This window comes from Rutilus rutilus (genome assembly GCF_951802725.1).
Source record: "Rutilus rutilus genome assembly, chromosome: 3".
NCBI lineage: Eukaryota > Metazoa > Chordata > Actinopteri > Cypriniformes > Leuciscidae > Rutilus > Rutilus rutilus.
Genome location: NC_140211.1, coordinates 18572466 through 18776857, shown reverse-complemented (window position 1 = coordinate 18776857; position 204392 = coordinate 18572466). Strand labels below are relative to the sequence as shown.

The following is a 204392-nucleotide window of genomic DNA, read 5'->3' as shown; positions in this document are numbered from 1 at the left end:
ATGAGGTCAAAGCAGTAGTCGCTGATCTTACCTCATAGCTCGCAATGAGGTATAATGAAATGTTCTGGATGACAACCATAATTTCCCCTAGAAAATTCGTTTTTTTTTTTTTTGTTTTTTTTTTTGGGTCATAATGAATTTTAAAAAGCTGAAGAGGAAGTTGGATATGGTACATTTAGTGTATTGACTTAGTACTTAAATGGTCTCTCTCTGCAATTCTATTATTTATTTAAAGGAGCCAGTTTCAAACAAACAAACAAAAATGCATTGATAAAATGGAAAATATTCTATAATAGACCCCAGACGCCAAGGCCCACCTTTCTGAGCATCTGTGCCACGCTTTGACAGAGCACGTGTCCATTTCTGTCAGGTTAATGTGGTTAATAGAGGAAGCATTTGCACAGCAATGAAAGAGTGATTGACAGCTAACACTAATGACCGCACCACACCCTGAGCAAGACTGGTCTTGCAGCAAATCGAAGGAAAGCAAGGTGGGGTGAAACAGAGGCAGAGGGAAACAAGATACTCAGGATTACTATTTCCAAAAAAGATAATGCCATCACCTGTGATTTTATGCATGCAATGTTAATTGATGTTACTACACTAGCTGAGAGCTAAATATCTTTTAGTCTCTGACAAACCGGTCAGACACATAAATCTTCCGTTATAGGCTGGATAAGATATTTGTCAAGCACCCTAGGTGAGGAGGTGGTATACGTAATGCTGATTAGATACAGATATGGGAAACAGTCTTCTCCTCAGGTGAGGTGAGATAAGAACATGGGCCGCACTTTTTCAACCTTTCCAACAGACCTGAGAAGGAAAGAAAAAAAAAAGATTGCGTAATCCAACATTATGGATTATATTAATACTTTCATTAAACTGTCAAGAAAAAAAAATCCAGACTCTTATGCTCACCAAGGCTACATGTATTTGTTTAAATTACAGTAATATTGTGAAATATTATTACAATTATTCATCTGATGGCAAAACGGAATTTCCAGCAGCCATTATTCTAGTCTTCAGTGTCACACGATACTTTAGAAATCATTCTAATATGCTTATTTTGGTGCTCACGAAACATTTAGTATTATTATCAATGTTGAAAACAGTTGTGCTGCTTATTTGTATGGAAACCGTGATATTTTTTTATATTATTAATGTCATTAATGATTAATAATATGATCCATGTCTTTACTCTCACTTTTAATCAATTCAATGCATCCTTGCTGAATTTTTTTTGATAATATGAAAAAAGGTCTGCACGGAAAGTAGAATTTACTTGATTCTTCTTTTGCAAGTTTTTGCATACAGATTTTTAAGTAAATTTCAGATATTATGGAATTAAGTAAAATCGACTTAACCGAGTTAAGTAAAATTAACAAAGAAAATAAATTTAACTTGGCCAGTTTAAATTTGAGTAATTTCTACTTTTTACTTTACAATACTCTGTTTCAAGTACATTTTACTCAAACAACATAACACTGAATTAAGCCATGATTTAAAAGTGTATGCTTTATTTCTAAGTAAATAATGAATAGATATTGTGTAGACAATCTACATAATAGAAGTAATCTGATCACAGAGATCTCAATACTTGGTACACAATAATGGTAACATTCAAATTGATCATTTTTGAGTATGAATGTATCATTTTGAGTAGAAAATGATCTCCACATATCACAAAACAGCAAGTTACTAAACCTAACAACAAAAACAAAGATAAAACAGTGTAAATACAGCTGGAAAACAGTGGAAAAAGCAACCTTATTAATTATTCATGCCCCAGTGCATGATGGGAACACCAGTATCAGAAAGTTGAGTTGGTTTTACTTAATTTTCTAACGTTGATATTTACGCTTTAATCTCTACAAGCTGACATTGAGTACTAACATAGAATTGACTTTTTTTTTTTTTCTTGCCTGAACTATATTATTCAGGTATAAATTACATGTTTTTTTCTATAGTATTTACTTTTTACTTTTTTTCAGTGTGTGATGAGCATTGACAATAGGTGTGTTTGACACAAGCTATGCTTAACCTTGCTGATCGGCAAGAATAGCCGGTTGCAGTTGGAGGTGGAGTTGAGAGCCATCAAGTCGGATACTTTCTGCTTTTTTGTAGAGTACGGGAAACACACTATCTACAGGAAAGCAAATAGAATGCTGTTGAGTTGACAGTAAATTTAAGTAGAATGTGCAGTCTTTGTAAGCAGTTAATTAACCATGAGCATGTGAGCACAACCAAAGAAAACATGCAGACTATTAAGATGCCTTTAAAGGACCTACAGAGGAGCATCACTTTTATGCTTACATATATGAAATCTCTGTATAAATAAACTCTAATATATGGTCAAAAGACAATTGTTCCCTGTTTCAAGTCTAGTTTTTTTTTTTTTTTTTTAATGCTGCAAAGATATGCAGCAATTTACAGAAACACTTTCCTCCACTGACTGACTTTGTGGCACTTCTCTATTATAATTTTTTGTTATTTGTTTTTGTGATATTTGATTTGGAGAGGCCACTACCCTACAGAGGATGTTTTATTTTGGAGGTTGGATGGATGAATGATTTGGAGATTATTTTGTATTTTTATTTGATCCTTTGCATTTAAAAAGTATTTCTAACCTCCTGTTAATATATATATATATATATATATATATATAATTTTTTTTCTTAAACATCTCACATACATTTTTAGTTCAATTTTAGTCTCAGTTTTATCCTGCTAAATGATCCTTATCCTTTTATCCTGGTAAAATAAAGGCACAAACTTTTTGTATGGGATCAGTTAAATTACTGATGATAATTAATCAAAGGTTTTCAAAATTCAATGTATGGTTATAAATAAGTTATATTTAGACTACATTAGATGTAATATTTGTTCTGATTTGTCATTGCAAAATTTCAGAAGTCATTTCAAGTGTCTGTGCATGAATACACTCTTAAAAATGCTGGGTTGTTTCAACCCAAATTTGGATCAACTACTATTTTTAACCACATGTTTGTCCATATTTGACCCAAAATTAGGTTAAAACAACCCAGTATTTTTTAGAGTGGGTGTTAAATAGAATTTGATAATTTGAGATTATATCATATAAATAATTTGCTCTTGCTTCTTTAACGGCTTTTCGTTATTTAGATAAACACTCCCATTAGATGCCTGTAGTAGCTCATCTTTCTGTCACTTGCACTCAGCCATCCTGTCTGTCCTGTACATGATTACCATTGTTCAACCACACTGTAAAAATGATTATTCAAAGTTGTAAATATAACAAAGATTATTAGAGTGAAAATAGTTTCAAAGTAAATACTACATCATTTGTTTTCACTCGTTTGAAATCTGCTTATGTCTGTTTGCTCCCTATAAATCTACAAGACAGAGTAAGACTTTTTAAAAAGTATAATTAAATGATCAGCTGAAATCACATCCACCTGGACAGGCTTCATTCGGCAACATTAAGCCAAGAAATCCAACTCGCTGTAGTCTATTAAAACATTAATTTGATTAGAATTTCATGCTGAAACTGATTTCAGACTTCTGGAGGTGGACTTAATAAAATTGCCACTGAATGCAGAACCAGTACTGCCAGTACACTTTTCTGATCTATATACTGTAGACTGTTTCTCTTTCAAAAGTGATGATGAATGAAAACTAGTAGGGTAAAGGGTACCTACCAGTGGACAAAACTGACAGCGATTATATTTTTTACCAACTCTTTGCCTCTCTCTGGTGGTACATTTATGTATCACAGTCCATCACTTCAAACCACCCATAATGGATAAATGAAAAAACCCAACTTTAAAATAAACTGTTTTATTATTATCTTTTACAACTGATTGTGTCTTTTTTAAGCCTTTCACACTAAAATAAATTCTCTATGAACAGTGAGTAATAAACACTACAAACAGGGGAAATGTTTTACTCAGCAGTCAAATGTACATTGCAACTTTAGATATGGAAAAACCGTAATCACAGCCATTTGTAAAATGTCATTCCTGAAATAAACCAACAATGAACAATAGATGTTCACATGCAAAAAAGGAAAATTAATTCACATGTGTGCAAATATGCAATGTCGATCATTCAAATTAAATGTTCATTTTACCTGTAGAGAGCTTAAAACAACTTGCATTTGATGGGTGAACACTACCATCTTGAACAAGCAAAAAAGTGCTTTGTAGGAATTTTTTTTCTCATTGTACCCAGTCCCCTTTACATCATGATGACACTCGACGGCACGGCTACATGCACTATTGCATGGCCATTGCAAGAAATACAACAGTGATTGATTTAGCCTACTAGTTTCCATGTATTAACTAAAGAAAGCCTTTATTTTGTCAAACGCCAAAACATATTGTGGGGTGTAAAGCAACATGAGCATTTCTAGGTTCTGGAAGACTTTGTGAAATAGTGTCCATATGGTGGGATTTGTATACACACAGAACAAAAAAAAAAAAAACGATTCCCTATGGGGATAATACTTTCCCTATGAGGTTCTAGTAGGGCTGCCTTTATCATATGATGACATATTATCATATGTGCGGTTTTTAAAGAATGCATTTTATGTATTTATTTATTTTGTACAATTTGGTCACTTTTACAATTCTGGAATTCATGTTTAAAAAAAACCTTGGTAGACGTTTTTTCACAGATTTGTTGTTGAATTCAAAATGGCTACATGTTTTAGTGAATATGCAGTGGGCCCCGGTTAATGGGAGTAACAAGACAATACTCTAAGACAGGATGGCAGTAAGTATACATGAAGATTTAGTACATACAGTATGTTTGTACATTTATGGTTGAATGCAAGAATACTATGGACACTACTCCCTTCTCTGAGCTAAGAAAATGGTCCAAAAATTGCCTAATTAAATTACCCACAACCATAAAAAGGAATAAAAAGGGCAAAGGAAAATATCTAGAATTATAGAAGGACCCCTCACCATATTGGCTTTTTTCTCCAATTAAGGGACCTGGAATAGATGAATGTGTGAATTTATACAGTATTCATACCTGCCTCTCCAGTAAGCGCTGATATGTTAACAATAAATGCACTTAACAACTGATCAAGGGACAGTGTTCAATTTTACAAGAACCGTCATTTTGATTAGGATACATCTGATCCCCAATCGGCTTTCCAGTGTTCTTAGTTGACTTGAGCGGTCACTGAATTTGCCTTTCGTTCGGATCTACTCAGTCTTCTTCCTGAGGGCAGGGCTGCTGTTCCAGTAGTAGAGGACCTGAGCTGTGATCACACCATTACAGCAAGAAGAGATGATGTAGGTGACAGCCATGAGGGAATCTCCTGTTTCCTGTACAGGGACATCGAACACATTAAAATGGTCACTTCTCAATGAACCCATTTCAAACAATGAGGATCATAAATAAGTTACACTATCATTCAAAAGTTTCAGGTCAGTAAAAATTTTTGCTTTGTTTTGAAAAACAGAGATACTTTCTTCAGCAACGATGAATTAAATTGACCAAAAGTGGCCGTAAAGATTTTTACATCATTAAAAAAAAACCCGATTTGAAATAAATGCTGTTCTTTTAAACTTTCTACTCAAAGAATTTTAAAAAATGTATCATGGTTTCCTTAAAAATATTAAGCAGCACAACGGGTTTCTTGAGCACCAAATCACTATATTAGATTGATTTCGTGTGGTTCATGTGACACTTAAGACTGGAGTAACGATGCTGAAAATTCAGCTTTGCCATCACAGAAATAAATTCAAAAATATTCTAAAAAAAAAAAAAAAAAAAAAAAAAAATTTTATTGAAATAATATTTCACAATATGACGGTTACTTTACTGTATTTTGATCCAGTACATTTAGTCTTGATGAGCATAAGAGACTTTTATTCGCTTAAATATGGCATGATTGCTCATTACGTTGGTTTACCTGCACTGTAGTGAATATGCGTGCTAGAGAGCCAGCAAACAGCAGAAACACTGAAATAGCTGACAGCTGCCCAGTGTGGCCATTTGTGTAGTTGGTACCAGCCTGAATTAACTGCAAGACACAGAAAATCAGATAAATACATTTCTGCTGGTTCAGCTGTTGAACGGGGTTGTTTATTTTGGCCTAGCTTACTCGTCCAAAGATGATGGCTGGCATATTAGAGGCTTGCATGGTAGTGACAACAGACATGGGGACCATGGGAGAGAGGAGCACTGCCAATAGTCCAAAGTAGACTGCCATAAACCCCAAACCTGCAAGTAATCACAGCACAATCAAAAAGTAACGATTAAAAACAGAATTTAAAACGTTAAACGATTTATTTTTATTTTTTGAAAAACATGAGGAATTGTCTCGTAACCTTTAACGGTGTTTCCTCCATAGTGCTGTATGAGGAAACCGATGGTCACAGTTTGAAACATGAGAAAAAGTGCCTCACCCCAGGAACTGTCAAAAATATTCACAGGCACATGGTTTATATCTTTGTTTCTATTAGCCAGTTTTCCACTTTTTTGTTTGACATTTATAAATGCATGGTGTGTTTGTATGGACAAATGTTTACCAAAATGGTAAATAAATATGAAATTAGACTTTAACATATTTATGAAAGAGCATCACTATTAATGTACCTGAAAGGGAAGCTGTTGGCAATACTGTAGGCCATGGTGCCTGTGATGGCAAACAGCTCTAGTAGTACAGAGTTAAAGCTCAGTCCCTCAGCACTTTTAGCACCAATCAGCTTTAGAATCTGAGGCAGCTTTACTATGAAGGAACATGCACAAATCATCAGTGTTAGAGGAAACTGTCAGTCTTGTTTTTGTATGTGTTCTAAAGATGGTGGAGATTTTCCTTACCTAATACAGAACCGAGGATGATCCCAATGCCCAGGCCTTTGCTGATTACAATCTTCAGACAATCCACTGTAGAGATTCACAAGGAAGAACTTCAATATGATTGGCATGTAAAAGTTGACCCACAATTTTAATATAAGCCCAAACAGATAACACATTTAATACTGACATTATTACGTTTTTGTGCAAATTATAAGGCAGATGACGTTTAACATATTAACATGTATGATGTCTTAATTAAAAACTAAGAACATCAAAACTAAGAGTCCTAAATTGTGACAGCATTTACCGAAGACAATAGACCCAGTAAGAAATTGACATGTGTATAGTTTACAGTAGAGAAATCCTCTTTGTCTTTGAGTCGTTGTAAGTATACCAGGAAATCATCTTTGAAATAGCTTCCATTTATCTATAAAGATGCAACTAAACTAATAAAACGTGAACCTACCGTGCAGAAGATTGAACTGTAAAAAGAACTCGTCATAACATCTTTCTGGCATTAAATAATTAACCAGAATATCTTTAAAAGGATCCATGAATGATGTTTCTGCAACTGCTTCCGATGCCGCCGCCATGATGCAAACGTCAAATGATCACGTGATGTAGTGGTCACTGTTGTACTGTACTGTAGTAACTTACTTCCTCTTTATTTATGGAAATACTTCTTGCAGCTTATGTTCCCGCGATCTTACTTGTGATTGAATAGAGAGGTCACACAAAATATCACTTCATCAAATAATTATTGCTGTTATTATTATTATTTGTGTTTATAAAATTGTATTTGTCCTTCTACCAGCAAAAGGGGGCGCGATTGTACGATAAACGCCAATATCAAAATGTCCCCCTTTCTAGTTTGTCCTTAGTGACTTTCCGTAGAAGTATTTGAAGCGATACTGAATATAACATTTCAGCTGTTGTAAACTTTTTATTTCATTGAATTATTTATCCCGATTACTCAGGCTCAAATGGACATGCCTCGCTCAATAAGAAAAAGTGAATCTGGCATCAATTCCAACATTTCAGGCCACCCGTATTGCGTCTCAGTATTGAAAGAGGGCTACTGCACAGCTGAGCCAGACGGCTCGTTTAGAGCTGACGGTACCATTTCTTTAATTACTGGACCACAAAATATTCTAGTAGACACCGGGGGTCCTTGGGACCGAGACTTTCTGGTCGAAAAACTGAAGGAGAATGGTATGACGCCAGAAAGTGTTGCTATAGTAGTCGGAACCCACGGCCACTCTGACCACGTGGGAAACTTGGGGTTGTTTCCAGACGCCAAAATAATTGTGGGATGCGACATAAGCGTGGGGGATCGATATCTACCAAACCAGCTGGCTGAGGGACAGCCATACCCTATTGATGATTTTGTAAGTTATTCATATGTCATATAGGGCCATAACTAGACTAGCAAAGAGAAGTAACTTCTAATATATAGAATTATATATAGTAGACACTAATTTGGTAATCCACTTTATCCAAAAGGTATCCATCATTCCAACACCTGGCCACATGGGCAGAGATGTCAGTGTCCTGGTAAAGGGAACATCAGAGGGTGCAGTCCTTGTCGCTGGAGACTTGTTTGAACGTTGCCACGATGAAGACTCCTGGAAGGAGCTGAGCGAGAACCCTCAGATACAAGAGACCAACCGACAGAAGGCGTTACAGATAGCGGATGTAATAATTCCTGGACATGGGCCATTATTTAGAGTGCACAAGCAATCATGACATTGATGTAATCTTGCACCTGAGGTTGAGTCATAGACAGAGCAATTATGAAACAAAGAACACATTAATTTATATCACCAATGTGGCACAATAATTTTAAAATAGCACATTGGTGTTGACTCGTACCATTCTGTACACATATTTTTCAAAAGTATTTCAAATTAGGCTACTGGCCATTCCTTTTTAGTTCAAAATTGGTATTTTCACACGCTTAACTGCATGGTGTAACCATTCATAAGTATATTAATGACATATATTACAGTGAAAATGAGTTGCGGTACTCTACTGTGGGTGTGAAATCACTTTAATCATGAATGTTAACTGTGGGGTTTTCAGTGTACTGACTGCTCAAGCCACTGACCCACTTGCTTTTGCAGTTATTTTTATTTTATTTTTGAGTCATGTGTCAAAAGATGGTTGCGGAAGATATAACTGATGACGTAGTATAGCAGTAGTAAATGAGTAGTAGTAAATGAGGTCAAGGTTTGATTGTACTTCCACAAAATATTAATTCTTTATATGCGTAATACAAAATTAAGCACTTGCTGTTGTGAATGTTTGTAATTTTAAACCGTTAAAGGGATAGTTATTGGAAAGGGAAATGGAATTTCTGTCATCATTTACTCACCCTCAAGTTGTTCCGAACCTGTATAAATTTATTTTTTCTGCTGAACACAAAGATAATATTAAAGAATGTTTGTAACAAAACAGTTGTGGGGCATTATTGACTTACATAGGTTTTTTTTTTTTTTTTTTTTTTTTCATACTATGGAAGTCAATGGTGTCCCACAACTTTTTGATTACAAACATTCTTCAAAATATCTTCTTTTGTGTTCAGCAGAACAAAGAAAAGGTTTGGGACAACTTGAGGGTGAGTAAATGATGACAGAATTTCCCTTTTTAGATGAACTATCCCTTTAAGTACAATCATAATAGGCAATTAAAAACAGCTATCAAGTAATAAAAGACTATTTACACGTTTTTATGACCTAAATGTTAATTCATTGCATCATACTGCCATTTGCTGTAACTCACCAAAATATATGTTTTATGATTTATCTGTGTCAGTGTAAATGTGAATTATAGCATTTCCATGTGTTTTTCTTCTCATACTCGTCCCAAATCCCCAAAACATTGCTCCAGAAACGAATTCCTATTCAAGCAGTGTATTAGCACATTTACTCCACTAGAGTGCAGAGAAATAATGGATTTAAATTTAAAGTGACTCCATAGGCTATTGCTGTTTTGTGCAACATCATGCTTAACATTAAGTTCAGGTAAAGTTTATTAATATCAAATGTTTCCCACAGTGGTTAACCAAAGATAGTCTCAGTCCCAGCGCACTTTTTTTTTATTGCACTGTAAGCTTGTCTTGTGGTGATGAGGTAATTGGTGGTTGTGGTGAACACACCGAGAACCAATTTGGACATCATTTAATTTCTCTAAATGGAGTATTTGTTCAACTATTTATATTTAAATGATCCCATCTTAAAAATTAGATTAGTGGTTATAATAAGTACAAAATGTTCTAATAATAGAAATGCTCACATATCTGTACCTTGATCCCTTTCTTGACGTATGCTGTCATTACATAAAATAACTGTTTATATTCCTGATTAGAGGACATGTGGGATCTGTACATAAGTGCACTGAAAGGTTCAGAGTTCAGTAAAGAGCCACAAACACACCGACCCACACCTCCAACAGCAGATAACATTCATTGATCAAATGATCCATGACAGATTCCAGGATATTACAAATGTCATATGATGCCCATTAATAGATATCATTTCGAACATTGCACGGTGCACCTCTTCACTTTATATGGATAATTGGCTAACAAAAGCATTATGTAAGAACGTCTCCTTTGTGCTAAACAGTTATCTGTCTAATAGCATCATTCAGTATGTTTCTAAGGACTGTTTTTGAAAGAGTGACATTGGCTGTTCAATACAGTCATTTTTATGGCAACTAATATATGATAAATCCGTGACATCAGTACCTGACCTGGCGTCAGATAGGCGTGTAAGTCTTGTCACATAGAGTATTTATAATCTGTCCTCTCATCAACTTAGCACTCGAGAATAAAGTCTAACACGCTTGAATTCTGTTTAATATGTGTACAGGAAAGTGTGCCAAGTTTATTGGCATCAGCCTCTATCCGCTGGCACTGCTGTCCATCATCTGCAACATTTTTCTGTTTTTCCCTGATTTTAAAACCAATTATTCAAAGGAGGAAGCAGAGGGGCTCTACCGTCTTACGGATGAGATCATATACATGGGAGGCGTTATTGGAGGAGGTATCTTGGTAAGGAAATTCTATATCTCATTGTATTGTTATCGAGTTTTCCCTTGACATTTCTGTTGGTGTTGTCTGACCAGTTTCTTGGCACTATTTAGTGCATCCATCCTGGCTTTTGGAATACATTGTAGGTTATATCTCTTCTTCAGCATACGTTTATGCTGATATGGCTACTGCTTTTCTCTTTTAGGTATTGATTCCTGCGATTCACATCCATAGCACTGGGAGGCAAGGCTGCTGTGCAAACCGATGTGGGGTGAGTTCTGCTAGGGTCACAGATTCGATTTATTTCTCTAGGACTACACTCTTGACTTTAATTGAATTAGTGCCTTAGAAGGACAGCAGGTGTGTCAGCTTTACCTAGGAATATTCATCATTTTATAGGGATAGTTCACCCAAAATTGAACATATTGTCATCATTTACTTACCCGTATGTCGCCCCAAAAACATTTTCGTCGACTCTCATTGTGTAAGGTTGAAAATAATCAAAGATATTTGAAAATGAACAAAGACATTTGCTTTTACTGTTTGCTGGTGAAACAGTACATTTTTTCCACTTAGTGAACCTTTAACTGACCTAAGTCGGTTGTGCTCTTTCTGTCAATTATAGATGTTCCTGTCCATTATCTTTGCTGCAATTGGTGTGGTTGGTGCTCTGTACAGTGGTATTGTTGCTGTGTTTGCATTGATTAATGGACCAGTTTGCTTGACTGAAGATGATCAATGGAGGAGACCATTCATGAACAGGTGTGAAATGATTGGTCCATCCCATTTTCAGAACTCAAAACATCCTCTCCAGTTTAAAAAGAACATTTATAGAAAACAATTCTAGAGCTCATAGAGAGAAAAATAGTCATGACAACTAAAATATAACTTTTTTGGGTGCAGAAATGTATAACATAATACATTTACATTTATTCGACGCTTTTATCCAAAGCGATTTACAATTGCTATATATGTCAGAGGTCGCACGCCTCTAGAGCAACTATGGGTTAAGTGTCTTGCTCAGGGACACATTGGTGTCTCACAGTGGATTCGAACCCGGGTCTCTCACACCAAAGGCATGTGTCTTATCCATTGCGCCACCGCCACCACCATGTAATAGTGTACATCAAAATAGTTTGTGGCGCTTAACTGCTTTTAAAGGGTTAGTTCACCCAAAAATGAAAATTCTGTCATTAATTACTCACCCTCATGTTGTTCCAACCCCGTAAGACCTTCGTTCAGTCATCTCCGGAACACAGATGAAGATCTTTCTGGTGAAATCTGAGAGCTATCTGTCCCTCCATTTACAGCTTCGCAACCACCACTTTAACGCTTCAAAAAAGTTCATAAAGAAATTGTAAAACTAATCCATATGAATCTAGCAGCTTATTAATTGAACATTGAATTTAGGCTTTTATTCACATAAAATGTTCAATGTTCAAATGTGAATAAAAGCCTAAATTAATTCTGTTCATTATATGAAGCAATCCAGTCTCTTCAGGAAATTTGAACTAAACCACTCAATTGAAATGAATTAGTTTTATGATTTCTTTATGAACTTTTTGAAGCGTTAATGTGGTAGTTGCATAGGCTGTCAATGGAGGGACAGAAATCTCTCAGATTTCATCAAAAATATCTTAATTTGTGTTCTGAAGATAAACTAAAGTCTTACGGGTTGACAAACCTGTCTTTTTGATGTTCTTTTTTTATTATTATTATTCATTCATTTATTTATTTATTTTACATATTTTGCAGCACTGAAAACTACTTGGGAAACTCTGAAATCTGGGACACTTGCAAAGAGCCAAACAATGTTGTGGAGTTTAACATCGGCCTGTTTACCGCCCTGCTGGTGGCTGCTTGTTTAGAGCTGCTGCTCTGTGGATTTCAGGTGCTCAACGGCCTCTTTGGCTGCATCTGTGGTACATGCAATCGCAAAGAGGTATGCACTGTATATAAAGATGGACTTGATTTCTAAAGGTCAATCAGTTATTCCTTTACTGCATTTTTTGCTGATGGTCTTGCAATAGCTAATTCATTGATTGATTTATGGTTTCAGCATGGTACCTTATAAAATGATCTGATAGTGGGTCTAAATTATGCTTTATTCCTATAGGTGCTGGCATAACTTCAAAAGTACAACAGACCGGATAACACAGGATCAAGATTTATTACCAGACACTTGTCCTCAGTACCGATCGGTGAGCATTAGCAAATGTTGAAGTGAACAGTAATTAACAAGAAAGGACCTGTAAAACTTACTCTACTGATTATTTAACATTATATCTTCTTGATTGAAACATTGTTTGCATATGTCATACTGAGAAAATGTTTGCATCAGAAAATGTATACATCATACTGTTTGCGTACTGAGAAAATGTGTCCAGAAACTCATTGATCCATCCATGTGGAAAAAATGGGTTCATTTGTTGTATAAATGTAAATAGTTAAAGTTGTAAAATATTTAGATATCTTTTAAATAATAGTTCAATGTTATGTTAAAATTAATGTATTTATATTTACATAGAAATTTTAAGGAAGGATTGGGTGGTTCTTATTAACATTTATGTCAGGCAGACCTTTTTTGACTGTGATCTTAATGTACCCATGCAGATGTTTAACACATTCTAAATAAAACTTTTAACAGGTCTTGGCTCTTTTATCGCTTGTTTCTCTTTTCTGATAATCTACGTCACCTATTATTGAGAAGTTCAATGTGGTTTTTGGATGAGAAGCGCTTTGCTATGTAGTTGTTTGATGCATAAGATAATACATTAAAAAGAAGACAGAAATGACTTACACTCACCGCAAACTCATTTCCTGAAGTTAAGGCCCTTGATGAGACTGCAACATAAGAACCGTCTTGCATCAGTACCAACTACCAACCAAAAAGAAACTCTCTTCTACATAACAAAAACGGTGAGTGTATTTACAACATCCACATAATCATTTTCCACATGTTTTCATTTTTCAAATAAGGAAATGTCTACATGGGCAGGCTTGACTTTTAATTACTTGTGTATGTAAATGAAACACTGTTTGCATATGTCATATTTTATAATAGACTGTGTCCGGAAACTTTATATATATATATATAATTAAGACATGTTAGTTTGTCTGCAAGTATTAGACTATACATTAATTTAAATACACTAAGCAAAACGGCAAATGAATTTGACAACTTTGACATTTTGTTAAGCCATCTTCTGTTCCACGGTAAAAACAAGGGATGTAGCCTATAAAGTACAAACAGCATAAAATGTACCAAAAGAGTTTTTCATTTTTATTCTTTATCTCACATAACCCTTGTACAGAATTCTGGCAAGATCTGAGATGCACATTGTACACTTTATGATATGTTCATGTCACTTGACCTTAAAAAAATATACTGGTTTCGAAATGCTTTGAGTTGGAGGAAATGTTTACTCTCTGACCCTTTTTTAAAGTTTCCTACTGATGCAAGCTGTATGCTTGCAATACTTTGAAGAACTTCTGCATGTGAATAAAAAGCGAGATCCCTTCTTGGTGCAAGTTTCTTTTGAGATTGATAAGCCTGTTATAACATTTCATTACACAACCCTTTGTTTCTCTGTCATTACAGGCAATTAAAGACTAGTCAAGGAGGTAAATCCTAAGATCAGCCATGTTAAATTATACATGTCCGAATTCAACACAAGACCAGCAGAATGTGTTTTTTGTTGCTGTGTACTACTCAGTGGTCTTCATATTTGGACTGACCCTCAACCTCACCGCGCTTGTCATTTTTTTCCGCAACTCTAAATCACGGTCGCACACCACCGTGTACATGATTCACCTAGCCTTTGCTGATATTCTCCTGGTTTGTACGCTTCCAGTGAGGATCTATTACCACGGGGGTTTGGGGGATCCGAACCAGACATTCTGTGATATTACCGGTCTCATACTGCTAAGTAACATGTATGGCAGCATCTTGCTCCTCATGTGCATTAGCTTTGACCGTTGCATAGCAGTCTGCTTCCCGTTGTCTTCTCACGTCCGTGAGGGCCGCAAGAAAGCATGGTGTGTGTGTCTGGGAATCTGGATCCTGACTACCATAACAAGCTTATCGATCTATTTCAAACATCCCAAAAGGCCTATAGAGTGCAACAGGCCTATGTGTTTTGGAAATTTTCCTAAGTATGCCACTCAAACATCTGCTCTCATTTCCACGCTAATTGTTGGGTTTGGGATCCCACTAACCGTTATGATTTTCAGCTCATGGGGGCTCCTCCGGGCTATAGGCAAAAGCACGGCTGTTCAGACCAGTGACCTAGTAGACAGTGGAAGGATTAAAAGGATGATAATAACTAACTTGGCGATCTTTCTGTTCTGTTTTCTGCCGTATCACGTTATGCTTGTGCTACTTCATCCCTATGAGGCTTCCCAGACCAGGTCAAGCTCACTGTTAACAGCTTACCAGTACAGCCTCATGACAGCTTGCCTGAATGCAGTGCTGGACCCCCTGGTGTACTACTTCACAACAGAGACGTTTCGAAGAAAAATGGATGTTGAGGCTGTTCGCAGAATATGGCAAATGAACAGTCACAGCTCGGACGGAAACAACCGTTCACGTGCCCCGCTCACAACGTAAGCACCACCTCAACTCAACTCTGAAGATAAAAAATAAAATAAAAACGTTCATGCAGGTCCCATGCTTAGTGACAGTTTACATTACCGTTCGTATCTGCTTTAAAGATGTAGATGGTGTGATAGATCACTCGCATGTGACTCAAAAAAAGAAAAGAAAAAAGGAAGCCACAAGTCTTTTCACCTTTCTGGGTGAGTTGCTGACTGCATGCACACAGTGTGTGCAAAAATGAATGCTAGACTCATCTAGACTCCTTTTAGAGGGCATTGGTTTTTTCTCACATATGCATTTATGAGAAAGTAAATGACTCGTTTAGCCATTGATGTGGAACCACTCGTTTTCTTTTCAAAAAGGACTCTCACTGGGAAGCCTTCGTAATGTGTTATGTCAAATCAAACATGATTGACAAATTAGGATATTTATTTACAGAGAACATGTTCTAAGACAGTTAGATTAGAGCATTATATCCACATTTACATATTTGTAAAGTTTCTACATTGTGTTAACGATTCATAGCCTTTTAGTTGTAAGGTACTAATGCAGCAGTGGTGTTTTTGTTGTATTTTTAAATGTTACTATTTGTAAGTAGCCTACTTGTGCATGATAATTTTGCATGTGTGTAAGTTAGACATTTTGTTACTTTTCCATAAAATAACATAATGGACATATGTGCTTAGATAATTGCTTAGAAAGTTAAATAGTTAAACCACAAAAACCCTCTTTTCTGCATGTTTCCACACCCTTCCCCCTCTCTACCACATCCATTTAACCTGGTGCACATAGCTTGTTCTGAGTATAACCACAGTTCCTTTAAGTCTTTGGTATAACGCAAATATTCTCATGTGTAAATATGTTAATAAAAGTGATTAATATTCTCTTTTTGCAGTTTTAATTATTGTTATCCATCCATGTGATTTTCTTCTAGAGATGTCAAAGAGAAAAAAACAACAACAACAACAACAACAACAACAACAACAACTTGTCATTAAAGAAGCACATTTCATTGGACAAGCAGCATTAAGCACTGGGGTGAATTCAGGGCAATAAACCTGATTTCACCCCTATAGATCGCTTATAGAGTGGATAGGTCCGATTTTCAGGGATAAAATCTTGATACCAAAATAAATAAAGATATTGGTTGTAACACTTTACAATAAGGTTCATTAGTTAACATTAGTTAACTACCATGGTTAACATGAACTAAGAATGAACAATGCTTCTTCAGCATTTGTTAATCTTAGTTAACATTAATTTCAACATTTACTAATACATTATTAAAATAAAAGGTTGTATTTGTTAACATTATTAATGCACTGTGAGCTAACATTAAAAAAGATTCATAAATACTGTGACAAATGTATTGCTCATTGTTAGTTCATGTTAGTTAATCCATTAACTAATGTTAACTAATGAACCTTATTGTAAAGTCTTACCAAAGATATTGATACAGATGCATGTAAATACCCACAACGTGTCTTAGTGCTTGACTGACTTACCCAAAAGTGGCCCATGTGAACTATACCTTACATACTTTCTGAATGCAGAAGTTCTCGAGGCCACAGACAACACGAGTATGAGGTTGCATTATCTGCTAATGCGTTCTTTTTGCTGTCTAACGTCATTGTTGTAAATTGAGCACCCCCTGGTGGTAGACTAAATAAAATAATTTAGCAACTGTTGTATAATCGAACACATTTGTCTGTCGAGTTAACTAACTTTGTATTAGTAATTGACGATTAAGGGCTCAAACAGGCCCTATTATAGGCTATTCACGATCATGTTGATTATTTTTTGTTGATTTATTGCAAGTCGATATTCTAAGTCATTTAAATCTTAATTTTCCCCAAATAGCTAGGCTATAACACGAAACCAATTATTCAAAAATGAAAACTTTACAGTAGCCTTGCTATACTTAGCCTAGGCCTATACCTGTACAGTGTTAGTAGGCTTACATGGTGCCATTTATGTTGCAAACCTCAAAATGTGGGTTGCTGTGAAAAACCCGAGGTCATGATTATAAGAAAATCCACAATACGAGTGTTTAATGGTTTCGTGAGCCATTGGAAACCAAAGTTTGAAGCTTTGAATAAACTGATTTGTCTTTAAAAATTGATGCTGAACAGCTGATTAATATTTTTTTTATGTAGGCTATATTTTAAATGTTAGGCTATTTCTATTCATTGTACTGCCTTTTTTTCCAAAAACGTCAAACAAACATTCTTAGGCTACTTATTAAATTAATGTTTAATTTTACACGTGTTGTCCAGGTTGGTGACAGCAAACTGTCAATTAATCACAACAACCAATTCTCATATTTAATCGAATCAGTCTTTCGTGGGCACTGTGTTTTTCTGGGCTCCTGAAGAGTTTAAGATGGCCATTAGGGATTTGGCACCCTGTCTATTATTCCGTTGACTGTGGGTCATTATGGCCGGACAACAGCAGAAAAAGAGATCTTGGCGTGCCTCAGTGGAGTGTGCCCGTCCCGTAGGTGAAAAGAACAATGGTGAAGGCCTGAAGGGGTAGAGGGGATGGGTCGCGCGCTGTGGAGGAAGGGGTGGGGAGCTAGGAGATAATAGTAGTTCTCCCACTGTGAAAACACTTAAAACCTAAGATTTCTTTGCTATTGTTGCTCGTTACCATCCTCCAACCTTTAGCATCCTCTGTCTTTGTTGGGGTAGCGGATACCCCATTCTTGTTTTTGTTTACATACTGAATTGCATCTAAAATTCAACAGTGAAATATATGTTTTTAAATGCATTTAATGTCCTTACCTATATGCTATATACCAGGTTACAGGACATCATTTAACAGGATAATAAACAATTGTATGCATCCACAGGTGCATCATAGGCTACTAATATCAGTTTTAATTTTAGTGTTTCATACTGTGAGAGCCACTTTCATTTTTTGTCTTCTGTTGAGTCAAATGCGTGTTCTGAAAATGAGTCACTTGTGAAATCAAACTTTTGAACTTTGTGCTTCATCTCAGTGCTTCGCACTATGCGTGGAACGTGGGATTCGTTCTATTTAATAGGCCGAACCCGAGACTGTGGGAAATTGTGCAGCAAAAAGCACCCATGTATTGTCATGGTAATTTCGGTGGGTGGAGGTTTGAGGGGGAGTGCGAGTACATGTTAAACGAGGTTAAGTGAGCTTGTTTAGTTCCTAGTTTTATCAAGCCTACGCCACCACAAACATTCCGAAATAGTCGTGGGAAAGCAAAAAAGTTTCTTGTTTTTAACTGTGCAGAATAATGACGGCCTCCAATATCGGCAATGGCCCGGAGAAGAATTTCAACGCAAAAGAAGAGCGAAAGGTATGTGACGACGCTGTCGTCATTTTGTGTTGTTTATGCAACTATGTCAAAATATGTACTCATTTGTTCATGGGGGATACAAGTAAAAAAGCGTTTAAATAACTGAACATGAAATAGGGACATATTTAGACAACCTTACAGAGCAGCTTTAAAAAGAACTATATGCACAAATCCCAGACATGCTGTTTGAGTGTCCTCTGGTCATTTTATATTGAAGGAAACATAAGATCTAAATGTCAGAAATAGCAGTAGCCTACTTACTAAATGGGCTATTTCATAAAACAATTAGATTGGTTTGCAAGTCTAAACATTGTTTAGTTAGTATCTAACTTTTAGATGTTGAGTAGTTCCTTATGAATATGTAAACCTTATACTTGAATAAGTTTTATACTTGTTTTTTTTTTTTTTTTTTTTTTTGTCATGCAGTACATCTTCTTAAAATGATTTGCTCTGATTGGCTCAAATCAGTTGATACATTTCACTGCTGTAAGAGTTTGACAGTAAAAAAAAGTATTGAATCTTAAATAACTACTGACATGACTGAGTAACTTTAGTCAAGAGTTTACAGTAGTTTATGTTAAATAATCACATTTAATGAACTCATTTGGGATGTCCAGAGAATGTTTCACACTTCAGACATGCACCTTACAGAATTGGCATGTGTATTGTGAGACTTGCATTGTCAAATTGGTAGTGAATTAATCCCTTGAGGATGTCTAATGAATATTTCATACACACTAAAACCAGCTTGTTTATAATTTTAGCTGCGGAAACCCTTGATAGAGAAAAGACGCAGAGAGAGGATAAACTCAAGCCTTGAGCAACTAAAGGGTATAATGGTGGATGCCTACAATTTGGATGTAAGTGGCCCAAATAAATATCATTAAATATAAACACTCTTTATATTTGAAATCTATTTGCACCAATATAATTCAAATCATTTTAATGCATTTATAATAAAAATTTTGTTTAAATAAATGCATTTTTTCCTTTAACTTTTCCCACAGCAATCTAAATTGGAGAAGGCTGATGTTCTTGAGATAACAGTTCAGCACATGGAGAACCTTCAAAGAGGTCACGGACCAGGTTAGGCAGACTTTCTGGGCTAAAACCATTGTAGCCTACTTTTTGCACCCTGTACATTTTAAGTTAATATTATGTCAAACATGTAAACAAACTCTACTGATCTTTAAGGGGAAATTTATGATTGTTTACATAAAAAAATTATTATATATATCATATTATTGAGGTATGCAACTATATTATTTCCCTGATTTCAATGTACATGTATTAGAATAATTGTTAACATTTAGTTTTAAAAGTATGGTAAAAGATCTATAAATAAGATCAGGTGCTTAATCTATATGTAAATCTATATGTGTACTGATGTAAATGTTTTTTGCCTTTGCACTGTGCACTTTTTTTTTGTTGGTATGCACTGAGCACTTTCGTATTTTTATTGTCTCTGAATAAAGACTTAAGACGATTATTTTTCTCAAAGGAATCTGTGTGCAGGATTTTATTATGATTACATGGGGTAAAATCACTCCCATGCTTCTATTTTGCTTTGATTTTCAGGTGGTAGTCACGGTCCAGGCACTGGGTTTGAGTCTCGACAAAGATACGGTAGCGGGTACATTCAATGCATGCATGAGGTGCACAACCTGCTCCTGAGCTGCCCTGGGATGGACAAGACTCTGGGTGCACGTCTGCTAAACCACTTGCTGAAATCTCTTCCCCATATCAGCACTGAGGCTGGTAGCACAAGTTCTGTTGGCACCCCGAGCCCTGTTCCCCTGTCCCCGACCCATTCCCCTCTAAACCTGCCTTCCTTACAGGCTCACCCTCTCCACCTGCACACCCCTCCATCCCCTCCATCTCCTTCCCCTCCCTCCAGTCCCACTCACTCGCCCAGAGTCCCACTGATTAGAGAGAGACCCAGAGAACAACCCTCTCCCCCCAGCTCTCCTTCCCCTCAGTCTCCAGCACAATCGGCCCTTCCCCCTTTCTTTCTAGGGGCCGATCCTTCCATGTGGAGGCCCTGGTGAATGAATCCAGCACAACCCCCCCCAATTTGCCCTCCTCTTGCCCTTCCTGGCCTGCCCTCTTCTACCTAATAGTTTCCATTACATTTGATCTCTTGAGAGGTTGTAGTGCTTTCCACTCAGAGGGGTGCGTCATATTGGGTTACAAAGTCCCATGGGGTTGTGTGGTATCATTTAAAGCACTGTACTGCATGCTTAGAAGCAAATTATGTTATGTGCATGCTTTTAGGGTATGATCATAAATGACACCAAAGCTGCCCTCATTGACTGTAAATACTAGTTTTGCTGCATTACTACTTATAGGCAAAGTTTAGATTACCTTACTTTGGTTTTAAATTTTTTTTAACAATGATATTTTTACTAGCTGGGTTTTAGATGTGGTGTATTTTGTACATGTAGTAAAAGGGGTTTGTTGAAATTATGCATATTTCTCTACCTTAAATGCAAAACACTGATAGTGACTCAGAAAGAGTAGAATGGACAAGATCATTTGTGAAAAATACTCCATCCTTGTATATTACAAGACGTGAGGAGTCTGACTAGTACCTCATATTGAAGCAGTTAAAACTGATTTCCTTTATGAAAAATCAGAACTGTGTATTGTTTTTGTACTCTCAAAACATTTGAAAATGATGATGATTATGATAAAGGTGATTTTAAAATAATAAAATAGACGATCAGGTCGTGTGTCTGTGTGTTTTAATTTATATATATATATATATATATATATATATAGGCTATATATTTAACACCTTGTACCTGATATCTGGCTGTTAACCCAGTGACAAACAAAAACTGTTATAATTTTTTTTTTTTTTTACTTTTACAAGTTGCATCACAGTAGAGATGTGACGGTGATAATATTGTCCCACCGGTTAATCGACTTCAGGTAATATAGGTTTCATCGAGTGTGCACTTCATTTTCACTTTTAAATTAGCGTCAATTCATCCTTCGCAGGGAGTTTGATTTACATGCGATCTGATTTGTGTCAGACAAAGCAGTCAGGAGAGTTTATTAAGGTCGGTGGATTTGAACTTGGCTTTAACTGAGGCAATCTGTCACGACACATTAAAGAACAGAACGGTAGGCCTATTTATTGTTTAATTTTCTTTGACTGACCAAATTTGAAAGTTGAGACTTTGTTTCATATTAATTTAATAGGACCTCTGTCCTGTCTGTCAGCGCGTTGTCAGTGTCCTCTATTTTTCACTGCTTTGAGAACATGGGTTGAATCCGAAATCGCCCCCTAAACCCTCATTCACTAAGTTCTATTCCCTACGTTAGTCCACTAATACTGTTCACTTGAAGGAGTGAATGAGAAGGAGTGAATGAAAACGAGTGAGCGAATTCGGACAGCCGTTGAGCGTAGGCTACATAAGCATAGGCTACACTCGTTTTATGGTTTGTTCAAGCCCGAAAGAGAACTCGATATTGCGCGCGTCTTTTCTGTGGGTCGCAATAGGCAGGACATTACAGCGCGGTCTCTTTAGTCTTGTCGCGCTTGAATGGTTTTAAAGCATTCACATTAATAAGAGCGTGATCATACAACGCTAGTCAAAACTGCGTAATTGCGTAAATATTTTTAACGCTTAAAAAAAATTTTTTGTTGTTGTTGTTGCGGTGCCGCGGTGGGCAAGTGATGAAACCGGTGTTGCGAGTCTGCGACTGAACACAGTGTAATGCTGCCTTCACGTGCTATGGAAAAGATGATATTTTCCACTTGTGAACTGGTATTTACCAGTGTGTTGTGTTCAAGTGCTTTTGTTGTCGTAATGTAGTACCCGCAAGGTCTGTGTCAGTAGAGTATCTTTTTTATCTTTACAAAAAAAAAAAAAAAAAAAAAAAACCTTAAGTGTGGTGCTTTCTGATGATTAAAACATAATTAATAATTAAAAAAAAAAAAAAACATGACATAAAATGATTCAATATGAACCAAGGAAATTGCGGCGAAGTTGAAAATTGAGTGTTAACGCATTATATTACAATCGTTAATGACACAACATTGTATAGGCTACAAAAACTATCCGCTAACAGTATTCAAGACTCTTGCGTTGCTCTCCGCCATTTTGAAAAGGTCAAAGGTTATCTCATCTCGGCAACTCGTGCATCAAAATATTCTACGAGTTGCCCAGTTGAAAATACCACATGAGGGGGTGTTCATGTGCATTTTCCATGTCGGCTTTTGGTATTTACCATAATTACCATAGCACGTGAAGGCACCATAACACCGGTAACACCGACTATCGTAGCAAGCCTACATCAGGCATTTATCTCTCTAAATGAATGTAGCCTACTCAAATTACAATATTTTGTAGGACATGCTACATCCCATTGTATTTTCACTTTATGCCAGTCAAACTTAAACAATTTGATCTACTACATCTTATATACTGTAACTTTGCTTTGCATCCAATACACTGTGTAAATATGAAAAATGAGAACACACTTTTTCGGCTAACTTCCATGGTATTTCTTTCTATGGAAGTAGCCTAAGTGACTTCGGTCAACTGTCTGGTTACCAACATTCTTCAAAAATATCTTCTTTTGTGTTCAACTGAAGAAAGAACAGAGGGTGAGTTAATAATGTACGGAACTTTCATTTTTGGGTAAGGCAAACAATTAAGGCAAACAATATTCGTCCCATAATGTGAGAAATGGTGCATTCAAACAGCCTCTAGATGTCACTATTTACTAGTCACATATGTCACACAGCCACCTCATGTTAAAATAATTACTGCCCCCTACTGGATTATCACCCATCTCCCTTGACTGTTACCTACATCTAAAGATAATCTCTATAAAACATATTTATTTCTCTATTAAACATATGAAGACTTCAGATGCAAAAGCCTCTCCGTCTAAAGTTTTTGTTTAATATTAACATTTTTATCAAGTAGGCCTACCGGCATTTCTGAGGGGGCTGAGGCTGGAATTTAGTGAGTTTGAAGTGAAAGTATTTGATGAACGTATACTATGTGCGGAGACGGAGAGAATTCACTCAACATTATCTCATTTTTGACAGAGGTGGCTTTTAGAGGCTTTTGCATCGGAGGTCTTCATATATTTAGCGTTAGTCTAGTCTTCTAATAGTATTATACTTTAAACAAAAATGTAATATGTAGGCTACCAAGCATGCGTTTTGCCACAGGTGGGGTAAAATGCCCCCACTCTGACAAAGCAATTTGCTTTATACATTTACAGCAAAATCAGAGTACAAGTAAGCTAGTTTTAGCTCAAAATAACAGTAGATAAATATGAATATTTAATAATGAACCATGCTGAAAATCAGCCTATTTGAAAAATATTAGTAGCTGATGCCTGGCTAGCTACAGTTGTGTTCAAAATTATTCAACCCCCCCAATGCTGTAAATGGTTTTAGGGAATTTAGTGTACATTTGTAATTGTATTCAGAATGAAATCCTACAAGGACTTCTTAAAGAACCATATGCAACTAAAATGACATCAATTGGTTTTGTAATACAGTAGTAAATGTTTCTTTTGTGAATTCTTCATTGACACAATTATTCAACCCCTTAAAGACTACCACTCTGAAGAACAGAGGTTCATTGAAGTGTTTTCAATCAGGTATTGAAAACACCTGTGGATGTCAGGGAGCAGCAATAAAGCCTAATAAGCACCAATTAGGCAGCTTTAAATGACTGTGATACTCAGCTCCTTCTAGACATTTACTGGTGTGGTTACAAACATGGTGAAGTCAAGAGAATGGTCCAGGAAGACAAGAGAAGAGGTGATACTCTTCACAGGAAGGGCAATGGCTATAAGAAGATTGCAAAGATGTTAAACATACCAAGAGACACCATAGGAAGCATCATTCGCAAATTCAAGGCAAAGGGCACTGTTGAAACGCTACCTGGTCGTGGCAGAAAGAAGATGCTGACTTCGACTGCTGTGCGCTACCTGAAGCGTAGAGTGGAGAAAAGTCCCTGTGTGACTGCTGAGGAACTGAGAAAAGATTTGTCAGATGTAGGTACTGAAGTTTCTGCTCAGACAATACGGCGCACCCTGCGTAATGAAGGTGTTAGGGGTAAACAGTTTAGGACCCAAGGACCAGATGTTTGAAAGAAGACCCGGAGTCAGAATTATAAAAAATTGAAGAAAAGTTTTACTGAAGATAGTTTGCAGTTTCATCAGCAGAAGTCAGCTTCAAGACTCACACAGGAGTTCGTAGGCCGCCCCCCTTACAGTTACAAAGAACACAGCAGTTATACCATTTCCAAGGTCTAAGCTACATCATTGCTTACAGGCTGAATGATTCTGATTGGCTAAGAAATTCATAAACATAGTAATTTTCTACACATATACAGATAGACAGAAGCATATCTCCATAGATTATGCCGCTGACACTCGGACCCTGAAGTTAGGCACGTCGTGACCTTCCAGGTCGCAAATTTGGGTTGCTGGGTGCCAGCATGTCTCGAACAACAACTCAGTCAATCTCCAACAATGCCAGTGGTTCCTTAACCTGTAAGCAAGAAGACTAACACACACACCCGGCACACATCTTTTCCAAGGTTGGATTTGGCCAGGCTCTAACTATAAACAGGAGTCCCGTCTCAAAACATCAAGATAACAAGTTCTTTCTCTCAGGATAGGACACTTTATCCTAAATGGAAACTATAGGCTTTAACTGACAAATGGTACCTTAAACTATAGACTTAAATGACCCCTATGTGTTTTAACATGTTGAAGACCTTTCTCAAACACAAAACAAGTCCCTATTTAATTTCTGGAAGCTGGGATAAATAGGCAAGCAATGTTACTGCATTCAAATATCAAATACTGACATTAATGAATACATGAAAAGAACATTTCAGTAATCACACTGGTAACTTCTATAACAAAGTAAAATCTTCAGAGAAGTCATTCAACTCATTTGATATAGAAGGAAAAGTATTGATTAATACCTTGATTATAATCACTCATTACATATACATTGAAGCAGCAGTGGATTCCAATCCACTCCCTTCAAAGGCCTCCATGCCAGAACTCCCAGGCTGTCCCCAAAGAATAAGAAGAGTCGACTGCAGTATGCCAAAAGTCATGTGGACAAACCACAGAAGTTTTGGGATAGTGTTCTGTGGACTGATGAAACAAAATTAGAACTGTTTGGGCCCATGGATCAACGCTATGTTTGGAGGAGGAAGAACAAGGCCTATGAAGAAAAGAACACCTTGCCTACTGTGAAGCATGGCGGGGGGTCAATCATGCTTTGGGGCTGTTTTGCTTCCGCAGGTACTGGGAAGCTTCAGCGTGTGCAAGGTACCATGAATTCTCTTCAGTACCAGGAGATATTGGATGACAATGTGATGCAGTCCGTCACAAACCTGAGGCTTGGGAGACGTTGGACCTTTCAACAGGACAATGATCCCAAGCATACCTCCAAGTCCACTAGAGCATGGTTGCAGATTAAAGGCTGGAACATTTTGAAGTGGCCATCGCAGTCACCAGACTTAAATCCAATTGAGAACCTCTGGTGGGACTTAAAGAAAGCAGTTGCAGTGCGCAAGCCTAAGAATGTGACTGAACTGGAGGCTTTTGCCCATGATGAATGGGCGAAGATACCCGTAGATCGCTGCAAGACACTTGTGTCAAGCTATGCTTCACGTTTAAAAGCTGTTATAACTGTAAAAGGATGTTGTACTAAGATTGAATGTCACTTGGGGGTTGAATAAAACTGATAATAATGTGAGCACAGAAAAGACATTTGTGGTTATTTCATTATAAATGTTATGTTATATTTGTCTGACCTACACGTGCCTCTTTGATTTAATTGTAAGCAGGATGACTGAATGATCAAAATCAATGTCAAACCGGCCAAAACAATCAATTTCAGTGGGGGTTGAATAATTTTGAACACAACTGTAGCTATAGCTGATGCTAACTTGAGGTAATTTGTCCAAAAAATTTGTATTCAACCACCTAGTTAGATTACATGTAATGTAAACAATAGATGTGATGTTTAAAACATTGTTACAGTAATTATGATAGTGAGAAGCGACTACCCCAGTTTTACCCCACAGACTACCCTTACAAAAAAGAAGTATACTTCAAGTTCATTTTATTAAGTATACTTAAGTAATGTTCAAGTATATTTTTAAGGATACTTTATGCAGTAAGTATACTAATATCAGTGTGTACTTGTAATACATTTGTAAGTGTACTATTTCAATACTGCTTGGGACTAATGCTGCGTTCCAGTCCAAAATTGTCATGCCCTTCACTCGTTAACTTCCCTCCGTCTCGTTCACTCGGATGTACGTCATTGCTTACTTTGCACGAGTGCCCACTACTGGCGGAAACTGCAATGGGCTGAATTGGAAGGTCCTAAGCCCTTGATCACTTGGAATCAGCTATGGAGTTGATTTATTTATTTATTTTTCCCTTTAAGAATTTGTTTAAAGGTCCCATTGCATGGATTATTTTATTATTTTAGAATGTTTCCTGGGGTGCCCTTATAATGTTAGTATGTTTTTTAGATCAAAAGTTGTTATAATTTAGAAATAAAAGGCATATTTCCTAGCCTGATTTTAGCCTCTGATTTGAACGCTCTGTTTGAAGGGGCGTGTCTGCTGTGAGACTTCAGTGTAAACGCCCACTGCTGTGATTGGCTGACATGCTTGCATATGAAATATTTAGCATTACATGTGGAATGACGACATAAGGGGAAGATTTCTAGATTCGCCCGTCTGAGCTTTCATTTGATCAAAAATACCCAGGGCTTGGTTTACACCCATCAAAACGTCTAGCCACTGGGGGACCATTAGAGGGGAACTCATATTAAGGTTTAAAAACCTCATAAAGTGAAATTGTCATGCAATGGGACCTTTAATGCAGCGTCCAAATGTTTATAGGTGTGTTTGGGTTGTTTAAAAAAAATATATATATATATAATTAATATATCATAGAGCTGTTTGTGGTGGTGATTAGATGAGATCTGTGGGGACGTCACAATCGTACTGCATTGTGGGACATATAGGTGCCTGAAGTGTACATATGAAGTAGACTCGCTCCCTCTGTCAAAATCGAGGGAGTGAGGGTCTGTCCACATAAACTTCCCTCATCCCCTTCACGAAGTGGAACCCACTTCAAAATGGCGGCAGGGATTCCCCTGAGGGGAAGTGCTTAGGTAAGTTCGCAAGTGCGTGTCTAAAAATGGACTGGAACGCAGCCTTTAAGTACACAACTAGGTTTCTCATTTGTAACGCATCTGTACTACAAGTGAACTTATAAGTATACTAGTAGTTTACTATTTTAATAGAAGTAGTAATTTTTTTTGTTTATTAAAGTACACACTGAAGTACTCTCAGTAAACAGTAAAAGTATACTTGTAAGTTTTCTTGAAGTGAACATTATACTTACAGTTTACTATTTATATATTATTTTTGCACTTGCAGTATACTACTATGTTCAAATGTAGATATTATTTTTTATACTTGAAAAATACCTTTAACTGTAGGCTACTTTAATTTTAAAAACATGTTATTAGCTTCATGCAACCTTTTTTTATCAACACTTGAATGTCGGTAAGTTTAAGAATAAAGAAAGGCAACATTTTAAAACAAAAAAGTTGAGAAAATCACGTTTTTGTCAAAGACTAGGCTACGCCTTGATCAGATTCAGAACTATGATCAAAACACAGATGGAGTAGATCGAGTCCAACAGCTTCACAGTCGTTTTCTCTTCATGGGTTTGACATTTCATTTGGTAACATTAAGCAATTTTGATTCACATGCTGTTTAATATTTGATGATCACGTTACTATACATTTGTGTGAGCAATCTTCTTCTCCTGTGTTTTGATCCGGAGATTCTGTAGTGTCATAGCGCCCCTACTGTATAACAGTGAAAACATGGATAGCTGGAAAATTCAGTCAATGGTGGGGAAAGAGTAAAGTAGAATTAAAGTAAATTCCTATGTGCACTACCAGTGGACTAACCTACCCAAAAATTCAGATACGCAGAATTAGAAACATATATTTGTTTTATATCAATATTTTAAATCAATATTTTCAAACAATGTAAGTTTCATAAGAAAAAGTAATAGGCTACTCGATCAAAAGAGTTAACACAACCACAAGCCAAGTACACGTTGAATACTTAATTATAGCCTACTTTTAAGTATATCTCAATCAAAAGATTGAGTACAAGTATAGGCCAAATATACTTGGACTTTTCTCTCAGTATAAGTCAAGTACACTTAAGCCAGCAGCCATATCACCCTGTAGCCCAAGACTGGTTGCCCACTGAAGCTAAGCAGGGCTGAGCCTGGTTAGTACCTGGATGGGAGACCTCCTGAGAAAACCAGGTTGCTGCTGGAAGAGGTGTTAGTGAGGCCAGCAGGAGGTGCTCACCCTGTGGTCTGTGTGGGTCCTAATGCCCCAGTATAGTGACGGGGACACTATACTACCAAAAGAGCACCGTCCTTCGGATGAGATGTTAAACCTGACTCTCTGTGGTCATTAAAAATCCCAGGATGTCCTTCGAAAAAGAGTAGGGGTGTAACCCCGGCATCCTGGCCAAATTTGCCCCTTGGCCTCTGACCATCATGGCCTCCTAATCATCCCCATATACTGATTGGCTTCATCACTGTCTCCTCTCCACCAGTAAGCTGGTGTGTGGTGGGCGTTCTGGCGCAATATGGCTGCCGTTGCATCATCCAAGTGGATGTTGCACATTGGTGGTGGTTGAGGAGATTCCCCCATCTATGTAAAGCGCTTTGAGGTCTCAGAAAAAGCGCTATATAAATGTAACAAATTATTATTATTAAGTGTAATTAAGTATATTTATGAGAAGTACATAAAGTATATTTTTGAGAAGTATAAAAAATGTACACTGAAAGTATGCTTTCTTCTTTTTAGGTGAAAAGAAGTATACTAATAGAACACTTGAATAAACTTTTTCATAAGGGAATTATTATCGCTGTGTACAAGATCAGGTTCAGTTCCATGCTTATTTTATTTACTCTATGAGCTATTCCACTCGAAAGCTTGTTGCTATATAAACTTGAACATGTTAGTTTATAAGACAGTGTGTAATATTATGTAAAAAAAAAAAAAAAGTATTTAATAAGCTACCTAAATCAAAATAGTAAACACAAGTACAAGCCAAGAATACTTAGAATACTTAATTATACTTTTAAGTATACACTCACCTAATGGATTATTAGGAACACCTGTTCAATTTCTCATTAATGCAATTATCTAATCAACCAATCACATGGCAGTTGCTTCAATGCCTTTAGGGGTGTGGTCCTGGTCAAGACAATCTCCTGAACTCCAAACTGAATGTCAGAATGGGAAAGAAAGGTGATTTAAGCAATTTTGAGCGTGGCATGGTTGTTGGTGCCAGACGGGCCAGTCTGAGTATTTCACAATCTGCTCAGTTACTGGGATTTTCGCGCACAACCATTTCTAGGGTTTACAAAGAATGGTGTGAAAAAGGAAAAACATCCAGTATGCGGCAGTCCTGTGGGCGAAAATGCCTTGTTGATGCTAGAAGTCAGAGGAGAATGGGCCGACTGATTCAAGCTGATAGAAGAGCAACTTTGACTGAAATAACCACTCGTTACAACCGAGGTATGCAGCAAAGCATTTGTGAAGCCACAACACGCACAACCTTGAGGCGGATGGGCTACAACAGCAGAAGACCCCACCGGGTACCACTCATCTCCACTACAAATAGGAAAAAGAGGCTACAATTTGCACGAGCTCACCAAAATTGGACACTGGAAAAATGTTGCCTGGTCTGATGAGTCTCGATTTCTGTTGAGACATTCAGATGGTAGAGTCAGAATTTGGCATAAACAGAATGAGAACATGGATCCATCATGCCTTGTTACCACTGTGCAGGCTGGTGGTGGTGGTGTAATGGTGTGGGGGATGTTTTCTTGGCACACTTTAGGCCCCTTAGTGCCAATTGGGCATCGTTTAAATGCCACGGCCTACCTGAGCATTGTTTCTGACCATGTCCATCCCTTTATGACCACCATGTACCCATCCTCTGATGGCTACTTCCAGCAGGATAATGCACCATGTCACAAAGCTCGAATCATTTCAAATTGGTTTCTTGAACATGACAATGAGTTCACTGTACTAAAATGGCCCCCACAGTCACCAGATCTCAACCAGTGTTGTTTTTGGCAGCCCTTTTAGTTTTAGTCTTAGTCTTGTGGACGAAAATGCTTTTTAGTTTTAGTCACATTTTAGTCACTTATAAACTTGATAGGTTTAGTCAAGTTTTAGTCGATGAAAACGCAAAAAGGTTTTAGTCAAGTTTTAGTCAATTTTAGTAAAAAAAAAAGAAAAAGAGTAGTCTTTAACAAATTAATTTAGGTTAAAAAGTATTAGAAATGGGCTTAGGTTTGACAGGTTGTAGCAAGTGTTGCAATTCATAACAATTTATTTTTTGAAAAATAACCTCTGAAATGATGACTTCTGGTGAATATAGCATATTATAATACAACTTATTAGGCCTATATATTTATAGAATAGCAAAGTAGGCCTAATCAATATACAAGACTGAACCACATGAAATATAAAGGCTATCATGATCATTTTGCCAACAATGAACCATGGATTTGTTTAGTTTATAATACGTTTTATTTTTAACTTAAACAAATACAACATTCAAAACTCACCGGCTTAGACTGCATTTGAAGAAAAATAAACACAACAGTTTTCTGTAGCCTTATGTGCGAACTTATTCAATAGAATTATTAGATTATCTCCTGATGCGTGCTGCTTAATATCACACACTCCGCCGTGACAAACAGAAAAAACGCGACGGCATATGGTACAATTTTAAAAGAATTTAACTTATTAAAAGAACTTATTTCAAAAGTTTAAAAGAAGTATACTAATAGCACACTTGAATAAACTTCTTTTTTGTAAGGGTACAGTATATCTGGACGGTTGACAGCTTACTATCAGAAGGTATAGCCTATTTGGACATGACACATGGTAATTTATATTCACCTAACACTATACCTTCACCTTATTTCATCTGGTTTACATAACAGAATGCCAGTGGCCACATTTTAAGAGTTGGCTCAATCCCTGTGGTCAGACTGAGGGGGAGAGGCAGAGAGAGGTAAAGAAAGCTTTCAAAAATGAGGCAGGGTTAAAGTTTACAGTGTGGAGTGTTGCTTGCCAAAACCTAATGGCTTGATGTATGCACGGTACCCGTCTCCTCCAAGCACTGCACATGTTGTGTCTTTATAAATCGTGAAAATGGACTACCTCGACACGTGATGATATGCACTGCTCGAATCTATAATCTATATCTAGTAAACTACTAGTTTGCAAGTATACTTGTAAGTGAACATAACATTATACTTACAGTTTACTATTTATATATTATTTTTGCACTTGCAGTATACTACTATGTTCAAATGTAGATATTATTTTTTATACTTGAAAAATACCTTTAACTGTAGGCTACTTTAATTTTAAAAACATGTTATTAGCTTCATGCGACCTTTTTTTATCAACACTTTAATGTCGGTAAGTTTCATAAAGAAAGGCAACATTTTAAAACAAAAAAGTTGAGAAAAGCACGTTTTTGTCAAAGACTAGGCTACGCCTTGATCAGATTCAGAACTATGATCAAAACACAGATGGAGTAGATCGAGTCCAACACCCCCAAAGCTTCACAGTCGTTTTCTCTTCATGGGTTCGACATTTCATTTAGTAACATTAAGCAGTTTTGATTTACATGCTGTTTAATGTTTGATGATCACGTTATTATACATTTGTGTGAGCAATCTTCTATCATTTGTTTCAGCTTCTTCTTCTCCTGTGTTTTGATCCGGAGATTCTGTAGTGTCATAGCGCCCCCTACTGTATAACAGTGAAAACATGGATAGCTGGAAAATTCAGTCAATGGTGGGGAAAAGTAGAGTAAAGTTAGAGTAAATTCCTATACACTACCAGTGGACTAGCCAACACAAAAATTAAGATACGCAGAATTAGAAACATATCTGTTCTATATCAATATTCTAATCAATATTTTCAAACAATGTAAGTTTCATAACACTGTATGAAAAAATATGTACAAAAAGTATATTAAATAGGCTACTCGATCAAAAGAGTTAACAAGCCAAGTATACTTTGAATACTTAATTATAGCCTACTTTTGAGTATATCTCAATCAAAATATTGAGTACAAGTACAGGCCAAATATACTTGGACTTTTCTCTCAGTATAAGTCAAGTACACTTAAGTGTAATTTAAAGTATATTTCTGAGAAGTATATAAAATGTAGACTGAAAGTATACTTTCTTATTTTTAGTTTAAAAGAAGTATACTAATAGAACACTTGAATAAACTTCTTTTTCGTAAGGGTAGGTTTGAAAAAAACAAATAGTCAAGGGGGCGTTTCCCCCCACTCTTCCCTAAAGTGTGATTTAAGCAGGTTTTGGATTCCAGTAGGCATTGGAGTTTGAAAGTGAACAGACAGTATTCAGGTGGCCGCATATTTAAGTGATGTTGTAGACCTAGCTGGATGTCAATCATTAATCTGATGCCGCATTAAATAGGCTATATATATATATAAAAAAACTTGGAAATTAAATAAATAGGCTAAATAATAATAATAATAAAAATCTTGAAACCATGTCATGAAAATCTGATGTAGGACTATAGGCCTACAAGAAAATAATTGACAGTAGCCTACTATCTCTCAATGCCACGTTTTACATTGCTGAAAATTAAAAAAGGATCCATATGTTCAAGACGTGAGTCACAATTACGAGAGTGGAAAACAGGCATTTTTTTCTTGTCATCGTCAATCATCACAAAATTACAATATAATTTTAGATGGGATGAGTTAGGGTTCCAGCTGTTTCTCCAAACATGCGGTTCATTAGGTCCACCAGTGTTTGGACACGTCCTTGACGGAGTGATCTGCACCCACTCTTGTTCACCATGCATCCAGGTGGCAACTGACCGTTTCAACAAGACAAAACAGGACTGGGTTGGCCAACATTTATCTTCTAACTGGGCCCTTTGTTAACAGAACAATGTTGCTAAGTTTTGCTTATAAAGACTTTCATCTTTTTGTCTTTAAGCTTGTGAGGCCAACATACTCAAAACATTGGCCGAGCATTATTCATATACAAATTACTGAAAAGACTGGGTTTCAGTGACCAGGCTCAGTCTGATTTCAGACGGGGAAAACTGTGAGCCTTGTGATCCCCAGATTCCCCTTGAGGTTCATTATTCAGTATCAGCTGGCGGAGCAAGAGCTCAGAGATGAATGGGGCTTTTGTTTGGCTTCGGATGTATGTGAGCGAAACAGATGGGGGTCGCATAGTTTGGGTGTACAGTGACACATAAAACCTTGGAGTTGTCAGTTCTTCAGTGTCATAAGCAACAGATAACACATTTATTCCACATTTATTGACTTTAAAAAGTATGGCAAAAAGAAACACTATGCATATGTAAGGCCTTTTGATACCAATTGACATGACTTTAGAATGAATTCAAAGAAAACAGAATATTTGAACGTTTAAAAAAATGATTTGTCACACAACAGGTCGATTTAAAATGAACTAGTGAGGGTAAAATGTGATTAAGCTTTATGGAGATATTGACAAGATACATACACTTCCTAACTTAACTCTCTTAACCTAAAATAATAGCTACGTAATACATGAATTTTAACTTGAAATTTTACACAAATTTATAATAGAATTTTAGGTCTTTATTATTATTTTTTTTTTTTTACGTTTAATTATAAACCTAAATTTTGGTCACATCCTTATTTATATTTAAAGGCCCACATATAGATACAGACATACACTCTTAAAATGATATTTTTGCAAGAACCATTTTTGGTTCCCCAAATAACCTTTCAGTGAACAGTTAAAAGAACCATTCTTAGTGTGAATAACATTTAAAAACAACTTTTGTGGAATGGAAAGGTTCCATGGATGTTAAAGGATCTTCAGGGAACCATGTGTCATTAAAGAACATTTATTTTCATAAGTATTGACACAGAAGATTTCATTATGGATTCAATTAATGAATAAATGATTGTTCTAACACAACTGTCACTTTTATTTCTGCAGTGTTGCAACAAAAGCACTGAAATGTATATGGTATTAAGATGTTGCAGCAGTCAGGATAAAGTTACACTCTCCCTACGGAGTGAAGAGAGCGCGCCGCGCGTGCACGCACAGAGAGCTAGACAGACGGGGATACAGTTGGATGGGGGTTGGGACAGATGGATTGTCTTAGCAGGCAGACGCGAGGAACTTCTTAAACGCGTTTAATATAGTTTGAAGGACAGTCAAATATCTCAGCGTGGTGAGCTGTTTATCAACACAAAACTTTTTTTGCATTTGGTGCCAGTTGGTGGATAACGGAAGACTCGCGTAGGCTTGATTCACAGGGAATGCTGGAGTGCCGCGCGAACTAACATTTCTCTGCTCTTGGAGTAAAGGAACAGCCACAAATTTGCACTGACGCCTCTTTGAGACACAGTTTGGGTAAGTAGACCTGATAATACAAACAAATACTAATGACAGTCTAAGGGTGCATTTCCACCTTCAGCGTCGTCCAGTTTTTTATATTAAAACATCTGAATCTGACCGCACCTATAACTTAGCCTACTGGTAATTATTTTCTGGAAACCATTTGCCCTGCGATTAAGTTTTACACTTTATTCTCTCTTCTGTATAGTCAGGCTACTTTTTAGTCACTTTTATACTTTATTTAGGCCAATTCTACTTTTGTCCTGAATACGTGTCGGGTCAACATCTAATGACATATCCACCCTAAAGCGCTTTTCCGTTGCTATAGTCATCCCGGGTAAATAAGTAGATTATTCGGCTATGGGGTCGATTAGTGAAGGTAAGCTTGTTTAGCAGCTGCTAAGTTTCTTGAAGGGTTTCTTTGGTCTCATGTGAATGGCCTGCATGTGGAACAAGGTTGGACTGTTGTCCACTCTCCAATTTTCCACACACATGCAACTTTCTGCAAAGAACCAACTGTTGTCTTGTTCTGAAGTTTCACTAAGGGATTACCTTTCTCACACACAGCGTAAAGGGATAGTGAATCCTCCAAAAGTGCTGTCATTACTCATTCACCCTCATGTTTTTCTAAACCTGACTGATTGACTTGGTTTTTGGAAGAATATCCTGGTCACCTTTTCATTATAAAAATGAATTATGACTGAAGCTGTCAAGCTCTGAAATTATAAAAACAACAACAACAAAAAACACCTTATATCATAAAAGTGACCCATGTGTCTTATGTGCGATATATAAAAATAACCGACCAAAATGAATATGATCTAGCTCTCATTGGCACATTGGGAGAAGCATGTTGAGTAATTTTGAGTTTAATCTTTTTGCTGCATTGTTGTCTGAATGGTTTGTTCCTGAATTGGACTGATCTGTGAAAAGAAGCAGCAATTAAAGACTGCTGTATCTTATGTTTTTTTTTATGTTATCTGTATTATAAAATGTATTGTTCTAGTCCAGGATTTTGGATGGAAAGAGGTGCACCAAATATTTCCCAGATGAACTGAAATGATCATTTGGATGATTATGTTTCACTGTTTTATCACTGGTTCAATATTACCTGTGTTTTGTTTCTTGAACAGAAAACATGGACGGACACTTTTTAGGAACCATCAGTTTTAATTTATGCCTTTAGGCATGCATGGTACCTCAAGTTTACAATTTCAGTACCAAGTCAGTAAGCCAGCCTGTAGAACACTTAAAAATGGGTCGCACCTCTGTTCTGATTGGATCCTAGACAGCAAGGAAAAAGTGCTATATGCAACTAACTGTATAATCATGTATAGGACAGCAAAATAAATACATGTATCAAGTTTTAAAAGGGAAGAGAAAACGCTTCACTTACCTTTTGCTGTTGACGTCAAAGGCTGTGCAGTGCATCAGTAGCCAATTTAGGTAAATGCCAACATGGTCAGGTTGCGTGACATGCCCTCATCCTCAAAAAGCCAAGAACAAAACAAAACAAAAGCTAAAATGACCCATACTAAATTAAATATGGGTTCACTTTCAGCTAGGATCAAATGTTTTGTGCAGTGAAATATTTGATGCAGAGAGAATGAAACCATTAAAGTTAAGAGGCATTTAGAAACCAAACACTCAAACTGTAAGATATCTGACCACATTAAAACAAATAATCAAAAAGTAAAAAAAATAAAATAATAATAATTATGCATTTCATTTTTGTTACATTTTGTTATGTTTGCCCAATACATATTTTCATATTGTTTGTCACTTGTAAATCTGGCTCCTTGTAAATTTTGCATTTAAAGGTTTCAACTAGAGCCATAAAGAAAGCTATTCATCACCATATAGCCTACAGTCGCCTTCATATTACCTTGCACATAATTCAAGCTACAGGCAGCTTATCATCAGATTCACTGCATTTGCAGTCTAACCTACCTTCTATCCAAACTATGCAAAGGGGAAGTGACTATGTGTGAAGTGTCAACAGTCAGAACCATGCTTGGTTTACAAATGTTCCATTCAGACAGTTGATAATCATATGTGAGATAAAGGTTCTTTATTGACATTGATTGTACCTTTAACATACATGGAATCTTTTGATTGAATAAATGGTACTTTAGAATGGAAAAGGTTCTTTAGATTATTAAAATGTTCTTTGAAAAAAAAAAACAAGTTATTTTAAGAACTGCTTGCTGAAAAGTTATTTGGGGCACCTGTGGCTTCTATGGTTCTATGGCATTGCTGTGAAACTTTTGTATCAATACTGTTCCTTGGCAACTTACTACAAGGCACTGTTCCAGCAATTAGCGTACTGTAAGCTGCTTTAGAAAAAGCTGCTAAAGCTGCTAAATGGCAACTAATTGCATTAAGTCATCCACAAATCCAATTGTGCATCCAATATTTTTACACAAAGATGTCCAGCATGTTTACATTTACTTACAACAAAATGGATTAAGAACATTAATATCGCCAATGAGGTGAAAAAACAAAAACAAAAAAACAACAACATGAGGTAAAAGAGGTAAAATCCAGGAAACCAGATGCAGGAAATTTGCCTGTTGTTAAAGGAGTAGTTCACTTTAAAGTGAAAATAAGCCCATGATTTACTCACCCTCAGGCCATGTATACACTTGGCTTGAGGGTGAGTAAATCATGGGCTTATTTTCACTTTAAAGTGAGCTACTCTAGCCTATACTCTATTACTCTATACTCTATACTCTATTAAAGTGAACGAAAATAATAAATCATTATTTTCATTTTAAAGTGAAAGGTGAAATTTACCTTAGGCAAAGAGCTGTTGTGAATCAGGTACAGGTGCTCGACTAATGAGCATTTTACTGTTACCGTTGTGGATATACAATAAAATAATGTGTAAAAAACAAAAGCACTGATGTTGTAAGTAATGTGCATGCTGAGTGTGACAAAACAGAATCCTTTCCCTCAACAAAATCCGATCACAAGCGGCCACAGGAGACAAAGAAGGTGTAAATGGCCATCTGTCTCAACTGACCACTTGTGATCAGGACCTCAAAAAATAACTTGGAGCTGCTTACTTGGATATGCTTCCAGGATTATTGAGTGATTGTTTTTGGTTCTATTTTGAGCTATTTGTCATCCTGAGAATCCCTGAAGCAGTTTTGCAGTTTTATTAGATTTCATCCGGTGAGCGGGTGTTAGTTAATTACATCTTTAGAGGACATGCCAGTGTTTTCTGTACTGCTATTCAGCATCTATTTGTTGCATTGTCCTCACTCTAGGCAACACTGAACACAGTGCAACACTGCAATCCATGATGTCCGATTCCGATTTGAATAAGTTCATCTGTATAAACTCTTTCTCTTTCTTATAAGCAACTGCAAGCTTACAGTTTGCCTTTAACAGGCAAATGGTTCATACGAAATTTTCAACAAGGACTCATTTCACTGTATGAATTTCAATAAGGTAGACGTCCGGTTTAGATTTCCTGCATCTGGTTTCCTGGATTTTACATCTTTTTCCTCTTTTTACCTCACTGGCGATATTAATGTTCTTAATCCATGAATAACCCACTTCTAGCCAATAACCTTGAATTTGGTTACATGTCGTTTTTGCCAAAATAACTTGCGAGATGTATGATATTCCATCATGTAAGCAAAGTCAACAGTGATTAAAAGGTGTTTGGTTTCATTTCTTTGTACATAATACATGTGGTTTTTAGAAAAATGACTTTGCCACCATTAAATTTTTTTTTTTATATCAGTGGTTCCCAAACTCTGGTACGTGACAGAGGGGGGACGCGAACAACATGCTGAGTAAAAAGGGAAAATGGACTTAAAATACGTGACATCCAATCAATTAGGCTACCTCATCTTTTTTGGTCAAAACTGACTGCATCCACACAAGCAGCGTGCATATGATGTAGATATGGTTGCGTGCATAGTATGCTGTATTAGCAAATCGTGCTATATTACTGCCATTCTCGACATGTAAAAGTGGGGATTTAGCACTAGCATGAAGAACAAATATAAACACAGAGAGTGCATAGAGATCAATTTAAGACAAATCTGCGATTCAAAAATAATACCCTGTGTGAGTTCTTGTTTTTAATGTTGATCATAAATTAGCCCAGGGGTTTTCAAACTGGGGGCCGCCAGGGGGGCCGCAGCAAGTTGGAAAAAAAAGCAGAAAAAAAAGTTTAAAAAATATATATATTTATATAAAATATTAAATATTTGCTAATATGAGTATTATGAAATAACATTATAATAATTTGTTGCATAGCCTTTCTGAACATTATACTTTTAATGTTAATCTTTTAGAGATTAACTGATTAATCGGCTAGTGACAAGAATTGGCCGATTTTTATGTGATTTTCAGTCTGACATATGCCGATTCAAATGCACTCGGGCGCCGCATGTATAACATCGCGCAACATCAGCATTACCCCTCATTTACACTGCACACATGTGCGGTGCATTACGTCTGCGACAAGGTTTTATTCCGTCCTCCACGCGGTGCCAACTCACACGCACACCAGGAGCATTTCAGAAGCGGAGCGACTGGATGCGCGAGACCACGTGATTTGCCTGTCCGACGTGGTTTTTCTTGATTTTGGGGTTTCTACCATACAGTCTATGGTTTCTACCAAGGATATTGGTGTGTAATACGTTTGGGAGTTTGCACAGGGTGTTTATTTTGAATTTGACAATGTTTTTTTAACTTTTATTTTGTATTTCTGGTGCGACTTGGACGCGCGTCCGTCAAAAATAGACTAGGCGCCTATATTTAGCGAAGCGGCGCGGAGAGCCGTTTCTGGGAAGCTTCTGAAACGCGCCGCGTCGCGGCCGGTGTAAACACAAGCATTGACTAGAATGGGCGCGATCAGCTCCGGTAGCCGTGTCGCAGCCGTAATGCGCTGCAGACGTGTGCGGTGTAAATGAGGGGTTACACATGCACACAGAACGCACATGTAGGAAACCTTTGTGAATTACGGCCGTTTCAGACCGCGAGCGGCGCGTGAGCAGCGCGATTTTTTTTTCGGCGTGCATGTTCAGTGAGTGTATTCACACCGCGAGCAGGAGCAGCGCGTGAGCGTCAAGCAGGAGCGTCGCATGAACAGTAGTGAAGCGGAGGGTTTCGGCGCCGAGTCTATTTTTGCTGCGCTGCTCACGCTAAATTAAAGTGAAGGCACACTTTTGATGGACAAAATAAATATGATTTCACACAAAAAGTACTACCTAAATGCACATAATTTGCATGTATAGTGTGTTTGAACAAGAACTGGAGTAGAATTTTTGTCTTAAGACAAAAATATTTATAGAAAATGTATCCATTTAAACTTGTTTTTATTAATCAGTTTGGGTAAAAGTGGTGTTTTATTATATATATATATATATATATATATATATATATATATATATATAAAATATTTGTGTGTGCTGTAAAGTGGTTAGAAAAAATGAAATCAGAATCGGCTAAAATCTGTATCGGCAAGTCAAACTCAATGAAAATCGGAATCTGCCTTGAAAATTGTAATCGGTGCATCTCTATAATCTTTCTGATATCAAACACCATCACATAATCTGATGTACACCTAGATGTTTTATTTATTTATTTCTACACGTGCCGTAGTATTGTCGATGGTTTCAATAACACATCCTGCAAAAGGGGGGCCTTGACCAGAACCTAGTGGTATTTGGGGGGCCTTGGCATGGAAAAGTTTGAGAACCCCTGTATTAGCCTATATGAGCAAGAATGCATTTTTTTCCAGAATATCCACACGATTGCAAAAGTGACATTGATTTCATATAACAGTTCAACAAACAAAAAGGTAATATTAAGTGACGTACATTTTAAACAGTATTGTCAATATTGTTTGCTCTATTTTGCAATGAAATAATAGTTCCAATGAAAGCAACAGCAGAACTGTTTCAATGACCCATTCATAAATACAGTACATAAATACACTTGCTTCGTAACTGAATGAATGACTTGAAGACTCACTCATTAAGACTTAGACTAAGCGACTAAGTGAAATTTGTTATGCCATTGTAATTGCATTCAATGTAAATGTTCTGAGCAGCATTAAACAGTGTAAATACATCAAGATGCAGCTTGTGCCAGTGGACTTTTGTTGATACTGATTTCATTTGATTGAAACGTACTCGGTTACTAACGTAACCTCTGTTCTCTCTAGAGAGGGAACGAGTATTGCGTAAGCTAGCTTACGCTGCGGGAAAGTCTCCTTTCTCGAGATACTGAAGCCAAAAATTATCCTTAATTTTTTAAATCTTGTCAACGCAGTGCGGCAGCCTGCAGACCTAGGGCAGGCGAATCGCGTGCCCATTGGCTGCTCTGCGGCAACTGCAGCAGCCTATGGCTGAGCCTTGCGCGTGACATCACGTCCAATGAGCGCGCTTGGCGCGCTTGATGCGTCACAGCCCGTCATTAGGGGTGTGGCTTAGCGTATATAGGCAAGGTACAGAGGCTGCTTCGCTGGTTTCTGTCGCATGAAGCGAAATGAGCTCGTGGCGAGAGCACGGCGGGTTACGCAATACTCGTTCCCTCTCTAGAGAGAACAGAGGTTACGTTAGTAACCGAGTACGTTCTCTTACGAGAGGTTCTCTCGTATTGCGTAAGCTAGCTTATGCTGCGGGAACACCCTTGTCAACGCCGTGCGCGCGCCCAGCATCCTGAATGAATCCCATGGGGAGCCCAGGGAACGCGAAGTGGAGCTGGGCGGCCAAGATACCACAGTACACAAGCACATAATATGGGGCAGGGAGCGGCACAGCCGGTCCAACTGACACTTTCCACATAGTGCAGCTCAACCAGTAGAGCTAAATCAGCAACATAGCCCGCGCACAGACAGTGGGCTGGCTACGCGAGACTTAGGCTGATAACACTTTGGCCTGCAAAGCGGGAACTTCCAGGTTGTAAAACCTAACAAATGTGGAAGGGGAGGCCCAGCCTGCCGCTGCACAAATGTCATGAATGGGAATCCCACTGGACCACACCCACGATGAGGCCATGCCTCTGGTGGAGTGCGCCCGAATGCCCAAAGGGCACTGCAGGTTTTTAGATGCGTAAGCAGCTGCGATAGCGTCAACTATACATCTGGATAGGGTGTGTTTCGAGGCGGCGAGACCCTTGGTGCGCCCACCAAACGAAACAAAGAGCTGCTCTGAACGCCTGAAGGCGGCGGAGCGTGAAATATAGCTTCTCAGCGCCCTGACTGGGCAGAGGAGATTACTATCTGCCTCGCAGCCAGCATTCGGCAGGGCTGAAAGGGAAATGACCTGCGCTCTGAAGGGAGTGCCCAAAATTTTGGGGACATACCCATGCCTCGGTCTGAGAATAACTTTAGAGTCATTGGGTCCGAACTCGAGGCACGCAGCGTTAGTGGATAACGCGTGAAGGTCTCCCACACGTTTTACTGAAGACAGTGCTATCAGAAAAACGGTTTTGAGCGTGAGGTATTTCATATCCACAGTTTCCAGGGGTTCAAAGGGATGTGCTTTCAGGGCGTCTAAGACCAGTGAAAAATCCCACATAGGAACCGAAGGGGGTCGCGGGGGGTTCATCCTTCTCGCTCCTCTAAGGAAGCGGATGACAAACTCGTTCCTTCCTAATGCGCGGCCCGGCTCTGAGACAGAGAGCGCTGAAATGGCCGCGACATAGACTTTGAGCGTGGAGGGGGACCTGCCCGCGTCCAGTAGCTCTTGAAGGAAGCACAATACTTGCGAGACCCCACATGTCTGTGGATCGAGCCCTCTGGCAGTGCACCATTTGTTAAACACCGACCATTTAGACGTGTAGAGCCGCCTCGTGGAGGGAGCTCTAGATTGTATGATCGTGTTCATCACCCCTTCTGGTAAATCACTATGAAGAGCACTGTGTGGCGCGCTTTCCTGGCTCTCTCGATGACCTGAGGCAGCAGAGAGACCGGGGGAGAAGCATATAGCGGGCCGCTGGGCCACGTCTGGGCCAGCGCGTCCTCGCTCTTGAAAAGAATACTGGGCAGTGTGCGTTGTCTTTTGACGCAAAGAGGTCGACTTTCGCTCTGCCAAAGCGGCGCCACAGCGACTGGACTGTTTGGAGGTGTAGAGACCACTCCCCAGGGGAACGTTGTCCCTGGACAGTCTGTCGGGGCCCTCGTTCAGATGGCCAGGCACATGCGATGCTCTCAGAGAGCGCCGAGAGTGCTGAGCCCATACGAGGAGGCGTTCCGTCAGGGCGCAGAGCTTTTTTTTTTTTTTTTTTTTTGATCTGACACCGCCCTGGTGGTTCACATAGGCCACTACTGATGTGTTGTCCGTGCGGACTAGAACATGGTGACCATGGAGGAATAGGAGGAAGTGCATGAGCGCTTTCTCGACCGCGAGCATCTCTAGACAGTTTATGTGTAGGAGATTCTCCTGGTCTGACCAGCGGCCATAGACCGGTCTGCCTTCGAAGAGCGCTCCCCAACCTAGGTTGGACGCGTCTGTTGAGACAACTTTCCGGTGTGAAATCACTCCCATAATCACTCCAGTGTGATACCATTCAGCTGCTAGCCAGGGCTGCAGGGCTGAGACACAGCCCTGAGTCACTCTGATTAGCGAGCCACCGGTCGCCCAGGCTCGATGGGATACGCGCGCTCTTAGCCAGCGTTGAAGCGGGCGCATGCGCAGTAAACCCAACTGAAGCACTGCTGCAGCTGAGGCCATATGCCCCAGGATGCGCTGAAATGCTTTCAGAGGAACCCGATTGCCTTCTTTGAAGGATGCGGCGAGGCGCCGGATGCGGCGCGCGCGCTGCTCCGACAATCTGGCCGTCATCGCCACCGAGTCCAGTTCTATTCCGAGAAAGGAAATTGACTGACGGGGCGAGAGCGAGCTCTTGGTCCAATTGACCGCTAGACCCAGACCTTCCAGATGGCTGAGAAGCGCTGTTCTGTGAGACACAAGTTCTGTCTCTGACTGCGCTATAACAAGCCAGTCGTCCAGATAGTTCAGAATTCGCATTCCCTGACTTTTCAGGGGCGCGAGAGCCGTGTCCATGCATTTCGTAAATGTACGGTGTGCTAAAGACAGGCCGAACGGCAGGACTGTGTATTGATAAGCTCGACCGTCGAAGGCGAATCTCAAGAATGGCCTGTGACGGGGGGTTATCTGGATCTGGAAATACGCGTCTTTCAGATCGAGAGAGATAAACCAGTCTCCTGGGCGGATCTGCGCAAGGATCTGTCTGGTTGTAATCATCCTGAACGGCCGTCTCATGAGGGCCGTGTTCAGATGTCTCAGATCTAAAATAGGTCTTAAAGCTCCGTCCTTCTTGGGAACGAGGAAGTAACGGCTGTAAAAGCCTGACTCGCTCAAGGAAGGATGAACCTGTTCCATGGCCCCTTTGCGCAGCAGCTTCGCTATTTCTGCTCGAAGCAGATGCGCTGCTTCTAAACCGACTTTCGTCTCCGTCTGCGCTAGAAGCGCGGGGGGCGACGAGCGAATTGAGGCGAATAGCCGTGTTTTGTAGTGTTCAACACCCATTCTGACGCGCCCTGAATAGCTTCCCATGCTTTTGCACGCATAGCTAGGGGTCGAATGGTCTCTGGGTTCAGATCGCCGCGCTGCGCGGGATGGAGAACCTGTATCAGAGAGGATGGGGCGGCGCGCAATACTGATAAACAGTATTGGCCGGCTGTACAGCGTTCAGTAGCTCGGTCCTGAAGGATGGAGCGCGTTTTGCTGTCAAACACCCCTGGCGCGAGAGCGGCGTGGGGGATATAGTGTCTGAAAGTGAGTGCGCATGCTCGTGAGCGGGCGCAGGGTTTACACTTATAACACGGCCAGTGTTTTGGAAGCTTTAGAGGGTCTGTAACCCGGGGTAACCGTATGGCAGAGCGAGCAGCGAGTAGGTGTGAGCACAGAGTTGTGGGCACATTTACTACACTTAATACTCGAGCGGCGTGTTTCCGCTTTATGAGAGCGCTCTGAGCACATTACCGTGGGAACCATGTTGTGTGAAGCAGTGAACACATGGGAGTGGGCACATTTTCTATACTTAATATCCCCTCGGCCTGAGCCGTTGCAACTCGAGCAGCGGGTAGGTGTGATCACAGAGTTGTGGGCACATTTACTACACTTAATACTCGAGCGGTGAGTGTCCGCCTATGAGAGAGCGCTCTGAGCGCGTAACCATGGGGACCGTGTTTGTGCGAAGCAGTGAGCACATGGGAGTGGGCACATTTCTACACTTATGACACCCTCGGCCGGAGCCGGAGTGTTTCGGGGCTTTAGAGGGTCTGTAACCCGAGGTAACTGAATGGCAGAGCGAGCAGCGGGTATGTGTGAGCACAGAGTTGTGGGCACATTTACTACACTTAATACTCGAGCGGCGCGTGTCCGCTTTAAGAGAGAGAGCGCTCTGAGCGCGTTACCATGGGGACCGTGTTTGTGTGAAGCAGTGAGCACATGAGAGTGGGCACATTTTCTACACTTATCTTCGGCTAGAGCTGGAATGTAGTGAGCTTTAGAGGATCTGCAACCCGGGGTAACTGAGTGGCAGAGCGAGCAACGGGTAGGTGTGAGCACAGAGTTGTGGGCACATTTCCTACACTTAGTACTCAAGCGGCGTGTGACCGCTTTAAGAGAGTGCGCTCTGTGGACGTTACCGAGGAGACCGTGTTTGTGTGTAGCAGTGAGCACGTGGGAGTGGGCACATTTTCTACACGTATAACACCATCGGTGTAATAGGAAACTGATAGAGCGAGAAGCTTTGATGGCTCATAAGTTTAGACGCTCATAAATACTCAAGCACCATCCTGCGGGATACGGGTTCGCTTTCTGTATGTGAGAAAGCTGGCCGCGAGCTCGGAGAAGCCAGCAGAAAAAAATATTTATCTGCCGCCAGAGCAGGATTCGAACACGGGACTCCCGTGTGGAAGTCCAATGCTCTGCCACTGAGCCACAGGAGCACACATAAACTTTTAGTTAGTGCGAGCATATGACCGAGCGTTGTTTCGTTTCGGCGTTTGTTTGCAGACGCGCGCGTGTAATAAAACAGGCTCGTTACTGCAGTATAGTATTTCCAGCCGCCTGAACTTGGAGGGGACTGAGAATATACGAGGACGAAAACACTCTCTCTTCCTCTTATCGCCGGTGCTCGTGACGTCCGCTCTGATGTCCCTTGAGAACGGCGCAGTTGCGCGGCTCGAACAAGGGAGAGAGAGCGGGAAGATGTCATCATGTGCTATGACATCGTATGTTTGCAGGCGTGCGTGTAATAAAACAGGCTCGTTTACTGCAATATTGATATTTCTAGTCGCCTGAGCTTAGGAGGGGACTGAGAAATGTGTGAGAAACGGAGGTGGCCGGAGAGTGACGTGCGCGACCGAGACGCGGGGTAGCTTTCTTATAACGTAAAGGAAGCCAGCCCGTGACCGTCTACTCCTGACATCCCTTGTGAGCGGCGCGTTTGCGCGGCTCGAACAGAGGGGGAGAGCGCAGGGAGGGGCGTGCGTCGTCCGGGGGGTAGCTTTCTTGTAACGTAAAGGAAGCTATAGCCCGAGACCGTCCGTTTCTGACATCCCTTGTGAGCGGCGCCGTTTGCGCGGCTTGACAGAGGGGAGAAAGCAGCTGTCTAAGAAAACAGCGCTGTCTGCTTCATCCCCTGAGGCGACGGCAGTGCGGGCGAACCGGCCGCTGCGCGTCGGGAGGTGGGGAGAAGGAAATAGCGAGGCTCGCGGGAGGGGCTCCGGCGAGCGCTCAGCTGTCATAGAAGCCCAGGCAGAGAGCGCACACCACGTGGCGGTCTCCGTCGCTGAGCGCGGCTCAGCACGAGCCACAGGATGAGCGAGGCATTTGCAACAACGCCTCGCGCTCTTTTAGATGCAAGTGTGTCGCGGCGGACACACAAAACACACAACACAGAGCAAGGAAAGGATATATATGCCGGATGGCGCAGCAGGCAGGGAAGGCTGAAGGCGGCGAGCGGCCGGCGTCCTCAGGCTGAAATCCTCGGCGTGCTGGTCGCTTGATTCGACGGCGGCTTCCTCGGAGATCAGCGATGCGAAGAGCTTCGCTGAAGAGACAGAAATCAGCGAAGCAGCCTCTGTACCTTGCCTATATACGCTAAGCCACACCCCTAATGACGGGCTGTGACGCATCAAGCGCGCCAAGCGCGCTCATTGGACGTGACGTCACGCGCAAGGCTCAGCCATAGGCTGCTGCAGTTGCCGCAGAGCAGCCAATGGGCACGCGATTCGCCTGCCCTAGGTCTGCAGGCTGCCGCACTGCGTTGACAAGATTTAAAAAATTAAGGATAATTTTTGGCTTCAGTATCTCGAGAAAGGAGACTTTCCCGCAGCGTAAGCTAGCTTACGCAATACGAGAGAACCTCTCGTAAGAGAACTATTGATTTAGTTTAATTCATTGCTTTATTTACTATATTAATAATTAAATTAATGACATTTTCAGAATTTGACAAAACATGATTTAGCCTATATTTAATTGGGTTAGAAAAACCTTGCCTTTATAAAGGTAAAAAATGCACCTAAAAATCTATTTAAATATTGTCCCTTAAAGGAAAATGTATGACTGCAGTTGGTAAATGCATGGGAACCACTGTTCTATATAATACAAATGTGTGTATGAATAAAATTCGGCCATTCTACATTCACCATGTTGTCACTGTCATGTGACTTGCATCAGTGGCCGCCTTCAATGGGTGCTTCTCAATCAGAAGGCTGCGTCCTAGTAAGGCTGCATGTCTTGGTTGCCACGTCATCAAACTCCATCAAATGTCTCAATTAAGAGGATCCTTTAAAGACTCGTTTCACGTCCTTCATGTGTTTTGAAGGATGCATCAAGAGTATCCTTCGAGTCCCCCAATCACCCACAATCCTTTGCACACATTCCAATTCACAAAAAAAAAATTATTTTGTAGTTAAAGGTATTATGTTTTCTTTTGTTTTGTTGTAAATTAATCATATATGTTAAACCATGCGTAATGTAAACCACTTGGAGACCACAGATTGTTGTCATTACCTGTGCTGCATTAATAGAAAGCCAGTTTTGCTGTAAAGTATTTTTCTAATTTTTAACGGGCCCCATCGGTTGAAATTGCATTCCGGGTTCCACATCATGCTGCGTATAATCCAATCTGCCCAGGCACATATGCATGTGCATTCCCTGCATACCCAGACGCTACGCCACTGGATGTAGATATGCACCCTTACTAAACCGTCCCATTCTAGCGTTCAATGCTGAGGAGGACTCTAGCCTACAAGCCTCCGCAGGACTAGGAAGGATACAGCCTCACTAGGAACCACCCTTCTGTTTGAGAAGCACCCTTCACAAATCTACTCCAGTGGCATCATGATAGTAACGTGCCATTGAATGCACACTTCCGAATCTCAGTGGAAGAATTGGGTAATTCGGTACTTTTCGCCTACTGTTTTATGAATACTATGAATTCAGACGTATTACTCGGCTCAAATAATGTTTTTCACATACCTACCTCCATGGAAGTAGGCATATTCACAAGTCTAGACTTGGCAAAAGGTCAGGTCTTGATGTGTTTAAAACTAGCTACTTTACATGCAAAGTTAATTTTATGCAAAATAATAGTTGATCTAACACAGGGATGGGCAATGTCGGCCCTGGATTGCTGCAGCTGTCCTGCTCCAAACCTAGTCAAACACATCTGAACAGGCTTATCAATGTCTTTACGGTTACTAAGGCTATACAGGTGATTTTTTTTTTAAAATCAGGGTTGGAGCAAAACTCTGCAGGACAGGGGCACTCCAGGACCCATGTTGCCCATCGCTGATCTAATATCTATGCAAAAAAAACCAAAAAAAAAACATTCCATGTGTGCGTCTAATGCTCTAAAAATGTAATAAAACATCGGAGAGTAGGCTACCGTATTCGTGGCTATCTTTATAACGATGGATGTGCCGTTTACTTGTGCTCCGCTTGCAGGCTTGGGAGGATTACTTTAAAAATGTAGTCCGTTACAGTTACAAATGACTTCATAAAAAAAGTATTCAGTAACGTAATCCAAGTACTATAATATGAAAGTAATGCAACTAATTACTTTTGGATTACTTCAAGGTCACGTATATAAATAAAGTCAAGCAAGAAGAAATATTATTAAAAAAAAATATTAAAAAACTTTTATTTATTAAGAATTTGGCTCAGTGTACATTACAATATTTTCAAAATATACACACAGGCCCGAATATATATTTATGTAAAGGGCTATACAGACATCTAGTGGCTAATGTATGGTATTACAGATTATTTTGTTTTATTTGTAACTAATTTTTAACTTAAAAATAAAAACACAACATTTAAAATTTTTGCACAATCTACATATTAGTTTATTTTAAAATAGGCCTACATGTTGACTAAAGCCGTGATCTTTCTTAATTTGCCTGACTGAACTTGGGGCGTTGGCAGTGGGAGTTCCCCTACGTTACCTAGACAGCGAACATCCCGTTACGTGAGAAAAGATTAAGAAAGGACATTTTGAGTACTAAAAAAGATACTCTCCTAATTTCTACAAAATAGCAGCGGAATTTCCATGAATTAAAAGCGATTTTACCCGCAGGCAGCGTCGTTTCTACTAGCAGCAGTGATTCAATCTGCGTCTGAGGAGATTGTAGACAGCTGTTATTTGCGCATTCACCAGCGCGTGGCACACGTGAGTCATTACTGGCAACAGAACCAGGCGCTTAATATAGTGTTATTATGCCAAAATACTTATTTATTTAGTTTTAAATTAAACCATTGTAATCCTGAAAGTATTCCCCCCTTTTTTTAAATGTAACTATAATCTGATTACTACGTTTTTTGACGTAACTGTAACGGATTACAGTTACTGGATTTTTGTATCCTGATTACGTAACGCCGTTACATGTATTCCGTTACTCCCCAACCCTGTCCGCTTGCAATAATGTCTGCGCTTATCGTTCCAGCAAATCTGGATTTGTGCTTGTAAGCAAAGACTAAGAGCAGGTCTGACGTCAGACCTCGACTCGCATAGCAGCAGACCGGTCCCTAAACACCGCCCACACTCTCCCAAAACACAAAGCAGTTCCTTTTCTCTGCCTTAACCTATCGAGAAACCAAAGCGAAGCGCATGCATGCACGTCAGGCAAACGGGGAATTTAACGCACTTGACGGCAATCGTGCAGGCGCTCTGTTGTCGGACCATATACGCACGGATGGAGCACTTGCATTACACAGACGTCGTCGGGCGGATTTGAAAGGCATCGGACGAGATGCACCGAGGCTATTGCCAAGCGCCGATCTATAGTGATAACGGCCGGGTTTTATTATGGCTTTCAGACGGTCAGCTCGGTAAGTGCATCAGGCTTTAGACTGTTAGGCGCGATCTGTGATTTATGACAGAGGCAGTCTGTCTTTGTTCAAACGAATTCTGCAACATCCTTTTAAACAAGACGAGGCAAGCGTATGGAAAAAGGCCAATTTTCGCATCTATTCTCTCCCGCAGCCTGTTTAATCCCCTCTACACCCGTTTTCATGCAAACATAATATAGTTTGCAATGAAGCAGTGGACAAAAGTCTGTTCTCTTTGATCTAATCCTGAGTGGCCAGTGGGAGAGAGTCTAGGATGCAGATAGCTAGATAAGGCATGGACAAGAGTTTTAAAAAGCAGCCTTTAAGCTTTTTGTATGTGTTAACTATACGTGGATTTGACCTGACAACAGATACACCTGCCTGTTTGTCTCAGTTTTTTTTCTGTCATATTGAATGACTCCTCACTTCTCTGGTATAATGTCTCTTTTGTGTTTCAAATCACGGCTTGTCCTTTCTAACCCATTCCATTCTTCGCATAGTCACGTTCTTCCCTTTTATTGTACCTTTTTTTATCATTTGATACTTTATTATTGAACATTTCACTCTCCTTCTGCGCTGCACAATATCACAGTCGAGGCTAACAGTTCTCCTCTTGGTCACAGGAGAATGCGGTGGCTGGGATGTTATCGGCTGGGGCCCATTTGGAAAGCACTCCTGGTATTTGTTGTCATCGCTTTTGCTGGGCAACTTCTGGGAGTCATCTTCAACAAGAGGTAAGAAAAATGTTCCCATTTCTATTTTCATTCCTTCTCAAATATTTCTTCTTGTTTACTGTACTCTATATACAGGATTTGCTTAAATACATAGTATTGTCATTTAACACTCAGTGTTAAGAAACAATGTTGCTTAAATGTTTCTGGATTATTTACTGCAGCAAAATAACTAAATAAAAGAATCATCTCTGACATGTTGCTAAAGGCTCTTCTGAGAAGGAAATGAATTTCCTTGTTTACCCCCCCCCCCCCCCCCCCCCGCATGACTTTTTTTTCTTCTGTTGAACATAAAAGAAGACATTTTATAAAGTCATACAGGTTCGAATGACATGAAGGTAAACAATGACAAACTTTTTATTTTTCATCAAATGCTATTTAGCCAGTCAAGAGTATTGTGTAATTATTCTTCTGTATGGAATCTTATTATGGAATTTATTCTACTAATATATAATGTGCCTTTTGGTACAAATAAGTGATTATGCATTCCACATTCTCAGAGTATCTCTCAATTCATTATTTGTGGCTAATCTATTCTCACCCGTTCTCTTTGAAGTGTTTATTATCTACTTTCTTAATCACTTTATCTCAATGATCTCTCTTGTGTAATTATCTGTAACCTGACAGGCCTTTCTGCCTTGTTTAATTTATTTTCCCCATTTCACTGTTCATCCTGTCATTTTTCTTAGCATATTGAGTAGAACGGGAGATTCATTTTCGTTCTTGTTATAATTTTTATGTCATAATTTGTTCTTTCTTTCCATTAGCTGGATGCAGCCTGAGAGGCCTCGCTCCCTCTACTCTTTTCCCTCTGACAATTCCCAAGGGGACTCTCTGGGGTCTTGTCAGCCCCACATACACATCATGTTCCTGAAGACTCACAAGACAGCAAGCAGCACCGTTCTCAATTTGCTCTATCGCTTTGGAGAGGAGCGGGGCCTTAAATTTGCCCTGCCCATGGGATACCAATTTGGCTACCCGCTGCCCTTTATCGCCCAGAGGGTGAAAGGATACAGAGGCCCTCACGTGGCAGAATTTGACATTATGGGAAATCACATGCGTTTCAACAAACCAGAGGTACAGCACATGGTAGCTGCCATTTTCTCGGACAGATCTGTTGCAAGCACACTCTGTTCATACATATTTAATCAAATTAATTAGGCGTCCAAGCAATGAAACCAATTTGATTCCTTAGTATTAATATTGTTTTTCTGGCCTAAAACTGCTTGGGCATCAAAGACCTTTCTTTCTGACACTATGTTTTCATTAATAATAAATACCACATAATCATGCAAATTATTTTGATTGACGCTAGCAGATGTCAGATACTAATTAACTAGCTAATTGCAGATTTATACTACTTTTATAGCATGTTTATTTTCTTCTAGTCCAGAATTTGGACTTTCTGATCAGGAAAAACTGTAGAAATATCCTCTTCTATAACCATTTATATTTGAGATCCTATTTGGAATGTTATTCTCTTTTTCACTTTTGTTACAGGTTGAGAAGGTCATGCCAGCTGACACCTTCTATTTCTCCATCCTTCGAGAACCTTTGGCGCTAGCTGAATCCTCCTATGCCTACTATAAAAACGTTGCCCCTGCCTTCAGGCGTGCCAAAGGACTGGGAGATTTTGCAGACAACCCCTATAAGTACTACGACCCCAGACTCCGAAACAACCACTATGCCCGCAACCTGATGTGGTTTGACTTTGGTCTGGATCATACCTCTAACTTCAGCCTAGCGCTAGTCAAGCGCGGTGTGGCAGCAGTGCGTCGGAACTTCAAGCTCATCCTTCTCTCAGAGTATTTTGACCAATCTATGGTGCTGCTGCGCCACGCTCTGTGCTGGCCACTAGATGCTGTGGTTTCTTTTAGCCTAAACGCCAGGCAGCAAGTGCCCAGTGGAAGGTCAGGATGGGTGGTCAAGGCAGCTCCAGCCCCTTTGGCTTTAACAGACAAGCAAAAATCAAAATTACGTGAGTGGAATGCGCTGGACTGGCACCTTTACCAATCTTTCAATCTCACTTTTTGGCAGGAAGTAGAGCGCTTTGGGCGTAGTCGGATGGAGACTGAGGTGGCCTTGCTTAGGACCAAAAGGCAGATTCTCACTCGCATTTGCTTACGTGACGGCGGCCGTCCCATAGAAGCCAGTCGTATCCGAGACAAGACCATCCGCCCTTTCCAGAGTGGATTAGTGAAGATCTTGGGTTATGAGTTGCAGTCGGGACTGGACAACGCCACGTGGGAAGCTTGCCTGCGCATGATCAGGCCTGAAATTCAGTACAAAGACTTGCTGGATCTTCGGCAATTCCCGCGAACCCAGCTACCCCCAGTCGCTGGAGGGCTTCCAATAAGGAGGGAGTCCTCAAAACTCAGGACTGAAGACCATGGGGGAAAGAGGTTTATGGAGAAGGACTGGGATGGGACCATTCTGTTTCGGAATCAATCATTAGATCATCAGGTTGATTCAAAAGTAAGATTTAGATAGTGAGCTAGTTGCACCTTTTTTGCCTCAAGGTCAGTAGTTCTGACCCATTTTGGCTCCACGGGCCTCTGTGCTGCACTACTAGAGGAGAAAGGGATATCCAAGACATACAACACACCACTTTTTCATCGACTCTTCCTCCTTATCTTACCCTTCTACACTCTATTTTATACAACAGTAAGTGTTGAAGTGAAGAGGTACATTGCAGTGGCTGGAGTGATATAATGGTACAAACATGCCAGATGGTGGCTAAGTGCATAAGCTCACTGTTGGTGAGTTTGATATTAAGAATAAGTGAGAATGCTGCTTCCCTGTCCATGCCGAGCCATGGAATGGTACAAAAACGCAACATAGCAGTATACATGTCATGTAAGTGGTTGCAGTATTTCAAACATACTGTTTAACCCACTCTTAAACAGATGAAGTATCTTTGGTACATAGCGTTCAAAAGTTTGGGTTAGTATGATTTTTTTTTTTAAAGAAATTAATACTTTATTCAACTGGGATGCATTAAATTGATCAGAAGTGACATTAAAGTCACTTTTCTAACTTTAGTTAGTGTGTAATGTTGCTGTTTGAGCATAAACAACATCTGCAAAGTTACGACGCTCAAAGTTCAAAGCAAAGGAAGATATTTGCTTTTAAAGAAATCGTTTTTTACGGACTACAACAAAAGGCTGGTAGGGACTTCGTGAGATTCCTCCGGGGTTAGTAACATCACTAACCCAAAATTTACATAAACCCCGCCCCCAGGAACACGCAGTCCATGTTGAGAAGAGGAAGAGTTGTTGTAGTACAGCACATTTGTGAGTCTGCTCAAGCTATCGCATCCGTCTTTTCACATGCAATATAGTACGTAACAAATGCAATAGCATGTCACTCTGTAGGCATCTTACAACAGTTCCCCCACAAGCGATTTTATAGATTATCATGACAGAATATGTTAATCAAAGACTTGAAGATAGTTAACTCCACATCCGCAACGTAAATTCATCAACTAACCATTCAGAAACGTCCTGTTGCATTCTACATCATGTCACTTCTTATTGAGTATCTCCATCATTGTCCGACTCCAGTTTAAACATAAAAGGCAGAACAGTTTCTGACATTTTAGTGCTTGTCTGCGTGAGGTAATCGGAGACGCTAACACACACAAGCTCTTGAAGCTCCGCCCTCTGTGCCGGGAGCAGCAGGTCATTTGCATTTAAAGGGACACACAACTACACGTTTTTGCTCACCTTCAAAAAGGGACAATTTTAACATGCTGTAAAAAAATATTTTGAGATAAAACTTCACATAAACACTCTGGGGGACATCAGAGACTTATTTTACATCTTGTGAAAAGGGGCATTATACCACCCCTTTAAAGCCATTTATAATGTTACAAAAGATTTCTATTTCAAGTAAATGCTGTTCCTTTTTGAACTTTGTATTCATCAAAGAATCCTGAAAATGTATCTCGTTTTCCACAAAAATATTTGATGATAATAAGCTTATTTATTGGAGCTTTCTTGAGCTCCAAATCAGCATATTAGAATAATTTCTGAAGGATCATGTGACACTGAAGACTGGAGAAATAGAAAACAGAAAATTGTAAGAATATTTTACAATATTACTGTTTTTACTGTATTTTTGATTAAATGGTGAGAATAAGAGACTTCTATAAAAAAAAAAAAATTAAAAAAAAAAAACAACCCCAAGCTTTTGAAAATGACCATCCAGTATCACTACCAAAAAAAGTAGGCTTTTGCATCCATTGAAATAGCAATTCGATAAGGGAAATGCAACAAAAATGTGGATATCCATTTGCTGTGTAAAGAAATTCCACAAAAGTGGATTCACAGTCCCTTCATTGTCTGGCACACATTAGAGTGGCTTGAATTGAATTTTATATCCATTTATATGGATATGTTTTCAACAGGAATCCTGACAGTGTTTTTTAATTGAATACATTGCAAACTTTTGTTTTATATGCCTCACATTCAGTTTTAAAATCTGGGAACTGAGAGAAGAAACAAAAGCAGGCATGCAATAGTTCGATTTTCCGTGAAACATTATAAGCTATCATGAGTCCCATGGGTCTGGGAGAACAAAATCTCCAGTTTTTAACACTGTGAAATAATTATGACCATTCATATAGGGCAAAATGGGCTGTAGATTTGTATTTATCAACCTCATTGATTGGCTAATGCACTTCCTGTAACAGTCTGTTTACCTCTTGATGTTTGCTAGAGTTTGATATTTTCTGCAGTTTTATTTTGAGGTTTTGAGTAAAAAAAAAAAAAAAAAAAGGTGAATGTTTTATTAGCATGATAAATGCTGTAATTTCTGAGGCCTGTCATAGACACTTTAATGACCAGAAAATACTCCTCCTGAAATTCCAAAACTCAATGGTTATTTTGCCTTACTATTAGTACCTTTGTGAAGCAGTGCTTTAATATCAAAGCTTGCTTGTATTTATTATGCTTTTGTATAAATTTCTCTGTGTATCTACTGCATTTATACTCTCAAACTTAAATGTTTTTTCTCTTATTGTGAGTGCTGAGAAAACATAGTGTAGAAATTTGACTGGAATGCACTGTGCAAATTGCCCCATGTATGAACAGCCAGCTTTATGCAAATCCCAATGCACAGAGCAAGACGATATCTTACATTACAAAATAATTGATTTCCTCTGTTCTAATTCAGACGTTATTGAAATGAAGAAAACACTAGGTATGCTCACTGTCATGTGCCTATTCATGTGTCATTTATTGTATAGTTAGGATTTATATGCATGGCATTATTCAACTGCATATTTGAATACCCCATTTAATACCCGCTTCCATTTTAGTTTGAATTGTACTATTGCCAGTTAATTAACTGCTTTTATTGCTGAATTTTCGGGCCCGAGTAGCTTCTGTGTTTGCAGATCACATGCAGTAGTTATTGATGGAGCTAAATTCTAAAATAATTGATGCATTAAGATGCATTAAACTTATTATATTTTACAAAAAAAGACTTGATTTGAAAGTGTTCAAGACATAATGATTCATTTTGATAATACCCCTTTCTCTTTAGAAACTTTGATGTTGGCTAATTTGATGCTTCTGCCATTAAAAAGAAAAGATGAATGCTACTGCTGTAAAACATTTGGAAGAAATTCACCCTAAATTGAATTTAAGCATTGATTTCCTGTTCAGCTTGAGATGTATAATAACTTTTACATTCATTCACCTCATTTTAATGAATACTCTGTAATGAGACTGTAATAAGTCTGGCAATATTGTGCTGTAATACCTGCGTCTCATACAAATCAGTAGGTTCTGTGTCCTCATGACTCTTTAGGTAGATTATCTGTGGTACTGCAATTTAAAGATAAACCAAAGAGGTACTGATGTTACTGTGCTTGGAATCTTGATTTGGCACACAGTTTTTCATTGCATTCATTGACTAGAAAATGAATTCAGAAGGCGTGCAAAGGGGCAAATACTGCCCACATTCTGCATCTTTGATGCAATTGACATCAACTATCATCTCATAAGGGAATAAAAAGACACGGGCAGAAAGTTAATTAAAAAGTGTGCTTTCCAAATGAGAAAAAAATGCTACACTGCTCTTACAACACAATCTATAAATCAGTATGTGTCATTCAGTTTCATTTGAGCAGGAAAAGTAAACTCATTAATGTCTGTTCTGCACTTTTGAGGCCATAATGCGATTCACATGATGTTTCTGGTTGGGTTTCTCTTTGACTGAGATTTTTCATACCTGTTTACCATATTTATTATTTTTTGTTACTTGAATAAATGGGGAAACCTCTGTAAATATTTGATTGTGATTAACCTGATTTGGGTTACTTGTATGTAGTAAAATAAAACAGCTTAAACTTTTATAACTTTTGTGATGAATTTGTTTCAGATATGTTTTCCATTTCTATTGGTGCCTTTATCATTGATCTTTGTACTGAATGAGATAAGGTCATGACACATTTTGATATACTAGATTAAACAATGGAAAAATAGTCTGGAACTGTAAGTTTGCATTTGCTTTTTCATGTTGTAGCATGTAAATAAGAACGTAATACTCTCATTTGCAACTTTATTCAGTTTTGCATTGATTCAAGTTCAATATGCAAACATTCAAATCGGTCAATTTAATATTGAAATATGCTAAAATAAAATAATATTGAAGCATTCACTGACTTCCAAAGGTAGCAAGAGGGGTGAAGAAAGGGGCTACATTGCACGACAATAAGGAGTGTTTTTTAATCAACTCTTAGGTTGAAAATTTTCTCAACGAGAACACATTTTAACTTGACCATATTTACCATGTTATTATCTTAATTAGCTCAGACAACTGCCGTGTTTGCAGTTACATTTAAATTCAGACATTAGAGACACAGCAGCTTCAAAACACTGGACTTTTCCCACATGCATTCATGGCTGAATATAAATAAATATTATTTTGTTGGAAATAATAATATAATACATTTCAATTGAATATAAGTACAAATAAAGTAACTGAATATAATATATTCGAAGAATTATCCAAAATAGCTAGACCCTTATTTACCTTCATCGACAAGCGACTATTCTCGCCTTGTTATCATCGCGCTCTACTCCATCTTAACTCGATACGCATGCCTGCCATATAGCGCACTTGAATGTATTGTACGTCAACTGGCAGACAACCGAAATGTGGAAAAATAAGATGAATGTATTTTTTCTTCAATCTGGGCAACCCTAATATGAACTGAGCTGAAAGGTAAAGCGGGTTTGTTTAATTTATTGTTTCTTGTTTGAATGGGAGTGTTATTTGTAGACTGCACAGGCTAAACGGATACCTTCGCTGTCTTGTCTGCTTGCAGTGCGCTGTGATGGTTATGGTGTTAATGATGGAATCGCAATGCGAATACTTTATGTATTTCCCGGCCGTCCCCATCTCAGACCTGTCGGACCCGGCCAAATACCGGACGCTTCCGCGTCGCAGTCACCTTTATCTGGGGGAAACTGTGCGCTTTCTCCTGGTTTTGCGCTCGAGCACTGCGGCAGCTGATGGCAGCGGCTCGGAGCATCACAGCAGCCGCTCTTGGAGGGAGCTGGCCGGCTCTCTCTGCGCCGTGGCCAGCGTTAGCCCGGGCGACAACCGACAGCGGACACAGCCTCTGTATCACGACTACCACAGCAGCGGCGACGAGTGTGTGGAGGATACTGACGATGATGATGCTGCGGAGGTGGGCTGCGCAGGTAGAGGGGGCCCGAGGTACCGGGGCTTCAGGGAATGCAAGCCGCTCCTCATTCACAACAACCCCGGCAACGGCGTGAGGGAATTCCGCAAGGCTCCTGTGCAGGTGCATAAACAAACAATGTAGTCTTTTGGATTATAGCTGTTCATTGTAGAGGTAAAGTTCACTGCTATGAATGCAAATACACTTTACTTTATCTATAATTATAACACGGAAGTGGTGATATTTCCTGTTACTGTTTTGTTTGAGAGATGTGTATGTCTTGGCTGCTGGTAAGCATGCAGAACACATTCCTAATTTATCATTGAGGGTAGTCTTATTATTACTGGAAAGAACTTCCTGTTTTAGTGCTCTGGCCAAAATGCTACCATGTGTATTCCATGCAGTATATTTCTATAACGGTCTTGACTTCAACACCTACCGGTACACTCAGTCAAATTTTGTTAAAAAATCACCATGAAATAAAAAAAATAACTATTAGAATTATTTTTTTTTTTTTATTATATATTATTGCAGAATATTCTCATCTCTAATCTTCTCTTCTCTGATGAGGCGTTTACTGTTGCGAGGGTGGAATAACCTGTCACTCACATGAGATCCACCAATAGCAAACCGCAGTGATCCAATCAATTGCTGATTGACATAATCAAGTCCCGCCCTGTGTTTTCTTGTTCGACAAGCTGTTTCACTCGGATATACTTTACAATAGGGAAGAAAAGACTATTGCAACTTCCGTTTCATGCCAACTTTAACTAAGAAAGATTTTACAGAAAAATAAATGTACTGCATTTATAATAAATATTATTAAAGGAGTAGTTCACTTTAAAATGAAAATTTGCCCATGATTTACTCACCCTCAAGCCATCCTAGGTGTACATGACTTTCTTCTTTCAGACGAATACGATCGTAGTTATATTAATAAACACCCTGACGCTTCCGAGCTTTATAATGGTGGTGAATTGCAACCATCAGATTGTAGCTCAAAAAAGTGCACCCATCCATTATAAAAAGAACTCCACACTGCTCTGAGGGGTTAATAAAGGCCTTCTGAAGCAAAGCGATAAGTTTGTGTAAGAAAAATATTCAAATTTAACACATTACAAAGTAAAATTCTAGCTTCCGGCCAAACGCAGTCTACTTGCGCAACTTGTGACATTGCTCGCATAAGTTGCGCTTTACACTTAAGTCGAATCCGTATGTTCGTTTGGCCGTAAGCTAGTTATTTTACTTTATAAAGTTTTAAATATGAATATTTTTCTTACACAAACTCATCGGTTTGCTTCAGAAGGCATTTATTAACCCCCCAGAGCCGTTTGGAGTACTTATATAAGTAGTATTAGTATAAAAACTGCTTCAGTGTGAAGTTAGTCATTAGTAAACAAACTTCACTGATTAGCTTTTCCCAGCCCCCACCCTCTCAAATATCTGTATTTCGCATACAGATGCTATTTAAAGGATAAATAACATCTGCAGATTGTAAATGATGTCTAGAGAATCAAATATGGTCATTGTAATCAAGTCATTACTTTAACATGGTTGCTGACAGTTATTTGAGTTTAGGACAAATTCTTCACACCTAATGAAAGTGTGATAGACTGTCAAGCATGTGTTGCATGCAACGCAAGTGTTTTTTTTCCATATTGAAAGCTCTTATAAGAAGCAAAGCATGGTGATTAGGCTAGTTTTCCAAACAGATTGTGCAAGTTAGGGAGGTACAGCCCACTATTGAAATGAGGGCTTAGTTCTTAGTGCTATTTGCTCTGCTTTCCTGGTAGTCGCACCCCATAGTGCAAATAATGTTATATGTACCAGTTATAGAAGTCAGACATTACAGAGTGATGATGATGCTCAAGCTTTAGCCCAATGTTGTGTGGCTAACTGGCCAATGTTAGTATCCCTGAAGCATAAGAACACATAGGCCTAGATACTCTACATGTAGAGTAAAAAGCTTAGTGTTTAACCATTTTTGTGCTTGGCCTTTTTTTCTTTCTTTTTTATGCTGCAATGTACATTCCTGGGCAAAAAAAAAAAAAAAGGCCATGTCCAAAAATGGTTAAACACTAAGCATTTAATTGTCTTAACCACAAATGATTGTTCAGGAAATTAGCAAACATTTAAGCAAATGCACTACTTAAAAGCCATTGCTGTCTTAGAAAAGCATCAAAGACAGAATGAAGTTTTTGCCAGAATGTGGAAAGTTGTGTGTGGTGGAGTGATGAATCATAATGAAACACGAGTTGCGTGGTGATGCTCCAGAGTGGTGCCTTCGAAAATATGGTGTGAAATCTAATGATAAATGCATCACTATTCACTATCAGTGAAGCATGGCGGAAAAGGTGTCATTGTGTGGGGAGCCTTAGTATCTGCTGGGTTTGGTGAGCTACTTCTCTCTGAAAAGTCATTTAATGCTTTGGAGTATAGGAGAATATTACAGAATGGCTTGCTTCCCACAAATGAAAAGTTGTTATCTAAAGAGGAATGATCAGGTGTTATTTTTTTTCCAACAAGACAATGCTCCTGCCAAAATTGAAAAGACAACCAAGAAGTGGCTTGAGAACAAGCCCATCAGGCTCATGTTTTGGCCTGGTCAAAGTCCAGATTTGAACCCTATAGTGAATATTTGGTCTCACATTAAACTCAATTGAACTAGGAGAAAATTTTCAACTGCTCATGAACTGTTTGAAGCCATTAACATGGATTAAAACAACATTTACTCTTCTTCCTGTAAAAAGCTGTCTGCAAGTTGGGAAAGGCTATTCCATGCTAACTTACTTTATCTTCACTATTTGTGCAATTCTTGTTAATTTCCTGACCAGTGATGTGTGATTAAAATTGTAAAGACCATTAAAAGACCACTAAATATTTAGCCATTTTTTGCTTGGCCCATTTTTCTTTGCCCAGGAATGTATTTTAAGAGAAAATTAACGTGTTTTTTATTTAATTTTTTTTTTTTTACCTTGGATGCATGTAAACCTTTTGTAGAGGACCTCTAAAACAACATTAGGAATCTTTAAAATGGCATAATAGGGGCGCTTTAACTCGTCCCATGTCTCATGTTTCACTTTGTTTCTCAGTCTCCTGTAGATGAGCCAGTTGTTTTAAGCGATGAGGTCATTTTCCCTTTGACTGTATCCCTGGATAAGCTCCCTGTCAACACTCTCAAAGTGAAGGTATGGCTACTGTCTTTGTTTTTATGTTTACTCTGGCATTCATGCATATGGTTATGTGTTTTGCATTTAGTATTGTGGTATAAATAGAACAGGAACTTCTATCATCACACACATTTTTGGCACACGTTGTGCTGATATGTTGTGCTGCTGACTTGTACATGTTTATGCAAAAAATTATGAAATCTAAGACCAGTGCTCACGCTATGCCACATCACATCACACGTGTTGCTGATCACACTTCTGATTATGTGTCTATGTTTGTGTGTTACCTCAATGAAGATAATTGTGACTGTGTGGAAGCAAGAAGAGGAGAAAGCTGAGATCCAAGAACATGGCTACCTCAGCATCCTCCAACAAAAGAGCCCCTGCCAAACGTTCCGCCAGGACCTAAACACCTTCAAAGCGCAGGGTGAGCTCTTGCTTCCTTCAGCACAATACTGCGTGATGTCATTATTGAATCAGGACCTCTGGGATCTGCCTTTTTCACTCATCACCTAGTTTTCTTTTTCATTTCATAAAAAAAACTTTCCTTTTCCTTTAAATCCTCGCTTATCGGGCTTATGCTACTCTGAACAATGCCTGAACTTCGTATTTTGAGCACTTCTTGCGTTGTTTTTTGCCTCTTCACGATGACTCGCTTAATTTAGTCCTAATTTGTAAGTCGCTTTGGACAAAAGCGTCTGCTAAATGACTAAATGTAAATGTAAAATGTAAATTTCTCTGTTTCTTTATCTATTATTTTGTTGTGTGCTTGTCGGTGTCATGTTTTTAGATTTGTGTTTTTCCTGCTGTGTTTTATGTATTTTAAAAGGCATTTTTCCTTTCAGAAACCTATGCTGTTTAGATTTTTTTTTTCTGGTGTTTTTAAATTGGTATAATTTTCTCTTGTTTGCTAACAGTCAGCACCACACTTAACGTCCTGCCCCCTCCCGCAGTGAAGTGTCAGCAAATGACAGTTTCAGGAAGACACTTAACTGTGCTCAAAGGTAATGTCAGCCCTATTTCTCTTTCTCACATTTTATGAGCACAAATGATACATATACACTACCATGAAAATGTTTGGATTTTGAAAGAAATTGTTTTAATTTTATTCAGCAAGGATGCATTAAGTTGCTCAAAAGTGACATTAAAGACATTTATAATGTTACACAAGCTTTCTGTTTAAAAAACAATGCTTTTCTTTTGAACTTTCTATTCATCAAAAGATTCCTGGGGAAAATGTATCACCGTTTCAACAAAAATATAAAGCAGCACAACTGTTTGCAACATTGATGATAATAAAAAAAATGTTTCTTGAGCAGCAAATCAGCATATTAGTATGAATTCTGAAGAATCATGTGACATGACTGGAGTAAGGATGCTGAAAAGTCATTTACAAGTAGAAAACATATTATACATTGTAATAATATTGCACAATATTACTGTTTTTACTGTATTTGTGATCAAATAAATAGAGCCTCGATGAGCATATATATATATATATATATATATATATATATATATATAGGCTTTATTAATTGAATATGAATTTTTTAGAACCGTGAGTGTCTGTGTGTCTTCTGAGTATGATGTAATGGGTCCTTAGTCCCTAATGTAAGGGAGTGAAGAAATATATATTCATATCTCATTATAGAATTATTCCCATATCTATTCACACAGTCTTCAAGGGAGGATGCATGGATATGTTTGTATGTTATATTTGTATGACTTTATTAGGCTGTCCTTTCTTTAAATCTGCCAACTACGGTATGTTCAAACAGTAACAGTTTCATTCAGCTGATGTTCTACATACGTTTTGTCATCACTGCTATAGTGTAAGCACATCAGTAGACATCTTTGTGCTAAAATGAAATGTGTGTGTGAGACAGTCAGTAGGCATTCTGTAGTGCTTTTGCATGCACTTTCTTCTTGATATTTGTGGTTTCCTGTCTCTTTATGGGATAGACGTCTTGGTTATGTATTTACGAACATCTGTCTGTTTCAGTGTTAAACGGGAGTTCTCAAGAGGAAGTGTGTGTGCGTGACGTCAAGATTTTTCCCAACTTCAATGCTTCCTACTTACCAGTGATGCCAGATGGCTCGGTGCTGCTGGTGGACAATGTTTGGTAAGAGAAAACATTATGTGTGACCTCACACACCTGTGAGTGTGATTCAAGTACAGTTATCAGTCTATTGATAATGTCCTCAAACATTCTGGTTATGGTTTCTTATAAAGTCTTGTTTTGATAAAGTTTAGGGTTTTGTTCTTAAGTAAACTATTCAAAGTAAGCTATCTGCTATTAATTCAACTTGAAACACATTAAAAAAAATGTGTTGTAGATAACAAGATCTGTTGGACTATATATTGACTTATCATACTTATTAAGAAATTTAAGATAAAAGTTTCACAATTAAAAATGTAACCAGTCATGAGGATGTCAACATCATATTTGCATGCTTTTTTTTAGATGTGGCGCATACTTCCTGGAATGTATTTAACCATTTATTGCCGGTATTTCTTTTATATGGTACCAAAGCCCTAAAACTAACCTCGTTTTGCTTTTTCCTCTTTAAAGAAAATTCAAATCTTGGTATAACTGTGATGGCTTACAGGGAAAATAAAGTCATGCATTTGGATTTTTGTACCATTTTTTAATAATAAATCACAGTCTCTCTGTACATTCAAGAAAAAATCATTTTTTGGATGTTTGAAAGGTTTTTGATATTTTGTTTATCTTCTTTAGTCATCAGTCAGGAGAAGTTGCCATGGCATATAATTCTTTGGATGTTTGAAAGGTTTTTGATATTATGTTTATCTTCAGTTATAAGTCAGGAGAAGTTACCATGGCATTTTTGGATGTTTGAAAGGTTTTTGATATTATGTTTATCTTCTTCAGTCATAAGTCAAGGGAAGTTGCCATGGCCTATAATTTCTTGGATGTTTGAAAGGTTTTTGATATTATGTTTACCTTCTTCAGTCATCAGTCAGGAGAAGTTGCCATGGCATCATTTTATAGAATGGACAGCGAGTCTAGCCACCTTCCCAGCATGCTCAGCGCTCTAGAGGAGCAGAACTTTCTCTTCCAGCTGCAGCTCAATAACCAGCCACAAGATGATTCAACTGAGGTATGCCATCAGTCATTATGCAGTACATTATGTGGTAAAATTTTGTTTGGTACAGGCTAAAAAAATATTCTTCTTTCTGATCATTTAAAACTTAGATTTTCTAATAAAATGTAATCTTTCTGTTTGCTGCAGGGACTGGAGGTGCCATTAGTTGCAGTCTTACAGTGGTCTACTTCTAAACTGCCCTTCACCAACTTTATCTACACTCACTATAGTCTCCCCAGCGTGAGGCTGGACCGGCCGCGCTTCATTATGACCGCCAGCTGTCCCAGTGCGGTCAAGGCCCGTGAGCATTTCCGAGTGCGATATACCCTCCTCAACAACTTGCAGGACTTTCTGGCAGTCCGACTAGTCTGGACGCCTGAAGGTGAGGACCAATATTATTTTTGTAAAACGAAAACTGAAACTATTGGTCAAAAAAATTTTTTGTAAACTGAAATAAAATAGAAATTTCAACTAAAACTAAAGTAACAACAGTTACTGAAAAACAAACTGAAATAAAATAATAATTAGCAAAAATAAAGAATCGTTTTTGTAATTAATAAGCTCTCATCCTGTACCGGACAATCAAGTTTTTCCATTCCACTGCGCTACTTCATTTTTCAATGTTTGACCATTGCGCTTGAGTCTCGCGTCTCTTGCAGCGTCTCGAGCATGATACGCCGTTCTAAAAACACTGCACTCAAGTTAAAATATGTTCAACTTTTAAAATAACTTTTTTTTCCCATTTCACTGCCCGTGTCTTTTTCCCGTTTTTTAAAGCAAAACCGCTTTCCGTGTGAACCAGCCCTAAGAAGCAGAAATGGCCAAATGCGTATTTCCATCATGCCTAGACCTTAGGCTTATGCAAATACAGCTGTACCTTAATACCAAGTAAGATAACCATCTCATGTGAAACTAAACAAAATACCACACATATTAGACAGGATACCATGTGAAACTAAACAAAAATACCACACTGAACAGAAAACGCAAAAAACTAATAGCCGAGCATGTCTAGCCCACAATAGTAAACTAATAAAGTAATAAAAGTAAACTAAATGTCTGGTCTGAATAGAACACATGAATATGAGTATATGATATTAAAATATGCAATAGACAAAAAGCATAAATGGATCAATACATGAATAATGTTTGAAAGGATTAATCATAGAAATAACCATAAAAGAATAATCATAATAATCATCATACGCATATTTTTTCCTTTTTCTTATACACCATGTTTAACAAGATTTTATTTTTAATATGTTTAATATTAATATTTTCAATCTCAAACAATTATTAATTTTTTTTTTTTATTATTAAGAGGTTTGCACAAGAGTTAACTGTAAACTGCAAACATTAAACTTTGCTGAAATTAAATGTCTTTAACTGGAAGTGTTCTGTTAACTCTGCTAAACTATAATTACTAAAACTAAAACTGAAACTAAATATATAAAAACTAAATAGAAATGTGTTCACAAAATAAAAACTAAACTAAAACTAGCAAAACCATTAATGAAACTAACTGAAATTTATAGGACATTTTAAAATGATATTAAAATGAAAACTAATTTAAAAATGCGAAACTATAATAACCTTGAGGACTGGTAAAATAGTCCCAAAAAAAGTGTCTTAAGTTTCAGAACAGAGTGGTCAGGGTTAGTATCAGATTGTTGGATGACGCACACACAGTTGCCTGCTTTGAAATACTGTATGGTAAGTATATGGATGAATATATTATATGTTTGAAGCAGTGTTTTTTAGCATTATTTGAACACTTTATTATCGTATTTGTAAATATTTTGAATTAGCTTTTAATTCGATATTTTCAGTATTTGTTTTAAGTTTTGTTATGAGGTTTTGTCAATTTTATTAGTTTTTTTAAACATTTAGAATTGGCTTTAATTTATTTTTATTTCACTTTTAATTTTAGTACTTCAACTTCTCTTATTTCAGTTAGTTGCCAAGGCAGTATTTCTAATATTAAAATCCCTTCCCCCCCATATTTATATTTTATTTCAGATTTATTTCAATTAACAAAAAATGTTTTTAATTCAAAACCGGAAACCCACCCAATCTGGCAGCACTGCACCTGAATATAGCAATAAAGTTGAGAGGGCTTTAAGAAATGAGAGATTGCCAATAAATCAAGAAGCGTTGTTTGTGAAGTTGAGAAAAAAAAGTTTTGCAACACTATCCGCTATAGGCCTGATAAAGGCAAAGTAGAGAGCAAAGGTGACCATTTCTGAATGTCATTAGCTCATAAAGGGTGTGGTTCTTTCTTGTAGATGTAGATAGCAGAGTTTGAGTCTCCAACTGTGACTATTTGTGAGTATTTGTAATGCCAGATGAGCTAATCAGTTAATACATCAGACGTACAAGCAAAAGAATCCAATCTGACAGCATTGCATAGCTCCATGTGCCTGATGCATGTGTGCTAACTTCTCGATTATGGCTGAAATGTTGTTGTTGTTTTTTACATTGCTTTTTATTGCATGTCCTTTTGGGTTTTGATCCTCTTTTTGTCTTTTCAGGTCGTGGACAGAAAGAGGATCCTGCAGTGAATGCGGTGGTGTGTCATTCTCCTCTCAGTAACCTGGGTTACTGTCGAAAAGGCAGTACCCTCTCTGTCAGCGTGGCTTTCCAGATACTCCGATCAGGCCTTTTTGAGGTAAAGAGTCATTAAGTCTGTGTTGCATGTGAGCAATTCATTGTTCTGTTTCACTTCTTTCAACAAAACCAATGATCTGAATTACTGGATGTAAACAACTCGGTGTCCGCTATTCTATCTCCTCTGTCTTTAGTTGAGTCAGCACATGAAACTGAAGCTACAGTTCACAGCATCCGTGTCCAACCCTCCCCCTGACGCCCGTCCTTTGTCCCGCAAGAACAGTCCGTCGAGTCCAGCGGTCAGAGACATTCTGGACCGACATCAGGCCAGTCTCAGTCTGGGCCGCTCACAGTCCTTTTCTCACCAGCAACCATCCAAGTTTCACCTCACAAGGTATGCACATACACATTCACACAGATGATCTTCACATATTTGACATGCTTTATGGTTCAGTCTTTCAGTGTGTCTCTCTCTCTCTCTCTCTCTCTCTCACACACGCACACACACACACGCACACATACACACACACACTATACACAAGTACACTTTAAGTGGGACTTACCTTAAGATATTCATTTCATATTATAATTTACTTAAGTCTCATTCTTTGTTTTTCTATTTTATTTTATTCTGTATGCATAAAAAGATGTTTATGTCTGTTGACAGTCTTTTTAACAGTAAGAAATAATTCATTTTAAATGTTTATTTTATATTTGATTTTACTCACATAGTGGAAGGACGAAGATGAACTGCCAAACAACGTTTTAAATACATTCCAGATAATATGTTAATAATATTTAGTTTGGTACAATAACAATATACACAACCATTTAAATGATAACATAGCACAACATAACTTTAATTTTTTTTTTTTTTTTTAAGAAATGTATACTTTTAAATTTTAAATTTAAACTTTAAATTTTTTTATTCTATTCATAAAAAAAAGATATCACAGATTCACAAAAATATAATTTTCAAAAAAACTGTTTGAAAACTGTTTTCAACATTGATAATAATAAGAAATGTTTCTTGAGCACCAAATCAACATATTAGAATGATTTTTGAAGAATCATGTGACTGAGGACTGGAGTAATGATGCTGAAAATTCATGCCATCACAGGAATAAATATATTTTTTAAACATATTAAAATAGAAAATAGTTATTTGAAACTGTCATAATATTTCATAATATTATTGTTTTGCTGTATTTGAGCAAATAAATGCAGCCTTGGTGAACATAAGACTTTTTCAAAAACTACAAAATCTTAATGAACCCAAACTTTTAAGCAGTTTTATATATCCATATATATATGGTAGGAACAAGTTGTCCTTTATCATTTCTCTATAAAGATTTTTTCCACTCTATAAACAAATTTTACTGTTCTACGGCAGCATCCTGACTGAAATGGAGCATCTTAGTTGACTGATTCAGAATTTTCTACATATTCAGGAACTCTCACATAGCATATGGCAAACTGGTCTTAAAACATCCTCTTACAACCCTCTCTTCACTCTTCTTTGTCAAATCATGATTGTCTCATTTCTGCAGCACTGATCAATGTTCATGTTTGATTGTGTCTTACAGGACAGGCAGTGTTATGGAGCGCAGGGCCATCACCCCTCCCGTGGGCTCTCCTGTTGGCCGGCCGCTGTACCTCCCTCCAGACAGGAACATTTTGTCACTTGACAAAATAGCCAAGCGTGAGTGCAAGGTGCTGGTTCTGGATTCACACACCTAAATGCACACGCACCCAGGGAGAGGAGTTACGGATATTCTCGAACTTTTGGAAAGAATAATGTGTCATGAAGTAGTGTAATTGGAAAAATGGTTTAATGTCCATTGTCTTTCAGTTTCTATTCTATAGGTATTTATTTTGTTCTTTTTACCAGCATTTATTGTTTACATGCTGTACAGTGTGATTATTTTAAATAATTTCGATGCAATTTATGTGCAGCTACTGACAATTTTGACTGAAGGAATGAAAAGAAAGCATAAACACACAGGGTTTTTATTGTTTATCCCTAGGACGTTTCACTGGAGTCAAGAAGCTCTGAAAGTAAAAAAGAGTGTATTTATGACTGTTTAAGGGAAAAATGGATGGTTATGGTTACCCAGACAGCAACATAGTGTCGCCCATATCCGGCCCACATCTGGTGCGGATGGAATCCACATGTACCAGATGTTGGCCGGATCTTGGGCCGACACTATGTTGCTGTCTGGGTAGTCATGCACAGATCAACATGAAATCTGCGCGCTCAGAAATGTCTGATTTTTGAAGAAACTGAAATTTCTCAAAGGATGTTGGTTTAATAGTTAAATAGTTTGGTAACGTTTTTGGCTACCAATTAGAGTCTATCATCCCATGAAACCCATTTTGCTCTTTAAATCCATTCTGTCGAACTTCTCTCAAAAATCAGTGCAGACAATATGAAGTCAATTTTACAATCCTATTGTAAAATCATGTAACATGCGAATGTAAGTTTTCACCCCCTTCTCTGTTTGCTACTTAGTTTTGGATAGATTTTTTTTTTAGATGTCTTTACATTTCATTTGTCAACACTGCCAGCATTTCCCAGCCCATGTTTAATTCCTCTTTGTCATTTGCATTTCACTTTGTAAAAGTGCTTTTATTGTTTTTCTTAAATATTTGAAAGATGGTTTGCAACTTTGTGCCTGTGGGCAATCAGAAAGTTTCTTTAATTTTCAGTCCTGTACACTGAAATGTTTTTTTTTTTGTTTTTTTTTGGTCTGGCCTTTATCGTACCGTGCAGTGTAACTCCATGTCGCAAATATTCCTTACTCAGTCAATAGTCATACGCACGTGTTGTTAAATTCATATTTATTTGATGTTTTCATCGAATTATTTCACTGTTGTAATGTTAACACTCCAGTTCATCAAGCTGTGTTCAACTTATAAAGGTTTGCCATGTAATTACACACAACGTTTCATTGCCCGAGAGCGGGTAAATCAAGTCGACTTCTGGTTCTTGAAGGTGGAGCTGGTGTTATTGGCTGGAGCCATTTTATTTCTGCTCCTCCTTTTATGGATTTAGAAACATTCCTACTGCAGTGTGTGCTCTCAAATATATGGTCTAATTTTTTGCTCCAGAATGATCTTATCCCTCTCCCGCTTGATATCCAGGAACAAATTCCCGGTTAGTGTCAGGGCAGATTCTGGCCATACAGTTGTATTGATTTCTATGCATTTAAGCTGAACATTTGACTTTCACAGAGAGCTTCATATCTACAACCCCTTTGGCTGTAGTGATAATCAATTATCAACTGGCGTATAGTGTCACCCCATGGAGCCATTTAATGGGGTTATGATTGATTTCTTTGCATCAATGTTTACATGTGAGGACTACTGAATCATCCTTAGGACTGAAAAAGCTTTTCTTTTGTTGTGGAATATTGCACATGGTTTAATATTGTCTCTGAATATAGGACCTTGAATGTTTAATTTTCTCATTCTGCAGAAATGTAACACACTGATCCAAAACCATATTGTGGCTGTGGATAAAAATGTTTTAATATTAACACTGTGATGTTTTATTTTATTTTATTTTCAAATTCTCATTCCATTTCACTTGTAATTTCCATATTTGCATCTTGGCCAGTTTGCTTTTTTTTTGGACTATGTATTTGTTATTATTTTATAGTGAAAACTTGTGAAGAAAGGTCACCTAGCACAATTAGACCGTTTATTGCAGAAGGAAATGTTCAGAAAACGTTTGGTATACTACTATCCAGGGCATCAATGCATCACATTTCATTTTCAACAAAGATGTAGGTTTTTTTTTTTTTTAAGCACTTTATTTACATTTTTGTAACTTATTTTATTGGGGGGAAAAGAAGGAATGTTCAAACAAGGGACCATATGCTTTGAGTTCAAAAACCTTTTTTTTTTTTACACGGAACAATTATTAATTGACGTGGCAGGGATGAGAAATGCCAACTGTAACCACTGGATTTACTCCGTCTGTATAAATATCCTGAGGTTAGAAGTTGTGCAAAAGGTATCAGAGCTGTTGAGGCAATATATGTTGAGTATTGCGCTTGTATTGTGTGTTTGGACTATTTGCATTTTTTGAATTGCAAAGACCTGCCAAGCTCTTCTGGAGGACGTTCCTTGTGGCACTCAATCATACAGATAACTAGTCGACAAAGACAATTTTTACTTTTCTGCTCTATGAACTGCTGCTTTGCGCATTTTTGTTTTTATACAGCTTTAATTACAATGCTGTTTAAAGTGTTAACAAAAGTGTTCAGAGTCATTGGAAATGTATGTTGTTGGATATTGGATTGTTGCACTTGAACAAGTTGAATAAAAGCAGTCAGGGCATAAATCGTCTTGTTAACTTCTTCAAAATAATAATAAAAAATTGCCAGGAAAGGACAGAAAATATAATTTATTTCATATCAGATGTTCACAGACATTTGAAAATGGCACTTGTTTCCCTAATCATATCACACCTCATACCTCACACCAAAAATTACAATAAAGTTTACAAATAAGTTACTGAAAGGTTGAAAAACTATTAACAGAGGTTTTACCCGTTGTTTCACATATTCCACAAAGACATTTAAAGTGAATAAATATTTAAAAGAAATCTTCACATATCAGCAAATCAGTGTCAAAAAACAGTTCAGAATGTTGTTGCCTTCAGCTCGCTGTTGTCTGCTCCCTGCTTACTATCATCCAGATTTTCATAGGGATGCGCTGTGAACAAAAACACTCATATTACAGCTCATATCATACTTCTCGTAGTTTTTAATGGTGTTTTAGAAAGACAATCAGTTATCACGTACCTGTTTTGCTCAGTTCAATTTTACTTGACTCATAAATCGCTTTCTTGCGGCTGTGTAAAAAGAGAGAAAAAAATCATACATTTATCAAAAGAAATTAAAAATCTAATTATTTTTTAAGTAAATGCTTGGCTTTCTACGTTTTTGACATCATAGCACGATCAGTGTTTTTGATAAGAGTTTATTCTTTAAATGGGCTTTACCAGCACTTCTTGTAAATGCACACAATTGCAGTGACTATGAGGATGATGCCAAGCGGCACAAGGACTCCAATCAAGATGATGGATGTTTTATCTATAAAACAGCAAGCAGGTAAAAACTCTGATTACACATCACTGGCATATATGGTTTCATTTTTAAGCATTAAAGAATACAGTATGTTCACATTCACTTACCCAGGCCTTCCTCATCCTCAGTGGGGACTTTAAAGAGCTCACAGTCTGTGCCCTCAAAACCTTCAGAGCAAGTGCAGGTGTACCCAGAACCATCTGTTTTTACCACACAGGTACCGTCGTTCTGACAGGGTGAGCTCAAACATGGACTAACTGAGAGAGATAGAGAGCAAAAGAAGTTAAAAATCAGTGCACTACTCTTCTGAAGCATCTGTGATATGATAATGAATCCACATAATATCCTATCCGATATTATTTGTAGACTAAGAAAGGTCTCAAGCTATGCATGATATATTTATCAAACATATTTCGAGCCAGAATATCCAATATTCATTGATAAAATGCTTTAAGAGTAATCAAATGCTCACTTTTATAACAGTCGCGTTTGGTCTCGTACACAGAGCAGATCTCGTTGTCCCCACAGCTCTTTGCTTGACACACAGCACCAGTTGAAGTGCACTCACAACTCTGTGAACAATCGTCTGTCACAAATGTCTCCTTGAGCTGTAGGGTTCAGAGAAGCATGATCAGCAAGTGCAATGTCTTGTTTCATTTTTCGGTACAATTCATGTTACATCATAACCTTTAACCTGTAGTATATTACGTGCATCAAAAGCCTCACCACATAGTAGCGATCTAGGTAAGTGCATCCACACTGGCTGTAAGGCACACAGTCTTGGTCGCTCAGGACAAAGCCAGAGGCGCACTGACATCCCTCCACACATGTTGTTTGCTCGCACTCCGAAGGAGCCGCAAGGTCTGCGCAGGACGCCGGGCATGGAGTCATACAGACGGAGTAGGTGCTGTTGGCCCCACATTGCAGATCTGAATGTGATCACAAACACACACAATCAGGAAATTATATGCGAAAGAGGAAACGTGGATATAGAAGTCGAATTCAGTTACAGTTTTTTACACACACTACCAAAAGTTTAGGGTCAGTAAGATTTTGCGATGTTTTTGAAAGAAGTATTGGTAACACTTTAGAATACTGTTCCTTCATTAATGAATAACTACACAGGAACAAATGAGTAACGCACTATTAACCAGAGGCGGACAGAGTACACAGCTTCATTACTTGAGTAAAAGTACAGATACCCCTTGCTAAATTTTACTCAAGTACAAGTAAAAGTACTACAGTCAGATGTCTACTTAAGTAAAAGTACTGAAGTACTTGTTTTTAAAAGTACTTGAGTATCAAGAGTACAAGAGTACATTTTCTAAATATTGCATTACTACTGCCACAGTGCTTACATTGGTAAACACAGCAAACACTTGAAGCGAAAACTATCATTAACTTGTTCAGAAAATTGAAATAGTCTGGCGAGGTGGGGCCACGGGTTTGCACATTCCCGGGATGGACCTGCTGCGTCTTCATCCATTGTTTCGTCCATGGTTTCGTCTCTTATCTAAATCTGACCATGGAGTTGACTTTGGCGGAAAGCTGAAGGTGATTGCTGATAGGCTGTCCCAATCAGTGGCGCCTGCACAATCCAATCACGTTTGAGAGGGAAACAACAAATTGAGGGTTTCCGAGATTTTTCTTTTTTCCTTTTTTTTTTGAAGTAGTAACGGGTACTCACGGTTATGGATAGAAATGTAGCGGAGTAAAGAGTACAATATTTGCCTCTCAAATGTACTTGAGTAAAGTCATGAGTACTCCCCAAAAATGATACTCGAGTAAAGTACAGATCCCTCAAAATTGTACTTAAGTAAATGTACTCTGTTACTGTCCGGCTCTGCTATTAACATGCTAGTAAGTAAGCAATAGCGCTCAGTTGAATGTGGTAGTTCATTATTAGCTAATCAGTAACTACTATTTTTTTCATACTTACCAGAGAACTACTATATACAGGTTTATAATTAACATGAATAATGCATAATATAAAATAAAAGGTAACAGTAACCCACTAGTTATGAATCAAGTGTTACTACATCCTTCTAAAGGAACTACTTAGGATCAGTATTCTAAAGTGAAAAACATGATAACTACCTAATATTGACTGAAGTCACTGTAAGCTTTTGAGATTTTTGTACGATTTTGAATAGTAATTCCTTCCGATGGATTTGGTAACACTTTAGTCATTACTTGTGTGTTCCCATGATCTTCACTTTAGAATACTGATCCAAATTATTAGTAGTTCCTTTAGAAAGATGTAGTTACCATTACCTTATATTATACATTATGCATTATTAATATTAATTACGAACCTGTATAAAGTAGTTCTTAGTAGTCTTCAGTGAGGTATGAAAAATAGTAGTTAATGATTAATAGTGAACAACCACATTCGACTGAGCGCTATTACTTACTAATTCGTTAATCAGAGTTTCTTGTTAGTTAATAGTAGTTACTAGAATGCTAATAGTGCGTTACTCATTTGTTCCTGTGTAGTTACACCAGGTTTTATTATCAATGTGGAAAACAGTTGTGCTGCTTAATATTTTCGTGGGAAAAAAATCTTACTGATTCTAAACTTTTTGGAAAGGTAGTGTGTGCTACAGGCTGGGAAAAAGTCTGCATTTATTTATTTTTTTGTCATACCACACTTCAGCTCCTGTCTCCATGGCTTTATTTGGACACCCTGATCTTGGCAAGCCCGAGCGTAGACGGCATAATTTTCACAGCGCAGTACTTCACTGCCCGGCTCAGCACACAGGTCAAACACACAATCCCTGCAATGCACACACACACACGATCATGAAGTGAATCCGTACCAACACCCATAAATCAACAGTTTATCTCAGTCAAACACAATGCACATAACACATGCTCTCATTCAGAGTTAGTGCAATACACACCCACTACACATTATGTTATTCTCTAACTCACACAGTACTTGCTGTCCCTAGAGTGTACACACCCTCACACACAAACAAATGCACACATTACTCACTCCTGGAACACGTCTGGTTCGACCACAGCATTGCAGGCAGCGAAAGGACCATCAGGGTCACTGAGAGCCCCACACTGTTTATTCCCGCTCAGCTCAGTCAGCTGATCCTTTGTGCAGCCCGCCGTCTCAAACCCTGAATCTAGATCTTCCTCCACTTCACGCCTAATCGTAAAGAAGACAGGATTTTTAGGAGTAGGATAAATTCAGATGATTCATTTCAGGTTATTTTATATGGTTAGGGTGAACTCCAAGAGAATTTTTATCCCAGATGATTTATAATGCATAGCATAACAGGTAAACTGATTCTCCCGTACTTGTGCAGGTGCACCATCTTCGGTAGGGGTGTGATACGAAGACTCGCCCCATCTTTGTCAGTTACTCTCCAGCTGTCTCCAAACTCATTGAGGTTGCGCGTAATTGTGCCGTCTGGTTTTGTGTACTCGTTACTGGTGCGTCCATCATAATTACCACACAGACCGAGCACACGAGATCTGTATACACTAGGAAGACTCACCACTTTAGGGGAGAGGAAGAGAAAGAGAAAGAAAGAGTGTTTGTGATTATATACTTCAAAAAATAAGCAAGCTAGGCATTACACAAAATGCTTTTCTAATATTCGTTTTAAGTTTGAGATTTGGTCTTGTACCTCCTTGGGAACTGCCATCAAAGCGCACAGAAAGGCCAAAGTCAGTTGTGAGCATAACAAAGCGAGACTTGGTTTTAATGTTAACTCCCTTTACAGGACTGTACGGTAGACCAACTTTCTCGCCATTGACCTGATGGAGGAAAACAATGCAGAAGACTTCTATGATGTGGCATTTTACTATATAGTGTAATCCACGTATGAAGTAGCAGTGGTTTGAAAGTCTGTTAGATACAGCTATTAGGACTGACTACATGTCCCATGATTCTCTCACCAGCACTTTCTTCTTCTGTTGCATGCGAACACTAATGCCGTACACGTCCACATAGACCTCGTGCAGAAGGGACACCCGACTGATTCCTCCCTGCCTTTGGTTTTTGCCGCGGACAGTGAAAGGGGTGAGGGAGCTTGGCAGATCGTTTCCTTTGGTTAATACATACGTATACGCTCCCTGGTAGTGGTGATTGTAATTGTCAAAGGTTCGATAGTGAGGGTCCCCAGCAATACTGCAGTCATCGAATTCTGCGAAAAGTAAAAGAAGTTTGAGTTAGTTCATCCCTGAGGTGGACATTAAGACTAATCTGGAAACTGCTTAGAGGGTCTAAGATATGCATTTCTTTAGATGCCCACCAGGCCCACATTTTTCCCCTCATTCTTAGTGTTTCGCATTGTAAAACTCACTCTCAGGTTTGCAGTAACGGTCTCCATTGCTGTCAAGATCACAGATTGAGTTCTCATTGCATTCAAAGGATGTGCAGGACAGCAGTCCTCCAAGGGTGCAGCTGCACCTCTGTTCGCAGTGGTCAGTTACCCACGAATCTCCCACCTGAAATGTATACCAGACATTACTATTATGTGACACATAAAATAAAAGCACAGCCATCTTTACAGCACCTTTTTCTAATATATTCTTTAAGCACATTATATGTCTTTGCACATTATACATTTACATAGAAAATGATATCAATCGTGAGATGAAGAATAGAAGAGTTTTGAAGAATAGAATAGAAAAGGATAGATTTGAAGAATAGATGTCTTCAATATATATACACACTACCATTCAAAGGTTTGGGGTCGGTAAGATTTTTAACGTTAGAAAAAGTCTCACTTAAGCTGTATTTATTTGAACAATAAATAAATAAATAAATAACAGTAAGTGTAATTTATTCATGTGATGCAAAGCTGACATGATCCTTCAGAAATTAGGAAACATTTATTTTATTATCAATGTTGAAAGCAGTTGTGCTGCTTATTTTTTGTGGAAATAATTAAGATAATTGTCTTCAGGATTTTTTGAAGAATGGAAAGTTAAAAATAATTTGTAACAAATTTTTTTTAAAACTGAATTTCTGATCAAATGAATGTGCAATTGCTGAATAAAAGTATACATTTTCTTTCTTTCTTTCAAAAAAAAGAAGATCAGACCAACAACTTTTGAACAATAGTGTAGTATCTCAATATTTCAGTCAACCATCATGGCATTCTAGTATTAAAGTGATAGTTCAGCCAAAAATGAACATTTTGTCATCACTTACCCTATTCCAAACCTATATAAGTTTCTTTCTTCTGTTGAACACAAAAGAAAATATTTTAAAGAATGTTAGTTTGATAATCAAAGAGTAGACGGTAGCCATTGACTTCCATAGTAGGAAAAAAAATACAACGGAAGTCAATGGCTGCCGTAAACTGTCTGGTTACCAACATTCTTTAAAATGTCTTCTTTTGTGTTCAACAGAAGAAAGAAACCCATACAGGTTTGGAACAACATGAGGGTGAGAAAATGATGACAAAATGTTCATTTTTGGGTGAACTCTGATGTTTTTTTGTTTTGTTTTTTAGCCCTAAAGTTTACTCACCTCATGATACTCTCCATTGCTGTCAACACATCCACAGCTTGAGAGGGGAACACACTTGCCATCACTTAACACGAAGCCTGCATTGCACTGGCAGCCTTCAACACAGCTATTGGGTGGTAATGGGCAGAATATGGGGAAGAGGTCGGCACAAGTAGGAGGACATGGTGCAGTGCAGTCAGAATAGTGACTGTTTGGTGGACATGGGAGAGCTGGAAATAAAAACACAAAAAAGGAAAGAGGTATGATGCATTGAACCTAAATTACAATGATTCTCTGACATATTTAGAGACCATTTCTCCCAGCTGTCACCCAGCTCAGCATAACATTCTCAGCACATCTCTTCGCCTTTTCTTCCCTCTTTCTCTTTCACTTACGGCAGAATGTGCTATTCCTCCAGCTGATCTTGATTCCAGCGCTATAACAGGCCTGGGCGTAAGCCTCAATGTTATCGCACAGAGTCGACTGCATGCCATCATATTCGCACATGTCATAGACACAGTTCCCCAGAAAGGCTTCTGGAGGAATGAGAGAGTGACAGGGCTTGAAGAGATCAGACAGGATCGAAGCTGCGCATTGTGCCTGGAAGATTTCTTCCTCATTCTCGTCACAGTTGGGTTTGTCTTCAGGTCTTGGATCAGGTTTGCAGCTGCGGATGGAGGAACAAGGAACGGATGAATACAACAGAAGAATGAAAAAAGTGGAACTCTATTAATTTTTCACCATGATGCCTCAAATTCATATGCATCATAAGTGCATTTGTAATGCTGCTATCTATCTAGGTTTGTTTATTTCTGAATTATGGAGAGGTGCTTGGAGGCACCAAATAATCTAACACTCACCCAGGATCACTGTCTCCCTCTGCTTTCCAGCTGTTACCAAGATCAATGGCATTTTTGGCTGGTTTGCCATCAGGCATCAAGTTATCGTCAGATGAATCGCCGTTGTAGTTGCCGCACATTCCACACACCTATAATAGAAATGTTGAAGGACAGAAAAAGTGTGTTTTGCTTCCTGTGGGAAATCTTTAATGCAGTTCAGATATTCGGACAAAAAGGGAACCGTCTGGTTTATTAATCAAATATCAGTATCAAAAGAATATATTTAGTACAAAAACAAAGTAGAGTGATGTTCTAGTTTTGTTTTTGTGTAGTTTCATACCTTGTTGAAATAGTCTCCAGGCACTGTGATCTCAATATGGTGCACTCCATCAAACTTCACAATCAGGCCAAAGTCAGTGTCTAGTATGGTGTTTACTCCACTGCTAAACACCCGTGCCTTGGCTGCAGTGATGTCGTAGGGGGTCTTTATCCTGCGTTCATTCAGCTAGTCGGAGGAGAAAACAAATGTGAGTACAGGGCAGAGATTTAGCACAATAAGATCACTGAATACATATGGTTTAGAATCGTATCTATTACATTATGCAATATTTCACTGTCTAATCAGAAGACATGCAAATGCAACATAGTTAAAACCACTACTCCATCTCTTCCTCTTTCCTCCTCGGACTCTCACCAGTACTCTTCCGTTCTTGCTGATGGTGATGTTGGCAGTGGGCAGGTAGACGGTCACGGAGCGAACATAAGAAGCTTCTGGCTGGCCGCGTTCTTCGTTCTTGGCCACAATGGTGAAGGGTGTCACCATAGAGATGTCGCATATTGCCACCAGCGTGTAAGTGCAGGTACCCATGAAGGTGTGCATGATCCCGTCAAATGTGTAGTAGTGAGGATCACCAGCAATGTGGCAAATGCCCACTCCTGCAAAGAAGGCCAGTTAGTAGTCAGTCTGACAGATAGAGAGATGTATGGATGGATGGATAGATGGATGGATGGATTAACATTTGTTTTTGGTAGAGTATGTACCTGTATTCACACAGCCCAGCTGACCCTCATTGACTTTACATTCCTGAGCGGGACCGCACTGCCATGCCTCGCATGTCACGTTATTGAAAGGTGAACAAACACAGCGCTCTGTGCAGTCATCTTTTGTGAACCAGCTGTCTCCAACCTGAAAAACAAATTGAAATGAATTAATCATTTGATTGCACAAAGGAAACTAGAAACAAAAATGAACTGAATTAAACTATACAGTTTTATTGAAACTGTTTAATATCTTTTTTTTGTGATGAAATTGTTTAAAACTTGAAAACAGAAGTAAAAGTTTCATTCAATCTTCTAAAGAACCACTCACAGGCCTGTAGTTGTTGTCTTTGTCAGTGCAACCACACTCCTTGAAGGGCACACACTTGTCTCCACTGAGGACAAATCCAGGGTCACACACACATCCCTCAACACAGGGCTCAGTACAAGTGCCTTCAGATCCAGGGTCCTGACAACTGGCTGGACACGCTGAACCACAAGGCTCATAGTGACTACCAACCTGACATTTAATAGCTGCAAGAAATGGAAATAGAGGAGTGGTGTTCAATAAACAGATGAGAACAATGAGAACAAAGGAATGAAGATAGTGGGAATAGGATAGACGAGAAACTGGAGACAATGGCCGGAGAAGGAGGGACAAAAGTACAACCGTTTTAACTCAGCCACTTTAGCAACAAAAGAGAGAAACAGCACCTATTGAAGGCTCTCTAATTGAAGGGTGCACACTACAAAGTCTTAAAAAGGATACAGTTAATAGCAGGTTTTAAAGGACGCTTTACAGAATGCCTGTAGGGCTCAAACACTTACGGCAGAAGGTGTTATTTCTCCAGTTAATTGGCACCCCAGCTTGAGCGCACAGGTCAGCATAGCTTTGAACAGCTTGGCACAGTGCCACTGCGGCGCCACCGGTGCCACACTGATCAAACACACAGTTCTCAAAGTAAGGCTCGGGAGGCACCACTGCATGACATGGCTTGAAGATTCCTGGGAAAATAATGATGAATAGCCTTTAATGGTGCACAAAACAGGTGTCAGAAGAACGGCCCTATAAAACTGAGAAAATCAATGAAATGAACAGATGTGCTGGAATAGAAGCATAAATTTGCACACTTTAGTCTTGACATTCAGGTCATTAGCAGTGTTATTCATTTTAGTATCATTCAGATATTATTATAGTTTTTTATTTGTATATAATTTAAATTTTAGTTAAAGTTTTAGTAATTTTGTTGTATGTTTTGTATGGTTTAAAAAAAAATGTCTATAGATTTTTTTTTTTTTTTGAAGTTTTAGATTTAGTTATTTTAGTACATGAAGTTAAACTAAATGAAGATGAGAAATGTTGCCTTGGCAATCAGCTGAAATAAAAAAGTCAATTTTTTAAAATGTTTTATGAATTTGATCAGGGACCTCATCATCAAAGTGTTTTAAAATGTATGTTTGAGTGTATGTGTGTCCCACCATTTGGATCGGTGATCATGCCACAGCTAGTGGGTTTCGTAGCTTCACTCTGGATCTTGTCATCACATTCAATGTCTCCTCCGTCATGAGTACAACTATACGAGATACGAAAGGCATGAATGATTAAAGCTTCAATGATAAAAAGAGCATATTTATTTAACAAAAATTAACAAAACCTTACTGGTGCAGTGCACAGTCAAATATGCTTTTAACTTACTCGGGTCTGTCATCAGGCACCTGCCAGCTCTCTCCAAGCTCATTGGTGTTGTCTGCTGGCTTTCCATCTGGCTTGATGTTGTCATCATCAGGATTATCATTATAGTTTCCTGTAATATATTATCATTATTTAAATGAATCATATAAGACTATTAATATTTGATTAGTAGCAACTCTTGAGTCTTCATTATAATCATCAATAAAGTGAGATAATTGAATTTGCAGTCTTTACCACAGAGTCCACATAACAGTCCGCTGTAGGAAGAAGGCAGGGTGACATCTGCATGATGATTTCCATCAAAACGGACACGCAATCCAAAGTCTGTCTCAAGCACCACAAATTTGCCACTTAGGAAGATCTTGATACCGTTTGGAAGTGTAACAGGCACAGTGACCTGAACTCCATTCACCTGCAGGATGTATGAATAAGGTAAGCTTACGAATGCACCACAGTTCTGATCTTCTCTAATCTGTTATTTAGCTCTCACAAATCTCAGAAATGTCCCTTACCTGAACTTTGCGACCCTTGCCCAAAATGACCTTTGTGTCATGGACATTGATGATAACAGATCTTACATAAGACACTTTCTTATTATTGTCTCTGTGCTCATTCTGTGTGTCCACAGAAAAGTATGGCAAGCCGGAGGTCTCATTACAGGGCTTAGTGAGAGTGTAGGAGCAGGCACCCATGAAGTGATGTACTTTATCATCAAAGGAGTTATAATGAGGGTCACCAGAAACAGAGCAAATGCCTGTACCTAAAAGAGAAAAAAAAAATTCCATGTTTCAACAGGTTTGTGTAGAACTGCATGCGTGTATGTGATAAGATGTGTAAACAAATTTACCAGTGCACATGCTAAGTGTAAACCAGTATATATTTGTTACCAAGTGGTTTGCAGACATAGTCTCCATCTTGAAGTTGGCAACTCTCAGTAGGAAGACAGCTGGTGTTGTAACACTGAATAGTTCCTCCACCCTCACATGTACACTTCTGCGTACAGCTCTCCAGATACCAGCTCTCATTCACCTAGACATGGCCACATTGAGAGGAATGAGTTAAAACATGAACCAAATTTTTATTTTTATTTTTTTACCTGAAAATAAATCTTCACTAAGTTTTAAGCAATCCTATAGATTATGATTTATCCCAGTGACTCGATTAATTTGATCAGTTCACCAAAAAGGTTAATTTAGCCCAATGATTTGTTCAGTGACTGTGTGACGCCAGAAGGCGTCTCTAACTGGCTGCGTCCGAAAGCTTAGGCAACTTAGGCAAATTGCCCTATCAGGCAATAGGTGTGTTCGACTTGAAGAGGCGCTGCACAGACCGATCGGTGCATGACATCAAAGTACCGCGAGAGCGATCAGAGAGCAGACGGCTCTGTATGCTTTTGAATCGAATTTGATACAACAACCGGCCTTCAGGGCATCACTACAATTCGAATGAAGCACCTAATGACTTTGCGGCATGTGATACGCTCATTGGATTAAAATGTGTCTTGCACAGCAGAGGCTTGTGTTCTGTTGTTGAATTATTTACTCAACCTATTTGTTAAAACATCCAGTAGACCGAATATTTGGTTATCCTTTATTATAATTTGTCTGATATAACCATCCATTTTAAGTCTATCTATTTTTAATTTGATATTTTTTTCTAGTTAATTCCAATAAACTATCTGAAAGTGACAAACACAACAACAACAGCATAAATAAAACAGAAAACAGTAAAACAATCTCCATTAAAGTATTGATTTGCATAATTTATTCACGTCGCGGTGCATGGCTGGGAACTCACGTACCGTGTTAATCACAGCATTGTTTCAAATGTGCTCACATTGGACAGACATACAGAAGGTTAGTCATGAAAAATGTGACTTTTTGAGTTGGTGCTCTTGCTGTTTAGTGTTTAAAGCATTTTTAATGACAGACACAATGTGTTTGTCACGTTTTCTGAAGAATAATATGACAAACTTAGCAATTAATATGCAAACTAAAGTTTCTACGAATATCTGCTCTTCAAGAGGTCTGAATATTTATTTATTCTATAACAGAGAAATAGACGTCATGGATGATTCGAGAACATGGGACATTTTTAGACTTTTAAAATAAATTGTCTTGGTTGCAATGGTTTTGTGGATGTTTTGATCAAAATTTTGAATATTATTTTCATAATCTCGACCATGGCCCCAGAAGCCCACGGGTCGGCCCTGGTTTTAAACTCACTGGGTGGTAGGAGCCTGAGGGGTCCACACAGCCACAGTCTTTAACAGGAACACATTTGTTGCCACTGAGGATGAAGCCAGGGTCGCACTCACAGCCCTCTACACACTTCTCACTGCAGCCCGGTGGTCCATTGATACCCAGACATGTCTCCGGACAGGAGCTCACACATATGGAGTAATGGCTGTTTGGAGGACATACCAGAGCTGTAGAAAAATGAGGAAAACATCATTAACTGATGGTGAAAATAAGGTTAAAGTGCAGATGCAATGTGGAGTATGTAGTTTCTCAGTCCCATGTCCTCTTCCCCATGTGACAGCATTCCTGTCTCTACCACTCTGGCCTTTAAAGGCATAAAGGCTTCATAAATAATAAAAACAATCAGGCAAAAGTTAACGTAAGTGTTCAACTCTAGCTGCCCTATTTCAACCTCTTGAACTGCATTTACTTCAATAATTTATTTTGTCCATTAGAGAGAGCTGAAAGCTGACTTCACTGGGAATATGAAATGTTATTCTTGCACGGATGCAAGTTGGCAAATTTTGCTGAAAATTCAACACTTAATGCAATATGAGACATGTGAGTATGACTCACGACAGAAGCCTGGCTCCCTCCACTGATGGACAGGTGCACCTGCACTCAGGCAAGCATCAGTGTAAGCTTGAAGCTGGTCACAAAGGACCTGCTGCAGCCCTTGATAACGGCACATATCAAACACACAGCTCTGGAAGAACGGCAACGGGTCCACCACGTTTATACAGTCCCTGTGAGGAGAAAATGTGAGAGAAAGTGTACAGTGTTTAAGCACTAAAGGTTTTTCAAACATTGCTTATTAGCAGTTTTTGGAAATTTCATAGTTCGGTAAGTCCTAACCTAAAAGGTCCATTTGTGTCAGTTATTCTCCCACAGTTCTCTGGGTTTGACACCACACCCTCCAGCACAGGATCACAGGGTGGTTGAGGTCCAGGGTCAGGCTTGCACCTGAAAACACATCATCATTGAACAAATGAAGTCAACCTAATCCTCAAAACACTGTGCTGCATGTGCAGTTGTTAAAATGCAGAACAGAAAGAGGTACTGACGTTGCATCCTCGTCCTCATCAGTTTGCCAGCTGTCACCAAACTGATGTGAGCTGTCAGATTGGGAGCCATCTGGCTTAGTGAAGTCATTATTAGGGTTTCCATCGTAGTCTCCACACAGGCCACACATCTGGTCATAGTAGGAACTGATGAGTAAGAGAAGAACAAAGAGAGAGGTATTAATTTTAAGATGTTCATTTCCCCAGAGATGGTTTTTGATTTTTTTTCTTTTGTGGGATTTACTCAAAACCTATAACCCTTAAAGGGTTAGTTCACCCAAAAATGTCATTAATTTCTCACCCTCATGTCGTTCCAAACTCGTAAGACTTTCGTTCATCTTCGAAACACAAATGAAGATCTTTTAATGAAATCTGAGAGCTTTCTGTCCCTCCATTGTCAGTCTACGCAACTTTAAACCCCCAGAAAGATAGTAAAGACATCATTAGAGTAATCCATGTGACTCCAGAGGTTTAGCCTCAATTTTATGAGTGCTTTGTTTGAGCAAAAAACTACAATTTACCATTTTATTTACAAAATATGAATCTCCAGCCTGTGTTCACGAGAGCACCATGACACATGCGTGTTGACACGAGAGCGGACGTTGTTACATGAACGTGCGTTAGACATTCATATTTCGAATATTTTGAAGTGGTAAATTATGTTTTTTGGTGCAAAGAAAGTGCACCAGGTTAATCCACTGGAGTCATATGGATTACTTTACTACCTTTCTGGGATTTGAAGGCGGTAATTGTGTAGGCTGTCAATAGAGGGACAGAAAGCTCTCAGATTTCATTAAAAAGATCTTTATTTGTGTTCTGAAGATGAACAAAAGTGTTATGGGTTTGGAACGACATGAGGGTGAGAAATTAATGAATTTTAATTTTGGGGTTAACTAATCCTTCAAGAATCATGGTGGATCTTAGTGTTTCCTGACAAATACTTCAGGTCAGAGTTATGTACTGTGTATATATTTCAATGAGGCTGTTTTCAGAGTTTTAGTACCTGGGAACAGAGATCTTGGCGTAATGGTTGCCGTCCCACTTCACCTCCAGGCCGAACGAAGTTGTGAGGATTACATATTGGCCAGCAAGAGACAGAGAAATGAGCGGAGATGGCGAGTGGGGGAGGGACACCCTGAGTCCATTTACCTGGATGTGTGAAAAAGAGATAAACAATAGAGATGGATTGAAGACTAATGTTATCTTTGACTAGAAGAAATGTGATTATGAACAGATTAGGAACAACTGAAAGAAAATATTTTGGATGTGAGGAGTGTCTCAAAACTATTGTCTTTATTTACTTAATGTCACAATCTAAGAGAGACTAAAACATATTTTAGCTGTCTCAATTCTTCATCTCAAGATTACAGAATGACTTCAGTGGTGGTTTAATGATGGCAGCTGCTGTGGATACTGACCAGAGTTCTCCTGTTTTTCATCATTGTCACAGTGACACCATCAACAGTCACGTACAGTTTCCTCAGGTAAGAAAGACCAGAAATTCCTCTCTCTTCATTCTTACCCTCTATGGAGAACCAGGGGCCTGCAGACCCAGGAGAGAGGAAAGTAAAGTTATTTTAAATTCTTATTTAAACTTCATTTTTAAGTTCATTTTGGGAACATTTAATGTACATTGAATCAATATTAAGAATGGCAGGATTTTTTGTTTCTCCATAACACTTACTGTTGACCAAAGCATTCTAATGTCACTGCTGATTGTGGATGGATTTAACATGGTTTTGGCCATTGCTTACCAGTGTTGTTTTTACAGGTGCGGGCCAGAGTGTAGGTGCAAGTGCCCATGAAGCTGTAGTATTTGCCATCAAAGGTGTTATAATGAGGGTCACCAGAGATAATACAGTCTTGAGATCCTGGGGGATTGTGAAAAGATTAAGTATTTTTAAATACATCAACCATCTTTTAAGTGCTAAAGTTTGTGTAAAGTGCAATAGTATATTGTCGGATATACTTTTCGTATGTAATGAAAAGTTTGTGATGTTATAATCTGTTTGCATGCAATACAACATCCTACTACCATGGTATGCTATTATATAAAGTAAGTTCACACGCATAGTCAAGCTAGAGTCTCCATTTCTCTAGCGAAATATACATGATACAATGTGTAATCAAATATTAAGAAGGATTAATTACAAACAGCATCTGTCTTTCAGAGTTAATGCAAGCTAAGACCAGTTGTTGTCTTATTAATGCATATACATGCTGGACAAAGCCGAACTAGTATCTAAATTTGTTAGCTCAACATTGCAAAACTGGACTAGTATGATTTTAAGCACACATAAAAAAAATACAATTATTGCTTTAGCCTGACTGAAATTTGATGGATGGATGAAAAGTGAATGGAAATGCACTTACTGAGTTTACCTAAATATGGGACTCACCTTCTGGGTAACACCCAATTACACCATCCTGTACTCCACACTGTTCCATTGGTGGACAGTCAGCAGCACTACAGGAAACGGACGGGGGGTTACACTTACACAGTTGCTCACAGTCCTTGGTGTAGAACTCTTCACCTGGCTAAATCCATGCAGAGAAGAAATATGTTAGTTTGATGAAAAATACTACTTGATTGACTATAACAAACCATCACTGTCCTAAATGATTCCACATACAGTTTCCTCACCTGATAATAATGTCCATTATGACTGCAGCCACATGTGTCTTCTTTCACGCACTGGCCAGCACTGAGGATGTATCCAGGGTCACAAACACATCCTTCAGAACAAGGCCCAGTGCACTGATTTGGTGGAATTGGGTTACAGGAAGGTTGGCAAATTGGGGCGCATGACTCAAAATGACTGTTGGGTGGGCATTTCAGAGCTGGAGAGGAAGAATGTGTATTAGTGCTAGTCATAAACTTCACTCTATCTGAAAGTGTGAGAAATAGTACAAGCCATTGATGTCAGCAGTTTTTGTTAGAGTTTGTGGTTGAGGAATATGTATTTTTCAGACATACGACAGAAGGTGCTGTTTCTCCAGGGTCCAATTGTGACGCCACGGTCCTGACATTCGTTGACGTACGACTCTATTGCTTCACACAATGCAGAATGAGCTCCATCCAGCTCACACACATCAAACAAACAGTCTTGGAAGAAACCCTATAAACACAGGGTTAAGATCTGTAAGTATCTTTTATATGATTACAATTACACACTAAAGCATTTCAAATAATCTGACTTGACTCACATTTGGGTTGACTTTTGGATGGCAAGCAGCAAATGGGCCATTGGCGTCCAATATGAGACCACAGTAAGCCGGCCCTTCATACAACTCCTGCTCAGCATCTGTGCATCCTGGGGTCGGGTCGACCTCTGGCTTGTTACACCTGAAAGGCAGAATCAAAGTTAAGTCATCTATGATATGAATTAATAGATAACATACTGTAGATGAGTCTTTTAGAACTAACAGTGTGTGCATTGCATATTAACTTACTCAGGGTCTGTGTTCCAGCTGTGGCCAAAGTCATTGGGGTTTTGGACCAGTTCACCAGTCGGGGTCTGGAAGTCATCCTTAGGGTCTCCGTTGTAGTCCCCACACAGTCCACAAAGTTTGTCCTCATAGCTGTAAAATGATCACAAGCATGTAGAAACATTTAAAAAAGTGGATCAAGTTGTAATAATTATTTTTAAAAAACTTTTAGAAGAACCATACTCACTCCTTGATAACTTTAATGTCCATAAAGTGGTTTCCATCGTAACGTACAGTTACTCCAAAGTTCAAGACCACTGTGTAGTGCTTGCCAGACATAAAAATGTCAACACCACTGACAGGACTCAGAGGAATGTTCACGTTGGTACCATTGACCTGAGAAAAGTCAGAAAACAAAACTGTCCATTTGAATGTGGCTCTAAATAAGATGTCAACAGTATATGTACATTAGCAGTAATATTGAAATTAATATTCTTTTCTCTGACCTGCACAGTTCCTCCTTTCAGAATGGACACTATCACTCCCAGCGCATGGACATGAACTGCTTTTACATAGCTGATATAAAGATTGTTGTAGCGATTCTCATTGTCTGTGTATACAGCAAAGTGAGGCACATCTGTGCTGTTACAAGGTTCAGACATCAGGTAAGAACAGTTTCCCATGAAGTCGTAGCGCTGCTTATCAAAGGTGGTGTAATGGGGATCGCCAGAAGCAATACAGGTGGAAGTTCCTGTGAGTGAAAATATGTTGATGTCAAAAATATAAATTCAAAAATTCAAAAAAAATAGTTCAAGGGAATATTGTTGTTGTTGTTTTGTACATTACCTTTAAGGTAGCAGCCATGCACTCCACCAACCTCCCGACATTCTTCTGTCACAGGGTCACAGGTGTTGTCCACACAGTCGAAAGTGTAGTTGCCAGCACAGCGACACAACTTGGAACAGCCATTTCCAAAAATGATCTCACCAGGCTGAGTGTAAAAACAGAACAAGTTTAGAGCAAAGGCTTAGGTCCCATAAATGGATAAAAATGCAGCCTCACATCAACGACAATTCTTGTACCTCAAAGTAATTGTTTTCTTCATCCAGGCACCCACACTGCTCAATAGGAACACAGCGCCGGCCACGGAAAACAAATCCTGGTTTACAGAAGCAGCCGCTGATGCAAGAACCAGAGCAGTTGGTGGAGGGTTCTGCGCAGGTAGGAATACAGGCAGGGCCGCAATCAATGTATTCAGAGTCTGGAGGGCAGCTCACTGTTGGAACACATGAAGAGTTGTTTAGCTACACAAATCTTGTCATTTTTTCGTAGAGTAGGAGCAGGTACTCATGAAGTGATCTATTTTATTATCAGAGGAGGCAATGGGGGTCAATAGAGACAAAACAAATTGTTATATCTAAAGAGAAAGATAAAAATTAAATCTGTGATCTGTCAGGAGTCTTAATTGGTTTGTGTATAACTGCATGTGTGTATATTCACGATGTGTTAATATGTGTAAATTAATGTACCCGTACATGTGCTCAAAACATTATGTATAAACCAGTACTATAATTGTTACCACTTGGTTTGCAGACATAGTCTCCATCTTCAAGTTGGCAACTCTCATTAGGAAGACAGCTGGTGTCATAACACTGAATAGTTCCTCCACCCTCACATGTACACTTCTGCTTACAGCCCTCCAGAGACCAGCTCTCATTCACCTAAACATGGCCACATTGAGAGGAATGTCTGTCATTTTTGCAGTGGTTTCATGAATGTTGAAATCAAAGTTTTGGGTCTTATTTTCATAATCTCGTCCATGGCCCCAGAAGCCCACGGGTCGGCCCTGGTTTTAAACTCACTGGGTGGTAGGAGCCTGAGGGGTCCACACAGCCACAGTCTTTAACAGGAACACATTTGTCGTCACTGAGGATGAAGCCAGGGTCGCACTCACAGCCCTCTACACACTTCTCACTGCAGCCCGGTGGTCCATTGATACCCAGACATGTCTCCGGACAGGAGCTCACACATATGGAGTAATGGCTGTTTGGAGGACATACCAGAGCTGTAGAAAAAAGGGGTAAAGCATCAGTAAATTACTGTAAAATTAAGGCTGAAGTGAGGATGCAATGTAGAGTATTTCCCAGTCTCATGTCCTTTTCCATCAGTGACGGCATTCCTGTCATAGAAGTCTAATAAATAATAAAAGAAACCGACTAAAGCTAACATAAGAAATCGACTCTAGCTGTCTTTTTCCAACCTCCTGAACTCCATTTCAATAATTAATATTGTGCATTACAGAAAGCTTAAAGCAGGTTTGTCACTGGGAATGTGAAATGTTATTCTTGCATGGATGCAAGTTGCCAAATTGTACTTGTTCAGTATTAAAACGTTATACACTGTGCGATATGATACAACCTATAAGAGAGCATGACTCACGGCAGAAGTCTGGCTCCCTCCACTGATGGACAGGTGCACCTGCACTCAGGCAAGCATCAGTGTAAGCTTGAAGCTGGTCACAAAGGACCTGCTGCAGCCCTTGATAACGGCACATATCAAACACACAGCTCTGGAAGAAAGGCAACGGGTCCACCACATTTATACAGTCCCTGTGAGGAGCAAATGTAAGAGAAAGTGTACATTTGTTAATCACTAAAAAATATTTTAACTTTGTTTATTAGCAGTATTTGGAAATTTCATGGTTCGGTAAGTCCTAACCTAAAAGGTCCATTTGTGTCAGTTATTCTCCCACAGTTCTCTGGGTTTGACACCACACCCTCCAGTACAGGATCACAGGGTGGCTGAGGTCCAGGGTCAGGCTTGCACCTGAAAACACAACATCATCGAACATATGAAATCGACCTGATCCTCAAAACGTTGTGCTGCCTATTCACACGCTTCGAGCGGGATTTGAACCGGGGTCTCTGGTGTGAGAGGTGGGGGTGCTAACAAGGACACTTAAGATCACAGACTCTGGCCTCAAGAGGCGCACTAGTGACTGATGATAGTGGAGTGAGGTTTACACACACAGCTCTTACTGGCCTACATGCTTTAAACTCGCCCCCCCTAAACCTCACTCTTATCCGTTTCAACTGCACCAAATGTAACCTGTCCTACTCGACCCGCTCCGAGGGAGATTTGAACCGGTATGGGAGGCGGGCGCGCTAACAAGGACACTAACGGCCGCAGCCTCTAGCTTCAGAGTCGCTAACATGCCTCTTGAGGCTAGGGGAGTGAGGTTTACATACACAGTCTTACTGGCCTACCGGTAAGTCCATTACACCTGCATGTGCAGTTGATAAAATGATGAAAAGAAAGAGGTACTGACGTTGCATCCTCGTCCTCATCAGTTTGCCAGCTGTCGCCAAACTGATGTGAGCTGTCAGATTGGGAGCCATCTGGCTTAGTGAAGTCATTATTAGGGTTTCCATCGTAGTCTCCACACAGGCCACACATCTGGTCATAGTAGGAACTGATCAAATATGAGAGAGAGGAAAAAAGAGAGAGAGATTAATGTAAAGATGTTCGTTTCCCAAGAGACACTTCTTGTTTTTTCTTTTGCAGGATTTTCTCAAATCCTATAACCCTTAACAATCATGGTGGATCTTAGTGTTTCCTGACAAATACTTCAGGTCAGAGTTATGTACTGTGTATATATTTCAATGAGGCTCTTTTCAGAGTTTTAGTACCTGGGAACAGAGATCTTGGCGTAATGGTTGCCGTCCCACTTCACTTCCAGGCCGAACGAAGTTGTGAGGATTACATATTGGCCAGCAAGAGACAGAGAAATGAGCGGAGATGGCGAGTGGGGGAGGGACACCCTGAGTCCATTTACCTGGATGTGTGAAAAAGAGATAAACAATAGAGATGGATTGAAGACTAATGTTATCTTTGACTAGAAGAACTGAGAGATTGTTTTTCTTTTGTTGTAAAGGAAATATTATTCTTGAAGAAATGAAAAATGGACAGAGATATTGTGATTAGGAACAGATTAGGGACAACTGAAAGAAAATATTTAAGATGAAAACTATTATGTCCATAGTCCATTTACTTAATCTCAGAAATGAAAATTTCAGAAAACTAAAATATAGTTTAGCTGTTGACTTAAAATCTCAATTGTTGATCTCAAGATTACAGATGACTTCAGTGGTGGTTTAATGATGGCAGCTGCTGTGGATACTGACCAGAGTTCTCCTGTTTTTCATCATTGTCACAGTGACACCATCAACAGTCACGTACAGTTTCCTCAGGTAAGAAACACCAGAAATTCCTCTCTCTTCATTCTTACCCTCTATGGAGAACCAGGGGCCTGCAGACCCAGGAGAGAGGAAAGTAAAGTTGTCTTAAAAGTTTATTATACTTTCAAGTTTAAACTATTAAAACCTTTTAACTTTGTTTCAGGAATATTTCATGCACGATGATTCGAAATAGGATTTTTGTGCTACTCCATAACAACTACTGATAACCAAAGCACTGTAAACTCATTGCTAGTTTGGATCTTTGCACCCTGTCTTGGCCATTGCTTACCAGTGTTGTTTTTACAGGTGCGGGCCAGAGTGTAGGTGCAGGTTCCCATGAAGCTGTAGTATTTGCCATCAAAGGTGTTATAATGAGGGTCACCAGAGATAATACAGTCTTGAGATCCTGGGGGATTGTGAAAAGAAATTCAGTTTTTAATAAATGAATCAACCATTTGTTAAGGGCTAAAGAATATGTAGTTTGTTTAGTATATTGTATAATAATGTAATATTGTATATAGTGCATTATTTGTAAGAATAAAAAAAAAAAAAGAAGAAGAGGAAGAACAATAATATAAAAAGAAAAATAAAGTATGTGGTGCTATGACCTGTCCACAGTATACTATTACATAACATACATGTACATGTACAGTCAACATGCATAGTCAAGCCACATTTTCCCGCTCTTTGTCCAAGTATGCATGACACAATACGTAATCGAGTATTTGAAGAATTAAATACACATTGCATGTCACATTTTTCAAAGCATGCGCACAGCACTGACAGCAGTTGTAGTCTGATTAACATGTACAGGCTAGACAAAGTTAAGATACAATCACATGTATGATTTGATTACAAAATGACACAAAAATTATTTCAGACTAAATTGTTCACATGTTAAAAAGACATATTATTGCTTTAGTCTGACTGAAATCCTATTTAAATGTGAATGGAAACACACTTACGGAGTTAATCAAAGTACTCACCTTCTGGGTAACACCCAATTACACCCTCCTGTACTCCACACTGTTCCATTGGTGGACAGTCAGCAGCACTACAGGAAACGGACGGGGGGTTACACTTACACAGTTGCTCACAGTCCTTGGTGTAGAACTCTTCACCTGGCTAAATCCATGCAGAGAAGAAATATGTTAGTTTGATGAAAAATACTACTTGATTGACTATAACAAACCATCACTGTCCTAAATGATTCCACATACAGTTTCCTCACCTGATAATAATGTCCATTATGACTGCAGCCACATGTGTCTTCTTTCACGCACTGGCCAGCACTGAGGATGTATCCAGGGTCACAAACACATCCTTCAGAACAAGGCCCAGTGCACTGATTTGGTGGAATTGGGTTACAGGAAGGTTGGCAAATTGGGGCGCATGACTCAAAATGACTGTTGGGTGGGCATTTCAGAGCTGGAGAGGAAGAATGTGTATTAGTGCTAGTCATAAACTTCACTCTATCTGACAGTATGAGAAATAGTACAAGCCATTGATGTCAGTAGTTTTTGTAAGAGTTTGTGGTTGAGGAATATGTATTTTTTAGACATACGACAGAAGGTGCTGTTTCTCCAGGGTCCAATTGTGACGCCACGGTCCTGACATTCGTTGACGTACGACTCTATTGCTTCACACAATGCAGAATGAGCTCCATCCAGCTCACACACATCAAACAAACAGTCTTGGAAGAAACCCTATAAACACAGGGTTAAGATCTGTAAGTATCTTTTATATGTTTACAATTACACACTAAAGCATTTCAAATAATCTGACTTGACTTCACTTACATTTGGGTTGACTTTTGGATGGCAAGCAGCAAATGGGCCATTGGCGTCCAATATGAGACCACAGTAAGCCGGCCCTTCATACAACTCCTGCTCAGCATCTGTGCATCCTGGGGTCGGGTCGACCTCTGGCTTGTTACACCTGAAAGGCAGAATCAAAGTTAAGTCATCTATGATATGAATTAATAGATAACATACTGTAGATGAGTCTTTTAATACTAACAGTGTGTGCATTGCATATTAACTTACTCAGGGTCTGTGTTCCAGCTGTGGCCAAAGTCATTGGGGTTTTGGACCAGTTCACCAGTCGGGGTCTGGAAGTCATCCTTAGGGTCTCCGTTGTAGTCCCCACACAGTCCACAAAGTTTGTCCTCATAGCTGTAAAACGATCACAAGCATGTTGAAACATTTAAAAGTGGATCAAGTTGTAATAGTTATTAAAAAGACTTTTATAAGAACCATACTCACTCCTTGATAACTTTAATGTCCATAAAGTGGTTTCCATCGTAACGTACAGTTACTCCAAAGTTCAAGACCACTGTGTAGTGCTTGCCAGACATAAAAATGTCAACACCACTGACAGGACTCAGAGGAATGTTCACGTTGGTACCATTGACCTGAGAAAAGTCAGAAAACAAAACTGTCCATTTGAATGTGCCTCTAAATAAGATGTCTACAGTATATGTACATTAGCAGTAATATTGAAATTAATATTCTTTTCTCTGACCTGCACAGTTCCTCCTTTCAGAATGGACACTATCACTCCCAGCGCATGGACATGAACTGCTTTTACATAGCTGATATAAAGATTGTTGTAGCGATTCTCATTGTCTGTGTATACAGCAAAGTGAGGCACATCTGTGCTGTTACAAGGTTCAGACATCAGGTAAGAACAGTTTCCCATGAAGTCGTAGCGCTGCTTATCAAAGGTGGTGTAATGGGGATCACCAGAAGCAATACAGGTGGAAGTTCCTGAGAGTGAAAAATATGTTGATGTCAAAGATATCATTTTTTTTTTTTTATTAAAATAGTTCAAGGGAATATTGTTGTTGTTGTTTTGTACATTACCTTTAAGGTAGCAGCCATGCACTCCACCAACCTCCCGACATTCTTCTGTCACAGGGTCACAGGTGTTGTCCACACAGTCGAAAGTGTAGTTGCCAGCACAGCGACACAACTTGGAACAGCCATTTCCAAAAATGATCTCACCAGGCTGAGTGTAAAAACAGAACAAGTTTAGAGCAAAGGCTTAGGTCCCATAAATGGATACAAATGCAGCCTCACATCAACGACAACTCTTGTACCTCAAAGTAATTGTTTTCTTCATCCAGGCACCCACACTGCTCAATAGGAACACAGCGCCGGCCACGGAAAACAAATCCTGGTTTACAGAAGCAGCCGCTGATGCAAGAACCAGAGCAGTTGGTGGAGGGTTCTGCGCAGGTAGGAATACAGGCAGGGCCGCAATCAATGTATTCAGAGTCTGGAGGGCAGCTCACTGTTGGAACACATGAAGAGTTGTTTAGCTACACAAATCTTGTCATTTTTTCGTAGAGTAGGAGCAGGTACTCATGAAGTGATCTATTTTATTATCAGAGGAGGCAATGGGGGTCAATAGAGACAAAACAAATTGTTATATCTAAAGAGAAAGATAAAAATGAAATCTGTGATCTGTCAGGAGTCTTAATTGGTTTGTGTATAACTGCATGTGTGTATATTCACGATGTGTTAATATGTGTAAATAAATGTACCCGTACATGTGCTCAAAACATTATGTATAAACCAGTACTATAATTGTTACCACTTGGTTTGCAGACATAGTCTCCATCTTCAAGTTGGCAACTCTCATTAGGAAGACAGCTGGTGTCATAACACTGAATAGTTCCTCCACCCTCACATGTACACTTCTGCTTACAGCCCTCCAGAGACCAGCTCTCATTCACCTAAACATGGCCACATTGAGAGGAATGTCTGTCATTTTTGCAGTGGTTTCATGAATGTTGAAGTCAAAGTTTTGGGTATTATTTTCATAATCTCGTCCATGGCCCCAGAAGCCCACGGGTCGGCCCTGGTTTTAAACTCACTGGGTGGTAGGAGCCTGAGGGGTCCACACAGCCACAGTCTTTAACAGGAACACATTTGTCGTCACTGAGGATGAAGCCAGGGTCGCACTCACAGCCCTCTACACACTTCTCACTGCAGCCCGGTGGTCCATTGATACCCAGACATGTCTCCGGACAGGAGCTCACACATATGGAGTAATGGCTGTTTGGAGGACATACCAGAGCTGTAGAAAAAAGGGGTAAAGCATCAGTAAATGACTGTGAAATTAAGGCTGAAGTGAGGATGCAGTGTAGAGTATTTCCCAGTCTCATGTCCTCTTCCATCAGTGACGGCATTCCTGTCATAGAAGTCTAATAAATAATAAAAGCAAAAAGACTACAGCTAATATAAGAAATCGACTCTAGCTGTCTTTTTCCAACCTCCTGAACTCCATTTCAATAATTAATATTGTGCATTACAGAAAGCTTAAAGCAGGTTTGTCACTGGGAATGTGAAATGTTATTCTTGCATGGATGCAAGTAGCCAAATTGTACTTGTTCAGTATATGTTTAAAATGTTATACACTGTGCGATACGATACAACCTATAAGAGAGCATGACTCACGGCAGAAGTCTGGCTCCCTCCACTGATGGACAGGTGCACCTGCACTCAGGCAAGCATCAGTGTAAGCTTGAAGCTGGTCACAAAGGACCTGCTGCAGCCCTTGATAACGGCACATATCAAACACACAGCTCTGGAAGAAAGGCAACGGGTCCACCACGTTTATACAGTCCCTGTGAGGAGCAAATGTAAGAGAAAGTGTACATTTGTTAATCACTAAAAAATATTTTAACTTTGTTTATTAGCAGTATTTGGAAATTTCATGGTTTGGTAAGTCCTAACCTAAAAGGTCCATTTGTGTCAGTTATTCTCCCACAGTTCTCTGGGTTTGACACCACACCCTCCAGTACAGGATCACAGGGTGGCTGAGGTCCAGGGTCAGGCTTGCACCTGAAAACACAACATCATCGAACATATGAAATGGACCTGATCCTCAAAACATTGTGCTGCCTGTGTGACCGGTCCTATTCAACGTGCTTCGAGCGGGATTTGAACCGGGGTCTCTGATGTGAGAGGTGGGGGTGCTAACAAGGACATTTAAAGGGTTAGTTCACCCAAAAATGAAAATTCTGTCAGTAATTACTCACCCTCATGTTGTTCCAACCATGTAAGTCTTTCGTTCATCTTCGGAACACAAATTAAGATATTTTTGATGAAATCTGACAGAATTTTGACTCCTCCATAGGCTTCCAGTGTGACCGAAACTCACCGGCCCAGAATAGTTATTAAAACATCGTTAAAATAATGTAGTGCCACTGTAGTTACTTGGACTAAGTTTATCATGCGATGAGAATACTTTTTGTGCGCAAAAACAAACAAAAATAACGACTTTATTACACTTTTCATTTCCTTCTCTCTGGGCCTCGTAGTGTGTTTGCGCTGCGCGTCTGTGTTGCACGTCATCACGCAACACACACATGACCGGCGTCGGCCAATAGTGAGCCTACGTGGTGACGTGTAACACAGACGCGCTGCGCAAAAACACTACGCAAACCAACTAGACATCCAGAGAGAAGGAAATGAATAGTGGAATAAAGTCGTTATTTTTGTTTGTTTTTGCGCACAAAAAGTATTCTCGTCGCTTGATATACTTAAGATTGAGCCACTGGAGTCACTTGGACTATATTAACGATCTCTTTAATAACTTTTCTGGGCCAGCAAGTTTCGGTCACACTGGAAGCCTATGGAGGAGTGAAACATGGCTCAGATTTCATCAAAAATATCTTAATTTGTGTTCCGAAGATGAACGAAGGTCTTACGCGGTTGGAACAACATGAGGGTGAGTAATTACTGACAGAATTTAAATTTTTGGGTGAACTAACCCTTTAAGATCGCAGACTCTGGCCTCAAGAGGCGCACTAGTGACTGATGATAGTGGAGTGAGGTTTACACACACAGCTCTTACTGGCCTACATGCTTTACACTCGCCCCCCTAAACCTCACTCTTATCCGTTTCAACTGCATCAAATGTAACCTGTCCTACTCGACCCGCTTCGAGGGGGATTCGAACCGGTGTGGGAGGCGGGTGCGCTAACAAGCACGCTAGTCAGTCGTTAACATGCCTCTTGAGGCTAGGGGAGTGAGGTTTACAAGCACAGTCTTAATGGCCTACCGGTAAGTCCATTACACCTGCATGTGCAGTTGATAAATGCAGAAAAGAAAGAGGTACTCACGTTGCATCCTCGTCCTCATCAGTTTGCCAGCTGTCGCCAAACTGATGTGAGCTGTCAGATTGGGAGCCATCTGGCTTAGTGAAGTCATTATTAGGGTTTCCATCGTAGTCTCCACACAGGCCACACATCTGGTCATAGTAGGAACTGATCAAATATCAGAGAGAGGAAAAAAGAGAGAGAGATTAATGTAGAGATGTTCGTTTCCCTAGAGACATTTTTTGTTTTTTGTTTTGCAGGATTTACTCAAATCCTATAACCCTTAACAATCATGGTGGATCTTAGTGTTTCCTGACAAATACTTCAGGTCAGAGTTAAGTACTGTGTATATATTTCAATGAGGCTGTTTTCAGAGTTTTAGTACCTGGGAACAGAGATCTTGGCGTAATGGTTGCCGTCCCACTTCACTTCCAGGCCGAACGAAGTTGTGAGGATTACATATTGGCCAGCAAGAGACAGAGAAATGAGCGGAGATGGCGAGTGGGGGAGGGACACCCTGAGTCCATTTACCTGGATGTGTGAAAAAGAGATAAACAATAGAGATGGATTGAAGACTAATGTTATCTTTGACTAGAAGAACAGAGAGATTTTTTTTCTTATGTTGTAAAGGAAATATTATTCTTGAGGAAATGAAAAATGGACAGAGATATTGTGATTAGGAACAGATTAGGAACAACTGAAAGAAAATATTTAAGATGAAAACTATTATGTCCATAGTCCATTTACTTAATCTCAGAAATGAAAATTTCAGAAAACTAAAATATTGTTTAGCTGCTGACTTAAAATCTCAATTGTCGATCTCAAGATTACAGAATGACTTCAGTGGTGGTTTAATGATGGCAGCTGCTGTGGATACTGACCAGAGTTCTCCTGTTTTTCATCATTGTCACAGTGACACCATCAACAGTCACGTACAGTTTCCTCAGGTAAGAAACACCAGAAATTCCTCTCTCTTCATTCTTACCCTCTATGGAGAACCAGGGGCCTGCAGACCCAGGAGAGAGGAAAGTAAAGTTGTTTTAAAAATGTATTATACTTTAAAGTTTAAACTATTAAAACCTTTTAACTTTGTTTCAGGAATATTTCATGCACGTTGAATTGGAATAGGATTTTTGTGCTACTCCATAACAACTACTGATAACCAAAGCACTGTAAACTCATTGCTAGTTTGGATCTTTGCACCCTGTCTTGGCCATTGCTTACCAGTGTTGTTTTTACAGGTGCGGGCCAGAGTGTAGGTGCAGGTTCCCATGAAGCTGTAGTATTTGCCATCAAAGGTGTTATAATGAGGGTCACCAGAGATAATACAGTCTTGAGATCCTGGGGGATTGTGAAAAGAAATTCAGTTTTTAATAAATTAATCAACCATTTGTTAAGGGCTAAAGAATATGTAGTTTGTTTAGTATATTGTATAATAATGTAATATTGTATATAGTGCATTATTTGTAAGAAAAAAAAAAGAAGAGGAAGAACAATAATATAAAAATAAAAATAAAGTATGTGGTGCTATGACCTGTCCACAGTATACTATTACATAACGTACATGTAAATGTACAGTCAACATGCATAGTCAAGCCACATTTCCCCTGCTCTTTGTCCAAGTATGCATGACACAATACGTAATCGAGTATTTGAAGAATTAAATACACATTGCATGTCACATCTTTCAAAGCATGCGCACAGCACTGACAGCAGTTGTAGTCTGATTAACATGTACAGGCTAGACAAAGTTAAGATACAATCACATGTATGATTTGATTACAAAATGACACAAAAATTATTTCAGACTAAATTGTTCACATGTTAAAAAGACATATTATTGCTTTAGTCTGACTGAAATCCTATTTAAATGTGAATGGAAACACACTTACGGAGTTAACCAAAGTACTCACCTTCTGGGTAACACCCAATTACACCCTCCTGTACTCCACACTGTTCCATTGGTGGACAGTCAGCAGCACTACAGGAAACGGACGGGGGGTTACACTTACACAGTAGCTCACAGTCCTTGGTGTAGAACTCTTCACCTGGCTAAATCCATGCAGAGAAGAAATATGTTAGTTTGATGAAAAATACTACTTGATTGACTATAACAAACCATCACTGTCCTAAATGATTCCACATAGTTTCCTAACCTGATAATAATGTCCATTATGCTTGCAGCCACATGTGTCTTCTTTCACGCACTGGCCAGCACTGAGGATATATCCAGGGTCACAAACACATCCTTCAGAACAAGGCCCAGTGCACTGATTTGGTGGAAATGGGTTACAGGAAGGTTGGCAAATTGGGGCGCATGATTCAAAATGACTGTTGGGTGGGCATTTCAGAGCTGGAGAGGAAGAATGTGTATTAGTGCTAGTCATAAACTTCACTCTATCTGACAGTATGAGAAATAGTACAAGCCATTGATGTCAGTAGTTTTTGTAAGAGTTTGTGGTTGAGGAATATGTATTTTTTTAGACATACGACAGAAGGTGCTGTTTCTCCAGGGTCCAATTGTGACGCCACGGTCCTGACATTCGTTGACGTACGACTCTATTGCTTCACACAATGCAGAATGAGCTCCATCCAGCTCACACACATCAAACAAACAGTCTTGGAAGAAACCCTATAAACACAGGGTAAAGATCTGTAAGTATCTTTTATGATTAAAATTACACACTAAACTAAAGCATTTCAAATAATCTGACTTGACTTCACTCACATTTGGGTTGACTTTTGGATGGCAAGCAGCAAATGGGCCATTGGCGTCCAATATGAGACCACAGTAAGCCGGCCCTTCATACAACTCCTGCTCAACATCTGTGCATCCTGGGGTCGGGTCGACCTCTGGCTTGTTACACCTGAAAGGCAGAATCAAAGTTAAGTCATCTATGATATGAATTAATAGATAACATACTGTAGATGAGTTTTTTAGAACTAACAGTATGTGCATTGCATATTAACTTACTCAGGGTCTGTGTTCCAGCTGTGGCCAAAGTCATTGGGGTTTTGGACCAGTTCACCAGTCGGGGTCTGGAAGTCATCCTTAGGGTCTCCGTTGTAGTCCCCACACAGTCCACAAAGTTTGTCCTCATAGCTGTAAAACGATCACAAGCATGTTGAAACATTTAAAAGTGGATCAAGTTGTAATAGTTATTAAAAAGACTTTTATAAGAACCATACTCACTCCTTGATAACTTTAATGTCCATAAAGTGGTTTCCATCGTAACGTACAGTTACTCCAAAGTTCAAGACCACTGTGTAGTGCTTGCCAGACATAAAAATGTCAACACCACTGACAGGACTCAGAGGAATGTTCACGTTGGTACCATTGACCTGAGAAAAGTCAGAAAACAAAACTGTCCATTTGAATGTGCCTCTAAATAAGATGTCAACAGTATATGTACATTAGCAGTAATATTGAAATTAATGTTCTTTTCTCTGACCTGCACAGTTCCTCCTTTCAGAATGGACACTATCACTCCCAGCGCATGGACATGAACTGCTTTTACATAGCTGATATAAAGATTGTTGTAGCGATTCTCATTGTCTGTGTATACAGCAAAGTGAGGCACATCTGTGCTGTTACAAGGTTCAGACATCAGGTAAGAACAGTTTCCCATGAAGTCGTAGCGCTGCTTATCAAAGGTGGTGTAATGGGGATCACCAGAAGCAATACAGGTGGAAGTTCCTGTAAGTGAAAAATATGTTGATGTCAAAGATATAATTTATTTTTTTTAAGTTAAAATAGTTCAAGGGAATATTGTTGTTGTTGTTTTGTACATTACCTTTAAGGTAGCAGCCATGCACTCCACCAACCTCCCGACATTCTTCTGTCACAGGGTCACAGGTGTTGTCCACACAGTCGAAAGTGTAGTTGCCAGCACAGCGACACAACTTGGAACAGCCATTTCCAAAAATGATCTCACCAGGCTGAGTGTAAATACAGAACAAGTTTAGAGCAAAGGCTTAGGTCCCATAAATGGATAAAAATGCAGCCTCACATCAACGACAACTCTTGTACCTCAAAGTAATTGTTTTCTTCATCCAGGCACCCACACTGCTCAATAGGAACACAGCGCCGGCCACGGAAAACAAATCCTGGTTTACAGAAGCAGCCGCTGATGCAAGAACCAGAGCAGTTGGTGGAGGGTTCTGCGCAGGTAGGAATACAGGCAGGGCCGCAATCAATGTATTCAGAGTCTGGAGGGCAGCTCACTGTTGGAACACATGAAGAGTTGATTAGCTACACAAATCTTGTCATTTTTTCGTAGAGTAGGAGCAGGTACTCATGAAGTGATCTATTTTATTATCAGAGGAGGCAATGAGGGTCAATAGAGACAAAACAAATTGTTATATCTAAAGAGAAAGAGAAAAATGAAATCTGTGATCTGTCAGGAGTCTTAATTGGTTTGTGTATAACTGCATGTGTGTATATTCACGATGTGTTTAATATGTTTATATAAATGTACCCGTACATGTGCTCAAAACATTATTATGTATAAACCAGTACTATAATTGTTACCACTTGGTTTGCAGACATAGTCTCCATCTTCAAGTTGGCAACTCTCATTAGGAAGACAGCTGGTGTCATAACACTGAATAGTTCCTCCACCCTCACATGTACACTTCTGCTTACAGCCCTCCAGAGACCAGCTCTCATTCACCTAAACATGGCCACATTGAGAGGAATGTCTGTCATTTTTGCAGTGGTTTCATGAATGTTGAAATCAAAGTTTTGGGTCTTATTTTCATAATCTCGTCCATGGCCCCAGAAGCCCACGGGTCGGCCCTGGTTTTAAACTCACTGGGTGGTAGGAGCCTGAGGGGTCCACACAGCCACAGTCTTTAACAGGAACACATTTGTCGCCACTGAGGATGAAGCCAGGGTCGCACTCACAGCCCTCTACACACTTCTCACTGCAGCCCGGTGGTCCATTGATACCCAGACATGTCTCCGGACAAGAGCTCACACATATGGAGTAATGGCTGTTTGGAGGACATACTAGAGCTGTAGAAAAAAGGGGTAAAGCATCAGTAAATGACTATGAAACTAAGGCTAAAGTGAGGATGCAATGTGGAGTATGTAGTTTCCCAATCTCATGTCCTCTTCCCTCAGTGACGGCATTCCTGTTATAAAAGTCAAATAAATAATAAAAGCAAAAAGACTAAAGCTAACACAAATAATCGACTCTGGCTGTCTTTTTCCAACCTCCTGAACTCCATTTCAATAATTAATATTGTGCATTAGAGAAAGCTTAAAGCAGGTTTGTCACACTGGGAATGTGAAATGTTATTCTTGCATGGATGCAAGTTGCCAAATTGTACTTCTTTAGTATATGTTTAAAATGTTATACACTGTGCGATACGATACAACCTATAAGAGAGCATGACTCACGGCAGAAGTCTGGCTCCCTCCACTGATGGACAGGTGCACCTGCACTCAGGCAAGCATCAGTGTAAGCTTGAAGCTGGTCACAAAGGACCTGCTGCAGCCCTTGATAACGGCACATATCAAACACACAGCTCTGGAAGAACGGCAACGGGTCCACCACGTTTATACAGTCCCTGTGAGGAGCAAATGTAAGAGAAAGTGTACATTTGTTAATCACTAAAAGTTTTTCATCATTGCTTATTAGCAGTATTTGGAAATGTCATGGTTCGGTAAGTCCTAACCTAAAAGGTCCATTTGTGTCAGTTATTCTCCCACAGTTCTCTGGGTTTGACACCACACCCTCCAGCACAGGATCACAGGGTGGCTGAGGTCCAGGGTCAGGCTTGCACCTGAAAACACAACATTATCGAACATATGAAATGGACCTGATCCTCAAAACATTGTGCTGCCTGTGTGACCGGTCCTTTTCAACGCGCCTAGAGCGGGATTTGAACCGGGATCTCTGGTGTGAGAGGTGGGGGTGCTAACAAGGACACTTAAGATCGCAGACTCTGGCCTCAAGAGGCGCACTAGTGACTTATGATAGTGGAGTGAGGTTTACACACACAGCTCTTACTGGCCTACATGCGTTACACTCGCCCCCCTAAACCTTACTCTTATCCGTTTCAACTGCATCAAATGTAACCTGTCCTACTCGACCTGCTCTGAGAGGGATTTGAACCGGTATGGGAGGCGGGTGCGCTAACAAGGACGCTAACATGCTTCTTGAGGCTAGGGGAGTGAGGTTTAAATGCACAGTCTTACTGGCCTACCGGTAAGTCCATTACACCTGCATGTGCAGTTGATAAATGCAGAAAATAAAGAGGTACTGACGTTGCATCCTCGTCCTCATCAGTTTGCCAGCTGTCGCCAAACTGATGTGAGCTGTCAGACTGGGAGCCATCTGGCTTAGTGAAGTCATTATTAGGGTTTCCATCGTAGTCTCCACACAGGCCACACATCTGGTCATAGTAGGAACTGATCAAATATGAGAGAGAGGAAAAAAGAGAGAGAGATTAATGTAGAGATTAATGTAAAATCATTCATCTGAATATCAGAAGTCTGTTGCCAAAAATGTATTTATTCTGTGCATGGGTAGTTCAGCATAATCCATTTATTATTACACTTTTGAAACATGGTTTAACAGAAAAATTTCTGACAAATTCAAACTGCTCTTCAATTGGATTTTAGTACCTTACAGAAATGGCTGTTATCTAATAAACTACTGCTCAATAAAACTAAATCTTACACTATGGTCTTTGGTACAAGACAAACTCTTAAAACAAAATCTAATAATCTAATTATAACGTGCAATGACGGTACTTCTCTGCTTGAGGTTGATACATTTAAATACTTGGGTTTACGGCTTGATTCTGAAATTACATTCAAACCTCACATTGACCACCTTCTTCACAAAATTAATTTTGCAACCTGTGTTTTATTTCGATCCAGAAACTGTTTTATACTTAGTGTCCGAAAAAAACTTGCCACACAACTGATATTGCCACTTTTTGACTATGCCGATGTTGTTTATCAAAATGCATCTAAAACTAGCCTTCTACCCCTTAATACAGCATACAATAATCTCTGTAGATTTTCTCTTGGACGTTCCTATAATGCTCATCACTGTGTAATGTATAATTCACTTAAATGGCCCTCACTCATATATAAGAAGACACATACATTGGTTGCAACTCATATTTAAATGTATACATTTTAGCTATCCTCAATATCTACAACAGCTTCTGGTGCCGTATTCTTCAATTCATAACCTTAGGCATTCTACACAATATATATTTTTCCACTCCTATAGTCAAAAAAGCAATAGGAAAGAGAGCATTTATATTTAAGGCTCCTTCAGACTGGAATAACTTACCTTCAAACATACGATCTTTAACATCATTTTACATTTAAAAATAGTTTGTCTTCTTATTTTGAGCTAAATTGTTCTTGTTTCAGATGATGATATGCCTGTATATAATTTACAAGTCACTATATTTTTTATCTATGTTATGTTTTTGTTGGCAAGTATTTGTTCACAGCCTCTGTGTAGCTATCAAGTGGTTGTATTCACCTAAATACTTATCTTTTTTATGTTTGTTTGTTTGTTTGTTTTTTGCTGTAGTGTGTTGATTGCGGTATTGTTTATGTCTTATTATTCTATCGTAATGTGTTTGATTTGTCCCTTGTTCTGTATTGTATTGTAAATTAGGACCCCCTCGAAAACGAGATGGTTCATCTCAAGGGGTTTATCCTATTCAATAAACTTATATATAGATGTTCGTTTCCCAAGAGACAGTTTTTTTTTTACTCAAGTCCTATAACCCTTAACAATCATGGTGGATCTTAGTGTTTCCTGACAAATACTTCAGGTCAGAGTTATGTACTGTGTATATATTTCAATGAGGCTGTTTTCAGAGTTTTAGTACCTGGGAACAGAGATCTTGGCGTAATGGTTGCCGTCCCACTTCACCTCCAGGCCGAACGAAGTTGTGAGGATTACATATTGGCCAGCAAGAGACAGAGAAATGAGCGGAGATGGCGAGTGGGGGAGGGACACCCTGAGTCCATTTACCTGGATGTGTGAAATAGAGATAAACAATAGAGATGGATTGAAGACTAATGTTATCTTTGACTAGAAGAACTGAGAGATTGTTTTTCTTTTGTTGTAAAGGAAATATTATTCTTGAAGAAATGAAAAATGGACAGAGATATTGTGATTAGGAACAGATTAGGAACAACTGAAAAAAAATATTTAAGATGAAAACTATTATGTCCATAGTCCATTTACTTAATCTCAGAAATGAAAATTTCAGAAAACTAAAATATTGTTCAGCTGTTGACTTAAAATCTCAATTGTTGATCTCAAGATTACAGATGACTTCAGTGGTGGTTTAATGATGGCAGCTGCTGTGGATACTGACCAGAGTTCTCCTGTTTTTCATCATTGTCACAGTGACACCATCAACAGTCACGTACAGTTTCCTCAGGTAAGAAACACCAGAAATTCCTCTCTCTTCATTCTTACCCTCTATGGAGAACCAGGGGCCTGCAGACCCAGGAGAGAGGAAAGTAAAGTTGTTTTAAAAGTTTATTATACTTTAAAGTTTAAACTATTAAAACCTTTTAACTTTGTTTCAGGAATATTTCATGCACGATGATTCGAAATAGGATTTTTGTGCTACTCCATAACAACTACTGATAACCAAAGCACTGTAAACTCATTGCTAGTTTGGATCTTTGCACCCTGTCTTGGCCATTGCTTACCAGTGTTGTTTTTACAGGTGCGGGCCAGAGTGTAGGTGCAGGTTCCCATGAAGCTGTAGTATTTGCCATCAAAGGTGTTATAATGAGGGTCACCAGAGATAATACAGTCTTGAGATCCTGGGGGATTGTGAAAAGAAATTCAGTTTTTAATAAATTAATCAACCATTTGTTAAGGGCTAAAGAATATGTACTTTGTTTAGTATATTGTATAATAATGTAATTATTGTAAGAGGAAGAACAATAATATAAAACAATATATACAATAAAAAATATATAACAATAATATAAAAAGAAAAATAAAGTATGTGGTGCTATGACCTGTCCACAGTATACTATTACATAACGTACATGTACATGTACATGTACATGTACAGTCAACATGCATAGTCAAGCCACATTTTCCCGCTCTTTGCCCAAGTATGCATGACACAATACGTAATCAAGTATTTGAAGAATTAAATACACATTGCATGTCACATCTTTCGAAGCATGCACACAGCACTGACAGCAGTTGTAGTCTGATTAACATGTACAGGCTAGACAAAGTTAAGATACAATCACATGTATGATTTGATTACAAAATGACACAAAAATTATTTCAGACTAAATTGTTCACATGTTAAAAAGACATATTATTGCTTTAGTCTGACTGAAATCCTATTTTAATGTGAATGGAAACACACTTATGGAGTTAACCAAAGTACTCACCTTCTGGGTAACACCCAATTACACCATCCTGTACTCCACACTGTTCCATTGGTGGACAGTCAGCAGCACTACAGGAAACGGACGGGGGGTTACACTTACACAGTAGCTCACAGTCCTTGGTGTAGAACTCTTCACCTGGCTAAATCCATGCAGAGAAGAAATATGTTAGTTTGATGAAAAATACTACTTGATTGACTATAACAAACCATCACTGTCCTAAATGATTCCACATACAGTTTCCTCACCTGATAATAATGTCCATTATGCTTGCAGCCACATGTATCTTCTTTCACGCACTGGCCAGCACTGAGGATGTATCCAGGGTCACAAACACATCCTTCAGAACAAGGCCCAGTGCACTGATTTGGTGGAAATGGGTTACAGGAAGGTTGGCAAATTGGGGCGCATGATTCAAAATGACTGTTGGGTGGACATTTCAGAGCTGGAGAGGAAGAATGTGTATTAGTACTAGTCATAAACTTCACTCTATCTGACAGTGTGAGAAATAGTACAAGGCAAGCCATTGATATCAGCAGTTCTTGTAAGAGTTTGTGGTTGAGGAATATGTATTTTTTAGACATACGACAGAAGGTGCTGTTTCTCCAGGGTCCAATTGTGACGCCACGGTCCTGACATTCGTTGACGTACGACTCTATTGCTTCACACAATGCAGAATGAGCTCCATCCAGCTCACACACATCAAACAAACAGTCTTGGAAGAAACCCTATAAACACAGGGTTAAGATCTGTAAGTATCTTTTATATGATTAAAATTACACACTGAAGTCAAGTCAGATTATTTGAAATGCTTTACTCACATTTGGGTTGACTTTTGGATGGCAAGCAGCAAATGGGCCATTGGCGTCCAATATGAGACCACAGTAAGCCGGCCCTTCATACAACTCCTGCTCAACATCTGTGCATCCTGGGGTCGGGTCGACCTCTGACTTGTTACACCTGAAAGGCAGAATCAAAGTTAAGTCATCTATGATATGAATTAATAGATAACATACTGTAGATGAGTCTTTTAGAACTAACAGTGTGTGCATTGCATATTAACTTACTCAGGGTCTGTGTTCCAGCTGTGGCCAAAGTCATTGGGGTTTTGGACCAGTTCACCAGTCGGGGTCTGGAAGTCATCCTTAGGGTCTCCGTTGTAGTCCCCACACAGTCCACAAAGTTTGTCCTCATAGCTGTAAAATGATCACAAGCATGTTGAAACATTTAAAAGTGGATCAAGATGTAATAGTTATTAAAAAGACTTTTATAAGAACCATACTCACTCCTTGATAACTTTAATGTCCATAAAGTGGTTTCCATCGTAACGTACAGTTACTCCAAAGTTCAAGACCACTGTGTAGTGCTTGCCAGACATAAAAATGTCAACACCACTGACAGGACTCAGAGGAATGTTCACGTTGGTACCATTGACCTGAGAAAAGTCAGAAAACAAAACTGTCCATTTGAATGTGCCTCTAAAGATGTCTACAGTATATGTACATTAGCAGTAATATTGAAATTAATATTCTTTTCTCTGACCTGCACAGTTCCTCCTTTCAGAATGGACACTATCACTCCCAGCGCATGGACATGAACTGCTTTTACATAGCTGATATAAAGATTGTTGTAGCGATTCTCATTGTCTGTGTATACAGCAAAGTGAGGCACATCTGTGCTGTTACAAGGTTCAGACATCAGGTAAGAACAGTTTCCCATGAAGTCGTAGCGCTGCTTATCAAAGGTGGTGTAATGGGGATCACCAGAAGCAATACAGGTGGAAGTTCCTGTGAGTGAAAAATATGTTGATGTCAAAGATATAATTAAAAAAATTTAAATCAAAATAGTTCAAGGGAATATTGTTGTTGTTGTTTTGTACATTACCTTTAAGGTAGCAGCCATGCACTCCACCAACCTCCCGACATTCTTCTGTCACAGGGTCACAGGTGTTGTCCACACAGTCGAAAGTGTAGTTGCCAGCACAGCGACACAACTTGGAACAGCCATTTCCAAAAATGATCTCACCAGGCTGAGTGTAAATACAGAACAAGTTTAGAGCAAAGGCTTAGGTCCCATAAATGGATAAAAATGCAGCCTCACATCAACGACAACTCTTGTACCTCAAAGTAATTGTTTTCTTCATCCAGGCACCCACACTGCTCAATAGGAACACAGCGCCGGCCACGGAAAACAAATCCTGGTTTACAGAAGCAGCCGCTGATGCAAGAACCAGAGCAGTTGGTGGAGGGTTCTGCGCAGGTAGGAATACAGGCAGGGCCGCAATCAATGTATTCAGAGTCTGGAGGGCAGCTCACTGTTGGAACACATGAAGAGTTGTTTAGCTACACAAATCTTGCAATTTCTTGATAGACTATAAGGGAAATAGAACAAGTTTAACTTACCTGGTGGGGTTGGTTTTGGAGTAGTTGGCTTAGGTGTAGTTGGTTTAGGTGTTGATGGACCCGGTGTTATTGGTTTAGGTGTAGTGGGTTGGGGTGTAGATGGTTTAGGAGTTGATGGACCCGGTGTTGTTGGTTTAGGAGTAGTGGGTTGGGGTGTAGATGGTTTAGGAGTTGATGGACCCGGTGTTGTTGGTTTAGGTGTAGTGGGTTGGGGTGTAGATGGTTTAGGAGTTGATGGACCCGGTGTTGTTGGTTTAGGTGTAGTGGGTTGGGGTGTAGATGGTTTAGGAGTTGATGGACCCGGTGTTGTTGGTTTAGGTGTAGTGGGTTGGGGTGTAGATGGTTTAGGAGTTGATGGACCCGGTGTTATTGGTTTAGGTGTAGTGGGTTGGGGTGTAGATGGTTTAGGAGTTGATGGACCCGGTGTTGTTGGTTTAGGTGTAGTGGGTTGGGGTGTAGATGGTTTAGGAGTTGATGGACCCGGTGTTGTTGGTTTAGGTGTAGTGTGTTGGGGTGTAGATGGTTTAGGAGTTGATGGACCCGGTGTTGTTGGTTTAGGTGTAGTGGGCTGTGGTGGGGATGGCTTAGGTGTTGTTGGAGTTGCTAAAATCAAGCAAGAAAACAATCAATAGACTGGTGCTTTCTCCATATTTTAGATTTTTTTTTGACAATCGCAACATATAGCCTTAAAATGACATTAATGACATAGTCTGCCACCTACCTGTACAACTGGTAATGCAGACACTATCAATAGCAATATCTGTCTTGTCTGTTTCACCATAAACACCAACAATTACAAACTGAAATAAAAAAAAACGAATTACAATGTAAACACATGCTATTTTGGCAAAATATATTATTTAAAAAAATATAAAGAAGTTCTGTCACAAATTCCTAACTGAGAGAATAAAACGGACCTGCACTGTACCAGCTGTGCCAATGTAGCGAACACTTGCAGGCTTCCAGTTTTGACCTTGATTCCCTGTAAGGCTGAAAATAGGGTCTCCAAGTGCCCCACCTAAAACAAAATAAGAATAAATAAATCTGAGCTAAAATCTCAGTAATTAATCTGTATTGTACAAATTTTAGAAACCATTGATCATTCAGTTTTTAAAAGTTGATTAATTGCTTTAATATGTGCATATGATTCTCATGATATTGTAATATAATTGTCCCTTTCACTCTATAGAATGACTCTTACCAGTGGTGACTGCATGGACATTAAGTTCCATGTTGGCAGCACTGCCATACATGTAGTAATGAAAGTCCAGCTGCAGGCAACCAGAGGCTGAGGTAGAGGGACTCCAGAGCTGAGCGGATTCTGATTCAATGCTATAGCTGGAGTCCAATAACAAGTATGACCCCACTGCATTGGAAAGAAACAGTTTGAGAAAATAGGGCATTTTGGGAAATAGTGAAGTCCTTAAAATCATTGTTGTCTTGATCAAAGTCACAGGGTGGAATGTTGGACTCACGTCCTGGTTTGGAGAAATCATCATCAGGACCAGTGCCCGGTGTATCTGTTGATCCAGTCCAAGGCTCCCAACCATAGATATCGTCATTTGATACCTCATTTATCCAGCCACAATAGTCTTGATCATCAAAATCACACCCAGCTATACAGCCTGTATAAAACAAATTAATTATTTTTTTTATTATTATTATAGTGATATGAAATGTGTATCTTTGTAACCTGCAATAAGGGTAGAATAAAGTACCAGCACATGCTCCCTCGTTGATGACAATGTTATCCAGGGCAGTGTCACATGATGAAGAGAGCCCACGCATTGCTTGAAAAACAATCTAGAAGAGAACAATTACATTAAAGCAGGCTGAAAGGGAATTTTCTGTCATGCTGTTGGAGTCATTCTGTCAGTAAAAGCTTTAGCAGTGTCTAACTTATTTTTTACAACTGATGATGAAGATAAAGACCATATAGATTACAGTCTGTAATGCATAAGCCTTGTAGCCACAAGCACAGTGACCACACTGAAATTTAACAGCTAAAATCTTCTACAAAGGTCACAATCCTTTTGGCAGTTTGGTCAGGTATATCAGGATGGCACCCATGTGTATTTCATTTAAAAATGAATGTTAGAGCCTTTGAATAATTCTAGAGCCTTACATGAACACTTGAATTAGCACTAATGGCAATCTTTCGCTGTTTTTAAGCAGACCCACGTACCTGAGTCTGCCCGGCTGGTACGGGAACTGTGACAGAAGCTCCAAGCCATGACCGGCTCTGAATCCCAGTTTTTTGCCACAGTTGTTCCTCAGAGCCAGAATGTCTGGCCAGCACAGTCAGAGTGTTACTGCTATCACTACCATACATGTAGTAGTAGAACTGTACACAGATCTCAGCAGGTGCATTACTAATAACTGGGCTGAGGAGGCGTACTCTCTGTCCGTTTATGCTGTTGTCACCCTCATGATATATGTAATAGCCAGCTATGGGGGAAAATGGATCAATTTAACAATGAATGAGAGCAAGGAACAGTAACAAAAAAGTGCTTTACCATTTCATAGGTTAGTAGGTTGCCTGACAAAACATATTTAATTAGTGTAACATAATTAGTGCACTGTTATTTTGTAAACATTTGTGGCTGCTGTAATTTTAGTATTTTTCAAAAAGTGCTGCTGAAAAACATTCGGCAATGAATGTGCATCTTTAGTGATTGATCATTGGATTATTGTTTGTTGGTTCAGCACTCATACTCACAGCCATCCGGATAGTCTCCATCAGGTCCTGTTCCTGGAGTTGGGGTGGGTCCACTATGGCGTGTCCAATCACCGTTATCTGTGTTGTCTTGTTGGAAGCTGCAGAAAGGTTCTTCATTTTTGTTGAAGTCACAGGAGGCCAACACTACTTAAAAGATAGAAAAACATGACATTTCAGTTTTCAGTGGTAGAAATTGTCCAAAATTTACTTCACGTGGAATTCTAGTTAATTTAAAATGATTTAAGGATATGGTGTTAAGTCATAAACAGTCATAAAATGAGGAATGAGTCATGCTAATCTTTTTTGTATTGTTTTCCAGTTGTACAATGCCATAAATGTTATTTATGTTCATAATGTGTTGGTAATAGACATGGACCTTAGATATGCTTTATGGAGGCCTGTACTCCACCCATTTACAACCAGTTCTCAAGTCATTTTGTAATCATATGTGTCCTTGCTTGATTGCAGAGGCGGACAGAGTACACAGCTTCATTACTTGAGTAAAAGTACAGATACCCCTTGCTAAATTTTACTCAAGTACAAGTAAAAGTACTACAGTCAGATATCTACTTAAGTAAAAGTACTAAAGTACTTGTTTTTAAAAGTACTTGAGTATCAAGAGTACAAGAGTACATTTTCTAAATATTGCATTACTACTGCCACAGTGCTTACATTGGTAAACACAGCAAACACTTTAATGCGAAAACTATCATTAACTTGTTCAGAAAATTGAAATAGTCTGGCGAGGTGGGGCCACGGCTTGGCACATTCCCGGGATGGACCTGCTGCATCTTCATCCATTGTTTCGTCCATGGTTTGTCTCTTATCTAAATCTGACCATGGAGTTGACTTTGGCGGAAAGCTGAAGGTGATTGCTGATAGGCTGTCCCAATCAGTGGTGCCTGCACAATCCAATCACGTTTGAGAGGGAAACAACAAATTGAGGGTTTCTGAGATTTTTCTTTTTTTCCTTTTTTTTTTTTAGAAGAAATAACGGGTACTCACGGTTATGGATAGAAATAAAGAGTACAATATTTGCCTCTCAAATGTACTTGAGTAAAGTCATGAGTACTCCCCAAAAATGATACTCGAGTAAAGTACAGATCCCTCAAAATTGTACTTAAGTACTGTACTCAAGTAAATGTACTCCGTTACTGTCCGGCTCTGCTTGATTGCAAGTGTGAACATTTTGTGCATTTTTGTTTTTTATGTGACAGAACAAATTAAAGTCAGGGAATTTTTCAATAGTGCTAATTCTCTGGTTAATCATTGTCCTTTTAAACATTTTATATGATGATTTACTTACCAGCATCTCTCTCTGTCACGTCATATCTATAAAAAACATGAAATAATTGAGTCTGAGTTAACTAATACCAGAAAAAGACAAAAGAGCTGGGTATATTTTAACATTCATGTTAAATATTAGATTAACTGGATAATCAATTAAGAATTTCTTATACACAGGCAGAAAAGTAGTGTAATTCAGTTACATAACAGTAGTCATCACCTTAACATTTATCATCTGTTCCCATCCTTATGATTAATGTCTAAAATCAAAGTTGCTTTTTAAATGAGATGGTAAATGCTTAATTACATTTAAACGAAGACTGTAAGAAAGTGACAATAAAATGCCCTGGCAATGCATTAATGTTGTGTACAAAATTAAGAAATAGCAAAACTCTGATATGTTATCGAGCATTTCCCCGTACAGTTTTGGGGGTCTTTACCTGTTTTCCTAATTTAAGTGTTAGAAACGTGTTTCTCTATTTAAATGCATACTGCAAATGGTTAACAAGTATTGGATAAATCATGTTCATTGTATAGACATTAATAGAATGTGCATTGTATGTATGTATACTATTTCCGCCAGTACATACAATAATCATCCTTTACTGAATCTATACTTAAAACCAAAATGAGGTTTAAATTCACATTACTGCTGAAACATTATACCAAATTACTGAATAAATAATTATGAGAATCTCACCTATTCTCGTTGTTGTCTATGGTATAGCAACCTGTTATCCATATTACTACTAGTATTAACTCCAGATGTCCCATGTCTGGATTAATGGATGGTGTTAGGTTCACAAAGACAGAAGCGAGAAGGATCTGTGAGTTTATAAATGGTCAGTTGATGTAGGGTCGGTGGGGCAGGGCATGAGAAGGTGTGTTTCAGTTTTTATCACTTTCATGAATATTATTTTACATAGCTCATTGCAAAACCAGTTTAGTGAATCAGTAACTGTTTGTGATAGGACCAGGGTGTGTCCCCCCTGTTTTCTTACGTCTTATGGGTGGAAGCGTTTATCAGAAGATGAAGTGAATTTCATCTCATACAGTACATAGACCTTTGAATTGAACTGTCAAAGCAGGAATCCCACATGTGGTTTACCATTTTTTAACAATGTTTTTTTGACTTGTCTGACTCTGAATAGCACCGCACTCTTAGGTTCAATGGGGTTGTATATAGAGCCCAAGGGTTCTTGACTCAATTTAAAAAAATGCTTTATGCCAAAAAGGATATATACGGAGACATGTCTTAAATTATTGCATAATGCTTTCATGTTTAAGGGGTTATTTCAACTTTTCAACAAGCTGTTTAATTCATAAAAACTTTATTCAAAATGAATTAAATATTTTAATTAAAACCAAATTCATAAACTGATGGAATAAACCTAAAAGGTTCTATACATAAAGTGCCTGACAGAACCCTTTAAGGTTCTACAATACATAGAACATTTTCTTCAGAGAGTGCAGGAGTTCATTACTGACATCATTAAGCCCTGATATATGAATTAAACATTTGGATTTTCCAAATACAAGATATTGTAAATATATGATTAAAAAAAAAAAAGTTTAAATTGTATTTTTATAGAATTAGCACGTATGTGTAGAAAGTTTAATTATTGTCACGGTCGGTTGTAGCTATGAGAGTTGTGAGGCTGGATCTAATCGCAACAGTCACATTATTTAACAACACAAACATAATAACAAACATGCAGGAGTAACACAACCAACTTAACGTTGATGAGAATGGACAAAGAAACAACAAAAAAATTAAGGCTATAAATAATAGACTCAGTGAAGGGAGAAAACAAGGAACAGGTAGGATTAATAAATGAACAAAAGAGTAACCATGGAAACAAATGGGAACATACCTAGAAACCATTGCTGTGTTTGAAGTCACCACTTACCCTCATTCACTATTCCCTACGTTAGTCCATTAATAAAGTCCAGCTAAAGGAGTGAACGAATTAGGAAACTGAGTTTGCTGGAAGGATTGCCGCTTTGCATAGTTTGTGCTTGCTGTTTGTTTAATAATAATCATTTGAAACTTAGCAAACTGGCAGCTCCACTATATGAAGAGATCTTGAACTCTGTCATGGAAATTTAACTTATATAACTTATACCTTGATTAAACTATTTCATAATCAATTAAAAATAAATGTATACCTTTTTCATGATTTTACGTTGACTGTAGCCGCACTGACTCGAACAGCGGTTTGGAAAATGGATGAATGGATTAGACCTATTCAGCTTTAGGCGGCATCTTCTGGTGAGACACAGGAATTCATTCGGCACGACCCTTCAGTGCATTATGGGTATTCTAGCCATTAAGCGTACACCGGATTTACACCCGTAATTGCTGTGCATAATGGGATGGAATGAGTGCACTAGATAACGTCCACTATGGTTTTAGACACCACTACGAATCTCAATTATAGTGCCACGTTTAGGGTGCGATTTCGGACACAGCCCATGACAACAAATGACAAAGGAGACGGGAATTCAGACGCATGCTCATGACGTCAACGTTTTCACAAATTTGACTTTTTGGGGTTTACACTAAAATAATAACGCAGTACTCACACGTGTTTAGTTCATTATCCTGTGTATTCAAGTCGCTCAGTTTGTTCTGTTCCCTGTCTGGTATTGTGCTGCATGCTGTTTTGTTAAATTTGCTCATATTCAGTGTTGGGTTAAGTTACTCAAAAAAAAAAAAGAAATTAATCAATAGTTAGTAATTACATCTTCAACAGTGTAATTGGATTACTGTAGGCTATATTTATTACTCTAAAAACTATTGCATTACTTAAACTAATTACTTTATAAATCCCATATCATCTTCGACCAGTTGAACAATACAAAGATAGACATGAAACTGCTCTTTTAATAAATAATATAAAAATGCATCAGTTATTCTTGAACTTGGAAGGTTACATTAAAACATACATTTTAACATTAGATGTTAAATTTGTATGTTTAATCCACTATTGTTTTATATAAAATTGTCTATACAGTAGCCTATTTAATGCAATTACATCAAAAATAATTGAATTACTGCTCGTATTGTATTATGTGAGTTGTATAGCCTTAATAAATATGCTGCACTTTAATCAAACCTTTGCATCTCAGTTTCTTCATTGGACTTTATATGTGACAATAATAGCCAACAGCCTTTGTCATTTTCGCGGATCGCGTGAACAGGGATTGTTTTCCATTATGACATTCACAAAATGACTGAAGTAATGACTGAATATTATTTTCAGTCTTCCAGTTATGAAGCAAATTAGTAACAAAACCACTGAGATAATGACTCTTATTGAGGAAAATAAATCAGTGCTCATAAGTATTACTTCTGATGCTAAATTAATTCTGTCTTACATGTGACAAGAACTGATGGGAATCACTACTAAGAATCCACCCTGTTCTCTGATAAGGCATGTACTGTACTTTTATGATGCCTGTAAAAAGAGGCGCCCTGAAAATGATGTTTCGAATCAGGTTCAGCCCATCAATGTGAGCCACTAAAGCTTGATGATTCAAGGTCAACTGTCTCTTAAATTAAGCTAAAGTATTTTGTCCAGGCTAAACTTACAATTAAAAAAAGATAATCTTTTTTTTTCACACACTTCATTATTGTAATGGATCATTCAGATTTCAGATACACAAGAATTGTTGTATACTTTGATTAGTTCGCCTATAAAAAACACCATTATGTTATGTTTAACAGATCTGAATGTACATACTGATCTCTAAAGTGCTATATCATGTTAGGTAATAAATTCTGTATTGACTTTATTAAGCGTTACTGAATCATCTGTATACGGGATGCAGTGTAATTTATGAACAAAACCTGAAAATATCTTTTTTTCTTTTCTTTTTGTGTGTGTAAATCTGTGTGCTTAAAGACACCCTTGAATTAATAAAGGGATTTAGTTTGGTTTGGTGCTTTGTTTGTTCTTGCCAAATGTCAAAATGTGAAGAGTTATTTTGTAACTGAAACTTATGCGTCTGTTTGGAAAAAGCTGATGCATCATTTTGATTGCAAAGGCCTTGGAACTTAATGGTCTTACGGCCTTACAGTCATACAAGGAAGTCACAGAGGTGTGGGAAAAGATTTAACAAATGTATATATAAGCTACTACTTGTATTCATGCCTGTACAGTGGGCGTGATTTGATTCAAATGTAGATTGTGTAACACTTTACAATAATATTTAACTTTGTTAACATTTGTAAATGGATTAGGTGTAAAAAAACAACAACAACAATAAAACAATAAACTATTTTTTTTACAGCATTTATAAATCTAGGTTATTAATGTATATAGATATACTGTTTTTTATTGCTAATTCATGTTTTTTCATAATACATGAACTAGTGTTCATTGGACCAATTGAAATGTTAATTTTTTTTTTAAAGAAATTAACTTATTCAGAGAGGATGCATTAAATTGATTAAAGTGACAGTAAAGACATTTATAATGTTACAAAAGATTTGAATTTCAAATGAATGCTGTTCTCTTTAAAATCTCTTTAGATCTTGTATACCAGTTTCCACCAGAAATTAAGCAGTTTTTAAATTGTTTTCATCATTGATAATAATAAGAAATGTTTCTTGACCATCACATCCGCATATTAGAATGATTTCTGAAGGATCATGTGACACTGAAGACTGGAGTAATGATGCTGAAAATTCATGTCATCACAAGTTACATTTTAAAATATATTGAAATAGAAAACGGTTATGTTAAATTGTAATAATAGTTCACAATATTACTGTTTTACTGTATTTTTGATCAAATAAATGCAGCCTTTGTGAGCATTAGAAACTTCTTTCAAAAACCTTGCTGACCTTTGAACAGTTGTGTATGTAAAAATGAACATGGATCAATATAATAAATGCTTGGAAAAGTATTGTTTATTATCTATCAATGAATAACCTTGTAAAATGTTACTGTAGATCGTTTGCAGTTTGAATTCACCCATATGATGAATTATGTACTTATTGTATGTACTGTATGCCATGGTTATGTTTAGTTTCATTTGTGTTTTAGTTTGGTTTCCCTGTTTCCTGTGATTTTATTCCTTGTTGGTTTCTTCGGTTTCTGATTAATTACACTTGTGTGTCATTTAGCATTTAGTTTTGTTCAGTTCATGGTCCGGTATCGTCAGTGTTATACTGTAGCTACGTGGTTCTTATTGTTCCTCCTGTTATCTTCTGTTTGGATTCTATAAAGATGGTTTCTGTTATACTCTTTTCGTCGTGCACTTCACTGCAACAACCCACCTTGACACTGTAGAGAGAGCTTTTTATTTTTATTGCCTAAAACATTAATAAGTGGCTTGTTCCCAGGAAACTACAGCGATAAGTAAGTTTAAACCTTTGTCCCATATCTGGTTATGGTAGATTATAGTCCTCTGAGTCATGACTGTACCAAAACATTTCACTGTTGCTATTGATCAGCACGATTTAATCGTCACCTTCATACAACTCAATCCTTATGTTAATTTTCTGAGTCATATATACAAAACCTACAGATCCCTCTCATTCATCATTTACTTTTATCTGTCTTCCCATGCACAATTACGTCTCTGTTCTTTCTTGGTAGGCCTATTTGAAAAATGTATAATGTCATAGATGACATGCTGTGCAATGCTAAGCCTCCCACATAGAGAATTTTACTTTGTTACTCATGTGCGATTTTTGTGTAGACATAATTTTTGTCCATGGCTGTCATGTATACAAATACATTAACACATGCAAAAATGACAAAACCAATGAAATATTAATAACTGATTATGTTGCAATCAACATATATTTTGTGTTGCGAGCTTTTCTATGCATTTTTTTTTTTTTTTTTGCATAATAAAATAAAACCTGTAATTAGCTTTTTTTGGTGTCAAAACATTTTGTCAGATTAGTATCTTAACCAAGTTTAGTGTTTTGTCCTTCCCTCATATTTAAAAATATATACGATATGTTCCTCTTAATTTAATGGTTTAATAAAACTTATAGGGTCATTAAAAATAAATATCCCCTCCGGACATCACTTTTGGCCACTACTATATATGTAATGCTGGGTGAACTCAAACAAAAGAAGAGCTGGATCCAAATGCAATTTTATAGTTTAATAACAAAATGACCACAGTGGCCAGCGAATCAGGGAAGAGAAAACCAAATGAACATCACCAAACATACATCCATAGGACAACACCAGACAAAGAACATGAGAAACACTTGGGTATAAATACACTCAAGGGGAGATTGGCAAACAAGACACACCTGGGAACAATCAGGCACTAATCAATAAGAAAAACTACAAAGGACTACAAAACTTGGCACAGAATGCAGGAAATAACACAAGTCCACACAAGACCAGAATCATGACAATATATACATATATATAAAGTAGGAATTAAATAATTGGAAAAGTTGTGTAACGGCTTAGTCTTTAGCCTCCTTCCATAATTTTTTTTTTTCTCTAATATAGACATAGGGTGAATACTGGCAAAGTGGGACAATGGGTAAAGTGGGACAGTTAAGCTTCTTAATTTCTATCTTTGTATGTAAATGATTCCATTACTAAAAATCAACACTGAGCTCATCATAAGCAAGTATGTGATAAAAAAATATAGATTCCGTGGCTATGACATCACTTCCGGGGGTGTGGCACACCATATTCAACAACCTTACAGTGAACCGTGATGGTAAAGTAAAATGACATAGCATTCTGAGGTGATAAGATTATAAAAATGAAAACACTCATGGATCATTTGTAATTGTTATATATTTTGTTATAGGATGTAATGGTGAATCAGAATTTGTAAAAATCACATTCATATGAATCTTTTTTGTTTGTTTTTAATGTGATTTTGACACTGTCCCAGTTTGCCAATAGCGTATTGTTAAACTGGGACAGCCATTTAAGTCATTCTAATGAGGGGAATTGAGTTCACTTTTTGTATGCCCCTCATAAATTTAGTTAGCTAGCTAGATATTTCAACAAAGATTGTAAACTGATTTTAAAAAACAATGGCAATTCCAAAAAAAAAAAAAAAGAAAGAAAGATGGAGGGTACAAGCTTGGATGGCTGGGACATTTGCAATATTTGCAAACAACTTTTCAACAAAAAGAAATGAAACAGCCTGTGTGGAATAAAATTAGCCTATAAGAAGAAATATTTATGAAGATTTCTATTTTTTAGATTTATATGAAATAAACTAAACCCAACACAAAATATTGTGGACAGGCGAGGGAGGGAGGGGTGGAAAGAATCTGCTGTACCTGCACCCCTCCTTAAAAAAAGTGATTTTTTATTATTTTTGTTGTTGTTGTTTATATTGTTATTGTGTATTTAATTCATTGGGCCTACATTTGAATAACAATTTAATGTGTTTGAAGTGTCCCAGTTTGCCAATAAAGGTGTCCCAGTTTGACAGTAGCGCCTGGAAAAATGTGGTTTGGGGTCCATGTGTGTTTGAGGAAGAGTCATCCATCCTGTGTTTAATGTTTCTTTCTTTTTTATTCTGTATAGTAGAGCAGAGCACTTAAGCTATTTAGAATAGTATCATATGAGGGGCTAAGACATTTGGATCATAATAAAACATTATGCAGAATGTAAATTACCAGTATTCACCCTAGATGTTATACATTTTAGATGGTAAATACCAGAATGTTTAGATGGCATATACAAAGATTTCTAAAAGATCTTTTCTCAAATTCAGAGGAATTTTGGCAAACTCATCTTTAGCATTGCTTTTGTTCATTTATTGCACAGCTCTCCTGTCACACAATGGCAACTGCATTAATGGCAACTGTATGAAATGTTGATCTTTTTCTATTTATTCAGTATCACTGTGGAATGATGGATTTTGCAATAGTCTTATAATCCCAGATTTATCATACGTTTGCAGCTTTGAGTTCATTGCTGGTGTCATACTTTAGGTCAGCATATCTGCATAAAAATCTGTATTTATAGGTTATAGCACATACTGTAGAGACCAATATGCACATCACCTGTGGCAGTGGAGATGTATTGATCCCATGTTTGAAACCCAGGTTTGGTTTCATTTTGGCTTTCCTTTGAAAAAATAATGACAGGATTATGTGCTAATTTTATCTGAAACTAGAAATGAAGAATACAGAATGTGTTTGTATTCAAGAATAACAATGAAGATATTTCAACCTGACAATATGCTAAAAAAAATACATTAAAATATGATTGAATTGCTTTTTCATACTGAATTACACAGGTGGAAAAACTAATAGAAAAGAACAGAACAGAACAGAATAGATTAGAATAGAATTTATTGCTATACATGGCATACCTGTATCTTGTGGAAAGACTATACAATATATTACTGAACAAGGCACAGTAATAAACCATAAACAGTACAGTATATAAAACCGTATACAAAATGTGATACAGTATATTTGAGGAGGTCATGGGAGGTACAGAATGATAAACTGGTGTTTTTTATTTGACAGTGTGTTATGTAAACGTAGATTATACAGCGCGGTGACAAAAAAACTTGACAGCTGTAGGAAAGAAGCTGTCCTTTAATCTGGATGGTTTGGTTGATCTCAGTAATCTTTTCATCCCATGTGATGGTGTGATGGATGCAGATTCCACAAGACTACTGGGAGATCTCTGTGATTTTATTATTTTTTTTACACCGGTGTATGGTTTCAGGATGCTTTATACAATGGCTTTGAAAAAAAAAAAAAAACGAAGTGCTGCTGACTGACTGACAAATTTTCTCAGTTGTCTGAGGAAGAACGGTCTTTGATGTGCTTTTCTGTCGGTGTTGAATTGCCGTTTTAAAATACTGCTGATGTTGGTTTTCATAAATTTGAATGGGTGTTATGGAAATTGGTGGTTTGTTGATGGCTGTTGTCCTGTGTCTTAATTTCAAAAACTGATTTTTTTGATTCTATGGGGTTGCCATGTGTAAAAGGTTGTAAATGTTATATTGGCATTACGTGTGGTTATGACATGTGGTTGCCAGCAACACAACTAAACAATGTGCTTGTGAAATGTGGGAAGAGTGCATTGATCTTTGTACAAAGAGGTCCGCTTGGCTAAGCCACATTGTATGATACTGGGTGCGGTTTAGCCTTTTGACTTTCTTGAACACTTAAGTCATTGATCTTATGTGGCATATTGGTTATTATTGGCTCATCCTGGTCAAATTCTGATGCACTCTAATGCTGTATCGTTGCTGTATCAGTTTTGTTCTTGATTGATAAATTGTAAAGAGAATGAGTCTTGGTGTGTAATTGCTATAGGGCTTTTCTCTGTTCCCAACATTATGGGCACTGATATGTCTAATAGTCCTGGTGTTATCTTTCTGAGAAAATCTTTACAGCAAGCATAATAGTTATCTTGTAAAAAGCATGAGATTTTTTTTTTTTTCATATGGAAACACTTACCATCATGGAAAGGAACAGAAATGCTATTAATATCGTTCAGACATTTTAGGTGTTGATTCAAGGTCATCAGTTCAAACAACAGAATAGAATAGAATGAGGCATTTATATAGCGCTTTTATATGTACTACTGTACACCCAAAGCGCTTTACAATCATATCAGGGGATCTATCCTCAACCACCACCAGTGTGTAGCATCCACTTAGATGATGCGACGGCAGCCACAGTACAACGGCGCCAGTGCGCTCACCACACACCAGCTATAGGTGGAGAGAGGAGAGAGAGTGATAGAGCCAATTCAATTAAAGGGGATTATTAGGAGGCCATGATTGTTAAGGGGCAATGGGTGGAATGTGGCCAGGACACCGTGGTTACACCCAGTGCCATGGGATTTTTAATGACCACAGAGAGTCAGGACCTCGGTTTTACGTCTCATCCGAAGGATGGCGCTCTTTGACAGTATAGTGCCCCCGTCACTACACTGGGGCGTTAGGACCCACACAGACCAAAGGGTGAGCACCCCCTACTGGCCTCACTAACACCTCTTCCAGCAGCAAACTGGTATTCCCCAGGAGGTCTCCCATCCAGGTACTAACCAGGCTCAACTCTGCTTAGCTTCAGAAGATTCCATACAGAGCAAATTGATTATAGTAAACTGGAAGTAGCCTCAAATGTAACTTCATTTCTTATGTGTAGATTATGACATTATTTATGTGGAATACCTCCACCTACTGGACGTTGGCTGAAACATCCATACTAATAACCCATACTAATTATGTGTAGAAAACCCAGAAAAAAAAAAAACCTATAGGCTATCTACTTGCAATAATTATATATAGCAGCCTTTACTTCTTGCAAAAGCAAAAACACTTTCCGCAATCACACTTGCCCAACTTTCTTTCACAAAAACTGTAACAATGTATTGTAACTCATTCTTAAATAGCCTAATGTTATTTCACGCATTAACTAATGGGTCCATATTGTAAAGTGTTACCGACTAAAAGCTATAAGAATGTGTACATTCAAATCTCAACACGTTCCTGTACAATTTCTGTCATTTTGTAAAAGCTGCAAGACAACTGTCTGTGTTTTAAAGTTTTATGGTCATAAAAGACACATTAAAGCTTAATTAAATTACATTAAATAGGATAGCCTAATAAGGGTAAATCCACTCTTCTCAAGAAGAAAGAAATTAAGATGCTAAGTGGGTTTTACTAGTCGACGCAGTAAAAAGGTGGATAAAAGTCTCCTAAGTTTCGACCTCATCAGTCAGTATAAGACAGATCTCTTTCGGGTCAGTGAAGCCCTGGACTCACCAAGTTTCCATGACGTGCGCTCGTAATTTTTTTTTTTTTAATTCTTTTATAGAAACTGATTAATTAAATCAGATAGTTGTTTATTACAATGAGACGTTTGTTGTATTGAAAAATCATGCTTAGGCTTGATTGATTAATTGCACCCAAAAAAATTGAATGGGGGAGGGCATCTGGCAACCAAAACTATCATGTGATGTCTGTTTGATAAAACGGGAAAGTAGGCCAGCCCTCAATAGCCTGTAACTGTTTGCTGGAGGTCCGATGAAGCTGCGTTTGTCCCCTGGCCCTAGGGATCTATTCACGGTACGATTTATTGCGTAAATAATTAACTCCAAATACAAATGATTATTTTTTTATGAACGATGTGAAAATAGTTAATCGACAAAAAAAAAAGACATTAACATCGGCTTGCAATTTGGTTAGTAAAGGCTAGTTTAAGCTAGGTTGTGTTACGTTTTACTTTTCGCGGGGCCGTTGCAATTTTAATAAAGTTATTTTAATCCATTTCATTTCTTCTTTCTTTTACTACTTCAAGTAAGTAAGTAGTTCAGTAGTTTTCAACAACAAAGCAGGAAGTTATGGAGTTAAGTTCCGGCGCTGCGATGGCCGAGTGGTTAAGGCGTTGGACTTGAAATCCAATGGGGTCTCCCCGCGCAGGTTCGAACCCTGCTCGCAGCGAAAAATTTATTGTTTTGAGTTAGTGAAAATTGCAGTCACATGTCAGAAAAGTGTGTGAAGTATGTTGGTACGCTGAATCCAACAAGAAACGACACATGATAGTAACTCTATCAATGTACAGGTGTGAATAAGTGGAATACTGGAAATAACAATTGCAGGCAAGGCATGTTACAAACTTATCAAGCACACTGCAATTCAGGTTAAAACTTTTGAACAATTACCGTTACTGATAAATGAAAGTTACCTCAGAATGCCTTTACATGCATGATCATAAACAGCAAAGATATCTATCTAGATGTAGCCTGGCTACATGTGGAAATAAGTGTTTACTTTGTCCACGTAACTTATTTTCTCCCTAAATTTTATTAAAACTATGACGTAGCTACATGTAAAATACAGACACACATACAGATATCTTTAATTAATATCTAAGTTTTTAAGGTTTTAAGTCAATTTGTAATGAAAATGTGACATCACGAAGGGTTAATTTGATTGACGGGGTAGCTGGACAGATTCCAACACGTCTATGATATAATTAGACGAGCATTTCACATTCGCTTTGACAGACTGACTGACCCCAGTACTGATCACACGAGGACAGCTGTAGATTACCAGTAAGCAGATCATCTAAATCAATGTGAACTGGACGGACAGGTTTTCCATTTAGACTGGTTTCACTAAGGCATCTGCATCTATTTTGTCAGGTGTCAACTTCATAGTTCATACCCGCATTTTGCATAACGATGGCCGGCTTTGGGAAGCTGCGCGTCGCTGTTATCGGGGCCGGTGGTGCGGGACTCTGCGCGGCCCGCCATCTCCTCTCACGCCCGGACACTTTCGCGCCACCTGTGGTTTACGAGATCACCAAGAACATAGGAGGAACGTGGGTCTATGAGGAAAGAGTGGGGCGTTACGACAATGGCTTGCCGATTCACAGCAGCATGTACAGGGACCTCAGGTGAATTTATCAGTGCCAGACTGCCAGTGGTTATTCTTTTATAGTGCTTTGTAACTGAAATCAAATATATTTATTACATTGCAGTGTATGGATTGAAGACCCATAGTAAATTCGAATCAGTCAATCAGTATTGTAGTAAGCAATCTTACTATGTCATGATAATGATTGTTTTTTTATTATTGAAATGTAATGTAAATCCACCATTTTTATTTTATTCTGTGATTTGTGTCTTTCCTTTTAAGCTCTTCTTGAAGGATCACTAGCCTGTGATATATTTTAAAGGGGACATATCATGCTAAATCCACTTTTTTAGCCCTTAAATGCATTTTGTTGTATATTTGGAGTGTTTAGAAGTACAGAAAAGTTGAAATTAGTCTCTTCAGGTGCTTCGTTGATATCTTTATATTCTGTTTTGGTCATATTTTGCAACCTGTTCCGATTTTTCTATTCTCTATTACGTTTTTTTGAACAATAACGTCACAGTATTTGCAGCGGAACTGCCAAATAAGGACATCGACTCCCGGCCGCGATATGTTTTTTCCCAGGATGGTAGGGGAAGACTCATGAATATTTATTAGGGAAGTCATCCCTGATTGGTCTTAACTCCAGTGATGGGTAGGTTTAGGGGCGGGGTTAGGGGTAGGTCATCAGACCCCCAGTGGCGGGTAGGTTTAGGGGTGGGGTTAGGGGTAGGTCATCAGACCAATCAGGGATGACTTCCCTAATGAATATTCATGAGTCTTCCCCTACCATCCTGGGAAAAAAAATATCGCCCCCCGGAAGCCGCCATTGGCTAACAAGCCTTCACCTGCTGTTAGCATCCCATTGACTCCCATTCATTTTGGCGTCACTTTGACAGCGAATAACTTTACATCTGAGGCGTTTAAAGACTCCATTTGTCCATTGTTTATTTCTAAAGAAACACGACAATGTATAAAAGGCTCCATTACCTTGTATTTTCCATTATGGCCCCGTAGAAGCAGTTTTTGTAAAAGTAGGCTAACGATTGCGTCATAACCACGTGATTCTCTGGAAGAGAATCTCGCAGGCAATCGGGGGGACGTGGAGGCATAAAGTCCGATAAAGTCAAGGGAGAAGCCCATAGAGAGTCATGACGTTGCTCCTGCTCCTAGCTCATGGACAGCTCCTACTCACTATCTCCGTCTCTGCGAGATTCGGAAGGGAATGGTTCAGATTTCGTTTGGCACAGCTACTAGAAAACTTACAATTGTCAGGCAGGCTGCTCACGTCACATCCACGTCGTTAAGCTCAGTTTGAGTCTGCGCAGTATGCTCAGCCATCAGGAAGTGAAAGCTTCTAATTTGCTTCACTTCTCTCCGTTGAAACCTATGGGGTCGCTGTGTCCAGTTTATATACTGTCTATGATAATCACACAGCGCGCATGACACTTCACACAACTAATGACTCCTTTGAACCGATTAATTTTAATGAATGGTTAAAACAACTGATCTTTCTAAAAGTTAACTCAGGTGACGTCTGAATCGGTGTATAAATAATCAGTAACACTTAACGTGTGAATAAAAAGTTTCTGTGCCGCTAGATAATCGTGTCTCTGGCTGCTATCAAACTACAAAAATGGCAGAACGGGGTGGAGTTGAACCGAGTGTCACCTCTGCAACCTGGAGAGGGGGCGGGGTATGAAGTGTCTCATTTGCATTTAAAGAGACCGCACCAAAACGAGTTGGGAGTTGCTCTCAGACGCACATCAGAAAAGGGGCCTGTGGAGCTATAATAATGAGGAATTCAGACCCAAGCATTGCAGTTCCGCTTTATATAGACCACAAAACGTATGATTTATATGTAAAAAGGAATGATTTAAAAGCATGATATGTCTCCTTTAAGTGTGTAAAGCTGTATTGTAGTTTTATAATGTGTTGCCATGTATTCTTCTCACATGATAGAACCAATATTCCCAAAGAGGTGATGTCGTTCCCTGACTTTCCTTTCGCAAAGCATCTCCCCTCTTTTGTTCATCACACAGAGGTACGGAAGTACCTTGAGCAGTACTGTGATCATTTTCGCCTGTGGGACCACATAAAGGTACATTATGTGAAAAAATACATTTAGCCCATTTCTTACATTTTTAGATACGCTCACCTCTTTGTTCATGTTCAACATGTCAGGTCAATTCAGATAAGACAGATAATCAATCATTAATGATTTATGACCAGTCAGTCCTGTCAGAAACCACATACCTTATCTTTACTGTACATTTATGATCAGTCTGTAGAATTGTGGAAAACTACTAGAGATTTAATAGCCACCTTTACAAAGCACTGAATGGTGGTGATTCATTCATTTGCTTGATAACCATCAGTCTTGATCTAAAAAGTACTGATTGGTGTATTCCTCTCTTCCAACAAGTTTGGCAACTCAGTGGCCTCAGTGACCCCAGTAGATGTGAAAGGTGGGTGGAATGGGTTGGCTTGGAATGTCACCTCCAATGATGGCCTAGACCACAGCAAATCCACTACAGAGCGATTTGATGCTGTTATGGTGTGTAATGGGTAAGTGCACAGCCAAATGAGTGATCCATGGCTGCAAAACCTTCCTATGTGCAACATAGTTCAATTGTATGCCTAGATCAATAAGGTCATTGGGTACAGTGGATTAAACAGTAACTAATTATGCAATGAAACTGTATTGCACTTTTACTTATATACTGTGACAATTTTCCCATGTAAGATGTGGTTATGTAATCAGGTGAGAAAATGATTACAAATTGAGTCTTACAAATTAAATTATGTGTGTCTATTTCAGACATTTCTATGACTCCTACATTCCTGCAATACCTGGACTGGAAAAATTCAAAGGTTTTCCATTCCTTTCACTACGTAATACGTATTTACTTTTGCGAAGTGAATGCAATACTCTTGCAAATCAATTGTGTGCCTAAAAAACTAAACAGCTTTGAAAATGTGCTTGGACTTGCAAATGCCTAAAGCCTCCTTAGCTGTTGCAACATGTTATCAGTTTATCAGCATAGGGGATAAACTCTGCTGAGAAATGCTTTAGATATAACCGTGGCTTTGGTTAGAGACTAGACCCAGTTTGGGTTAATCATTATATTATTTAACATTTATCAGTGCATTAATTGCATTAGAAATTGGAGGTTAAACCATTATGTTTCTAATGATGTTAAAAATGTAGTATTTGTTATCCAATTTACAATGTGCAATGAGCAGTCAAGGATTTATTGTACCATATTAAATATTAATTCAATTCAGTCAATTTATTAATGTTTTTTTTTTTTTGTAGCCTAAACATAATGCATGCTTGCTTTAGGGTTGCAGTTTTAGTAATTGTTGTAATTGCTTAAAAACTTTGCAATGGCAATTTGCAATTTGCAATTTGGGGCAGTCATGGCCTAGTGGTTAGGGAGTTGGACTGGTAACCCAAGGTTGCTGGTTCGATTCCAGAACCGGTGGGAAATGACTGAGGTGCCCTTGAGCAAGGCACCTAACCCCTAATCGCTCCCCGGGCGCCACACAAAGGCTGCCCGCTGCTCTGGGTGTGTATCCACGTTTGCAGTGTTGTGTGTTAACTACTCACTACTCTGCTCCTAATGTGTGTGCATTAACTTGGATGGGTTAAATGCAGAGGTCAAATTCCAAGTATGGGTTACCATACTTGGCCGTCACGTGTCACTTTCACTTTCACTTTCTTTCACTTTCAATACAATTATTGTGCCTTGCACACCCAAATCATTCGTAGGTGTGTAGGATGAAAGTACAATATAAACTAGAAAATGTATAAACCCACTACTCAAAATTGCATAATAACTCACGTTGGTTTTAATTAGCAACGTGTGCAAGTTGGGTGTGGGAATTAATTATTTAGTTTAGTTTATACAACTTTAAAAATAATTTCTTTTTTAGGGACGCTGATGCACAGTCATGATTACCGTAGTGCCGAACCTTTGGCGGGAAAGTCAGTGGTGCTGCTCGGAGCGGGTCTCTCTGGACTTGATATTGCCATGGAGCTCTCCAGTGTTAATGCTAAGGTCCTTTACAGTGTTAAATTGTTTAGCTATTTGTAATGATGCATGTTTTACTTAAAGGGGTCATATAATGCCATTTTTGTACAAGCTAATATGATTCTTTAGGGTCTAAATTAAAAGTTTGTAATATACTTTAATTAAAAATTCTCATTAGTATTGTAAGAAAACACTCATTTTACCTGGTCAAAAACAGCTCTGTTTTCAGCACGCCGTTGCTGAAATGATGTCTTTAAATGATAATGAGCTTTGCTCACCCCGCCCCTCTGTTCTGTGCGTACACCGTTTGTAACACAATAACCATAACGCGTTGTTCATTATAAACGTGGGATTATGAATTATATTGAGAACGTCGTACATAGAAAACATGCCATATTCCTGAGCCGCATTCATCGTGAAGCGTGCAAGCAATTTGCAAAGATTAATATCAATATTAATATAAGGGTTAATAAAACGTTACACTCACTTCAGTTATTCTGGAGGTGCAGCAGGAACACGAATAGTTGGTATCGATCCTTTTTTCAAGAGCAGCTTCTTAGCAAAACCAGCTTTACTGACCCTCGTTTGTAAAGCAGTCTGGTGTGTGAAATGATTCGCGCAAACATGAAAGCATTGACGTTGATCGTGGGGAATATTCCCTTCGAAAACAAACTCAGCCACTGCGTCTTCAGCGGTTCGGATTTAGGAACATCAAAATGACTACTGTGTTCCTTATTGCACCCAAGAACAGAACACCACAATCGCTTAGACGCCATTCTGCTCATAGACAGTGCTCCAGCGTATCAACAATGACCGCGCCGGTCCGCGCGGACTATGATTGACAGCTCACTCATGAGCGAGGGCGGGTCTGTGTTGAAACGCTGCTGTCAATCAACAATCGTGGGAGGGGCGTCCCAGCGGCTTGATTTGAGATGGGGGAAAACATATAAGAAGATTAAAAAAAAAACCACTGGATGGATTTTTATCATTTTATGATGGTTGTGTACAGGCACTGCCAACACACATTTCAGTACAATCAACTTGTAAAAGTGCATGTACCATTATATGACCCCTATAAGTCTGGAAAATACTACATGAATTTTGCACAGATTTTGCCCCGATTTGCAGTCTCGACAAGTCAACATTATTTGCTGAAAATCAGAGCCAGTCAGCACATTTTTTGATCAGTCGGAATTTAAAGATTTCATAGAAAAGTGTAGTGTATGATGGGCACAGATTTTGATTCCATTCCAGTCGGAGGATATCAAACATGTTTGATATTTTGATCTGGTTTTAGAACACGTTTTCATTTGTCATGTGCCTCCTAAAACTAGTTAGTTGTGTTCGGAACACAACTTGTTTTTAGTGTTTTTATAGATGATTGTGTGTTTAATGCATACATCCAAAGTATTTTATCTGTAAATTCTTAGCATATTTACCTTTATTTACGCATTATTTACCTCCAGGTGATCCTGAGTCATGGACAGCGGCCTTTGACCTGCCCCCTTCCTCCAGGAGTCCAGCAGGCTCCTCCAGTAACCTCTGTACTAGATGATGGGTCTCTGGAGTTCAAGGACGGGGAGAGGGCCAAGCCAGAGGTGTTCCTGTTTTGTACAGGCTACAACTTCACCTTCCCATTCCTGGACGAGAAAGTGGGTGTAAAAGTGCAGGAGCACCTCGTCTGGCCTCTCTATAAGTTCCTAATACCTCCGGCCTACCCATCACTCTTTATAGTGGGCATCTGCAGAGCTATATGCCCCTTCCCACATTTCCATATTCAGGTTAGTTGCGAAGGATACTTTTTGCTTGAGGGAATATGTGTGACTGAGGTATTTCTGTTTAGCCTGAAACAATGAGCTCATTAAAGCACTTATGATTGTAATGATTAAAAATATAGAAATTTTGGCAGTGGTGCATGTTGATTAAGAGTTGGCGTCATCTCCACAGGTGTTGGGTCATCGGAAATCTTTGTAAATGCTGTTTATAACGTTTCAATCAATACACAGTCATATGCATAATGCTTTTGATCTGATATAACTGGAGTACACAGTTATGAGATGCATAATGAGAATTTCTGGCTAAAGAGATGTGTCTTTAATCTAGATTTTAAACTGGGAGGGTGAGTCTGAGTCCCGAACATTATCAGGAAGCCTGTTCCAGAGTTTAGGAGCCAAATGCGTTTTTTGACCTTAAAGCTACACTGTGTAATTTAAGTTGATTCTTAGCAAAAAACACTTTGTTCTTGCAAAATGATATGTGCTCATTAATGTGTAATTACTTCTACCAACTAATCAAGTATTCTCGTAAGCGTAGAATCTGCCATTTAGAATACATACCGGCGAGTCGCTCGAATGGCGGCAGCCATGTTGCGCCTCCATCTTGAAAATACATTAGCCAAAGAGGGACATACCTGAAAATTCAAGCTTCGCCTTTTGCGTTTTACACTCAGTGACACCGTGACGAATGCGAGGGGGAGATTACTCGCGACTGCCGGCAGATTTGAAATAATACGGCCACCGTAGGAGTTAAAACGCCCTCGGAATGGGAGGGGCTAGTAAGTAATATTCAGTTGGTAGTCATTAACAATTTCACCGCTAGATGGGAGAAAATCCTACACAGTGTAGCTTTAAAGGGTTAGTTTACCCAAAAATGAAAATTATCCCATAATTTACTCACCCTCAAGCCATTCTATATGACTTTCTTCTTTCAGCCAAACACAATCGGAGTTATATTAAAAAAATATCCTGGTTCTTCCAAGCTTTATAATGGCAATGAATGTTACAATTTTAGTTTGAATCCCAAAAAAGCACTTTCATCCATCATAAAAGAAATCAATACGGCTCCAGGGGATTAATAAAGGCCTTCTAAAGCAAAGCAATGTAGAGGATGTAGACTCAGTATAAAGGGATGAAGTAACAGTACAGCCTTCCAGATGCAAATTGTATTTTAAGAGATTCTATGCACAATAACAAGTAATACCTCAGTCTTATCTGAATATAATAGAATAAAATTACTGGTCATTCAATATTTTATCTTTTACACACTCTGTCAATTTGGATAGTTTAGAGATTTCATCAGTCGTGATGAAATATAACTTGAGCATCATCAGCATAACAGTAGATACTAATACCAAGGGACAGCATGTATACTGAAAATAGCAGAGGGCCTAAAACAGATCCTTGCGGCACTCCATAATTTACTGACATTAACTTGGATCATTTCCTGTTTAAATAAACAAAATGGTAACCATCAGATCCTATAAACAGGTACTATAAACCACCTTAATGCCTGCCCCTGACTACCAGTGTAATTTTGTAATCTATCTAAGAGTAGGTCGTGATCTACAGTGTCGAATGAAGCACTAAGTAAAACAGTAGTATTGAGATGCAGCCTTGGTCAGAAGCTAGAAGGAAGTCATTTGTAATTTTAACAAGCGCAGTTTCTGTGCTGTGATGGGGCCTGAATTTGCCAATTCATTTGGATCTAGTTGTGGTTAGGGTAATAGTTCTACCTGGTTTAAAAGCTGTATGGCAAATGCTGCATGGCAAATGTCAGCAGTATGAAGTACGCACCTTATAAGAAAGTGATCAGTGACATCATCACTTTGCGGTAGAATATTTATATCAGTAAGTGTTTTGCTTGACCCCAAGGGTTATCTACATTACTTAAGATGAACTAACAATGAAAAATACTTCTAAAACATTTATTAGTCTCATGTAATGTTCATTTCAACATTTACTAATACATTATTAAAATAAAAAGTTGTATCTGTTAATATTATTTAATGGACCTGAGCTAAATGTGAACTAACAATGAACAGTTGTATTTTTATTAACTACATTACCAAAGATTAATAAATACAGTAACAAATGTGTTGCTCATTTTTAGTTAATTGTAGTTAAAGCAATAACTATTGGTAACTAATGAGACCTTATTGTAAAGTGTTACCAAGTTATTATAACATTTCAAAATACATCCTCTTTCTTGTTTCCTCACTTTTTCCTCAGTCTCAGTTTGTCCTGTCAGTGTTGGATGGTTCTTTCCCCCTGCCTTCACGTGAGGATATGGAGAAAGATATTGAGTTGGACATTGCCGCCCGTCGTGCACGTGGGATTGCCACCCGCCATATCCTTAAACTGGATTCTGAGCAGTGGGCCTATAATGACGAGCTCGCCCGCCTGGGGGGATTCCAACCCCTCCCAAGCTATTGGAGCAACCTGTACGAATCCAACAAGGTGTTCCGTGCCCGAGACATGCTCAATTACAAGACCTACAACTACACTGTCCTCGAAAACATGGACTGGAAGGTGCACGATTTGCATGGCCAGCAGCTGCAGAAGCCTCTGGCTGTTAAAAAACAAATGTAAGCTGTGATCGAAAAATATACCATGATTCAGGTGCTAATAGGCATATGCCAGAGTAGCAAGTAAAATTAGGATATTAACAAATTATTCAATATTTTGACTAATGTTTATAAATTATTTAATAAAATATCTAACCATACTTTTATTTTTATGAGCCAAAATATCTTGTTTCTAATCTTGTTGTTTGTAATAAGCTACTTTCAAAATAATAAACCATAAGTGAACTTAAACAATATGCACATATAGCATGTTAAAATAATCCGTGTCATCATCTAAAGCATGTAATCAAGACCAGAGATCCCAACCCCAAGGAATGCTTATAGATGCACCCAAAAAATAAAAAAATTAATTAAATCATTCCAAACATGTATCGTATGACTTTTGTGATAGAAATATTTTATGTAATGGGTATTTTCTTCATTAAATGTACAGATAAGAATGCAGACTAAGGATGCAAAGGCCATATACTTATCCAAAAGGTGCTTAACACAGTAGAACTAACAGTCATATGATTAGCTTAGATCATTACAAACCAATCACCAGAACAAATCACAGTGAAGAAGATTTTTACTCAACTGAATGATTTAAATGTACATGTATCTTTCTATCCAGGAGACTCACTTGGTTGTTGTGGCCAGTGATCTCCCGGCCGTGAATAAAACTTTTTAAGATATTTGCTGCGCAGCTGAGGAATAGAAGTACTAAAGATTCTACGGTCAAAAGACCACCGCAGAGACAGTGATAGTGTTGGAAGACTATGGAGCCGCCCTCGGGGCGAGAGACTGTATCGTATTAAGAATTTCCACGACACTTTCTTTTTTGGAAACATAAAAGGAGATATTTTGTGAAATATCTGTTTTGTTTTGTTTGTCCATACTATGGAAGTTAATAGTCATCTTAACTCTTTGGTTACCAACATTATTCAAAATATATTTTTCAAAATAAAACTTCCTTTGTGTTCCACAGGAGAAAATACAGATTTGTAATGACATAAGTAAATGACAGACTTTTCATTTTTGGGTGAACAATCCTTTTAAGCTGGTTCCAGGGGATACTTGGAAAGATTTGATGCATGTTGTTTGGATTGTGATTAGTGAAACTGGGCTATATAAACAAAATTGAGTTAATGCTAAGCAAGAGGTGTTATATGTTCCTGCAGTCATTTTGTGTCTGAAAACATTGCTTGTTAAGGTTTGGATTGTGTGTGCCCTTAAAGGTGGTATCAGTGATTTCAGGGCCAAAAATATTTTTATCACATTCATCTAATCTTTCCTCTGAGATCTGCACACAAAAACAAATGGTTTAGCCAAACACTCAAAACCAAAACAAATAGTGTTCCAACCAATCACCGACAGGGGGAGGGTGTTGTGAGGTTTTGAGCCAGCTTCTTCTTCAGCTCTGACTTCGCGTGCAGCCGTGCACGAGCACAAAACCTCACAACACCCTCCCCCTGTCGGTGATTGGTTGGAACACTATTTGTTTTGGTTTTGAGTGTTTGGCTAAACCATTTGTTTTTGTGTGCAGATCTCAGAGCCTAGGCTGCCTACAGAGACGCGGTTTTTTGACGGCATGCTTATGGGGCGGGCAGCTAGCGGATCGTTAGGAAAGATTAGATGAATGTGATACAAATATTTTTGGGCCTGAAATCACTGATACCACCTTTAATGTCCTTTGTCAGTCCACATGCATGGTTAAGTGATAAACTGCACTACTTGTGGTTATTTTCAGAGATGTAACAGACGTTTTATACTTTTGCTACAGTTGTGTGACCTGTGCTACAAAACTTTCAACCTCTGTAGCACTAGTGCTATGTGCAAAAGAAGTTAAGGATATCTAGTTAAAAAGAAAACATTTCAGATTTGACGTTGTTTGTGGGGCTTAATGATATTCTAAGACATAAAAGGTAGGGAAACACTGATCAAGACTTTTGTTGTAATTATCTCGTTTTATTAGAATAAATGGTTTTCATTACAGGTTAAAGTAGTCATGAATTGAAGAGTAATATCACAACCCAGTCAATTGTATTTTCACTTCAGAATAACATATTTTCATAATATCAGATAGACAGTACTTGTTCCAAAAGTATAATCACAAGCACAGTAACCAATGGATGTCTAATTCTGTTCTATAAAATTATCACACAAAGACTCGAAAAGGCACCGCTGGGATTCGAACCCAGGATCTCCTGTTTACTAGACAGGCGCTTTAACCAACTAAGCCACGGCGCCCTGTGCCGACGCGATGAAATTTTCATTTCAAGAATGCCGCAGTTAGTCATTAATAAATAACAGCACTACTCATTTCTATACTCAAAACATTTAGATTTTGGAATCCCGGAAATAATGCAGAACTGTCCGAGTATTTCCGTGATTTTGATATACGCTGACAGATAAAGCTAACAGCATAGACATTTTAAGTGATTTACGAGCTTTAAATATATTTAGCTAAATAATTATGGCAATTCTAAAGCAATACATTAACGTATCCAGACGTTCGATCATGGAACAACTTTAGTGAAAGACAACTGCATTACTCCGGTTGTTTACTCACGATGCTAATGCTAGCGCAATTGCAATATAATAATAAATAATGCTCCAGCCACGCGATGGCAGTACAACCTACATGACCATTGAGGTTTTAAACAGCAACTATAACATTTTGTGAACATATCAATGGATCTGACGCACTGGAAATTTTAAACATCTGTTGAAATCACGATTATAACCAACAGCGCGTACACACATCATATCTGGAACAATGCAGACACACAATCCAAGCAAAATTCTGAGTCACTGTGGTTCTTTCCATGTAAGTAACTTTCACTGATGTCGCCATCCCAACACATTGGAGATAAAGACCGACCACGAATTATTCATTCAGTCGCTTTAACGTTACCAACCACTAGGGAATTTAAAAAAGTCGTGGTCTCATTCTAACAGCTTGTTTATTCACTGGTGCATTGTTTTCGGAATCATGATTCATCACAAAAGAAAGTGTCAGGATTCACCCAAACAGATCTGACAATGTAACGTGGCCCAAAACTAAAAGGTAAGGTTACACTGTTTAAAGCACTAGACTACAGCAACCCCAAACGTGTCAATCCCACAACATACATAGTCCGAACGTTAACTTATCTGCAGACAAAACAATTTAAATAAATAAATAAAACGACTTAAACCAGGTGCGTCGCAGCTCACTAGACCCTTTTTTCTGATGAGGTAGATTACAGAAGCACGTCTGAAAATAGGCTTTCCTATTCATTGAACGTTATCTTTACATTGTGTATTTAAAATATGAAGGCTGTTTGTAAGCGCATCCTCTCACTCCTCGCACCCGTTTGGTTCCTTCATCGCCGTTGGATCGACTTTTAGTCAGAGTCAGTCGATACGGCATTGTGGTTGAGAAGAGGTTTGGCCATATTATCGCTGTGTTAATGAATAGTGTGTGCATTTGTAGTTGAATGAGGACATTCTGCTTTCCAGATCCAATTTACTTTGGCACAGGTGATCGATAACTTGTTACTGCTAAAAGAATGCCTGTTCATCTCTTCTAATTTGGCCAGGGGCGCGGGATCTATTTTCACAGGTTTAAAGAAAAAAGTAATCGCATAGCCTACATCTTTACGTTACGTTTAGTAGCTAATCAACAGTAAACCTTCAGTCATTCATTTAACTGTCAATTGTAAGTGTGCGACAAACCTTTCACAGTCCTCTCAAATATCACAGTCGTGGCCTATCATGTTATATAGTCTCTCTCTCTCTCTCTCTCTCTCTATAGGCTATATAACATGATAGGCCACAACTGTGATATTTATATAAAACTGGAAATTATATAATGTATATATATATATATATATATATATATATATATATATATATATATAACAATAATCCAGTCCACATCACCGGGTTTAATATTCAACCGTGTTTGGTTAGAAATTTATAAGAAATAAACACATTCCTGTTCCGTCATGCAAGCTGTCCTGTCAAGTACTTTAAAACAATGTCCATTACTCTAAAGTTAGTACATTTAGAGAATTATTGATGATTTAGGGCCCCCAGAAGTATAGGACTGGCTGTGGTGACATATCAGGAACCCCCTCTGTTAGGACCCCAAGCAACCCAAATTACTTTTAATAGGTAGGCTACTCTCTTTAGCAACTGATCACAATTCCTACAAAATTATGTTATGATAAATGCTGTTTGAACTATGTTATATTGACCATTAATGTCTGTATTAGTTAGCTAATGCACTTGCATAGCATACAGAAACAAGATTAGCCTGATAACTTATAAACGCATTTGTATATACCCTACATGTATTCACAATCACATCTTTTTCGTCAATACTTGACCCAATAATACTTACACTTACTATTCTGTGTCTATTTATTTTTTATTTACTTTTTTTTTTAAACTTGCTACGTGTACTTTGCTAGTACTGTCTGGGACTAGTCACAGCACTTATTGTTGCCCTATTGTTGGTTTGATTGCATCTTTTGCCCTTCTCATTGGTAATTCGCTTTGGATAAAAGTGTCTGCTAAATGATTAAATGTACATACCAGTCAGTTATTTTTTTTCAGCAGGGGTTTAATAATGACAAAAGCCCCTATAAGATTCACATGCCCAGTAATTAATGATCCACCCAAATGTCTAGGGGGACTATAGGGACTAGGGTTTAGGGTAGCTCATAGGTTGTCTTGTTATTAATTCTTTAAAAACAGTTTAGTCAATGCTTTTTATAAATTGTTCACATTATGTACTGTCATTTTAAAATGGTAATTTTAAAACAACTCTCAGATTTAATTTCTCTTTTTGAAAGATAATTCCTTTAGGCTTAATCCTTGCTTCCAGATGTTTTTGCTCTTCTGTTCGGTACTATTCCGCGTCCAAGTGATGTAATATCCTATGTACCACAATTTCCCAGAGGTGCAGTGTAGAGTCATGACTTAAATATCTATGCATCATTCTGGGATATATTTTACATTCCCACTTGACTATTTTTAGCTATAATATATTTTATTCAATTTATTTGTTATGGACAAAAATCTCGCACACTCACACACTCTCGCACTCAATCGCACACTCTTGCACTCACTCACTCACTCACTCATTCACTCATTCACACATTCTCTCTCTCTCTCTCTCTCTCTCTCTCTCTCTCTCTCTCACACACACACAAACTTAAACTCGCTCACACACACTCGCACACTCACACACTCTCGCACTCAATCGCACACTCTTGCACTCACTCACTCACTCACTCTCTCACTCGCTCACACACTCTCTCTCTCTCTCACACACACACACACACACACACACACACACACACACACACACACACACACACACACACACAGTATAATAGGATGTGACTAGTACTTTGCTGTCCAAGAAGCAGATATTTCACATTACAATACAGATCAAAAGTGATTGTATTATGGACAGTTTATTTAGTTTCACCAAAACGTGGGCGGTAATGATTGAAAGCTGAATAGACATACTGCCGGCTGTTATTGTTGTTTTTTCTTTCTGTGAGCTGGAATGTGGAGACAGTGGAAGGTGACCAGAGCCAAATGATCTTGGACAGATAAGAACAGTGATTCAAATACAGAAGAACAAATGTGTGTGGGTGTTTCCAACTGACTTGGTGGAGCCTGCTGTCCAACACAGAATTCAATTTCACAATTTCGGAGATTAATATTATAGGCACTGCAATTTCCTATCAATTTCATCTAGACAGTAATTTAATCAGTATGATGCAATAAAAATGTCAGTAAGAAAAACAGAATAAAGGAAAGGGGCTAAGTGTTCATAATGAGTCAAATATAAACTGGACTTTTAAAATCAGACTCAGACGTCATTACGATTTGCGTATGAAAATAGAGAAAGAGACAAACACACCTGATGCAGCAGGGTATTTAGACAGAGGGAGATGACAAATGAATAATCTCAGGTTTCTAAATCATTTCAGTTCAGATTTAATGGCATTAAAAGCATCATGCTTTAGTTCAATCTGTTGTATAGTACTATTATTATGCAATTCAAGGCCGTCACAAAGGTATTTCAGTATTAACTGATTTTGATTAAGGACTGAACAGTGGTGAAGTCATTCCTTGTTTATACTATAGAAATGAGAGAGCGGGGTGACTGTGAGGAATGAGGATAGACCTTACTCCACAGCAAGTTTAGGATTCCCAAAACAGAGCTTGCTTAGATTGACTTAGTTTAGATTTGTTTTTGGACAAATGTTTTCACATGCTTCTGATTAATAGAGCAAAAATAGTTGATTGTGATGTTCTGTGTACTTTGTAATGACCTTGTGCCAGTGTTTGCTTGTGTGGGTGTTGGCAAAGCAACTCAATGTTTTACTTCTCTCAGTTTGGCTTTTGTAGAACAGCATGTCTTCTAGGACCCCTCTTTTTCCACTCTGTCTTGAAAACACATCAAGACCATGTGAATCATTGTGGTTTTACAGACTCACCTCCTTGAGCACTGGGAAAATATGAGTTAGCATTTCAACTGATTGAATAGGGTCTTGTACTCTCAGCATAGAAGTACAATTATGTGCTTTGCTGAATGTTAAGGCGTTATGGCTAAATGTTCCTGTAGCCTAAACAGTAGAGTGGAATATCAAGGTCGTGGGTTAGATTTTCAGGGAATTCCATGTAAGTATAGAATATAAGTCCCTTTAGTTTAGACAAAAGCATCAATGATGCATAAATGTTTTCTATTTTAGTATTGTCAGGGATATCTGGACCTGTTTGTTATTAGTTTCACTTTCATGGACTTTTAGTTTGTATTCATCAGTCACAAGTGTTCTTTGTCTTCGTTTCCCCCCACTCATTTGTTTCTATGGACACTAATCATCATCACAGCTGCTCATCACTCAGTTCATCACCATCATGTATTTAAAGAGGTGGTTGATTATGATTTCACTTTTCTAACTTTAGTTAGTGTGTAATGTTGCTGTTTGAGCATAAACAACATCTGGAAAGTTACTACGCTCAAAGTTCAAAGCAAAGGGAGATATTTGCTTTTAAAGAAATAGTTTTTTAAGGACTAACAGATGGCTGGTAGGGACTACACGACATTCCTTCCGGGTTAGTGACATCACCAACCCTAGAATTAACATAAACACGTCCCCGGGAACGCGATTTATAGATTATCATGACAGAGCATGCTAATAAATGACTAGAACATAGTTACCTCTGCAATATAAATTCATCAACTAACCATTCAGACACGTCCTGTTACATTTTACATGTTGTCACTTCTTCTTGAGTCTCTCCATCATTGTCTGACTCCGGTTTGAACATAAAAGGCTAAAAGTTTTTGAAATTTTCAGTGTGTGTCTGTGTGAGTAATCGGAGCTGCTAACACACATGAGCTGTTGAAGCTCCGCCCTCTGTGACGGGAGCAGCAGCTCATTTGCTTTTAAAGGGACAGACACAAAAACGGTGCGTTTTTGCTCACCCTCAAAAAGTGACAATTTTAACATGCTATATAAAAATATCTTTGGGGTATTTTGAGCTAAAACTTCACATACACACTCTGTGGACATCAGAAACTTATTTTACATCTTGTGAAAAGGGCATTATACCACCCCTTTAAGTTCCTCCCTGTGCATCCTCAGTGGTCAGTCGATGTTTGCATGTTGTGTGTGTTTACCTTTGTTTCACGCACGCACTGTTACACCTTCTGTCTGTTTCTGTGTTTATTGTATCATATCATCTTCGTGTCAAATATATTTTAAATTGTAATTTATTCCTGTGATGGCAAAGGTCAATTTTCAGCATAATTACTCCAGTCTTCAGTGTCACATGATCCTTCAGAAGTCATTCCAATATGATGATTTGGTGCAACATTTGAAAAAATATTTCTTAGTTATCAATGTTGAAAACAGTTATGCTGTGGGATATTTTTGTGGATATCCTGATACTTTTTTTTTTTTACAGGATTCTTTGATGAACAGAAAGAACATTAGATTTTTTTTTTTGTAACAATGTTAGTCTTCATCATCAATTTCAATCAATTTAATTGCATCCCTGCTTCATAAAAGTATACTGTACTTAAAAATTTAAGGAAGACACTTTTTTTCGCAATCAACTTGGATTTTTAAGTCATTTCAACTTAAATTACATTAAACTGACTTTGCTGAACCTTGTATAACATAAACAACATAAACATCTTATTTTGATGAGTAAAAACAATGTAAAAGCATGTGTTGTCATAACTTATTGATCATATAATTTTGTACAGTGTATTAATAAATAAATAAACCCCAAACTTTTGAAATATATAGCTTAATAATGTAAACTTTCATTGTTCTCTTTCACAGTTTTCTGCGAGAAAAAGACTCCATATAAAGGCAAGTATTCATTTTAAAAGAAAAGTGAGTAATGCTTTACCACAGGAAAAAGTTTAGTGTTAAACTCACATTTTTGTACCCATAAATCCTTATACTGATGATTAAATTTGAGCCACACTCCAAGTTAAATAGCACGTCAAAATTCAGCATGAGTGTACGGTGGGATATTTTTACTCCTTAATGTTATTTTCTTCTCCAGACTGATGAACACGTCCTGAACCATCTCAGACAGTGACTGGGGGGAAACACACTGTATTAAGGTAAGAAGAGATAAGAGCAATACAAACAGCAGCACATATACTGCATACACGTGTGATTCAGCAGCTCCTGTACTCACTGCTGTCACTGAGTCATAGATGCTCATACACATGTACACACATGCTGCATGCTTTCTGTTTTGTTAATGCCATAGATATCTATGTTCATGAAATGTCTAGGGCACAATGTTTGTCTTATGGGCTATATTTGCTTTGACACCAGGGAGGTGTGTTGTAGATATGTGTCTTTGCAAGGTTGTTTTTCAGGTAAAGACAGGTTTAAGTTATGTAAGCGTCTGGATCTGTGCACATTTTTGTTTGATTAGATCATTGTGTGCGTGAAATGAGATTTCACGACCATTCAAAAGTTTGGGGTCGGTAGGATTTTAAAATGTTTTTGAAAGAAGCTCAAAAAGACTGCATTTATTTGATCAAAAACACAGTAAAAACAGTACTATTGTGAAATATTACAATATAAAATAACCTTTTCTTCTATTGTAATATACTTAGAAATGTCTTTTATTACCATGGTAAAGCTGAATTTTCAGCATCAGTACATTCTTCAGTGTCACGTGATCACATGATTCTAATAGGCTGATTTGGTGCTCAAGTAACATTTCTGATTTTTATCAATGTTGAAACCTGATACATTATTTTCAGGATTATTTGATGAACAGCGTTTATTTGAAATATAATTTTTTTGAATTTTTTAGAACAGTGTAAAAGTCTTTATGCATCAAAATGCATCCTTGCTGGGTAAAAGTATTATTTCCTGACCCTTTTTGGACAGTGTACTTCAGAAGTAACATTCACAAATTATAAAGTTGGATTTGTTGGTTTTAGAGTCACAGATATGGGAAATACTTTTCAAAATGTAAAGATTTGAAGTCAAAAATCCAGAATGGAAAGTTGCCATTTTTTTTTAAGTACCATTCAGTGTGGCTGTGGATGTGCGTGCAGATGAGGAGAAGATTCTAACCACAGTTTGTACTCTGACTGCAACCACAGCTTCTACTCCTAGGCACCACAGCCACAAAACACGTTAACACAAGCTGTGGCCCTCAAGACTTTCAAGCCTCTCAGCCTCTGAATCATTTCACAAATCTGTAGACTAATTATTTTCTTTTGTGTACACCCTCTTGGCAGTGGGAGTCAGATGTTTATCTTTTGATGTCTTTTGAGTTTGCCAGATGTAATTGTTTTGCCATGTTATGCCTTCAGTTATGTAACCTTGAACAAAATGCCTCTTGTTAGCAACCGAGTTTTACAGTAGTTAAATGTCAAATTAAATAAAATCGGCTCTTTCAAAACTAAACACAGTCTGAATTCAGATTAAGATCTAAGTTAAGATTTCTTCCTCATCCTTTTTAAACATCTTTGGGGCACTGAGTAAAACATCAAGCATATCTATTGCAAAATACTCAATGTCATTGTCTGGTCTTCAACAAATTCCACCCTTCCTATCAACAACACCCATCATGAGAAACACGCAATTTCATGTAAAGGTTAAAAGTGTTCAAGGCATGTCCTATTGGATGGTTCATCTTTCCTGTTTGCCCCTGAAGCTCTTTCCTCACTCTCTAAGATTAAGCTGTATTGGAAGACCTGGATGTATAACTTTGTTGTGACTCTTGAAGCTCAAGGCTGAAACACAGGACATGTTTTTGTCTAATGCAACGCTCTCTCCTCATTGGTCATATCCTGTGCCTTATCTATTTAGCCAGAGCTTTGTGGTTCAAATACAGTCATTGTTCAGAAATAAATCTTGCTGTGAATCATATATATCAAATTAGACAGTTAAAACAGCTTGTTTTAATTAGTTCAGTGATGGCAGAGTAAATAAGCAGGAGTCTTGTTTGTAACAGCAGTGCATTGCTTTTCATTAAAAAATTAAAGAATCTAACGTATTAGTTTAAAGTTATTTTCTATTAATTGCAATACTTTTGCTCCATATTACTATACAACATCAATATTTGTGTATCGGTATAATTACACATGCAGTATAACAAAAAATAATCTTTAAAATTTGATTGAGAAACATGAATTCAGTATATGAACTATATAGTAGTTAATGTTAATGAAGCACAATGAACTATTACTGTTTATGTAAACTTCACACTTAAGCTTATGCAGTGACCTTTACTTGCTAGAAAATGAAACATTATTCCCCTGAACGTTTTCTTGCTGAATTAACTTTCATTTTCTTTGCAGAATATATAAACTCATCATCAGTTGAGGTTGCAAATCATCACTTTCTCTAGTTTGATGAACCATGGGGGCTCAGGGGACAGGGAATACCCCATGTCCCACTTACACAGCATTCGGTGTCATCCGCTCAGCCTTTTCCACTGACTCATCTCTTTATGATCAAAATGGAGAACTCCAAAGAATCACATATCCTTCTCCATGTTTAAACCCATCTGTCTACGGTTATGATAATATTATATAATATCTATAGAAAAAAATAAAAGATAAGCTTCTTGGTTACTGGATGACCTGCCAGATGCCTATTTACGCAATTTGAAAATAGAGAAACAAGATATCTGCCAGTAAAGATGAGGTAAAAGGTAATGTCCAGAATTAATAGGTCATGATGATATGAACATCTGGAAACAACATTTCCCTTGTAATTTCCTGTCTATCACATCAGCACTTTTTAGTCTAGAAAAATGTCTTTAAATCAACATAAATCATGATACTTAATCAGCATGACTGTTATTTTCCATTGACACTGTATAAAAGTTAAGTGAGTTTCTGATCAATATTTATATGATATTTCAGTCGTGCAATACAGATATAAATACGCCATCTGAATCTTGCTTATATGGGTTAGAGTAGACGCAAGTTTATTATTTGTATTGAATTTTCAATTTATTCATGAAGGTCATATTTTGGCTTGTTTCTGATGAAGGATACTCAACAGCTCTGATATAGTGATTTCATGTTTCTTTCATGATATAGTGATTTTCATTATTACATGTGGACAGATGGCATCAGTTTTACTTTCAAGATCTCTTATATCCTCCTCTCTCCACAGCAAGATGCTCCCACATGTTTAAAGTTTACACTTGGTTCTCCTCAAGCACATCTGGTGTATTTCACCCACTCTTCATCTATTGTTTATCAGTTATTAGTCATAATGACCACAAACAAAATATTTCAATATTTTTAGATTGTATGTTTGAACTCCCTGACAACAGAATAAAACAATGCTGCAATTTAACAGTAGGGTCAAATGAGAAGGTCAAGTGAGAAAAGCCCACACAACAAATTACTGTATACTGCTGGATTATAGTTGATTAATGTGGGTTTGCATATTATATTTATATTTATTGTAAATTTTTTAATGTCACATTAAGACTATTGCTCCTGCTCCTATTCTTGGATGTTGAAGGAATATACTGTGAGTGTATAATATATATATATATATATATATGTGTGTGTGTGTGTGTGTGTGTATACACACATCACCTATACATATATGTTGAAGGAATTTTGGATGTTGGATGTTGAATGAATATACTGTGTGTGTGTGTATATTCATACACACACACATATATATATATATGTATATATATATATATATATATATATATATATATATATATATATATATATGTATATGTATATACGTGTGTGTGTGTGTTTGTGTATATATATATACAGTGAGGAAAATAAGTATTTGAACACCCTGCTATTTTGCAAGTTCTCCCACTTAGAAATCATGGAGGGGTCTGAAATTGTCATCGTAGGTGCATGTCCACTGTCAGAGACATAATGATACTGCTGCAAATAAGAACACCTGAGAAAAGCAATGTTAATATTTGGTACAGTAGCCTTTGTTTGCAATTACAGAGGTCAAATGTTTCCTGTAGTTTTTCACCAGGTTTGCACACACTGCAGGAGGGATTTTGGCCCACTCCTCCACACAGATCTTCTCTAGATCAGTCAGGTTTCTGGGCTGTCGCTGAGAAACACGGAGTTTGAGCTCCCTCCAAAGATTCTCTATTGGGTTTAGGTCTGGAGACTGGCTAGGCCACGCCAGAACCTTGATATGCTTCTTACAGAGCCACTCCTTGGTTATCCTGGCTGTGTGCTTCGGGTCATTGTCATGTTGGAAGACCCAGCCTCGACCCATCTTCAATGCTCTAACTGAGGGAAGGAGGTTGTTCCCCAAAATCTCGCAATACATGGCCCCGGTCATCCTCTCCTTAATACAGTGCAGTCGCCCTGTCCCATGTGCAGAAAAACACCCCCAAAGCATGATGCTACCACCCCCATGCTTCACAGTAGGGATGGTGTTCTTGGGATGGTACTCATCATTCTTCTTCCTCCAAACACGTTTAGTGGAATTATGACCAAAAAGTTCTATTTTGGTCTCATCTGACCACATGACTTTCTCCCATGACTCCTCTGGATCATCCAAATGGGCATTGACAAACTTAAGACGGGCCTTGACATGTGCTGGTTTAAGCAGGGGAACCTTCCGTGCCATGCATGATTTCAAACCATGACGTCTTAGTGTATTACCAACAGTAACCTTGGAAACGGTGGTCCCAGCTCTTTTCAGGTCATTGACCAGCTCCTCCCGTGTAGTTCTGGGCTGATTTCTCACCTTTCTTAGGATCATTGAGACCCCACGAGGTGAGATCTTGCATGGAGCCCCAGTCCGAGGGAGATTGACAGTCATGTTTAGCGTTTAGCTTCTTCCATTTTCTAATGATTGCTCCAACAGTGGACCTTTTTTCACCAAGCTGCTTGGCAATTTCCCCGTAGCCCTTTCCAGCCTTGTGGAGGTGTACAATTTTGTTTCTAGTGTCTTTGGACAGCTCTTTGGTCTTGGCCATGTTAGTAGTTGGATTCTTACTGATTGTATGGGGTGGACAGGTGTCCTTATGCAGCTAACGACCTCAAACAGGTGCATCTAATTTAGGATAATAAATGGAGTGGAGGTGGACATTTTAAAGGCAGACTAACAGGTCTTTGAGGGAAGAATTCTAGCTGATAGACAGGTGTTCAAATACTTATTTGCAGCTGTATCATACAAATAAATAGTTAAAAAATCATATATTGTGATTTCTGGATTTGTGTGTGTGTGTGTGTGTGTGTGTGTGTGTGTGTGTGTGTGTGTGTGTGTGTGTGTGTGTGTGTATGTATGTATATGTGTGTGTGTGTGTATATATATATATATATATATATATATATATATATATATATATATATATATATGATACATCAATTTGAAGCCCACCTTTGCTTTTCACACAAACTTGTATGCTAATAAAGTAACCAAAAACAACAACATAAAATTTATATTATGTTCTGCTTATTAAAATAAGGTATTATTATGTGAGTGAATATTGTTTGTATGTTTAATTAACAACATAATTTATACTCTTAGTTTTCTCAGGGCTGGAAGATGGAGTTTTTGAATATTGCATAAAAGCACTTAATCTTCCAAAATTGTGGTTTTGGTTTGTTCCTTTCCCAAACGTTCCTTGGATGGATGCCTGTGGTTACAATGAAACTTAGCAAACTTATTCCATTGGGAAATGGAGTTGGCTTTCCTTTTGAGCGCTGCGAGTTAAATTTTCCACTCTCAAATTTACTAGAGGAGAGGGTTAGTTGACATGACAACATGACATCATTATTAGGAGGGAGTTAAAAGTAAAACTTTACTGTAAGTCATCAATATTCTGTACTAATAAAATAGGCTATTCCACGATATACTACTTAGCAGAATTTTTATATAGGCCATTATGTTTGTGGGAATGAAGTGTAAATTCATAAGACACCTACGTGTAAGTGTATAAATGACTCTGAGTAAAAGAGGAGATATTACAATACATTTGACAATGTATTTTACTGTTTAATGCTTGCATACAAGTCATGAAAACAAGGACATGTTAAAACATCTGTGAGCTAAAGCATGACATAATGTTTTCAGTCTTTATGGCCTGTGAATTTTTATTTTGACACTTCATTGTCTGGTCCTTTCAAGCTCTCGCTCCCTTTACAGTTAGTTGCTAAGGAGACAGATGTTGTATTCCAGTAAAATAGTTGGTAAGTACTTTAACATTTCTCACAAGGAGTACCTGATTGTGTGTTTTTCCGGTTTTATAGACATCCTTCTCTGCAGGCTTTCTTTTCACATTCAGTCTGTGCCATATTCCATGTTTGGCCTTGATGATAAAGCTCATACCAGAGAAAATTAAACGTGACATGAAACATAGCTCCAAGTTATTTCATCAGTAGTTTTTCCATGCCTCTTGTCCTTCTGTCCCTAGACACAAAACTATTCCCTATACTCAGAGAATGTAGCTTTCTTTATGAGCATGTGTGAAGGAATGTGCTTTTAGTAGAACCAAATATGGTCATGTGATGTGTCTTTCCCAAAGGTGAGTCAGTGGTTCAGCTTCATGTTCTTAATAGCTCAAGATGAAGAACCTATTTTATACACGTTCTGGTTGCTGAGTGTTAAATGGATGAATTGGTCAAATTAGATTTTTGGCACAGGGATGAGCGGGGCACAACCTAATGCGGGGCTAGTTGTAAAACACGTTTTAAAACATTCCACACATGTCAGCATGAGGAAAATTGGTGCATTTAGTTGCCATCAACGCTATTGAGAAAAAAAATGCGCTAAAATTAAAACATCTTTTGAAGATATCACTGAACATTTATTTAACCATATAGCAAAAGTACATTTCTTTACTTTAGTTAATTTTTCATCTCTGTTTTTTATTTTTTATTTAAAATGAGACAAATCTGATATTATTTTAACCTTATATCTGTTATTTAACAGTTGAGATAGTTCTTTAATGCTGATCTAACCAGCAAGAAGACACTAGTCGGGTTTAAGTTATGCAGGTGGGGCATGTTGTAACACTGGGTTACAATGTGCCCCTATACGAACTATGTTATTCTATCATATACTTTTATGAGTTCTATTGAAAAACCATGAGATAAGGTGAATAAAGACTGAGAGTCAATGTTCAGAAATGTTTTATTGTTGTTATGTTTTGAACTTAGCTGTACAGCTGTGTTTTGCAGTGTGGTTTGTTGTCAAACTCAAAAATTACTTTATTTTTAATTATTAAACAATGCCATTATTTTATATGAAAAAGTTAATAATTGTAGGCTATTTTTAAATACATTTTACATAAATAAATGATTTTTATTAGATCAGATAATATTTTAAGCTGTCACCTGTGGGCATGTTGTCACATTTCACATTCACATGTCACAACAAAACCACATACATTGTATTAAACGTGTGAAATTATCCTTCCATTGTATAGTCATTTCTATCTATAGTAATTTCTTGTTTTGAATTTCATTTATTTACTTGGTTCTATTTTTAGTGTGGGAAAAAAATAAGCACAATAAAATCTATCACTGTAAAAAATGAAATGATTAATAAGTTATGACAACATATGTTTTTACATTGCTTTAACTAATCAAAATAAGTTAAGCAATTTTTTCAAAACTTTTTTTTTATAAGTTCCAATTAATTTTTAAGTCAGTTTAATGTAATTTAAGTTGAAGTTACATAAACATCCAACTTGATGTATACTTAAAAATTTAAGGCAGCAATTTTTTTTTACAGTGAGTTTTATTAAACAACGAAACACTATTCAAAGCTTAAATGACTTACGTCTGCCTTAGACTAAACGTATGACTTTGCATTTAACGGTCCCGTAAAATGAAAAGAGACAGACAGGGAAAGAGACTGGGTGGGAAAAGTGTTTATGTTTGTCTGTGTGAAAAAAAAGGGGAGAGGGTGACTAAAAAGGCAGACAAAGATGACTTCATTACTTCCGCTAGTGTGTGTGTGTGAGTGTGTGTGTTTGCGACTGAAGGGGAGGTCTCAATTCCTTTAAATAGCGCCAGCGCTTCTCACAGACACTTAGTACAACTCTGGGCTTGCACTGCATTGGAGGATCACAATAACAAGCGAAATCTACAGAGAATTAAAGCGTCTTTCAGGTAATTGTATGTTCTTGTTCTGCTTCATACCGCAATTGGACTAAAAGCTCTGGCTATATATAATCGATGAGCAATATTAAATTTTTTATTCGTTGTTAGTAACAATAGATTATACCCACATGTTTTGGTCTGAACTCTGAACAGCATTGGAAAACAGAGTTGGATTGTGAAATTTGAAACCATTTAATCATTAGTGTTATCAGTTGTTGACCTGAACAACAGTTTAGGCTACACGTTATCGTTATGAGAATTTGAATTGGGTAAGTGTTGTAGACAAAGGTTCTTATGTATTGATCTGTAGGTAAATACCTGAAAGAGTGAGTCAGATAATACAGACAAACAGAAATAGCATGCATGGTATTGCATTTGAACAGTGGGTGTTGAGTCTTGCACATGGGGGAGAATTTTCACAAGGAAAAGTAAAGAAGCAGCTTGTTCTCTTTTGGAAGAGGTTGAAACATTTGTTTGTCTCCATGGTTTTGCCTAGTACACACCCATATTATGAACAAAAACATACTTCATAAAAAAAAAAAAAAAAAAAAAAAGGATCCTCATAAAACTATCTTTCATAAAATCTTAACAATTTTGAATTAACACAGCTGACATCTCTCTCCTGTTCCTCACTTATTCAGAATGCAGAGCCTGAGTATGCTGCTGATCTTTACCCTTTGCGGGTCAAGCTTGTGCAACCTTATCCAAGAGAAACAGACGGATTTTGGACTGCAGGTGTTCTCCAAAGCTGTCCAGTCTGCTCCGGACAGAAATCTGGCTCTCTCTCCCTATGGCATCTCCTCAGTACTGGGCATGGCTCAGCTGGGAGCCTATGGCAGCACGCTTGAAGTGCTCACCTCCAAGATGGGCTACTCACTGCAAGGTAAATAAATAAGAGCAGTAGATGTAATTCAGATGAACTGAAAATAAGTTCTGGAACAGCTTCAAGGAAACGTAATTCAAAATATATCATCTTTGTATAGAGCAGGTGGCCATGTAGCATTTATGTCTCCTATTCTGATATTTAAAACACAATGGCCCGGTTTCACAGACAGGGCTTAGACTAAGCCAGGATTAGACCATAGATCAATTAGGACATTTAAGTAATTTTTATAAACATGCTTAGAAAAAAACATTACCGATGTGCATCTTAAAACTAAAAAGGCACTGATATATTTTTAAGATCAGTTTATTTCAGTGGAAACAGCTCAGACTTACATTTTAGTCTAGGACTAGTCTTAAGCCCTGTCTGTGAAACCAGGGGTTTATCTTGCATTCCTAAGTTCCTTAACTCTATTCTCGCTTTCTCTTTGGTAGCACGAGGAATGCCAAAGCTACAGAGGCTTCTTCAGAGAGATTTGGCCAGTGAAGATGGAGTGGAAGTGGCCAGTGGTGTCATGGTCGACAGGAAGATCATTTTGGAAAAGGTCTTTAGACGCAGCCTGACCAAAGCCTTCCAGAGCGTCCCACACCAAATAGACTTCACCCACCCAGAGATGGCCAGGCAGGTGATCAACTCCTGGACATCTGACCGCACTGGTGGTAAGTAATTAACGCTATAACTGCTATTTTGTATAAATTGGCAGGGATAATCCTCATTTGTAGATCACTTTGGATTAAAAACATCTGCTAAGTTATTAAGAGTATATAAGATCACTCATCATACACCAAGACACCTAACTTGACTATTGTTTTTTATTGTAATTTCTTAGGAATGATTTCGGACTTCCTCCCATCTGGGGTGCTGAGTGAACTGACACGTTTAGTTCTGTTAAATGCCCTCCACTTCCATGGGATCTGGAAGACGCCCTTTGACCCTAAACTAACTAGGGAACAGCTCTTCTACAGAGTCAACGGCAGTGCTGTATCTGTTCCTATGATGATAACGACTCAAAAATTCAACTGTGGTGAGTGTCAAGGATTTGTTTAAAGGAACTCAGATGGATTCATGGCAGGGAAAAATGCTAAGGTTATTTACAATAGTCTTTTTCTCCATCCAGGTGAGTTTATGACTGAGGACGGTGTGGACTATGATGTCATCGAGGTGCCTTATGAGGGGGAGTCTATAAGTATGCTTCTGGTGACACCATTTGAAAGGGATGTGCCTCTGATGGCCTTGAACAAAGAGCTAAACAGCAGCAGGATTCGCCAATGGAGAAAAGAGATGAGAAAGATTAACAAACAACTAGCTATTCCAAGGTAACTGAGACTGATCCATCTCTTGTGAACTTTCTTGAGTTTTTATTTATTTATTGATAAGCATTTAAAACAGGAGGCCTAATGTATATAATATAATGATGACATTTTCAGGTTCTCTATGGATGCAGAAATTGATCTAAAGTCGACACTGAGCAAGATGGGTCTTGGAGACATTTTCAGCCAGACTAAAGCTGATTTCTCTCGCATTACCAGTGAGTATTGGAAATTATCAGATTTGATTTTTGCCAACTATGTAGGCCTAGCTGTTTTGTCGAGGAATAAATGTTAATGGATTCTCTTTTTGATCTCTTTATCTCTGTTCCGTCCACTTAGCTGAGGAACCTTTATGTATATCCAAGGTCCTTCAGAGAGTAAAACTTGAGGTGAACGAAGAAGGAACCAAAGGCTCATCTGCTACAGGTACAGACATTGAATTACAACCTACCACAACAAAGATTAAATAGCATTACCAATCATTACAGTGATACCAAAATGCAACTTTTACATTATTCTGTGCGTTCCACAGCTGCTGTCATCTACTCTCGCATGGCTATAGAGGAGCTCACACTGGATAGACCCTTCTACTTCCTCATTCAACACAAACCCACTGGTCAGTTGTGCTTTCACCTCATTACATGACATTTTGATGGCTTTTTAATCGAATTAAATGTCAATGTAATTAGGACTTTTTGTTTGTTCGCTCCCTCAATATTAATCTCCCCTGCTTAATTTCACAGGTGCGCTGTTGTTCAGCGGTCAAGTTAACCAGCCTCAAGAATACTAACAGACTGAAGTAACCGTACAAGCAGAAGGACCAAAGAAACTGCCAAAAAGTCTGCACACAACATACTACTGAAGACAAGAGATCTGTTTTAAAATGGGAGGGGTGCTGCAAAACCTTCTATATCTGAGCATTGCCTGGAGTGCCAAACTTTAATAAGAAATTCAGTAGGTTATTCAGTATGTTTTCCCTGCTATATGTCTAAAGAACATGAATTTAAAGCATCAGCAGACAGAAGTTCTACATGCACTAACAATTTGAAGACTGAATAATGTCTAAGCTTGTTTCATATGATGTTTAATGTGCTTATATTTTTTTAAAAGTTTAATTTTACAGTATTTATATTAATTTATTGTCGAAGGTTATATTTTCTTGAAGACTGTATTAAAATGATTTCATTTTATAATAAAAGCGACCATAAAACACTTTTGGCTTTCTGTATTAAATTACTGGGGAGCTGGCGACACCTTGTGTTTAAAGTTTGACAACAAACAAAGTCAAATATATTCCATCACTTTTCAGACCATTCTTTTTTTTTAACCTTTATTTAACCAGACAAGTCACTTAAGAACAAGTTCTTATTTCCAACAACAGCCTGGCAAATTAAACGCGTAGGTAGGCTATTGAAATAATAAACTTTCAGATAAATGTATGATTAGCTTGTGTTATTGACTTGCAGTACAAATTGTATTGCGATGATTGAGCAGAAGGAATCTTGGGCTATACTGTATAATGAACAGATTAAAGTTCTTTGACCGGTATCTTCGTTACCATGGTAACCTGAATCAGCCCTCTGTTTTGTCATGGCAACAACATCTGAACATCTTTCCCTGAGGCCAGAGAGGCAACGCTGTTAATTTTCACAAATAGACAAAAGCACTTTATTACTTTTGTAAACATAAACACATAAAACGTTTGGAATTTAATATTTTTAACGCGGGAATTAATTTCTTGTGAAGGCAACAAACGGACTTTCTGCAAGAGATCTTGGGGAGATTGGAATGCGCAGAGCGCACGCGCGCTGGTGGTGATGACGCTATACCTGACTCATCTCTAGTGACAGGAAGTCCGGCTCAATTCAGCGGATCGGTTCTTTTAAATGAATCAATTCAACAGTTCCTTTACGTCATGATTAATCGTGATCCCTGACATCTCGGCCTGGCATATTACATACTCTAAAATGCTGTCGACATGTATTTCTGCTTATTACGTTAAGTTTCATTAATACGGCTGTTTACAGTTATTCATCAGTCCAATTCGTGAACGAATCGGTTCAAACGATGCATTGAAACGACTCGACTCAAAAAAAAATTCGTTCACAAATCGGACAGCGCTACTCCAGGCTGCTTTTATGGGGCTCTGAAACTACGAGCTGTCAATTAGACATGTATTGATATTATCTTGCGGTCTTCACCAAAAAGTGGGTTGCTGTTCACTGAAATTACCTGACTGCTCTCATTAAGCCGTCAGAATGGTAAGTTATACTGTTATAGCGGCATTAATCTACACTTTTCAGGCAGAGCTAGCTAGCTAAAGCTAAGTTAGTACGTTACCTGGGCACCTCAAAACCTGTTTAAAGAGTCACATCTCACCTGTCGGGCCCTAAGGTGGTCTGTTCAGTTTGGACGCTTTGTGTGGTTTAACGTTACATCTCTCAATTAAATCGTGAAATTCTCTAACGTTAGATGTCATAGATTGAAAAGATTTTGTTCTCTAACGTTACCCGGCCAGTTTGACAGCTAACGTTAGATCTAACTTAATGTGTTAAGTTGATAGTATTAATTAATCAGCGAATTGATTTTCACTGCTTGGTGCTCAACCGGAGTGTTTCCTGAATAACGTTACCTGAGGTATCGTTGATTGAACCTGAGGTTTCAAATAAAATCATTTTCTAAAATCATTTTTTATTTTTTTTTAAAGTTATCTTTGACTCTTTTGATTCGACCCGGAAACGGTTGTCCAGTTGTGACAGTGTATTTTTATTGTGAGATTTAGATGAACTGTGAGTCAGAATGACTTTAAAGCCACAGTACATTTCATTGCGGGTTGTAGCATCATAACAGTATGTTCTCTCAAAACTATTTCGAAGTATTTCGCAACTTATTTCCTATGTTTAATCAGTTAAGCATGAACGGAAGTGCTGCTCTGAGAGATAACGTTAATATCCAACACACCATAAAACAGTGTTTACAAACTGAAGAAAGCACTTGACTTAATGCTAATAATAGAGGGAAGCAAAATGTGATGTCTTTACTCTGTTCAAACCGTCCAACACTTCCCTGTTTGCCATATTCAATAAACTGGCTGACCAGAACTTGCTTATGCTTATATCTATAAACATATGTCACAAAACTAAAGAGATTTTTCTCCATATAAGACCTTTTGTTTTCCCCTCTTTCTGTGTTGCAAGAAAAACAGCAGAAACATTCATCGCTGTAAGTAAAGATGTTTAGTTTAGCAGTAGACGGTGAATCTGATTGTCTGTTCTGTAGATTTTAATGTTCTTTATTAACATTAGATTTTCATGAATGTGTGAGTTTAATGTCCCAACATCTGTGTGTTAAAACTACTAACAAGTGTTATAAGACATGGCATTGATCAAGTAAAAACAATGCATGGTTTTAACAAACTATATATGTGGAGGCAACATTTTCACTTGATTTGTCTGCTAAGTAGTGACACCTTTTTATAGCATTGAAGAATATAGTCTCTTTCCCTTAGGAGGTTACTATTCTCGTCTTTGGCCTCAATAAAAAAAAAATTCCCACATCTCTCCCATCTTTTTTTATGTCTTTCTTTTTTTGGAAATCAAGCGGCTGTTGTACATCAGAGCCTTTCGCTGCCAAGTGCAGTGCACCATTTTTAGACTATTTCAAGGGCCGATGTAGGCTGACAAATTCTGGCTCAAAGTATAAGTCCTCAATTTAGCAAGCCGGAAAGAAATTCTCCACAATTAAACTAATGTGTGCTAAGAGCAGTGTTCCGTGTGACAGTCTTGTGGTTTTTAATCATAGTGTGTCATATACTAGTTCTGTGATCAGAAAATGTGATGCTTATAGATAGCCTTTGGAGTGTATAGAGCTGAATGAATGCACCGTGTTGGATATGTGGGGCATGTCTGTTGGGAGCAGATGCAGTGCTCTTCAGCTCACCTTTTAAATATTTAACACATCTGAAATGTATAGGCCAGCTTGCTTTCTAATTTTGTAATGATGGATGACGCTGAAGGTCTTTTAGGAAAAAAAAAAAATCTACTCATCAATTTTTACACACATTTTCCATTACGCCTTCATCCTTTCTGATAACTCAGATGCTGGTTCTATTGAATCATCATTCGTATGTGGGTAGTTGACAAATAATTTTTTTTCAACATCAGGTTGAATTTTAGGTTGTAATTTATTTGAATTAGTAGTAAAGTACTTTTTAAAATATCTTTAACCAGTTTTAGTCGCTTTTGGCCTTTTCATCAGTCCTTCGATTACAATTGAATATTCAAAACTACAAATATTCCATGTAGTCTCTAACTGAATATAAAGTCTTAAAAACTGCATGTAAAATAAATATGGTATACTTCATTTAAAATGCTATTTGATAAGTAACACTGCAGCATGCCATCTACTCACATCTAGTTTTTGATCATAATTCGTTTTTTTTTTTTCTCTTTATTATCCAGTTCAGTGTTATTGAAAACTAAAACTTCATTAAAATTAATTTGAAATAAAATTAGATAGAAAAACTTAAACCAGAAAATATTTATCTGAATTAAGTGTACGTGCTAAAATGATCAAATTAGTAAGCCTGAAATAAAAAAAGAATGCCAAATAGATATAACAAGTGAATAAAAATGTCGAAAAGCACATGACAAAATTGCTAAAAATGTACAATAAAAAATACATTTTAATAAATACTATAATAGCACATAAATAATACTAAAATAACACTGCTCCTATTTTTTCCCCACATATTTATTTATTTGTAACTTTATCTGCCATATTGACTAGTGTCTGGTTGAGGAACTAACTGTTTTTCTTTATGTGATCCTCTCCTGTCTTTCTCTCTGTCTGTTGTTCTGTAGATGCGCTTTATGCTTCTGTTCAGCCGGCAGGGGAAGCTACGACTCCAGAAATGGTACACGGCTACGGCTGAGCGTGACAAAAAAAAGATGGTCAGAGAGCTCATGCAGGTGGTGCTGGCCAGAAAACCCAAAATGTGCAGCTTCCTGGAATGGAGAGATCTTAAGATAGTCTACAAGAGGTAGAAAACCACACATGCATTTGATGACTTTGTGAGACAGAAATGTCGGTTGTGCACGTGTCACTTTTCTCTGTTTTTTACATGCACACAAAAGGTTGTCTGAAATAAAAGCTACAGTTAAAATATAACTATCTAGTGAAGCATACTTCAAATTATTGTGAACATGAACATTGACTCATTTAATGCGTCAGTATTGAGGAGTGGAATTGTTTGAAACATCAAAATACATTTAATATCTAGTTACCTACGCACATTGTTTGGGTCATTGTTTTTTTGCCACAAGGGGGCACTAAAAGTAAAGCAGCCTTGTTCTGTTGTTTATGATGCTTGTTTTTGTTTTTCATTTCAGCACTGCATCTGATGATAATATAATTATCATCAATATCATTATATATATATATATATATATATATATATATATATATATATATTATGTTCTTGATTTGCCAGCTACTTAATGTCATTGAGGTTTGATTAAAGTGCCCCTATTATGCTATTTTAAAGGTTCCTAATTTTGTTTTAGAGGTCTACTTCAATTGTTTACATGCATCAAAGGTAAAAAAACACTTTGATTTTCACATAATATACATTGCACACCACCTTATTTCTCAAAGGCCTAGTTTACACCTGGTATTAAGATGCTTATTGGTCGATCGGATCAGAAGTAGACGAGAGTGACACATTCCTGTTTACACCTGGTGTTTTAATCCGTCTCTTTTGTCCATTTTAACCACCTGATTTCTTTGAGGGTAGGGTCTATGGGCGGGTAAATCTATGGGCTTTTTCAGATCTTTTGATCTAATGGAGAAAATAAGCGCGCACAATTTAAATATGAACACGACCAGAGACGACGGAAAAACACACGAAGAGCAGCGCCACAAGATGATGCTGAATGCTGTAAATGTGTGTTAGAAATCAGGAATGGTGAGAGAACATTGTGTTTGGTATGTTCTCCGATAAAGTTTAAATCACCTTTTGGCTAGCGCGTTTCCTATAATATTTATGTATTCGATCAGTTGGTGGAGAGTAGGTGGTCTTTTTGCGGTTGTTCGACCACATAAGCGTCTACACTACCAAAGCAATCTGATCAAATGCGTTTTTTGACTACTTCTGGAAGTGGTCGAAAGTGGACAAGCTGAAAACGTTTTAGACCCCGTTTACACCTGTATTTAGCGTTGTCCACTTAAAGCAGAACTTGGTAACTTTTTTAACTTAATGAAACTGTCTAGAAATCATTTGGATGGTTAAACAACCTGTTCTGGTGATATTGGTGACTTTCCCTGCTCCCCCCCAGCGTTCCCAGGCGGAAAACCAACCTTGCAACTTGGGGACTACCGTCCCGGCAAGATAGAAATTGGAAGTCTCGTGAGAAACGAGAACGAGTGCGAAACACGAATTGCTTTACGGCAATTCGACATAAACAAACGCGCATGTATGATGTATTACCAGATTACCCACCTCGGTAGATATAGCTCCACACGATACAGTTGGCTTGCTCCGATCAAAACAAACGCACATGAGCAGCGGTAGAGAGGGGGAGGAGGCCGCCGCAAGTGAGTTTTTTACGACCGTGTTGTGAAATATACGCCCACCACAGCTGTAGGGGGAGCTCATGGGGAAATCTGCGCAGCAGCGATCTCGGGACCTGAGTCTGCGCAGCAGCGATCTCGGGACCTGAGTCTGCGCAGCAGCGATCTCGGGACCTGAGTCTGCGCAGCAGCGATCTCGGGACCTGAGTCTGCGCAGCAGCGATCTCGGGACCTGAGTCTGCGCAGCAGCGATCTCGGGACCTGAGTCTGCGCAGCAGCGATCTCGGGACCTGAGTCTGCGCAGCAGCGATCTCGGGACCTGAGTCTGCGCAGCAGCGATCTCGGGACCTGAGTCTGCGCAGCAGCGATCTCGGGACCTGAGTCTGCGCAGCAGCGATCTCGGGACCTGAGTCTGCGCAGCAGCGATCTCGGGACCTGAGTCTGCGCAGCAGCGATCTCGGGACCTGAGTCTGCGCAGCAGCGATCTCGGGACCTGAGTCTGCGCAGCAGCGATCTCGGGACCTGAGTCTGCGCAGCAGCGATCTCGGGACCTGAGTCTGCGCAGCAGCGATCTCGGGACCTGAGTCTGCGCAGCAGCGATCTCGGGACCTGAGTCTGCGCAGCAGCGATCTCGGGACCTGAGTCTGCGCAGCAGCGATCTCGGGACCTGAGTCTGCGCAGCAGCGATCTCGGGACCTGAGTCTGCGCAGCAGCGATCTCGGGACCTGAGTCTGCGCAGCAGCGATCTCGGGACCTGAGTCTGCGCAGCAGCGATCTCGGGACCTGAGTCTGCGCAGCAGCGATCTCGGGACCTGAGTCTGCGCTGTAGTGAGCAAGTCAAGTCATCTTCATTTATATAGCGCTTTTAACAATGTAGATTGTTCCAAAGCAGCTTTTCAGAAATTAAAGTAACAGAGATTGTTTTGGCTTTATAGCAGCTCTAGAATAAAGTTATTGTCCAGCTAAATTTAGTTTTGATTGATTCACTTCCGTCACAACAATCATAAGTTATTAACTTAGCTAACACGACACCGTTTTAAAAGAAAACTCTTTAAGTTCTCTCTACGCAAACTTTAAAAACGAGAACCTGTGAGAACGCTGATGGCGTGCACATGCGTATTACGAGTTCAGTCTATAGGTATGCGCGTTTGAATATATGTGCGCAGGCGTGTAGTCCTTCCCTACAAACCAACCCTCAACAAACTACTTGTCTGGCCTTAAAATGTATAATACAGAATTTTTTGCCCTTCCCTGTAGCCACGTGAACCGGAATTATCCCGACAACGCTTTATCTGTAGAGAGGTAAAGGGAGGGGAGGGAGGCCTTCACAGGAAGCAGGAAGTAGGAAGTAGGAGCAGGAAGGAAAGCCGCGAAATCAAGGCCCCGCCCTCACTCTCACAGAATCAATCGCAAGCACACGCCCCTGCACTTTTTTTAAGTGGCTAATTCGCTCAGATGATGTCACACCACCGTTTGATAGCATCAAGTAACTAACTAAAAACAAACTTATTTTAAAAACAAACACTTGAACTTACATCAGCGTAATTAAAACCACAGCAAATGACAGAAACCATCTTTGGAAAAAAGATATTTGAAGTGTAATTGAATTGTTTAGTTGGTCTCACGTCGCGTTAAATAACATGGGGAGGCGGGGTTTGTGACGTATACTAGGACCAGTCACCTGGGGGCGATCGAGACGCTTTGGCTTCACTTTTCAGGGCTTGTGCGGCACGCTTGGTCTGAACACGGTCCATTTGAAGATTCAGTCTCTCTAAACCCCTCCTTTCTGAAAGCGAAAGGTGTATGATGATTGAAATTGCGAAAAGACCTTAAACAATTACTAAATAAACCGTAAAATGTTATGTTTTCTAATCCATTTATTTCATGCACGGATTGCTTCTGACAGTGCTGCACGAGCTTGCGGCGCCATCTGCAGGACACCCTTAGCATGTTAGCCAGGGCTCAAAGCGGCAAATGCGAGTAAAAATCGGCGTTGAAACTGTTACTCGCCAGTTGCCTGTCAACAGAGAGAAGCGTTAAGGTCTCCCTGCGGTCTCTTAAGATTATTCTCCTGACCAAGAAGAACAACTTTCTTACAATAGTACTGACAGTACAAAAGAATGTAGCAAGATCAAAAGTTTAAGTGATTTTGATTTGTGAGCCGCAAACACAGAGACCATCAAGCGTGGATATAAAGGGTTTAATAAATGAAACCACAGGTGCATACAGCTAAATGAAGCAAAGCATATATACAGAATAAAAGAGAGACAAATGAATGGCAAGATTTACAATGTTAACCACAACCTAATGAGCGCCATCAGAGAATCAAAATCACCTTCTTAAAAGGGGTCAAAACTTAGAGACGTATGCATATACACACACACACACACACACACAATAGTCAACATTTGAAGTGGATCAAAACCTTTAATCAAAGTTATACATGAATTTTGAATTTAGGACAACTTTGATGGACTTTTTTGATCCACTTCAAATGTTGATTACTTATAATTTCAGTTTTATTTCAATTCACAAAGATGTTTTTAATAGTTTTAGTTAACGATAATAACCCTGGTTTGTATGCCTACTTTTTTTTTGTTAGTTTACATGATTGACTGCATATACACTTTTTTTTTTTGGATGGACATATTATCAGTAACCCATTTATCGGGTTGTGTGTAGGTATGCCAGTCTATATTTCTGCTGTGCGGTGGAGGAGCAGGACAATGAGCTGATTACCCTGGAGGTCATCCATCGCTTTGTGGAGCTGCTGGATAAGTACTTTGGCAGTGTGAGTCATTCCTCGCCACCACCCCTCTTTCATCTGGCCTCTCTATTTCTCTCCTCCTTTCTCGTTATTTCATACCTCACATTACAGCAACCCAAAACCTGTGAAATCCTCTGTACTTTTTTCATCCTTTTTGCTTTTTTGTCCATCCACTCCTCTGCTTTCTATCCTCCGCTGTTTGTACCATGTCTGTTTTTCTCCATACATGCCACATGACGCCCTCTGTATTGATATTATTTGCTGTTGTGCTTCATAGCTTTTCTGTTTTGATTATCTGACGTTTTTTGTTGCCTGTCTTTTATTAAGGTTAATTCCCTTGTGCGTGCGTCAGTGTTACATTTTTGTGTGTAGCATTCACAATGTTCCTCTTTGACCATTTTAACATTCACAGAATTGTCCCATTACAGTTATTTTGAATTAGTTGTTTGTGCCATTTATTAAAATGCATTGATGTAAGGTTTGTCAACTAATTTGTAATGATAAAAAAAGCTCATTTTATTATTGATTGGTTATTTAAATTTACAGAAAACTGTTAGTGGTGATTCTAAGTTATGTATTTGAATCAACTTTTAATTATTTTCATATACACTACTGTTTGGGGTGTACCCAAAAAACATTTGTTTGGGGTCTGTAAGATTTTTTTTTTTATATATATATATATATATACTGAAAGAAATTCATACTTCTAGTCAGAAGGGCGCATTCAATTGGTAAACGTGTTGGTAAAGAAGTTTATAATGTTACAAAAAAAAAAAACTATTTAAAATAAACTTTCTATTTATTCAAATATGATTTCCATGGTTTCCACAAAAATTTTAAGCAGCACTGTTTTCAACATTGATAATAATCAGAAATGTTTCTTGAGCACCAATCAGCATATTAAAAGGATTTTTGAAATCGAATGATACAGAAAATAGCTATACAATAATAATATTTCACAATATTACTGTTTTTACTGTGTTTTTGATCAAGTAAATGCAGCAAAAGAGACTTCTTTCAAAGGCAAAAACATGCTTTTTAATGTTTGTGTATAAATGAATATTATATCACAATAGATATTTCTAATATGGCATTTACACGACACAGAATACAGATTAAATAATACAGGCATATTTAAATACAGTATTTCTAGAAACTGGAGTTTTGCCTCATTTGGACTATTTCAATTAGGTTAACACATTAATGTGACACATTCATAACTGGAATATTATAAGATTCTTGTGCACATAAACGAGATAGTTTCTCATGTCTCCACTGTTTGTGTGTGTGTGTGTGTGTGTGTGTGTGTGTGTGTGTGTGTGTGTGTTGTACACAATGCAGGTTTGTGAGCTTGACATCATTTTTAACTTTGAAAAAGCTTACTTTATCCTGGACGAGTTTCTAATGGGGGGTGAAATTCAGGACACATCCAAGAAGAGCGTGCTCAAGGCCATCGAACAGGCCGACCTTCTACAAGAGGTGTGTGTATGCATGTTATTTATGTATTCTTGAATGTTGTTTGCATAGAAAAGTCTAATAATGTTACTTGAATTCTGTTGTTTATATACTCTCAACTCCTCTGAGCATTGTAAGCTGCCAAGTTAAATAATCAGTGCATTGTGTGATGGCCTCAATGGTTTCCTTTTCTCCGGACAGGAGGATGAGTCACCCAGGAGCGTCCTAGAGGAGATGGGGCTGGCCTAGTACTAGTTTCCAATGCAGTCAAGACAGATGGTAAATTTCGGTACAACTGCGACGTGTGAAGGGGAGTTTGCAAGTGGGTCCAAGGGGAGGGAGGAGAAAAGGGGAATAAAAGAGGGTAGATGAGGTTAATTTTGATACTACTGAGATCAGCATGTGATTGTATTTCAATTCCAACCTTTTTTTTGTCTTTTAAATTTTAAAATGGCTGTCTAGCTGGGAACTCCTCTTTCTTAAACGACAGTAGAGAAAGAGTGTTGCAGATAGACATTTGAATTTAGCAATCAGAACATTTAGAAGAATATTTTGAAAAAAAGATTTGAGCCTTGCCGTTTTAAAAACAGGTCATGCAATGCAATGCCATTACTATACGTCTACTGTAGCTGCTCAGGAAAAAATGACATTGACCATCCAGCCATGTTTATTTATGTGAGATGCAAATATTTGTACTTGTACCACTTTAAATTAAGTGCTATGGACCATAAGGAAATCTTCTAATGGGTTTTTTTATAATGGATCGATTTTAAAGCTATATTCACTAAATGGGAGGAATTTTAAATGGACCTTTTTAAATGGCTGCAATACTGAATGGACTATATTGTGTGGTCTATTCATTCTGTTCCTTGAGCCACAGTAGTAAAATGTCTGAATGTGTATCTTAACGTCGAGAACACGGCAGTGAATCTCAACCTCAAAATGGCGCTGAAGCTCTTTCCTGTTTATCTTGGTCTACATCCTGCTTTCCAAAGACGTGTTTCTGACTGTAGGCATCGCGTCGGAGTTGTAATAAGTAAGGGAGTATTTGTAGCTTGTTTCAGATAACAGAAGAGGGCTTTGATATTAAGTGTGATGTATTTACATAGCTTTTTAAACGTGGTGTGAAATAAGGGAATATTTTAAGATGAACGGTTTCTTTTTCTTTCTTTTTTTAAACAATTGAATAATTCAGCATGAGGGCATGTTTTTTTCCCTGTGTAAAGTCCGTCAGGTAACCAAAACAGAACTATGTGTGAATGTAATTTTATAAATAATAAAACACAATTTTAGCCTAAACTTCTTTCTCATCTTTTTTCATGTTTTTCCCTATTCTATTTCAGTATAATGAACCTGTTTTTTTTTTTTTTTATGAATGTAACCTCATGCCAAATGACAGCAGTTACAGTTTATAGAGGAAACTTGCAGACATGTTTTCATGTTTGTTTGCTTGATATTTCTACATCGGTCATGGCGTGACCTCTGATGGTATAATGTTTGCATCCTCAAACAAAAAAGACGGATGCTTTGTCAGGAATGTATTATTATTTGTGTGTGTGTGGAGCAAAGATAAAGAGTGCTGAAGAGAGCAAATGAGAGAGCGAGTGAGAGAGATTGAGTATGTAAGTGGATGAGTCACCAGTCGGTCGTTTGTGACAGTGGTGCAGTGAAGCTGACTGCAGCACCATTGTGGCAAGAAACAGACAATGAAGGAGCGATGGGAAAAGTAGAAAAAGAGATTACAGGCGAAGACACAACATGTCCATATAATGACTTCAGACAGGCTTTTAGAGGAAAAAGATGTTAATGAAATCAGTGATAATTAAAACGATGGAAGTCACAACACCACAGATATTAAAGACACAAAAGGTGTTTTCAGTTTCGTGAACTAATCATTCCTCATTCTCATTCTCAAAATGTCCTATTAATATCTGTTTGGGTTTGCTTCCCTTTTGTTGAGGATTTACGAATGCCTGTTGTCTGTCACCTTCATCAGTGTGCAGGTGTCAAACGATTTGACCCGCAGCGTGATTGCAGCCCTCCCTCCTTTTTCTAAATATAAACTCAGTTGTTGGTCAGTGTCTTTCTTTATCTCCTCTCAGTGGAGATGGAAAGCAGACAGTTTCTAGGGACCTTGTCATGTGCCCTTCAGCTTTTCACCTTCCTGTCAATTGCATTTCTGCAGCACTTAGTGACTAATTGTGTATCCTGTGGCTTTTCATGAAAATGCAATGTGTCTTCCTTTTTTTAATGGATGTAGGATTATAATGCTTGTTTACAAGTCCAATAATGCGTCTCTTAATATGTGTGCAGCTTTTATGTAGTGAATGAAATTCTGCATAAAATGTATTTAGGCCTATATTATTCTCCTTTAAATATGCAGCTTAAAGGATTATTGTCTGAATTTAGGTAAATCACTTTTTCCTGTAAAAAGAAACATAGATAAAACAATGTATATTCAATGCATAGTTATATTAAATTATGCACTAAATTATGTGTAATATTCTTTAGTATAAAAATAATTACCTACTAGGGACACTAGGGCTTGTTGCTCTTAAAGGGACAGTTCAGCATTTACTCACCCTCATGTTGTTTCAAACCTGTATGATTTTCTTCCATTGTAGGACAACAAAAAAATGCTGAGACATTTCTCAAAACATCTTTTGTGTACCACAGAAGAAAGAAAGTCACAAGTTTGAAACGATGACAAATCTTTCATTTTGGGGTGAACAATGCCAAGTAATATTCTGGTTCCGAAGCAAGTCACGCTTGTCTCCTCAATTTCTATTTTTTTTTTTAAAGCAGCACTCAGTAGCTTCGGGATTTCTTCGCTGTATTCTCGCTTTTTGCTCGCAGGTTTCTCTCTAGAGCTCCCCCCACAGCTTCGGAATAGATATTTGACAACACTGTTGTAAAAACTCGTTGGCGATTCTCAGACACCAGAGGCTAGTAGATCAACGACAGATGGGACATTCTTTAAAACGTCTTCCTCATTCAGGTTCGGACAGCGTGAGGGAGCGCAATAATGACAGCATTTTAGCAGATTTCTTTTGGCCGTAAAGCAGTTGTTTACATCGCGAGACATGATATCACGCGATACTTCCTGACGCGGCGGCCGGCGGCCCGCCGCCCCAAAGTTGCAAGTGCGTATTTTCCGCTCACGGGCACCAGGGGGGTGCGAAACGACCACCATTCAACCCGAAATAAGTATTATAACCATTCCAATGACTCCGAAGCTGTTCAGTTAAGGTAAAAAAGTTACTTAGTTCACCTTTAAAGGGGAAGTCCACATTATGCCACATGTGCTATTGATTGAGCTTAATTTGTATTGAACCCTGGCTAGTCCTTCAAAGGTACACCTTTATACCTTATCAGCCTCTAAAGTGTACCACTTATAGGTACTAACATCCTTTCTGTACTAATATGTACCCTTTCAGACAGTTTGGGACAATAATCAGCAATCTTTTGGCTTTAATTGCATCAATGCCATTATATTTGGCTGTAGTAATTTACAGAATAATAGAAATTCTGAAAACTCACAGCCAACAAAACGAATAGCCTCACTCTCAAAATGGCCTTTGCGGCAAATGCAATTCCACTGAGTGTCATTTCATGATTAAGTCATTATAATTGCAAAGTTAATCAGACATGTCTTTGAGATTAGCTGAAACAATGTTTAGCTTCTGTGGAGCACATTTTATGACAGTAAGTATAATATCCTGGTCTCACACTGATGGTTTGATGGATGACTGCTCTCATTTCTCCCCTGTATGAGTCTTTTTCCATTGATCTGGCACCAGCACACCTCCAGTGGAAACTGAGTTTCTGCCAAGTTTTCTCTCTCTCTCTCTCTCTCTCTCTCTCTCTCTCTCTCTCTCTCTCTCTCTCTCTCTCTCTCTCTCTCTCTCTCTCTCTCTCTCTCTCTCTCTCTCTCTCTCTCTCTCTCTCTCTCTCTCTCTCTCTCTCCCTCTCTCCCTCCACCTCCTTCCGTTCATCATAATTGCCTGGCCTCTCTTCCTACCTCATGATTAATTTTTAATGTCATGTTGTTACTTCCTTCCCATTATCCTTACAGACAGTAACTCTTTATCTACTATAAAGAGTCAGTCTCACCCTCTCTTTATGTTTATAAAGGCTGCATCTGTGAGGTTTTGGTTAACCCGTGAGACCTCTCGGGAGACGGTGCCCTATAGAATCTATGAGCAGTCTGTTTGTTGTGTAATGATTCAGACTTCCCTTTAAGTGATGTGAGGTGAGGACATTTCTTCTTTTCATTATTTTATTTATTTTTTCTTCCGGAGGATTGCCAGAATAAGTGTTCGAAAAGCTGATCTTGGGACAACGTTTACAGGCAAACCCACCCTAGAGCTTCCCTCCTCCATAATGAAATGTGAAGACCGCTTCAGGCCAACACGACGATGGACTTGGCAGAGATTGCTTTTGGTGGAGGCGGAACATATGGGCTTTCCGTGGGTTTTCCCATTATGCTGATCTTTTTTTTTTTTTCTGCATCGGGGCTGTTGGGTTTTGAGTCATAGAGAATGTCGAACAAAGTGCATTTTGATTCCCCTGTTTTCTGGGCAAGCCTTCAGGGCAAAGAAACTGTGTTTGTCATTTTGCCGGTGTGCAGGTGTAACGCAGCAATGTGCTTTTCGCTTTGATAAGTGCACATGCTTTCTTCCTGGCATTTGTCAGTGTGCAAAATTGCCTGTTCGTGCACAATTGGATTTAACACACATTGGTAGATGTTTCTCTTTTTATTTAATTGAATCGGGTGGTATTATAGAGTCTGTTAGACTGAATTTGACAATTACTCTTCCCAGTTGCTGTGCCTGAGTAAGTGAATATGACAAAGGATTGTCGGTGTGTGTTGGAGGCTGAGGGTTCTGCAGTAGAGCGAGTATGACTCACCTCTCAACCATGTGACTTATGAATCATTGCTCCTCCGTGGGCTGCGCTCTCCTTATCAACCTCTCCGTCGCCCCATTCTCTCTATTTCTCTTTCTCTATGCCACCTCCTCACTTTCTTCATTAACATTATTATTATTGACTACCTCTCGCCACTTGTTTGGTGTCTCTTTATTCCAAGCCATTCTGTTGTTGATTACAATTTCACTAGTCATTTCATTAGGCTGTCATTTTCTTTGTCTTCCCTCCCAGTCTGATTCTGTTTTCTGTGTTTTATTTTTTTATTATTGATTTATTCATGGGAAATTGTAGCTGTCACTCCTTGTTTGTTTCCAGACCGGTCTCGTTCAGTTGTTGTTAATAACGTTCTGAATTGAAAACTGCTGTCATTGGGTGTCAAGTGATTATGTACTAAGAACTTTTTCACTTTGCATATGAAGGTCCTTGTTCACAAACAATGTTTGACAGATGTCATTGTACCCTTGAAATAGACTTTTTTAGGGCTCTCTAGTAAACGTATAATGGATGATTAATATGATTATATATTATATATAATAGGGGTGGTAGTAGCCCAATTGTTAAGTATACGGTTAAGTTGGACCCACAGTCATTTTGAATTAAAATGCATCTATACACTACAAAAATCATATACTTAATCCATATTTTTGTGTAATTTACAAGTTAAAATATAAAGATATTTGAAACTAGAAACATTTACTTTAGCGACACTCCATATCTCCATATGATATGACTGATTGTCAGAGAACATGTAAGTGTATTTGACATACTGTACTCGCAGATTTTTTCCCCACTTGTTTTAAGGTAAAAATGCAAATTTGTATTTATCAGCCTACCTATTCAGTGTTGCTTGACAGGTAAATTGGTCTTATTATTATGTGCAAGTCATTTTTTGCAGTCTGGTAACAAATCAAACATGAGCAGGTACAAAAGTAATTAGTTTGGGGTTCATGTATATGGGCTTTTTAAAGCAGGTGAGTTATATTCTTTCAAGATGTATTATTTATATTCTTTCACTCCACACTGTAAAAAAAAAAAGATTGTTGGTTTAACTTAAATAAGTAACCTAGTTGCCTTAATTTTGAGTTAATTAAAATTTGAGTTAATAGAATAAAGGAGAAACTCAAAATGTTATGTTTTCTGAACCACATGAATTATCTATAATTATATGTTCTAAGTAGCCCATTCAGGTCTGGAACAACATGAGGGCGGGTGAATGATGACAGATTATTCTTTGAACAATCACTTTAAAGGAATAGTTCACTTAAAAATTTAAATTGTGTCATCATTTGCTTTCAAACCATACAGTTGATGTACCCCGTTGACTTCCATAGTATTCTTTTTTCCTACTATGTAAGTCAATGGGGTGCATCAGCTGTTTGGTTACCGACATTCTTCAAAATATCTTCTTTTGTGTTTATCAGAAGAAAGAAATTCATACAGGTTTGAAGCAACTTGAGGGAGGGTGAGCAAATGATGACAGAATTAATTTTTTTTTAAGTGAACTATTCCTTTAAGTGTATTTACATGAATAAAAAGCCAACCTCACTCCTAAACATGTCTCATGTGGTGTGAAAGCGGGGCGTCTCTCCCTATAACAACCTTCCTTGCTGAAAGTCTTTGATTGCACGCAGCAGTCTTAGTGGGACTACTAATAAGCTCAGTCTCTCATTAGTCTGCCCTGCTTGCTTTCTAGTTACATAGCATACACTTTTCCCTTCATAATTCTTTTCAACAGTAAATCTGTCCTCTGGCCTTATTTTAATGTCCCTTTGTCTCTTAATAATGTGTGCATGCACATACGTGTCTATATTTGCTCATACGGCATATCAAAGCTAAGAGAAAATTCGACCTGGCGTGCAATTAAGGAGATGATATGTGGCATTGATTGGCTCTGGGGCTCACACAGTTTGTTGGGCTAATTGCTGATCAAATGAGCTCATTAGAGAGATCTTCTTTGAAAGACGTTCACACTAAGACCCTGAATGTTCATGTTTAACTTCCTTTTGGTAATGTTTGTGCATGCTTTTCTTATTGTTATAAGATGGGAAAAGGTAAGTAAAAACTTTAATTGTAGCAATTTATGCTAAGGTAAATTTGAGCGTGCTGTAAGAGGTATGGTGTGTAAACAAATGAATGAGAAATGTGCAAATCTCAAAACCGTGTTCTTTACAAGAAGGAATTAAAAAACAATCTTAATAAAAAATAGTCAAGTTTATTTATTTCTCTCTCTGTAGCAAAACTAGTCATCAACATGCGGTTATTTACATCCAGCAAACGCATGTTTATTATGTTACGTACAAGATACATCTAGAAAGGACATAAACATTTTTCCTCACACAAGGCATTTTTACTTGGATACACTAGTCATTCGTCTTTTTTTTGTACTTTTTTCAATGCTCTTAATGTCTTTTAAAAAGCAACACATTTTAGATGCAAGTTTACAGTAACGTGCAGAAATTTTACTCCCCCACTGGTTCAGCTATCCTCATCCATTTTTCCCCTAGCTTCCATCTGTCAGTCTTTCAAATCATTTAAAGAAAATTAGAACGGTGTATGCCTCCCCCTTACGTTTGAATATTATTATTATTATTATTATTATTATTATTTTAGATTGACAGGCACCAGTTTGGTACATTTTATTCATCTCATTTGGGACAATTTCAGCCAGATTAATCTTTCCTACAGACTTCTGACTTCATTTTTATTAAAATTTTCACTTAATTAACATTAACAAGATCTAGATTCATTTAAATGAATAGATTGTCTATGCTATTTGGATTGAGCTCTCATTGGCCCAGTGATTGATTTGGGTAAGATGTAACTGGCCTAGAGGCAAAATAATCCATTAATATTTGACACATTTAAAACCACGAACATGAAATAATTTTTAAATTGTCTTTATATATATATATATATATATATATATATATATATATATTCGTTTTATTTGTAAAACAAAGTCAAAAGGCTGATCACTGCTATTCAGCTCCACTGAATAAAGTTTATGAGCTTGAGAACAAACCTTTCAGCCAGTCTGTGACCAAAAATGCTGTTCATCTGAAAAGGGGAAGAGAGTGTCTTAAGGCAATTAAAAGTTGTATTCAAAACAGCTTCTATGAAATAATACATTTGTTTCTTAGAAATCGTTGGAATGTATGAATGTCTTTTGCACCAACTTTCTATCTTTTTTTAGGTAAAAAAACAATGGAAAAAATTCAAAATGCAGACAGCGATAAGAAACTAATTCTATGTACAAGACTTTGAGTGTGTCCTCTGCTTCATAAGGGAACGCACACATGGTAAATGCTTAAGCAGAATACTTTGAGGTACAAGTAAGACTTAATACATTTGGTGTATTGAATTAACAAAATGTATATTTCCACCATTATGGCACTGTGATTGTTTATCATTTCTGTCTGAATTAATCTGTGTAATGTTCTTTAAAGGTGCAAATAGGAATTTTTTTTTTTTTTTTTTTTTTTTTTTTTTTTTGCTATCCCTCTAGGATCAATGATATTGACTACTGGGACTTGAAATGTCCAAAATATACAAAACAAAATAAGAAAAGATATGTAAATAAGACTTGGATAATGGAGTTGCTTCCATAATAATGGCAAGCCTTTCAAGATTCTATCTTGAATGTCTTTGTAAGGGATGAAAACATGGTGATTTATGCTATCTGGTATCTGCTCCTTGAATGGACAGGTTAGATGGACATGAAGATCCTATTTGTGTTCTTTCTTGGGGGTAAACTTTGTATCTGAAACAAATAAGTGAGTGTGAAGAAATTGATTTCAGTAAAAGAAACCAGAACATGATAGTTGGGAATGAACAGTCTTTAAGTTGTTCCCTTTCACTTTCTTTTTCCCCTCCGCCTCCTCATCGCTCTCTTTTTCCCCCCCCAGTCTGTTCACTGAAACATCCGGGGATTTTTCATGAAGACCCTCTCGATGAAGTTCTGCAGCTCCTCTTCGCTGTCCTGTGGCGGCTGCCTCAGCGGACTGTAGTAATCATCTTCCCTGGTGACTACAGGAGCTCGGGCTGGGTAATAAAAGGACGGCCAACGACGTGGAGGTGACCGGGGTTTAGGCATGGGTACGGCTTTGAAAGTCCGAGGGTGAGGAAAGTAGAGGTTCCGCTGGAAGGCTGGTTGGGCTCTTTGGCGAGACTGCGCCCAGGGACGCGACTTCCGTCTGGGGGAGTAATCAAAGTCATAGTCCAGTGAGTTTCCCAGGACATCATTGAGGGAGAAAGAAGGCTTGGAATAGTAGCGGGATTTTGGTTTTTGAGGTGGGATGTAGATGGGGTAATACCCTCTGTAGGGTTTTTGATAGAACTTGTAGGAAGGGTAGGTACGAAAGGGCCACTGCTGCCTCGTCCAAATGTCTTGCTTGCTGGGCTTGACCGAGGCCCTGTCTTTGAACCAGGCTTTTAATGGGTTTGTGTTCGGTTGAGGAGGCTTTGAGGGAGGAGGTTTACGTAACAGAGTAGAAGGTGCAACAGGGGCTGGAGGCGGCACTAGAGGACGTTGCCATGGGAGATTTTCAGGAGCATCTTTTTTCTTCTTTTTCTCCACATCGTTAATAATGTCCACCACATCATCAGCAGGAAGATGCAGCTTGCTTGAGATCTCAATCAGCTTATCAATGGTCTGTGGGTCAATGTCATCATCGTCATCACTAGTGTCCTCCTCATCAGAGCGCTTATCTTCTGCACCATTGTTGTCTTGGTACTTTTTCTTGTCCTGTTTCACGATGTATTTCAGGAGCATGTCAGATGCAATGTCTGCAAGCTTTTCCTCCTCCGCCTTGGCTCTTTGTGCTTCTGCTGCCTGTCTGCGTACCTCCTCTTGCTCTGCCTTGGCCCGAGTTTCCTCTTCTTCAGGGCTCAGCTGTTCTTCGTCCTCCTGATCTTCCTCATCTTCTTCTTCTGGGTCAGCAAGGTTATTGGTAAAGTCATCCATGAAGTTGCCTCCTCTTTGTAAAGGCTGAATTTTGTTCTTCTCTTGTTCGATTTGCCACTTTAGCTTCTTCTTGGACAGGGCTAGGTCATTGCCTTTAGCTTTAGACTTGATCTCGTTGTTCATGAGGCCATTACGGTCCAGGTAATCAAAATACTCCCCCCGGCTTCCCCTCTGGCCTGTGGACGTGTCACGCTCTCTCTTAGTGGCTGTGCTGTAGCTCTGCAGTTCCTCTAACACAGTCTCCAGATTCTTCACTTCCTCTGGACTCAGCTGCTCTTCCTCCTCCCCCAGTTCTCCTCTCTCTGGCTCCTGCCTCTCCTCCTCCTTGATCACCTCCTCTTTTGTGGCCCCCTCTTGTGGAGCCACCTGCTCTTTTAATGGTACCGTCTGACTAGTGGTGTGGCTTGTCACTTTCTCCGTTAGCCGTTCCTCTTCCTCAGCCCTTTTTATCTCTTCTTCTTCCTCTCTTTCTTTCTCATCTTTTCCTTGCGCTGCAGCAGCTGCCATGACCAGCTCCAGCTCTTTGTGACTATCTCTGTCTCTGTCTGCACCCTGAAGATCCTTCTGCTTTTCCACTTCCATTCCCCCCTCTTCTCGTTCACTCATCTTTTCCTTCTGAGGTTGGTTGAGGGCCCCGAGAAGGACCGCTGCTAGGGTTCTAGGATCCACGTCTTTGAAAAGCTCATCTTCTTCGTTTTCATCATGTAGCCAGCCCTTTTCCTCTGATGGTTGAGTATATTGACTCTGTTGCTGAGCAGAGGAGGGTGCTGCATAGTTTTCACTTACTGTGTTGCTGGCTGCTGTCACTGGACTGAAGGTTGCAGGCTTGACTGTGAGACTAAATAACACGAACAGGAAAATGACGGGAACATTTAAAGTTTGTTGGCACCAGCTCATGACCGCACGTACGTGTTGAACCTGAAAGACAGAAAAAGTGCATAAATGGTCAAAGATCAAATCTGTTATAAAAAAGCCCTTGATCTCAAGGTGACCAAAAGCAACTGTTGTCTATGCTTTATAGTTATATCATTTTTTTTGATATACCTTTGTCATAAAAATTCTTGAATAAATGAGCTTGAGTAAAAACAATCATGTGCATCGCTCAGAATGAAGATTTTTCTCAGGTAAGATGGTGGACACTTTGCAGACTGCCTGAATGCATCACTCACTGTATATTACATTAAAAACATTTTTATGAATGACTTGTAATTGATACCTGAGAGCATTTCATGAATTGTTCATTCCTGTAATGGAAGAACTAATGACAATATAGACTTTAGTAGTTTTCCCTGTCAAATCCAGTGAGGATTTTTTCTATTCTGAAGATATCTAACAAAGCATATTTATATTTTGCACAAACATGGTTTAATCATAGGAGGGAGGATATTTTGTTAAGCTTTAATTGATGTGTTATTGCCTGCTGCTTAGCTGATTTTGCAAAGGCGTTGTAATTGGCTCTGCGGCTTGAGCTGGTGCGGTTCGTGAGGACTCTGAAGCGCTTTGTACATGTGATTGCTCGCACACGCGGCGCGGTGCTAATAATGTATAGGAGGAAAAGCGCCTTAGCAGGGAGCCCTTCCGATGCGTGGGAGGTTAATGAGCAAGCAATACAAGGATGATCTGAAAATCACAGTATGACCATGCAAAGCAAGTTAGAGCTCCAAAAAAAACAAAACAAATACGAGTATTTCTCATTCATATGGAAAAAACACTCCATGAAATTTGGATTTGTGCCAACTGGCTCACGATGTATTGGTTTAGCCTACTCTTATAAAGTTTGACATCTGCGTGGCATGCACAATTTTCTTATTTTTATTAAAAAAATGTCTGTTGCTCCTCGCAAATTTGAAAATATAAACTTTTTGGTCTTCTGATAAGAATCGTGTCTCCACGATATAACAACAGCTCTAACAGTAACACCCTCGTCCACTGCCTTAAATGACCGAGACATCTGGGAAGGTCTCATCAACAAAGAACGCAAGTAATCCAGCTCTAAGACGCCTTGTAGACTCCTATAGTAGGCCTATAATCTTCTGCTTTGAGACTATTAGATTTGAGATTTAAACGTCTTCTATCGCAGATTTAACCCAATCAACAACATTTGAAAGACATGAAAACAGATAATGAATGTTCTGCTGTTGAATTGTATGTCAACATTTCTCTGCTCCATATGAGCTAGGCTACTTATAAGTATGTAAAATACGTCAAATTGAACCCCAGAAGGCAAAAGTCAAAGCATGCAGAAGCAAAACAATGTTTTTATGTCAGTGTCTCTCGTGCGCTTTTGTGATTGGACTCGACGTAGGCTAGTTATTTTGGGCATCTAATGCTATGGTGATGAGAAATATGATGAAAGCATGAGCAAGGGCGTGGTAATAATTATTATGAAAGCTGTGCCATTGATCATAACCGTTACCTTCATCATTAATTCTAAAAGTCATCATTGCAATATTCAGTACCACTAAAGTGTTTTTTAATAAGTTTCATGCCTTCCTTCACAAATAATTGTTATAGCCTACTTTTACTTTCTACATTGCTGCATATTTTTTTTCATCAGGTCCCCTTTTTATATAAAGACTTAAAATGGATATAGCCTATTTTAGAATACATTTTTATTACACATGCCTAACATTTCTGTTATTTTATACCACCAAATGTATATATCTTTTTTTTTACATGTAAACTAATAAAGCAAAATCTTGTTGCCTCAGTTTGCGTTTTTAATTCATGCGTCTTCTGTCTACATTATTATATACTTCTTTTCCCACGCCTTCTGCATTACTGTTCCCTGTTACTATAAAAAGAAAGCCGGGACTTACCGGGAATCCTGTCAGGGGCAGCGCAGTCCGACGCACTTATTGTGTCCTCTTCAAACTTTGTATTTAAGTTAAGTTAGTCTCGCGATTTACGTATATGAATCCACTTCAACAATACATGCTTTGTTTGATTCTTGCTGTTTTGTTTGTACAGAAATATCGTTTGTGTAAGCCGTATGGTTGGCTATTCTTGCACGGCGCTGTGGGGATATTTTCAGTACCACGGTCAGCTCTCCGTGTTTTTATTTCGGCCCCACTGCGCCCACGTGACTGCACGTCACTCCAGCTCATTGACGTCACTGACTCTCTCCATTGATAAGAATTTTGGTGCTGATCGAACCCCGAGTCTTCGCTACGCTGCAGTGCCCAGATGAATGGAAGGAAACGGGATGAATGAAATAGTACTTTTTTTCCGCCGAATAGAGAGGGCTAGACAACACGGGGAGCGCGAGACCGGTCCCTTCCAAGATGCAGCTGCAAACTGACAGCGCAACACAAAGGAACCAACAATCCTCATCACGATGTAGCCTACATTGCCTCATTAACAAAACGCATAAATGCAATTACACCATAAAATTCACAAAGGAAACAGCTGGCGCTTGAATCGTCAGTGCTTGCAAAATGAATGCGTATTATAGGCTACATGTTTTGTCTGATCTGGATTTTTTTTACATTAACGAGTAATGCGCCTCTTCCGTATCCATGTCGTGACATTATGTTACAGGATGTTTTGATGAGTGTTTGAAATGCATCATTATTACCAATAAAAGCTTTTGCAACCGTTTTTTTCCCCCTCTCTACTAGACAAAATGGACAATAAACATTTACAGTGCAATGTTGCTGGCATGTATTATGTTGGTATCCATTGTGGACCATCTAAAAATAAAAACGTAATGCATCCAACATGCAAATTACAGTGAGACGACAGGTTATGTATTTTATCATAAAATATTCTATCGAATAGGCCTAAACACAATTTCATCTTGCATGAGTGGAAAATTAGCCTACGTTATATGCCACATCTAATTTAAAGTTATGTCTTTCCATATTTTAAGATTTCTTCAATAAATGTCAGAGGGATCTTAATTATAACCATGAATAAAAACAGCTTTAGTTCAATGTATCATTTGTACAGGAATACTCGCAGTCATGTTGCTTGAAACCTTGTAGTGTGTTAGAGAGATTGATAGGCTACTCCGTATTCTGTAAACCAGTTTTGAAATCATTCGCTTTTGTCAGCATTAGTTTTCATTGACCCATCATCTTTCGTCCACATTGTAGGCTATTTCTTATCTATTTGAACGAACTGGCAACTTAAATTTTGAAAGGAAAATACACACAAATAAGATAATTGTCATTATTATTCACCCTTAAGTAACTATTTTGGAGATGTTAGAGACTGACACCCTCGGATTTTTTCCGTACAAATAAAGTTATGGTGACTGAAGCTGTCAGTCCCTCACATCCCCAACATCTCCTTTTGGAATAAACAAAAGTCATGTTTGGCGCGAGGGTGCAAATGATGAAGCAATTGTTGATTATTTTAAGCAAATATGGACATTGTATATAGGCTATTAAAGAACAAGGTGGTGCAATAATTCATTTTTTAAACTGCTTGTTTCCTGGTAGACCATATATATTTCTTTTAAAATGTAAATGGTTTATTAAGTGTCATGTTGTGGTATAACACCAGTGAAACTGCAGGGGCTAAACTCTCTGGGAATGTACCGCGTGTCAACAGCAGGGATCAAGCAGGACGAGTTGCACCTGTAATTAGTGCACTTATCCACATGCCTAAAAATTTCGAAATCCAACGGTTCCAAACGTTTGCCCAATACTCTTTTCGTGCAATCTCTAAGCGTTCTCAAGGGTTCCCATCTTCAGACCAAGGCCAAGCTCATTCGTGTTTTGTGAATGAGCTGATAATCCTGGCACTGGCCTTAGTTACCATTGCCTTCATTTTTCTTCATTACGTCAGGTTCTTTTGGCTCACTGTAATAGTGCTATTGCTAAGGGCCATTAGTTAAATTATTTTATACGTGCTTAAACCTCCTTCCTTACTTGTGTAATTAAAGAACCGTTTATCTCGATCTAAATCTCAATGCCATTTCTACCTCTACAGTTTTGCTCATTAATAGGCTACAGTAGACTAATGCGGAATAGCAGTCTCGAAAGTCGTTTGCAAGTGCATGTTTTGGTTACGTGCTCGTATACCTGGCACTATAGGTGACGAGACGATAGCCCAATGGATGTTTTTCATTAGGAAAGTTAACATAATCCAGCCATGTGAATTATATCAAAAAAATCTACAGTGTTAAACATGAACGAATTGGATTAGCTCATGGGGAGAATGAGTTGACAGATGATTTACATGGCTGTCAGAGAGGATAGTGTTTCTGCAACCAACTGTCTGTTTACGTTAACTTCACCCAGAGGACGTCGACTGTCTCACATGAGAGGGCGACAGAAGAGGTACGTTCTGCCTTGGAGAATTAACAGCACACTGTTGACAAATGACCTATCCCAAGAAAATCTCTTGACGCCGAAAGAGAAATTCTTCCACCTCCATCATTTCCGCCCTGCAATGCGTGCGTCGCAAAGAGGGAAACGCCGCGTTGGCGTTCTTTACAAACTGATCGTTTGTTCTCCCGGCTCTGACTGGGAGTTAATGAGGCGGCATCCACCGTATCTTGGTCTTCCCCCAGATGAATCTCTCTCTACAGCAAGCATAATTTCAACACTCGAAGCCTTCCATAGGCGCTTTTAAAAAATAAATCCATTTATAATCGATTCAGACAACTAACCGTGGGAGGGTTGCCCTTAGATTGGATATGTGACAGAGGCTTCCTGCCCACGCTTACGTACAAACAAAGCGAAGCGAGTCTTGCTGACACAAGAACTATCCAAACAGAATTCCCCTGTCAGACAAAATGCCAGCACGCAGCACCACCTTCCAATTTAAACATTCCTACAACTTTTTTTAACCTTATTTGCGTAAATGTTCTAGCATGGCACTTAGGGCTGTTCTAATTAAGTGAAAAGCGGAATCAAAATCCAGTCTCATTAGGCTAATTAATACAATAAGCTATCCATTAGCCTGCTAGCCTAGGTTACATCAATTGCTTTGTGAGTTGTTCTCCAGTTTTAAGAAGTGTGCTGTTCCTCATGCAGCGAGCTGGAAACCATCTGTACCCAGGTAAAAAGCAAATTTCTATTGTTCAAATTAAAGTGCATTGCATTGTTGCAATAAAACATTAAAATTGCAGATAATAAAAAAATATTTCATATACATGATATTTCATTTCATGTTATCATAGTCTTATATGATCATCTACTCATACAAATCTAAAGTCAATTGCTGCATTTGTTGTCATTGAAGCTAATGTCATGGTTTTAATGTGTGCTTTGTGGATGGTTGCACATTTGTGCTCGGCTATGGGAGTAAATAATATTGTACCAATTTTGGAAAAAATTGCCAATGAAGTGACACATGCAGATCCATTTACAGTCCACATCAGTGGTGAGATTTGCATGTATGCAGAAGTGCATTATCTTTTTAGATTGTTAGAGTGAGCCAACAGCTGTAAGTGTCCACACTAAATGATCTTTAAAATGCCATAAAAACTTTCCTCTAAAACTGCCAGCAATGTGATGCAGTCATACATGGATGTGATTCAGACTAACACTGCCATGCAATCTGGATATAATAATATTATATATATGATATATTATATACAATCTAACACTTTGTACTTTTTAAAGATTCATTATATGTGCAAAGCTGTTCAAATGTTATAGTAAACCTTTTTTATGACTGCAAATTATAAGGTTTTTGTATGTTTTTTTTAAAAGTCAAAGACTTTGGTTATGCCAAAGAACCCTTTTTTTTCAAGCTTCAATCAGTGCTCATATATATTAAATATTCAGTGTTTGGCAGTGCTTATGTAACTGCTTCAGAGCTGGGCAACAGGCCACAACCTATGGGCGGGAGTGAGATCCATCTTCTCTAGATTTTACAGCAGCTGAGCATATAGTCTTTTCTTTATGCTGTATGTTCTCATCGTGTAATTAAACATTGTTGTGGTGTTCATCATACTTGAGCTGCTGAAACCACTCGATCAGTTTATTTTCATTTGGATTCCACATGAAAACTTCTTTCCCACTAAATTGATAATTCTTCTTTCTATTTTTTCTTTTGAAAAGTATCATCATATAGAAAAGCACTGTGAATAGGAACCTTTTTTTTTCCGCCAACTAGGTGAAATAATTTGACAAACTGATATTTACAATGCACTTCAGTTCTCTGTGCATCCGGACACTTATGAAGCTGTTTATATTTCCTGTATGGCTACTTGACTTTGAAATAGAAAGCCATTTACTACCTCCCTACAGATTCAATTTAGAGTGAAAAATCACAGTCTGATGTGATTTATAAGCATCCATGGTTTTGATGAATGGCCTACATGATATTAATGTTTAAAGATGAAAAACATGGCTTACAGAATATCGTTTGACACGTCTGGGGTCCCAGTGCACCATTTGAATATTCTTTTACCACTGATGATTTGACAGCTAGAAGCAGATAGGGACTGAACCAGACAAAGGCAGATATCAAGGAGGGTAAGAACATGCTGAATGATTCATTTTTTTCCCCTTGAGCCTTCAGACCGAGTGCCCTTATTAGTGTCATTGATATTGATATGTATACATATCCTATTGCTCTACAGCAGAGCAGTAGATTTGCAGTGTAGTGAGACATTGAAACAATGTGCATCCTAATACACAAACAATATTTGAAGTAATGCCAGTTAAAGGATGTAAGCATGGCAACAGAGGATGATCACTTTGTAAAGTTTTTTGTATTTGTATCACGCTTTTTATATGGATTAAAGCAAAGTGATAGAAAACTAAGGATTTAACATTGTTCTATTTGTATTCGATTTAACATTTAAATAAACAAAAAAGTTTCTCTTTATGTTTCAACAGCTGTTACTTAAACATTTTTGAGGCTCACAATCTCACACTTATCTTAATAAAACACTCTCTATTGTAGCTTACATCTTTGATTTCTAAATCTCGGAGGCCACTTTCATCACCTTTGCATTTTGTTACATCAAATGTAGAAATGATTTCAACATTTAAAGCTGTTTTCGCATTAGCTGTACTATGCAATGATAAACTCTATTGACTTTTATGCCTGTAAGATTAGCTGGCTTTATCTGAGTCTGAAGTCCACGTTTTTAGCATTGATTGAAAAAATGATGTATTGTGAATGTAAATAGAGGAAAAAACGGAGGGGCCTGAAATTGAAAGTGTTCTGGGAGGAAGAGGAGAATGATGAAAGGGGAGAAGGGGGCTCTATGGGGTGTGACGGAAGCACAGAGAGAAAGATGGGGAGACAGAGGAGGAGTAGAGGAGATTAATGAAAAGTGAAGTGTAATTTGGTGAAAAAGATAAATAATGCAGGCAGGGGCAAATGTATAGACGCTCGCACTCACTACTAATGCTCATGCACAAATGCACCAATTCAGAGTGGTTTTCACAGTCAGTCAGTCAGTGAATCGTCTCGGTTACGGATGTAACCCTCGTTCCCTGAGTGGGAACGGAGACGTTACGTCGGATGACGACGATTGGGGTTTCGCTTAGAAGCCTATCACCTTCGAGTATATAAAACGAGCCAATGGCAATGAAATGCCATGGGTCTGCGGAATTTGCATAGCGTAACTCCGCCCGCCGCAGGGGGTATATAAGGAAGTACGCTGCACAATGCAGACATGCCTTCGCTGAGGAGCCGAGACTGGCCCCAGGCGTTTTTCAGCGGTACAGCGGAAGTGGCAGGAAGACGTAACGTCTCCGTTCCCACTCAGGGAACGAGGGTTACATCCGTAACCGAGACGTTCCCTTTCGTGGTCACTCCGAGTTACGTCGGATGACGACGATTGGGGTTCCAGTCTAATCACGCCACCTCGGCTGTCTTCCAGTGCCCTGCGTAAGTCTGAGCTCCCTGTTGTGAGACTAGCACGAACGAAGGAGTCCTACTTAACACAGGGATACCAAGGTACACTGGGAAGCATATCTCCAGAGAGAAATATGCAATCATGCCCAGCCATTGATGGGGGGGACTTAGAATACACATATGACCCAGAGGGATGCATATGGAGAATCACTGGGGTGTCCAGCCGCAGGTGGAATTTTAAACCCCAGGGGTGGCAAGGTGGCTTGCCAAGGGAAAGACACACGCTCACAAGGAGACTTACAGTGGAATACACATGTGGGGGTCGCCCAGAGGGGGGACCATGCACATGGAGGCACCTAGTCAAGCGCAAAAGCTGCGTTATGGCAGATTGGCATAACTCAGGCGTTGACGTCACCAGTGCTGGAGGAAACTCAGAGCTTATCAGACTCACCTGAGAAGAAAATCGCACGTATCCCGTCCGTGGAGAGGAATGGCGAGCAAGCGAAGACACCTGAGCAGAATCTAGCACCGGCTGGTTGAAGCGAGTACATGAGAAGAAACTGGCTCTACGCGGAGATTATAGAATCTCGCGAATGTGTTGGGTGTCGCCCAGCCTGCAGCTCTACAAATGTCTGTTAGCGAGGCGCCATGCGCTAGAGCCCAAGAGGAAGCGACACTACGTGTGGAGTGGGCTTTCACACCAAGGGGGCACGGACGACCTTGCTGCTGGTATGCCAAAGCAATGGTATCCACTATCCAGTGAGATAACCTTTGCTTTGAGAGAGCCTTTCCCTTCAGCTTCCCACCATGACAGACAAAGAGCTGGTCTGAGGTCCTGAAACACCGCGTTCTGTCTACGTAAGCACGGAGGGCGCGTACTGGACAGAGCAGTGCCAAGGCTGGGTCTGCCTCCTCCAAAGGCAGCGCTTGCAGGTTCACTACCTGGTCTCGAAAGGGTGTGGTAGGAACCTTGGGCACATATCCAAGCCGGGGTCTCAGGATCACGTGAGAGTCAGCCGGCCCGAATTCCAGGCACGCTTCGTCAACCGAAAATGCCTGCAGGTCCCCTACCCTCTTGATGGAGGCCAATGCAACCAGGAGCGCTGTCTTCATTGACAGGAACTTAAGCTCCACTGATTGCAAAGGCTCAAAGGGAGCACTCTGCAGGGCAGTTAGAACCACTGAGAGGTCCCAAGAGGGAACGAGGGGAGGACGAGGAGGATTTAGTCTCCTCGCTCCCCTCAGGAACCTGACGATCAGGTCGTGCTTTCCCAGAGACTTACCTTCAACTGCTTCGTGATGTGCGGCAATGGCGGCAACATACACTTTCAGGGTGGAGGGAGACAGCCTTCGCTCCAACCCTTCTTGCAGGAAGGAAAGCACGACACTGATCGGGCATTTCGTGGGTTCTTGATGTTTAGAAGAACACCAGTTGACGAAGAGGTTCCACTTCAACGCATAGGCATGTCTCGTGGACGATGCTCTAGCGGAAGTGATGGTAGCCACCACCGCAGGTGGTAGGGTACTCAAACCTGCCTCGTCCCGTCCAGGAGCCACACGTGGAGGTTCCAAAGATCGGGACGAGGGTGCCATAAGGTGCCCCGTCCCTGAGAAAGGAGGTCCTTCCTCAGAGGAATTGGCCAGGGAGGTGCTGTCGCGAGGAGTACTAGTTCGGAGAACCAGGTCCGGTTGGGCCAATACGGGGCAACCAAAATGACCTGCTCCTCGTCCTCCCTGATCTTGCGCAAGGTCTGCGCAAGAAGGCTCACTGGGGGAAACGCATACTTGCGTAGGCCCCGCGGCCAGCTGTGCGCCAGTGCATCCGTGCCGAGCGTGCCCTCGGTCAGGGAATAAAACAGGTCGCAATGGGACGAGTCGTGGGAGGCAAACAGGTCTACCTGTGCGTCGCCGAACTGATCCCAAATCAGCTGAACCGTCCGGGGATGGAGTCGCCATTCTCCAGCGAGAGGCCGAACTCGAGACAGCTCGTCGGCCGCCTGGTTCAGGTGTCCCGGGATATAAATGGCTCGAAGCGACCTCAGATGCTTCTGACTCCATATGAGGAGGTGGCGAGCGAGTTGCGACATACGGCGGGAGCGTAGACCACCTTGATGGTTGATGTACGCTACTGTTGCGGTATTGTCTGATCGGACTAGTACGTGCTGACCCCTGAGCAGCGCATGGAAGCGGTGCAGGGCGAGACGTACAGCCAGCAACTCGAGGCAATTGACATGCCAAAGGCGCTGGGGTCCTGTCCAGGAGCCCGCGGCAGCATGACCATTGCACATGGCGCCCCAGCCCGTGTTGGAGGCATCTGTTGATACAACAACATGCCGGGAAACTCGTTCTAAGGGCACTCCGGCCCGTAGAAAACTGAGGTTCGCCCACGGGGTGAAGGTCTGACGGCAGGCTGGAGTCACTGGGACTTGGAGCGTGCCGTGTTGCCATGCCCACCTCGGGACTCGATCGCGAAGCCAAAGCTGAAGCGGTCTCATATGAAGCAATCCCAGCGGCGTTACTGCGGCTGCGGATGCCATATGCCCCAGGAGCCTCTGAAAAAGTTTCAGTGGAACCGCACTCTTGCCCTCGAACTGACGAAGACAAGTCAGCAGTGACTGCGCGCGCTCGCTCGTAAGCTGCGCGCACATGGCGACCGAGTCGATCTCCATACCGAGAAAAGAGATCCTCTGCACGGGGCAGAGTTTGCTCTTCTCCCAGTTGACCCGAAGGCCCAGACGGACTAGGTGCCGGAGCACTAGGTCCCTGTGTTCGCAAACCTGGTCTCGAGAGTGAGCTAGGATCAGCCAGTCGTCGAGATAGTTCAGGATGCGAACCCCGTGTTCCCGGAGGGGAACAAGGGCTGCCTCGACGACCTTCGTAAAGACGCGAGGGGACAGGGCTAGCCCGAAAGGGAGAACCGCGTACTGGTATGCCTGCCCCTCGAAAGCAAACCGTAGAAACGGTCTGTGTCGAGGTAAAATGGAGACATGGAAGTAGGCGTCCTTCAGGTCGATCGCTGCAAACCAATCCTGCGGCCGCACACACTGGAGGATGTGTTTGGCCGTGAGCATCTTGAATGGCAGCCTGTGAAGGGAGCGGTTCAAGACGCGCAGGTCGAGGATTGGCCGTAACCCACCGGACTTCTTGGGTACAATGAAGTAAGGGCTGTAGAAGCCGGACTTCATTTCGGCTGGAGGGACAATCTCGATCGCACCCTTCGCCAGCAGGGTGGCGACCTCCGCTCTCATGACAGGGGCATTGCCACCGACCATAGTGAAGCGGACTCCCCTGAAGCGGGGAGGAGATCTCGCGAACTGAATCGCGTAGCCGAGCCTGATGGTTCTCGCGACCCAGCGGGACAGTCTGGGAAGCTCTAGCCAGGCCTCCAGAAAGTGCACCAGCGGGGTCATACGAACCACAGACGTACCGTCGGTGGGGCAGCGAGGCGGAATGACCGGCACCGGCGAGGGTGGCATAGCGGCCCTGTGCGGGGGCACGGTCATTAACCGCGTCCTGCCAGAGGAGGCCAGGGGAGGGCGCGCGTCCCACGGGGGCGTGCTCTGGCAGGGGTCTGGCGACAGAGGGGGATGAGAGGAGCGTGGCTCGTGGGCGGCGCGTGCTGTCATCCCACACCTCTGGGACAGAGGAGGGCGGCAGTGGCGGGACCCGAGGGTGGCGCGCACTGCGGCCCTCGGACTCTGTCGGCTCAGGATTGGGGAATTCAATTCTGTCTTCAACCACATCAAAGTACTGCTCGTCGTTGGACGAGCAGCGGGGAGTGGAGAACAAAAGATTCTCCCCCGGCCCTCCACCGGGGGAAGGAGTGGCCCTGCTACCAGCTCCTGGGACAGAATTGAAGCCAACCCTGAGCAGCCCGTCTCAGGAGCGCCGCTCGGCCTGGCGTTTAGCGGGCGGCGGGGCTGGAGAGGGCTGTGGCGCCTGCCTGCGGCTCCCTCCACAACGCGGCCCGGGTGAAGGTTGCTGCTGGGGCCGTGCGGGAGGGGCGGCCGCGGGAGGGCGCCCTCGGCGGCGAGCAGGCTGAGGATTCTGTGCCGACGGCTGAGCAGCAGAGCGTCGGGGCAGAATGTGCTTGATAGCCTCAGTCTGCTTCTGGGCGGTCGAGAACTGTTGGGCAAAATCCTCGACCGCACCGCCGAAAAGGCCGGCCTGGGATATGGGAGCATCCAGCAGACGAGTCCGCTCGGGCTCACACATATCAGCCAGGTTCAGCCAGAGATGTCTCTCCTGGACCACAGCTGTGGACATCACCAAACCCAGGGAGCGCGCGGTCACCTTCGTCGCTCGGAGAGCGAGGTCGGTGGCGGCGCGCAGCTCATCAACGAGCCCTGGGTCTGTCCTGCCCTCGTGCATGTCACGAAGCATCTGGGCCTGGTAGACCTGCAGAATGGCCATGGCATGCAAAGAGGCAGCTGCCTGTCCCGCCGCACTGTAAGACTTCGCCACGAGAGTGGACGAGAATCCACAGGCTTTGGACGGGTGCTTAGGATCACCACGTGATGAAGCGCCTGCCGGACACAGCTGCATCGCGACAGAACGTTCAACCGTGGGAATCCCAGTGTACCCACAAGCATCAGCTCTATCGAGGGGAGGAAAGGCGGAGAAAGCCGACGAACGATCGCGGGAAGACATGGGAGCCTTCCAGGACCGCGTGACTTCCTCATGCACTTCCGGGAAGAATGGTATTGGGGTTGGGCGGCGACGAATGTCAGCGGCCGCTCCCAAAAACCAATCATCCAGCCGCGAGCGCACTGGATCGGGCGGCGGGGACCACTCGAGCCCAATGGCCGCGGCTGCCCGGGAAAGCATGGCAGTCAGCTCGGGATCAGACTCGGGCAATGCTGGCACGCCCGAGGGCGGCAACACAGCCGAATCCTCACTTCCCGAGGACTCATGCCCACCTTGTGATGCAGTGATCGACATTGCATCCTCCTGTGGAACGCAAAACGAAACGCGCGGGGCCTCCGTAGAGGGACCGGCGGTTTCGATCTGCACGCTCGCGGGTACCAATGCTGAAGAGGGGTGTGTGGACCGTGGACGTATCGGCGGTTTGTCCCACACAGATACCCTCAGGTCACCCTGGCCACCAGCCGAAGTACAGCCTCTCGGGGAGACCGTAGATCGGGGTGTGGATGAGGGGACTCTCGCTCTGATGAGCTCATTGAGTCTCGACCGCAGCATGGAGATGGTCATGTTCCCGCAATGAGAACATGAATCATCCACAAACGCTGCTTCAGCGTGATCAACGCCCAAACACGCTAAGCAGAGATTGTGCCCATCAGGAGAAAATACATCGCGACCACAACCAGAAGTGCACGGGCGAGACATCTTTAAAAAGACGTGCCACATGCAATGCTCTTTTTGTGAGAGGAAAACTCCGCGGATGTTGAAGCGAACAGGGAGAAATCACACTAACTGTCAGATCACTGACAAGATCAGCAGGGAAGTGTGCACTCGCTGAAATCGCCGTCACACCAACACCGGAGAGCTCGCTCGTCTCGAAGGTAAGAGAAGACTAACTCAGAATCTTTGGCTTGCAGGAGTGGAGAAGTTCTCGGCTCCGAAGCGAAAGCATGTCTGCATTGTGCAGCGTACTTCCTTATATACCCCCTGCGGCGGGCGGAGTTACGCTATGCAAATTCCGCAGACCCATGGCATTTCATTGCCATTGGCTCGTTTTATATACTCGAAGGTGATAGGCTTCTAAGCGAAACCCCAATCGTCGTCATCCGACGTAACTCGGAGTGACCACGAAAGGGAACTGCTATTCACTGACTGCAGTCTGAATCTGCATGAAATTACAATTCACCCTATCCCTTTTCTAAATGCATGTTATTTTAATGTCACAAATTCGTCTGTGGATATGTGTAATTTTTAAAGAGATTTTCCTTGTAATGTCTGATCAAAATGGCATAACTGGACCTGCCGGTGAAAACGATAGACTTCTCCCTGGAGAAGTATTGTATGCAGGACTTCTCCAATCATTCAGTCAGCTGAAACCTCACCCCTGCAAACTCGCATTCATCTTCCTCCGCTTTTGAGTGCAAAACCCATAAAGTACGATCAGTAACCGATCCATAGAGCCAAGTCCTCACCCTACATTTTTTTTCTTTTTCGATAATGTCTTACACTTGGATGTACATCACAATATGGAAGAAAAGTTTGCATGAAGTTTGCATCATTCATTGTTGTTTTCCCGTTTATCACATAAACGGGAAATCTTTCTTGTATAAAGCACTATATCAATTTAAAAAGAGAAAAGATCTGTTGCCATTTCTGTTTTACTGTGACTTTTAAAATAAAGGATCTTTAGTGACTTCTGGTTCCATGAAAAACATTTAATATCTATGGAACCTTTCCATTCCACAAACCGTTCTTTATAGTGGAAAAACTTCTTCAGATTATACTTTTTTCTCTTTTTTTTTTCACATTAAGGAAAAAAAATTCTTTTAAGAGCTGTTCACCAAAAGGTTAATTCCAAAAATGGTTCTTCTAGGCATTGTTGCAAAAACCCTCTTTTTGAACCTTTATTTTTAAGTGTTCATTCGCCAAAAACATTTTGCTTAAAATAGTCCGATTCTTTCTCTTGACAAATACAATGGAGAATGAATAGAGATAATTTAGTGATCTTTAAACCCTATCATTAAAAAGAAAAAAAAAGCTGATTCATTTACTATTTTAATTACAGATCCCCTATAATGGTAATACTCCAGCCCCTCGCTCATTCTCTACCTCTTCCTCTCTCTCTTTCTGTGGTTTTGTTGTAGTGCTATAGAGCTGATGTTATTGGACCTGACGATTTACCGCCTTGTTTGGAACTGGACTCTCTCCCACACACTTTTACCCCCCACTGCACATGTGTGGGCGAGGAGAGAGAAAAAAAGTGTGTGTGAGAGAGAGAAAACCACTGCAGTTCTTGCAGTCTACACAGTTTTTCAATGTCATCTCACAAGCTCTTTTACACACATTAACTCACTCACACCTTAAGACTCTGTTAGGACAGTCCACACATCTGTCATATTAATATTGCTTCATGGAATTTTATTAATTAAATCTGAAATGATTAATGAGCATCGTAAAGACTCTGCAGCAGCCGATGTGTGCAGCCATGTGCTTGATCTCGCAATTACCTTTAGCCTCCAGATGGTGTGTCATCTGTTGATATCACACCCATGGACATACTTCTCACTCTGCATATTGCCACATCGTATCCCATTTTCACTCCCAAGGCGTCAAAAACTGAAGCATGGTCAAGCGCCCCCGGAGTCACAATGAAGACGCCAAAGGCGGCCCTCTGCGTCACTCTATGGACAAATTGGGAAGTTTTCGATGGGAAACCTGTGGCGTCAACACCAGATACGCTGAAGAAGTCTCATTCCGAACACATCGCGATATTTGGCATCAGTTCACGTGTGCCAAATGTTGGTAAGTAGTCGTAAATACGCTGTCCTTATGTTATTTTATAATGTCTTTTCTGTTTGTCGATATTAATCAGATTAGCAGCTCCCACATGTTCAGTCACTGCATTATATCTGTCATTCCACGGAAACGGCTTTGCGTTTCATTGCTTTCTTTCAACACCTTACTAAACTATGGTGATTAACCAATGCCTGTCACGTGACATGCTATAGACCTTCAATCCGTTAATCATATTCATATTAGGTTCAATGTAGTACAATTCGTTCCAAAGTGGTATTTATAGTAGAAGCACGGTAAAAACAACACATACCATGCTTTTAACCCCAGTAACTTTACAGAAGTTTAGTTTTACTGTGATGGGTGTAGTAAAGGACAGTAATCACAAAACTTACCATGCTTTTACCACATTATTGGTAGTTTTAATGTGATATTTGTTGTAAACGCACAGGAACCATAACACTTACCATGCTTTTACCACAGTAACCTTAGTTGTACTGTGATAGGCGTAGTAAAAGGATAGTAACCACAAAACTTACCATGCTTTTACCTCAGTATTGGTAGTTTAAAAGTGAAATTTGTTGTAAATGCATAGTAACCACAACACTTACCATGCTATTAATGCCTAATAATGTAAAATCCAATATTTGTTAGGTAAATCAGTACTCTTTCCTTTAAATAATCCTATAGGGGCCTATATTATACATTATGATATTTTCTTTTCTCTTTTTTCAGCTGAAAAGACTAAAAGGGGTTTTCGGACTGTCAGTCCATAATGGACAGTCAGCCCATTATTGTTTGGGGAGAAGTAAACAGAGGAGGTGGAAAGCTACAAAGACAAATACTCGCAATGGTATGTATGTGTTGGTTTTAACCTTTAATCAAACATTTCATCAAGCATTTGTTGTTTCTTAAACCTTTTCTTACAAAACCCATAGCCCAATCAGTACGAACATAGTCTCAAAGTCTTAATAATTCACAAGATTTAACAAGTTTTCAAATTCGTACAATTACTTGTGCGATTACTGGGACATACTTGTGTACTCGTACATAATCCTGCAGCTTTTACTCATACTGCAGTCATTGGGTACTGCCTCAATTCCTGTACATATTTATCGCGATATTTGTAAATCAGTTGCGCCCCTTCTTGGAAAGTATTCGGATGTCCCACACACTGTAAGAAAGTTTATATTAATTGCATTGTTTTGTTTTTTTAAATATTACAAATTGGACCCTGTCTGTTCAAGTTCCAATGATACATGATGTCTCTCCACACCTCATAACCTACCTCTGTTTGCAACAGTGGAAAAGCTAATTTGACTTGTCACATGACATCAGATATTCGATTATTTTGTCATAATCAGATCAGTTACACTGCTGATAACTGTCCTGTTTGCATGTAAATCGTGTTATTTTTAAATGAATTCATATGAATATTGCTTGCTATTAAAGACTATTATTCATAGAATTGCCCACATATCAGTGAACTTATTACATAAAAATGCATTTAATTATGCAACACTCTTTACAGAAAAATATCCCCCAGTTATGGATAAACTCACAACATCATCATCAAGTGCTGTGCTGCGCACATTGGGCAACAAGTGTCCTCCAACGCATTCGATCCGTGGCCAAGTTCTCCACATCTTCCCATCGGACACTGACATTCTTAAGATCTTGGTGAAACATCTGTCTCCATGTCTTCCTTGGTCTTCCCTGTCTCCTGCATCCTCCTGGTGGTGTCCACTTCATAACTGTCTTTGGGTGTTGTTGTTTGGGCATGTGTAGGATGTGTCCAGTGAGGTGCACCCTTTGCTCTGTCTCAGTTTCTGAAAGTATTCATGTAGAGTCCCACTCCTCCTCGTGATCTCTTTGATATATGCAGAACCGATATTGAAAATAATCTTTTTTTTTTTCATATTGTTAAAGCATTTTGTTTTCTCTTTTCAGCTTCATAAACTGTATATAATGTCTGCCTAATGCCTTTATCAAAAAAGCGTCAGTGCTCATCAGGTGTTTTGCTAAAGGACATATTCATTGCCATCCATTAGCTTCATTAAACCTTTTATTACAGTGGTCACATATATAGTAAATGTCCACCCTAACTACATCTATCGTATCATTATATCACTATCTGGTTAATGTAAATGTATTATAGGCCTACCCGTGAATGTATTTTATAGAAGCATTTTCTTGCAGACATTTATAATCATTAACTAAGTTGCCTTTCATTTAGTTACAATAATCACAATGATAAAGAATTAAAGTTGAGAATGTAAAATGTTGTGTTTAAGTTTTTGCCTATTTGAAAGCAATGGACTTTGCAATTCGTCCATAGAGTGACGCAGAGGGGCGCCTTTGGCGTCTTCATTGTGATGCCGGGGGCGCTTGACCAAGCTTCAGTTTTTGACGCCTTGGGAGTGCACATCAACCATCAACAGGATGTCAGTGATTCTTAGTGAGCTGTGAGGATGGGTTACGTTTATGTGATGCTGGAAAACACGCTTGCCTTGCTCCTGAATAGTCAATATGAAAGACCTAGAAGAGTTGGCAGGAGATCCACAGTCCATGGGGCTTGTCTGTACAATGGGACTCCCTCTGGCTTTTTCATTGAGGCTGGAGAGATGCTTCTCTGGTATGGCACTGGGTATGTGTACACTCAGAAAAGTCTGTAAAAATAGGGCCCAATGAACTGTTAATATAATTTTGCGTATTGATTTTTCACAGGTGTTTTACCTGTATTTTGAACTGCACATTGCATTGTATTGTGTTTTAGGGTTAAAGAAAATGTCCGTAAACATAACACAATTGCTGCATCTGAAATTGCATACTGTATAGTACTACATTTGGATTGAAACTTACTTCACGACTGTTAAAAAGGACACTATATATGTATGAAGGAAATTCGGACATAGGCCTACTATATTAGCCATGTTGTCACTATCATGTGACCAGCATAAGTTGTGCAAAGTGTCCATTGGCTTGAAACTGGCGGGAAGCAGTAGGTCATCCGGGTACTTTTTTTTACGAATTTGGACATACTATTCTGCTCATGTACTGTTTTTCACCTATGGATGTAGGCATATTTGGATGCTGGGAATGTTATGGTAGAAAACAAGTATATTTTCTGTTTATCAATTTATTTATTTATTTATTTCTAAGAATGTACGTTATCTTTATATTGCAATTATTACGAGCACAAGCTGTGATTAACACATACATTGCGTCTGCTTAAAGGTGCAGTAAGCGATTTGAGAAAAATGCTGTTGATATTTGAAATCACCAAAACAAACACGCCCCTACCAAAAAGGATCACACCCCTATCTAGATAGCCCCGCCCCCAAAATCACAAACACACTATGCAACACAGGCACCTCCCCCTAATGAGTGTATACACCCCTTACTACTGATTGGCTACAAGTGTGTTTTGGCACTCTGTATGATCCAGCGTTTCTCAGAAATTGCTTACTGCACCTTTAACTGAAGAAAGGATGTTAACTAACCACATAACATATTATCTTATAGCTGTACATTACTATCATATGGACATTACTTTGACACACTCACCTCTGCCTAATAATAGAATAGGCTACTTCCTAATTGTAACATTGAAAAGCATTTTCTGTATAGCTGCTTTGAAACAATATGTATTGTGATAAACGCTAAACAAACAACTGTATGTGTGTGCATGTAAGATTAAGCAAGTCAGAGTGAGCAGAACTACAAGGCACAAACAACGGAAAAAAAGCAGGATGATGAATAAATGAGAGTATTTAGCGATACACCAAATGCCAAAGTGAGTAAAATGACAACAGAGAAAAAGGACAAGGAAAAATGAGAGCAAAAGGAATGAATGAGAAGGAGAGAGAGGCAGAGAAAGATCGAGGAAGGAGGGGTGCGGCTCCCCGGGGGCAGTATGACTCACTCTCCTGCTGCTGGCTCGTGCGTCACTGGCGCGGTGCTGGAGGTGGAGATAGTGGAGAGGTCTGTGCATTTAATTATGGCCTGTCAATTTATACGCACTGTAGTGATACACACACATACACACATGCATAATCAATGGACAGATGTGGAGATTGACAGAAAACATTTAAACATGCTCTTTTTTGCACAGCCACACACACAAACAGACATCGGCCATATTGAAAAAAGGACTGCCAATGAACAAACAAGCATGTGTAGCCCTAGGTCTAATTATTTCTTCATATTCACCTGTTAGTAACCATAATCAGTGTTAATACAGACCACTAAAGCCTTAAAGTGCAATGCATGAGTAAAACAATGAAACGGGCTGATGGATCTGCATTTATGAAATATGCAATCATTAAAACAAGCAAAATTGCACATTTCACAGATGCATGCTGAACGAATTGTTAGAGAGGTCCGCGGCAGATTCAAAGACACCGTGCCATTTGTTGACTTGAACTGCTTGTTATAAGGCGGTGCTCAGATGGAAGGTGGTGGGGAAGGGAGGGTTAGGCATGATTTTATCTGCACACCTCCTGATCAGGTCACTAGCGTGGACAGATGTAGTCCCAAAACAAATCATTACTGATGAGGTGAGAACGTCCTTGGTGGTGCCAATGTATCAGAACCTGTTAAGAGAGGCACATGAATTATATCTATATCATGCTAATAGATGCTTTCATGAGGCCTTTGGAAACAATGGTGCTAATTGTCCCATATGGCAAAAGAATATATTTTCAAAATACATATATATTTATTTTCATTTATTTACACATTTATTTCAAAATACACTAAAATACCATAGGTATATATTTAGATATACTGTATATAATATGAAATATGTATAGGGTGTTTTTATAATAATCTTTCCTTCAAATAGCTGCTATTCATTTGTTGTTGTTGAAGGGTCATGTGACAATGAAGACTGAAGTAATGGCTACTGAAAATGTTCCATCTCAGAAATAAACTATATTAAAATAAAAAAAACATTACCATTTTACAGTGTTTACTGTATTTTTAACAGCCTTGGTTAGCACATTTGAAATTCTTACAGACTCCAAACTTAGTATATAATATAAATAAACTGTGTTGCTCCATTTGTGTTTGAGTGTGTGTATGCTTTTAATTTTTTTTTGTATTTGGTATGCTTTTAGAAGTGGATGAGACTGGATGGTTCGTATAGAGGGCATTTTGCTGTCTCTGTATGCTGCTGTGGCTCATGCTCGTTCTGACAGTGTGTGCACGAGACGCACATCGCATTGGCTGCTACCTCTGTTATATGAGTAAACTGCTATTGGACCAGCTGAAGGAACAGCTTGTTGCAGTGACAGTGACGCTTCCTGTTTGTTTTTCTCTGAGTGGATCCCGCGACCGCCACCATGCTAACGCAACAAGTACTTACATGATTAATAATGACAGCATGATGAAGAAGTGCATCATCATAATCTCAATTACTGTCACATAGCACCTTACCTGTTGCTGCCAACATGTAGCGGATTTAATCAGTGCAACCGGAGAGGAAGGCAGGATTGATGATGCACTTTTGGTTGTCAGGCTTAAAAAAGAAATAGTGCTTATCAAGGGCCACACGGTGGATGGTAAATGACTAAACCCTAAACTCAACTAAAGGTTGTCGCATTAGCAGATGGATCAAAATGGCTTTTTGTTTAAAACACAAAACAAATCGCAGGGTGGTAAATTGCCAGAGGTTTTTGGTGACATGACTGAGCTAGTCTTACTTGTACCTAGGTGGTGTGCTTCATCTGATACCCAACCCTTTTAGATCAGTCCTTTCTCAGCAGTAGACTTTTTCTCATGGTGATGCATTTGGGGAAAAGCCGTGACAAATAAGGTGGACGAACTGTAGATGTCTGGAAAGAATTGCAAACTGAGCTGGAGCTTTAGCAGATGTTTTGATAGTGATTTGGTCATCTGATGAACCTTTTGCTGAAGCCTGCGATCAGCCATCTTTAATACAATCTGCATTGGTGAATTTGATTTGTTTTGATTTGTGATGAAACCGATTTTGTGTGTGTGTCAGTGTTTCAGCCACACAGAGACTAGTTAGCAATATATGTTCCTCTATTGACTACACTGACTCTATCGGATGAGAACAAAACTCGAAATGAATCGAGCTGAATAATGACACTATTGTCTTTATAGATCTGCTTATGGCTTGTTTTACACTCACCTAAAGGATTATTAGGAACACCATACTAATACTGTGTTTGACCCCCTTTCGCCTTCAGAACTGCCTTAATTCTACGTGGCATTGATTCAACAAGGTGCTGAAAGCATTCTTTAGAAATGTTGGCCCATATTGATAGGATAGCATCTTGCAGTTGATGGAGATTTGTGGGATGCACATCCAGGGCACGAAGCTCCCGTTCCACCACATCTCAAAGATGCTCTATTGGGTTGAGATCTGGTGACTGTGGGGGGCCATTTTAGTACAGTGAACTCATTGTCATGTTCAAGAAACCAATTTGAAATGATTCGAGCTTTGTGACATGGTGCATTATCCTGCTGGAAGTAGCCATCAGAGGATGGGTACATGGTGGTCATAAAGAGATGGACATGGTCAGAAACAATGCTCAGGTAGGCCGTGGCATTTAAACGATGCCCAATTGGCACTAAGGGGCCTAAAGTGTGCCAAGAAAACATCCCCCACACCATTACACCACCACCACCAGCCTGCACAGTGGTAACAAGGCATGATGGATCCATGTTCTCCCAATTGGAAATCCCAATTCTGTTTACGCCAAATTCTGACTCTACCATCTGAATGTCTCAACAGAAATCGAGACTCATCAGACCAGGCAACATTTTTCCAGTCTTCAACTGTCCAATTTTGGTGAGCTTGTGCAAATTGTAGCCTCTTTTTCCTATTTGTAGTGGAGATGAGTGGTACCCGGTGGGGTCTTCTGCTGTTGTAGCCCATCCGCCTCAAGGTTGTGCGTGTTGTGGCTTCACAAATGCTTTGCTGCATACCTCGGTTGTAACGAGTGGTTATTTCAGCTTGAATCAGTCGGCCCATTCTCCTCTGACCTCTAGCATCAACAAGGCATTTTCGCTCACAAGACTGCCGCATACTGAATGTTTTTCCCTTTTCACACCATTCTTTGTAAACCCTAGAAATGGTTGTGCGTGAAAATCCCAGTAACTGAGCAGATTGTGAAATACTCAGACCGGCCCGTCTGGCACCAACAACCATGCCACGCTCAAAATTGCTTAAATCACCTTTCTTTCCCATTCTGACATTCAGTTTGGAGTTCAGGAGATTGTCTTGACCAGGACCACACCCCTAAATGCACTGAAGCAACTGCCATGTGATTGGTTGATTAGATAATTGCATTAATGAGAAATTGAACAGGTGTTCCTAATAATCCTTTAGGTGAGTGTATATTTGATTAACTGTACCATTATTGAACTGAAATGAATCAACACTAAACTGAGCTGATTAATGCACCAATGTATTTTTAGAGCATTTAATTAGAATTCATCTATATATTTGATGAAGTTTGCATTATTGATTCTGTTATTTTCCTGTTTATTAAATATAAATAAAGGTGACTTGACTTTATCACTTTTACTGAGGGTCAAAAAACCTTTACTCATATCCTTCACTCTTATATTAAAGACTTTTCATATTAAAGTCAACCTGAGGTGAAAATCAAGTTTTTAATGTTGTTTTAATGTGCTTTAAGACAAACCATGTGCAAATTCACAAGTCAACACGATTGCTGAGTATTTTCTCCTTAAAACTGCAGTGAACCAAAGGCAGTCTCAAAAACGCGGTTTGAAATCGCTGGTGTTTCTGACGTCACAAACTACCTTGTAACCAATCACGTCAAGGTGCCCACGTGCTTTAGCATATCATTAACAGTGAACTAGCAGGGGAGTCGCGTGAGAAGCCAGGTTATCTCGGTATATTTTTCTGTTGACATGAAAAATCGGGTAGATTTAGTATATCGGGTCTATGATGTATATTAAGATGTTATGATGAACTATATTCCTTTCTCCACTGACGTTCTGAGTTGTTCAAAGCATTTCTGTTGATTTAACAAGGCAGCTGTTTGACTCTGAGATGGCGAATGGGATCATGATTTGTGTAACATTAGCAATACATTATTAGCTGTTTGATAACAAAGTCTAGCAAAAGGCTAATCATATACCATATGTACCTACCGTTATGTGTCAGACATTGTAAAGAGCAATACCATTGTGCAGCGTTTACCTCAGTAAAGTTGAGCAAGGCCCTGTCCCAAATGGCACACTTCATAAGCACTTTTGGTCTTGTGGACTTACAATGGCTGCTGCGTCCGCGTGTCCGTTAAGTCCGTGAGACCGTGGGGTGTCCCATTTGTCATTTTAGGCCTCAGAAGGGTGCTCGCGAGCAGCCCCTTTACGGTCGATATGCGCCCTCGATGCGCACTTTTTCACCGCAGCAGACTTCTTCCCGACAGTCAAAGCAGCATTACGTCACGAAAGTGCGGACTCGTAGGAAGACCACTAGTGCTTAGGGTGCCATTTGGGACAGGGCCCAAGTTGATCTCTGAGCTGGTGTGAGTAAGTGGAGGTGGAGCCCTCATTTGCATATTCATAGAAACGCGTGTACTAAATGAAGAAAGGGTGTAGAGTTACATTCAAGCTTATTTTAAGGCATGAAGAATGGTGATCAAAGAATGAGTTTTAAGGGATGCCATTATTGACTACAGGGGGACTTAACATCTTTAACTGACAAAGATTCGCTTTTCTTCCTGTTGATCTTTCTCCATCAGTCCTTTCTCTTTTACTTTTTCACCTGCTTCTTTTCTTAAATAGTCTCTGTCGCCCCTCTTCATTTTGTTCTCCTCTCATTTCTCAAGCTGTCCCTCTTTTTGTTCTCTGTATGCGTCTGTCTCTGTCTTGCTCTTTCTCTCTTCCCAGTAATGAGGTTTAATGCCTGCCTTCCCAGTAATGAGGTTTAATGCCTGCAGTCTTGTTTGCTCACTAGACCATGAACAGATGTGGAGACTAGAGTAGAAAAGTGAAACAGAAAAGGATCAATTAGTGAAAAGGCATATGTGTGAATATAAGGGAAAATCTAATTTGACTGCAAGATCATAAGTGCTAAATGAACAAACAAACAAATACTTTAATTAAACAAAGATCGAAATAAATGTGATTTTTCAAATAATTTTTTTAAGATAAATATAAAAGAATATTTTAAGTAAAATTAACTACTTTTTTTTAGATAAATATAATAGAATATTTTAAACAAAATTAACTACTTTCCTGTAGTAAAGTGTCCACCAAATTAGAATGCACACTCCAGAATCTCGGGTGGACGTAGTAGGTCATCCGGGTACTTGATCCACTGTTTTATGGACTGTGCAGTAGAGAGAGAGTGTGAATGAGCTTTATGTCAGCGTAACAGATTTCAGGGAAAGTAGTGTGTGTCACATTTGAGGCAGACACATTGTTTCTGTTTATTTTTTTATTTTATTTATTTATTTTTGCTTAATTTAGGGCAAATCCAAGATTCCTCCAGCCTCTCAACTATTATGTCACTCCAAATGACATAAAATTTCTGTCATTTGTCTGTAAAATATTGCTGTTTTGGCAAGGCTTAATTGTTCTGAATAAATCTCATTTAAGAGTAATTGTACAGAAATGTAGTGAAGGCTTATGAAGGTTTATGAAGGCAAAGAAGGATACGAGAACTGCACATGTCCCTTTACTGCATAAACATAAAGACTCATAGTTTATTTTGTAGAGTTTTAAAGCTGTGAGCAGGTTTGGAAAACATACACACACACACACACACACACACATATATATATATATATATATACAGATTATATAATATTGGTACTTACAGCCTGTAATCATCACTGCACATTCTCTAAAATATTGGTGGTTAAATGTGTAGATATGACATGATAAAGATATTGTGTTGCTTTTCCCATGGGGGTGTCAATTGCACATGACAGGGTATGGCAGTAGCCATACTTGGTTGCCAGATGAATGTGAAAGAAAGAATATATTTAAAACAGAGAAAAGGCATATGACTGAGTAGACAGTGGGTGGAGCTCCTCCGAGTTCATCCGTGCACCTATTTGTGGACTTGTCTGCAGTCTTGACACTAGAAATGTTTCGAAAGGCACAAATGCGTGCGTTGATCCATGAATGTACAGGAAGCGATTTACAAATGTGTAACAGGCAGAGTTGTGTTTCTGACAAAAATTTGTGAATGTTTTTTATTTGCAAATCTCATTTTATTTATTTGTGAATTTAATTCATTTTTGTGAAACCCCTAACATATATTTGTGAATCTCAATATGTTTATTTACGAATATGTTCAATTTCTTTGGAACATAATCTATTAATTTGGAATAAAGGAACAATTTTTACCTCATACTTAGAAGTGTGTGTGAGTAACTAACAGCTGATGCTATAGATAAATGTTTTGTCTTCTGTTCTACACTTCAGTCTCTTATTCTCACCAAGGCTGCATTTATCTGATCAAAAATAGTAAGAAAGAGTTGTGAAATATTATTGCAATTTAAAAAAAACTTTGTATTTTTTATATTTAATTTAATGTTTCATAAATGCTTCAAAAGTTTTTGACAACAGAAGCAGCCGATTGCCATTTTAAGCACTTTAATTTGACTTTCTTCCACCTTTCTCTACCCTCTTTTTCTCCCTTTTCCCATCCACATCACACACATTCTAGACTGTTCCTTTGCGAGTGAGAATTACGCTAATTTAATGTTTCTCTAATAGCTGCTTCTTTACCCAGCATGCTCTGGGCCTAATGGCACTCATCATCCTCCATTCCTACGCTTATTTCCTGTGATTAAGAACTGCCATGGCATCATGGTTGCTTCTGGATAATTTTGTCCCAATGTTTATCAATTAAAGCCTGTCTTCTGTCTTCAAGCAGCAGACTAATTAGTCAAGCACTAAACTGAAATGGAAGTGAAGCTACACTGATGGCTGTATTGTTTGGAAAATTATGTGGAATTTGTACGTTGTGTCCGTGCAACATTGGATAATTACTAGAGGCCTTTGCTGCTCGGACAATCCGGATCTGAGTCAACAGGTTGAGGAAGACATATGGGCATTCATTGGGAGGCTGAGTCATGATGAGGGGGTTATTAAAAGTAAATTAATAGCTGCACTTAAATGCTGTCTTTGGCATCTGGAAACAAACCTAAAGTGGAATAAAGTTTGCCTATCTGTGACGCGAGTTGTTTTCTATACTCATTAAGGAGAGACACAAATCTGCAAGTAAAAAGAACAATTTAATAACAGTGGAAATCTGATAAATCATCCACTCTAACAATATTATTTTGTTATTTCAGTTGGTTTGATGCTTTTATAATGGCAAACTCCCCCCAAAAATTCAAAACCTAGCCATTCATAAGCAAAATGGTGCATATTTTCTTGGAAAATAAAATAGTGCATCATGTCCTTGGACAAGTTAAAACAAATTTCAGTATATTCTATTTTAAGCATGAGCTGGAAAAGAATAGTTTCAGTAAAAAGTCTCCTGTGCTCCTGTAACATAATAAATCTAATATTTAATATTATAAATAATATGCATCATAATACAGTACAATAGTACAGTAACAGTTTTCCTAGTCGCATAATTGTGTATGAGAATATTTAACTATTTTTATCTGAAATTTGCTCAATACAAGTAAAAAATACAAAGTTCTCTCAAAAAACTCTAGATGGCGTTGACTAATAGGTCCTTAACTCAGTATGCTTGCAATTACATCATTCTCGACAGGGCACAGCTAATTGGTTCCTACTGTATCAGCAGCCAATGAGCTTGCTCAACCTTCAAATTCGTGGTCAGCATTGGCTGTAGCAGTTGCAGTGTGCTTTCAGAAACCCTCCACCTTCCCCAGCTCCACTTGTATAGATCTGCTATGGGTAATTCATGCACACTATATTGTAAAGCAGCAGCAGCGTGTCTCATGAATTAGTGTGAATTATCAAAAACGCGATCTGAGAGAATCACAGACGAGTCCCTGACGCCCGTGAGATAATTTGACATGCTAAATATCTGGACCTGTCAGCGATTCAAAATCCTGTGGTGTGAATGTGTTTTGACTGAAAAACATCGGCGATGACCTACAGCCAATGAGAGAGCAAGATACATGACGGCGGTATGTTCGGGGAGGAGTTATAGGCAAGAATATCAGTATTTTGATAGATATATTTACAGTTATATCAAACAGAAACAAAGCACATTGCAAAATTATTTATTTCCCCCCCAACACATAATCCTTGCTCCCCTCGTCTCCCCACCCATTTCCTCCACCATCATTTTTTTTCTTTTTTTTCTGCTTTTCGCTGCAAATCACCACACAGACATTTTGGATCGCAAATCTTCTTGCAGGCTATAATTTTTAATAACGAATTTAGTCTCGTGCGAGAACTCCGGTCTCACGCACGCGTGATCTTGCGTTATTTCCTTATCACTTCTTTTGTGATTGTTTGTGACTTTGCATGTGTTTGGTTGTGAAACGTAGTTTGCGGACCAGACAGAAGTTGCCAGCGATTATTTCTTTTGTAAAGTCATACAGTGTGAAAACCCCTGTCGTAGATCCATCGTGCAGTGTACACACAGCAGCTACTGAATGTTACCCCAGATAGTTACCCCGATAGAACTCGGCATTACTTGCTCACAGCAGTATGTCATGTATACATATACGGCAGTAGCAAGTCCTGTACTTGCTCTGCAGCAGCAGCAATAACCAGCAGCAGCAGCGTAGCAGATCTATTCTGCCAAGATCAAACATATCAACATTTTCATATCCATTAGCATGCCAAACACTCCGGAAATTGTCATGACAGAACTGTAATGCTGCATCTGTTAATTGATGGGATGACTGGTCCACCTTATGACAGTTACTGAAGAATTTAAAGCCATAATGTCAAACAAATTGATCATCATCACAGAATAGTTTTGTAACACTTTTAAATATGTGTTTCATAGAGTGTCTCTGAACAGC

General features: G+C 39.0%; 11 protein-coding genes and 1 long non-coding RNA gene across 19 annotated transcripts; 7 read left to right on the top strand and 5 right to left on the bottom strand.

The window, feature by feature from the left end:
- Positions 1 to 3800: 3800 nt before the first annotated feature.
- Positions 3801 to 7432, bottom strand: mpdu1b (mannose-P-dolichol utilization defect 1b). The gene is made up of 7 exons (XM_084403676.1): positions 7262 to 7432; positions 6817 to 6882; positions 6592 to 6724; positions 6324 to 6409; positions 6098 to 6216; positions 5906 to 6016; positions 3801 to 5315 (listed from the first exon to the last, which is right to left on the bottom strand). Exons 1-7 carry the CDS (start codon positions 7386 to 7388, stop codon positions 5193 to 5195), a joined length of 765 nt encoding a protein of 254 aa, XP_084259802.1. The 5' UTR covers positions 7389 to 7432; the 3' UTR covers positions 3801 to 5192.
- Positions 7433 to 7656: 224 nt separating this feature from the next.
- Positions 7657 to 13477, top strand: mblac1 (metallo-beta-lactamase domain containing 1). Its single transcript, XM_084403675.1, has 7 exons — positions 7657 to 8183; positions 8299 to 8490; positions 10775 to 10849; positions 11034 to 11099; positions 11454 to 11590; positions 12584 to 12770; positions 12945 to 13477. The coding sequence occupies exons 1-7, from the start codon at positions 7779 to 7781 to the stop codon at positions 12954 to 12956; spliced, it is 1074 nt and encodes a 357-aa protein (XP_084259801.1). The 5' UTR covers positions 7657 to 7778; the 3' UTR covers positions 12957 to 13477.
- Positions 13478 to 13653: 176 nt separating this feature from the next.
- On the top strand, positions 13654 to 21481 carry LOC311287014 (lysophosphatidic acid receptor 6-like). 2 transcript variants are annotated; one of them, XM_084403567.1, is made up of 6 exons: positions 13654 to 13747; positions 14430 to 15433; positions 18687 to 18753; positions 19518 to 19613; positions 19761 to 19839; positions 20332 to 21481. In XM_084403567.1, the coding sequence occupies exons 2-6, from the start codon at positions 14472 to 14474 to the stop codon at positions 20799 to 20801; spliced, it is 1674 nt and encodes a 557-aa protein (XP_084259693.1). In that variant the 5' UTR covers positions 13654 to 13747; positions 14430 to 14471; the 3' UTR covers positions 20802 to 21481. The 2 variants fall into 2 exon arrangements, with proteins under 2 accessions (XP_084259693.1, XP_084259694.1); XM_084403568.1 differs by having other exon boundaries at positions 13715 to 13747; positions 14430 to 14452.
- A 13518-nt stretch (positions 21482 to 34999) lies between these two features.
- gal3st4 (galactose-3-O-sulfotransferase 4) lies at positions 35000 to 55512 on the top strand. 2 transcript variants are annotated; one of them, XM_084405555.1, is made up of 4 exons: positions 35000 to 35307; positions 51254 to 51364; positions 52129 to 52438; positions 52862 to 55506. In XM_084405555.1, the coding sequence occupies exons 2-4, from the start codon at positions 51258 to 51260 to the stop codon at positions 53849 to 53851; spliced, it is 1407 nt and encodes a 468-aa protein (XP_084261681.1). In that variant the 5' UTR covers positions 35000 to 35307; positions 51254 to 51257; the 3' UTR covers positions 53852 to 55506. The 2 variants fall into 2 exon arrangements, with proteins under 2 accessions (XP_084261681.1, XP_084261680.1); XM_084405554.1 differs by lacking the exon at positions 35000 to 35307 and adding an exon at positions 50339 to 50630 and having other exon boundaries at positions 52862 to 55512.
- Positions 55513 to 58468: 2956 nt separating this feature from the next.
- trappc14 (trafficking protein particle complex subunit 14) lies at positions 58469 to 72286 on the top strand. Its single transcript, XM_084403566.1, has 11 exons — positions 58469 to 58594; positions 58698 to 59180; positions 62150 to 62245; positions 62525 to 62654; positions 63145 to 63231; positions 64230 to 64350; positions 65203 to 65350; positions 65483 to 65717; positions 67867 to 68003; positions 68137 to 68336; positions 69529 to 72286. Exons 2-11 carry the CDS (start codon positions 58707 to 58709, stop codon positions 69680 to 69682), a joined length of 1782 nt encoding a protein of 593 aa, XP_084259692.1. The 5' UTR covers positions 58469 to 58594; positions 58698 to 58706; the 3' UTR covers positions 69683 to 72286.
- Positions 72287 to 72338: 52 nt separating this feature from the next.
- LOC311288245 (IgGFc-binding protein-like) lies at positions 72339 to 115771 on the bottom strand. The gene is made up of 85 exons (XM_084405553.1): positions 115682 to 115771; positions 115001 to 115026; positions 113695 to 113838; positions 113161 to 113423; positions 112694 to 112778; positions 112451 to 112600; positions 112177 to 112341; positions 111893 to 111993; positions 111697 to 111775; positions 110976 to 111578; positions 103192 to 103385; positions 102956 to 103100; positions 102614 to 102858; positions 102355 to 102503; positions 102136 to 102264; positions 101890 to 102028; positions 101652 to 101793; positions 101318 to 101514; positions 101075 to 101213; positions 100386 to 100502; positions 100043 to 100167; positions 99547 to 99692; positions 99186 to 99329; positions 97795 to 97902; positions 97516 to 97685; positions 96933 to 97135; positions 96650 to 96791; positions 96153 to 96346; positions 95917 to 96061; positions 95576 to 95820; positions 95317 to 95465; positions 95098 to 95226; positions 94852 to 94990; positions 94617 to 94758; positions 94284 to 94480; positions 94039 to 94177; positions 93342 to 93458; positions 92999 to 93123; positions 92504 to 92649; positions 92143 to 92286; positions 91533 to 91640; positions 91254 to 91423; positions 90677 to 90879; positions 90394 to 90535; positions 89897 to 90090; positions 89661 to 89805; positions 89321 to 89565; positions 89062 to 89210; positions 88839 to 88967; positions 88593 to 88731; positions 88363 to 88504; positions 88030 to 88226; positions 87785 to 87923; positions 87140 to 87256; positions 86804 to 86928; positions 86389 to 86534; positions 85389 to 85532; positions 85180 to 85287; positions 84901 to 85070; positions 84310 to 84512; positions 82972 to 83113; positions 82597 to 82844; positions 82319 to 82496; positions 82088 to 82196; positions 81871 to 81965; positions 81220 to 81396; positions 80723 to 80925; positions 80395 to 80539; positions 80048 to 80289; positions 79694 to 79858; positions 79375 to 79502; positions 78910 to 79181; positions 78536 to 78744; positions 77361 to 77505; positions 76954 to 77201; positions 76683 to 76812; positions 76351 to 76552; positions 76037 to 76198; positions 75685 to 75815; positions 73765 to 73967; positions 73511 to 73646; positions 73146 to 73295; positions 72954 to 73044; positions 72754 to 72803; positions 72339 to 72664 (listed from the first exon to the last, which is right to left on the bottom strand). Exons 1-85 carry the CDS (start codon positions 115753 to 115755, stop codon positions 72591 to 72593), a joined length of 13485 nt encoding a protein of 4494 aa, XP_084261679.1. The 5' UTR covers positions 115756 to 115771; the 3' UTR covers positions 72339 to 72590.
- Positions 103521 to 108710, bottom strand: LOC311288391 (zonadhesin-like; the record flags this gene model as incomplete). The annotated part of the gene is made up of 10 exons (XM_084405799.1): positions 108577 to 108710; positions 107869 to 107985; positions 107526 to 107650; positions 107031 to 107176; positions 105436 to 105579; positions 104844 to 104951; positions 104566 to 104735; positions 103976 to 104178; positions 103709 to 103834; positions 103521 to 103526 (listed from the first exon to the last, which is right to left on the bottom strand). Exons 1-10 carry the CDS (start codon positions 108623 to 108625, stop codon positions 103521 to 103523), a joined length of 1194 nt encoding a protein of 397 aa, XP_084261925.1. The 5' UTR covers positions 108626 to 108710.
- On the bottom strand, positions 108828 to 109469 carry LOC311288246. Its single transcript, XR_014626906.1, has 3 exons — positions 109395 to 109469; positions 109160 to 109301; positions 108828 to 109018 (listed from the first exon to the last, which is right to left on the bottom strand). It is a non-coding gene; the product is annotated as an uncharacterized lncRNA (long non-coding RNA).
- Positions 115772 to 125944: 10173 nt separating the features above from the next.
- On the top strand, positions 125945 to 135863 carry LOC311287671 (uncharacterized protein). 2 transcript variants are annotated; one of them, XM_084404677.1, is made up of 8 exons: positions 125945 to 126030; positions 127110 to 127363; positions 129286 to 129424; positions 129749 to 129891; positions 130145 to 130197; positions 131263 to 131387; positions 132827 to 133141; positions 135368 to 135863. In XM_084404677.1, exons 2-8 carry the CDS (start codon positions 127149 to 127151, stop codon positions 135725 to 135727), a joined length of 1350 nt encoding a protein of 449 aa, XP_084260803.1. In that variant the 5' UTR covers positions 125945 to 126030; positions 127110 to 127148; the 3' UTR covers positions 135728 to 135863. The 2 variants fall into 2 exon arrangements, with proteins under 2 accessions (XP_084260803.1, XP_084260804.1); XM_084404678.1 differs by lacking the exon at positions 125945 to 126030 and adding an exon at positions 126975 to 127019.
- A 2546-nt stretch (positions 135864 to 138409) lies between these two features.
- On the top strand, positions 138410 to 155739 carry serpine1 (serpin peptidase inhibitor, clade E (nexin, plasminogen activator inhibitor type 1), member 1). Of its 4 annotated transcripts, none has more exons than XM_084405347.1 (11): positions 138410 to 138532; positions 144066 to 144095; positions 144295 to 144355; positions 152974 to 153215; positions 153650 to 153874; positions 154045 to 154239; positions 154333 to 154531; positions 154643 to 154743; positions 154865 to 154951; positions 155058 to 155141; positions 155269 to 155739. In XM_084405347.1, exons 4-11 carry the CDS (start codon positions 152975 to 152977, stop codon positions 155313 to 155315), a joined length of 1179 nt encoding a protein of 392 aa, XP_084261473.1. In that variant the 5' UTR covers positions 138410 to 138532; positions 144066 to 144095; positions 144295 to 144355; position 152974; the 3' UTR covers positions 155316 to 155739. The 4 variants fall into 4 exon arrangements, with proteins under 4 accessions (XP_084261473.1, XP_084261472.1, XP_084261475.1 ...); XM_084405346.1 differs by lacking the exon at positions 138410 to 138532 and adding an exon at positions 138603 to 138772; XM_084405349.1 differs by lacking the exons at positions 138410 to 138532; positions 144066 to 144095; positions 144295 to 144355 and adding an exon at positions 152210 to 152341.
- Positions 155740 to 156435: 696 nt separating this feature from the next.
- On the top strand, positions 156436 to 166616 carry ap1s1 (adaptor related protein complex 1 subunit sigma 1). 2 transcript variants are annotated; one of them, XM_084404666.1, is made up of 5 exons: positions 156436 to 156786; positions 159388 to 159566; positions 163778 to 163886; positions 165204 to 165341; positions 165519 to 166616. In XM_084404666.1, exons 1-5 carry the CDS (start codon positions 156784 to 156786, stop codon positions 165564 to 165566), a joined length of 477 nt encoding a protein of 158 aa, XP_084260792.1. In that variant the 5' UTR covers positions 156436 to 156783; the 3' UTR covers positions 165567 to 166616. The 2 variants fall into 2 exon arrangements, with proteins under 2 accessions (XP_084260792.1, XP_084260791.1); XM_084404665.1 differs by having other exon boundaries at positions 156627 to 157747.
- Positions 166617 to 173743: 7127 nt separating this feature from the next.
- Positions 173744 to 178280, bottom strand: vgf (VGF nerve growth factor inducible). Its single transcript, XM_084405587.1, has 2 exons — positions 178029 to 178280; positions 173744 to 176127 (listed from the first exon to the last, which is right to left on the bottom strand). The coding sequence occupies exon 2, from the start codon at positions 176104 to 176106 to the stop codon at positions 174157 to 174159; it is 1950 nt and encodes a 649-aa protein (XP_084261713.1). The 5' UTR covers positions 176107 to 176127; positions 178029 to 178280; the 3' UTR covers positions 173744 to 174156.
- Positions 178281 to 204392: the final 26112 nt, after the last annotated feature.

Excerpts from the sequence above, each read along its gene's own strand:
- mpdu1b (XM_084403676.1), bottom strand. The coding sequence starts at position 7,388 with ATGGCGGCGGCATCGGAAGCAGTTGCAGAAACATCATTCATGGATCCT. Across the intron at positions 6,883-7,261 it reads ACAGTTCAATCTTCTGCACG|TGGATTGTCTGAAGATTGTA; the intron begins GTAGGTTCACGT and ends GAATCTCTACAG. Across the intron at positions 6,725-6,816 it reads CATCCTCGGTTCTGTATTAG|TAAAGCTGCCTCAGATTCTA; the intron begins GTAAGGAAAATC and ends GTTCCTTCATAG.
- mblac1 (XM_084403675.1), top strand. The coding sequence starts at position 7,779 with ATGGACATGCCTCGCTCAATAAGAAAAAGTGAATCTGGCATCAATTCC. Across the intron at positions 8,184-8,298 it reads CATACCCTATTGATGATTTT|GTATCCATCATTCCAACACC; the intron begins GTAAGTTATTCA and ends TTTATCCAAAAG. Across the intron at positions 10,850-11,033 it reads TTATTGGAGGAGGTATCTTG|GTATTGATTCCTGCGATTCA; the intron begins GTAAGGAAATTC and ends TTTCTCTTTTAG.
- LOC311287014 (XM_084403567.1), top strand. The coding sequence starts at position 14,472 with ATGTTAAATTATACATGTCCGAATTCAACACAAGACCAGCAGAATGTG. Across the intron at positions 18,754-19,517 it reads ACGCAAAAGAAGAGCGAAAG|CTGCGGAAACCCTTGATAGA; the intron begins GTATGTGACGAC and ends TTATAATTTTAG. Across the intron at positions 19,614-19,760 it reads TGGATGCCTACAATTTGGAT|CAATCTAAATTGGAGAAGGC; the intron begins GTAAGTGGCCCA and ends CTTTTCCCACAG.
- gal3st4 (XM_084405554.1), top strand. The coding sequence starts at position 50,608 with ATGGCTTTCAGACGGTCAGCTCG. Across the intron at positions 50,631-51,253 it reads GCTTTCAGACGGTCAGCTCG|GAGAATGCGGTGGCTGGGAT; the intron begins GTAAGTGCATCA and ends TCTTGGTCACAG. Across the intron at positions 51,365-52,128 it reads GGAGTCATCTTCAACAAGAG|CTGGATGCAGCCTGAGAGGC; the intron begins GTAAGAAAAATG and ends TCTTTCCATTAG.
- trappc14 (XM_084403566.1), top strand. The coding sequence starts at position 58,707 with ATGGTTATGGTGTTAATGATGGAATCGCAATGCGAATACTTTATGTAT. Across the intron at positions 59,181-62,149 it reads TCCGCAAGGCTCCTGTGCAG|TCTCCTGTAGATGAGCCAGT; the intron begins GTGCATAAACAA and ends TTTGTTTCTCAG. Across the intron at positions 65,718-67,866 it reads ACTAGTCTGGACGCCTGAAG|GTCGTGGACAGAAAGAGGAT; the intron begins GTGAGGACCAAT and ends TTGTCTTTTCAG.
- LOC311288245 (XM_084405553.1), bottom strand. The coding sequence starts at position 115,755 with ATGGGACATCTGGAGTTAATACTAGTAGTAATATGGATAACAGGTTGC. Across the intron at positions 92,650-92,998 it reads TGAAAAACAGGAGAACTCTG|GTAAATGGACTCAGGGTGTC; the intron begins GTCAGTATCCAC and ends TCACACATCCAG. Across the intron at positions 80,926-81,219 it reads GAGAAATAACACCTTCTGCC|CTATTAAATGTCAGGTTGGT; the intron begins GTAAGTGTTTGA and ends CATTTCTTGCAG.
- LOC311287671 (XM_084404677.1), top strand. The coding sequence starts at position 127,149 with ATGGCCGGCTTTGGGAAGCTGCGCGTCGCTGTTATCGGGGCCGGTGGT. Across the intron at positions 127,364-129,285 it reads AGCATGTACAGGGACCTCAG|AACCAATATTCCCAAAGAGG; the intron begins GTGAATTTATCA and ends CTCACATGATAG. Across the intron at positions 129,892-130,144 it reads GCTGTTATGGTGTGTAATGG|ACATTTCTATGACTCCTACA; the intron begins GTAAGTGCACAG and ends TGTCTATTTCAG.
- serpine1 (XM_084405347.1), top strand. The coding sequence starts at position 152,975 with ATGCAGAGCCTGAGTATGCTGCTGATCTTTACCCTTTGCGGGTCAAGC. Across the intron at positions 153,875-154,044 it reads GACATCTGACCGCACTGGTG|GAATGATTTCGGACTTCCTC; the intron begins GTAAGTAATTAA and ends GTAATTTCTTAG. Across the intron at positions 155,142-155,268 it reads CATTCAACACAAACCCACTG|GTGCGCTGTTGTTCAGCGGT; the intron begins GTCAGTTGTGCT and ends TTAATTTCACAG.
- ap1s1 (XM_084404665.1), top strand. The coding sequence starts at position 157,634 with ATGCTTATATCTATAAACATATGTCACAAAACTAAAGAGATTTTTCTC. Across the intron at positions 157,748-159,387 it reads CAGCAGAAACATTCATCGCT|ATGCGCTTTATGCTTCTGTT; the intron begins GTAAGTAAAGAT and ends GTTGTTCTGTAG. Across the intron at positions 165,342-165,518 it reads AGGCCGACCTTCTACAAGAG|GAGGATGAGTCACCCAGGAG; the intron begins GTGTGTGTATGC and ends TTCTCCGGACAG.
- vgf (XM_084405587.1), bottom strand. The coding sequence starts at position 176,106 with ATGAGCTGGTGCCAACAAACTTTAAATGTTCCCGTCATTTTCCTGTTC.